The sequence below is a fragment of the Sarcophilus harrisii genome, chromosome X (assembly GCF_902635505.1).
Source record: "Sarcophilus harrisii chromosome X, mSarHar1.11, whole genome shotgun sequence".
Taxonomy (NCBI): domain Eukaryota; kingdom Metazoa; phylum Chordata; class Mammalia; order Dasyuromorphia; family Dasyuridae; genus Sarcophilus; species Sarcophilus harrisii.
The window spans coordinates 42,793,246-43,081,603 of NC_045432.1; the positions used below are offsets into that span (position 1 = coordinate 42,793,246).

The following is a 288,358-nucleotide window of genomic DNA, read 5'->3' on the forward strand; positions in this document are numbered from 1 at the left end:
AATGCCAAATAGAAGAGTTTATATTTGATCCTAGAAGTAATAGAAGCCACTGGAACTGATTATATGTGAGTCATATGGCACTGTGAAAAGACTGAAATGAAGAGGAGACTTAATAATACTATCTAGCATTTATAAAGCACTTTACAAATATTATCTCATTAGGTTTTCACAACAGCCCCAGGAGGTATGATCCCCATGTTATAGTTGGGCAAAGTGAGGTCGATAATCTTGGCCAGAATGACACAGCTACTAAGTCTGAGAAGAGATCTGAAGTGAAGTCTATCCTGATTTTGAATCCACATGTCTATCTCTCTCCCATTTAGCTGCCATTTAAGGAAAGGAGACCAGTTAGGGGGGCTAATTATAATGGTTCAGGTGAGAGGTAAAGATGTTCTGAACTAGGACAGTAATTATATACCAAATGAGAAAAATGTTGAAATGGTAGAAAGTGTTTGGATATATGGGGTAAGTGAAGATGAGAAGCTGAAGAGGACACCAAGGTTGCCAAATCGGGTACCTGAAAGAACGGAAGAGCCCTTGGTGGAATTAAGGAAGTTCAGAAGATCTGGGTTTGGGGGAACGGGAGTAAAGATATCTTTCAGACATGTTGAATTTGAGAAGTCTATGGGACATACATGTAAGAATATCCAATAAGCACTTGGTGATATAGGAACCAGAGATCAGGAAAGAGACTGTGGCCGACTAGGTAGATTTACAAGCCATGTGCACAGAGATATCAATTAAATCCATGGGAGCTGATGAAGCCAATGTTTTTTTTCTGATTACACCTATTTGGGAACATTTTCTGTGATAAGAATTCGGGCTAACCTTTCATTTGCTGCTATTTTATGAGCCAAAAATATTGCTTTAAAAGGAAAACATTGCCTTGGGGACAAACATTTACAAAATCAAAAAGGGGTTTTGGATCTATTAACTATCATTTATTAAGCATCTACAGGTACTATTAAGCACTGTCTTTGTGACTGAAATAAACATTCATTAGGTGCCCACCAGCTTTATGCATAGCCCAAGTTTAGATGCTGGGGAGTGACAACTTTCAGATAGGACATGATTCCTGCCAATGTGGAGTCCTCAGTTGCATGATAAGAATAGAAAGCATGCACCTTGTAGGGGTGAGGGTAGTCAGAGGACCTGGGTTTAAATCCTAGCTCTGGCACATGAAACCGTGACTCGGTTGTCCACTTTGGGGCTTAATAGGTTCTTCACCTATAAATCAGGGACAGCAATCCTTGCCCTTCCCACCTCCCGGGGTTTCTTTGAGGAAAAGGCTTTGTAAATATTACTCTACTATGCAAAATCTAAATTGTCAGTTTCTCTCATGGGACCAAGAACTTTTAGACTTGTAACAACCAGTGCTTCTACCATAATAGGATAAGCACCCCCTTGTGGAAACGTTGACAAATCACAGGATTCAATCGATTGAAGGGCCTTCAAAAGAGTCAAAACTCCCCTCCTCCCCTCTCCCTTCCCCTACCCTTTTGTAGAAAAGGCTGGTAAAACCCAGAGGGGAAATGACTTGACCAATGCTACACAGCTGGTGAGAGCCAAGTCAGGACTCCAGATCCAGTGCTCTTTCCATTGATTGCACCCCACTGATCTTTGTATCTACTATTTAGAATTTGAAATGTTCTTCCAGTCACCAGGATGTCTTAAATATTAAACATCAATTGATATGGGAGTGGGGGAGAGGAGAGGGATTCTGAGTCTAGAAGGCAGTGGAGGACTAGTGCCTTCTCATGCCTTTAACTTCCAGCTTAGCCTTCCATTTGTTTCTCTCCAGCTTGGCCAGAATGAATTTAGCCTTCATCCGTCAAATGGGAAAAAGGTTATTTACTACAGAATTTCTGCACCACCCAATCAAATATTTACCAGCGTGAAGGAGATGGAAAAGAAAGACCTGGCATCTGAAAAGATGGCCAAGCTCCCCCTTTGACCTAAGGAAACCAGTTATACCAGACTGAATATATGGGTCATGTAAGGCCCAAAGAAGTCCATTTGGCAGAGTCCAGCTCAGGGGAAATTCAATGACAAGGCCCCCTGTACCAGGATTCCTCCCGAATCTATACCCGATGGGAACAATGGTCAAGCAAAGAAAGATTTCCAGAAAGAACACAGTAGGAGAATTGAAAGAAAACATAAGCCTCAAAGAGACCAGACTCAAATTACATAGTTAAAGCCACATCTTGGCAACTTCTTTTCAGTGGATTGGGGCTGGGGGTGGGGAGGCATGAATACCACTGCTTTGCTAGTAGCCTTCCCCAACTCCCACCCCACCTCTCATCTCAGAAGAGGCAGCTTTGTGAAAAAACTATAAGAGGCTTGTGGAAGGGGGAAGGAGTGGAGGGGGGTCAGACCTCCAACATGCAGGTGGCAACAAGTGAGTGACGGCCAGACACAAAATTCTCTGGCTCTATAACCCAGCCTTACGCTTTTCCAGGCCATGGCCCAGTTCATTAAGGGCCAAACGGAGCAGCGCTTAGCTTTCAATGTTTCCCAAGGTTTCCCCCACAGGAACATAGATGGCTATGTGAGCCCTGAGGTATATATTGATTTAGAGGTGGTTGCATTAAAAATCATATTGTATTTGGAGTCAGCTGGTAAAAGGGTTAAAGACCCTAGCTCTGCCACTTACTACTCCTATGACCTTGGACAAGTTATTTAAACTCTCTGGGCCTCAGTTTCCACTTCTGTCAAACGAGGGGACTAGATTATGTGGCTCTCTGGTCCCATTCAGCTCTAGGCCTATAATTCTATGAATCAAGGAAGACGAGGCTCCCAGAGATTAAGGTTCCAGTTCTCAATCTATGACTTGCTAGTTATGTGACCCTCAGACAAGACACTCCCCTTTGGGGGGCTTCTGTTAACTTATCTCTAAAATAAATTATCTAGTAATACCTTTCCTGCTTGAGGACAGTGAGCTTGAACATTTGATTTCTCAAGGTCCCTTCCTGTTTTAAGTGCTATGAGGTATGCTTCTATTATTCCCCCCATGAAAGCAGGTCTAAACAATTTTATAGACCTTCACAAAAATAACAACTACACATCGGAAATAAAGCTACTTGTCTGAAATGTAACAATCTGCTCACAAAGACACTAAAATTACTCCCAAATATGCTTAAACTAGACAATGTTCAAAATGTGGTCAGATTTGTTGTGTGAGATTTTTTTTTTTTAATAAGGAAAAAGCAACATGTCAACCTGTCATTTTGTAATGAGTTTAGGGAGGAGTTTGTTGCATCTAAATTTCAGTTGGCTTCTCATATGAGCTACAAAGATTCTCTGTCATCATGTTCTCATCAGCTTCCCAGTCTGGGGCCCACGGGTTGGACATGTACAGGAATGGCTGCCTGGGCTAACACTACTGAAGAAGGTGGTGAGATGTGTACAGCTGAGGTATTAGCCTGACAGGAATAGGAGTGAAGCTGAGGTGCCAGAGTCTGAATCAGACATGGTATCGGCCAGGCAGGCATTTAAAGGGCACAGGAGAAGCCTCAAGCTGAATCAATGAGACATCCAGATTATCCAACTATCCGGATAGCAGACTGTCCACGTGACTTGAGGCAGTGATTCATCATGGATCCTCCTCTGTGGTCCTCAGATTCTAAAGAGACACATGACCACCTGCAGACAAATGAAATATCTGGAGGGGTACACACACATGGCTCCCTCTTTTGCTGCCTTCTCAGGACACTGAGCCAACCAAGAGACAGCAGAGATGCTAACAGAAGGAACCTCAAAGCACTGCAGCCATGTACCTGAGTCCTGCCTGGCTTCTTCCCCTGTCTCCTCAAAGGTTATATGAAACTTTCCCTGTAATGAAATGCTCACTGGTGCCATGGATTGCTCCCTGTGGTTTTAATAGAGTAGGCTGGAAAAAGCAGTGAATCTCTTAGTGCATCAGCCCACATTCCTTCCTGTGCCTGAGTTTCAGCTGCACTGCTTTTACTGCTGTGCTAACAAAAAGAAGCCACCTAACGGCCTAAGAGGCATAATTGTGCAGTAAAAAGAACAGTACCATTCATCCACAGTCCTGGCTTTGTGGCCACTGACTATCTGTGTGCTCTAGGGAAAGACATTTTCCCTCTGGTGCTTGATCTCTAGTGCCAGCCCATTTCATTTATGAACAGCACTAATTGTTAGGAAGATTTTTCTGCACCGCAGAAAACCGCAATCTTTTCATCTGTCATGTGGAAATGATAATATTTGCCCAACCTACATCTTAGGGTTTTTCTGAGTGAGGAAACCTTAAAGCAACATATACATGAGCTACTATTTCATCTCACATTATGGCATCATCCACATTTGGAGGAAGGGCCTGGACCCGTAATTTCATCCATGTGGTAACCCCTAAGGTAGAAGAATCAGCAAATGTTTGTACCTTTTAGCCTTAGAGACATGCTTGGGAGCACTAGGAGTCCTCAGTCCTTGCCCAAGATCACACAGCTAGCAAGACTTGAACCCAACTCCCCCTAATGCCAAGGGTAACTTCTATTCATTGTATCAGGCTGACTCCCATCCCCATTGGTATCTTTATTTGTAACCTCAGAAGCAATAGTTGTTCAATCATGTAAGATTTGCCTTATTTACAAATGAAAATTGAAATGAACAGCAGAACACCAGGGGGTTGGATAGCACTTACCTTGTTCAGCGTTTTACACAAATAACACAGCTTTCCCACATCATCATGGCCTATTTGAATATGCAATGGGATCAACTGACTTGAAATTTACATGAGACCACAATTCATACTACAGGGCCTATTTCTGAAAGAGAGGAGGTTCTCAAATCCTTAAACTTATTACACTTCCCACCTACTCCCCTCACCCCCATTCTCCTGACAAATAGCTTTTTCTGGAATTTAAAAAATAAAATGTAGAATCATGAATTGTTCAAATTGAAAGGAACCTTAAAGATCCAACTCCTTCATTATGTAGAAGAGGAAACGGGTTGAAAGAAGCCGGGACTTAACCATTAAATGTAAGATCAAGGAGTACAGTTGTCTCTGCTTTAACCATTCTTCAGTTCTTTGTAAAAGAAACTTGAAATCAATACTGAAGTTTTTATATAGAATTTAGAGCCAAGGGTTGGGGAGGAGGGGAGGGGGGGCACAGACAAAAATTCATCATTGCTTTCCTTTGCCAAAACTAAGCAATAAAGCAGCCATGTCAACCTTCGGAATAAAGCTTCCAGAAATCTGGCAAGTCACATAAGTAATGCTGCCTTCCTAATATTTTAGTCACTTGAGATGTGGGTCATGACTTCCAATTTAGGAAAAAAAATAAATCCTTTCAAGTTTTCAAGTCATTTTAACACCACTAAATTTTATTAGTGTGATTACAGGCTGTATTAAGAGAAGAAAAGTGCCCAAGAATATGAAGACACTTATTCTGCTGTCTTCTATCTTGTCAGACCACATCTGGCTATGTTGTTGTAAGCACCATGTTGTAGGGAAGACATCCGAGATCTGAGATTCAGGTGCCATGGTGTAGGACAAACTTTGGAGATCTGGAATCCTCTGGAGGAGGGCGACCAGAATGATCAAGAACCTTAGATTAATTCCATATGAGCATTGGCTAAAGGAACTTGGTAAGTTCAGCCTAGAGGAAGGCATGACAGCCAGGAGTATGCTAAGGCTCAAATGAAATAACAGATGTAAACCTTAAGCCTTTGTAAACATTAAAGTGCTATGTAAATGCCTATCATTATCAATATTATTATTATTAGTCTGTAGTTACCAGATCTTCAGTTTAGTGATATCTTCATTCCTAAGCCTTCTACCATACTCCTGGTGAGCTGAGTTTATAGAGCGATGTAGGGATATGCTGGTAAGTTTAATCTACAATATTAACACTTTCTTAAACCTAGACAGTGAATAAAACAACAAATGAAGCCCTGATTTGTAGAGATTGTGCAGGTCAGAGATATAAATGCTGACAGAGAAAATTGAACAAATAACTTCACCAGTTAGAGCTAGCTCCAGCACACTCCTGGATAGCTAGATGTCTTCAAACATTTGAAGAGCTATGGAAGAGAAATGATTTGCTCTGTTTAGTTCTGGAGGACAGAACCAAGAGTACTTGGGGAAAGTTGAAGAGAAGGATTGGGCTTGATGTGCAGAAAAATCTTCCTAACAATTAGTGCTGTTCATAAATGAAATGGGCTGGCACTAGAGATCAAGCACCAGACTTGAAATAAGGAAGACCTGACTTCAAAAACTGCCTCAGACACTAGTTGTGTGGCCCTGGGCAAGTCACTTAATCTATCTCTGCCTCAGTTTCCTTAGCTGCAAAGTGGTACTAATAACAGAACCTGCCCTACTAAGTTCTTGTGATTTCAAAGGAGATGATATATAAAGGGCTTTGCAAACATTAAAGCTCTATGATGTTATCATCATTAATTCTGGGGGTGCTACTTCCTTGGAGGTCTTCAAGCAAAAGGCCAATGACCAGTTGTCAGGTATGTTGTAAAGGGGATTCCAGTTTGCATATGGGTAAGACTAGATGGCCTCTGAGGTTCCTCGATTTCCAACTTGTTTCAAATTCAGATTAAAGTCTATAATTAGATTCTAATAATGTTAGTCCTTTAAGGTTATACAGCCATCTGTCCTGTGATAGGTGTTAAGTAGAAACACCTCTCCCATAATATGTTTATGTACTTCAGTTCATCAAATGTCAAAGTCCAATCACTGATAGACTATGCCGGATATGTGGATGAGCAGCCCATTTGCTTGTTGCCTCCCAACATCTTTCTTGAGCAAGCAATGTGGAGAACCAATGAGCCAGTCTGAGAATTGAAAAGAAGGGAAAGGGGAAGCAGAATGGCATCTGAGAAATGTCACACTGCTTTCTACTATCCCCAGCAGCTCCCTGACACAAAAGCCAATCTTTTTTTTTTTTTTACCACCAATATGTTTCCCATGATGCTACGTGGCAGGGAATTATGGAATACTGAGATCTCAGAAGAATAAAAATCATGGATAACCCAAAAGGCAGTCAAGAGAGACACGATGAGCTCAAGCAAGCTGTAGCATATGGCCAATGTGAATGAGAAGTAATAAAAATGGGTGTCCAGGAATTCAAGTCCCAGAATCTTGCACTCAGAAGTTAGCTAGTCTACCCAATGAGCCAGCTATTTGCCAGAGACCAAATAGATGGAGTCTAATCACTCTTTCGTAAGATAGTCTTTCAGATCCTTGAAGGCAGCTCTCATATTCTCTGACTCTTCTCTTTTCTAGGCTAATAACCCTAATTCTTTCAACAATCCTTATGTGACAGGGATCCAAGGCTATTCATAATCCTATCTGTCTTCTTTACTTACTATGTACCAGATTCTATGCCAAACCTAGAGTCAGGAAGACTCATCTCTTTGAGTTCAAATCTGGCCTCAGACTCTAGCTATGCAACTTCACCCTGTTTGCCTTAGTTTCCTCATCTGTAAAATGATTTGGAAAAGGAAATGGCAAGCCACTCTGGTATCTTTGTCATGAAAACACCAAAGGAGCTCACAAAGAGTCTAATATGACTGAAAAATGATGAAACAACAATAACTCTCCCTCAAGGAGTTTATTTTCTACTAGAGCAAACATTTGAACATATAAGTATGTATGAAATAAATAGGAATTTTGTAGAGAGGGAGGTAGGGGAACACTAGCAATGAAAGAAAAGATTTCATGCAGAAGACTGCATGAGTACTGAGCTTTGAAGGAAACAAAGAATTCTAAAAGCCAGAGGTGAGAAGGAAAAACACTTCAGGAATGGTGAAGAGCCTAAGAAAGGCACACATCACACAGAAGGGAGATGGAAGGTTAGGTGTGAGAAATAATAAGGCCAATTTGACTAAACTTATATATTTTAATATTCTCTCTTTATATATGTATATATGTGCATATATGTGTGCATATCAACATGATGTTATAATAAGGCTAGAAAGGCAAGCTGTACTCAGGTTATAAAAAGCTTTAAATGCTAAGCAGAGGCCTTCGTATTTGATCCTAAAGGCAACAGGGAGCCAGTGGAGCTTCATGAGTAGAGAATGATGTGATAAGATCTGTATTTTAAGAAAAAAAATTAAGCTTTGATAGCTATGTGTAAGATGGATTAAAAAGAAGAAAGACTTGAGGCAGGTGGAGGCTATTTACCACAAAAATCTAAACAAGCCTGAAATATAGCCAACATGATGGCCATATCAATGGAGAGAAGGGGGGCAAAAAACAAAGATGATATGAAGACAAAACTGTAAAAACTTGGTAACAATGAATTTATAAAGGACTGTAGTATATGAGAAATTATACCCCTTCATGCATGAGAGCTGAAAATGATGTGACTACTTTTATTTTCCCTTGTTATTTTGCTATTGTGTCTCAATAAAATACTTTGTTATTTGATTTGTCATTCTCTGTGGTGAGGTGGTAGAAAAGACACTTGGTGGAAGCTTAAGTCAGTTACAGAATTTTAGTTACCCAAAACACCCAGACTAAAGCTGGGGAAACAAAAGGTTCCAAGGTGAAAAAGGATCCTTATAACACAAGTATAGTGATCATATTGTGAGAAGCAATTATCTCATTGTCTTCTGCCCTCCAGAGGCCATAACAAGGATATTGCACTTGGTTCTGAGTATCACATTTCAAGAAAAGCCATGTTGCATCCAAAGGATGGTGAAAGGTCTTATCAGTTTGTTATGGGGTACACTTGCAGGAACTTGGGGTAGCACAGGTAATTGTGGTCTTGAAAGATCATCACGGAGAAGAATTAGACTTCCCCCACATTGCTCCGGAAGACAGACTGAAGATCAATGGGTGAAAGTTACAACATAATAAAGAACTTGCTAATAATTAATAATGAGAACTGCCTAGCATTGGGACAGGTTGCCTTGAGAGATAGTAATTACTTCATCACTGAAAGAAAAAACCCAAGAAGAAACATGGTAAAGAGAAAGTTCACTTGATTCTAAATCTAGAGACCAAAGATCTGGTTAAATTTAGTTCTTCCAGTCACTAGTAGCAAGACCATGGATAAGTCACTTGCCTTGCCTCAGTTTTCCCATCTGTGGCTGAATTTTCTTTAAGGGCCTATCTATACCTAAAAGGTCTATGATTCTATGAAAAGCATAAGAAAATACCTTATGATGCTGTACTAATTTGTGACAACTATACATTTGGCAAAGCGTAAAATACAATTTAAAAAACACTTAACTTATCCAGATGTTGCTTATCGGCAGAAGAGCCAATGAATAAGCCAGACAGGTTTTTGAGCAACCAAGTCAGAGACGACAAACTACATTCATGGATGTTCATTCATTTGACTTACAGACGACCTCTTCAGGCATTTGCTCAGAGTCTATCTGCTCTTACTTTAGGCACAATTCTAAGAAGCTTGGTTGTCTATATGCTGAGCCTTCCATAAGTGAGAGGCAGCAAGTTAAAAATGAAGAGAGAAGAGGGCAATGATACCTGAAGAGAGAAGAGGACAATAACAACTGACTACCAAATCGTAAGGAAGGAAATGGCTTATAAAAATTAAATGCAAAACTCAAAGTACACAAAAGGCTGGGACTACTGGAAATGTGCATTTTGTTGTTGTTAAGTCATTTTTTAGTCAGGCCCTAACTGGGCTTTTCTTGGCAAAGATACTGGAGTAATTTGTCATTTCCTTCACCAGCTCATTTTATAGAATAGGAAACTGAGGCAAAATAGGTTTAGTGACTTACCCAGGCTCATATAGCTAGTACATGTCTGAGGCCAGAATGGAACTCAGGGAGATGAATCTTCTGAACTCCAAGGCTGGCTCTCTAGACATTGTCACCTGGAAGAACATCTGAGATAAACTATGTGTGGGGTTGAATTGTTGTGATCAGGAGATGTTGGGAACACTATTTGCCTAAATGTATTTCATTTATTTGTCCCTTGGGATGAAGTGATACTAGACACTTGCTTAGCCATGGAATTCCAGGGAACTATGAGTGAAGCCTCACTGGCCCAACCATACCATAGTATCACATATTTCAAGATGGAAGAGACCTTGAAGTCCATTTAATCCAACACCCCCCATTACACAATATGAAACCAAAAGCCAGAGGGCAGATTGACTCATCCAAAGTCACAAAAGTAGCCGGGGCAAATGACAAGCCTAGTATTTGAACCCAAGTCCTGTCACTCCAAATCCAGAACTCTTTCCTCTGATACTGATTCAAGATCAGAAAGGACAAGCGAACAAATGGCGAAGTTGGGATTCCAATCCAAGTCTCCTTCTACTACAAGGTGCTTCCTCGCTAGGACAGCAGGAGACATTCATTAGATGACATCTCCAAAGAGAAGGTATGTATAATTGCATCCCCATCAAGCATTAGAAGCACCTGGCGCGTTAAGCCATGATGCCTTTAGAAGGCTTTCTAGCTTGCTGACAAACGACCTAGGACTGAAGGAATGGATCGATATGCTCAATCCAGCAACCTAAAGAAGGCAGCAATCCTCAAAGTAGTTTGGGGACATTCTGAAGGGAAGACACCAGTCTCCTCCAGAGCCACAAAGAAGACAGGGACACTGGCAACACTCCAAGCCATGGGGGAAACCAGGATGGCCAAGCTGAGCCTGGAGAAAATTTATCATGAGACAACATTGAGGGTTCAGACCACCTAGTCCAGACTGGGAAGATTTCTTACGTATATATGTTTATAGTTATTAAAATTATACTATTTCTGAATTTTCTATTTTTTTTCCTTAATCAAATCTAGAAAAATACACTCCTTTTGTCTGGAGTATGTGAAGAAGGGAGAGGGAAAAAGAAAGAACCAAGTGGATACTAAGGCAGGGTACCCAGAATTCATTGGAAGGAGACAATTAGAATTCAAGTATAAGAGATCTCTGAGCCCAGGAAACCAAAATGTATCAGGGCTAATCAATGTCCAGAAGACTCAGCACCTGAGATCAGGCACAATCGGTAAGAAGAAAAAGGTGAAGAGCCCTTGAGACCAAAAGTTAAGTCTCCACATGCTTGCCACATCATAGGCTCATTGGATCACACACAGAGCTGGAAGGAACCCTAGAGCTAGTCCAACCCCTTCTTTTACAGAGGAGGAAACTGAGGCTCCAAAAAGAGCAAAGAACTTGCATAAAGTCACAGAGAGAGCAAGCAGCAGAACTGGAATTCTAATCCAGCATCCTTTCAATAGTACTATATGGCCCCAAATATTGTCTTTTTTTTTTTTCTCAAGGGCAGGAATCAGCTGAAATTGGCTTCTTCACCTCTCCTTCCTGTGAAAAAATGCAAGGTGCTGATTTTACAAAATGGATGTATCTTCAGGTTTCAGATTCTCAGGAAACTCTAAATTTTAATAGTGTACTTGAACTTGACTTAAGACTACTTGGCTAAAGAATCATCTTCACTTAGTCTTTCTTGCCTCATGCACCTTTCCAAAATGATCATTATAACTAAGTGATAAAATAGTTGAAAAGCACTTTGGATGCTAATTAATCCTTCCCCATTTTGAAAAGCTGAGAGATAAATGAAACTGATGGGACAAATGAAATCAATGAGATATCGGCACTGGAAACACAGCTGATGAAGCCTTCCATTCTGTTCCACCCCATTAGTTCTCTCTTCTTCCTCAAATGCTTTTACGTTGACTTGTCTATGTTGTTTCCTTGGAAGACTGTAAACGTTTTGAGGGCAGAATTGATTTTCGTTTTTGTCTTTAGGGCCCCAGCACCAGCACAATGCCTGACTCATATAGTAAGGCACTTAATAAATGCTTGCTGGACCAAATAGTTAATTCCAATAGCACTGACTCACATGGCTCCTCCACTTACTTGTCCAGCAAAACAGATAAGAACGGACCAGTCCTCAAAGAATTAGCCACCCGGACATACAGGGCACGCTTCAGTTAGAAGTTATTTCTCTTCACTTTGCTAGGCACTTTCTGGGCAGTAAATACTGCTTGACTTGAAACATTTTGGAGTAGTCCTTCTCCCTTCCTCACAAACCAGGGAGAGGAAGGCATGCTGCAAAGAATGAGGCAAAGGGTGCCGGATTTGGAGGTGGAGGACCAGGACTCAAGGCTAACCTCTGCTTCTTATTACCCTACATGATGCTGGACAAGTCCTTTTCTCCTTAGATCCCAAAATGAGGTAGTTGGATTAGATGGCTAGTCCCTCTCTGGGACTGGATCCTCTCTATAAAGCAAAGGGACTGGACCCTATCAGGGATTTTTGACCTGGAATCTATGAACTTTAAAAAGATGTAGTTAACTGTATTTCAATATAACTGGTTTCCTTTGTAACCCCGTGGATTTTTTTTTACATATTTAAAAATATGATTCCTGAAAGGGGGTCAGAATACAAAACAGGTAAACCACCTCTCCACCCCTCTGCAGTTTTAACTCTATTCCTTCTCTAGCCCTCAGTTTCCTTCTCTGTAAAACGAAGGTTTGACTAGATGACCCCTAAGGTTCCCTTCCTAGAACAAAATTCACTCCATGAAATTTCTATTCCAAATCCTGGTTTCCATGTTGTTTTGTTCCCAGGGAGGACCACAGGCCTTTGGAGAGTGCAGCTTTCTGGAAGGCTTTGTTGGGAGCTGAGGCTGTTGCTAGGGGCAACCTCAGCTGAGTAGTACAGCATCATTGTTTGCAAATAAGGGAGAGTCCAAGAGACTGGGGTGAGCTAGCGGAGGGCTGCTCCTCAAAATGGGATGAAACATTCCGGGGACTAAGAGACCTCCCAGGATGGGAGGGCAGTTAGTGGGGGAAGGGAGATGCTTTTCCAATGTCACCATAGAGACCCCCTGGAAAGTGCTTTCTTTCCACTATGTTGGAAAAGAGTGGAATGATTCTCTAAGACCATCTACTCAGTAGCAAAGGGGTTCAGAGCTGTGTCTGTGGAAGGAGGAACTGGACCAATGAAATCACACATCTTTGAAGTACTGAAGGATGATTCTAATGAAGAAAAAGGTTATATTAGCTCCCTCAGTGCTAGCCAAAAGCCTTGAGCTACTCTAAGAAAGGTCGGAGAATGGGAGGCAGAACGGGGAGGTCATGTAAAAAGCAAAGAAAAACATCCCTGCTGGTTTTTCCAGAAGCAAATAGGACTTCATAAGGGTTGGCCACAAGCTGATGGCATCAGGGTGAGGGCAAATCTTCATCCCACTAAGAGCTGGCATTAATGTAGCACCTTAAGGTTTGCAAAACACATTACAAATAAATACCTCATTTTTCTATTCCCAATAGCCCTAGGAGGTACTTGCTATTATTATCCCCATTTTATAAATAGGGAAAATGAGGCAGATAAAAGATTAAGTGATTTTCCCAGAGTGACACAGATGATAAGCATCCAAAGTACGATTTGTTTTTTGCCAAAGTCACATCTGAATTCAAATCTAAATCCAAACTCTGCCCCCTTATTCACTGAACCATCTAGCTGCCTCTATTGTCTGAGCTACACTCCTCTATGATGCAGAGAGGAATACTGTATCTAAAGGGCTGCACTTGGGAGTTAGGAACACCTAGGTGTACAAGCAAATCTAACACTTAATAAACTGTTTGAATACAGACAAGTCATTTTAATCCTCAGTTCCTTCAGCTATAAGGCAACTAGGTGGCGCTGAAGTGCATAAGAGTGCTAGGCCTCAAAGTGGGAAAGATCTGAGTGCAAAGGTATCCTCAGACACTTACTAGCTGTGTGACCGTGGCCAGGTCCCTTCAACTCTGTTTGCCTCGGTTTCCTCATCTGTAAAATGAGCTGGAGAAGGGAATGGCAAATGAACTCCAGTATCTTTGCCAAGAAAACCCCAAACGGGGTCACAAAGACTTTGGTTACAACTGATAAACAACAGCACAACAGTAAATTCCTAATCTGTCAAATGGGAATAAAAATAACCTATTGCCCATGTTTATTGTGAGACTCAAATAAAATAAGCATATAAAATACCCTTGAAGGCCTATATTTTAGATGAGTATTACTATGCTGCAGACTTCCTGTAAAGGTTTTTTCAGACCCTTGTCCATAAGCTTTAGTTCTGAATCTTCTCTCTCTGCTGATGACCTCACATCCTACTCTACTGTGGACACTAAAACCATCATTTCCTCTCCTTAACACCTAGACATCTTCCTATCCTTTCCTCCAGCCTCAAAAAAAATAGGTAACTTATTAAAGTTACTGCTTGGATCATCGATGATTGCATTTTCTGCTTTCATTGCTGGGAGTTTGCTCCATGAATGAAATCATTCCCTCTCACCCTCATTTATAGTCTCTACTACTCACTTCTTCCCCACTGCCTTAAAATTTTTTTTAAAGCTTCAGTCTCCATTATCCTTTTAAAATTTCCTGTCAGCTTTTCTTTTCTTTCATTGTTTTTTGTTTACTTTGATGAGAGGAGGTAGGAAATGGGGAATGAAACAGACAGGGATGAAAGCTCTCTATAAAAGCATTGGTATTTCATAGAAAAAGAAAGATAAGTCATGCAAATACATGGGGTGCTATAGTGTTATGTCCAAGCATTCAGGAAAGCAATTTGAAACTATGCTTTTAAGGGAAAGGGACCTGTATGTGCACGAATGTTTGTGGCAGCCCTTTTTGTAGTGGCTAGAAACTGGAAACTGAATGGATGTCCATCAGTTGGAGAATGGCTGAATAAATTGTGGTATAAATATTATGGAATATTACTGTTCCGAAAATGAAACAGAATGATTTCAGAAAGGCCGGAGAGACTTACACGAACGTCTTGAAATGAGCAGGAGCAGGAGATCTTATAACTTCAACAACAATACTATATATGACCAGTTCATGGTCCAGGCCATCCCCCCGAGATCAACCAAATCATTTCCAATGGGAATGAACTAACCAGCTATGCCCAGAAAAGAACTCTGGGGGATGACTAAAAAACCATTACATTAATTAATCCCTATATTTATACACCTGCATTTTATTTCCTTCACAAGCTAATTGTACAATATTTAGAGTCTGATTCTTTTAAGAAAAATACCTTTTGGTCATTATACATTGTTATCTAATTTATATTTTAAATATTTAACATCTACTGGTCATCCTGCCATCTAGGGGGGGTAAGAGGTGAAAAACTGGAACAAGAGGTTTGGCAATTGTTAATGCTGTAAAGTTACCCATGCATATATCCTGTAAATAAAAGGTTATTAAATTAAAAAAAAGAAACTATGCTTTTAAAAATGCTATTATTCCAATACCTATATCCTTTAGTCCAGAGAGACCATTGCTATATATATTTAAAAGAAGTCAAAAATTAAATGAACACATTTTATCAGGAAAAAGTCTATGGAATAGATAAAATAATTATGGTATACAAATGTAAAGGACTATCAGTAAGAAATAATGACTGTGAAGAATTCAGAGAAGCAGGAAAACATGTGACTTGATTCAGGGCAAAATGAGAATAGTGAAACATGGAAGAACAAAAAATGAAACTGAATGTTACGTAATGATGATGGCTAAATGTGACACCAGACAAGTAGGAAAATCCAACTCCTTCCCTTCTTTGCTGAGGTATAAATGGAGTGTAAATTATCACATGGATGGACAGACTCATTTGATGTGTTGGTGAGTTATGCTAAACTAATCTTTCCCCTTTTCTTCTTAAAAGGGTGTAAAAAGTGATGGTGTTGTGGGTTAGAAAGAGAGGAGATAAATATTCAGAAACAAAGTTGATATCTGTGTGATATATAGATATGTTTTATATGATTTCACATGTATAATAGGTTTCATATTGCTTATCTTCTTAATTAATGGGTAGGCTAGGGCTTGGGAGAGGGTTAGAATTTTGGAACTTATAATTTTTAAGTGAAGGTTAAAAAATTTAATGTAATTTTTAAAAAGGAAGTGAATAGTAAATATGAAGTATAACTAATTATCTTATAGTAAAAATTGTTATAAAAAAGAAAGGAAATTAAGGTAATAAAAGAAAAAAAATCCCTTTACCTTAATATTTCTTCAAACTATCACTCCTTTTCTTTCCTTTTATAGTGAAACATTCTTCAGGTCCTAGCAAAACTTTAATTTTCACAAACCTTAAAGAGTCATGATATAAATGCTTTTATCAACATCACCATCATCATCACCAACCAATCAACTGGGGCAGTTAGGTAATGCTGTAGTGCACAGAGCCATTTATCAATTAGGGAACAGTTTTTATTTTTATAAATTTATCTCAGTTCTTTATATAATTGAGAAATAAGGCCTTTACCAGAGAAACTTGCTGTAAACTTTTTTTTTTACATTTATTGTTACTGTGTACTTCCCTCCATCCACTCTTCCTCTGTTTATTCTATTTTTCTCTTTCCATCCTCTCCATCCTCAAAATTGTTTTCCTTCCAACTACTGTGTCCCTAATCTGCCTTCACTTATATCAGTTCCCATTTCTTCCCCTCCTATATTCCTACAGACAGATTTCTATACCCAACTGAGTGTATATATTACTTCCTTCTTTGAGCCAAATCCAATGAGAGTAAGGGTCAAGAACTCCCCCATCTTCTCCTCCAATGTTAAAGTTATTTTGCATTTTTATGTGAGATAATTTACTCCACTCTTCCTATCCTGTCCCCCTTCTCCCAGGGCATCTCTTAATTTTCTCACCCCTTAATTTTGTTTTTTTTTTTTTTTTGGTTATCATCCTGTCTTAGCTCACATCTGTGTCCTCTGTCTATGTATACTCCTTTTAAATATCTTAATAGTAACGAAGTTCTTAGAAGTTACAAGTTATCATCTTCCATGTAGGAATGCAAACAGTTTAACGTTGTTAAATCCCCTATGACTTCTCTTTCCTGCTTACCTTTTTATTCTTCTCTTGTCCATTCAGCTCCATCTGGTCTTTTCATTAGGAGTCTCCAAAGTACTCTCTATCATTGAATATCCATTTTGCCCCATGAAAACACTCAGTTTTATGGGGTAGGTGATTCTTGATTGTAAAGCTAGCTCCTTTAACCTTAGAAATATTACATCCCAAGCCCGCCAAACCATTAAGATGGAAGGTGCTAAATCTTGGGTGAGCCTGACTGTGACTTCATGATATTTGAATTGTTCCTTTCTGGTGCTTATAGTAGTTTTTCCTTGACCTAGGACCTCTGGAATTTGGCTGAAATATTCCTGGGAGTTTTCATTTGGGATCTCTCCTAGGAGGTGATTGCTGGATTCTTTCCATTTCTATTTTACCTTCTTCTAGAATATCAAATTAGTTTTCCTTGGTAATTTCTTGAACAATGATGTTTAGGTTCCGTTTTTAATCATGGCTGTCAGATAGTCCAATAATCCTTAAGTATCTCTCCTCCATCTATTTTCCAGGTTACTTCTTTTTCCAATGAGTTCACATTTTCTTCCATTTTTTTTCATTCTTTTGATTGTGTTTGTTTCTTGATGGCTCATGAAATCATTAGTTTCTATTGTCCAATTCTAATCTTTAAGGAATTATTTTCTTCAGGAAACTTTTGTACCTCCATTTTCACTTGACTAATTAATTCTTTTCTACAACGGATTTTTATATCTCTTTTTCCATGTGGCCAATTCTGATTTTTAAGGCATTCTTTTCTTCATTGGATTTTTGTGTCTTTTTAACCATTTGACCTATTCTGTTTTTTTAAGGTGTTCATTTCTTCGTTCTTTTTTGGTGCCTCATTTATTAAACTGTTGCCTCTTTTTTGGTGATTTTTCTATCACTTTCATTTCTTTCCCTAACTTTTCCCCTACCTTTCTTATTTGATTTTGAAAGTCTTCTTTGAGCTCATTCGTGAAATATTTTTGAGCCTAAAACCAATTAACATTTTTTATCTTAGGTTTTTGGATGTACCAATTTTGACATCTTAAGTTTTCAGTTCTTTCAAGGCGGTATGATCTAAAGGGAGATGTGTTCGCTACCTTCCCGGCTTGTGCCCTGGAACTGTGACCAGGTTCCCCACTCCCTTGAGCCTGACAGCTTCAGTGTGCTAGTGACCGACATATTCAGCCAACGTTGTAAACTGTCTTAGTGAGGAAAATCGTTTTCTCCGCCCTTTTGTGAATTCTTCTGCCCCAGGATACATTTTAAGATGTTAATTTGAATTTGGGGAAGTTCACTCAAGTCCCTGCTTTTTCTCCGCCTTTTTAGCCCCACCCATCCACTCTGGCTTCTTGATGCTACCGGTCAGCAGCAAGCCATGAGGCTCCTGCGCCCTAGTGTCTCTGGTCTCTGGCGGGCGTTCTGGTGCAGTGCCTCGTGTCTAGTCAATACTTATCTCTAGCTTTAATTGTCCTTTTTATCCCAGTTCAAGAGATGGTTTGGTCTAATGAAAAGGGCATGTACTTGGTTTTTTTCACTTGCTGTTCTTTATTCCTTCTTATAAGGGCTGGCTCACTGAGGAGGGGAGAAGAGCCTGGGAGATGTAATTACAAATAGGGATGATGTAAAGACGAAAAAGATATAATAATATTTTTTTTTAAATCTCCCCTACATGTCCTGGGGTTCCAACAATTTCAGTTCAGGTGTTAGTTCAGCCACAAAATGCGACCCTGAGCAAATCTCTGCCTTGGTTTTCTCATTCATCCACTTAACAGGAATAGCGAGATCATTACAGTTTTGAGTTTTACACATCAGGGAAACTGGGATATTAATTTATATGCAATGATTTCTCCTCTAGCTTTGGCTTATTACTCTTCAAGATTTCCATGCCTCTTCTGCCTTTTTAACCTCCATGAAATTCTCCATGAAATCAACCCCCTCTCTCTCAGGTAAATCGTTCTTGGGGCCTGCATTTGAATGAGGGGCCCAGGCCATCCATCCATCCTTTCCCTTCTTACTCTTTAGACTTTGACACCTCCAAGAGGCTCCACCCCCTCCTAATTTTCAGCACCCTTTGGTGTGTTGTGTTCCTCCATTACAGTTGGCTGATTGGTCCTCCTCTTTCATTCTCAGAGAGGACCCAAATGACATCAGTGCATCTGATTGTAGCTGACCAGACCAATGGAGCTCAGAATGCTGGGGGGGCAGGGGGCACAAATGAGTGTTTGGGGTGATTTCTCTAAATTTGTGGGTCTCAAATTTCTTTTGAGCTACCCCCGGTTCTGCTTTGCTCATACAGCACAGCACCTTCTCTGAAGAGGGCACACCATGCTGGGTGGTCCTGTGCCAGTGTCTCCCATGGCTCACAATCGATAAGCTTTCTTTTTGTTTGTATTTGTATCTCCAGACTTCAGCACAGTGCCCGGCATCCAGTAAGCACTTAATAAAAATTTGTTTCTTGCTTGCTTGCCTGGCTTTTAAAACCAGTGTTACTTATCTAGACGCAGCTCACACCTGGAGTAGGGCAGGTATATAAGAAAAATGCTTCTTTGTTCCTTAAGCATCCTTAACTGTGAATGCCTTACAATGTATATGTTTTGAGATGAGGCAGGAGTTATATTTTGCTAGACTCAATCTCTGTAGGTCTCAATTTCTCCATCTCTAAAAATGAAAGTTGGATTAGATAACCTCTAAAGTACCTTTTTGTTCCAAGACTACAATCTTATGATCCTGTGTGTGACTTTGGTAACCTCTGGGGTGTCTTCCAGCTCCACAATCTCTAGATAAGCTGGACTTGCCCATGTTCAAGAGATATTATCTTTTATACCTACCTCATGAGATTCATTTTGAAAAAAAAAAAACAAAAACGACCTATTTAGATTCATAACCTCTATACCATTTCCAGGAATTCTCAGGATGGGAAGATCCATCAGTCGATGTCCAGACTTCTGGTGATGAGCCTCTGACTATAGGAAAACTGTTCTTCAGGTGACAGAACCACATAGTCTACTGACAGGTCTGTACTCTAAGACTCCCCAGCTTGGTAACCTGCCAAAGCCTACACTGCATTGTAGTTATCCATCAGATTAGAGTTTTACTGGATACTGGGAAGAAAGTACCGAATATGTGAAAGATAATTTCCTTGAATAGCCTCCATCAGTACAGATCATAGATGACCTAGGATAAGGATTGTTAACCTCTTTTGTGTTTGTCCCTGGTACATCCTATGGACTCCTCAGAAGAAAGTTCATTTATGCCCAAAGGACTATAAACCTTTGCATGCTCTTTGATCCAGCTAGGTCTGCAAGGTCTGTTATTCCAAAGAGATTTTGAAAAGGGGGGCAAAGAACCTATTTGTAGCAGCTCTTTTTGTGGTGGCTAAGAATCGGAAATTGGGGGATCAACTTCCCCATCAACTGGGAAATGTCTAAACAATATTTTAATGCAGTATTCTTGTGCTTATAAGAAATGATGAGCAGGATGACTTTGGGAAAAAACTCGGACAGACATAGATGAATTGATGTGAAGTGAAGTGAGCAGAACCAGGAGAACATTGTACACATTAACAACATCATACAACAATCAACTGTGAATTAATTAGCTATTCTCAGGAATACAATGATCCAAAATAGTCCCAAAGGTCTCACTTTTAAAAAATGCTATCCATCTCCAGAGGAAGATTTGATTTCTGAATATAGACAGACATGCAATTTTTCATTTTTTTTTTGAGTCTTCTTGCACAAAATAATTAATATGCAAATGTTTTTTATATGATTGCATGCTTAACCTATAGCAGATAGCTCATCCTTCTCAGGCAGGCAGGGAAGGATAGACTTCGAAAAACTCAAAACTTTTTTCGAAATGTATGTTAAAAATTGTTTTTACATGTAATTGGAGAAAAAATAAATGATTAGTTTAAAAGAAAATTCATGAAACTCAGAATAGGAAACCTCACCAAAAGTTAATCGACAAGCCCTAGACAGTTTCCCAAAGCATACAGATATAATATACCTTATGCTGGGCTATGAAAAGATAGTGTTAAAGGTGATCTTTGAACCCGAAAACTTTTTGACTTGAAAGTCAGCATCCTAACCACTAAACTATACTGCCTCCAACTAAAAATCAACCCTACTTAAGAGTGAGCTAGTATTATCATCTGTAGTCCTAGACTGTCAGAGATAAACCCTCTTCATTAATGTAGTTCAACCTTCTTTCTTATAGTGGGGAAATTGAGATCCAGAGAGTTTAAGTAATACACCCAGGGTCTCACAACTGATTTGTTCCAAAAGTAGCCCTTGAGGTAAGGTCCCCTGAAGGCTAATCCTCTGGATTCTCATTTTAACATGGCTGCCTCTTATCTAATGTCCCCATATTGACTTATCACATATTTCTTCCCCTTCTCTCTAATATCCAACCTGTTCCTAGGTTCAAATGATTCCCTGAACTAATACAACACATGCTCAGTGTTAGTTCAGTGCAGATCATACTGACATATATATGAAGACCAAGTTATTCTCTAGGTGAGTGATGTTCCCCAGTCTCCTGGCCCCCAAAATGTCCCAGCCTCTAGGAGTGTGACAGCCAGTGCCAGGGGTCTGAACTAAAAAGATGAAACTTCTGTTAGAGTTGGGAAATTTTTTCTCTTGGTGGGAGGTTGGAGTTTGAGTTTAAGCAGTCTAGGTGGGGACTTGGCCCAAGTGGTGTTAACTTCCACACAACATGTTTTCTCCACTGGGTTGGGCACATTCCCAGGGTCAGAGTGATGCTGTAGGTCCAGAGAATTTGCATCTGTTCTAATCTTACACCTAGGTGCACAATAATGCCCATTAGAGGAACAAGGGGAGTATACCTAATACACAACAATAAAAAGTTATATATTCCAAAGTAATGTTGTGTGGTATAGTAAAGAAAGCATTGGGCTCAAGACACAGGAAGACCTGGTTGACATTCTGCCTCAGTTGTTTGTGTGAACCTGAGGAGGTGGCTTCATTTCTCCGAGCCTCAGTTTCCTCACCTATAAGGTGAGGAATAGCACCCATTTCACACAGACTGGTTGTGAGAAGCAAATAAGATCATGTCTTGTATGTAAAGTGTTCTTTACAATTCTTAAAAGTGCTATATGAAGCACACTTCATCCCTTTCCTATTCCAGCATTGATCATGACTTTTAACATTCCTGAGATGTTACTTGCTCAGAATTTAAATTAAAGACATTTTTGGTATCAAAAACTCTGTAAAATGAGCCCAGAAATATCCTCGAGTACATGTACTCTTTCTGCCCTACCCCCCATCTCCTCTTGCTTATTCTTCATGTTATTGTGTGTATGTATGTATGTATAATATATGTATATATACATATATATATATATATATTTTTTTTGGGGGGGGTCATTTTTGTACTAATCCTTTTGGGAACTGAAAATTCTAATACCACTTAGGAATTTGTAGTTTTTTTTTTGTCCTTATCCCTACATATGTGATTTTTAAAATTATGACTCATCAGTCATATCTAAATAGCTGACTCCATGAAAGTTGAAATATTCTTGTGAGGTTTGCTATTCTTGCATCTATATAAGTGGCTGTAAACTGTGTACATGTACCCTTTGTTTCTGTTATCTAGCTGATATTTGCTGGAACTGTTAAAAATTTAATTTTTACTAAAACACTTATGCAGAAAAAGTGCTATATGAATGTCAGCTATTATTATTTTTGTTGCTAAAGAAGATCATGCATGGAAAACATTTGGCAAATTTAAAGTGCAATGTTAGCATCTGTTACTATTGAGAATTAATGAGATCATGTATCAATCATGTAACGTGCTCTTTGCAAACTATAAAACACTATCTGAACGTGAGCTGTTGTTTTTGGTGTTACATAAGACTGCATATGAAATACTTTGCAAAACAGACTGATAATAATGACATCATGGATCTCACTAACTTTTCAAACCTTAGAGCATCATGTAGATATATATATGGAATGGTGAGCTACTGTTTTATGCTTCTCTTCTTCATATTCCATGGAATTATCCTCAAAGTCATCCTCTTGCTACTATTCTTTTATGGCTTGTATCTGGCAAAATTTCACACAGTTGGATAAAATAGCTGGATTGGGCAAGAGTAGGAACGGGGTGAAGGGTGGTAATCAACTGGCTCGATGAAAATGTCTTCCGGACATCTCTAGTAGTAGGGCATTAGGGATGATACAGACTTTTTTTGGTATCAATATTATTACAATAATATATTGGCTATATGTTGTACGCTTTGCAGGGGAATGAGATACTCTTATTTCCCTCTCCCCAAACAGCTGAAACTTAATTAAGCTCCCAGACAGTTCCACTGCCAGCTTGGCATCTTTAAAAACCAACCAGGCCAAGAAGTTAATGAGATCATACCAAAGTTTATTGATTACATCAAACGAAAAATTTCGGTAATGAAAAAGACGATTTGCATTCATAAAAAGTAGCATTCACATTCAATCTCTGTTATAGAAAGCCACCATGTGAATGTATAAAATTGTTTAGGTGGAAAAAAAAAACATGGTATCGGAGTTCCACCTTTGCAAGCTGCACAATGCACAGGACTTACACATCAATGTACAATACGGGCACAGGAGCAGCCTATTCCACAGCTAAGCACCGTAAGAAGTTTTGCAGTTTTTACATCTCGCTGGTGTGAATGTAGTTGGTATCGAAGGAACACATAAGTCTTCGTTCAGGGTATTCCATCTTTCCACTTTGGAAAACGATTCTGAACAACTTGACACGGGAATTCTACTTTGGATCATTCCAAATTATGCAAACACAGGGTAGCGTATTCTATCATGTCTTCCCCTTCCTGCCAGCATGCTTAAATAGAATGGCTAAAGAGCTGCAAACTATTACTAGCAACACTAGACAGCTTTCTACCCTATGTATGTGTGTGTGTATATATATATATATATATATATATATATATATATATATATATATATGCTTCCCCTACCCTTCAACAGCAACCCTATGCTGGATCTTTTAGATTCATTCATAAAATCGGCAAAAATGAAAAAAAAAAGGACAAATTACTACAAAAGGCATGTACGATGGCAGATCCATTGCCATGCCCAGCTGTGTGCTGTGGTACAACATGATAAATGAAATGTGCCTCGCACATAGTAAAGATAGTTTGAATGAATGCATGACTATAATCTATGGCAGAAGTATGGCTTCAAACTTTCTTTTCTTTTCCTTTCAAAATGGGACTTGAAATTCTTATTTGAAGCCCCTGGAAATAGAGATGTAGTCTAGTTTGGGGGTTTTAAACCACAGTGGCATAAATATCTACAATAATTCTACACTTAAGAAATCCTTCATTTCCCTCTGTTATGGGTTTTCACAGTGACCAAAATTCATATGATGGGAGACTTGAGCTCGAGAAGGTTTTTGGAGCTCTCTGATCCAATTTAGTGACTCTACAGGAAGTAAACAAACTCAGGACCCAAGAGGAGAAAGGACTTGTCCCAAGTCACCCAAATAGTAAGTGGCAAAGTTCAGATTCTAACCCAGATTCACTCCAAATCCAGATCCCTTCATGATACCCACTGTTCTCGGAAGGGGGTTGCTTTCTCTTCCCCAACACAGGAGCAAAATCAAACCCCAAAGAACAAATGCTTTTTTCCTTCATTTCACCATTTCTGATTCTATTTGTAGCACATTTTGGTAGGCATTGCACTATACCTGACAAAATATAGAAATGTAACACGATGAATGAGCACCTAGGAAAATAGGAAAAAATGATCAGTCAGGACTGGAACGGGGTCCAAATAACCAAAGTCGCACCAGTCCTAGCATTTACAAAAGATTCCACATAAACATGGACAAAAAACGATAGAAGAAACCGTGTTAAATGTATCAATAGAAATTGCACCAGATTTTTAAACCAAGATACAAGACATTACAAACAATAATAGATATGCCAGATGGCGAATCAAACAGAATTGGAAACTGACATGAAAATATTTCTAAAAGACTGTTTCAATTTAAAAATCAAATGTAATCACCTTTATAAAAATATATATATACATATTTGGTTGGTTGGTTGGTTAAAAAAAACAAAAACAAAGTGTATATAGTTCTCATTTATTTCCATGTTTTCTACTAACTTTTTATAGGGGTGACATCCTCCATATGGGCCAACGGAACTAGGATCTACCATGACTTGAGCCAGATGAGAGAAGGGAGAAAGGCATTTATTCATGGTGCCCCTGTCACGGTTTCAGGGGCTGAGCAGCAATCTTAGTGTGACATTAATTCACAGACAGCAGGTTTCTAACAGACATCACAAACTTCTTCCTTCTCAACATAAAACATACAATATTATGATTACATTGTTTTTTTTTTGTGCAAATATATCTTTACCCACCTTCCCCTTTCATGTCCATAGCAATGGCTTAGGTTCTGTTTGCTTCACAATGACTTTAAATAACTGTTATATGCGATATGAAACACTGATGGTATTTTTCAAACTACTAAAACCACTCGGAGTGGTATTTGATCTGTGGAACATAAAAAAGGCAAGGACCAAGTTTCCCTCGTCGGCAGAATTACCTGCTGCTAACCTTCTCTCCACAGAGATGTTTGACGTATATATTTTTCCAGTGAGTTTGTCAGAGCAGGACATAATTTGGCATATGCGCAAACAGAGAACACTGAACAGCTCCCCCGATACATAGAGGGGGTTGGTTTTGCAATCAACACATTTCACAATGAAAAACATGTCCTCCAACCTTTTCATATACTACTTTTGGAGGAGTTTGATGACTTAAATATTTATCTCATTCAGCAGGAAAAAACAAAAAACTGGTGATTGAGGCAGGCTATTTCATTTGTCAGGCAAAAACGTAATGTCAGCAAAATGCATTCATTCTCATTACATGGTTCCTACATTACAGCATTTAAACTCCATGTTTTTCAACTCATTTGCTGGAGTTAAGTATTTTTTGTTTGTTTTAAGCACCCATTTTGTCGTTAAAATGAAAATATTTGTTGAGTTATAGTCGAATTTAACTAATCTCAATAGTATGCATTTTTTTAGACTTTTGAGGTTTTTGCCCTAATAATATACCCCACCCACAACACTTCGGGGGAGCAAGACTGCTTACAATAACGGCGTTATCATTTAAGGATTTAAAATCATTTGGTTCACAGAGGGCCTTTCTCCTAGGCGCCAGAAATGAAAACAGACGTGAGTTCAAGTTGTTACATTTCAAGTATCCTGAGATGATAACATTGTTTGCAGCAGCCTCTTCCAGCATCTTGTCTTAGACGTAACCATTGCGAATAGTCTTGTAGGACACTAACATAGGCAGCTCCGAATTCGGGGTCTGAAAAATTTTCAAAAGACACACTTATTTCAAAGGTCCACTTGAATGAACCCGCACAGCTGACTTGTAGGCACGTTGGAAAAGACAATTCAATAAAACATTTTGTGAAGAGATTTACCGTACTGCCTTAAGAAAGCGCCAAGTTTTATTCACATATAGAGAAAAAGAAAAGAGTAAAAGTAAAAACAATAAACCCTGTTATTCATGATTGAATAGCTTCAGACTTACTTTGCTCTTGGGCTGCTCCAGGGTTTGCCTAACAATTTTGACCCAAGAAAGGCGGGGTGGATCTGGAGTCAGAGCACCTGGGTTAGAATCCGGGATCTGCCACTTACTATCTGTGTGGACCTGGGCAAGTCACTTCCCTTGGCTGGGCCTCAGCTTCCTCCTCTGTAAAATGAAGGGTTTGGGATGGACTGGATGGACTTTGAGGTTCCTTCCAGCTCTAGATTTATGATCCTAGGTGTGACCTTGGGCAAGTCCACTCCTCCCACAGGCCCCAGTTATTCCCCATGTAAAACGAGAAGCTTAGACTAGATGACCTTGGAGGTTCCTTTCAGCTCAAGATCTAAGATCCTAATGGCTAGATGAGCTCTGGGAGACCTTCTCAACCTAAACCTATGATCCAGCAGACTTCAAATGTTGCAATTCTTTATCATTTTAGAACAGGGAAGATGCAGATATAGTCAAAGAGGGGGAAGGAACCAGCCCAGTCGAAGGTCTAACAGCTGGGAAGGGACTAAAACAGCCCTTAAATCTAGGACATCATAGATCATAGATTTTGAGCATGCTGGGACCCGAGAGGTCATCTAGTTCAAATGGGTTATTTTACAGAAAAGGAAACTGAGGGCCAGTGAAGTGACTCGCCCAAGATCACACAGAGAATAAACAGCAGAGATGGGATTTGAACTCAAGTCTTCTGACGTTAAATCCAGTGCTCTTTCACCATGTCGCCACTCTTTCTGGAGAGAGCAACCACATTAACTTTTGCAAAAATGAAAACAAACCAAAACAAAGAAATAAAAAACTACAACTCATCCATTCACATCCTAGCAGGATACAAATGGAGGAGTATCCCAAAGCAGCCTAAGTCTGGGATATTTATGCAGCCTCAACACCCGACCTGGAAATTAAGGTCCAAGAAGCTACAGAAGGGGATATAGCCTTAAATAAAAACAATGCAGGACAAGTCTATCCCAGAGCGGGGAAACACTACCAGCTGCCAACATGTACCTGGTCAGGAGGATTGGGAAGCCAATTCATTTACTAGGGAAAACTAATCAGTGGCTAAGTCACTCCAAAAAGATAAAGGAGACCCAGAGCAGCACTTGGGCCAAATGAAACTGTCTGCTCCCCCTCAATAAAGCAGCAGACGACAGAGATTAATGGACAACGGAGGGTAGAGTACCATCTGACTCAAAGGACGAGGTTGGGGAAATGGGAAGAAGGTTGGGCTGCAGTTGGGAGACCCAGGTTTTGGTACAAGCTCTTGCCACTTATTGGCTACATGACTTGAGATGAGCCTGTTCCCAACCCTGGGACTCAGTTTTCTCCGCGGTAAAACGAGGGGGCTGAACCCTTCAGTTCATAGGATTTAGAGCTAGAAGGGCCCTTAATCCAACCCCCTCTTTTCACAGAGGAAGAAATTGCAACTTAGGGAGGGAAAGATATTTGTATAAGGTTATTCAGCTAGTAGTAGCTTTCAGTGATAGCATGACTTGTGAGGGCAAAAGGAAATCTGTCTGCGGTATTTTGCACTTTAGAAAGTATCTTCATAATTAAGATCAGTAGAATGCAATCCCATTGAAAACAGGGCTACTTCATTTTTTAAATATTCAATCGAACAAGTCAAATGAATTTTAAATATTCAATCATGATATCACATGATCCTTTTAAGGGCCCGAGGGAGAAATTGTGTTTAAGCTCACGCAGCTAAGTAGAGAAGCTGGAATTCCGACTGCTGGACCGTTTTCCCCCCTAGTATATCCTAAATTATAAATTGCCCCCCCCCAACTACCATCCTCGATTTGGCCCCGTAGTTTTTATTCAGGAGAAAAAAGTAACAATCCAATTTTGTTTCAGTGTTATGTATAGATAGCTATTTCCTAACCTGTCAGTAATCACTTTCCCATTGAGAAGCAGGAAAGGGGAGACCTCAGGAATGAGATGATATATAAGATGAACATGAATATGCAGGCAGATCTAGAATGCACTATAAGTACCCTCCCCCCACCAAGTATTTCTCCAGGGAGTTCACATAACCTAATGTAAAGGGAACAAACTTAAAAGATGAGCTTGCAGCAAAGCATGCACTTACTCATTCTGCCCCAATATCACGGGCTAAGCCATTCAGCCAGATGTTGCCCAATCCATAACATTTTGGAGAAAAGGTTCCACTAGAACGTTTAGCCCAGTATCACTCCGAATAGCTGGGAAGTTTTTACCACAGAATCTTGAAGCTTGAATGAAACTTGACATTGAAAAAAACCCCAACCCCCCAAACACAGAAATCTATAATTAGGGTAAAGTGGTTAATCTGGCTACATTTTGAGAATGAGTAATTTACAAAGACGTTTAACATACCTTCGGAGACAAGACCAACAGTACAAGGAGGCACAGACACACTGACTGGTAATCCCCTAATTCTAATGTGCATGCAATGCTAAAACTAATTGGTTATTCTATAGATGTGGTCTTGGAATACACCTTTTTCCACTTTCCAAATCTTCATATAAATGCAAATTAGATGCCTGGACCAACACAAATTAGGAATGAGCTCGGTTTAATGGCAAAAAGACCATGACGAATATGTCTTACTGGCTCAATTGGCTCAGTGAAATATAAGCTCTATGAGGGCAAGGGCTGTTTTTCAACGAAAAACCACTTTTTCCTTCCCTCTGTTACTCCAGCACCTAGGACAGTGCTGAGGATATGGGAAGTGATTACTGAATGTCCAATGAGTGCGAACTGCTCTGGACATTACTCCCCTATGCTTTCCAAGGTCCAACCACATTTTCCAAAACCACTCACTATATTCCAAGACCTGCATCTTTATGCTTCTCGAAGACTATAAAGTATATCACACTGACAGCGGAAACCAAAGGAGTAACGTTTTCATATTTTTTTCCTCTTAATGGGGTTAATGTTTTTCACGAAAAGCCATCCTACTTTTTAGTATGAGGAGGTACCTGTTACAATACATTAGACTGGTCTGAGAATGTTCGTAAAAGGAGAGGTCTGACCGAAGGTCTGGCTGATAATGAATCAGATGCTTTTCTACAGTTCAGATTTTTCTGTAATGGTGAGGCAAAAACACTTAGAGCATTTGAAGTTCTTGCTTACCTACCTGATGGCACACAGTGAAAGACTTCCAACATGCACTGCATTTCCAACCAGATACACAAAGGACTAAGCTCTACGATCATTTTCATAGCTCAGCAACTAGTCTCCTTCGATTTTTGGAAATTCAACTTTTCACCTGGTTTTAATGTTGAATGTTGAGCATAGGCGTCTGCAAATGGCACCGGCAAAGGCCACGGTAAGCATAAAGTTTTGCCAATAAAACTTACCATCCTTTTCATTGCCAATTAGTGCACCGTGCTAGGGCCACATGGGGTGCTCCAGGTAAAAACCTGGGCAAAGGATGATAAGTGAGCCCTTTTCCAGTTTCTGCTCTCCTCATAATTACCCTGTGAACTACACAGGGGAAGTACAGTCATCCTCATCTTACAGAGGAAGCAACTGAGGCTGATCGAAAGCAAGTCACTTGCTCAAAGCCATCCAGTGAGTGAATGGCAGAGGTGGGACCCAAATTCAAGTCTTCTGACTCTTTAAGTCCAAAGCGCTCTTTGCACTACACCAAATAGAGGTAAGAAAAAAGGGGGAGAAAAAAATTCCAAGCCCTGCTGTGTAGCTAGCAGCCATTCAAGTGACTTACAGCCCAAGTTCTTGTAAATTGCTTCCTCTCCAGGCTGTCAATTTTAGAAGGTGAAACACATGATCTTTTCAAAGATGACAAAATATACTATGCATCAATAGAGGAGGTGGAAATGAGCCCTAAGGAGTCATTTTTTTTCCATAAAGAGGACAAAATAAAGATGCAAAGCAAAGCAGAAGGCGAGGCAGTTTGTAGACAGTAAGAAAATAAATCACCTTATTCACTCCAAGAGAAACTGTGATTGCTGGAAGTTTGAGAAAGCATGAAGATAGTAGATGCTCCTGAGGAGGGGAGGCGTTGCGTTACCTTGGTCACAAATGCACAAAGGGTGGGAAGAAAAAAGAGAAATGCAGAAACCAAAGAAATGTAAATATGTAACATTTTTTCAAAAGCAACGGTGAGAATTTTTAGCCCAACATGACACAATAGCTTGGAAAATAAAAGTTATTTTCTGTAGCAAACAGTGTGGGAAAATGGAAAACAGGTCACTGGCCTTTGGGGGTTGGGAAGAAGGAGGGGTGACAGTCTTTTCTCCATATCTTGAACTAAAATTCATCATTCACAGAGGAAGGCCCCCCAGGACACTGGGCAGACCTCCCATAGGAAGAGATGGACAAGAGTCACCCAAGTCGGGCAGACATGGAAGGGCTGTGATCTCTGTTACCGGAAGGAACTTCCCAACTGAGATCACAGCACCATGGGAACAAGTTGTACTGGAAGGGAAAATGCCCCCATTTATGAATGAAGGCATCTTGGCTTCCAAGTAGACTCTTGTCCAAAATCTACCCATCTAGACGTATTTCATTCCAAATGATCTGGTCAGGTCACACATCTACAGCCTCTCACCAATGAATCTACACTAAAATGCTTCCTCTCTCCAATTGGGTGACTCCAACATTACAAACCTGCCACTCGGTAACCACTGGTTCAGAGGAAAGTAACTGGTCCAGTCTTACCCAAACAAACACATAGCAGATTGAGTCTATACTGGACAAACCCAACAACTTCCGTTCAAGTAACCATCTTGAGCTAAGAAATAATATGTCAGTTATAATATTTGAGGAGCCCTGGAAAAAAGTCCTAGTTAAAGAGTTGCCCACTTTTCTAAGCAAGTGTTTTGCCTCCTCACTGTGCTGGGTCTTAAGGGAAGGGAGCATCCTTTCATTAGATTTCCTAGAAAAACTAGCTTACATTCCCAGGGAAAGCACAGAAAACCAAGCCAGTATTCAATTCTGGAAATGGATTTTAAATAGCGGCATAGTGGCACTAACAGAGATTGACTTAGCCCGACATTTTACAAAGAAGGAAATGGAGGCCCTTATTAAGGGAGGTAACTCATCTAAGGTCACCAAGCCAGCAAGACGCCATGACAGGAACTAGGCCCAGAGAAACAGCGGAGTAGAATGGAAAGGCCCTTGGATTTAAGAGTCCAGGGACTTGAGTTCAAATCCCAACTCTGCCAGTTGCTTCTTGTGTGACTGATCAAAGTGCTCAACTTCTGTGGGCCTTGTCTATAATAAATAAGGGGGTTGGACTAGATTATTTCTAATATTCTCTTCCCCTCTGACTCTATGAGATATTACCTGGTTTTTATCCCCATGATTGCTCCAACACACCAAGCTGCTTTTTAGCCATATTTTCTTTAATGTCAAGACAGTCCATCCCATTTTATTCACTCCATGGCTAACGAAAGACTAAAGTAAATAAAAATCAAGTAGAAAAAGTACCACCTGCAACCAATATAGCTTTGCTGGTTTACACATTAACAAGGCTCTATTTCATTCCCTCTTCATATCCCTCCTTGAGAAAACAGATTCTACCTCATCACTAATGGTGGCACCAAGTCAGTTTCACATTGAGTAAGCTTGGCAGTTTGGGTAACAGACAAACCTTCACCTTCTCAAAAGCAGCGCCTACTTCCTAAATATACTTCCAAAAACCTGACTCTGATCTTCCTTTCCTGTGCCACAAATCTCATCCAACACTAAATATCCCCATGTCTGCAGCAAGACTGTACCAAAAGTCCCAGTCACAAGCCCAATTCTGGTGACGTTTCCCTGCTTGGCCCCTGAAAAAAAAATCACCCATTTCTAACAAAAATAACCCCTAAGAAATAAGAGACAATGGATGTGAAAATAAACCAAGCTGTGATGGCATTAGAATTACTTCAGAATGGAAAAAAGTTTAAAAAAAAAAAAAAGGTAAAAAAGCAACGAATACAGTGAGAAAAGGTGTTGTGAACAATATAAGACTGACATTGCTGGGGGGGAATAGAGAGGGAAGGGGTGTACATATGTTTATATGTGGGTGTATAGGTGTGTGTGCATGTATACGTGGGGTGGGATCGGCTCTTAAATCATCGTTCAATTTCCATGACCCTCTGAAATCACCCAGCACATTTCCACCTTGGCTATTGGCACAGTTAAAAGGTCATATGACCACACTGTATGACATCGGGATTAGAATTCACTGAAGATCTCACTGAGTTAAGTGAGTGCTGACAGATGGAACCCTAATGCCTCAGAGCCCACTCCTGCTGCTGAGACTAAAGCAGCAGCTGAATCAGATGAATAAATCTCTTTGAACACCTTAATCCTTCTCAAAGCAATTTTCCTAGGAAGGGGGCTGTCCTTTCTCGGCCCTTTTCCTCCCGCTGGAGGCAATTACCTGACCCACTGCCTCTACCCTTTGAGATTGCCAGAATAGCGCAAAGAAAACAAGAGACTTTCCTGATGGGGTGTATGTCCCCCGCCAAGTCATTGCCTCTGGGTTTATGAAAACTTCTTTCCCATGTGCCTTGTGACAGTTTGTGAGAGGGAAGTGCAACTTTATAGAAGAGGAAGCTGGGACCCAGAGAAGAGAACTGATTTGCTTAAGGAGTACAAAACTAGTAAGGGTTAAACTCCGGCCTTTCCATTCCAAACTGGGCCAAATTGTACTGTATTGATGTGTCTGTTAAAAAAAAAAGTCTATACGAAACCTTCTTCTTAGTCTTGCTCTTCTACTTCTTGTGTTATAGAAATAAAGGTCTATCAAAATGCCACAATATTTTACTGACGATTCAAAGTCCTGAGGATAAACCATGTGGATTATTGTGAGCAAAGCTTTTGCTGAAGTCTAGCCACCTGTTTTTAAGGCTATAACTACTGAAACTTTGCTCACTGTCCATGAGACCTGAGTTTGGGTTCTCCCTCTGACACCTATTAGCTGTGTGGCAAATCACTTAACCATTCATTGTTCCAGATGACTTGAAATCAGAGATTTGTCAAAATGTTCCCTAAAATTACAAATCAGTATCTATAGAGGGAGTTGCTACACTGGGAGTTCCCCCATACTAATGAAACCATTGTTTTGAAGGGGAGTAGAAGAGAAGGAAAGAAGGGGAGAGGAAGGAGGAAGAAGAGAAAGAGAAAGGACGGGCAGATACACAAACTCCCATGTTCCTTAAGACTTGTAGGGTATCAGCATCGGAAGAGATCTTCTCCTTTAAGTCCCATCCATACATATGAAGGAACCACAGTCTGGGGAGGTAGAGAGAATAGCCCAACTTCTACTTCTGAGAAAAAGCAGGATCTTATTTTGGTTTCCTGATTATTCATGACAGCGTTCTTTCCATTGCCCCATGGCTCCCTCCCGGAGATCAAATGGCGATAGACACTTTTCAAAGGAAGTTGCTTCCATCCTATGAGGTGATCTAGGTTGAATTCATGAGGGCAAATGAGTTTTCAATTTCATTGAAACACCTTTATGCAACGTCACCAGCCTCCCCACCCTTACCCCCATCCTCCAATGAGCAAACAAGGAGAAAACCTTTGAGATCACTCATTAATTAGAACAGCCTCTTCCTGCACTGAGATGTAACGATTCATGGTACTGTATTTTTTCCCTTTGATATAACTGAGGGTCTACCATAAGGAGCCACATGTCACCTGGACTCTCCTGAACTGTTCCAAAAATCATTTTTGGAGAAGTGTTCCACACTAAACGTCCTTGAAACTAAGGTCAGCTGCAGTGTGAACCAAAAAGTGGGCGTGGCCTTGCCCATCCTAAGTATCACAGATGTTTAGTGGCAAAAGTAGAAAAGACCCAAATAATTGTCTCATTTGATAAATTTTTGCAAGGCACTTCCTAAAGATCACACGACTTCCAAGTGAGCATCTCAAAAGTAGTTGCTCAAATCCAGATGGGCGTGCTATTGTGCAAAGCTTTGGCTATGGGTATAAAGAGGCTAGGTGAACTTCTACTGCACCGGGAGCCAGGGGAGGTAGGAACAGGGGTCGTCTTGGTACCTTGGGCCAAACTATTTCCCTCAATGGTCCTCCAGGCTCAAAAGTACAGGTCCTATCGGGATACCATCTGTGGTGCCTCTCCTAAGGACAGGTAACCAAGAGAAATCATTACCTGCCTCCTTGGAGTAAGCAGTACTTACCTCCCCCTTGCCTTTCATGTGTGATGCCTTTTCCAGAAGCATGTTTTCTTTGGTGCAACCCCTACCTTCCAGTCTACCTCCTCTAGGTGAAAGATGGGGATTTACCAAGGTTCCTCGGGCTTCTAGGCTTCACTTGGCCCCTGAGGATTTGCCATCTGCCACTCACTTAAGGAAAGCCTAAGATGTCTCAACTCCCCTCCTTTTCCCAAAGGGTAGGAAGGGAAGAGAGTGGGGACCTTTGGGCCACTGGTGAAGCTGAAAGGTGCAGCAGTGAGTAAGTCACTGTTCTTGGCAGGGGAGTGGGGGGTAGGGGTGGTGGGGGGAGCCAGAAGGCAGGACAGGAGAAGTGGATGCTAGAGAGTAGAAGGTCAGATTCCTGGCTAGAATAGTGGCCAGCACTGGGAAGGACTCTATCACTCGCCCCCAAATCCGCCCTCACACCCCCAGGCGCACACACCACCGGGGAGATATAGTCAATGTGGTTAGAGGTTAGCGAGGGGGAGAATGATCCGTGACAAAGTTCATAGCTCATCCGGCCTGCCTCTCCATTTCCTTTCAAAGACGTTAGTGGCCTCCTATCGTCCTAAAGACCGTCGATGCTAAGCTGGGGTGGGGTTGGGGAATCTGAGGGCCCCGGGGAAGCGGGTGGATATAATAATGTAGACGGTGACTCTCTGAGCCCACACCAACTCCCACCCCACCTAGAGCTACCCCTCAAAGAGGACACCAAACAAAGAAGCTGTTAAGTGGAAGTTTTATTGCTGTGAGAGCACAGCGGCAGAGGCACTAGGTGATCACCGGTACTGGCATTCTCGAAGGCAGTTAGCAGCTGTGACTGGACGGCCGAACACTCCAAGAATCCCAGGAAAAAGTAAATCAGCATATGCCCAAAACTCTATTCACATTCTTGTAAACCTCGAGCCACTGCTTGGAGTCGAGGGGGCCAAATTGGTGGTAAAGTCGGCACTCAAGGTAGGCTGTAAGATTGGTAGGGAGAGCATAGTGGGTGGGGGACCCCCTGTAGGAGACATAGCCCTGCCAGCTACAAAGGTCCGATGGTTGGACGAGAAATTGGAGAAGCAGTCGGGCATAGATCCCGGGGTTCAGAGCTTCCTGCACTATAGCATCATCTAGATACACGGGAATAGGGTTGAAAGCAATATTATCCAGAGTACCTGGGAATTCACTCACTTTCAGGCCTCCCTGGAGGGGGAAAATGGAGAAGACAGCTTATTGGAGCAAGGTATACAAACCAGGGCTCAAAATATTGATATATCTACAAGATCCCCTTCCTTGCCCCACCGACACACCCCCACCTAAACCCCGAATCCGAACTGCTTGGATATCTTGGTACTCCTGACTAGCCTTCCCAACATCATGTATGCAACCTGTATGGGGCAGCCCCTGGCATGACTAGAAGGCATCTTGTGCTGAAAAGTCATCAGGGATGAGAGAGTCCAAATACCAAACAGAAAACAGGGTACACCGTGAGCCAGGTGAGGGGATGGAGAAGAGGAGGAGGAAGAGGAGAATAGAGGAGTTGGACTTTTCCCTTACCTCTTAAAGTCAAACCCGTGTCTTAGCAAAGGATCTCGGACAAAACATGATGACGGCTCTCTCCTTCGTAATGCTCCCTCTGTTGATGGGTGAGAGTGGAGCTTCACAACATTATAATTTGGACGGGAATCTAAGGCACACCTAGCCCCAGGGTCATTTCTTAGTCCGGTCAATCAGTGACTTGGATGGAACTTGCCAAGTTAAAGTGTCTTATGTGGGGAAGGTGGGCTTTTCTATGGCACCCTAATGATTATCTGCCTTAGCTTGGGCCCCAGTGGCATTCCTGCCACCCTGCTCAGGGACTTGATGCTGACAAAGCTGTGTATAATGGAAGTTGGAATCCAGCTGGGTACATGTATTTTGGCACCACATGGAGGGACCCAAATGCTCTGGTCTACAAAAGTTCCTGAGGAGTCCGCTGGTGAATGTGATTATCACCCTCCCCACCAGAGGGATCAAGGAACCAACCAGGAATCTCTGACTGTGGATTTGGCCAGGGGTAAGAGCATGAGGCCTTCCTCATAGAGCCAAAGTTGAGCATGTATGTCCAGGACCAGTGGGAAGTGCTCCAAACCAACTCCTTGCTATATCCTTTGGCTGAAATGGTAGAAGAATTTTCCCCGGATATTGATACTTGGTGTGGGAGTTGGCAAATCAGGGCCTGTGAGCCCAACTCAGCCCACCACCTGCAAGCTGAGAATGGCTTTTGTAGTTTTAACGTTTTATTGCATTGGCCCTCAGGTCACAGTTTGCTAACCCATGACTTGATAAAGATTTCTTTGTGACATTTAGGAGTATATTTAGAACACTCTTTCCTCAACATTCACTTTAGGCCACTACTTCATTTAAGGCCTCAAGAATGGTCAACTTGTTACTCGATCAAAATAGCAGTAACTCCAAACTCTATAATGTTCCTGGTATGGGCTACTCCCTCCAGCATGCGCACTGCACTCCCTCTCTCCCATCTCAGTAAAGGACCTCCAATTCAATATCACCACAACACTCGCTTTGGAAAAAAGTTCCTGAGTTGCTGCGACCCTTTCCCTCCACCTTATAAATTCATCACTTGATGACCAACCTTTGGTCTCTACATACTTGAACAAGACTGGTCCTCCTTATGGTGACCCGCACACAGTTAGTCTCTGACCCTTTCCTTAAAGCCTTTCTAGGTTTCTAGAATCTTCCAGAGCTTAGGTGTTGGTGACTCAGACTTCAAGAACTCAGGGTCACCTTTATAGCAAGAATTACAGGGTGAGGGGGCGGAGAATCATGAGCCCCCCAGCAATTTACTATCCTTTACCCATCACTAAGAATCTAAATTGCTTTTACATTTTCTCCCAGGAAAAGAAAGGGGGAGTATTGCTGGGTCACTACAAGGCTTTCTTTTCTGAACCTTCAAGGAACTCAGCATCTCAAAGTCAATTTTGTCTTTCAGACATCAGATAGCAAGATTAAGCGCCTAGAGGAGTCCTCTCTCAACACTGGGGAGTGGGAGATGATGTAGTAAATCTGGTCTAGTAAATGCCCCATGGAAAAATCACAGCATTTTTACCTTCTGCTAAAGCTCCCTGCCATGCTGTTTGCCTGTATAGACATTGCCCCAAGTATATCATGGGAAAGGGCTCCTGAGCCATCTATAGCTTGGAAAGGGGTATGCTCAGGTTTAGAGAAAAAGTCACAAGGGTTTCTATTCAAAGGCTAATACATTCTTATTGTGATTTTGAGAGGTTTAGAGTATATTCCTGGATGGGAGATATGTAGGCAGGAGCCTCTATTTTACCTAACCTGGGAGCAGAAGGAAAATTTTGTAGTACCCCAGCATGGGTGTCAAATTCACTAGCCAAAAAGTGGGCAGTCAGAACCAAATTCAGCAGTAATTGGGCAATGTTTCACAAAATCAAAATACAACACAGATACTGCCAATTTGTGGTTTTTTAAAGTCAAGATACACTTTTCAGAGAGTTTGACACTCCTGCCACAGAGTACTTGTACTGAGTACAGAGTAACATATTAAGAAAAGAGTCACTGGGAGTCACCTCATATAAAATTATAAGTCCAACGATAACAACAACAAAAACCTCCAATAAGTTTGATCAAGAACCATTTTTTGTTGTTATTGTTGTCATTTGCTTTTTTAACAGTGGGCAACTGATCAGAAAGCAGAATCGGTCGTTAAAACATCACTGCTTCATCCTGGAGACCAAAACCAGAATGGAGGGAAAAGCCTTGGAGGATTAAGAAAAGGAGGGGGAGAGCATGGGCCATCGGTGCCCTTGGAAAATTAACATACTGCCCCTCACCCAATACTACCATTACCTGTGTACACACAAGGAGCTGATTAAAGTCAGAGCATGGATACTTCATACTTCTGTCATCATTCTGGTTTTGCCTTTTCAGACCTTGGACAGCGCATTGTGTTAAGGCCCTACTTTCCCTAGTAGAGATTTCTCTGCCCATGTCTCCCTGATGCCAAAAACAACCAATCAATTATAGAAATTCAATTGGAAGAAAAAAAATTCAGCCTAATCAGTTTGGTGACTGCTCAGTCAGTTTGGTCTCCTATGGGCCCACGTGCCCACAGCTTAAGACTGCTTTCTCAGTACATTTCCTTTGCTCTGGCTGCTGTCAGTTCACCAGAAACTTGGTGTGAGGGGGTCCAATTAATAACATGAACTCCCATAGGCATGGCTCTGCCTTGTTTAATGAAGCTCGTCATCAAAATGGACAAGAGCCCACATCTTCTCTGCTAGCCATGTCTACCTTTTCCTTTCTCAACATTTTCTTGAGATATTCAGAAAAGATGACAGACAACACAGGACCAAGTGATTAGGCTGACAGAGGGCAATGACGTTTTATGAGCCTCCAATAATCGAAGCTACTCAAAGAGAAAACATAAAACATTTTGGGCTTGATGCTGTAAAGGACCACATTGCCCAACCTCCCAACAGAGAGTGAGCCTTCCAAAGAATCCAAGGGGAAATTGTCTATCAGGTGACAGCCAAAAGGACAAAGCTAGGTACTCGGGCTTCCCCATTCAACACAGAAGAAGTCCTAGGCTCCAGGAACTGTTTAAGTCCAGAACAGAAAACTGTTAACATGGCTACTTACCATCTGGTCGGGGAACCCAGTTTTAACTATACTTGTTAATGCAGAGGTGGCAATGGAGCGATGGGTCTGCAGGGAGGGGTTTTAACATGCAGCGATGAATGTAATTCTACAGCAACTGTCTTTCACTCCTGGCAGAGAGGAAGCCTTGCTCAGAAATAAGTGTATAAATTAGGATCAGGTCTTACCTTGGGAGTCCTTCTCCTGACATTTTTAATCGCTATCATAAGAATCTCAGGGAAAAGGCTGACAAAGACTAGAAGAATCATTGTCAGCCACGTCGATACAGAAGTCACCATGTGGGCAAATATAAAGTACATCCTTTGTTGCTTGAGAAAAGGCCTGGAGTGAAGAAGAAAAAGGAGAATGAAGTAGATGTCATCATTAGGAATAAAAATGTCAAGGAAACAAACTTAATAAAAGTCTCAACTATCTCCATTAATGTAAATACTTGTCCAAAGAACTCACCTCCTCTTTACCATCTTTGGGGAAAAAATCAAAACCAAAACCAAAAAAAATAAATAAAACTAAACAAGACAAACAAAAACTTGTCAAATATTTTGTGAGAAAGGAGATGACGGTAATACATTTACGAGCTGAAAACAACCAGGCCCTTGGCTCTGCAGCTGCCACTCGGTAAATGTTTTTGAGTGCTAGGGAACACCAAGGCTTCAAGGTATTTATTCTTGAGAAATTCAGATGAGGTTTTGGGAGGACGGGGATCACATTTGACCCTGCTGCTTTTATTAATATAAGTATGGCTTGGAGCTTCATCTTCAAAAATGTAAAACCCATTTTTTACCAAGAGCATGAGGAATGATTCCCAAGAATGTAAGAACTTCTAGAAACTAGAAACCAGAAGCCAGCTGATAATCTCTTCCAAACTGAAAGCATCTACCAACCATGTTGACAAGCCCTGACCTTGGGCAAAATCCTGTGTCCAGTGGATATGTTTGATACGATATATCCATTTCTGATTGTCCAAAGAGAAGCTACTCAATCGGAAAAGTATTATTAAATCCATAACTGGACTTAATCTAAAATCATGCTCAAGGTCTAGGCAGATTGTAGGATCGTGAATGAATGAATTATGCGGACCTCTGTTACACATCTCCACAGCTGAGAGCCATCAGGTGGTAAGGGGGCACCTTTCCCTGAGAACCATATTCTCTATATTTCTATCATTTTTCTCAGCTTGTTTTTATCTTAAAAGTGCCAAGAGAGGGAATTAAGGAACTACCCTGATGGGTAGACTAGAACAGAAGGCCACAGGGTTCTATTCCTGTTCCATTCACCATTCCGATGTGAGTTTTTTGAGGTAATTAGTGATTTGGATGAAGGTACAGGTGACTGGCACGCTTATGAAATGAGGGGATAATTCGAAGCTACAAAGAATGGATGATAGAATCAGAACTCCAAAAGGCCTCAATTCATTTTGAAATGGACTGAATTAAAGAAGATAAAATTTTGGAGGAATAAATGTGAAGATCTGTATCCTAGAATTCAAAAAGCCAATTGCAAATGTAGAAAATGGGGGGAGACTCGGCTATTTATGGGAGGAAAGACCTTGGGAATTTAGCAAACTGGAAGCTTAACATTAGTCATCACACAAGCCCCATGTCCAGTCCAGATGGAGTCACATGAAAATGACACTGTGTCGGGCCTTTGTAGAACACATCCGCAGTATAAGGTTTCAGTTATGGGTTCCTCATTTCAGGAAACACAGCGCTAATCTGAAGCACATCCAGGAGGGCAACTGGGGAGGGAGGGAGGAGATGGATTAAAGACCATATTGTATGATAAGTGGTTGAGGTAACTGGAATGAAAGACATGGCAGATCTCTTCGAGTCTTTCAAGGCCCGTCCTACGAAAGACGTATTATATTTGTTCTGCTTGGCCCTAGAGGGCAGAACAAGAAACAGTAATAATGATAAAGGAGGAAGCGTGGTGTAGTAAGTAGATGGGTCACTGGATCTGGAGTCAGAAATGCCTGAATTCAAATTCTGCCGTGTCACTTAACCTCTTTTGGCCCGAGTTTCCTCATTGGATGATGGAGTTGGATTCCTCTAAAGTCCCTTCTAGTTTTTGATCTACAAAAGCAAGATTTAAACCTTTGTTTTAAGGGAAAACATTTTATCAGTGTGATGATTCTCAAAGTGGGATGAGCTGTTTGGTCACACTAAGTTCCCCATCACTGTAAGGGGAAGTTAGGTGGCAGAGTGGACAGAGTACTAGGCTTGGAGTAAGGAAGACAATTTTAAATCCAGCTTCAGATACTTACTAGTTATGTGACCCTGGGCAAGTCACATTACCCTACTTGCCTCAATTGTTTCATCTGTAAAATGAGCTGGAGAAAGAAATAGAAAACCACTCCAATGTCTCTGCCCAGAAAACCCAAATGGGGTCATAGAGAGATACTCATGACATAAACGACTCAATAACAACAACAAAAAATTTCCTTCACTGGAAGTCTCCAGGTGACAGCAAAATGATCATTTGATAGAAAGCTGTAGTTGACGTTAGACTAAAAGTCCTCTGAGGTTCAGTCCAATTCAGAAAGCTAAGCCTCTAACAGAAAATGTAGGGATTAATCTTTATGTCCCAAGCCTCATCAAGCCTCTCTGCCTCAGAAATCGATATTATGCGCAAGATCCCATGAGCCCCAAGAGATTAGCTCTGACAACATTTAAACAATGGATTTCACAGAGTCTCGAGTCACACTCTGCCAGCTTATTTATATTCATAAAGCATTTAGGTATACTTGGACAACATTTCAGTGTTCATTGGGTAAGAATGTTAGAATCAGGAAAATTCAAATTCAAATCCTTTCTGACACTTAGTAGCTGTGTGACCCTGGGCAAATCACTTAACCTGAGTCTGCTTCGGTTTCTTCATCTGTAAAATGGGCAATAACATACTACCTTCAGAGGTTGGGGTAAAGATCAGCTGAGATGATAAAAAAGTATTCTTCCAATCTTAAAGAGCTATGGGAATATCAGCAATTTTTAACATTAGTAGTAGTATGTGTTTTATTGTCAAAAATACATAGAAAAAATTTTACATTTTTCCTCCTTGGTATAGATCAGTGAATCATGAAGTCATAGCCGGCCTCAGAGATTGTCTAGACTTTTGTTATTTAAAAAAAATGGAGGGGGTGGATGGGTCAAAAAAGTTTAAATTATCTTATCGTTGGGTTTTAATTTTTCCTATGTGTCTGATTAGGCCCCTGAGCACTTAGGGATTCCATACAGGAGATTCTGCAGTGTTCCAGGCCTTGATGCAAACAGAGTAGATGAAGAATGTATATTGTCCAAACTATGACATACAGTTGGATGTGCAATGCATAGAGCTCATCCATCAATGGATGTATCTTGGACAGACGCTGCAAATGGACATGAAGATGGGCTCAGAATTAAATAGGAGGAGGAGAAAGAAAAAATTGGGTGAAATTGCCTTCGGGAAACTGCAAAGTTCTTTTAATGACCCCCCCCCATCTTCTCCTTGAAGGAGACACTAGTATTCTGTTTAAACCAAGGCAAGTCACTTTGCTCCTTAATGGTGCTAGTCTCTTGTGAGAGGGAGGAGGTGGGAGAGAATCTTCCTTTAAGGAGGGTACTCTGGCCAGTCAGCTCTTCCATTTCCTACCTGATTGCACTTCTCTGTCCTTTCTCCATCATGGTACCTTCCCTTCCCAGATGAGCTGGAGAAGGAAATGGCAAACCACTCCAGTATCTTTGCCAAGAAAACTCTATGCACATTCCACTGCGGTCACGTAGAGCTGGACAGCTTGGTAGTGCAGTAGAGAGGAAGACTCATTTGGTCTCCGACACTTACTAGTTATGTGATCCTGAGCAAGTCACTTCATCCTACCTCAGTGTCCCCATCTGTAAGATGAGGTGGAGAAGGAAATGGCAAACCACACCACTATCTCTGCCCAGAAAAACCCCAAAGGGGGTCACGGAGAGTAAGACATGACTTGAAAAAGACTACCCAGCCTATCACTTGTTTGATTACCATTTGACATCCATATCACAGGATCTGGCAATCAAAGGGATCTTAGAATTGTGAGGAGAATTGCAAATGAGGAAAATGAGAATAAAAGAGGAAAATAATAAAAATGAATCCTGCTTAAATCGAACTCTGAACTTTGGCAAGGTGCTTGAGACATTCTCATTTGAGGCTTAGCACAACCCCCTGAAATACAACCACTCCCCTTATGTCCATTTTAAAGAGAAGGAAACTGAACTTCACAGAAGAAATAGGAAGGGAAAGAAAAACGTATTTCTACAGTACCTATTATGTGTCAGGCACTGTGCTTAGAGCTTTTTAAAAATATAAATATATATATATAGATAGATAGATAGATATCATCTGATTCTCACAACAGCTTTGAGAAGGAGCCATTATTAGCCCCATTTTTTGAATAAGAAAACTGAGACAAACAGAGATTAAGTGATTTACTTAGATCTAGAAGCTAGAAGTTGTCAAGTGGTATTTGAAATTGGGCCTTCCTAATTCCCAGTGCAGGGCTGTAGCTGCCTCATGAGTTGCCCTGGTATGTTACTGTCTTATGGTGAAAAAAATCATCTTTAAAAATTTTAAATAAAAGTAAACTCAAGCTCTAGAAAGAGGGAGGAATTTATCTGAATTTTCCAGAAACATTTCAGAATTGAGGAAAATGAATGCAGCTGTTCTCTGCCCAGAGCTCTCACCAAGATATCCTCTGTTTTGGGTCTGGCCAAATGACCGAGCTTTGGTGAGCCCACTTGAATATATTGACATTACTGAAAAAAGTTTATACACTGAGGACATGCATGACCACTTGACTTCAATCATATGTTCACTTCATCATATGTGATGAAAATAGTGGGGGTGGGCCATATGTTTGGCAGGATGTTCATCTCAATTTCTCATAACTGGGATTGTGTTTGGGACCTCAAAGAAGAGAGGGAAAGCCTCCAGTCTATGGAACGACCTCTTTTATAGAGATGAGATCTATGAAGGCAGGGACAAGGCATGTCCAGGTTAGTAAAACATGAAGGAGTTATGATCTGCAATGGTACAAGGAAGGAGGTCACAGATCTAAGACCATATCAAAGTATGGCAAAATGACTGGAGGATCGGTCTTGGATGTAAGAGGACCAGGATTCAAGTCTTGCTTTGGACAAATACTAGCCTGTGACCCTAAACCAATCATCCTCACTACGTAGTGCCACCGGCCAACATCTCAGGATATGTTACAGATGAATCGCTGCTTTTCATTGTGTGCTGAATGAAAAATTCTAAAGACATAGTTTCTGAGTAATTAACAATTTTTAAAAATGTATAATACTATATTTAATTTATAAGATCTTATTATTTGTAAATTAAATTATTTATAATACTACATTTAATTTATAAAATGATTAATTACCCAGATATAACCCTTGAATTTTTCATTTGTCACATTTGGGAGAAAGTGCCTCCATACAGGGAGTACCACAAAAAATAAAATCCCGGGTCTTAAATCTTCCACTGCACTGCTGTGTGACCATTCCCCCGACCACTTCCCAGGCCACCCTAATATTGAAGCACCTCTAAACAATAATCCAAAGAAAAAGCAAAGCAATGTTTTCTTTGGCCCTAGTGCTCACAATCATGCTCTTCCCAGGTGCTATGGGCATGCCATAATTATACATTTCAGAGTCTGTCAACTCTAGGCCTTGACCTTCTGTATAGTTAATTTTCCTACTACCTTCATTTCCCAGGGCTGTACTTATTGGGCTTTCTTTTAGAAATAAAAATCACTGCCCTTTTCAGAACAGTGAAAACTTCTTCTAATTATGTCTCAAGTGAAAAGAACATATTTCAAATACAGTTCTCAGATTTCTACCCTTCATCGTCGGTCAAAGAAGTAGAGTTGGTAGGGACCTCAAAGGTCATCTATTCAACTACCTTGTTTTATAGAGGAGGGAATTGAGGCCCAAAGAGGTCAAGGAGCATATCCGAAGTCCCATAAACAAGGAAGTGACAGGGATCCAAACTCAGTTTTTCTGGTGCCAAATTTAAAACCCTTCCCATGGCGGTGTTGCTTCTCACCAATGAGATCTTCTGTATGTCCCTGCACTGATGCACATCATACCCCCTTCATTACCTTAGTAGATGATGTAAGGGGTCATTAGGGTCAAAAGCCTTTATTTCGTCCTGGTTTGTCTTTTGTTCATGAGCCCCTTGGACCTTAGCTGGATTGGCCTTTGAGTAAGACTAGTGCGGAGGGGATGTAGCCCCTCCACTTGATCTCTTAGATTACCATTTACAATTATTATAAACATGTCCAGCTAGGAGATTATTCTGGGTTCTTCCCCATCAACGAATATAGATTGCACATCCTCTATGCCTACAGCGATGGGCAAGGTATGCTGTTCCCTCTTGGCTTGGCTTTGTGACAAGGGAATCAGTCTGGGAGTCAGGTGAACTACCATCTAGTTCTGGGTTTGTGACTAATTTAGCATAGAACCTTAGGCCAGTGCCTTCCCAACTCTGGGAACCTCGGCTTCATACCCTGTAAAAAGAGGGAGTTGGATGAGATGTTCTCCAAGTTCCTTCATTCCAGATTTAATGTCTTCTCCTGAATATTTGCCTCAACAAGATGAGGATGAGGGAAGGAAAGCAGGAGGACAAACAAAAGAACAAAATCAATCAGCCAAGTCACAGACACTGATGCTCCCCATACTGTGCTAGGGGCCGAAAAAACAATTCGAATTCATAGCAGCCGAAAATTTAGCACTTTGAGGTTTACAAAATTGTTCCACTTCCGTTGTCAAATCTGAGCCTTAAAACGACGCTGGAAGGTGGGTGGTATGGGTATCATCGCTTCCGATTTGCAGATGAAAAAACTGAGAGGTAAAGAGGTAAAGACATTTGCATAGGCCACACAACTAGTAAGCCTCAGAGGTTGGAGTGAATTCAAGCTTTCCTGATTCCAAATCTAGCCCTCACTACACCATGCTCTCTCTCAAAAAGCAATTAAGCAATTTGAGAAAGAATCAATCGATCAACATTTATTAAGCCCCAGCTCTCCATCAGGTACGGTGCTAGGTGTGTTATGATGTACGGCCAGAAATGGGCACCTGGCCAACATGTGGGTTTGGAAACCTCTGTGGATTTCACTTAACATCATCAACACGGAGATGATTGCAATTTGCTCTATTAGTCAAAGCACTGAGCTATGTAAATATTGCCAGCAAGAACAAATCAAGAGCTAACTAGGCTTAGCAACAAAAACACTAACATTTAACCTCCGTGCAACAGGCAAAATGCACACCGGGCTTCTCCCTGCCAAGCCCAAGACCCAAAGAGCCATAGTGTGCCACAATATTTCCTTAAGAAAGTCAATGAGGAAAGATAGGAGAGAATTTGCCCGAGGCAAAGGTCATAAATCACGAGCTGAATCAGAGAGAGCACCCTACTGCTACCATTGCTGCCTCCGCCACCACCACCATCATCATTGTCCTCCTACTCATCATTATCCTCATCATCAGTATGATACATCTAGAGCTGAAAGGGATGCCAGAGTTTTTTGAGTCCATCGCTCTCATTTTTCAGATGAGTAAATTTAGGCTGGGCAAGTTCAGATGGCTTAAGACCATAGGATTACAGTTCTAGAGATAAGAGGGACTTCAGAAGACATCTGGATACAGCCTGTCCCCTTCCCTTCTGAATCATATACTCAAAGAAACCCAAGACACTGGGAAATTAAATAAATGACTTGTTCAAAGACACTTAATTTGGTACTAAATCGCATAGTTGGGGTTAGAGGCTACAAGTCCAGTCTAAATGCACCACACTGTCCCCCACCTTTTCTTTATTATTTATTGTTTAATTAATTGTTCTTGCTAACTGGATTCCAAGTGACACCATTTTAACCTTCTGAAGGTTAACAAATGTCATCAGCATAGTCCTAGGGTGACATCCTAGACCAAAGCCCCAGTCACTCTGCCTTTGTTAGGATTCTCATCTCGGACCAAATGCACCCAGAAATATTTTCTGCTCACCTAATCTAATTTACACTGGTATGTTACCTGGATCAGTTTTCAAAGTTGAAAGGCATGAATTTCTTTCTTTTTAAGAACATTATGCTTTTGTTCACAGTAATAACAATATGGTACAATGATCAACTGGGAATGACATAGCGATTCCCAGCACTATAAAGATCCAAGACTGCTCCAAAAGACTTATGATGAAAAATGCTCTCCACCTTCACAGAAAAAACTGATGGGAGTCTGAATGCAGCTCAAAGCATTTTTTTTTTGCTTTCTTTATTTTTCTCATCTTCTTTTTGTCTGTGTTTTCTTTCCCAACATGACTATATATGTTTTGCATGACTGCACATGAATAACCTTTATCAAACTGCTTGACTTCTCAATGAGGGGGGAGGGACAGGAGGGTGGGAGAGAAGTGGAACTCAAAATTGTAAAGAAATGATGGTTAAATTTTTTTTACATGTAATTGGCAAAAAAGAGATCTCTAAAAAATTCCTTAAAGATATTATGGTTGCCTATAGTGAAATAAAATTGAGGTCTGTGTTTGCCTATTATATTCTCAGCAAATGAGTTCCGTATGCTGGGTTCTTTATGACCTTGACATAGTAAAATAGGAATTCGTGATAGGAAGAAATGAAGGAAGGCACAGAAGCCCATTCAAGAAATGGGTTGCTGAAGGACAGACCTTTTGGATATAGTTTATACTAATTTATCTATGTGTACATCCACACACATATATACATATGATATCCTCCAGTAGAGAATGTAAGCTACTTGAGGTCAGGTACCATTTTATTTTTTTGTCTTTAAATTTCCACTTTGGCACACAGTAGGTAGTTAATATTTGTTGAATTGAAAGAGGACTCAGGATATAGTGGAAAGAATAATGGGCTTAGAATCAGAGGATTGAATTTACCTTCTGCTACTGACACAACTATATGCGAGTTACTTAATATGTCTAAGCCTAGGATATCTGTAAAACGGAAAGAATGATATTCACTTTGCTCACTTCACATGCTTTCTCTGAGGATCAAATATGGCAAACTAGGGAAAATGTTTTTTAGGCATAAATTGCTATGTAAACTTCAGGTATTAATTATGAACCTGACAATACTATTCCTTGATAGGTTTAAAGAGTATTGAATGTGAAGTCAGGAAGATCTGAGTTCAGTTCTCAACTCTGATGCTAACTATCTTTGTGACCCTGGCCAACTACCTACCCTCCTACGTTTTTGGAAAAGGAGAGGACTGGACTTGATGACCTTTGAAGTCCCTTCCAGCTTTAGATCTATGGTCCTATGCATGACTCTGGCTAAATCACTTCACCAATCTAAGCCTCAGTTTCCTCATCTGTAAAATGAGGTCCCACTATCCTACTATAAGGATGGCAAGTAATTTAAGTATATAAATATATATAGAGGTATGGATTAAAAAGGCACATCTGCAAGATCATTTAGGAATATATGCATACTTACCAGATAATGCCTCCCCAAAAGAATGAGAAAAAGATATAGAAGACTAAGGAACCCCAAATCACAAAGTGGTTGATCCAAGTCCAGAAGCGGGTATCCAGGGCAAGCTGACAAAAGGGAGAGGAGAGATTCAATGAAGGAAAAATATAAAGTAACCTTGCTTAGATAAAATCGGCTCCCAATGTAACCAAAGTTCCACGATAGGGTAGACCTACTTTTGGACATATGGACTTCAGCATAAAGCTATACAACAGACATTCTCTCCCATAGGTGGATTAAGATCTCTTGAGACAGGAAAAATCGAAAAACCTGGGTTTTCCTTTCCATCTTGCTATTTGCGTAAGAGTCCTGATCATCTGTGTCTTAGTTTCTCCATTTATACAACCATGTTAGAAGAACCTTACCAACATGGCCAAATACCTGTACCTCCTAGGGACGCAGAGAAGATAAGAAAGAAGGTGTTTCTCAAGGGAAGGGAGTCTCACTGGTGAAGTTGGAGACTATAGGTATGGAATATTGCACGTGGTCATGTTGGCTGGTTTTGCTCAGCTGCTTTTGGTTAGCTTACACAGAAAACCTCAATGGAATGGCAAGAAGAGGGAGTAGTGACAACAGTAGTAATTCCAAAAGAAAAAGGACATTATTCAACATATGGGGATTATATAAGGGGATGCAGCATAAAGTAGTAGAGAGATTATGAAGCTTAGAGACAAGACCACCTATTCTGGCATAGACATATCTGGCTCACTTTGATACTTATTTACATGAAAGACTTTAGCCAAAGTGAGCTTCCCAGTGTGGGATATAGCACTGATTTAAAAAAACAACAATTTTTTCTCTCTTCTATGCCTGCAATTTCATTGGCAAAGAGAACTCCCAGTGTGGAAACTCCTTCCACAATTGTAGATCAGCACCTTATGGCTGTGGAGAGCTACCAGATCACTGAGAGATTAAGGGACTTCTTCAGAACAACATGGCCAATGTGTCAGTAACAATATTAGACGCTACTGAACTCCCAGACTACTTAGAGATCTATTATTTCACACTGCTTCTCATTCCAGGTTGTGACATCTGCAAAAATGCCAAGGTACAAAGATGTGCTAAAAAGGAAACACACACGCACGCACACACCAAAGGGGAAACATTCTGAGAAAGAAGGACCAGGACCACTGACAAAACCTAAATGTGAGGGAGCAGTCAGGGAAAAAAGGGTTTTAATGAATAACAAGCAACTTTGAAAGGAAGATCACAAAATCGATTTAGGGAACAAATCAAAAGGACAAAATATTCTCCCCACATAAATGAAAAATAATAATGATAATAATTTTAAAGCTCTAACCTTCAGTGTTACCGTGACTACTAAGACTGTATAAACAGTAGTTCCAAAAGTCCAGTTCCCAAAAACCTGAAAAAACAATCAGAGAGTTACATGTACCATTTTGTATCTCATCAACCAAGTGAAATCACTCAGAGCCACTCACTTTGGCTAAAAAGGCAGAGGCACATTTCATGATGTGAGTATGACCTTTGGTGGTTCCCAAGGAAGACCCCGTATCTATGTGCTGCTGTTGAATCTCTCCCATACTGCATGAGGCCCAAGCATTAGATCAATGAGATGACAGAGGTAGGAAAAACCCCACTCTTACAGTAATGTTCAAGGAAACAAGTCATTTGGATGACTTTGGTCTTTAAAGATTCAGATAGACTCATTCTCTGGAAAACCAAAAAGCCACTGGGGGCCTCTATTCCTCAATGATGACAGCAATAAAACAAGAGGGGGCTTCTTATTTTCTAACTCCAACCTACCATGTGTGCTGCAAGAGCCCCATTGACTGTTGGCCCAACAAGAAGGAAAAGCAGCCTGAATCATTCCAAATGTAGCAATGAATGACATGTGCATGCTTACCAGAGGTGGTCGGGGATCTGAATGTATAGCATTCAAAAAGAAAATGAGGTGTGATTTTTATTTAAATAAAGCCCCCAAAAATAAGTTAATAAAAGCCAAAAAAAAAGAGAAAAGATTCAATCAAATCACGCATGGGTGCCAGGATTAATTGCTGGGAGCAGTTCTTGCACTCATCGGTCATTTTAATGAGCATTTACTGGAACTGTGGCATAGGCAGTAAGACAGCATCCATTTGGAATAATTTGGACAGAGGCCAGACTGAAGTTTCCCCTTCACAAGCTGAAAAAAGACTCTGTTGAGCAAATGAACAGGGCAAACAAGCTCCCAGGGATCTTTTTACCCATTTGGGAAACATTTCTTTTCTCAAGGGCTATTTGCAGACAATTAATGTGCTAATTACAAACAATACTTAGAATGCTTTTATTAAGGCAGGTCTGGTGGTAACCCCTTTGGCCACTTTGTCAGCTGTAGTTCGAGTCTCTGCATGGACCACAAAATAATCAGACTGGACTTTTTTAGAAAATTAATCGGTCATTTAGAACGTTTGCTGATTCAGATGGCCAAATTTCAATTAGTCCAAAGTTTGTGAGGTTTGATGGTGGGCTCTCACTTCACAATGTCACTCTAATCTGCTGAATTTATCCATTTTATAATTAGGTCTTAGAGCTCAGCATTTGTTGGAAAACATTAGCTTTTCATTAATTCGACAACAGACCGCTAAGAAGCACCTACTGTGTACAAGGAAGGCCTTGGGCTAGATGCTAGGTATATAAATATGAAAAACTGGTTCTGTACTTGGCATCAAGGAACAAGGTTTAAAGTGTGTACAGAGAGAAGTGGGCCATGAAGGTAGCTGGGCTTAAACGAGAAGGCCGGACAAAGTACCTCGGAGAAATTGTGAGGGGGCAGAACTGCGAATAAGGGTACAGATCAAGGAGGTAAAGCCTATGCTTGACCTATACCTTGAAGCTGGGGCTTCAAGGAGAGAAGGATCTCAAGAAGCCTAGCAGGGAAGAAATGCAGTCTCCGGCACAGGGAATGGCTTGGATGACTGCACAGAAATGGAAAAGGAACTGGGAAACAATTGGTAGTACAGTCTGGCTAGAATGGGGAAAAAAAAGGAAATAGTAGTGTGAAAACAAGGCTACAAAGGTCAGTTGGAGGCAGATTACTGAGTTCAATAGAGTATAAATGTGAACACCTCTAACAAGGCCCCCTAAAGTCAAAAGGATATAATTAAAGCAAAGAATGTGATGTGCTGGACTCAGTTCTCATAGGTATAGCTGGGGGCTTCTCGTTCTCCTGAGGAAAAGCGTTTCTTGGCAACCCTCGGAGCTCCCCTTCCAGGGTCATGGCTAGACAGTCAGTCGCTATGCTCCAACAGCCACAGGGGTGGTTAGAGAAGGCCAATACTAAGAAAGTAGAATAGCCAAGTTCTGGTTGCCTGGAGAGCCAGCCAGAGCCCATCCCAAAGAGAGGCAAAGGCTTCCTTCCCACCCCACTGTGTGAAATCTGCAATTCACAGGCTGCTGAATGGAGTTCAAGGGATGAGTTTCGTCTTCACGTCTCTCCTCATTCCTACCATACATTCTCAGATGGTAGCAGGCAATTTGTATTGCCTGAATATTTTCATCAAACAGAAATAGTAATTATGAACTTTGACCACAAAGTAGGTATTTTCTTTTTTTAAAATCTTAAGGTCATGAGCCAGTGACCATTTCAACAAAAATTGCTACCAAATTAAGGTTGGAGCTAGATGTAAACTTCAAGGTCTACTCGGGGCATAAGTACACAGAGCAAAGTATACTATGGTTCATTTACATTTGATCAAAGGCATTCTCACTTCCACCCCATTACAAGTGATTTTAGGCAAGGGGGAACAGCAGATGACATCCCAACTTAATACTTAGCAGTTCCATAAATAGTCCACGCTTTACCTTTCCATTTTCTTCCAAGGTTGTAGCCTGATAAAGGAAGTAAGTACCAAAGAAAAACACGGTTCCTTCAAAGGCAGAGAGAAACGTCCAATACAAGAAAGGGCCCCACTTCAGCTTGGCGTTATCGGAAATTTTCCTGTCAAGAAATGGTACAGAAAGAAGGCAAGTTAAAGCATTTTCCCCATCTTGCCATTCCAATGGAACACCACCAGAAATGCACACCCCAAACTGAGGGCAATTACTTGAGGTGGGTATATGGTTATACTGCAGGAGGGCTCCCTCTGGTGGCTTGAAAGGTACCCATTCTGAGTCATTTTTATGATACCTTGACCAATGGTATCAAGGTAACATTCCAGTTATGACAAAACCGACATCGATATAATGCTCATTTTTAATCTAAGCTTCTCCTAGAAATTCAGCTCTTTAAGAAAATGTCTTTCTTGTTGGCTTTGAAAATATAGGGGGTGAAACATTGGGCCTTTATGCCATATTGGATGGCAGGTGATTTAGAGAATACTTCAATCCCTCAAAAATCTTCTCTTAGGATCACTGAAAAGGGACCTTAGAGGTCATCAGATCCAGCCGCTTCATTTAACAATCGAAGAAACTGAGATCCAAATAGATTACTTAACTTGACCAAGGTCACTTAACTAATACCAGTTTGAATTTTATTAACAGTTCACTTTCTTAACAGTAACAATTTGAACCAAAGCCCTTCAACTAGAACCTTAGCATTAGTTCCATTACTTCACACGCCTCAACGAAAAGCCAAATGCTAAATGGTGCTTTCCATTCTAGCCAGAATGACCCACACAAGATGCTGCCTTTAGTTTTGGTGGTAATTCCTTCCCAACATTTCTCAAAAGTTATCTAGTCACCCAAATGTTTTACTTCCTATCAGTGCTTCCTAAGGTGTTACTTGCACATGCAAAGAAAGATGATCTCTTTTTTTAGAAGCATTCAGGAATGACTACAACATATTTACTGAGTACTTTTGTTAAGTGTTAAGCGAGACTATTTCAGTTGGGAACACTCATGAAGTAATGATACAAAATGACCACAAAGATCACGGGCAGAGGCCTCTGGGAACAAGAAAACTAAAAGCTGCTCAGGGACAGGTGGCACTTCTATACCTGACAGCCCAGGAAGGATGGCAGGAGAGTGGGGAAAAAGTCCAGAACAAGGTCACCTGTCCTTAAATTTGAGCAGCCACATTGTTAAGTCCCTGCCCCCAAATTGAAAGGTACTTCTCATTTCCCCAGATGATCTGCATGCTATCCAAAGCACTACTCCAGAGACAGCCAGACATTTCTTTTATTTTTCTTTTACTTTAGAACCGGCCTGGCACAAAGTGGGCATTTAATAAATGATTTCTTGATTGGCTTCCAACAATCACTTTAATGTCAGGGACTGGAACAGTGGATGAAAGAAGAGTAATGTTTCTAGGAGAGGGAGGGAGGTGGTCATAGATAGGGCTTTGTAAGCATATTGAGAGAGGATATAGAACTAGGAGGGACGTTAGAAATGGTTCGGCCTAATCCTATCATTTGACAGAAGAGGAAACTGAGGCATGGTGAGGTTTGCCCACACATACTCAATAATTGTCAGAGGGGAGATTAGAATTCAAGTCATCCCAAGCCCAAGTCTTTCCACTGTGTAATTCATATACATGAAGAGCAAAACCAGGAAAAGGAAGGTGTGATGCAGTGTAAGAGTATTTGGCTGGGTCTGTGTCCTTACATCTCTGACCTTCATTTTCCTCCTCTGTAAAAGGAGTATGGTCTGGCCTGAACCAGATTAAAATGTACGTGGGAGATGTTTAACAAGAAATAAAATAACAGAGATGATGTTAATTTGTGGTTTTCTAAGTCAATAGACACCGGCCTGCAGAGATATATTTCTATTTGAATTTGACACCGTGGTCCAGAAGATCATTTTCTAAGGTCCCTCTCAGTTCGATAGGGCGTTATGACACGGCCACCCTAGGCTTAGGAAGATCAGGGTGCAATGTGCTCCTTGCTAGCTATATGCCTGTGGGCGAGTGTCATCATCTGCAGTGGAGAGAGCAGCCCTGGAATCGGGGGGACCCGAGTTCAGATGTGACCTCAGACATTTACTGAGTGACACTGGACAAGTCACTTAACCTGGACTGTCTCCCCCCAAAAAAATAAAACCAGAAGAGATATAAGATACAGACAACCTTTGAAGTTCTTACCAGCTCCATCAACAACACTGGTTGCCAACTCAAGTACTCTTCATGTGCATTCTCTTATCCGAGTCTCACAAGGGCTGTAGGAAGCAGGTGCTCCTAACATGACCACCTTCATTAGAGAAAGCACCTTAGGTGGGAATACAACCTAAACCTTCCTGCCTTAATTAACCTCAATTCTTAAACCTCAATTCTCTCCTCTGTAAAATGGAATGATTACAGTGCTATTACCGACATCAAAGGACTGCTGTGAAGGAAAGGGCTTTAAAAGCCTTAGGATGCTCCAGAAATTTGAGTTATTTATGACTCTAAGAGAAGAGGACAACAAGGGATGAAAAAGTGAGAAGAGGAAGGAAGCGTATCTGCTTACAGAAAGGGGCCAATTTATACGTCACTTAATAAAGGGGCATGGTAAGCAGGGAGATGACTTTCTTCCCCTTGCTAAATCAATTTTTCCCCAGTCCAGACCTGTGAATCTCCCTCCACCAATGCAGATATTGAAATTTAAGTCTGGAGAGTAGCTTGGAGCACGGAGAAATTCAATTAGGTGATTGGGCCAGGATCACACACAATATATGGGAGAAGTGGGATCCTGGTTCTGTGGCTACCTTTCATTGCTCAATTTTCAAGAGAAAAGAGTAGGGGGAAAGAACCCTGTTTGTTCTTTGGAAGAAACACCATACAGTAGTTTCATTTTGCTTTTATAGAAAAAAAAAGAAAGTACATCTCCTATTTGAGATGGGAGCTTTTCAAAGTGGCTAAGTCACTGAAAATGAACCTGAAAGGCAAGCAGAGGGATCCCGGGCCCTCTGGAATACCAAGAGGCATGCAAGGAGATAGAGCAATGTGGGGAGAGGAGGACCTGCCGAGGATGGCGAAGAAACAGCAAGAAAGCGAGCTCAGGCTGGGCAGGGGAGTCACTGGGACACAGCACTGATTCCAGCATCATCTCAGGCACAGTGCAAACATTGGAGCAAGACCATTCAAAAATTCATGAACTTGATCTGCAGTGCAGTCAATCATAAATGCTACATAAGCTTGCTCCCCTCCCGCCCCAGCCATAAGCCTGTTCCTCCTCACTAGAAGCTTGCGTCTTCCCAGCACTGCTACCACCCACTGACCACCATATTTCTGCAAGTTATCAACATTTGAAAGACAAGCCACAGAGAGTGGCAAGAATACCAGAAGCCCTAGGGCTAAGTCCCAGCTGGGCCACTCATTTCCCATGTGACCTTGGATAAGTCCCTAGGCCTCCTCTAGACCCGTTTTTCCCTCTGTATATGAAGGGATTCAATCAGATCTCTGCCACTTCCCTTTTAGCACTATGATAATACCTACAACTGAGGCTGCTTTTCTAAGCCCCTAAGTTTACCATTCCAGTTCTTCCCATTCGAAACGAGTATCTACAAATTTAATTTTTGCTCTTTCTTGCCCTACTTGGGGATCATGGGATCCTAGATTTCAGTCTCCAAGGGAGACGTGGAGATCAAATGGTCCAAACCTTTCATTTTATAAAGGAGGTAACTGGCACCCACTAGTCAGCAATCCTCTAGATTAACATCTTCATCCTTCATTATAATACTGACATAAAAAAAATCCAATTTAATAATAGGCCAGTTGCTGGGGACAGTTCCAAGTTACCCATCCAGAAGGAGAAACAGCTATTTCAAGACAAATCCATTTTTTTTCTTTGACTCTCTGAATTAATTATGCTCTTCAATAAAACTGTAGAGTTAGAGCCTGATTAAGAGGGGGGGGGGAAATGTCTCTGGAACATTACGTGAGTTAGAGGCTAATGATTCTCACCATCTTTATTCTGCCCAGGTAGAGTTCAGTCATCAAAATGACTAAAAATCTTTTGTTCATAAGCAAAAGGTCTTTGAGAGGGTCCCCCTTCAGGGGACACACCAATGGCACTCCTTTTGACCTACTGGATATGTGGGCCCTAAAATCTGAGTTGGGAATGACCTTCTAGGCCATCTAAGCAATTGTAAACCTCCAAACTTTGCAAGTTTGATGGGAGCTAGGAATTCCCAACTGAAGATTTCTTACATGTTTAAGTGGTCCAACTTAACCAACTTAAATTGTCATTTCTTTTTCTAATTATCTCACTTTGCAAATCCATAAACAACCCGGGATGTTCCATGTGCTCCACTCAGTGCCCAACAACCCTCCTGGTCATTGCCATCATCGCTTTTGCCATCATCACCACTCACCTTTAAAGTCCTTTGTACATTATCTCAATTGGGTCACCTAGAACATTGGACAGCTCCTCCTCCTCCCCTTCCTTCCTCCCTCCTCCCCACCAATGTCACTGATTTTCAACTTACATATACAATCTGGGATCAGCGGTGAGAACATCAATGCTGATGTGCTGTTCCAGCAAACTGTAAGCCAGGATCGGTAACGAAGTGAAGCAGATATTGTACATCGTAAGGTAAGCAGCATCATACAGTGGCTTCATTGGTAGAGTGGAGGAAGTGAGATAACAATGCAGAGAGGGATTTTTAGTTAACAAACAGGTATAGGCAAGAGTCCTATATTTTGCAGATCATGACTAAAATATGTCCCTTTTTTCATGGGGTTAAGTACTTGCTAGTTATGGAAGAGAAATCCAAATAATTTTGTGTCCCTTTGGGTTGTCACCCTCCCAACCGATTGGCTCATGAACGGGAAAAAATTGATTTTGAGGTGGAAAGAATCTAATGGTCATTTAGTTTAACCCCCCCTCCCTTGAAAGCTAGAGGTCCAGAGACAGTCAGTAACTAAAGGTATTGGGCTCACACAGCTAGGGCTCGATGGAACCTCAGCAATTCTCATCTAGTCCAGTCCCCTCATTTTGGACACAAGGAAACAGATCCAGAAAGGTGAGTGATGGACAGCACAGGCTCTTAGATTTCTCACTGGAAGGAAGCTCAGCATATATGCCACCCTCGGCATTTTACACACAAGGGAAATGAGGTCCAGAAAAGCTAAATGGTTTGTTTAAGTGGCTCCAAATTTAGTGTGTGTGTGTTTTTTTTATTCTACTCTACCATATGTTGTCTCCAAGCTATGCTCAGTTTCAGACTGTTGCCTCGCTTGGAATTGTAAAATACAATCCTTCGTACTTCTATTAAAGATGCAATAGCTGCAATTTGGAAAGTGTTATAACCGTGAAAAAAATAAGTCATTTTAGGATAAGGCTGCCATGTTTCCCTGAAGCGAAACATGGGCAGCAGCCAGACTGACTCAGAGTGTTGTATGTCTGGTATGGTCTTGTTTTGGATTTGTTTTTTGGTTTGTTTGGTTGTTTTTTTTGGGGGGGTCCATCACAAGCAGAAATGGTGGTTTTTGCCAAGATGGAAAAAACTTCCCATTGACTTTTTTGATTGTTAATACAGTCTTCCACCATTGAGAACTGACTCAATGGTTTAGTCAACCAGTGACCACCACTGTAATCACAAAAACCAACTGAAGGATTGGTGCAGAATTATGAAAATTTTCCAAGCAATTTATTAGCCGCCTCCTCATAGTGAAAGTTGTAGCTGAAAGGAAAGGCCTGTCTGCGCTCTGCTAGGTGCTACACAAAGTGAAAAATTGCCATTCTTGGTTCATTGGAATGTGGAACAACCCTTAGAGGCAACTTTTTTTCCATTTTAACAAAGAAATAAATAGACCCCAAAGGATCAGGGACAAAAAAAAAAATCAGAAGGCAAAGCTCCTGGTATCAGGAAGTCAATTTTATCCCCATAGAGGAAACTCTCAGTGCTTTGGAGGTTGGACTTGACTTTCAAAATAAATTGCATCTTTGTTTAATGCTGCAGGGTGCTCCAGGTTAAAAAAAGGGACTCTGAACTCTGAATTTTAACAAAAGAGGATGGATGAGTTAGTTTTCTTTCTTTTCCCACCTCTCTTTCCCTCTCCCTCTCTATCTCCCCCTCACCTTCCCTACCTCTCTCTCTCTCCTTTCGCTCTTATTCTTCTCTGTGCTCTCTTCCTCTCCCCTTTGTTTCCTCTCCATTTCCACTCTCCCTTCCATGCCCTCTTCTCCCTTCTGCCCTTTTTATCCCTCCCCCCATCCATCTCTTTCTCCCCTTCTCCTCCCTAGCTCTTTCTTTCTCTCTCTCTCTCTCTCCCTCCTCTCCCCCACCTCTTTCTTTCCCTGTTTTCACTCTCCCTTCCATACCTCTGTCTGGCTCTCCTTCTTCCTCCCACTCAATGTGATCTGATGTAACAGGTTCTGGCTTTGCCAGAGGACATGGAATCAGATCTCAGCCCTGTCTCACTATAAATCTCTGTGACTTTGGCCAAATCACACAGTTCTGTGATCAGTTTCCCTCATCTGTAAAAAGGGGTAACTGAATAAGAATAACTCATGGAAAGGCTTCAAGCGGAAGCTGGAAAACTACCCAGCAGGTGGTTGTAGAGAGTATTCTTTTGAAAACATCAGTTGGACTAGACAGTTGCTGAGACTCCACCCAGCTCTAAAAATTGTCTAAAAATGGTCCTTCCTAACTATATAATTCTATAACCCTAGGTAGGGCAAGGGAGAGGAGACATGAAGGTTGTTCTGTTTATGTGGTTTTTCTGCATGTCCCATAGCCATATTTCTTAATCTTGGAGGACTTTCTGGACTACCTAAGTCCTACGGTGAGCCCAGCTAAGGTAGCTCATCAGCTGGGAGACAAATATGGAAGGAAGGTCCATACAAAAAAGGCACGCAGGTGGCAAAAATGAGCGTAGGGTGTAGAGGGATAGAAACACATACACAAAGGGAGCTTCTGACTATGGTGGATGAATGAAGTGACCTATAATGGAGGCTAAGACCTCATGTCACAATCAAGCACAAGATGTCCGTGGAAGGGATGAGACAATGAAAAAGCCAAAGAAGCCAGTCATAGGACTGTTTTGTATTAACCATTCAACCCAATTCAATTCAACACCGATCTTTTCATTCTACAAATGTTTATTAAGGGTTTACCATACTGGGGACACAAGGGAAAGATAAACAGAACAGCTCCTGCCCTCAAGGTGTTTGCATTCTACTAGGGGAATCATATATACTATTATAAACTGATCAGTAAACACCAAATATACACAAAGGGGTACGGTGGGAGAATCTCTGATAAGGGACGGAGATGCTGATAGGCCAAGGATATGAGGAGCCATCGCTCCTGAACCAAGCCTTGAAAGGAACTAGGGATTCCCAGTCAGGACACAGACTGGAAGTCTAGATGGGACAGCATCAGGAGGCAGAGACTCTGAGGATTCAGGAGAGAAGGATAACAGTTAACTATCACCAAGACGAGAACAGCTTTTACTGGTTCCCACCCTAAATGGTGATTTTTGGCAACACTAAGGGCTAAGGCAAGGAGCAGACTTTTGGGAACGGTCTAAACTGAAAGACAGAAAGGGAGGAGGGCCAGGCTCACTGCAGGATCCCAAGCCTCAGCTCCCAGGCAGATGGCAGTGTTGCTCACAGTGTCAGAAACCACGGGAAAGTAGCTAGCATCTGGAGGAGGGGGGAAGGAGGCAAGGAGTATTAGGTTTTTTTTTCTCTCTCTCTCTCTCTCTCTCCTGTGTCTTGCTTGAAGAGGTGACAAGATATTCAAGTGGCAATATCAGGGAGAACTGCCAGGCAGCATACATGATGATATGCAGGCCTATAATATTCTCAATGGGAATTAAGAATCTAAGCCTAAGGAGAAAATAGAGGCCCTTCATCCTATGCAGCCTTCTGGGCAATCGTTTTTAATGTGGTAAATACGCCAAAGCATGTTGGGCTCTGAGGGGATGTTGCACACCTAGGAATCCTCCAGGGGGGATCATTCTGAGACATAGAAGGAGATGGTTTCTATGGAAACTGTTAATTTTCCCTAAACACTAAATTGAAAACTAGGGCTCTAATTGACTATTTAGTGGGGGAAGTTAGCCCCGAATCTCCCTCAACTACAAGAAGCAATAATTATGTTTTCCCCACTAATAGAAGAGAGCATTCCGAGAACTGAACATGAATTAGGCAAACCAGACCCTCTAAGAAGATAGCAAATAGATTGATCAAAAGTACTGGGTATTAAATGCAGAAATTAAAATTAAGATTTCTAGAATTAAAAAAAAAATGTGGTAATTCCTTGAGGGCAGGAACTGCCCCATTTAGGGCTTTGTAAATTGAACATAGCACCTGACACATTAGGATAGACGGAGACCTGTACCTTCATTGATATAGATTAGATGAGTGATTACATTGATACATAAATGAGGAAATATCTGGAAGAGAAAACCCTCGACCCATGCAGGTCTAATCTTTGAGAGTTGCCTAGATACTGAGAGATTAAGTTCCCCACCACCCCTCAGGATCACACAGCTAGTAGTGGCCTAGAATCCAGATCTTCCTGATACCCAAGACAGACTTTGCCACCTCCTATGCCTCTCACACAGCATACAGTGGAAGCTTAATAAATGCTTATGAAACTTAACTGAATCTAGATAAGAAAAAAAGAAGCCCTGTAAAAGCAGAAATCAGTGCTCTTCAAAAGGATATTCTCTTCCTGCACAATTCTCATTTTCCCTGTGCTCTGTGCATGACCCAAGAACTCCTAGGCTGGACAATGGGCTACGGACATAAGTAAAGCACAGAACACCTGACCTTGGGGAGCTTCCATTTCACTAAAGGGAAACGAGAGAAAAGTCAATGTGAAGTATATGCAAAGTAAATATAAAGTAGTTTGGGGGAGGAGGGAACTGGAGACCTACTTCAACTCACTTCAAGACCTAAGATGAGATCTCCTATCTTTGCTCTGGGTATGCAGACAGGGAAGGAAGGGGGAGGTGGAGAAACAAAACCGATTTCTCCCCAAGTTCCAAATCAACCCACTTCCCTGTGGCCTTTTGCTGCATCATAGCTAAACTGGGTTACCTGAAATGATCCCTAAGGTTTTCATCCAGAGCCTCTTCCCTATTTGTCAAAATATCCTAAAAGGAGGAAAGCTAAAATGCTCAAGGTCTTGGTTCGTGGCCACCAGAACAGATACTGCTCTCTGCAGCTAGCTGTGTTGGGGGATGGCAGGGGCACCACATACCATAAGTCATGACACTGCCAACAGCTATTTAGGTGTGTGACTCAGCTGACACCACAGGGCTGATGATATGGCAACTGGAAAAGCACCAGCTGCAATGGTAAGGAGGCAAATTTGCAAGGAAATCTTTCGCATTGGTTTTGCCTTCCTCCTCTGTAGAAAGGATCCTGAGGCCTAGCGCCCAATCCCACGAACCCGTATATGTCCCTAAACAACAACAAAAACAATCTGCTAAGGAACAAAAAAAACCCAAGTTCCTACCTTAGGGAAGCAGAAACAAATAACATTCACCTTGGAAAGGTAGAAGCTTTTTCAGATGTTTATGGCAGTATTGCAGGGTTTCTTGCCAGAATCAGTAAAGAAGGCACAGACAGACCTCCGAACCTTACTAGGGCTACCCAAGACAACCACCAACACTCTTCCGTGGCTTAATTAACATGCAAATTTGCCTCTCCTTTCCCCGCTCCAGCTATAGCTAAAATATAGCTACCACAGGGGCGTATTATTTTGAGTTATCATTAAAGAACAAAAAATAACAATAGGGGGTTGGAAAATTCGAATTACCTTCAGACAGGTATTTATCTGGGAACCACAGTTAAAATGGAAGCTCTTTGAGGGCAGAGACTTTTTTTTCCTGCTCTTTGTATCCCCAGAACCGTGCCAGACACATAATGGGTTTTTAACAGATGCTCGCTGAATTGAATTGGATTGAGTGGTAAACAAGACTGAGGATGAACGTAGTTCTAATCTGTTCAGTGGAAATTTATCCCCAGCAACAAATTTCCCAAGGCAGTCCAAACAAGAGGCAGTGGCTAGGCGGGACTGGATTTAATGCAGCATTAAATTGTAAAGTATTAGGATTATCAGAGCATGTTTTTAATTTGGGTTTTCAATATTGCAAATTATGGAAGAATGAGAAGGAAAGCAATCAAAATACTGTCTTACCTCCTACCGGGTATATCAAACAACTGTCAAAAATGAGGCTTGACGGTAAAGGAAGTTACTGGAGCAAAGATAGCAACATTTGCTGATACCAGAAATCATGCAGAAAATGACAACTTTTAAAACTTTATGGCTAATAAACAATGACATTGATAAGAGTTCAGCTCACGAGTGTGTTGAGAGAACAAGCCTCTCTTGACATTTTCCCTACAAGTAACATATGATCGACTAATGGAAAATCTGGCAAGAGCAAACCACGCAAGACGATACCGTAATGTACCTGTTGGGAGAAGCCACAGAAGAACTGGTACAAAAACTGTGGAAGGATGAAGCAAAGGTTCTGAAAAACAAAATGAAAAATTGAGTGAGGAGAGAAGCATTTGCCCTCTTTCTGTTGGATCTCTGGGCCTGTGAGACATCTCTAGTCTGAGTAGTCAATATTTTAGCAGTATCACACTGAAACGACTTGATAGCAAGAGACAAATCCACAATCAAACCAGCTTCCGGATCTCAGTGGAGCTTCTCAAAAGGCCAGAGGTCAATGCCTTTATTTCAAAGGGTCAGGTTGACACAAATGTATGACAATAATGTATCTCCCGCTATATTATTTTGAAGCAATGCCTATGGCTCAGGAGTTAAGTGACTTGTCTGTGGTAACGCAGCTAACAAAGTATTAAGAGGCAGATTTCAAATACACTTATGCCTTTTCCATCATGGCAGATCCTCATCATCAAATCTGGAAAACCCATTTAACTTTTTTTGGCCTTCCCTTCATATCAGAGAAGAAGACTGAATTATTATGGTATTAAAAGATGAAATATGTTGATATTATACAATTTTATCTATCTAAAAAAAACAATTTTATCTATCTATATCTGTATGTACATATATGTATAGATATAGATATGTGTGTGTGTATATATATATATATATATATATATATATGTATACATATATAGATATAGATAAATAGATATGACAAATTTCAAATTTTCTAAACTTTTTCTGTGTCATCTGCTAGACTTTGCATATTATCTGTGGCTTCCAGAAAACCCCCCAAAATCCCCATTTAATTTCCTATGCCAACTCATGATATAGCAAAACCATGATGGGGAAAGTCATGATGTGGAAGTGAAAACTTTATGAATCTCCCTTACTCTGAGGACAACACTCAATCAATTACAATATTCTCTCGGAGCGGTCTTGCTTAATTCAGTTTAAATCCTGTTTGCATTCTAGTGAAAAAATGGGCATATATCTCAAAAAATAGAACTACTGGACATTCACTGCCCATAAGAGAATGATGTTAGACTCTAAAAATCACTATTAAAGGCATGGATTGCAAATGGAGATGTTAGTACCAAAACCAAGGAATCAAAAGGGAGATGAGTCTTTTGGATGCTGTGATCCTCCCCCTGATGTTTTACTGCTCTCATTAATCCACTTCCATTTGCAACAACTTTTCACCAAAGAAATTTTTATATCACCCTGAGTATATATCTATATAAAATGTATATAGAAATCAAGTATTTTTGATAATAAATCATAATTCTGAGACTCCCGTATTCAGTCATGAGATCCCCATATAGGGTCATGAACCACAGTTTAAGAAACTGGGGAATAGAGTGCCTGAGAGGGAGAGTGGAGGACTCATGAGCTTGGAATTAGGAAGGATGTTGTCAGTTGTTTTGGGGACCCCTCCCCAGCCTTGAATCATTTAATGAAAAAAGAGAGGGGAATTAACACCAGACTCTGACAACAGGAGGTTTCCAAATTCCATTTTGCCAACTGCCAGTCTCTGGGCACATTTCCCTAACGGTTGAGATTTGATGATGGTGAAAGAAAGGAGTGATGCTAGGACAAGAGCCTGAGTGTCAGAAGCAGCTCTGACCCACTGGACGCTCAATGAGAAGGGACAGCTGCAGTATCATGGAGACAGAAGACAAAGTAGTTATAGCCTCCCTGCCAGGTAGTGAGTTCCAAGGTGAAGACTGAGTAGCTGGGAGGGCTAAAGCCAGTCAGATAAAGGGGTCTTCTGCTATCCTCAAGTACATTCCATGGCAACCAATACTAATACTATTCGCAGACTAAGCAAACTATCTTCTTTCTCCCTGGACTTTTGCAAATCTCATTCTCAAATCTTTAGATTGACCACAAATGAGTTGCAGGTTTAAGATAACATCCCAAATTGTTTTAGGCAACATTAGTAAATTATATACAAATACCCAAATAATATATGGCACTGTGGAGGTCTGGGTTCAAATCCTACTCCGATGCATACTATCAGGGTGACCCTGAGCAAATCACTTAGTGTTCTAGGCAGCTTCCTAAGACTACAAATTGCAGAGAAAGTCCTAACCTACATTGACATAGGGAGTTTCATGGGAATTTCATTTACTGAGGAAATTAAGAGTTCAATCTCTATATTTTGATAGTGAGGGGGAGAGAGACAGACAGACAAAAAGAGACAAAGACATAGAAACATAGAGAGAGAGAGAAAAAGAGAGACACATACACACAGACAGACAAAAGAGAGAGAGTCTGAAACAGGGTGGTAGAACATGATAGATATACATGAGGTATATGCAAATAAGATAGATAGGTGAGATAGAATAGATACTGAAATTGAGTGGGACTGAGATCAGTAAGAAGATGATTTATAAACTAGAGAAATTAGGTAGGTAGGCAATAGATAATGTTAATTTGTGGTTTTTTAAGTCAATATGGGCCCTTCCATTTTGACTACTGCCCTGAATCAGTGAAATTGAGACAAGATAATAAATTTGAACAGAGATATTTTATTCTCTTTCAACTCTTCCTGAAGAGAAAGAACTTTAGCTCTTAATTCTGGGCTCTACCACGGAGTACTACCATACAACTGCTTGAATTGTAGGCCAAAGGTCCAACTATATTCAATTCAATCCTGTTTTGAAGGACAAAAATATAACAAGCATACTCCTCTGACCCATCACCTTGTGAGAGGTCATTCAGGTACCATGTGCTAAATATGGCCTTCAGGACCATGGTCAGAGTCAGAAAAAGGGCCCTTTCGTATGGTTCAATATAGCCATTTTTGTGTTATTAGGAATAAACAAAAAGAAAAAAAAAAGAAAGAAAGAAAAAGAAAAGAAAAACCAAGATATACAATGCAACAATGTTTTCCCCTCAAACTCTTTCTCAAGGGACACAATCCTTTTTCAGTCCTCTACTAATGCTATCAATTCTCTTGTTTTGTTTGCTGCTGGGGAAGACAAAAGACCAGGCAGCAGGATTTATGTTGGCCAGAGCACCAGCTCCTGTCTATCCAGGGAAGAAAAATGACCACATTCATGAATTAGGGCCCTGTTTACACTGATATTCTCGAGGTTAATCATTTGTCTGTTATGATTAAAGCCATCAGAGTGTCAGAACGGTACACCTTGAATTTTGCAGCAGATCAATGAGATCAGTTAAAATTTGGGGGCACCGATATCTGTGATTAATACACGAAGGTATTATTTAAATGAGCAGATCGATCGATCAATCACTCGGCAAACATTTATTAAGTCTCTTCTTGAACCACTCAAGTATATGAATTTGCCAAATTCCTTCCCACTCCCCAATATCGACTATGATGGAGATAAAGTCTAAGCAGGATAGAAGAGAATAGCTTGGATCACTTGCTATTAATGTTATAAACAAACCGAATGTCCAATCTCTGGCTTCTGTTCCGTTACTGAAGCCCACTGAACATTATTTGTTATTGCAAAGCTGAGTAATGAGTCCAGTAAAAAGTGCAAACAGCCTATACTTAACAGATGTAGGTGGCAGAAAATATATTTTAAGTCAAACCTCTGCCCAGCCCGAAAGATAAAAGTGCTCTAAACATGTCTAGATAAATGACAAATACTTGCCCACATACCTTATAGAAGAAATACTGTACCAAGTGGGCAATTCTCACGTAGTATAAATGCCCATGGGCCAATAGCAGTTTTCTTAAGTGCTTAAACTTGGGAACCGCATAATCACTGTTTCTCGCAGCTTGGCGACCTTCTTTGCCTTTGATGCCTTTAAAAAAAAACAAAAAACAAAACCAAAACCACAACAGGTTATTGCCATGCAGTAAATATTCTGCAGAACATCAAGATATTGATTTGGGCATTTATTATGTCAAAATCAATGGCTACATTTTATGCTCTTGTTTCCGAGTTTAGCTTCTTCTTTGCATCCTTTCTTTGTCTGATCTCACAATTGAGTAACGGCAGTGGAAGCTAACCAGGAAAGGCTCAAGATTGGGTTGTTTTTAACTACATGCTTTCCAGCATGATGTAAAACCAAAGACAATAATTTATTTGCTAAGTCACCTGAGAAAGAACAAACTCTAACATTCACAGCTCATGCTGATGGCATATGTTCCAGTTTCCATTGCACATCCTGGTGAGGTCATTGGTTCAAAGGTTATTAGCTCCATTTCTGAGATGAGAAAACAGAGGCTCAGAGAGGTGATATTCTTGGGTAGAAGGGAGAAGAAGCCCAAACTCACATAAGGAGTTGGTAGGGAATATACCTATGAGCTTAGATGAGTTATGGATTTGCCAATTGTGGCACCTGGGACTTAAACCCTATCGTGATCCATGACACTTCCAACGAGATCAGAAATGCACAAAGTGTGGTCCAAGGACCCCTGAGGATCCCCGTGACACTTTCAGGAGATCCAGAAAGTTAAAACTACTTTCATGATTGCTCTCATTCAGTCATGCCCAACTAACTCTGTGGACCATACTGTCCATGGCATTTTCTTGGCAGACACTAGGGTGATTTGCCATTTCGGTCCAGATTTTCATGATACCAAGATTTTATTTGACTATTAAAATATTCCTCCTTTTTCCAACTAATTCTCTTCACATCCTTCAAATTCTCTTCATATACTTCAACCAAAGCATATGGTAACAGATTGACTGCAAAAGCAGATATGAGAATCCAGTTGTGTTCTATTAAACCAGATGTTAGAGATTTTTTGAAATACTACAACAATGCCACTCTTCACATTAATTCTTTAAAAAACAATTTTTTTCATCAAAATGTTATTTATGTTAACATGTAATGGATTTATTACCCTTCTGTTAAATGAATTAATCAATACTTTTAAATTTGATTTTAAGAAATAGTTAATAATGGTAACTAATAGTGGTAAGACACTGTGCTAATCTCATTTGAACCTTGAGGGGTGGGTGTTGTTATTTTACAGATCAGGAAGCTGAGGCAAATGTATGTTAAGTGACTTGTTCAGGGTCACTGAGCTAGTAAATGTCTTGAGATCAGATCTGAACTGAAGTTTTCCAGACTCCAGGTCCAATGTCCTATCCATCCATCAGTTTTTATTTCTATTATGGCAAACATCAATAGCTATAACCTACATAAAAAAGCACTTTGCAGAAAGAAGGGGCAAGGGAGTCTTCAAGGAACTTTTAGGACTAATTATAGGATGTACAATTCTTCATCTGTCTTTTAGAATCCTTACTTTCCTTTCAAGGGCCACCTTAGGTGCCACTTCCTGTAGGCAGCTAAGCCAAAATCCTTTAGTTTATATTGCTGCCAAAAGAACTTGCCTTGATTTAACTGTGGGCATACTTTATCGCTCCCTACAACGTAAGCTTTTTGAGGGCAGGCAATGGTTTTCATTTTTGCCTATCTCTACCACAGTGTAAAGTGTTTAATAAATGCTTTTGAATGGAGGGAGAGCCAAAAGGAGAGAGGAGTTAAACCTGAAATTGACTAGTTATGGAAAAAAAAATTAAAACCTCATTATGAAAACAAAACCATTATTAATTAAACCCTTCTTGTCTCAATTACTCTATTAGACCTTGTAGAGCTATGTAGAGCTTCAAGCTCTAGGGAATCTTCAATCTAAGGCCAAATGCAAGGATATACAATGACCTTACTCATTCATCACAGGATGTGGCAACTATGAGGTAGGAGAAAGAGTGCTGGATAAAGCACAACATCTGTCCTCCAGGGCAAAGAGGTGGCAGTGAGCAATGATATATAGATTGGCTGGTATGGCCAACGAGTTGCTTTGATTTGCTTACATTTTTGATATGAAGGGAAATTTTGCTTTGGGTAAGGAGGGGAAGTTTTTAGGAAGAAAAGGGTGCTATAAAAAAGGCATCAATAAAATGCATTTCAAAGAAAGTAAACCAGCCTTGGCATGAGAAGGCCTAGAATGGAATCCTTGCTCTACTATTTGGGTAAGTTTCAACCAAGAGACTCAGTTTCCTCTTCTCTAAATGGGAACGACAATGTCCATATTACCCGTCTCACAGGATTGGAAGGATCAACTGAAGTACCACTTGGGAAATATTTGGTAAAGCATTACATAATCTCTTTTATATTGTTACTATCGTGATTATTGTTATTACTGGTAATACAAACATATGTATTATTACATAAAATATAATATTATTTTTATTACATGAACCACAAGGAAAAGAATAACAAAAGACTTAAATGTAATAACCACTAATTTTTGGTCTGTTTTTGAATAGGGAAAATGATACCAAAAAAAATCTGAGGAATCCCCACTAAATATGACAACAAAGGGGGAGGGGGCAACTGGGTTAATGTCATTTCGTCCTAATATGAAAGACAGAAGGAATATCTCTTACACTGAAATATTTCAGTTGATTTTAAGGGCCCCGGTCAGCGTCAACTCCGGGCCAAGCTGGGAAATGGGGGCAGTTTTTCTTCATCTCTTCTACTGACAGCTTCTGGGCACACAGCCCACAGGCAGTTAGACCAGGCCCTTCCTATACACCATCACCCCACACACACACATGCAATCTCCTGGAGAAAAATCAATTAAGACTTGTTCGAACACCCCTTCAAGGTTGCAGACCACCAATTCAATTAGTGATGACTTAAGACCTCTACCCCGGAAACTCCACCGAGTGCGGGATATTAAAAGTAATTGTGAGAACGCTTACCAGAGAGAACACAGCTTACCTATCCCCACATGGGACTCTAAGATCATGCTAACATCATTAGCACCATCGCCAATGGAGAGAGTGATGGGGCTTCCTTTGATGTTCTTCACCATTTTGACAATCTAAAGTATTACATATAAAAGAGAGAAAAAGGTCAAAGTTGATGTAAGAAGTACAAGTGGAGACTCAGACCTGCATTTTAAGAGCCCCCTCACAAAGGGGTAGTTTGTGTCCAAACCTGGCCATTTCTAATTTTCAGATGTAGATTTTCAAGTTGGCGAGAAAGGACCCTCCAAAATCCATCCTTGACTCTTTATATGTAATAATTGTTTAAATTCCCAAATCCTATAGACGACATACATATCAATACTTTTTCTTGTTGTACATATGGTTCTTTTCTTGGTTTCCTCGATGGTTTATGAACTGTATCACTGGAAGAATATTAATTTCCATTAGATTGGAACTCCATGGAAGCCAGCAACTGAGTTCATGGATTACAAAGATAAAAGTCACAGGGTGGTTCCTCTTTGGGAGGATATAGAAAAGAAGTGCCCTGGGGCACCTCGTTGGGGCAGTGGACAGAGCGCCAGCCCTGAAGTCAGGAGGACCTGAGTTCAAATCTGGCCTTAGATGCTTAACACTTCCTAGCTGTGTGACCCTGGGCAAGTCACTTAACCCCAACTGCCTCAGCCAAAAAAGGAAGAAAAAAAGTGCCCAGGGTGAGAAGGCAAGGATGGGTCATGACCTACACCAGAGAAGGGCGAGAGAAAAGGAGAACATCCTGAAGAATCCAAAGATGAAAGTGTGATTTGGAATTAATAAGCAACAACCTGGCTGAGGCTGTATCGAGGATAATTTAGAACAAATCAACTGAAAAGTCAAAATGGAAATAAGGGAGCTCTTCTTCTTTCCTCCCACCGCCCTCCGTGGGTACTCTCATCTCCCTCAGGGGCAATGCTCACCACATCAATTGCTAGTGACCAGATCTCTATTCAGGATCAAAGAGAAAATGCTTTGGTGTTCTCCTGACCTCCCCCTCTACCTTTCCATTACATCTTCAACTCCCCCAAGTATGATGTAATCCACTAACACTGGTCTCCTTGCCATTCCTCAAAGAGGACACTCCAATTTGGTGCCTTTTCACAGGCTGTTCCCGTGCTTTCTCCCCACATCTCAACTTCCTGCTTTCCTACAAGACCCAGCAAAAATCCCACCTTCAACAGAAAGACTTTCAATTCTTTCTCAATTCCCTTCATTCTATTACTTTTCCTCTAGGATTTTCTTTCTTTCTCTCTCTCTGTCTGTGTGTGTGTATATGTATATGTATATGTATGTGTATATGTATATGTATATGTATATATGTATGTATGTATACTGTTCATAGGTACTTATCTGAATAGTCACCTCCCTCAATAGACTGTGGGCTCCTTAGAAGCAGGGACTCCATTTCTTTCACTTGGTATCCCAAAGGGCTAGCCCAGTGTCTGGCACTTAGTGGATACTTAATAAATGTTTATCGATTGACTGGGTCAGGAACACATTCTCTGTTTCTTCCTCCCACTTGGCTTGTAAATCAATTTTTGTTAAGTTAACAAACATGAAGGTGCTACTTGATACATCTTATAGATATCACCCCTCGCAAAGATAATTTCCCTTTAGAAAAGGAATTCTTCAAGGCTATAGTAGGAAACATGAAGGTAGGTTTGATGGGGAAAGGAGTGAGGAGAATAGTCCCTCCCACAGGTTCTTCCCCATCTTCCCCATCAGTTTTGGGAAATGGTTTGCAGGCTGTTTCCAATGGGGCCTAGCACAATACCTTATACTCAGCAAATCTGCACTGGGTTTTTGAGTCTACCTCGTGCAATAACGGTGGCATTCTATACAAGCAAAGACCATGTTCCAGTTCCCCAGACCCCTCTTCCATTGCTCTGCCAGAGCCAAATCACAGCATGTCAGGGCACCCCTAAGAAGATGCCGCATACGAATTTTGATAATAGGGACATGAATTCTGGATGCCCTGCTCAAAACTCCCAAATGTGGTTATTTCTGATGGGCTGATATAAGTCATCAGGTAAAGGGCATTTTAAGAGTTGGCATGATTTCTCTGTCTGATTAAAAGAAATGAAATCAGTTCTCCCCAGATCTAGAGGGATGAGGAATCATATGTACAGGGCTGAGACTGGCTGCAACCTTAATTCTGACCCAAATTCAGTGCCTTCACCGATACTAAACGGCACACTCAACCCCATTCAATCACAATTAAGACATGAACTCTGTGAACAAAACCTGACGAGTGTACCTCCCATCCAGGCCCCCTACCTCTCCACTCCCTGATACTCACTGGTTTTTAAATGGCTCTGGGCTTCAGACAGCCAGTGATTTCATCACTTCTTAATTGAAAGTTCAGACTTTGGAGGAGAAAAGAGGATATGAGAAGTGAACAGCTGACTACATGAATAACATGATAGAACAGAATCTGGTTTTCTAGACCATGGGATAAGGTAGGGTAGGCTCCTACTGCATATCTCAGGAGAATGCAGAATATGTTTACTAATCTGATCAAGACAGTTTGAAAATGAAATAGAGGAGAGAGAAAAGTGCTCAGATAAAACTGTAAAACCAGACGGCATAAAGGGCCAAGTACATGGGGGAAAAGAAAAATAATACCCAAAGACGTAGCAAATAATTCACAGGGGAAGATAACTGGGAAGAAGGTTAGGAACAACACTTGTAGCCTGAGATATCGATAGATGAATGCCACTTATTTGATTAGAACTATGAAAATATAAACAGAAGCAAAATAACATAATGAGGCCGCTAGCATGAATCATCACTTACAAACACATCTGTGCTTTGGTCAAAGGATACTACAGAGGGATTTTATAAAAGTATGGTGAAAATTGATTATACTACAACATTATGTGGGGTATATCTGTAGATTCCAGACAAGAGCATGAGTCAAAAACAAAAAAGTAAATACAATTTCAGAAGTTACACTGGAACTCAATAGAACAGAAATTCCAACTGAAATGACAGTGAAAGGCCATGCCTTCTTGAAAACAAACAGTTACAAGAGATAGAATACTAGAAAAGCAAAGCCTACCGATAAGGCAAATTTCTAAATGTAAATTTTCAAGCCAGGATGCACAAGCAAGTGTAGAGAGCTCTGGAGGGAGGACAAAAGGAGAGAAAAGCAGAGGCAATGAATGGTGCCATGAAACCATACTATAGACCAAACAGCCAGATGGAGAACACAAATGATGATTTCCTAATAAAGATCACAAGGCCCAGAAAAAAAAAGGCAAGACACAGAAATTTTGGAGGATTTCAACCATCCTAACATCTCAAAATTTCATGTGGCTAGAAGCCACACATTTATTCTGGCTTTCATCTCTTAGAATGCAGAGGAACCAATGTAGTAATTTGCTCTCCTGGATTTACTCCTACAAAACAAGTGGGAAAGCAGTAAGATCAGTTTAGAGTTCCTACTCCCCATCATAAAAGGAAACAATAGGATCTAATCAGATAAATATGGAGGATTTGAGGAAAGTGGATTTTTAGAAAATATAATTTTAAATGATCCCAATGAGGAATATAAGGGAAAAGCACTTAAGGAAACCCATGTGGCCATATAGGGTACTGTGCAATGAAAAAAAGGCATCATCCCCAAAGATGAGTCGCCAAAGGAGCAACATGCCCTTGCAAAAATAACATCCCAAAAGAACCCACATGTGCAAGAATGTTTGTGGCAGCCCTTTTTGTAGTGGCTAGAAACTGGAAACTGAGTGGCTGCCCATAAGTTGGAGAATGGCTAAATAAGTTATGGTATGTAAATGTTATGGATTATTATTATTCTATAAGAAACAATCCGCAGGATGATTTCAGAGAGACCTGGAGAGACTGACATGAACTGATGCTGAGTGAAGTGAACAAAACCAGGAGATCATTGTACATGTCAACAACAAGATTCTACAATGATCAATTCTGATGGACGTGGCTCTTTTCAACAATGAGATGATTCAGGCCAATTTCAATATATTTGTGATGGAGAAAGCCTTCTACATCCAGAAATAGGACTACGGGGACTGAATGTGGATCACAACATAGCATTTTCACCTTTTTTGTTGTTGTTAGCTTGCTTTTTTTTCTTTCTCAATTTTTTTTCTTTTTTGATCCGATTTTTCTTGTGCAGAGTGATAAATGTGGAAATATATTTAGAAGAATTACACATGTTTAATCTATTGGATTGCTTGCTGTGAAGAGGGGGGTAGAGAAGAAGGGAGGGAGAAAAATTTGGAACACAAGGTTTTGCAAGGGTGAATACTAGAATGTATTTTGAAAATAAAAAGCTATTTTTTAAAAAATAAATAAATAAATAAATGATACTCCAGAGGCAAAAGCCCACAGCAAGCTGACACAAAAAGATATTAATCAAAACTTTCTGAAACAGACTTTTAAGGCAAATTTGAGGCAAAAAAAGGGGAGGAAAGCTTTCATTTTCCAAGAAAAAGGATCACTGAACTGGAAAGAGTAGAAAAAAATAGTTAATAGGCAGTGTGCTGGAGAGGAAGGGTATGTCTGGGGCCACTGGCCAAAACCAAACTATAATGTACTGGGGAAATGTTTAACACAATAAATATACAACACAATAGATAATGCTAATTTGTGGTTTTCTAAGTCAATATGTGCCCAAAGGCATCCATTTCTACTCCACAGAGTTTGAGTTTGCTGAGCACAGGACAATGGATTTAGGGTCTTGAGTGGGGAAGATTTGGGTTCCAATCCTGCCTGAATGACTTATAAGCTGTGCCACTAGATAAGTTGTTTAAATTCTGTACTTCCATCTCCTCCTCTGCAAAATGAGGGGGTTGAATCCAGCACATTTTAAAGTCTTTTCCTGCTAACTTGTGATCTATGATCCTAGGAGGTTAAGTGAAGAGTTTTGGCCTCAGGTACAAAAACCATACAAGCCTGTACAGAACAGACTGGCCTAAGTGATTTGTTGAGTCACTGTCAACCATCATCTTTTAAAGATCTAGGCAAAGCCATTCTGGAGAGCAATCTGGAATTACGCCCAAAAAGTTATCAAACTGTGCATACCCTTTGACCCAACAGTGCTACTACTGGGCTTATACCCCAAGGAGATACTAAAGAAGGGAAAGGGTCCTGTATGTGCCAAAATGTTTGTGGCAGCCCTGTTTGTAGTGGCTAGAAACTGGAAAATCCTCAGGAATCATTGGATTCATTTCTCAGAGAATCCAATGATTCCTGAGAGAAAATGAATGGATGCCCATCAATTGGAGAATGGTTGGGTAAATTGTGGTATATGAATGTTATGGAATATTATTGTTCTGTAAGAAATGACCAGCAGGATGAATACAGAGAGGCTTGGAGAGACTGTCATGAACTGATGCTGAGTGAAATGAGCAGGACCAGGAGATCATTATATACCTCAACAACGATACTGTATGAGCATGTATTCTGATGGAAGTGGATTTCTTTGACTAAGAGAAGATCTAACTCAGTTTCAATTGATCAAAGATGGACAGAAGCAGCTACACCCAAAGAAAAAACACTGGAAAATGAACTGGGAACTGGGAAATAAACTGTTTGCATTTTTGTTTTTCTTCCCGGGTTATTTTTACCTTCTGAATCCAATTCTCCCTGTGCAACAAGAGAACTGTTTGGTTCTGCACACATACCTTGCATCTAGGATATACTACGACATATTCAACATATATAGGACTGCTTGCCATCTAGGCAAGAAAAATTAAATTAAAAAAAAAAAAGATCTAGGCAAGCAGGACTGGAAAAGGGAAAATATCGGTCCAATTTGTTTAAAAGGAAGAGGAAGACCACCAGGCTTAGCGATGAAAAGTTCATTAGTGACCATAGTAATTATGGGGGGCTTGGACTGGATATGTGAATTCCAGTTGTTAAGAAATGAACAGAAGGCTTGCCATGCAGTGCTGAGGGCCCAAGTGATATATTATACAGTGTGTACCACATCCGGCAGCATAGCTTTGCATTTGGCTACAGTGATATGCTATGGCTTTGGAGGAGAAGCAAAGAAGGCAGAGGGTAAGGATGACAAAGAGTCATAGATTAACTAGGTTCGATTGCTAGAAGATTAAGGGGACAAGGGATTCAAAAGCGGAGGACAGGGTCTTCTGTTGGCTAACAGAGAGAAACGGGTGGGCACGAGAAGGATGACAAGTATTTCTATGGCATCTATTTTATGTTGTTTAGTTTGCTTCACAAATATCGCTCAATTTGATCCCAACTACAACTCTCCGAAGTAGGTGTTATACCCACACTGCCGCAGCAGCTGTCTGAATAGACCTAAACAGCAGCGATGGACTCTAGAGAATAGCAAACAAATGCAGGGTCTGAAGTTCACAATGAGGGCAAGGAACAGATTTGGGAAGAATGATCAGCCTGTATTACTAGGTTCAGATGAGGGAAACAGCCACCCAAAGTGGGATGGGGGGGTGATCAAAGGAGGAGGTCGTGGAAGGAGGCAAATCAGCAAAGGATGATTTTATGAAGGGCCTTAGCCAGAATATGAAAATCACTAAGGATAAGGGCAGGGGATGAGGGGGACAGGATTCAAATATTAAAAGAAATTCTGATAGCAGTTGAAATGGAGATTCGCTCTATTCACAGGGAGATCGTGCAACGTAACCTGATGACAGCTAGTTAGAAAGAACTGCTGGCACAGTCAGGACACTGCTGAGGTTGTAGTCAGGAAGTTCTAAGGTCGAAATCTGGCCTCAGATATTCACTAGCTGGTTGACCTTTAGCAAGTCACTTAAGGTGTTCCTGCCTCAGTTTCCTTATTTATAAAATGGAGATCATAAGAGCCCCACCTTCCCGGGGTGGTGGTGAGAAGCGATTGACAGAATATTTGTGCCTGGCACGTAGTAGGTGTTATACAAATGCTAATCATTGTCCTTATTGTGATTGTTATTATTACTGTTATTATTGAGACAAGGAAAACAGGCCTATTTAGCTTTCTGTTTGTCTTCTCTGTCCAGGAGAATGGCCCTTTAAACTGGTCAGGATGACAGAAGCATGGCAAAGAGGGAAACAGACAAAAAAATTCAACAGCTCAAACAAAATGGGACTCTGACAGGTTACAATCCTGCTTAAGAGCTCCGGCTATACTTTGCCCAGTTATGGCGAGAGCCCAAAGCAAGACAAATTGGAGCCAGAAATCGAGATGAAAGACACGCATGGGGAAGATCAAGGAGGCCTGCTTCCATGACAGAGTGAGGCTTAAGAAGATTAGGGTGCTTCTGTCTGGAGCAATCTAGGATAAAGGTCTGCAGTACATTGGGAAAATCATCAAAGCTATGGCAACAAAACCTAGAAACCACAAACCCCAGCAGTGAAGGACCATTTCTCAAATCCAGAAGATACTTTTTAAAAAATACAAACCAATCCAATCAACCAAGACTTCATATATAGCAGTTACCAGGAGCAGGCAGGGAAAAGAAAATAACAATATGGAAGGGAGAAGTCTCTTTTCTCAAGAAACTTACAAATAAGTCACATGATCTCTATCTGCCTCAGTTGCTCCAACTCCACGGGAATGATAAAAGCACCTACCTCAAAGGATTGTGGTCAGGAGCAAATGAAGCACTATCTATAAAGCACTAAGCGAAGTGCCTGACACATAGTAGGTGCTACATAAATGCTGTTTCCCTTCTTATTTTTTCACAGTCTTTTCCTTCCTTCCCCCTTTTCTTGTTAAGAAACCTCTTAACCTCATCCTCAAGTATTCCCCCTTTATTCCAAGCTCTGACAAAAGAGTGACTCTTCTCTTTCCCAAGGCCACACCCATAAGACCCCTAAGTAGATGGCTCCCACCATTGGGCTCTCCACTCTTCTCTCTACCTACCCTTTCGTCTCTGCTTCTTCAAGCTTTGCCAATGGGAACGCCAGAGCCCGAGATTCAGAAGCTTGCCTTTGACCATCATGGGGCCACTTCCTTGATACCTACAAACATGTGCGAGTCCTTCTTCCCCCATTCTTAAAAAAACTATCCCTTCCATAAAAGGGGCTATATGCTCATTATTTTGAAAATGAAAGGCACATAGCATTTTGGAAGCAAAGTAGAATACTATTATGAGATCTGTGTTGCCACTGCTTACATAACGTTTTACTGGGTTGTAAATTACCTTAACACTTAATTGGACACTAACATCAAGCAAGCTATCGTCTTCTCCCTCTCCTCCCTTTTTCAGCCAACCTCCAAGGAAAAGCCGTTCACAGTCAGTATTTTTTACTTCTCTTCTTGCTCTCTTCCAAATCCTTGACAATCTGTATTCGAGCCTCATCATTCAACTAAACATGCCCTTTGCAGTCTCACCAATGATCTCTTAATTGCCAATCTGATGACCTTTTCCTAGTCCCCATCCTTCTGACCTTTTTGCAGCATCTGACACTGTCAATCACCTTCTCCTGGACACTCTCCTCTTTCTCACGTACATATGCCTATATATGTATGTGTTGTCTACGCCGGCTACACCGAGAGCTCCGGGAAGCAAATTGTTTTGCCTTAGCAACTAGCACAGCGTCAGCTACATAAAAGATACCTGATAAATGCTTGACTGATTGTTGGAATTTAGTTAGGACTTGAAGATATAAATAGGAAAAAAACTCAAATCATTTAAAAGATGATTTCTCCATAAAAGTTCTTTTTCTGTGTCACCATGGTTTGTAGGTGGCTCCACGGTGGTCATAGGCGACACTTATGGATCTCAAGCTCCGGTGCATCCACTGGCAAAGTACCAACAGGTAGATGTTAAATAATAAAACAAAAGAAAACATGTCTCAAGAGAGTAAGAATTAATTACCAAGAGACTGAACTAGGTAACAAATCCTATGAGCTTACAGAAAGGACGAGTCAGCGTGGGCTAGAGGGATCTGGGAAAGGAAGGCTTCATGGAAGCAGAGAGATTTTAGCTGATCTTGAAAATCAGATTTGAAAAAGCAAAATGAGAAGTCCATGTTCTCATTTTCCAGATGAGTATACTGAGGCCAAGGGAAGTAAAATGATTTACCCAAGATCATACAGCTACTAAATATTTAAGTGAAACAGGATTTAACCCAGATCACCCTGACTGTTAGTCTGCCACTTTACTACTACAGCCGGAGGTGGGTACTCCAAGAACAAGGGCTTAAGGATACAATGGACATTTCTGGGAAGAGTCAGAAGCCCAGCTTAATTAGAGTGAAGCGTTATTGTTAGAGAGGAAATGAGGAATGAAGAAGGTGGGGACCATATTACACAAAAATAGAAATAATCTTTATGTAACATTTCCTAAGTGTAACTGTGCTAAGCACTTTATGATTATCTCGTGTGATCCTTACAAGCCATACAAGGGTTGATGATCTCTATTTTTACAGATAAAGGAACTGAGGAAAACAGGTTAAGTGTTTAGGAAAATGTGAGGTCCCAGAAGAGGGAAAGGGATGTGGGCAATAAGGAGAGAATGAAATGGGTAGGTACAGTGGAAAAGAAATTAAGTCCAAAAGTTAGAGGCTTCCTAATTATAAGTCACTCTGCCTTAGTTTCTTCAAATATAAAATGGGAGTAATAATGAAATCTACCTAGGATAAATTCATGAGAATTTATTTGCAAAGCACTCATCACGGTGCCTGGCATTCAGTCAGTGCTATATAAATGATTATTCAAGCTTGGTTACTCATTAGCTATATGACCTTGAGCAAGTCATATTTCTCCACACTGGCTTCCTTATCTCTAGGGAGAAGACGGTGGGAAACATTTGGAAGGAACAAGAGACTGTGGCTGGATACATGGGGTGAAATCAGAGAAATGGGATGGTGGTACCATTGAGAGCGAGGGATGAAATGTACAAAAATGATAAAAGGGAGAATATGATAGGAGCAAAAAAGAATACTGAGAAAGATGATATCAGAATTACTTTTTCATCTGGTCCCAGTAGATGAGGGTGGATGGGAAAGAGAAGTCAAGAAAAGGAGTCAGTTTGGAGGCTAAGAACATGAATTCAGTCCCAGCCATAATGAGCTCAGAACAACAGCATGACATCCAAGATTGCTGCTAAAGACAAAATCACAGCCCAAATGAGAGGTCACGAGTCGAAATCTGGGTAAGCTACCCAGAGATAATCATTACAGCCATGATAATGGATGAGGGAGGCCCATTGAGAAGATTATAGGATTATAGCCTTAGAGCTGGAAGGGACCTCAGAGTTCATCTATTTCAATCTCTTCATTTTACAGCTGAGAAAAATTGGAATCCAGACTTTGTGACTTGCCCAGGATCACACAGACAGAAATGGCAGGGCTAGGACTTGATTCCAAGACTTTGGCACCAAATCACAGCTATTGATTAAGTTCTGAACAGGCCTACATTTGGGGGCAGAGGGCAGGAAGCAGAAAAAAGGTCAATGGACAAGGTAAGAGGGGATCACTGATGTCTCTTGGGAGTAGGGTTTTGGTAAAGTATGAGTACTAGGTTATAGAGTCACAAGTGGGTGTAAAGGAAGGGGGGAGCAACAGGAAAAGATCGCTCAATTAAGAAGTTCTGACAATGAAAGGAAGGAGAGAAACTGAACTGCAGCCAGATAGGTCAGAGGAGTAAAGCAGAAAGTTTACTTGTTTAAGATCACATTCAAAAGCATAGGTGAAGAGCCAGAGAGAGATGAATGCTGATTGTAATTCCTACTGGAAAACTTGGAAGAAAACAAATTGTATTTTCCAGGTGAGATCTGAACACTTCTTTCCCACTCCACCCCCAATGCAGGGCATTAAGAGTTATGGCTATTCAACAAGATTATGTGATGATCAACTCTGAGGGACGTGGCTCTTTTCAACAATAAGGTGATTCAGGCTAATTCCAAAAGACTTGTGATGGAGAAAGCCATCTACATCCATAAAGGGAACTGTGGGGACTGAGTGTGGATCTCACAACATAGTATTTTCATTTTTTTGTTGTTTGCTTGCTTTTTTTTCTTTCTCATTTTTTTCTTTTTTAATCTGATTTTTTTGTGTGCAGCAAGATAAATGTGGAAATATATACAGAAGAAATACACGTTTAGCATATATTGGATTATTTGCTGTCTAGGTGAGGGAGGTGCAGGGAAAGGAGGGAGAAAAATTTGAAACACAAGGTTTTCCAAGGCTGAATGTGAAAAACTATCTTTGCATATATTTTGAAAATAAAAAGCTACTATTTTTTTTTAAAGAAAAGAGTGGTGGCTCTTTCTCTGGTCATAGTTACCTGTGCTTTCTGTAGAGGGGCCATCCGACAACACAGAACAGCAGTGCACTTGACACAAATCTGCATAAAGATGGTTTTGTAATTGGTCGAAGTAGACTCTTGGGAAGAATTTAATATGAGTGACAAAGTTGACCCATCAATTATCAATCCATATTCTTGGTGTTCTCCCCACCCTCTAAAAAGAAAGAAGAGAAAAATATATTTGAGTTTATAAAAATTTTACATTTAATACACACACAGATATGTATACATATATGAAAGACCCAAATGAATGGATATATAAGTGGTCAAAGGGTGAGACTCAGTGAGACACCATCATGGGTATAATGTTACTGGGACTGAATGGAGACCATGCAAGAGCAATTTAAGCAAGAGAAATAAAACTAAACATGACTAGCTTAAATCAAATTAAATCATGGTTTAGGGAACGTTGATCCTTGGTGAATGTGGCAGATGAGAAAAGAAAGAAATCTATATTGAGTTCTTATAATACAGTGATTTCCCTTCAGACCCTAGGATTTCAAGAGACCAATCAAAGTAGTTCCTTCAATGTGTGGTACTATCAATTGTCATTTCTCAACAGATAATGGTCAAAGAATAAAAAAGTTTGTTAGCATATTAAGCACCGAGCATATAAAAAGTTGTTACAGATGACTAATACTAAGACAAAATGCAAATTAACAAAAGATAATACTGAAGTTTTACTTCATATCTCTCAAAAGACAAGATAGATAGAAATAGTCAATCTCTAAGAGGAAGTGAGAAGACAGGCATGTTAAAATACTGTTGGTGTAGCTGCCAGATGGTTCAACCATTGCAGAAAACAGTTTGGATTAATTTGAGAAAAGTGGTTAAACACTTTATACTCCGTGACACAACAATCTCAGTAATGGGCATCTACTGCAAAGTCCAAGTCAGAAACAAAAGTTTGATTTATACCAAACTGTTCAAAGCCACGCTCCTTGTTGGTAGTCCAAGTGACCACCACTTAGACAACGAATGAACAAAGTGATACGTGAACGTAATGGCATGTTATCGGGCTATATATATATGAGGAATTCAGATGAACTGATGCAGAGTAAAGAAAGTGGAACTGGGAGAACAGTAGATACCATGACTATAGTAATGTAAATGAAAACAATATTTAAAAGCAGTTAAGTTTTTAATAATGACAATGAGCAAACAGTCTTAGAAAAAGGATGATGAAACGCATCTCCATCCTCTCATTAGGGAGAGACTGTGGATGCCCAATGATATACAATATTAAATTATTGCTGCCTCAGTGGGTTCCACCCCACCATGAGAAGTGAAGGTTCAATAGTGGGAAGGGGACTTCTGAAAATAACTATGGAATAAACATAAAAGATAGCAAGTATTGAACGAAATTTCTGAAAATAACTGTGGAATAATTATAAAACATATCAACTACTGAATGGGATTTCTGAAAATAACTTGTGGAATAAACATGAAAGATATCAATTAAACTTCTTTTTAAAGTGTGATCACTGATTGGTATCTGTTCCATCACTTTTAGGTCCTTCTCAAATCATCAGAGTAAAATTAAATTAAAAATAAGAAGCTATAAAATAATTTTCTAAAATCCTTTTTTTTCTTTTAATATGGATACTGATTACTGATAAGCATAGGGATTTATGCCTTTTGCTTTTTGGGTAAGCTTTATGAAAATCTAAATTGATTGTATTTTTAGACAGGAAAGGGAAGATTCCACTACCTTTTGTGGGTGAGTTATCAGTGGAATTACTCAAGGACAGATATGTGTCTCTGAAGATGACAAAAGCACGGCAAAGGAAAAGAATGGGAAATTGGCAGCAAAAGGCCTGTCACCCATCTACTCGTCTCTTTTCTTACTTTTTGATGCTTCTACGTTTGGGGAATCCATATATCAACTTCTTATGGTAATCAACTAGCAGTTCGTGCAATAGATCTTCTCTTCTTTCACTGTCTCCAATGGTGCGAGTGGTCAGCTCCAGGAGTTCAGTGTTAGTCTGGAAGAGGCGGCAGGCATAGCAGGTAGACTTGGCCGTCTCCATTTTATCTCCGGTGAGCACCCAGACTTTCATACCTGCCTTGTGCAAGGCTTCAATAGTCTCAGCTGCTTGATCCTGCAGCCTTAAAGGAAAAACAAAATTTTTTTTTCTCCCTCCAGATCTCCATTCATTCCCAATGTCAATTTCACAAAATTTATTTTAATCTGAATTCACAATTTCTTCCCAATCATGAAACTATACCTTGTTCTGGCTTCTTCCTTTGTATCCCACTGCCTGACTCCACGCCCCTTCCTCCACACACAGACCTTTACAATATTTCAAGCCATCCATTTATTGATTAATTTTGGTTTTCAGAATTAAAATGCAACCCTTGTGATATACTACGGTATAACAAAACTAGGAATGACACTCATTGCTCTTAGCTCAAATATTTGGAAACTCAGCAAATGCCTATCTTATTGTCATTTATGCTAATTTCATTAACTCGGTCTCTCCTGTATTTCTATCTGATGAAAGAAAAAAAAGACTGGTGACTTTCATATCTCTGAAGTGCACTTTGAGTGGACAATAAGGAAGGATGAAGAATCACCATTTTAGGGGAGTTGTAAAAACAGGATGATTGAATTGAATAATTCTGGCTGTTAAGACTAGAATCCTAGGGGCAACTAAATGGCACTATAGTGGTTAGAGCACTAGTCCTGGAGTCAGGAGGCCCTGAGTCACTTAAACCATAGTGGGGGGTTGAAGGGAGAACCCCACCAAGAGTGAAAGAGTAGGGAAGGCAAGAAGTGCAACTAGGTGGCTTCTGCAGGCCTTCTTCATAATTAAAAAAAATGCTAAACAAACGGTTGTTTTGTTTGGGGAAGGTGTTCTGGACTCATGACTTCACTAGGGTGAGACACTATCAATTCTGAAACTCCATCTGTCAAAAGAGATTGGCTACTTGTCTGAAATGTATAGCATCCCTGGCACATAGAATATGCTTAATAAATATTTGTTGCTTGATGGAGGAAGAATGAAGTACCATGAGAATTAACTCAGGAATCGGAGGCCCTATCTTGAAATCCTCTCATTTTCATAACCTAATCTGTAAAATGAGAGGGTAAATACAAGGTCTTGAAAGTCCTTTCCAATTCCAGAGCTTTAGCCTGGAACCCCTGTAAAAGCAGGGGGAACAGTGTGATACAAGGGAAACAACTCTGGATTTAGAGTCAACAGGCACTGTTTTGGAATCTCAGTTCTACTACTTACTATGTGCATAACCTTAAGCAAGCCACTCCTGTTCTTTAGGCCTCAGTTTGCTCATCTGTGAAAAAATGGGCTAGATGGCCTTCTTAACACCTCCTACCCGGGAGTCCCTCCTGGAAGGTAGATATCTGGGAGCTCCTCCCAGAAGGTCTGTTTCAGGCCAGCAAGTAAGAAATTCACCTCATCATTTCCCACCTGGTTGACCTCATGAATTTGCTGATCTCCAGAAAGTCTTTCTTCCACAAGATCCCAACTCAGAAAATTACCCCGCCTTGAATGATTCCCCTCTGAGTTACAGGACGTCATTATGCCCCTATGTGGGGAACCTGTCCCAACACATTTCACATTTCTTTCTGTGGACTGTCTTTCCCCATTGGATTCTAAGTTTCTTGAAGTCAGGGACTGTCCCATCCCTCTCCTTGTATGCCCTACTGCTTAGCACAAGCACATGACATATAGTAGATACTTACTATTAACCTCTGAGGTTCTTTTCCATTATAGATCTATGACCTTAATGTAACCTTTGTGGGGTCTCGGTTTTCTCCTCTGTAAAATGAGGGAACTGAACCAGATGGATTCTGAGGCTCTGCCAAGCTCCAAGACCTCAGATGCACTGACTTGCTCCATTTCAAACAGCTAGTGAATATCAGACGGAGGCCCTGCCCCCAAATCCCCCTGATTCCAAGTCGGGCCCCTCTATCTACTTGGCCAGGTTTCCTTGAAGAGAAGAGGATCTTATTAAAATGGATAGAACCTCCTCCTCACCTAAGGGTAGAATTCTTGAAGCCTGAAATGAGGATTAATATCTGTGAGTAACTTGGGCTCTGCTTAAGCTTTAGGAGGATGAAATGATGAAGCTTATCACATTTCCAAACCATTCGCATGTCTGTTCTGAATATTGACTATTTCTGATAGGAAGGGTTGATGTGTCTGCCTTATAATAAGAAAGAGGGGAAAGTATGAAGATAGTCAAGAGACTAAAAAGTCAGCTGTAAGGCAGGATAAACATGAAGCTTGAGGCTCACTTTGGGAGGACTGAAGTCACCTTTAGTAAAATCATCTGCGACTTAAGTAGGTTATATAAATCTGTGGCCAACACAGGAACACAGCTCTTATTCCATTTCATTAGCCTGGAAGAAGTATTAAAGGGCTGGGGCCATTCTGGGAGGCGCTGAGGTACTTAAAGACAGGGAGAAATGGCTTAGAATCCTCCCCTGTGAAGCTTCTGAGTTATGTGAGTGAACCTCTCTGGGCCTTCATATGTATTCCCATTTGTAAACTAGGAATAAGCATAACTCTCACCTATCTCACAGGATGGTGAAGATCGAATGGGATAATGTCTATAAAGTATTTTGTAACTTAAAAATGCTGTCAGTCATTCATTATTTGTCCTGCACTCTCTCAGTAACATCCATATGAACCCTTTCCAATCTACAAAAGCCACTGCCCCCAAGAAGGCTTTCCCAATTTCCTCAGGCTCTCACCTCAACATGAATTATTACAGTACTTTTGAAGCTCACTAACGAGCTTCCCCTATATTGCCTTGTACTGCAATTAGCTGGGGAAATACCCTACGCCGGGAGGAAGGAAGATCCTTCTCACTAGAGGTGTTCAATTATGTTTGCACTGGCTTTCGAGTATCACGGAAGCATTGGGAATCAGCAGTAGATCATCCCTTGAAGGATATCTAGTCTAATTGCACTCCTCCCTCAGTTTACAGGAAGAACACATAGGCCAACATGGGAACACAGCTCTTTCACTTCATTAGCCTGGGAAAAGTAACCATGGATAAGGGTTGTCAAATTGAATTCAAGAAATGCCGATTAAGTAAGAGCTTGCTCCATGGTAAGCCCGTGTGGGCATATATGAGCCTACATGGTCTGTACAAGGTGTTGGAGATAAAAAGAGAAAACTGAAAGGAGCCTCCACAGTCACATTCAGCTCCACAGGTGATGGATACTAAGGTGAGAATTCTAACAATCAGGGAGGATTAAGAGAGGCCTAAGAAGCGGTACCTGGGCTACACTTCAAAGGAAATGGGGATCCTATGGGGGTAGATGTGAAGAGGACAAGGGAGGTGAGAATCTAGAGCAGAGCAAAGGAATGATATGTTTAGAGCAATTTTATGACTATCAGTCTGACAGCTTTGAGGATAATGGACTGGAGAGGAGGTAGTCAGAGAAATAAATGAAAAAGCTATTGTAATAGACCGGGCAAGCAATAATAAGTGTAAGAACTAGGATAAACTGAACTCTCCACTGTTGAGTGGACAGGGACAAGACTGGGGTCACCCAATGAATAATTGGCAGAGTCACAATTGGGACCCAGGGTTCTTGACTCTTGATCCTGTACCACTTTCTTATTTACCTGTCTTCTACTGCAGTAGATCCAATTAAATTCATGTCAGTCTCGATTTCATCGAAAACCTTTGCTAACTTTTCTTCTCTCTCTTGTAAAGCCATCCTGTTTTCAAGGATCCGACGGTTAATTTCACGATATTCCTCACGAGTGTATTCTTTATAGGCTACACACAGTGTTCGATATCCATCCTGGAAGCAAACGACAAAGTGGCCTCTGGTTGCCATACCAGGCACAAATCTAATTTAGGACTTTTGAAATGCTTCTGGACTATTTATGTATATATAATAGACATGAACCCATTCACATGACAATGACTGGGAATTCAATCTTAAATCAAAGCTAACCATTTTGTAGTTTTAGTGCATAAAATAGTTCATTTTGTAAAAGTTACTGTCCTGGTAAATGATGCCAGAGCTTTAACTAGCAACACTGAAGAGGAAAAAAAACCCAGAAAAGACGAGGAAAAAATAAGCAAAGTAATAAATGGCATAAAAAAGTATAATGGAAAAACAACATTTGTTGGCAAAATGGTGAGATTGAGGGTAACCACTGAACAGCACATCTGCTCTACTGATATCCTTGAAATATAAAGAGAAAGCAAAGAATCACTTTGTAGGACATATGAAGGACCTCCTGGAGCAAACTTTTGGAATGACAAAGATAAGAATGGCATTGAATGGGGTAGGCATGGATGGGCTGCTATCAGCATTTGGGTACTCCAAAGAAAGGGAAGGAAAATACTGTACTAACAGAGGTTGGACAAGTCTCCAGAACTACAAATTCATCCTAGAAAATTAGGGGAGTTTCTCAAAAGAGAGAGAGAGAGAAAATATCCCTCAATACGGCCCTCTCCAAATCGAAGGTGTACAATAAATATTGAATCAAAATGTGTTTAAAGAGGAAACTTCCATACCAAGCTGTCCTTAGGGACCACTTACCATTGCATTGCGTTCCACATGGACTTTAGTCTGTTCTATCTGGTCCCTTTTCACCCTGGGGAAAATAGCTGAGTCTGCTCCCTTACAAAAGAGAAATATGTTACCTAGAATTAAAAAAAAAAAAAAAAAAAAACAGAAAATGTGAGTGAAAAACATGACGCTATTAACAATGCAGTTTCATACAATACATCTTTATTAAATGCCTACTAGGTAAGGAGCAACAATAAAAACAATAGTGCCAGTCCTCAAGGAGCTTACGTCCTATAAAAAAATTTATCTAAGTAATGTAATTAAGATCTGTTTTCATAAAAATTTGAAAAATTCAATGTAGCTATAAGCCCCTTGGAATGAAAAAGAAATATAGATGAATGAGGAGAAATAGTCAAATGAACATTGAGTCCCAGCTATCTTTTAGCGGGTCTACCCTGCGACTGCGACACCGTGCCCCGGAGGACGGTGCCCTTTCATTTCTACCATTCTTGCCTCAGGTCCCCGATGATGTGATTGGGAATCCATTCTCTCTAGGCAGACTCCCTCTCTATATCTCACCATCTTTTCATTCTCCCTACTTTCTAGCACTCAAGCCAGAATTAATATTGCTGTTGCTGCTGGAAAGGATGTGGCGGTCCACCACGTTCCTGGGGATGCCAAGATTCATCATCCTTGTAACTTTCCTTCCTGAATATCATTCCTCAGCCCATGTCTTCTCCAATTAGAATGTAAGCTCCCTGAAGGAGCCTTTATATTTGCAAAATTCCCAGCACTTAGCAGAGTGCCTGGCACTCAATGCATACTTAACAATTGCTTTTTCATTTATTGACTCACTCTCAGTTTTCCTTCATAAAGCCTGCCCCATTAGCAAAATGGGAAAAATTGTCATCTCTTGAAGGGTTGCTGTAAACTTGAGCCATCCCTCTGAATCTAGAATATCTACATCTTGCCACTAGACCCATATGGCTCTGGAGGAGAAGGTAAGACTGGCGACTGGACTTTGCACAGGCTTTCAATCACTTAAATCTGACTCATTTGTATATGATGGCAACACCTCCCCAATATCCGGATCCTCTCCAAGAACAAAGAATAATCAACAATAATTCAAATAAGCTATTGTTCACAGAGGTGCTTGAAGGCAAAAAGGCCCCTCGGGATGGTCAGACATCACCATGGGCATGATTCTTTGACACATACCTCGAGCATTTCTCACAATCACACTCATCCGTCTCCGAGAAGAATCAAAGTGTAAAGTATGAAGAAGTTCAAACCTTTGGGGAAAAAAAAAGAGACAGAAACCCAAATTATATTAAGAATAAGGGGGCAGCTAAATGGTGCACTGCATAGAGTACTGGCCCTAAATTCAGCAGGACCCGAGTTCAAATCCAGCCTCAGACACTTAACACTTCCTAGCTGTATGACCCTGGGCAAGACACTTAACTCCAATTACCTTAGCAAAAAACAAAAAACAAAAAGGGGGGGGGGGGGCCCTAAACTGTGGTCATACTAAGAAACAACCAAATAACATAGTGTGTGGGGGAGGAGGAGTTATTTTGTTTTCTGCTTTTTTTTTTTTTTTAATAAAAAGGCTCAAAAAAAAGTTCAGTCCTTCAACAAATGTTTGCTTGTCATTTGCTTAATAAATGCTGGTTAACTGAGGGGGAAGGAGAGAGAGGAAGAGAAATCGATTATGTCATTAACAAAAATAATAAAAATGGGAATGTAATAGATGACTAAAAAGAGTATATAGTGCTCTAAGAACAGATGAGGGAGAGATGTCGCTTCTAGCCAGAGGATGGGGACAGCTTTCTAAACTACGTTGCTTGTGACCTGGGCATTGTAAGATGGGGCAGCTGTCACCAGGTGGTGCTGCTGAGAGAGTGTGTTCATAAGTACAGATCTGGAACTGTAATGACTTTTAGCAGTCATCCAGTTCAACCCAGTCATGTTTTTAAAATAAAAAGAGCCAGGGCCCAGAAATGTTAAGTGACTTGCTCACTTAACCAAACTACACAGCAAATAAATGGCAGACACGGAAAGGAAGTCAGTTCCTCTGACACCAGATCCCATGCTCATTTCAATGTCTTCCTGGCTCAGAAGACAGGCCCTTAATCCACTATGACACACTGCCTCCAGGCTATGGCAATATTTTTATTCATTGCTCACGTCAGAGATTCCCTCATAAGCCCTTAAATGTCTGACTCGCATTAATTTGTAAACATATTCACCGGACAAAGATACTAGAACAGAGATAAGCCCATGTTTTTCCAAATGTCTTGCAGCTCAGAAAATAGTCTCCCACACATGATAATCCACAAGAATTTATGACTTTGTTCAAGTCTGAAATTATAAGCTAAGGCCAAAGGTGGCTGAGAAGTCCTGAGGTCAAGAGAGGACTGTGGGAACGACAACATAGCATTTTCACTCTTTTTGTTGTTGTTCGCTTGCATTTTGTTTTCTTTCCGATTTTTTTTTCTTTTTAGATCTCATTTTTCTTGTGCAGCAAGACAATTGAATAAATATCTATACATATACTGTATTTAACATGTTTAACAAAATTGGATTACTTGCCATTTACTGAAGGGAGTGGGGGGAAGGAGGTGAAAATTTGGAACACAAGGTTTTATAAGGGTCAGTGTTGAAAAATTATCCATGTATATGTTTTGAAAATAAAAAGCTCTAATTAAAAAAAAAAGTCCTGAGGTCAGAGCAAGCTGATCCAGCAATATAAGCTATTGACCTACACCACTGTCACTCTCTCAGAATGAATGTCACTTTGACCTAGTCCATTAGGGCTCAATTTGTCAGCCATGGAAAATTTTCATACCAAAGCCAGATAACTACCATTTTACTAGGGAGCAAAGTCACTAAATTCAGCTTTTCACTCACAGATCCCAGGTTCGTCAAAGCAAAGAGGTCCTCTGTTCTTTCATTATTATTATTTGTTTTTGTGAGGCTACTTGGGTTAAGTGACTTGCCAAGGGTCACACAGCTATTAAGTATAAGTGTTAAGAGGCCATATGTGAACTTTGGTCCTCCTGACTCAAGGGTTGGTGCTCTTCTCTGTTCTTTATTTGGACCCTAACTTTCTTTGTGGTCCTTTCTGAATTCATGGCCTATTTACCAAGATGTCAAGGAAATGAGACCTGTTATTAACTCTACTTACTCTTCAATTTCATTGGACTGATTTTCCAATTTCATGCGGCCATCCTTAAGTCCCAAATAGGTATAGCCATACCTGCAAAAGAGCAAACGGACACTTAAAATATTTCACATATTGTCCCAGTTATCATCAGCATCATCGTGTCTAGACCTCTGATTTCATTCAGATGGAGAACTTCCTCCACAAAAATAGAATGGCAGTTATGGATGATAGTCTTTTAAAAGCAGACATTCTTATATCTTTTTCTTGTCCTGGACCCCCCTGAGAGTCTGGTGAAGTTTCAAAAGCACTTTTTAAGTGCATGGAATAAGGCACATGATTATACTAAAGATGTCACATTTTCCTAGTCAAGTTGAGACACCCCCTGAAATTCCCATGAACTCCTTAGGAGTCTCTAGAATCTGGTAAAGACCTTTCATCTTAGAGCGCTGTAAAGATAGCGACATCCCTCTGCTCTAACATCCATGCAGGGATGGAGACTGAACACCCCTCTCCCTAACTCTAAACTTGGTCATGAATATCCACCAAGTCAACCCAGCTCCTGCCAAGATTAGCATCCTTTTCATCTTCGGTGACAGAGATTAGACAAAAAATGGCCCATGGCCTATCATTCTTTTATGTTTAATATTCCATCACCTATGGTACAGGGTGGTCAAAATGATAACTGACAAAAAGTAAACACTCTACGAGTTGATATTTGAAAAACGACAAGATCTTATTTTTGTCGAACTCTGTGATTTAACTGAAGAAATTAGGCGACACAGTGGATAGAGCACTGGATCTGTAATCAGGAAGACCTGACTTCAAATCCAGCCTCAGAAAATTACCAGCTCTGTGACTGAAATAATACTTGAAAAGTACTTAGCACAGTGCAGGTGCTTACTAAAGGCTTGTTTTCTTGTTTCCTAACTGGCAAGAAGAACTACAAGTATAGAAACTCCCTCTGCTGAGACTGATTGGCAACTTGTAGCCATAGAAAGTTGCTTGGGATACCAATAAAAAAAAGCCTAAAAAAAGTTCATTCATACAAAGAATGAATAATTCATCGTCTCCAGCTCACATGGAGTCAAGTCTTGAACCCGTCTTCCAGACTCAGAGGATAGCCCCCCTAATCCACTATGACACACTGTCCCAAGCATATATCAATACTTTATATTCACTGCTCACGTCAGAGACTCCCTCACATAAGCCTTTAAATGTCTGCCTCTGATTCTCTGTATTAATTTGTAAACATATTCACTAGACAAAGACACTGGAACAGAGATAAACCTATGGTTTTTCTCCATCTCCTACAGCTCAAAAATAAAATCCTCCTCAGGAGAAAAATAAGACTCTGCTTACTTCTGAGCCCCCTTTACCAAAGCAATTTCATCAGGGGATGAGGAGATGTACGTTAACTCTGCCTCTTCGACGATTCCATCGATATCATCTTTCACTTGGGTTTCCACAGTATGACACAGGCACAGGGCCCGCAGAAAGAGCTGTTCTCGACTCTGCAATTGCAACAATAACAAAGTGTATCAGTTTTAGTCACTGAGGATAAGATAAGAAGGGACCTCAAAGGTCATCCAATCCAACTTTTCTTCCCAAATCTAGGATGAGCAGGCCCCAAACCTCTACTTAAAGATCTCACAGTGTTGAGGAACCCACTACCTCTCAAGGTCCACTTTAGGCTGGCTCTGAATCAAAAAGGATTTAAATTTCACTAAGACTAAATGTGAATTTGGAATTCTAAATTTAAAAAAGATATTAAAATTGTGTTTGCATGTGATTGGGAAAAAAAAATTAGGTGTTTAAAAAAAAATCTTTCTCTCCCCAACCAGGAGTTCCTACCTCTACTCTCAGAAGAACAAAATTAAAAAACACAGAAAAGACATCATCAGAAGAGGCCCTTATATAAAACAGAGGGGTCAAGCATGTGGCCCAAAAGTCATATTGGCAGCAACACACTCAAACCAGATTAAAATGTAATTAGAAAATATTTCTTGAAATAAATAAAATGACAACAAAACAAAGATAGCATTAAATTTGGCAACGGACATATGGCTATAACCAGATTCCTGACCTCTATTTCCACTTGATACCACTGACATATACACAGTTCAGTGGATATGGGCAGTTCCTTCCACTAATCTCATCTACATCTTGTACTCTAGGCAAGCCTCTAAAAAGGCTTGGGGGCACTTCACTACAACTCAAGAAATCAAAATTATAAGGTAAACAGAATCTTATCCATTCAGAAGGTTATATTAAGTCATAAACCAAGCAGAGTCGTCTAGTGCCCCTGGCAGTCTCTGCTTTTAAGTCCCAATACCTCCAAGTATTAGGTATGTTAACACTTTCAGAGCAGAACAAGATTAGATGATCCAGGAATAAATCAATCAGACTCTAAAATAAATACCAGCCTAAAGGCCTCCCTCAGAAGAAGGCAGGAAATTAGGTTTAGTAGGAGTCTGGATGGTTAAGTGTCCAAATCAGAGGACCTTCCCTCAAGGAAATTATTCAGTTGAATGGCAAGCAAGAGTGACAATCAAATATTTCCTTCAACATCTCCTCTCCTTCCTCAACTGTAAAATGAAGGGGGGTAAGCCACCACACATCTGTCAGATTGGCTAAGATGACAGGAAAAGATAATGACGAATGTTGGAGGGAATGTGGGAAAACTGGGACACTGATGCATTAGTGGTGGGGCTGTGAACAGATCCAGCCATTCTGGAGAGCAATCTGGAACTATGCTCAAAAAGTTACCAAACTGTGCATACCCTGTGATCCAGCAGTGTTTCTATTGGGCTTACATTCCAAAGAGATACTAAAGGAGGGAAAGGGACCTGTATGTGCAAGAATGTCTGTGGCAGCCCTCTTTGTAGTGGCTAGAAACTGGAAACTGAGTGGATGCCCATCAGTTGGAGAATGGCCGAATAAATTGTGGTATGTGAATATTATGGAATATTATTCTGTAAGAAATGACCAGCAGGATGATTTCAGAAAGGCCTGGAGAAACTGACAGGAACTGATGCTGAGTGAAATGAGCAGAACACATCAACAACAATACTTTATGATGATCAATTCTGATGGACGTGGCTCTCTTCAACAATGAGATGAACCAAATCAGTTCCAATTGTTCAGTGATGAAGAGAACTGTGGGAAGAGTGTGGAACACAACATAGCGTTCTCACTTTCTCTGTTGTTATTTGCTTGCATTTCATTTTCTTTTTCAGTTTTTCTTTTTCTTCCTTTTTGATCTGATTTTTCTTGCACAACAAAATAATTGTATAAATATGTATACATAAATTGGATCTAACGTGTATTTCAGCATATTTAACATGTATTAGACTACATGCCAGCTGGGGAGGGAGTGGGGGGAAGGAAGGAAAAATATGGAACAAAAGGTTAGCAAGGGTCAATGTTGGAAAAATTACCCACATATATGCTTTGTAAATAAAAGGCTTTAATTTTTTTTAAAAAATGAAGGGGTAAGCTTAGATATCCCCTAAAATTCTCTTGCTGGTCAACAGGGAGGAGGGCATTTATAGGGGAGAAAAGAAAAGGGCTAGCAAGAATGATATGGGGGAAAAAAGGACACTGAAGAATTTTTTTTTAATGACTAGAAGAGAACAGAAGGAAGTTCAGAGGGAGATACAGACAAGATCAGTTCTGCACTGTGTTGAAAGGAGATTAGCAGTTCCATTTATAACATTTATTTCCTGTTTTTTGTTTATGGAAATGTTTCTATGGAAATTTGTCAAGTCTGAAATATCAAAAAATTAAGATAAAAAAAAGCACTTTTCCACTCTAATATTTGATGCTAAATAAAATATCCAATCTTCTAAAGCCTCCTTTTGAAGGCCTGGGAGGAGTGGGAGGAGCAGGATCAAGACTGCAAAGGGCTAACCAAAGCTCTGGCTATTTGGTTCCCTTCCATTCCCCACTCCCACCTCACCCCAATAACATTTTACATTGAAACTCCATATAGGATCGATCCCCTCAAGAGGATTGATGTGTAGTGTAGACTGCTATTACCATCTTTGAAGGCACTGCTATAGCAGATCTATTGGAATTCTCTCAAGGCAGTGACTATGAATAAAAAACAAGCCCATCCAACTACAATTACCAACCTTTTCTGCTCTTCCAGGCTGTGGCTGAGCTCCATCAGTTTCAGAGAAAGCCTCCGTTTCTGCAGTTTCCTGCTTATAAGAGTGCCCATCTATGCAACATTCGATAAATTCCATAGTGTTCTCGGTAAGTGTTCCAGTTTTGTCAGTAAATACATATTCCACCTTAAACATGTATACACACGCACAATAACACACACAAAAGGAAGAGAAAGCAGAGTGTAAATTCCCTGAGGTCAACGGTTAGTGTGGATCTTTGTGGAAGGCCAGCTGCTAGCTGGGACAAGGTAGGTCAAGAATTCATAAATGTTTCTTCATTGTCATCCATTTCTAACCCAATTTCTACCAAGGAACACATATTAAGGTGTCAGAAATGACGTAAAAGTATTTTGCAAATCCTTTTAAAATGTATTTTACTTATCTTAAAGGTCTAGAGGAAAGGTTAGCAATTCTCAACTGGAAAGGCTTTTGCAGACTATGTAATCCAACCATTTCATTTAAGGCAGCCTGACAAACTGGAGTTCTGAACTTCTTTCTTCTTTATGTAACATTTCAAGGACTACGGCAGGGATTGTTAAAATAATAGCTTCTAGTAATTAAGTAAGAATATAATGATGTCAGCTTATCTTCAGAAGACAATCTTCAGTACAACTTCAGTAAAAGACAGATGACAAAAATGACTTGGACTTCCTTGTGTCCTCTTGGGAGAACATCGGTGAAGTGATTGTCTGCTTGTTCCAAAAGTATTTCTTTAAGTTTAAAATATGTTTACCATGTGTTCTGCAAATGCCTATCAATCTCCTTCCTCTTTCCTGGCAAAGAAATGTTAATGTTTCTAAAACTTACTTAAGGTGATGGGCAATGAGTATATGTACTTTTGTTAGCATATTTTCTCCCTCTGTTACAGTCTAGTTTACAGGTTTCTCTACTTTGATTCTCTTCATTAAAAGACAACTTGGAGATTATGGTGGCATTGATTAAAAAACAATGTTCAAATTTTTATGGACCAATATAATTTTCAGACAACTAGAGGTGATAATTTGATCTAAGATAATATTCCAGATCTTTGATGCTTTTGTTTATAGGCTGAGTTCTCCAGGCAGCCAAGTGCCCCACTAAATAGATCACCAGGCCTGTAATGGGGAAGACCACAATTCAAATCCAGACTCAGATGCTTACTAGCTGGTGACATTGGGCAAATCACTTTACCTCCTCTATTTGTCACAGTTTCTGCATTTACAAGAAAGATACACGATAGCACCTGCCTCAAAGGGTTGTTGTAGGGAATCAAATGAAATACCTGTAAAGCTCTTTGCAAAGTGCTATATAAATGCTAGCTATTATTATTTTGCAGTCTATTTGTATTACAGGGATTTGTCATCAATCATTCCATCCAAGATAGCAGCTTCCGGCGTGGAATTCTAGTCACCAGATCATGTATTGTTAGGTTTAGGGTACACGCTATATTTCTGCAGGCTGTAGTTACACAGTTTCTACCATTTCCTCAAATGATTTGCATTGATTAGATTAAGACCCAACACCAGAAGGATAACGTGATCGTAATTACTGGTAAAGATGACCTGGTCCAGCATAGCCATCAAAAACCTTTCTTTTTTCAAAAATAAGTCCACATGACTGACATTTGACACTTCCTGGTTTACACATTGTTAACAAATGATTGGCAGAGCTGATGACGTTGCCCATGAAGGGCCTTTTTGGGCCAACTAATCCTTTTCATAGGCTCAATCCAGAGGCATATTACTTTGAGGCATATTCAGCAAATCCAATGATGTGTGCCTTGCCCTATTCCTTACTCATTTTCTGCTTGTTTCAAAAGTATTTCTATAGGTTTAAGACATGTTTACTATATGCTTTGAGAATGCCTATCAAATCTCTTTCCTCCTTTTTAGCAAGAAGTGTTAATATTTATAAAATTTAAGATTGATGGACTTTGGGTTCAGTTAATATTGTAAATTTTTGTTGGGGCATTTTCCAAATCTATTATGTTCCATTTTACAGTAGTGAAAGTATGCATTGATTAGCAATGCATAAGGGTAAATTATGTTAAATATGATTGCCTCATTCAATTTTGAATTCAGGATTATTCTAAGTATCTTAACACTCAGCCAGAACTTTGTTCTTGATAGCTTTATGCTCACATAATTTATGTGGAAGACACCAAGATTTTTATAAGTACAGCCTTCAACCAAAATTTCAATTTGGAATAGGAATTTTACATTTCTTCTTCTTGTTGTTGAGTCATTTGGCATTTTCTTGGCAAAGATACTAGAGTGGTTTTTATTTCCTTTTTCAGCTCATTTTACAGATGAACAAACTGAGGTAGACAGGGTTTAATGACTTGCCCGGTGTCACATAGTCATTAAGTGTCTGAGGCCGGATTTGAATTTGGTAAGATTAGTCTACCTGTCCAAATAAAAGTCTGATTTAATTGGAGAGATGGCCCATGCAAGTCTATCAATTGTCTGTCTTCTCCAGAAGAACCTTCAATTTAGATGCCAACCATGTATACCAAGTGATTAATAAAAAAATAAGGGCAATTTTTCCAAATTAAGAACTACTTATTAAAAAGCACAGGCCTTTCTTTTTTTTTTTAATCTTAACAATTTGTACAGAAAAATTCAGCTTTCCAAAAACATAACAATGACAGCCCACTCAACACTTAGACAAAGTTATACACAAAATATTATATGCTTACAAAGCTCCTACTTCTGCTCAAAAATAAAGCAGGGAATCAGAATGGATTGTTAAGATAAGATCTTATAGTTTCATAGCTTTTCAATTTCCAAAGTACTTTTCTGACAACAACACTAGAAGCTTTCCCAGTAGAGGTTGTGGAATACAATGGCCAGATCGCCAGACTTGGATTCAGGAGAATCTCAGCCTGAATCCTACCTCCCATACCTAACAGCGGTGCAGTCATCAGCAATTGAGTCATTCAACCTTGTTCAATTTCAGAATCTTCTGGAGAATGGGAATGAACAGACAAGGATGGATAGACAGATTGATAGATATAGACAGATAATGCACAAAGATGACAGACATGTTGAGAGATGTAAAAGTAAATGGGGATCTGGGTAAATAACGTTGGTACATATAGATTGATAAACAATGCTAGTAAATAGATAATGTATAGATAATCTTGTTAGAGAGATAATCTTGTTATATATTTGACAGATGTTGGTAGATAAATGGATGATGGATAGATTGGTAGATAATGATAGATAGATGTGTTAGGAAATAGATAGGTAGATAGATGAATGGATGGATGGATGGATAGCAATAGCATTTATCTTCCAGAGTAGTTGGGAGCTTCAGTTGAGATGAATCATCTAATCTTGGGAATGAATAGACAGACAGACAGATAAGTGAATGAAGAGCTTTAGCATTTGTCTTCCAGAATACCTGTCTCACATGAGACTCACCTTACTCACTTACTCACATGTGTGTAAAACACTTCATAAACATTTTTTGGTTGAGAGCTGTGATTTTATCATCATATATTGGCAATATCCTCCCCCACTCCCATAAATATCAGCCCCTCCTTTGTAACTAAGTCAGAGGGAGTTGCCTCGAGCCCTGAAAGGGTATATGCTTTGCTTAGTCACCCAAGGAACATATACTAAAAGAAAGATTTAAAGAAGCTCTTCTTATCTCCAAGGCTGCTTTTTTATTAAGTCATGCTATCGCTCATTATTACCATCATGATTATTGTTATTACACATGAAGAAGGCAAAATACAAGAGCGGTAAAAAAGCGATAGAGATTTGGAGTCAGGCCGAGTCTGCTACTTGGTTTCGCTACTTCCTACCTGGGGGGTATCCTTGGGGCACCAACTGAACCTCTCTGGGTTCAAACTTCTCATCTCTAAAACAAGAGGGGAGGATCAGGCATCCCTATGTGTCTGTGAGCCTACAAAGTGACTGACACAATCGGATTTGAGACCCATATCTTTTCTACTATCTCAAAGTCAGTTGATGGAAAATGGAAACTTAATAAGTAGACAAATGACTAACAGCTTTAGATCTGGAAGGGCCCTTCAAGGTCATTTAGTCCTATCTTCCCCCTTTATAGAGAAGAGAAACAGGGGCTCTGAGTGCTTAAGTTACTTGCCCAGAGTCACACAGCAAGTAAGAGCCAATGACATCAGTTTGAACTAAGAGCCTCTGATTCCAAACCCAGCACCCTTTCTGCTACACCACAACACGTTCCACCCCATGAGATGTTTCTTTCCCAAAGCAGATTTTCCCCAACAGGGCTACAATGGATCTCGGGTACTGCTCCGTGTGGTATTCGTGTGTCCATCACGCATAAAAGGCCAAGGCCATGCAGCCACCTAACCCATTTATCTGGCAGACAACCATGATCCTTTCAAGCTGTTTCTATAGCCAGAGTGTCTATTTTCAGATAACTCTCAGATTCAAGGTTTTCAAATGAAACTTTTTCTTTAAAAGAAAGACTCAAACCTGGTTGGGGGGCCAGGGAGTGGATAAGGGAGGGGGTGACCAGACAGTGCGCAATACCAAATCAAACTCTAATTGAGGGCATTTTCATAGCTGAAATTTCCTCTGCACCGCATTACACAATGCCCATCTCATCTTCAGTTTTCCTCTCGTCTACTATTTATAACATCTGCCTTGAAGAACCCTACAATTTGATCCTCCTATTGGGGCAATTTGTACTTAAATAGTTAACATTAGTGGCTGACGGGAACACGCATAAGCACAAGATTAAGGTTTTCATTATTTAAGGGAGAAAGTGATGAACCCCTGGCAGGAGATACTTTCTAATTTCTTTTTCCCCTGCTGCAGTGCTGGCACTGAGACAACATTCCAGCCCCACCCCTCCTAGTCCCCACCCCCCTCCCACCTTCTTTTATGTTAGGCAGCCAAGTTGGAACTCTCTCCACTGGCATTATCTGGTTCTGCTTTAATTTCTCCCACCCCACCCCCAATGCGCGCTCGCTCACTCTCTCTCTCTCTCCCCCCCCCTTTTTCCTCCCCCTCCTCTCTTTCTCTGTCCCTCTATTTCTCTGTGTGTCTGTCTGTGTCTCTTTCTCTCTCTCTTAAAACAAAACAGTTTGGTATTCAGGAAATCAAAATTTCTGACCTTGCTTTTTCCCCGCAGGTAGCTGTACTATGTTGGATCTCTGCTCTTCCGATTTGGTAATATCCTAGAATAAATTTTGAGGGGACACCGAGACTCAAAGACTCAAGTGACTTGCCCAAAACGATACTGATAAACAAGTGGTGGACCCTAATTCAAAATCAATTCCTCTGACTCCAAAGTAAATGATTCTTTTTTTCCAAATTGGACCATGTAAGGTCCAATTCAGAAATGAGCAAGCTGCCCCTAATTAGCATATCATGTGGTGCATTTATCTATATATGAGAATGTCAGCTCCTTGAGTAGGGATTATTTCCTTCTTTGTCTCTGTAGCAGCAAAGCTTGGCTCATAATAGGTGCTCAATAAATGTCATCAGAATAAAAAAAGAGGAAAGATATAAGATTGGAGAACGAGAATAAACAAATATGATAACTGGTGAAGGGGGGGAGAGGGAAGAAAAGGAGACAGAGAAAGGAGAGAGAGAAACAGAGACAGAGGGGGAAGGGAGGGAGAAAAAGAGAAGGAGAAAAGGAGCAAAGGAAAGAGGAAGATAGGAAGGAAGAAAGGGAGGCAGGAGGGAAGGAAGGAGGGAGAGAGAGGCATCAAAGCTAACAGCAAGGGCAAGATGAGGTGGAACTGACATCCTGGAGACAGGATGAGGCTGTCACTGAGCACAAATCAGGAGCAACCTGGGAAGTAAGTTTCACAGAGAAAATGAGCATGGTGTTAGTATTATCTCCATGTTACAAATGAGGAATCTGAGGGAAACAAAGGTTAAATGACTTGGCCAGGGTCACACCGCTAGTAAGTGTGGGAAGCCACATTTGAACTCAGGTCCTCCTGACTCCAGGCCTAGTGTTCTGTACACAGCAGAGCCACCTAAGCAGAAATGTAAGAAATTGGGAGACTGGAAAAGACACTCTGCCACTCTCTATCTATTATGACTTTGGGTAAGTCCCTTGTGCTCTCTATGCCTCAGTTTCCTAACCTAGAAAATGAAGGGGTAGGATTGGATGAGGTCCCTTTGGGCTCTAGAGCTCTATTCCTAATATTTCAATGTATAGAGGCAATGTCAAGAACCTTGGAGAGCACCCAAATCAAGAACTGCACAAAGAGGAAGAACTAAAAAGGCAAAATAAAGAATGCTTCGAGAGGTGGGCAGACAAGTATCCAGAAAGAAGGACAGTTGATACTGCCCAATGCTACCGAGAAGTCAAGGAAGATGGGGAATGAAAAAAAGATCCAGGGTAGAACATAAAGGAAGTCACTGGAGATATTACAGAGAGAAAGTCAATCTAGCTTTAGGGAAATCAGTTTCCAAGAGACAGAAGAAAGAATTAGCAGCGAGGAAGTCATGGATAAACTAGAAGGATATTGTAGATGAACGGGAAGGATGGAGGGAGGGCCTCTTTAAGATCTGGGTGCCCCAAGCATGTTTGGAGAAAAATGAGCTGACCATGCGACAGCTTCAAAATATACAATACACAAAAGAGGTGCTGATTGCTCAGTTTGGTGGCAGTGGACGCAATCAAGAGCACAGGGAAAAACAAGTATCCATAGCAATGCAGAGCAACACTTCGTCCCCAGCAGGAGGGAAAGACGAGGAAAGAGTTAAGAGTTGGTGGTGGCTATGTAATATAGCAGAATCTAAACTTAGATTCAGGAATACTTGAGTTCAAATCCCATCTGTGATATTTCTTAAGATGTGATTCTGTATGGCTCATCTATAAAACGTTGGAGTCAATGGCCTCTAAGGTCCCTTCTAGCTCTAACTGTATAATGAATACGGTATAATGCAAAAGGCCCTGATTTGGGAGGCAAGAGAAAACAGGACTCAAGTCTTTGATCCTAGCTGTGTGGAAAAGGACAAATCATTTCATTTCTCTGGACTTCATTCTCCTCCTCTGTAAAATGGGGATAATTCTTGTGACACTTAACCAAACAATTGGAGGCTCAAAAGAGAGCATGCCCAGCTAACTTCAAAGGGCCCAAGAAAGGGCATCTCTTATTAGCGAGGAGAGGTTTTAAGAAAGAGGAGGATTGAGGGAGATCCCATTGAAGAGAGGAGGCCAGGTCACCTGTTGACAGTGTGGGAGCTGAGGGTCCAACCAGGTGCTTAAGGAAACAAAAAACCATTTGGAACTACCCGCGAAGAAAATGGAATTAGACAATCCATGAGTATAGAGTAAGACTGCTCAGCAGCAGGAAGGGCCCAGCTGAGGTCATATCACAAGAATTTATAGTTAATTCCATGCCATTCTGTAGGAAAATCAACATGTCTGGTTGTACAATTCGATGTTAGTATGTAGCCAGAGCTAACCATTTCCTGGTTGAAATGATGGGAGGACTAGGGGAGAGGGGCTTTTAGCGATTAGTGAACAACAAAGAGAAAAAAATTATGAACCCATTTGTTGTTTTCGGTCATATCTGACTCTACGTGACCCCAATTTGACGTTTTCTTAGCAGAGATTCTAGAGTGGTTTTGCCATTTTCTTCTCTACTCATTTGACAGATAAGGAAACTGAGGCAAACAGGGTTGATTGCCAAGGATCACACAGCTAGTGGGTGTCTGAGGCTGGATTTGAACCCATGAAGATGAGTCTTCCTGAGTCCAAACTCAGGGTTCCAATCCACTACACCACCTAGCTGTCCCATATGAAACTATGTTATATTAGAGGAAAGTGATTTGTTCAGGATCACAGAGATGGTATCTGAGGTCATATTCGATCAGTTATTCCCGACTCTGTGTCCATGACTATCCACTACATAGAACATTTTCTCTGTATGTCCTCCATGTTCTGATCTAACACTGAAATATACTGTAGCCTCTTCCTCATGCTGTCACCAGTCATGGGTCAAGGCCGGCTATGAAGGCAAAGGAAAGCTAGTGTCAGCGCACTGCCTAGGAGAATAACACAATCCAATTAACGGTGGCAAGTTGCTTCTATACAGTACTAAGTCACGTCTCTGATAAATAATTTATAAACTAGGTTCAAACAATCACAAATAATAAATCGGGTCTCCCACGGATCACTTTTTTGGTACTGCTTTACAACTGTCAAATCAACTTGACTTTATTTCATCATCAACTTGAATGGTCTTACAATGCATAGACATAGCCTAGAGTTTACTACCAGATTGCATTTCAAGGGCTAGTTGGTATCTGCACCACAGCTGTGGTCAGTGGTGAAGCTGGGAGCAACACCCTTGATCATCACTCAGCAAAGCCAGAAAAAAGCATTTTGGGTATGAGGGGAGTAAATAGAATTTAAACAGGGTAATACTGTTACTATTAGTAGCCATTCAAATGTGATGCCTCATGGGAGATTGTGGTTTATGGCTAGAGTTGTAGACCCAGATAAACCCTGTGAGTAGTATTGTCTGAAATCCTTGGAACAGTTCCTTCCTAAGAGCATTTCTTTTGTGTCTCTCCTGTACACACTGAACTAGGGGAAGGTACCCAGGGTCTGTATTTTCTCTTCCTAAGGGCATAAGTACTACGGACATGAACCCTGAGAACCTCCCTGATGACTGGGCGACAACAGAAGGTGATATCAGTCTTCCAGAACAGTTGTATCTGTGATGACAAAAGGTAACTGAGATCAAGCCAGTCTATATTCCTCAGAGAGCAACAACCCAAAATCAAACCTTACCAACCTTGGATTATGAGATAGCTACATATGACAGCTGGGAAACTTTGAGAATAGGAAAGATTCATTCCTAGCATGGCTTAGTTGGGAAATGGTGTTGGAGCACTGAAGAGAAAGCTTTAGAAGTAGACTGGAGCCTTTATCCTAAAAGTCCAAAGCTGCTCACCTGATTTTACAGAACCTTCAAAACTTAAGAGGGTCAGAGTAAGCTGTAATAGCTCCCCAAAGGGGAACCAGTCTCAATCTAGTCAAGAGTCCTCTATCTCATGTGGGACTGTATATATTTTGCCAGGGTGTGGCGGCATCAGCCCCCAAGATAAGGGGGTCTGGAGTCATCATGACCACCACATCGCCACCGCATTGACCATTTTGAGGTCTGTCAAATGCTCTTATCTCATGTGATTCTTATAACAACCCTGGTTAATATGCATTATTATCATCCCCTTTTTACAGATAGGGAAGTTGAAGAAAACAGAAACTGTCAGGGGTTCACAACTAAGCAACATCTTAACTTCGGTCTTCTTGACTCCAAGTTCAGCACTCTAAGCCATCACTTTACCTAACTGAGCAGCTTGAAAGTCACTCCTCCTCCCTCAAGTAATTGTTAGAGTCTTCTCTTTGACATGTTCTGGTTTTATATATTTATTTATGTATTTATTTATGCACGTATTTATATGTAAAAATAATTTTTATATATTTTTCATTCATTTACATGTAAATATATTATCTTCTCTATTAGAATGAGATCATTAATGAAAGAGATTTTTATTTTTTTTTCCTTAGCATGGTTTGGGCACATAATAATGCTCACTTCATTCAGCAATAAAGGATCCTTCCCACCATGACCCCTTTGCTCTATGAGATAAGACGTAGTCTGAGCAAAATATACAACCCTGAATGCCCCCATTCAGTCTTCTGATTTCATATATGGCAAGAGGATAACTGAGCAAAGTTATGAATGTTAGAGGTACAAGAGAGCACACCCCAAAATGGCTACGGTCTTCTTCCATCCACATAAGCCAATCCACATTTCCTACAGATGGAACTGACATTTCCGCAGTACTGGTATTCTAAATATCACGAACATTAACTACAAGTCAGGAAGCCTCCCAGATCAGAAATACCACGACACATGCTAAAAACAGACAAAGGAATAAGATCTGAATACTGATGAGAAAAGTCATCATCTGAAGAACCATAACTGGACTGAACTGCAAAGGGAAATAAATGTATCAGGTGACAAAAAGACAAAGGTGGCAAATGCTGGAGGAGCTGGAGAAAAACAGGTACATTCAAGAACTGTTAGTGGAATTGTAAATTAGTCCAACTGTTCTCTACAACAATTTAGCATCGAAAAAAAAAAGACACTAAGCTGCACGAACCTCTTGACCCCATGATATGTATACATCCCAATGAGGAAATTGTGGTTCCCATGACACCAAGGCGGGAAAAGACACAGGAGAAGTCCCCACAGACATAAAATTCATTTATAGCAGTACTTTTTCTAATAGCAAAGAATCAGGAGGCAATTGATTGCAGGAGGACTGGTGATAAAGCTACACTGGCCCCTTCTTAAAAGAAAGGTGGGAGATGACGCGTGCACTGTCAAACATGGCCAATGTGTTGATTTGTTTTGTTTGATTGTAATCTCAGGGAGGGGGGAGGAGAAGAAAAAGGGGAATGGGAGACAGGCTTCAAGAAGTGACAGCAATGAGGGGAAAAAATACAACAATAAAAGATGAATTTTTTCCCAGGGAGAGAAGAGGTCAGCTCCTGGATTACATTGGGATTTGAAGAAACAAGAGCGTACTTCCATCAAAAGCAGCCTTCATTGAAATGCCTCCTGTAAAGCAAGCAACTCTATCTATGATGCATCTGATCAGAAAGAGGTCTGCAAAATGTCACGGGCCTAACTCTGGTCAATCAGGTTCGTGGAAAGCATACAAATCTCTCACTGCATTTCTCCAGGGAATTATATCTCCACTGGAGAACACTGCCTCTCCCTTTGTTCCAGCGATTCAATAAATGTTTGTTGTTAATGAGGACAATTACAGACGCCAGCACTGAAGCAATAAACCCATAATCTACCACCAGGTGAGCCTAAAAGAGTACTGTGAGAATGTGCAAGTATAATTGGGAAATCAAGGTGCTTAAAAAAAATTTTTTTTAAAGGCTAGCAGAGCAGCAGGATATCTCCCTCCCTCTGTCCAAGACATCAGTGCTATTCTCGGAAGACTTGCTTCCTCCTAACTCTCCCTCCTCTTCTCCTCTAGGGCAATGGAGGACACTCGTTTGGTCAGTTGCCTCAATTGTTTTTCTTTATGACAAGGCAAGGATCTTTGGGGGGATTATCAAGAAATGTTATTAAAAATAAATGGCATAAAAATATATAAAAATAGAGGGCATACATAAACCTTAAATTCTAAAATTAAAACATGTCCTTCCCAATACTCAATTTCACCATCATACTTGATTAACAAATCAGCATTTATTATTATGTGCTCAACACCATGCTAAGAAAAAAAAATCCAAATCTCTGCCATTAATGATCTCATATTCTATTGGAGGAAATGACATCTTTATAGATAAATGAATGAAAAAACTATATAAAACAAATATAAAGACATTTCAAGGAGAAAACATCAATAACTAGTTGGGGGAGGAGGAGTAAGAGAGGCCTTAATGCGGATCTAAGCTGAGCCTTGAGGACAGCTCGAGATTCCGAGAGGCACAGGTGAGAAGACAGAGCATACTAGGTATAGGAGAGAGATTCTGAACAGGCCTGGAGGACACAGATGGAATATAAAAAGAAGTCATTGGATATTAAGCTCAACCTTATGGAAAAATATTATCAATACATTGGCAACAAGTGGTTTTGTTGGGAAGATTTGTAAAAATGCATTCTAACCTGCCCAAGCTCTTCATTGAGGTCAGATGTGTTCACTAGAGCACCTTCTTGTATTTCTTCATCAAAAAAGTCTTTATCCCAAGCGATGAAAAAGGATCCTAAGAATTTTTGCATCTCCACAGTAACATACATGGAAACGGGGATAATGAAGTTGAACAGGACCATAAATGACAAGAAGTCTGTGAATATTTTCAGAACCTGGAAGAAAAGAGAGAAGTCGTAGTGATCAGAAGCACCCTTCTCCTGTGGAGACATTATGAACAGAAGGGAATGGGGAAAAATCTGGTCTTTATGGTTTTTAATAATAGATTTGATAGTCTTGTTTTGACATCACCTGGAAAGAGTAATTATGCTTATTCATAATTAAGAAGAATTTATTTATAATTGATGATAATTAATAATAGGCATTCAAAGTGCCTTATAGTTACTCTTGATATCCTCCCCATCCCCCTTCCAGCAATCCCTTATAACAAAGGACTTTTTTTAAATAAGGAAAAAAAAATTAAAATTAAAATTAAAACAAAAGAAAAAAAAATTCAATAAAACTAGTCAACATGCTAAAAAACAAAACAAAACACCCTATTATTCCAGGGATTGTTGCACCTACTGATGCCCTCCCCCACCTCCTAATCTCTACAAAAGTACGAGGAGAAGGGGAAATTTTATAAGGTCCGGTCTTTATCACCCAGATTTCAAATCTCTCCAAGTTAGAAGGATCCTCAGCAACCAGCTAGTCCAATTCACAGCTGAATAGGAATCTCTCTATCAGACCCAGAATGAGCAGCCATCTTACCTCTGCTGAATGACTTGCAGAGTGAGGGGTGGGGAAGAAGTATTACTCAATCAAGGCAGCCCATTCTATCTGGGGATAACTGTAATTATTAGGAAGCTTCTCCTGCTCTCACCTCTAATGCTGAGCAAATTGTGCTCGATATGGGGAAAAAAATCTTCCCAAAGGACACTTCTTAATGGAAGGGTAAATCTTCCAGTACAAAACCAAAGTTAGATCTTAAGCATCTGTCAAAGTCATCCTCAATTTTTTTTGAATGGAACATCCTGGTTTCTTCCAAAATGCTTCTTTAAGAGGTAGATTTTTTCCCCTCCTTAAATCTTAACCCTGTCCCCTTTAGCCCCTAGGTAAAATCCAGTAGTATCGAGCAAATGGTGTCATCTTATAGAAGGGCAGCATGGTATAATGGATATTGAGTTGGCCTTAGAGTCCAAAAGACCTAAATCAGATCCTACCCCTGACCCTCACTAGCACAGTGACTCTGAGCAAAGTCACTTAACCACCCTGTGCCTCAGTCTGCTCATCTGGAAAATGAGAATATTGAATTCCATAGGCTCTAGGATGACTTCAAGCTCCAAGATCTATGATCCTCTGACCCTATATCAAAACAAAGAACCAGAGTTAGGAAGAAGGGCTACAATTTGTTGAGAATCCAATTTGGGCTTGACACTGAAAAAAAAGAATTCCTAATAATTAGAAATGTTCCACAGTGGAATGGGCTGTCTTTGAGGCATAGGGGGATGGATTCCCCCCATTACCAGAGGGCTTCAAGAAGAAGGTTGATGATCACTTAGTAGAGATGGACAAAATGAGCCCTGAGAGTCCTTCCCACTTGGACATTGTAATTTCAGAATGCTATAAATCAAAGGCATTAAAATATCAAACAGCTTGCAAGCAGGTCCTGGTTGAAGAATTAGGCCTAAGTAGAAATGAAATTACTGATTTAAAAAAAAAAGGTGAACTATATTGGATTACTTGCTGTCTAGGGCAGAAGGTGGGAGGAAAGGAGGGAGAGAAATCTGAAACACAAGGTTTTGCAAGGGTGAATGCTGAAAACTAAACCTTATTTTGGGGGAAAAAAGCTATTATCAAAAAAAGTTTAAAATTCTAAAGAAGATATAACTAGGAAAACATCTGCAATATAATGACCAAGTCACAGTTTCCTTGACTTTTTTGAACATCAAATTATATCTCTAAGATTGAGAACATTAAACCAGTTACCTTTACAGTCTCTCGCTCATGCTGAGTCTTTTGATTATACCAAGGTTCATCATTTTGAGAAATACTTTGCCACACATATTTCAATGCAGTGCAGATAGCAGCTTTGGACAAAAGGATGCATAAATACACAATCAGGAAACCATTGATAGATCTGAAAAAGAAAAAAAATTAGCTTAGTCATCTAGACATGATTAAGGACTCCCTGTTCATGACAACAGAATCCCAAGTAAATATATCTTGGAAAAAGTATAGTATAGTACAGTGGATTTGAAATCATATGAACTAGGTTCAAAGCCAGTTCCATCTCATGCAAATGTCTGACCTTGAACAAGTCAGTCAAACTGACCGCAGCAGGGCCAGAACTAGCATTATGGGTACACTGGGCAATCAACTGGAAGAGAGAGGGAGTTACCTGAAATAGGAAGAGAGGATGAGGGGATATGAGGGAAGAATAGGGCCCAAGAGGAGCTCACCTAAAGACAGGAATGAAGAATGCCATATGCTAGCTAGCTGCCCATTTGAGCTGATTATTCTTCCTAATCATTTCCCATGGGTCACATTCCTCCCCTCATCTTCCCCATTCCACCTCCTCTCAACTGTCAGTGCCTGTTCTCTTGAGATCACATGCTATTTACACTTTGTAAATCATGTGTGTATACAGTTATTTGCCAAGTGTCTCCCTCATTAGAATATAGTTCTTGTTTCTGCAACAGAGTAAGATTTTATTAAATGTTCATGGATTTGACTGGCTAACCAGGTACTAAGTGCCATCGTTCTACACTAAAGAAGAGGTCCAAGTCCCGTCAGGGCCCTTGATATTCCATTATTGTGATGCAAAGGTCTAGTGAATCCAGCTCAGTTACTCTGATAATCTGAACCCAAGTTCCTTTTTTGGCAAAATTGGGAAACTAACCTTTGTTCTACCTCACAAGGTAGTGAGAATCATGCGAAAATGTAGGATGTCTGTTTTTTAAGATCACTGTAACTAAAAAGTCCCATAGTATCAAGGACAATCATTATAATAAAAGGTATGTCGTTGGGTAGGATAGGTGGAAAGCTGGAGCTTCCTGAACTCAAGAAGTCCTCAGGGTCAAAAGCTACTCTGGATACTTCTTAGCTATGTGATCCCAGGCAAATCACTTGATCTTATTTGTTCATCACTTTTTTCATCTGTATAACGGTGGTAATAATAGCACTAGTTTTATGGTATTGTTCCGAGGATCAAATGAAATTACAAATGGGGAAGTATTTTGAAAACTTTAAAGTGTTATATAAATGTTTGCTATTATCACTATTGCTGAAGTAGAAGACAAGTTGGAGTTATTTGTCAGAGAACACCATGTGTCCCCCTGATGTGCATGGACTCACTGATAGAACATTTCCCTCTTATGGAAAGGCTCCACAAGCCCTACTCATAACCCTGTGATGAGAACAGAGATCTAGGTATCCATGGTACTCTTAAATTTCTAGTGAATCCCAACCATCACCTGTTTAGAACTCTGAAATCCCTTCGAATATGAAGGTTCATGAAGAAGTGACCTACAACCCACCATATTAGACCAATCTATTTCTGAGTAAGTGACCTAAAGTTCAGAAATATAGGCTAGCTAGGGAAACAAAGCACAAAGTATTAGCAACCAAGCTCGTGATCAGCTGGTATCTTCTGATATACTGAATGGAGACTTCAGCCTTCCCAAACCAACCAGCATCGTCTTCCCCATTCCCCAAACCCTTCCCAAACTACTAGATAAATCTGCCAGAGCATCAAAGTAAACAAAAGGTTAAGCTCTTTAGAAATTTTCTCAATGCTTTAACCAGAGTCAGTCCCCACACTGATTGGTGCAACCCAATTTTCAGGGGCATCCTTACTTTTCCACGGCAGAGCGCTTCTGAGATTTCCCTTGGTAATTCAAAGCCATTTTGGTTTCCATTCCTGTGTAAACAGCAACTCCTAAAGAGCAATAAAGTATAATTAAACTAGGTTTACAACTGACCAACTCCCAATCCCATATGACCAATAAGTCCTTTAAGCCCCATCCCCTTCTGATATTAATTAAAAAAAGAAAAACAAAAACTAGAATTCCAAACACATGACTTGTCACACTAAGCTTAAGAAATGATGTAATCTGAAGTATAATTCATACAGTTAATATGCCTAAAACATTTTCATTTTATTTATATTCTCTTTAAGCATGTCACATTATAACATAATTGTTGTATATCAATGAAAATATAACACCTAGAAATAGGTTTCCATTAACATTTATTATTATCTGGTCTGATTATTTAAAATTCAGTTATCATTCAGAGGCATTATAAAGTATATATCTGATAAATAAATTCTTTAAAATGTTCACCATAAATCTTCTTGGTATTTTTTAGAGTGGCTCCTTTCAGCAATAGATTTTCAGGTCCCAAAGACCTAAACAGAAAGCGAATATTGTTTATCCACAAAATCCAGTATCACCAGTAAATTTCTGGGGATACTTTCCCCCCTCCCTACATCCCCTCTGACTGGGGGTTTCTGTGTAGCAAACAAATAGGCTCAGGCCTCCAAACAAGTCCAAACCCAATCTCCAGCAGGCTTAAATAGGGCAGGACATATAAACACTCCCAGAGAAAACACAAAGAGAGCTAGAAACTTAGAGAAAAAGACATGGAAAGGGCAGAGACAGAGAGAGACCAAGCCTGAGAATGGCAGAGAGAAAAGGAAATAGGGAGAGAAAAATATAAGGGAAAAAAAGAAGATACCAGGAGAAAATATGAACCTTCTCCATAAGCAGGGATAAGTGGGTACATTTCAAGTCTCTAACACATACCACATTTATATCATCTTATGGCTGCTCTAGTCAGAGTGGCAATTGAGAGCCCAATTTAAGGTATGTTATACTTTTTATGTAAAGTTTTTTGTATTTTTTCCTTTGGGAGGATGCGGAGACATAAACATGTGGTGGCTAATGTGTGGGGAACACCTAGTATGGATATTTTTTCCACCAACAGAAAATATTATTTACCGTCTTTGGGTGCTGCCCAGGGCACACAGCTAGTACATATCAAGAGTAAAACTCAAGTCCAAGTATTCCTGGCTCCACGTCTCATGCTCTATGCACTAGAGCATGGGCCCTCAAACTTTTTAGCTAGGGGGCCAGCTCACTGTCCCTCAGACTGTTGGAGGGCCGGACTAGAGTAAAAACAGAAACTTTGTTTTATGGGCCTTTAAATGAAGAAACTTCCTAGCCCTGGGTGAGGGGGATAATCTTCCTCAGCTCCCGCATCTGGCCCGTGGGCCGTAGTTTGAGGACCCCTGCACTACACCATCCTATCTCTCTCCTTAAATTGTATGTGAGTTCTAAGGACTTTAATTACCCAAATAATTGTCTCACTTCACTTTAAATGCAAGTAATTTTCCCACAATTTTTCAGTCCATACATTGATTCTCCTGGATCACAATGGTGCATCTATATTTCCCAAGCCCCACTGATAACAATCCACAACTCATCCTAGAGTAATAATTCACCACCAGCACTAAAGGACAGTTACAACACAGCTTAGAGGGAGGCCAGTCAATCTGGTGCTAGTCATTCTGGCATCTCCTTCTCAAAGGAAAAGTATTAGAAAATAGTTACACAAGATACAATAGTATCATCAAGAATGAAGCAGTAAATGGGAAAGGAACTAACCTGGCAACGGGTTCTGCATTATTGTCATAGATATTGATCCTCCCAACAAATCTGGGGAAAAAACATAACAATGATATTTCATTCTTACATTCAGTTGACATTGATCCAATACCAGCATCAGCAGAAATCAAATAATGTAAAAAATGGACCTATATAGACCTTCAGAATAAAGTAGAAAACCTCCATGTCACAAAGTGATGCTGAGAAAATGCTGTGTTATATATCAATGAAACTAGTCCAACTACATCAATGCACAAATAAGGAAACTGAGAGCCAGAAGTGACAATGCTCTAGTTCATCAAGAGTCAGGAACTTGGGGCCTTGTAGGGCTGAGAGGAGAAGAAAGGCAAGAATATCATCCTTTTTATGGGAAAATTTCCTACTTATTTCTAACCCTTGTGAGCAAATAGGCTTTGAGACTGACTATAGTACCCATGAAATTTAGAAGGTTTGGGGCACTGGTACCAAACTGACACAGAAATGAGGGATACTAAAATGTATATAAGGACTCCTGCAGGTCCCAAAATGACTTAGAAAACCACATAGTAACATTATGTATGCTGTACTGTATTTTTATTCCTATTGTTGAATATTATCTAATTAAATTTTAATCTGGTTAAGAGGAGTGAATGGGACCCTGGCTGCTTATATGATACGTAGATTAGATGAAACCCTCCATTATGTTGGGTGAATTCTTTGTGGAAGACTGATGGAAGGTTAGAGATATTATGAGTAAAAAAGATTTAGAAATTCCAAGAAGGATAAGAGACCTTAAAAAATGAAAATCTGAGAAAACAATTACAAATAATGCCAATGAGGAAGAAAAAAGGGGAGATATATAAGGAGAATGTTATAATCGTACAGGCAGCGCTTGAGTGAGCTTAATTTTTTTTGTCAAAAAATTGTTGTTGTTTAATCGTTTCAGTTATGTCTGACTCTTTGTGACCCCTATCTGGGATTTTCTTTGCAAAGGTATTGTAATAATTTGCCATTTCATTCTCCAACTCATTTTTACAGATGAGGACACTGAGGCAAACATGGTTAAAACACTTGCCCAGGGTCACATAGCTAGTAAACATCTAAGGCTAGATTTGAATTCTGGTCTTCCTGACTCTAGGCCCAAAGTTCTATCTACTGTGCCACCCAGCTGCCCAGTTAATTATTTTTTATACAGAATGTAAAAGAGAGTACATCTAGATGCTTGAAATTAGGCGTCAAATTCATCCCTATAAAATTCTTAATCAAATTAAAATATAATTAGGAAAAGGTCAGCAAATTAAAGAAAAATACAATACAATATAAATAATGCTAATTTGTGGCTTTCTAAACCAATATGCACTCTATAAGGATCTATTGCTATTTGAGTTCAAGAGCACTGCTTTAAATGAGTTCCCATCTCCTGACTCAGGTCAATTATATACCAGGGTCTTCAAAGAATTTCCACATGTGAAGCAGCATGGGGTAAGTAGATAAAAGCACCAGACCCAAAGTCAAGAAGACCTAGGTTCAAATCTTGCCTCAAATACATGCTACTCATGTGATCTTCAGCAAATTACTTAACTTCTTTAGACTTCAGTTTCCTCATCTGCAAAATGAAAGAATTGAACTCAGTGATTTCTAAGATCCTTTCCAGCTCTAAAATCCATCATTTCATGATTCTATGATCCTGGAACTACAGTGAATAATCTTAAGTAGTAATGGAGTTCAGGAAAAATGCCGATTTTCTGGGGTCGGGAAAACATCCTAAGTGTCCAATGAGGAAGAAGAAGAAGAAAAGATGCATTTCTGAAACTACAGCTCCGAGAAAATTCTGGAAAGAATTATTATTTTAAAGTCAGTGTGAGAATAATCAGAAAGAGAAGTGGGAGGGACACTCTGTCCTGGATAGAAAGGCAGGGGGAGGGATAGAGTGAGAAGAGGAATGGTCTGGATGCTTACTTCGAAGGTCCCTTCCAATCCTAAGATCCTGTCATTCTGAATGGGAAACCTTATGCTCATGAGTTGAATGTCTATTAGCCAGTCATACAACTGGTAAATTTCAAAATAAAAGGACAATCTCTTAAATAAGTTTCCCAGGACCATGATGAGATTTTGCCAGGCCCAGGGTGAGCTGATTTTTTAATCATTTTGCTGCCAAGGGAAGGAACAGCTCCTACAAACACAAAAGCAAGAGGGTTGGCAGAAGGCTTTGCATTTCTATGTAATGCTTGCATAAAAGGAAACCAGACCACAGACAGTAGTAAAGGAAATCGGGAACTCCTTACTTGTACAGGTCAGGCTGAGGCTGTTCACACTCGATCGTTGCTTGCAGGGTATCAATGGAATGAGCAGAATTAAACGAACTGGTATCACGGATAGCATATTGCGTCTGGGCAAAAGCAGAAATCAAAATTAAAAAAAAAAAAAGGAAAGAAAAGGAAAAAAAGTGGGCCTTTTTGTTAACATCTTCCCACAGAATTCTAGGAATACAGAATGGCTCACTGGCAGAAGCCTACAAATATTGATGCATATTACCCAGAAATAAGTTGTACAATATTATTCTTAAAATGTATCAGAGGTAATTAGATGCTCCCCCTGCTGCTTTGGGATTTCAATGATACTGAAGAACTCAAAGCCATTGTCATGACCTACCGCTGGGAGATTTCAGTTTGCAGCATGCATGTAATTAACTGAGGAGCCAACGGGAACAAAAATTCAATATATTTATATTTTTATCCTATTCATGGGACTGTGTCCCATTATTGCCCTCACCACAGTGGACTGACTTAGCTCAACACACACAAACTAAGCAGCCACCTCCCAGTATTGAAAATGCTCCAAGCCTGCCAGGAGCAAGAACCAGCATTAGGAGTGCCATTACCCAAATAGCTCTATTAATGAATTTTAAGAGGCTTCCAAGCGACTACATTTGAGATTGAGGTGAGAGGGATTATGTGCCTACTTTTATTCAGGCCTTTGGACCATTCTCTCACTGTATATTATGTACTTGATTAATTTCACATGGAAGGTATGGCGCCAGTTGAGACATTCTATAAAGTTACCTTCCCCCCTCCAATTCTCTCACCCCATCCCCAACCAAAGCCTAATGCACATACAAAAGGCTCATTTTGGAGGAAGGTTAGTGTCATTTTCTAAGTGGGATATTAAGGAAATATCCGAGTCATGCTTAGCAGCTTAGCTCCAGAAATTGAATCCCCCCCCTTTCCTTTTAGCTCCTTCAGAGAGAAGTCATTTAAAAGGTTTCCATTCCCGACAAATAGAATAGAAAATAATTTTAGGATTCAAGCTGTCCGTTTTTTAATCATGAGTAAGAGAAGATTTCCCGTGTGAATGCTCACAACCATCTCTCCAAGTACTTTTGTGACCTTGATCATTTTTCTGAGCCTCAGTTTCCTCAGATCAAAAATGAGAGGGTTAGACTAGATCGCCGTGGAGTTTCCATCCAGTTCTACATCATGCTATGTATGACACTAAATTAAATACCATTCTCTTCAAAGGCAGATTAATCATCTGGCACACAGAAGGCATCTGAGGAAAGTTTACAGACTTCAACTGAATCTTCCGTTTAATTGACAGCTAAACCTCCAACTCCTAAACTCCAGGGCATGCTAGCATCCCTTGGGCCAGAGGCCAGAGGATGTCTCCTCTTCCTTCCCCAAAGGCTCAACACATAAAAGTCCTCTCTTCCCCACGGCTTTAAAGGGTTATTATACCATGTAGAGCTAGCAGAGACAGGCTGGAACTGACATTGCAAGAGCTGAGCAGGTGACTACGTTATTCACTGGCTTAAGTAAATGTGTTTTCATACGTTCATAATTCTTCCCAACAATAATTTATGAAATTGTGCCCTAAGGGACTGAAAGGGAAGATCAAATTCCTTCAAATCATATTACTTGCAACCTGGGAAAGAGGCCATTCTGTCAAGAGAGTATTCCTCACTTGGAAAAGTTTCAATGTCAACACCAGACAGAAGCCAGCAAGCTCAGCTCCGTGAAATTTTGCCTCAACTTTACTGCCTTGGAATATGCTCATTACCAACTTTTCACCAATTAGATAAACAGTCACTCATAAATAACAGAAGGTCATAAAAATTTCAGTGGGGTTTACTTTGTAGATTTGTTTGTTTTTCTAAGCAGCCTCCGCCCCAGCTTAAGAGATTTATAACCGGTCTCACCTGTCTAGAATCAGTTGACTGCCAAGTCTATACAACAAACATTTCGGAAATGCCTAGTACACCTGTCTTACTCCCCGACTTCTCTCCACTTATGTGGCTATCACGTTAAGTCAAGGCCCATTACCCCTCATTTAGACTAATGTAGTAGCTTCTTAACTGGTCTCCTTTGCCTCCACTCTCTCCCCTCCCTACACAATCAGACCACCATACGGTTGCCAAAATAATCCTTATGAGGTAACGGTCTACCTATATCATGTTCCTGCTAAGAAGCATCAAGAGCTCTTTCCTATCTCTAGAATCAACCCTTCTAGGCCTTCCACAGTTTCACACCTTTTAACACTATTTCCCTTTACAAACTCTGTATTCTAGCCTGTGCTTGACCTTTCATCACCCAGCTTCCTGAATTTCCATAGGTCATCCTCCATCCCCGAGATTCACTCTTTCCTCACCCCAACCTCTCATAACCCTTGTCTTCCTTCAAGGGTTACTTTGGGAGGCACCGTGAGTGGCAAGATGAATAGGGTGCTAGATGTGGAATCAAGAACACCTATCTCCTCACACACTTAGTGGTTGTGTAACCTAGGGCAGCTAGCATATTTTCTGTGCCTCGGTTTCCTCATCTATAAAATGAAGGGCTTGGTCTCAGCTTCTATACTCCCTTTCAGCTTGAAATCTGTGATCTTCTGGGAAGCCTTCCCTTATTCTACCCCCTCACAGATGTCAGGGCCCTTTCTCCCACCCTATTTATCCAAGACCACAGGATATCCCTCCCAGTAGAAAGGAATTTGTTTGAGAGCAAAGACTGTTTTGTTTTTGCCTTTTGGAATTCCACTCGCACTACCCAAGCTGAGCACACTTGTGCAGATGAAACTGAGGGATAAATAACCCCCAAGGATCACTTCACCAAAGCTAGTTCCCAATGAGACCTACCAAGACAACAAAAAACACAAATTCGTTCCGAAAGATTAATTACTCCGAGCTGAAAGTAAAAAATCCAGACCCTTTTTGCTACAATACCTTGCAGTTGGATTCCCCATCAAGACTGGCTGTTGTAACATAACAGGTGCCATCATCATTGCACGATGACAGGAGGATAATATCACAAGGAAAGGTTTCATCCGCGTGCACCTCAACAATATCGCCAACCTGGAGAGAAAACAAATAAAAAGAAATAAGCTTAGCCGCTTTCAAGGCGTTCATTGATTTTCTAGCTGGAATTCTCATAGAGAATTCTATGTACACAGTAGATTAGCCCCAAAGACCTCCCTTTGGAGACAAGAGACTGATCAGAGTACTGCACTATGGCAAGGTGGGGAAACTGTACTGTTTAAATGACAAGAATCCTCCCCGAAGGTCATAAGGACAAAACAAAAATCCTCTGGCACTGTAAGAGACTCATAGACTACTCAGGCTGACCTTCGCCCTCCACCAATTACTTGGGGATCACATTTCTCATTTCTTCTCTGTCATGATTGACAATGATGTCTTCCAGATACGTCCAAATGCCTTTATTCGTAAATATGTTCACCGAAAAGTCTGTGTGACAGATCAGGAAAGACACATTGACTGGAGTATAATTATTCTAGACTGGCTCTGTCTTTTATTGTCTTTAAGAAATTTATAAGCAAGTTTACCTGATTTAGTAGGCATTAATTAAGCACCTACTGTGTACAGGTCTCTTTGCTAGAGCTTTGGGATACAAGGAAAAAACCAAAATGCATGACCATCAGAAACTGCTACTGTTTTTACATTCCCTCCAACCCCTCCAAAAAAATGAACATATAATAATTTCACCTATGGTCAGACCACTTGCCAAACAGTCAGCCAGCACCCTAATCAATTTATTCTCCTAAATGCAGAGGACAGGCAGTGAAATATGTTTCTCTTCTCTCAATGGGGAGGTGGTGAACTGGAGATGTAGCATGTGGCATACACTCAGGCCAATGGGTGGGGGGGAGAAGGGAAGGAATAGCCTCTAGGCACTTGAAAGTAACAACAATGATTTTATTAAAAAAAAAAACATCAATAAAACATTTACTTCTAAACACAACAAATGATTCCTTCATCTAGGAGCACATAAGCTCCTGTAATGAAGGGAAGGAACCCTGGAAAGAAGAGAACCTACCACAAACCTTCTAGAGAGAAGCATTCAAAGAACCTGGAAATGCTTTATTGCAATTTGCAACATATTATGCATCTTTAGTGATGTATCAGATTTGGGGGGAAATATTTCGATAGGGGTAGCTACATGGCGCTATAATGGACAGAGCACCAAATAAACAAAAGTAAGTCAATTAATTAATTAAAATAAATAAAATGGTTTCATAAGGGCAGCTGGATAGCATAATGGATAGAGCACCGGCCATGGATTCAGGAGGACCTGAGTTCAAACCCAGCTTTAGACACCTGACATTGACTATGTGACTATTGGCAAGTCACTTAAAACTTACTGCCTTGCCAAAATAAACACATATTTACTTTCAAGTATTTAAAACACCATTTAAATATTATCCCTATTTAACTTCAAAGGAAAATATAAAACCAATATCCTTAATTACAGCTTTTGCTATTTACCTGCAAATCATCAATATGTAAGCTGCTAGAGGATGGTGACTATTCCCTATACTTTCATCTTCCTCACTTTTTCCTCTTGGCACCCTGGCTTTCTTAAAGGAAGGTGCCACATCCTCTAAGAAACCTTTCTCAATTTGCTCCAGATGTCCACTACCTCAACTGATATCATATGGAACCAATCTGTGTCCTCCAGATGTCCTTGAGGGCAGAAGCTATTATTTCCTTTTCATCTTTATCTCTCCCAGAAGCTAGCCTTGGGTCTACACAGAGGAGTCCTTAATTCACCAGTTAAACCAAATACAAACAAATGAAGTGAGGTAGAAATTCAGGGCTGTGAAGAAGCCATCCGTGGGTCTACAGAGCCCCTAATTAATGAAGCCCATGAATTTGTTTTTTAAGAACTGCATTCCAATATAATTGATTTCCCTTGTGGTCCTATGCATTTTACCTGCCACTTTTAAACCTATGATTCTGAGAAGAGGTCCACAGGTTTTACCAGAATGCCCAAGGGGTCCAGGACACCAAAAAGGTTTAGAATTTCTAATCTAACCAAATTTTGTTCTGTAACCCAGTTGGCTATTCTTTGAACATTCATTATGTCTATGCCTCTCCCACCACCAGGTCTTGTTCCCCCCATACCGAAGCTTCAATAGGTAACATGCCCAGGATATACAACTGATTGAATGTCTGGCTCCAAAGGGCCTACAGACATATCCTATCATTCCCCGATTCACCATTCTTGGTTTTGAAAAGGCATTGTGCACAATGGCCTTCTTTCACCCCAAGAGGACCTGATTTGGCCGAAAGCCCAGTGTGCTATAGGTCTACTTGCAAAGGTGAAGAAGGGATTTCTTTGAAGGTACAACTTCATGCAATTCTTGACTCCAAGAATTTTTTTCTCCCTAGGTGAGGAAGATAGTGCGTACTCTGTTCAAAAACATCTCTATCCAAGTTCCATAACTGTCTGGCAGAACAGCCTGGCCACTGAGCTGGGAGGCGGAAGACCTGGGCACTAATTCTTCTTTTGCCATGTCCTTCTATCACCTTTATCAAGTAACTTGCCCTCTCTAACCTCTGACGTTAAAATCTAGAAGAGTAAGAGCCCCTGATTAAGGTCTTGGCATTCCTGTCTATTTTATTCCGTCATGTCCAACTCTTCGTGATTGCATTTGGGGTTTTCTTGGAAGAGATATTGGAGTGTTTTTTGATTCCCTTCTCCAGCTCATTTTACAAATGAAGAAACTGAGGCAAAAGGATGAGCTGCCCTACCCAGGGTCACACAGCTAGTAAGTGTCCGAGGCCTTATTTGTTCTCAGAAAGAGGAAGGAGTCTTCTTGACTCCAGGCCCGGTGCTCTGTCCATGTCAGTGCCACCTAGATGCCCCTACCTTTATACTCAAATATTAAGAGCACCTCCAAGGAGCTTTTCTTTATGTCACGTATCTAGAAATATTGCCCATTAAAAAATTTTAAAGTATTTACTATATTAGAAATTAAAATAAGAAAAGAATTTTGATCTCATAGAACATCTGAACTCTATTGCCAAGTTTGTCTCTGAGGAAGCAGTTATTCTCCCTGAGAGGGTCAAGGTTTGTTATCACCTTAGAGTGGATGGGGCTTTTGTCCAATCAACACTTAGCTGAGATCAGCCTCAGTGATCAGATTGAGTCAGAATGGGGGGTAAGGAGAGGGGTAGCCATGAAGCAAGGGCACTTTCCATGTGATGAGATCATGGGAACTCAGGATTTGAACACTATGGACAGCAGCTTGGGCGCAGAGCAGAAGATGGGGAAAGATCTGGCCAAAGTTGCAAGCCTGTGCTAGCTGCTGCCTGTGCCTTAAGGGATCATAGGATCCGAGATCTAGCCCCAGAAGATGCCTCTAAACCAAGTTGTCCAACCTGCTTATTTTGCAGGAGGGAAAACTGAGACCCAGAGAAATAAAATGATTTACCCAAAATCATGCAAGAAGCCTCCTAAGTGACATTTGAACTCAGGTCCTCTGATTCCCCTCCTATACTTTTACACTCTAGAACAAAGTTTCTTAAACTTTTTCCACTAGCGACCCCTTTTCACCTGAGAAATTTTTACATGATCCCAGGTATAATGGTATATAAAACAGGCATATATTTACTGATTATCCTAAAATTTTGTGACTCGGACCTTCAGTTATGAGAAGCCATATGCAGCTGAGAACCACAGGTTGCCAATGCAAAGTTGGGATATCAAGTCTATTCTGCAAGGGAGGAATGGAGGCAAAGAATGAGATATAAATCAGAATCTGAAAAGGAAAAATTCAGTGAAATTTGGAAGACTTTAATGATCTCCTGCAAAGTGAGGCTAGTAGAACCAGGAGAATAATTTGGATGGTGACCACAATAATGTAAAAAAAAAAAAAAGTAGAACTTTAAACCCTTCGGTACAGTGATCAACAAGGCTAATGTGTTGATTTCTTTCATCCCACTTTTAAGAGGTGCACAATTCATTGTTAATATGAAAAGGTTTTATCACAGAGGGTGGGGGACTTCATTGGGATGACAGTAATGGTTTAAAAAGGGTCAGATTCATAATTCCGTCCCATGGCTTTCTGTATTGCCCGCATCTTTAGGTTTATTTCAGGGATTCACTAGAACTTATCCCATAAATACTGAGAATCTCATACACCAATCATAAATTGAACAAGATCTGGGAGTATGGGAAAAGAATCTTCCATGAACTGTAATTTATCTGTAAGACTTCCCTGAGCATCCCCAAAACAGGCCCAAATGATACCTGGATCCATGAGTATGGTGGAGCCAGCTCAGATAGGTTCATGAGAGCTGAGTGTGAGTATTTACACTTTGAAAAGCAGCAAATGCTACAAATACATGGCCTGATTATTTTGTTGCTGTTCCAGACTTAAGAAAATGGTAGAGAAAATGTTGAGTATAAAGTAAATTTATAAGTGTAACATAGCTGATTGTGAAACATTTATCAGCACACTACTGGAGTCAAGAGCATCTGATTTTAAATCTGGCCTCAGACACTTTTCTAATACACTTTTTTTTCCCTCTTGCCGCCATTTTGACAGGTGGGGAGAAGGGAAATAATTTCTATTAGTATTTGAGTTTTAAGTCTTTGTGGCAAACAAGTATATTCCTTTCTAAAAGAAAAAGAAAATCACCACGATGTAATTATGGTGACCAATCTCATGAGGTTCCAGAAATTAATAGAATAAATGCCTCCTTTTGTTGGCGAATAAGTATGGATCTCAGCATTCCCTGTCAGATGTGGTAATTGTGTGAAACTTAAGGGAAGGGTCACTGGGGTGGAGGGGAGGGGGAGAACAGAGTACATCTGGAAATCACTGGGATGTGTGCGTGGTTTTTTTTAAAGGCATCAATAAAACATTAAAAATAAGGAAATCAAGGAATGAAAGTGGAAGTTACCTTAATCGCTTCACTCTCTTTCTTGACTCGCTTTGCATTTTCAATAACATAGACGACACTTTTATTTACTTCTTTATCAGCTCGATGTCTAAGCCAGTCTTCATAGCCCTAGATGCAAAAAACAAAAAACAAAAAAACAAAAACTCCCCAGTCTCAGAATGAAGTAAAAACATTAGCAAATTCAACCAGCCCCTAGAAAAAGGCATCATCAAGCTCTCCAGTCACACTTTAGGCATCACCCTCCCGGGAAATCTTGTCAACCAGGGAACGTTCCAAAGATCCAAGGCACTAGATAACACAAAGCAGGCGCACAATCACATTGGCCCTGATGGAAATGGCTTAATTGTTTTTAAATGGTCTGTATTACCAAGATAAGTGAGAATGCATTGGAAACTCACACATATAAGGGAACCGTGCAGTAGAATGTGATGTAGCTATCAAAAATGACAAGTGAATATGCTGGCTTGATTTATGAAACCGTGTATGTGGGAGAAAAAAAACATGAAATGAAAAACGTGAAATGCAAAGGAGCACGTGGACAGCAGAGCACAGTGGAGAGAGTGTCCAGCTTAAACCAGGAGTTCAAATCCCACCTAGGGAGCTAACTACTTGTGTAATCATGAGCAACTCCGAGTTCTCTAAGCTTCTACCAATATTCTAAGTAATCTGCTAAATTAAAGAGAAAGGACTCCCTGAATTGGTGGAGTGAGTTCTCAAACCAGAGGCTAAAATCATAAATCATTCACCTACTGATTTATAGTAAGAAGACACTTTAGAAACATTACTTTATGTGAGATAATTCAGGGCCATTTGTAGCCCAAATGTTATTATTCCCATTTTATACATGAGGTAAATAAGCAACGAGATGGAAAATTTGATGTGATTAGGTTCCACTGCTACAGCTATTTAGTCATTTTTGAGTCACATCTGATTCTTTGTGACCCTATTTGAGGTTTTCTTGGCAAGGATACTAGAGTAGCTGGCTGTTTCCTTTTCCAGCTCATTTTACAGATGGGGAAACTGAGGCAAACCAGGTCACACAGCTTGTGTCTGGGGCCAGATCGGAACTCAGGTAGAAGAATCTGTCTTTAGTCGATGGCTAAATGGGGGTGGGGTGGGAGGTGGGAGAGGGGGGAGTAGAGAGAGAGATCCAGTACCCTATACTCCAAGTCTTGTAGTCCCTTTTCCAGGACAAGCTTGGGTCTCAATGTGTTCTGGGTCCTTTTTATCTCTTCAGAACAGATCCTATCATCATAAGACTAGATTTAGAACGTGTCAGCTTAGAGGCTACCTGTACAGAGGATCTTAAAACGACAGTTTGAAGGGACCTCGGCAACCATCTTGTTCAACCCCTGACTTTACCAATAGGGAAACTGAGGCTCAGGTTAAGTAAAATGCTTTCATTTGTTCCACAAACTAAGAATAACCAGGACTGTTTGATTTCACCTTGTGCCTTTTATCTTGGATGGATCAATGGATGGGAGAGAGGGAAGGAAAGGAAGAAGATAGAACAGGACCAGGCAGGACCGGGTAGGGCAGGGTAGGGACAGCAAAGGACAGGACAGGACAAAATGGGACAGGATGGGAAAGGAAAGGAAAAAGGATGGAACAGGATGGGACAGGACAGAACAGCTACAGGATAGGAAAAGGGAAAGGAAAGGAAAGGAAAAAGGACAGGACAGGGTGGAACAGGTACAGGACAGGATGGAACAGGTACAAGACAGGTACAGGACAGGTAGAGGACAGGATCACTCACATCAGAGTGAATGGCAAAAGGGAGTTGGAGAGGAAAGAACAGATCCAGAAATGAATGTGATTTTTTAAAAAGGCATCGAATAAAATTTACTAAAAGGAAAACTTTCATCATTTCTTTCTCTCCCTCCCCATTCCCTTTTCTTTGCTGTGGACTGTATTTAATCTCTTCCTCTACTTTTTCACAATTCCAGATGATGGCCCCCAGAGGGTACTTCCAGAGATGCCCATGAAATGACAAGGGGCTGACTGTTAATTGAGGGAAGATGAATCGGGAGCGGCTTTTGAAAACTCGGCATGGCTATTCCTGGAAATAGCAATTCAGTGATGTTTAAGAAAATAATCTTTGTAGTCCTGGGGGAAACTATCCTTAAGGTCTTTTATTTAACAGCCAAGGTCTTCATATGATATTCTTGTCATATGTGACAGGCAAGAGGTGGGCAGAGAACCCCAAGAGCAAAAAGAGGGATCTGAATTGCCCCCTGCTGCTTAACAGAACTCAGAACAGCTGCCTTCTTTGGGTCCCTTTTTTTAAGTGTCTTGATAAATCACTGTCAAAAAATATATTTTTTAATAAGATGAGTACCCAGAACTGTCAAGGTATATTTGAAGGATTTCAAGTCCACTTGTTCTCCCAATCCCTCCAAGTCTACGTTCTGTTGGCAAGTCACTAAAAGAAGCAACAGAGCTTCCCCCTCCCTGAGAAGAGAGTTCGAAGGCCAGATATCATCAACGGCAACCATGGCCAATCCTTGAAGAAGGATAAAAATAATAGCTGACAGTGGCTGGACCCCAGGGGAAAACTTTGGTGAGGACACAGATGGGAATCATTCGTGATAAGTAAGCATGGACTGATGGCGATCTGTATCATTGGAAAGGACGCCTACATTGGAGGCATAGCAAGTCTGGTGGGATATTCCAAGTAATAAGTGACATTTCTTTTCTTTTTAATGTGTTTGGCTTTTTGGCTCCAAACCCGATTTAATCTGTTTCATTTCTATTTACTGCAAATGCAGATAAGGCATCTAAAATCTGTAGTCTTGAAGAATCACTTGAGGTACTGAGAGATTGTGACTTGGTCACAGTCACATAGCCACTTGACTTGAATGCCAGCCTATGGGATCCCTACATCAGCCTTTGGTTTTGCTTCTACTACAGACAAATACTACTGACATTTACAGATGAGGAAAACAAGAATGGCGGCAAGTGACTTATCCGGGGTCATATGGCTACCAAGTGTTTGAAGTAGGATTTGAACACAGCCCTCAGGTCCAGAATCCTATATAATATGCCACAATGCTTCTCTAGGCTACTTACAGAAGGACCCGTGTTCACTGAATCTTTATTCCAAGCTGAAGATGACATAAAGGGATATAAGAGAATAGTTGTTCCTCAAGTGGAAATGAGATGGGGGATACAGAACCAGATTTAAAGTCAGGAAGACCCAAGTTCAAGTCTCCAATCTGATATATCCTGTCCATGTGACCCAGAAAAAGTTTACTGATGGAAGGGCAGGGTGATCGAATTGCATTAGTGAAGGGAGTTTTCACACTGGGAGTTTCCCCACATGGAAGCAATTACAGGTTCATATAAAATAAAAATTAAAGGAAAGCACGAACAAGAAGGAAGATAAATCTCATTGCAGGAACATTCTGGAATTTGGTTCCATATTCAATAGGACCACACTGGAAACGACAGGAGAGGAGCAGAGAGCTCAATCTATACGATCATATGAGAGTGCATATGATCAGCTCACAAGGGGAATGGTGAGCAATGAAAAGAAAGGATGTGATTGGAAGACAAGTCAGGTGCAAGGCAACCCCCAGATATGTGCCTCTCCTCTCCCTCCCCCCCCCCAAGGAAAAATGCTGAGTAGCCATGTGAATGGTATCACTTGTTATTTATAAGAAAAAGTATCAGATTACCTGTTTAATAGCAGTGACAGTTATCACGAAGAAAAGCGGGAGTCCACTGGTCACAGGGCTGGTCGGTGTATCTACGGTGACCTAAGCACAGAGAAAAATCCAGTTCAGAACAAAACAGAAGCAAAGTATAAGTAACCAAGATGGATACCAAGATGGATAGACAAAAGTACGAGGTTTGAGTCCCGACTCTCCTGCTACCAACATGTTCTCGGGTAGGTCAACTTGTGTCAGTCAACAAGCATTTATTAAGAACCTACTATGAGCCAAACTGTGCTATGTGTTGGGGACATAGAGAAAGGCAAAAACACAGTCCCTGGCCTAATGGATTTCACATGCTATTTGGGGAATGTGATTTTCCCTCCTTGGGCCTCATTTTCTATTTCCGTAAAATGAAGGGGGACTAGATGACATAGCTTCTGAGGTAGCTTCCTGCTCCAAAACTATTGACGCTACAGTCCTAATTTATTATGTGTAGCCACCACAGCTTATATTCTGCTTACAAACATGTAGACCAAGCCCAGTTAATTTTCGGGGACCAGAGTAGAGATCAATTTTCATTCAAACAAAAGCCAGCAGCTCTAGCAGAGCCAAGTCAAGCAGCCTGCTATAATCTTGACCCCAGCACAGTCATGAGGCCTCTGCCTTATGATTATGGTAGGCTCTCCTCGTGCATCAGGATGCTGTGGGCAAGCTGCCCTGGCTTCAAGGAGAACGAGACCTGCTTAGCACTCTCCCGAAAATTATTCATGTTTGGAAAATCATGGGGAGATGCTGGAACCTCAGCTACGGGGACCTCAGAAATGTATAAAAGGATAAAAAGTATTTCTGAGTTTCCAAATGTAAGAGAACACCAAGCGCTGATAAGATCACTTTGTCTTTGCCAAGAAGTTCTCCCACTTTTATTAAGAGACCAGGTATTAATAAATGGCCCCAACTGAGAAGAGGTCAATTTCTTTCACAAAATCTCAAATGGTGGGTAAAGTATTGGACTTAGACCCGGGAACATTTCAACTGTTCAAATTTCAACTGTGAGCCTCAGTTTCCTTTTCTGTAGAGTAAACTAGCTGCCTGTGAGGTCTATTCCAGCTCTAAATTGAAGATCCTATGAATCAGAGAACCCCAGAGATGGAAGGGATTCTAGTCCAAAATGTGTCAGAACAAGGATTTCTCCTACAAAGACACATATTCAACCAGCCACTTGGGGGAAATGAACGAGAACCCTTGGCCTCCCAAAGCAGTCAATCCATTCAACTTGGGGATAGTTCTGGTTGGGAAGTTTTTCTGACAATCAACTCAGATCTGCCTCTCAGCAATCCTGTGCTTCCAGTGCCCTTCTGGGGCCAAGAAGAACAAGGAAATAACAGTACACACAGAGTCAGAGGATAAGTTCACATATTTATGTGATCCTGACGAGTCACTCTGTTCCCAAGGCCTCATTTGGAAAATGAGGAGATCAGACATTATGGAACCCGAGATCCTTCCCAGCTTTTATTCTGTACCTTACAACTGTCACCTAGAAAGATTTATAGACTCCTAGATTGAAGGTCAGCTCCATGAAAGGTAATTCAGATGATTTATTTATTTCCTTGCAGGGAGAGTGGGTGAAAAGGTCACATTGTCCCCAAAAGATAGTCCAAAAAGGTTCACAGGGTTGTAGAGACGAAGGGAGTATCTGCATTGACAAAAATCACCCTTCCGTGAACAGAGGAGTCGGTCATTGAGACTGTACGATGTCAAGAACTAGAAAGGCCTTCAGAAGTCATCCAGTCCAGAAACCTCATCCCCCAACATTTTACACCCAAGGAATGTAACCCAGAAATGACTTCCTCACCATCACACAGGGAACAAGGGGCAGCTTCTCTGGTTCTGAACTTAACACTCTTCCCATGGCACACCTCAGATGCATTTCACCCCACACCTACCTCAAAAGTTCACTCAGAAACTCTCTGAGGGCAGGAATTACTTCATTTCTGTCATTTTTCTCCTTTTCCAATCTTGATCCTGAAGATCCACTGTACTTCCCCCTCCCAGAATCCCCCATCTCTTGATATATTTGTACAGTCAAAAGCATGGGGTCATTAGGAATCTTCCAGAGCAAGGAATTCTTGGGGCACCCGGGCCAAATCTGCAGATGTTGCCCCCGCTTCGGGAAGGCACAGGAATGTAGTGTGAAGATTGGCTCTCCGGCTGACAATTCCCCAAGTCAAAGTACAGTTCTAGGTATACATGGACTCCCTGGAGGGCACCCCACATCCCTCCTGTCTCAGAAATTCTAACTAGCATTTCACATTTTTAAAATGTGTGTCTATGTGTGCGAGCATGTGTGTACAGGTGGCTTTGCTTGGCTTTTCGCCAATATCACCAGAAAACTAAGAGTCAGTCTGTTTCACTCTGCTAACAACTATTGAGGGTGTTAAGTACCTAAAGAACCATTTCAAGGGCTCCTTAAATGTTAAAATTTCCCAAATGACATTTCAGCCTTCCTGGTGATAATATTTTAGATTTAGAGTTGATACTCTCTACCCCCGTGCCAAAGCACTTGTCCAATTCAATGAACATTTATTTAATAAGCTCCTGCTATCTGCCAGGTACACTGAGCTGAATGAAAACACAAAGAAAAAATTCAAAGCAGATGAAGGAAAAGAAAAGGTGCATGTAGACATATAGATAATGGTCCAGACCCATGATTTCACTGATGGAGAGAACTCTCACATAAGGAAAGCTCCTTTCACCAATGCAGGCTGGCATCATGACTCCCCTTTCCCCCCCCACACACACACACCTGAACCAACTAGAAAAAACAAACAAACAAGAAAATCTTTTCAGTGTGTGGTATTTTCATCTGATTTTCTATTCCTCTGGGCTTCTGACCTTTAATATGTCCCCTGCGATGAAATCCTACAGATCTACTCCCCACAAAGCTATACAGATAGCCACATCTCTACTGTTACCCCATAATTGGAGGGTGGGAGAAAGCATCAGTGGCTGCTTCCTAACCATATGTTACCTTAGATGCTCATTGATAAAGCCTGTGCCCTTAATCTTTCAAGAAAGTCCAAAATTCAAGAAAAATGAGAATTAACCCACTTGCCCATCCCCTGATAGGATCTGAAGAGGTCATGATCCCAGCAAATAAAGAAGGTTCACTACAGTGAACAGGATTTGCAGTTTCTTTGAAACAAAGTACCTTCGGCTGGATGTAAGGAAGAATCTTAATATGGCCTTTAGGGGCCATGACTGGGTTAAGTGAGCTCTACTAATGTACTGGGACAATCCTCAAGAGCTACATAAATGCGGATGTGTATATGTGCCTGACACCCCACCAGCCGCAATAGTCAAATTAGGGGTCTTAGTGTAAGGGGGGAAAAAAGCCAAACATGTGGCTCTTGTGTACACTAGCTTTCAAATCTAAAAGGATTTATTCTGAACCAGACCGGGTCCTTTCTAAGATGATATATAACATCTAACCACTGACTTTAATAATTGATGAAGACCTCAACATCTATAATTGAGGACAGCAGGCCAATCTATAAGCTTGGAGGAGGGTAAAGAAAGGTGAAAATGACTATGTAAACCAACGTCAATTCCCTAATGGACAGATATGAAATCCTACCCTTTGTTAAGCCTTTTTTTAAAAAAAAAACTACTAAGATATAATCTGGCATGAATATGAATACAAATATGTGAGGTAGTGGATAGAGCATTGGGCCTGCAGTCAGAAAGGCTTGAGTTAAAATCTGTCTTCAGTCACTTACTACCTGTGTGACTCTGGAAAAGTCACTGAGATGAGGAAACTGAGGCATACTGAGGTATGTTTCCTCATCTATCAACTAAAGAGTTTGGACTTAATGATCTCTAAGATCCCTCTAGCTCTAAGTTCATGACCATATATGAGAGAAGTATATAAATGACACAACTGTCTACTTCCTCTTATAAAGATCATACATATCAAATCCAAAACCTTCTATTGCCAACCTTCATTTTTAATGAAACTCAATAAAAGCATTCAATTACCAATGATGGAAAGAGCAACAAATTGCCTGAAGTACCCATACCTTTAAATACCTAAAATGACATTTGCACTTATCTAGGCCTTACCTGGACAAGGAAAATGATCAGGAAATAAAAATTTGCAATTCTTCGAAACTGTTCAAAAAGGTTCTTTGGAAGAAAGTTCCAAACTGTATACTGTGGAAAAGAAGGAATAAAAAGATTATTAGCCAAAAGGAAGTTTTGTTAAATCCCTAATACTATATACCAAAAATATCATGAAGTTATATTCTAATGAATCCTTTTATTTCAAAACCATGTTCAAGTTCTCAACTTGGATAAATACATCAGGATTCACATAAGAAGCCTAAGGCATATGGATACAGAACTTTAACTAGCATGGGAGAAATCAGGAGCATTATCCCAGAGCAATGACCCATGTAAAAGTACCATAACACCTAAGGTGTGTTTTCTCCCCCTCCCACCCATCCCTAGCAGTGTCTATTCCTTCATGTACCGAGACCTCAGGTACATGAACCTGGTGCAGTTTCTTCTCCCCTTCCCAAACTCCCCCAATCATACCCTTTGTTGTAAGCACAAAAATTCTTAGGCACAGTTTTGTGTTAATTCAGTTACATTGGTTGAATACTCATTATTATTATGAACTTAATCATTAACAAACACAAACATTTCGAGATACAAAGAAGACCGTGGAAAAGTCTTGAATGGGAAAGGGGATTTTTGTGGATAGAGTTGTGAGTCCAGCCAGTCAATGTACAAAAGCAATTTTAAATGACCCTTCAATCTTATTACTAGGCCCATTTCAAAGACATCAAAAAGAAAAAAAGAGGAAGGGGATTCATGTACAAATTATTTACAGTAGTCTTTTTTGTAACAACAAAGAACTAGAAACAAACTAAGTGCCCATAAGGGAGTGAATGAATTAGCTAATTATAGCATGTAAGGATGAATGGAATAGAATGGCGGTACCATAAGAAACAATGAACATGACAGATTCAGAGACAACTGGAAGATATACACGAGGCACAAATTTGTCTCTACTTTGTACTGATGGGATATTCCCAAATAGCACATGGTCCATTCAGTCTACCACCGTCTCATCCTCAATCTTTGGCTTATCCTGGGATGGTGGTAAGAGTCACCTCGGGCACTGTAGTCAAGTCTTTCATCTGTTCTCAGACTCTTGATGGTGTGCTACAAAGTTCTATCCTTGGCCCCAGTTGTTCTTTTTTTGTTGTTGTTGTTGAGGCAATTGGGGTTAAGTGACTTGCCCCGGGATCACACAGCTAGGAAGCATTAAGTGTCTTAAGGCAGATTGGAACTCAGGTCCTCCAGACTTCAGGGCTGGTGCTCTATCTACTGTGCCACCTGGCTACCTGGTCCTCAGTTGTTCTTTATACAGGAAGTCCCAAAAGTCTCAGTGTACTTTAAAGTAGTAAATATAATAAGTTTAGGAAAAAGCTTTTTAACAGCTTAAAACTACACTAAGACTTTTGTCTTATGTCTCTGATCTTGGTGCTCTCATATCTCACCACAGTCATAGCTTCCATGGGCATGCAGATGTCTCCTAAATCTGTATCCCCAATCAAGTCTAACTTCTCTCTTGAAGCTCTACACACACCCCGCTCCAGATGTTTCCAGCACATCTCCATTCAGATGCTGAGATCATTCATGATACAGATGACAAGCTAAGTCCAGGGAGGCCACCACAATAAAGTATCACCCAACCTTTCTGCCGAGCTTATTTCACTCTCCTCTAGGCACCCAACCTGGACTACTTGCTGGGTACCTAACATGCCCTGTACTTCCCTACCTCCACGCCTCTGGTCAAAGGCACTCACTTCATGCCTTTCCTGAGTGAGTCATGAAATTGCGAGCCACCTCTAAAGCCCACCTCAAATGCCACCTTCCAAATGAAGCGTGCACTGGTCCGTGCCAGGTCAGTGACAAACTTGGCTCTCACAGGACCATCGGCGAAATTTACCTGTATCCAAGTCAGCCTCAAAGAACTAACCAGTGAAGAAATCTTCCTTCCCAAATACCACGGTAAAGACCATCAACGAGAACAGAAGGCAATGGTTATTAACCAAAAGGGTTGCAGTTACACATGGATGGCCGTCACTTAAAACGGAAGCTGTACAACAAAAGAACACTCTAATTCAATTAGGTAAGTGGATTTGAAAACCAGAGGACAGATGGTGATACAGTATATGGGCAATTACTGTTGATCTGGCCACAACGTGTTCGTGGGTAGCACATTAAAGGCAGTGCCAATGGAACAGGGACCAGCCTCGAATATGCCTTTTGAGGTAGAGGCCACCTACAGTCACTTGAAGCTGCCGCATGCCAGGCTGCTCCCAAGAGGACTGCCACAGTTTCTCAGGATTCCTTTGTATATATTTCCAGGTCAGGCTGAAACCCCCAAATATGGTCACAATCCAACATTTGGCTATGTTAAGCTTTGATTCTTAACCAAATATATTTTTACCTGGCTGAACATTAAATTGTTCGAATTCCCTCTGGGGAGCCCTGAGCATATCAAAAGGAGAGACGATTTTGTTATTCTGGCCACCACATTGTACGTAATCTTCTGAGCAAATTTTACTTGACTGCTTTGGCACTGTCCTCAATACATATATCTATAGCATATATAAAGAGATACCAAGTCACAGAATTTCACAGTTGAAAAAAACGAGTTCAAGCCGTCCCTACCCAAGAACCCCTTCCTTCAGCATGTGAGGATCCATTTTATCTGATGGTTTCTGGCAAGAGGGAATCCACTCTGTGCTGAAGAAGCCCATTCCACTTTGGGGAAGCTCTCATTGTTAGAAAGTTGTTCCTTCCACCCAGTGATGGATAACATAGAAGGAAAGGCAGGAAATTATCAAAATGTCTTAAATGGGGTGGGACCGGACCAAACAATCTAATTCCTCTCACATATGAATGTTGTTTCTTTCTCCCTTCCCCTCTTCACCCCTGCCCACTCAGTTTGGCCAAGAGACTGTAGACACTCTGGTCATTAGTCCCCTGACCATCTTGCTCAGCTTCTCCTGGAAACAGCCCAGCTCGTCAATGTCCTTTCTCAAATAGAAGGCAACTTCAGTATTACGTCTAAGAAGCTTTTCTAAATGATTCAGATCCCCGGTTGTTCCTCTCTTCTTAGGATATCTTGAACTTATTTTCCAATTATCTTTGCACTTATTATTCCTGATGTTCCCAGATGTTAGTATTCTCCACCTCCTTCTGAAAACTACATGATTAGCACGCCTTTTCTACAATGTCTTGTTTTCTAATTGCCTGTACTTGATCCTGATGATGGAAATGAACAGAGGCTACTGGGAAGAACATACCAGAATCAAACAGGTGAGGTAGGACAACAACTCTTAACTTGTTCCTGAGCTGTGTCACAAAGATCTTTCTTTTCTCCTCAATTCAATTGCTAGGATTATTGCTTTATATTCCCGTTCTTCTCTGACATGCCTACAGTGCGCAGTATCGGCAGAATATTCAATAAACACTTCTTTCTTGACATAATTGGCATTCACATGTGAATGAGAAAAGCTTTTCTAAATTCAAAGGAAAACAATTCTGACCATTTCAATAAAATCTGTTTGTGCCCATTCTGACATGAAGACATAGGATTATGAAATAAGAGCTAGAAAGGAGCTCAGAAACTTAGAAATCTCTACCACAGCTCTCACAACCAAACCCATTTTTGCACTCACATAGTCATACCATAGTCACGTTTAATCTAAACTCCCTATTACTTGTGGGAAAAAATATAAACTACCCTACTTAGTATTTAAAGTCCTACCAGACTGATTAGTATACATTATTACTACTCAAGGACTTTATGTTCCAAACAAACTGACCTACTAGCTGTCCTTTATATGCAAAGTTCCATTTCCCATTCCAGGCCCTTCCATGTGCAATGTCCCAAATACCTAGAATGGTATTCCTCCTTATCCCGCTGCCTCTTGGAATTACTGTCTCCTTTCAAGGCTCAGCTCGGGGGCCAATTCCCACATGAGGCCTTTCCTGATGTTCCCAGATGTTGGTGTTCTCCACCCCCTTCTGAAATAACATTATATTTACACATACTATTGTTTTATCCCCCAACAGAATGCAAGTTCAGCGAGGACAGAGACCGTTTCACTTCTGCTTTGGGATCCCTATAACCCAGAATAGTATCTAGAGGGCACACCTGGAGGCTCTTACATGCTTGTTACAATGAAATTAACTGAACCAATGAACCCATAATTGAACACTTAGTAAGAATGAATGGAAATTACGGGGAGAGAAAATTACAGTGAATTTTCAAAAGAACTCCTATCCATGAGAACCTTCCAAGGATGGAACGAATGCTTCATGAAGCAGGGAGCTCATCCATAACTGGAAAGATCCAGGCCAAGATGGGCTGATCACTTCTGTTGTCAAAGGGATTTCATGAGAGCTCAAGGCTAAACTAGGTGCACTTCTATAATCCCCTTTAATTTGGAGACTCCAATTCTTTGATTTTATTTCACTTTAAATAAAGACTATTAACTATTCATGTCCAGTAAGATGTTTCCTATTGAACCACCAAAAATAATTGAGGGAGGAGAGAAGGAAATGATGTAAGCAATTCAAACTCATGAGCATCAGCATTACAAGGAACTATGGGATATGTAAATAAAGGAGACTTGTTCATTTAAAGACACAGGACATTTAATCCCTGTCAGTGGTATCAAGAGAACCTTAAGAAGGCCCCCAGTTCACTAGGGAAAATTTAAGGTACCAGCATCCCACCTAAAAGACAGGAGAAGACAGGTTGCAATCTGCATCACTGAAAGGAATGCTAGGCTCAAGTAGAGCACAAATCCATTGGACTGCTTGACCAATTATTATAATGGCTGTCCTGCAACCCTTTGATGACTGGGTGGATATGCCACAGGAACCAGCATCCATTTCTACACCCAGTACAAGGACAGATCACATCTCTTTAGTCACCTTCCCTCTTGGAGATTAGCAAAAGGCAGGTAACTGACATGGGAATTTTGTCCCATTTAACCACAAGTCATTTTCTGAGTGAGAGATGGGATTGAGATCAAGTAAAGTCTAATCCTTTTTTTTTTTTTTTTGAAGATTCTGATCCAAGACATCAAGAAAAGGAGCACCTGATGTCCCTGTCTTTTGACATCTGACAGTAGCACCTGCATCTTCAGAAGCCCTTCTTCGCAGGAGAGTTGGGGCGAGCTAGCTGATTCTTATCACATTTTAGAGCCACCAAGAAGAGGATCAGAACTCCCAATGAAAAAATGTACAGAAGAGGGAAGCAGTCATGAAATCTAAAGGATATTAACAGGGTGTATTGAGATCTTTTTCTACTTGGGAGGGGTTTTTCCAACTTTCTGTACCAGCTGCAAAATTCTGGTGGTTTCCAGAGGCCCCCGTAGAGCCCTTCAGAGGAGTTCAGGCTGCTGAAGACAAGTTTTTCTAAGGAAACTATTTGTGTTCCAGGGGAGAGGAAAAAAAAAACCAAGGATTTTATAAGCAAATAAAAATTTTAAAAGTAGGTCAAAGTGTTTATCCTTCAGTGTTCCCTGCTTTAACAAGCCCTATTCCCAGAGTTACAGTGACATCACTGATGGTATTTGTGAATAAACAAAAAGGATCCCAATTTTTTTTTAGTTGCTGAATGAAGTAGAGGAAAAGAAATCAATGCTTTCCATTAAGTCAGAAGGTAAAGAACAGAGTCTGCTTTATTTAAAATATCTATTGCTTTAATTAGTGGCTCCGAACCAAACACAAAACAAAAAAACACACACAAAACCCCCCCAAAAAACAAAGAGAAACAGGGCAATCAATGGGAGAGAAAGGGCAGCCAGTTCATGGAATTGGCAGCTTGGGGTATGAAAACTGCTCATCTATACTGAATGGGCCCCTACGCTCAGCTCTACCAGTGGACTCCCAATTTACTTGGGGATTCTGTAAGAGAAAGATGGCCCTCTTCCACACTATTACATATAATAGATGTGAAAGAGACTGGATACACTTGGAAGTACTAGAGAAATGTATTCATTCATTGATTCATTCAATAGCTCAAGCAATACTTTTCTCTATGAAGACCTGTGTTCTCCCGAACTATCATTATTTATTTGTATTTATTCTCCATACACTTCTTTATGTATGCGTTGTCTCCATTGGTAGACAGAGAGGGTTTCATTCTTTCTTTCAGTATTAACTGATTGAGTTCCTACAGTGCATACAATCCACTTCAGTAAATATTTAAGGTTCCTGGTACTTGTCAGGTGCTGGGAATAGACAGATTAAATGGAAGCCTCTCTCTTCCCCCAAGAAGCTTACACTCTACCAAGGGGGTCCAACATTTTTACAAATAAGTGCAAAGATAATTGGAAAATAAGCAAGCACCAATGGCTAAGGAGATCAGGAAAGGCTTTCTGTTCAGGGAAGGTGATGCTTGAGCTGAACTATGAAGGAAGATTTGGATTCTGAGATGTAGATGTGAAGATTTGGGCTTTTTGTTAACATCCACACACTCCCAAACGGGCCCAGAACACACCAAAAGAGGTTAAGGACTCCTGATCTATATAAAGAAACACATGCTTAAAAAAAACTTTTCTCATTCTTTTTTTTTTCTTTTGAGTTCTCTTTTTTTAGGTGCAGACTTGTGATTTAACTGACATAGAAAACTCTCAGTGAGGAAACTTCTCTTCCAGTGGACATCAGCATCTGCTTGAGAACCACAGAGCACCGAGACATTGATTTGCCCAAAACTAGGAGCATTAGGTAACTGAGATGGGACTCCAACTGAGATCTTTCTTTCTGATTTGGAAGTTGCTTCTCTTTTATTTTACTTTCATCATACTATACATCATACTTCATACTATTCCCATTTTACAGAGGCTTAGCTTAAGACTCAAAAAGCTAGAAAGTCACATGGTAAGTGCAGAGGTAGGAGTAGGTAGCAGGTGTCACAACGCCAACTCTTGTGCCTCCATAACCAAGCCCTGCTGGGTTTATCTTAAATTCAAGGGCTCAAGAGAGCCAGCTGATACATTTTCAGTATAAGCATCTACATTATTGTTTGAGTATCTAGAAAAAGTAATCTAGAAAATAGTAATGATGCAGGTTATTTTGCATTTTAAGTTTACCTGAAGTTTAAGTAGTTAAGTAATTAAACACATCACTGTCTAAAACGCAGAACTTCCTTCAGTTTTTCATCCCAAACTACATGTTTTAGATAATAGGATTGCTTTTTAATTGGCAGAATTTATTAATGTTCTTTCTTTAAAAAAAAAGAAAGAAAAATATAAGTTGTAAATGCCTGCATAAATGTCCCCAAAATAAATCCACAAAATCAAGTTCTACAAGGTTTCCTTCAAAGTAGGTGTCTAATGACAAGCCAGATGACGCTTGAGACTCCTCCCTTTTGTCCACGGTTACCTTCTCCAAGAAGACCATAGTCATCTAACATTTTTTTTTAAATTTCAGACATGTCTATCTCAGAAGCACTGTTTCATCACCTATGCTTAGAAGATTGAGACAGGTGTCCCGATGCCCAAGCTCAGTTTGCCTAGTGGAGTCCATTCTCTAGCTGCCATGTAGAGAAAACCACCAGGCTACTAAGCTACAGAAAGGGTAACCCTTCTATCAACCTCCACAAAAAAAGTCCTTGAATTACATGAAGCTAAAGAGTTGAATGAAAAGAATAAGCAGGAAGCTGTTATTCAGTTTTCCCTGATGCAGTTTCCTTGAGAAGTTTTCATTACTGGGGAAATGGACAAATGGGCTAACTGCACCCCAATTTCTTTGCTGAAATAACATATCTGACAGTAAAAGAGTGCAGTGGGTGTTGGATTAGAGTTCACCTCATAGAATAACAAGTTTGTACTCTGGCCATTTCAAGTAAATACATGACCCAACAATGAAAGGGCTTGGATGCAGCCAGTTCTGGGTGGTCCTTCTGTCATGAGGCAGCAGAGAGGACAAAAGAATCACGTATGGTTTGCTGCATCATTACTGGGAAGTGGTCAGGCTCCAAGCTCAGAACTCTATCGAGAATATATCCTCTTATTCAACCCTATCCCACAACAGAAAGGGAAACCCCATTTAAAATAATATAAAATACAAAAAAAATCTGGGAGTCAGTCTATCAAGGAACATTAGAGATTTATACAAATGCAATTGCAAATAAAGAAGCTAAATAATTGGTAAGATAATCACTGCTCAGGGTTGGATTGCATCAGTATAATAAAAATGACAATATTTACCTAAATTAATTTACATTTTAGTGTTACATCAAACCACTGATGAGTTTATATAGCTAGAAATAATACAATTCATTTGAAAGAAAAAAAGGAAAATAAGGAAAAAAAAAGAGGAATGAACTCAAACTATACCATAAAGTAGTAATCATCAAAAATACAAACACATACACACATACACATACTCACACAGAAGGCAACCACCAAAGAAACCACTTCCTCGTATCTACTTTCACTTACCAATAAAACTGATGTTACGAAGCAATTCTGACTTATTCCAAAATACTGAGAAAAAGAATAACCCTGTGTCCTATCATCAGTTTAGAAGGTGAAAACAAACTAGACAATAATCAAATGAATATCATCACTACCTTAGGTTCACAATCATGTAGAACCTGGCTATTTTACACATAAAAACCCTAAACATCTCAAGTTTCACCATACTACCATCCAAAAAAGGGGGTGGCACAGGAGGAAACAGCAGCAAGAGCCTTAAGTGCAGTGAGGATTCTGCCATCAATCAGAAGTCTCTGGGGGATTGCATGTTTGGTTTACTATACAGTTAACTATCAGAAAAAACATTCAAATAAGGACTTAATCCCTCCCGACAAAACCGTTCAGCATAGGCCCCCCCCCAAAAAATGATCAGAGTGTTAGTCACTTTCAGAACAGGTATGACATCTTTCTGTATTTTTTCTCATCTATCCAACTCCTAACCTCATTCATCCCTCCAACACCCAGCATCCTTTCTCTTAGTCTTTTAGTACTTCACAGATATCAATGTGGTGCTTGGCTATCAGTCTGTTATCTCTCCTTTTTTGTCCATGACCGGTCAACTCCTTTGACTGGTCAAGAACAACTATCATGATATATCTTCGGTGGCACTTCTCATTCCAAAGTAATCACTAGATTTTCTCTTCAGGTTATGCCCACTGTGCATTTTTTTATTGTTCTTAAAATGTTTGTGCTCCTTTTTCAACAATTTGAGCCAAGTTCAATAGACTTGTGGTGGAGAGAGCCATGTGCACTCAGAGAGGGGATTATGGGGAATGAATGTGGATCACAATATAGTATTTTCACCTTTTTTGTTATTGTTTGCTTGCTTGGTTTTTCTCTCTCTTTTTTTTTCTTTTTGATCTGACTTTTCTTGTACAGCATGACAAATGTGGAAATACATGTTTAGAAGAACTGAACATGTTTCACTTATATCGGACTACTTGCTGTCTTAGGGGAAGAATGTTGTAAGAAGACTGGAAACGTAGGAAGGGATCAAATTATTAAATTCCCATTAGAAGATTATCTAGAGGCAAGAAGGAGCCCAGGGCCTGGGGGAGGAGGAGGAGAGAGGGCACACTGTTAGACTTGCATTTTAGGAAAGTCACTTTTTTCCCCCATGACTTATAACTATTAAAAATAATGGGAAAATACCAATGTTGACTCATGCTTTGGCAAAAGAGAGTAACTTGGAGCCAAGTGCACGGATAATATCCAAGCCATTCTTTTCTGTCCTCCTCCCTCTGTATCCAGCTCATTTTCCATCTGCACTGCCTGTCCAAGATGGCGGTACTAATGACCTAATTCAATAGGATGGCCCGCCAACTGGTTTGTCATAATATGGCTTTTTGCTGCCTTTGAGCAGCCCTGGAAGTGTTCCAGTGTCCGACATTAGCCACAAGCAAGAACATGTGGAAAACCTCAGTATTCTTCCATTTGGACCTGGTGGGGACATGATATTAACAGCTGATATTTGGAGTGGATGGCTGACAACACGCTTTACCCAAACTGCCCTATTTGATCTTTAAAACATCTCTGGAATGTAGGTACTAAATTACTTCCATTTTAAAGATTTAAAAAATAGCCTCAGATCAAATGACTTGTCCAGACTGAGCACACAATTAGTGTGTGCTCTGCAGAGGGATATGAACAGAGGTCTTCTATTCTGTAAATTTGACATTCTATCTACGATGCCACACTATATCACCGTGATACTAGCAAACATCTCTGAAAGGAAACATTCAGTGTTTTATACTTTACTTGCTTCTCAAAGGATTAATGGACAGTTAGCTCTCTTTTTAATAAGAGTATTTGCAAAACTGCATATGCTTAACCTATATTGGATTATTTGCTATATCTTGGCAGGGGTGGAGGGAGGTGAGAAAAAATTGGAACACAAGATTTTGCAAGGGCAAATGCTGAAAACTATCTTTGGATGTATTTTGAAAATAAAAAGCTATTATCAAAATATAAAAAAAGAAGCGGTGTTCTAAACCACTGTATTCTCAGCTTCCATTTTTCTCTTCTTGACAAGGAGATTGGGTATCTGTTGTCCAAGAAAGCCTCTAGGGTCATCTGGTAACTATTTTAGATTGCTTAAATTTCTTTATGAGATAGTTGACCATAGTCAACATCTTTGCTTTTTATCAATTTCCATTTCTCAAAGTCAGTAGCTAGTTTAAAATGAGTGTTTGGAGTGTTCTAATTGCCACAGTATCTTTTGCCAACAGTATCTTTTCATCTTTAACCTTTCTTCTAATTTAGTATTGATCTTGACCTTTGCTCTCAATAGTTGATGGTCTGACTACACAGAGACAGCTGCTTTGGAAATGATTCTCTGTATCAGTAACCAGTTTTTTTTTCTGTCTAATGAGATATGGTTAATTTAATTCCTTCTGATATTACTCAGTATGCTCTTCTTGAGGAAAATACTGAAACATGAAAAGGCTTTTAAAAATGGATACAGAACAGAGCAAGAAGAATAATTTACACAATGACTATAATAAATGTAAAACATTTTTAAGTTGCTTTCAATGAACAAAAATGTATTTTTTCTCTCTCCCACTTCCCACTTTCCAATAAAAAAAAAAAAGATTCTTGATCAGATAAAAATCAAGCTAAAAAAAAAATTAATTCCTGTATCAACTCTAGCCAGAAATCTTATGTCTCATTCTGTGCCTTGGGTGTATCACAACTGTAAGGAAGTGGGCAGTGTGCTTCATCATTATACAATAATGTCCAATAAACAACACCGGAAGGCAGCTGAAGCCAGGTGCAAAATTCAATGACCAATCCTGGTTCCAGAGACCGGATGATAAAACACATGGTTCACTCCTGTAGAAAGCTGGACGACAATGGATGTGGAATGAAGCACATACTCAGACACAATCACTTTGTTGGGCAATTTTGCTTACCTTTTCTTTATAAAGGACAAAACTTCTTAAACTGTGGATCTTAACCCACTATGGGGTCACTGAATGTGGAAGGTCACAAAATTATGATTCATTATCAGAAAATGTTTGACTAGTATACCTATTTTATATATCTATAAACACAGGTTTGGATAAAAATTTCTTGGGAGAAAAGAGGTCACAAATAAAAAAAATTTAAGAATCCTTGGTTTAGAGTAGTGCTATCAATCTCAAATAGAAGCAGGGGCTGCTAATCAGTATATATGGACTGGAGATAGACAAATTTTAAAATATAATCTTACTGGAGAAAGTCATCTGTATCCAGAGGGAGGACTATAGGGACTAAATGTGGATCACAACATGGTATTTTCACTTTTTTGTTTTTGCTTGTTTTTTCTCATTTTCTTTCTCATTTCCCTTTTTGATGTGATTTTTCTTATGCAGCGTGATAAAAGTGGAAATATGTTAGAAGAATTGCACACGTTTAACCTATATTGGATTGCTTGCTCTCTACGGGAGAGGAATGGGAGGAAGGAAGGGAGAAAAACCTGAAACACACGGGTTTGCAGGGGTGAATGTTGAAAACTATCTTTGCATGTATTCTGAAAAATAAAAAGCTATTATAAAAATAAAATATAAAATATATAACCTTATCTATCTTTTACTGTATTTTGATTTTATTTTGTTAAATCTTTTCCAGCAACATTTTAATCTGGTTCAGGCTGCACTCTGGGAGTGCACGCTCAGATTGACACTACTGAGAGTATTTGTAAAACAACATGAAGGAAGGTGACAGAATGAGCAGCTGTAGAATTCAGCAAAAAGCAAGAGTAAAGAGATCAAGTTTATAGTTGGGCCCAGTTTAATTTGAGAGCATATTTAGATGAAAATGAAAGAAGGGAAGTTAATAGATGTGACATAAGAACTGCTCCACAAACACTACTGCAGTAACTGATCCTTCTGATTAATTTCTCAGGCAAAAAGGGATTGCAAGTAGAAAAAGCCCTGATATAAGGGAAGACTTAGTAGGGCAAACTCGCCAGTATTTACTGAAGCCATCTCGTATCAGTGAAAATGATGGCTTTACTTGGAGGGCCTTGTCAACTTCTGTAGAGAATTTCTTTAATTTCCCAACCTCTGCCACAGATATCAGCGCATCTGCTACACTTCTGTCCATGGTGCTCAGCTGGCTTACATTCAACATTAACTTGGCAGTGCCAGTTGACCAAATGTCTCAAGAAATGTCAGTTCTAGTAGCCTTTAAATGACTGACGACATCAGATCTAACAATTTATTCATTCCTCTGGTCACATTTATGCTGAGAATGTCAATATGGATGTAGTTTAATTTCTTTGTGGGTAGATCAATTTACTGGTCAGGAGGCCAAGACTGCACATATTTATAAATGTTGGAAAACCTGTAATTCTTAGCTCCCCATGCTATCAGTGTAAGGAGTAGGAGCCATTCTTTTAATATTTTATAGTTGTTTTTATTGTCATTGATCATGATAACGAGAATAATAATAGCGGTTTTTATATAGCTTCAAAGTTCGCAAAGTACCTGTTACATTATTTGATCATTTCATTATGGCCAAGGAATTAATTCTAGATTTAGAGCGGATTTAGATTTAGAGCCATTTGTCCAATTCCTCCATTTTATAGATGAAGAAAGCGAGATCCAGGGAGTTGAAGTGACACAGTAAGTGCCTCAGGTAGGATTTGAACCCAGCTCTTCCTGAAGCTTTCCACACTACACCACAGTGCCTCTCATCCAGAATCCCTAAAGAATCTTTCAAACTGTCCAACATGTCATTTCCTCACCACGAGGAGGCCTCTGCAATCAGAGAACAGAGCTAGTGGTAACCAAACACAAAATGCCTCTGCCCCAGTCTTCTTCAGGCCTTTGCTGCAACACAAGCCACTTAAAAAAAAATCTGGACCCAGGATTTCATCACCATAGGAAATTCCCAGCAAGGAATCTCTGTCCACTGATGCAGATTGTCAATTGATCTTAGAGGGTTGCCTGGGACACTGAGAGGTTAAGCGATCTGCCCCAGCTCACACAGTTAGTAGGCCTCAGGCAGGATTGCAACCCGGTATTCCACACTCCAAAATCAGTCCTTCAGCAGGCATATCATGCTGCTACTTAAGTGATTACAAAATAAATCCCTATGTGCTATAGAAATCAGAGGGCATTAAAATGTACATTTGCTTTCTTTAATTCCGATTTTATGTCTTTTTATCATTAGCATTCTTTTTTTGAAATGGTGAGTTCCAATTCTCTCCCTCCCTTCTTATCCCGCCTCCATCCTTCGAAAAGGCAAGCAATATGATATCAATTATACATGTGAAGTCATGCCAAAAAATGTGCTTTTCCAAAAAGCAATATTACAAAGTATCTCTCACCACAGTATTCTATCTCCCAATTCTCAGCAAGATACATCCGAAACCTACCTTGTATGTTTAGGGTCCTAGTCCTGAAACACTTGTCATCTCTCTAGCTATGCTGTGAAATAAGGGATGGAAGAGGCAAGACAGAGAGCAGTATTTTAAGAGGATGCCAGGGAGCACACTAAAAGGGATGCTTAAGTGGAGCTAAGAGAATTCTCTCTAACCCAGTTGGATAACTATGCTCATTTGCCAACTAGATATTTACAAAAACGGTCCAGTGGGGGAAAAAAATCTTTGCGTCCAGTTTCACTGATAATGGTCAGGCACTAAGGACAAACAGGGAATTGATATAGACAAGACTAGGAGCTATTTGTCAAGTGGTCAAAGGATATTAGCAAACAGTTCCTAAAAGACTTGTACACTATTAATAATCATATAACAGAGTGGTCCAAATCATTAATAGTAAGATGTAAACCAATGAAGATTTTCCTCATATTCAACAGATTGTCAAAGATCACAAACAAGACACTGGATGAGCTGTGGGAAAACAGGCTCATTCATATACTGTTGGAGCGGTGAAGTGATCCAACCACTCTGGAAAGTAATTTGGAGTAATAACTAAAATTTTCATACTCCTTGACATAGAGATCCCAACAGTAGGCAAATGTGCCACAGAGATCAAAGACAGAAAGAAAGGTCCCACAGACACCAAAAATATTCATTTTTTTTATATAGCAAGGAATTAGAAACAAAGTAGATGCCAGTTAATTGAGGGAATGGTTAAACCAATCATACTATATGAATGCAATTAATTATTACTGCTCTAAAAGAAATGGAAAATTCCGAGAGACTTCGATAGCTACAACCAATGTCAACAAGAAATAAAAACACAGAATGTCATATGGTTATAATCAAGTTTCGACCCTCTTTGAAGAGATGAAGGACTACTGGAGGGTGGAATACTACATATACTTTCAGACACCGTTGACAAACTGATTTTGCCAAGCTGCTTTTATTTTTCTCTTTTGTTTTGAAGCTTTTTTACAAAAGATGGCTTGTTGAATTGGGAAGAGGTAAGGGATATTTTGGAAAATGACGATGAGTTAAAACTCAAATTCCAGTCGATCAATGGTCTCATCAATTGGCAAATTCCCTCCTATTACACCCAATTTATTAATAAAATCTTAAAGTGTCATTTCAGGCCTTCTTCGTTATATAAATTACCACATTAACCAATCAATCCATCAACAAATAGTTAAATCACGCACCTACTATGTGTCAAGTACTGTGTAAGGCTCTGGGCCTATAAGTATAAAGAATGAAACAATTTCTACACCCAAGGGACTTTTAATAGAGGAGATGATAAACATATATAAAAATACATACTATAAAATTGAATAAATTCAAACATAAAATCTAACTAAATAAAAGGTAGAACATGGGAGAAGAGGGCACCAAAAGTTGGGAGTACATAAGCAGCATGGAAGAGGGAAGATTCTATGAGGCAGAGATACGCAAGAAAAGCCCTCTAAGGGCATGATTCAGTCTCTGCAAAGGGGAGATGAGAGATGCAATGTCATGTGAATAAAGTTTGATTAGGGTATAGAATATAGGAAAAGTGGAGCCAGATGGTGAAGGGTTTTAGAAGCAACAGGAAGTCACTGCAGTTAGCTAAATAAGAGTCACCTGGTCAGATCAGGCTTTGTGAACAATGTGGAGAGTCCACTAGAGTGGGGAGGGACTGTTGTAATCATTTAAGTGACCAATGACAAGTGCTTAAATTAAGGTGGTAGCTGTGTGAACAGAGAGAAGAGGCTGAATGTAGCAGATGTTGCGAACTGATTGAAAATGTGAGATAAGGATGTATGGAATAAGTTCCTAGTTGAGAACCTGGGAAACTGGGAGAATGGTGGTACCTACCATAGAAATGGGGAAGTTTGAAAAGGGAGAGTGTTTGAAAAGTAAGATGACTTCTGTTTTGAATGGTGAATTTTGAGCTGCCTCTGGAAAATCCAGGGAGAAATAGCAGTAGGCAATTAATGGTACAAGACTGAAACTCAAGAGAGATACAAGCTGGATAGATGGATGTAGAGGCTATCCACAAAGAAGGTAACTAAACCTATAAGATCTGATGAGGTTGCCAAGAGTGAGACTGCAGAAAAAGAAGTATACCCAAAACAGTATACCCACAATTAGGAGACATAACGTGAATAATGAGCCAGCAAAGAACACACAGGTAAGGAGAGAGTAAATGTCAGGAAAATTCTGGAGAGGGTGGTCAGTAATGTCAATTGCAGCAGATGGTTGAGAAGAATAAGAACTGAGAAAAAAGCCATATGGGGGAATTAAGAGTTAACTGGTAACTTTGAAGAAAGCAATTTCAATTGAGCAAAGAGATCAGAAGTCAAATTGCCAAGGGTTAAGGTCTAAGTGACAGCAGAAGAGACATGGGCAGCTTTTTTTCTTTATAACTATCAATAGAGGCTCTGAGCCAATAATTGGGGATACCAAATAGGCCTTCATCTTTAAACATGACAATGTGATAAGATTGAAGAGGGAAAGAAATGTACCTTCCATCTGAGTGCTTATAACTGAATCAAAAAAGGAGCAGAGAAAAGGGGCAGAATTCATTTAAGTCTACTGAGCTTTTTCAGTCAGATTATTACAAAGCCTTGGCACCAAGAAAAATCTGCATAGTTGTGGAATTTTCCAAGTCTCTGTAGATTTCTGGAATATTAAGGAACAATTTCTTTTATATAAATTGTTCCTTAATATCTTTCATATAAACAGAAACAAACCCCTCTCCTCAAAAGCAGAAAGAAATATAAATACAAGGTCAGGCCCACTAGACAAAAAAGTCTCAGAAATGAATTCAATCAACTCACCTTGGAGGACACAATCCGGTTATCACAAAACTTCTCTTCGACGTATGCATCTGTCTCCGGGGCTTGGTGGTGACCAACATAGACAGTTCGAGTGCTAACCCGCTGCTCTTCCCCTCCGCACTAAGCAACAGAAGAGAAAAACGTAATAAGCCTTTCATAATTCATTTTCCTATCTCCATCAACTGACTTAAGAATGTCAAATAGAGTTTATCCTAAATCAATGGTACAACAACTTCTGATGCAAACAGATGAACACATCAACAGATTTGTGATCTCAGATAGGGATGCTCTCCTTCCAAAGAAACAGCTCACAACCCTATCCATGCCTAACCATCCAGTGTGATGTTCGTCTTTGCTCTCCCGTACGTGTTACTAGGTGCAACCCAGTGGGATCCAGGCACCAGGAGCCTTCTTCAAGTTCTCTGGAGACTGAGAGGATAAATGTACAACATGTGGACAAGATGACCAATTCCTCTCACTAAATGACCAGCACATCTTGAATGCACATCCTGGTTTCATATTAGAATTTAAAAGAGTTCAATTTCAGTACAGGACCTGTCACATATGTCTTCTTAGAGTAGGTTTCCTACTTAGCCTTGGAAAAAAAAAACAAACTGTATCTATCCTCTTTAATTCGAAAGCAGATTATATAGAAAATACGGTCATATTCCAGGATTATCACGAATTCAGTGATAATGTGTGACAAAAACTGTAATTCATGTATGCCTTTTCGCCCTAGATGACTCCTGAATTAAATCCTCCTACAAGTTCATGCAGGAAATTCCCCCTAATAGATCGTACACCTTCCTAATTTTTTTTTAATTTTTGGAGACTTGGGAGAGACCAGGATCAAGTGGCTTGTCCAGTGCCACGCAGCTAGTGTCTGAGGTTGGATTTAAATTCAGATCCTCCTGACGTCAGAGTTGGGGCTCTACCCACTGTACCACCTAGCTACCCACTGCCTTCCTCACTCTTGCCATCATTCTCTTCATCAACTAACTCCCTTGCCTCCCCCTAAATCTCTGAGCTGGGGTCTTCTCCCCATTAGTGATTTCTTCCCTGGTACCACCATTTCATCTCACCATCATCTCAATTCTCTCCAGACTCTACCTGCCAGACCAGCTGAAGCTTCCTTCCTCTCCTCCTCCTCTTCTGGCCCAGTTTCTAACTTTACATATTTTCTTTTTTCCTTCTAATGTAAGCTCCTCGGAGACATCTTGCGTGTTTGTTTTTCTATCTTCAACAGTCAATCTGTTTGTCTATCTATCAATCAGTCTCTCTATCATAACATTCTTTTTCAATCTCTGCCTACCTGTCTCTCTTTCACTCTATCTTCTTTCAGGCTATCTGGCTCATTCTATCCCTATCTCTATCTAGAGGATACCGGTAGAGTACCCAAGCTATTCATCAATCATGCCTTGCTCTTGTGACATAACCAGACCATCTTCTATTTTTGCTCATCTATTTCCTGGATGACATCCTTTACACTGTTTCTTCTTGATCATTCCTTGCTTGAGTTGTATTTCAGCCTGCCCGCTCACATCCACCAAGTACCTCTCCATGACCCTTTAGGGAATCCTCAATTTAAATTCTTCAGAAACGGTAGTGGCCCAGGACTAGCTGCTCAACACCACCAGAAAACTATTCATATTGATTAGCATTGAGGAAAAGCTTGTCACAAACTTTACCCCTGATGGACAGTAAAAGAAGCAATTATTTTCAAGCCTATGAGCACTGCGTAGCTAGGAAGCTACTACTCTAAGAAGGAATAATCCCATCCTTATTAATGGAGCTATCAGATGCTTCTCCAAAGAAACCATTATAATTTGTGGGCTTTGAAGAAAGGCAATCCCATGGGGATCAATCACAGTCTATTATGTTTCATCTCTCTTTGAAAGCACCTTTCTCTGATTTTTGTGCCATGTTTTTAAATCAGGCTTGTTGATTATTTAGTAACAGAACTTGAGATAAACTGGAAAAAACACAGACCGGGGCATCTGGGGACTGGAGGAGTGTCTATTCTTAGGTTAGACACTGATCTCCATTGTGGCTTTGCTCAACTCTCCCCTCATCAATTGGGATAAGGTTCCATTTTCCTCAAGTTTTACAGCAAGTAGTGTTTGGCGCAATGGAGGGAACCTGGCACTTGAGGAGCTGGATTTAAGCTTTATCATTTAATTGTGTGAGTCTTAACAAATCGCACAACCTCTGATTTTTAATCCTGCTGGGGGGGGAGGGAGGGGAGACACCCCTACCAGATAGCCTCTAAGGCCCCTTCCAACCCTAAATTCTGTAAAACTAGCATGGTGTTAACCTTAGTATTCATATAAACCAAAGATGCTATATTAATAATAATAATAATAATAATAATAATAATAATAGAGTACTGATCTAGCTTTTTATGGTATTTATATCGTTCTTTAGAGGTGGCTGGGTGATGCTGTAGTGGCTAGAGTACCAGGCCTAGAATCAGGAAAATCTGAATTCAAATCCAGTCTCAGACACATATTAGCTATGTGACTCTAAGCAAATCGCTATACCCTGTTTGCCTCTGTTTCCTCATCTGTAGAATGAACTGGAGAAGGAAATGGCAAACCAGTCCAGTAAAAAATGACTAAACAACAACTATAACATATAGCACTTTAAGATTTACAAAGAGCTTTATAAATGTTCTCTCATTTGATCCTCCAATTACCTCCTAGCAGGTAGGTGCTATTATTATGCCCGTTTTACAGCTGGAGAATCCGAGGCACACACAGACATTCCGTGATTTGTCCAGGCTCACACAGCTAATATGTGTCTGAGGCTGGATTTGAGCCAGTCTTCCTAGCTCCAGGTTCATGCCTCCACCCATAATCCTCTCTCCTCTGTGACTTTAATGAAGTCTTAAATAACAGTTGACATTTATATAACATGTTATGATAAAGAACCTTACCTCTAGAATCTTACTAGCTCCCAGTAATGGCCCTATACCTTGGCAGGAGGAAGATAATTAGCCCATTTTATTGAAGGAGAAAACAAGACTCAAAATGCTACGGTGGAGTTCCCCATTACAAAATTCCCAAGTAGCTCCATGTCCAGTATTTTTATCCCTAAGCCTTCATGTCCACAATTCCACTATTATCTTTTCAAGGCATAATACGGTATAAAACCTTTAATTATACCAATGTTAATGTTTTTTAATAACTTTTCTTGTAGTCATGTAGGCTTTTCTTCCTTTTTAGAGACAAGAAATAAATATCAGCCTTTTTATTTTTTTAATCATTTCTTCCCTTTCTAAAACTTAGCATCTTACATGGGAATATCTATGGCTAAAAACTTACTCATATTCCCCCTATCTCTGGGTATATTACAGGCTGCCGTTGTATGCCTCACGTATATAACTTTCTTTAAGGAAAAGAAAAGGCACTTTTGGCTTGATTATATGAAAGATTCTATGACGGGAGATCTCCAGGTCTATGGAGAAACCCATTAACTAGATGTTAATCAAACCTGGTGGAATGTGAATGAGCAGTGATTATAGACTCTCTATCCAGAGATCTTGGAGGAGAACAAACTTCTATCTGATCTGGGGGACTTAGGCAATTAGCTGACCAGAGGCAAGGTCCTGGAATGTCCCTCCAAGTATAGGAGTCTGCCATCCTAAAATGAAATGTTGGAGGATTCCCAGTTGCTGTGTCCAATTAAGAACAAATTTCCAAAGGGACTCTTGTCTTTTTTGGAACTGGGATGAAGAGGGAGGCGGGGTATGGAGAGAACGGCATTTCTACTGCCTGATCTAAGGATAGACTTTTCAAGGACAGGGGCACTTTCTTAGCATGTCAGCAGGACCCGGCATGCATGACATTTCCAGATGTGTTTGTTTCCTAGGCAGATAAGGTCTTCTCTCGGCAACAGGAAATCATTGAAATTATTACCTTTAACTTTCTGTGCCCTGCTCTGAATTGAGGCAAAGGTCAAGTCTATATGGAGCAGCTTGAGTCAGGACAGATCTGATTTCAGAGAAAAATGACTGTTCAGTGTTTCACCTACAAGTGGCCACACTCCCGTGGCTCGACCCCAAGAAAAGCTCTTTAGTATGCCAGTTGTGAGGCCATTTCTATAGACTGCACCCTGGAAGGGAACAGGCCAGGCAGGGCCTACAAAGTGAGGTACAGTCCTCTGAATACAAAACTTTCCAAACCCACTGAGTTGAATTTTCCCCCTTGTAGCGATCTGCTGAGGAAAATCGCCGATTTTACAGAACCTGTAAAGAACTCAGAAGTCATCTACCCATTTTATAAGAGGAAGCAGAACAGAGGCCGACTCAAGAGCACGGAGCTCAGGGTAAGTCATCTCCCCTCTCAGATGGTGAAATTGAGGAGAAATGACTTACCCGAGCTCACACAGGGACTAAGCGACCGGGTCAGACCTGGCCATGTCATCCTACCCTATCATAGCGTAGCTACGTGGCAACAGAGAGCACAGAGGCTTGAGCCCTGAGTCAGGAAGACCTGAGTTCAATCCAATCACTTTCTAGCCGTGTGGCCCTCAACAAGTCACTTTACCTCTGTCGGCTTCAATCTTCTCATCTACAAAAGGGCTAGATGCCCATCATTTGGGGAATGGCTGAATAAGTTATGGCATAGGAAAGTAAGTGGAATATTACTGTAATATAAAAAATGATGAACAAGCTGATTTGAGAAAGGCCTGGAAAGATTTACAAGAACTGATGCTGAGCAAAACAAGCAGAACCACGAAAACATCATATACAGCAAGTGCAAGATTATGCAACTATGACAGACTTGGTTCTTCTCAGCAGTTCAGTGATCCAAGGCAATCCCAGTAAACTTTTTTTTCCTCTCGTGGTTTCTTCCTTTTGTTCCGATTTTTCTCTCCCAACATGATTCATAAGGAAATGTGTTTTTAAAAATAGATGTATATGCATAAGCAGAAAAATAAATGAGTGGATGGACAGGTGGATGGATGGATAAACGAATGAATAAAAATGAGATAATAATTGTAAAGGGCAATTAACACAACTCCTGGGCACATACTAAGTGTTCTATATAAATGCCTATTCCTTTCTGCCCTTCCTCATCCTGAGTTTGCTCTAGGTCAGGTTAGTTAAGTGGGAGACGTTTCAGGAATGCTGGATGCCACTGGCTTTTCCTCCATTCTCTGGCACATGGTGGTCACTTAATAAATGCTCACGGGATAAATTATGGATTTGTTCCTGCCACAAACACTGGTTCTATCAACGGAACCAAAAATTAACTGGTTATTTTACTGATACTTTGAATGACATACAATTGTACTGTATTTCTTATTAAGACCAAAAGCTTTAGGGGAAAAGGATGAAAAAGGAATCATGGGATTTCTTTTTTCACCATCCCTTTTACATAAGACCTAAGTGACCTCCATTTCCACAGACTAGAGCACTAGGGAGTGGGGAGGCAGGAGTGGGAAACGAATTTAAATTACAAAACAGAGTCTTAAGGCAGAAATAAGGAATGCCCACAATGAAACTGGCTACAAAAGGAATTTCTGGGCTCTCTGGCGCTAAGCTCTGGGCTTTAAAGAGAAACTAAAGGTATTCTCTCTCTGGGCTACTTTCACTTCAGTGCCACTAGACCGGCATTCTCCCAGCCTTCAAAACTGATGAGATACCAATATCCAGGACAATCTGTCATAGCTATAGCATAGTGTCTGGTAGGTGTACAAAATGGCAGCAGAGAAAGAGAGAATTAATATGAAAACCCACTCTCATTTCCCAGTTGCTGCCAATGTCAAGTTTAAAGTGATGGTCCTAGGTCGTGCGGTTTTCAATTATACAGGTGGCTTTGCCAAGACAGAAGGCTTCCAAGTGTAAATGCTCGACAGCTTTCTCCTTTAGATGGGACAAAGCAATTCAGAATGGAAATGTATGCTTCCTGTCATCCTCTAAGAATTGTGAACCCTAAAAGACAGGTTATTATCCAAATGCCCCTATTATTTTGCTTGAGATCAGGAGTTCTGAACCTCCGGGTCATGTGTTATTTAAGGTCGTGATAACTATATTGGAATGTAATTAATTTCCTTCGTAAGCCTATGGTTTTATTTTCTGCATTTAATAAAAAGAAGATTCTGAGAAGTTGGCACATAACCTCTGAACCCCTGCTTTAGAAAATAGATCTAGGGGACAGTTAGGTGGCACCAAAGTGGACAGAGTCCTGGCCTTGGAGTCAGGACATGAATTCAAATCCAACTTCAAGCTAGCTTGTGTGACCCTGGTCAAGTCACTTAACCCTGAATGTCTCCCACTTTCCCCCAAATCAATCTAGAAGACACAAAGGACTCCATAGATCATAGGATTATAGATCTCAAGCTGGAGGGCACTTCAAGGGCCAAGTAGGCCAATCCTCTTGTCTTATAGATGAAGAAACAGAGGTCCAAAGTGAAGGTCATACAGAGAGAAGGTTAATGAAAGTAGGATTTGAACTCAAGTCCTCTGGCTCCAAACCCAACTATACCTTTCTGCCTTTGTGTTAAATTATCAACACCACTTCCATTTTATCCACCAATAAACATTCAGTACTAAACAAAGAAAAAGTACAAGTGAAAAATTATATTTGCAATATGACAAATTTACATCTATTTCCAAAACCGTCTGACTGGTTCCTAGATCTAAGTGACTTCATCCTTCTTGTTTCACAAATGAGAAACCTGCCCATGGTCACATGAGGAGGATGGGATGTAATCACAAGTTAACACCAGTGCTCCCAGACTTCATTCTGTCCAGCAGAGAGAGGAAGGAGCATCTTTCTAAGACTTGAAGTAGGGGAAAACAGGGGTGAATCAGTATTGATATCAGTCATCTTCCAATATCTACAAACTCATGGGCATCCATTCAAACAACAACAGCAAAAATAAATAAATAAATAAAAGTTTGGAACTCAGAAAAATAAAATGAGTTGTCCAAGGTAACATAGTCAGTAGATGGCAGAATAAAGGCTAGAACCTGGTCTTCCGACTCCAAGCCCAAAGCTCTTTCCACTACACTAACCCGAGAAGCCTAGGAAAATAGCCAACAACACCCTTATTCCTCCTCCTGAAATAACCCCTTTGACACTCTCAACTCACACTTTCAAGCCACAGGCTGCTAATTATAACGAAGTCAAGTAATAAGGAATAAATTAGTCTCCCTATACTCAAATCACCCTCTAGGGAATTCTAGGTAACAGAAAATATATTCCCTTATGACAATAAAAACATGCAAAGTCCTCGTATATTTCCTAGGCAAAAGGGGTGAGGAGACAAAGAAGGGGTTGGGAGATAGAAGGAGAGAGAAAAAAGAAGGAAGAGACAAAAGGGGAAGAGGAAGGAGGAGGCAGAGAGAGAAATGCAGGGAAGGAGGAAAAGAAAAGTGAGACACAGACAGAGATGAGAGAGACACAGAGAGACAGAGGGAGAGAAAGGGAAACTATCCTATATTCTATCCATATATCCTATATGTTTCTTGAACAACTACAGATGCTATGATGATCCATCAGGCGGCCCTGCCTGAACAGAAGAAGGCAAGAGATAGAATGCTTACTCCCATAACAGATGCAGGAGCTTCATTTAAAAATCACAGACAGGTTTTGAAGGTCCCCCGACCTTCCAAGACTACCCCCGTAATCAGTGGTGCCCAGCCAGTTTTCAGGCTAACCTCACCAGACGCGTCATTTCTTCTAATCGATTTGCCTAACTGAACTGAAAATTGTTTTTCCGAGGTTCCAATGCACTAGTCCAAACACTGGGTAACCTCTGTCAACTCTGGAGCCTATCTGTGGAGATCAATTCCCAATCAGTTCACTAGACTTGATTATGAACTTGGTGGCTCTGAGCCACTGGATAGGCTTAATCTGTATCGTGACCTCCACTACAGCCCAAATACAAGAGATATACCATATTCGTTCATCACTCTATTTGTCTTCTCTCTTCTGTCCCTCCATACCTGCCATAGATGCTTATCCAGCACATATCTGATGCTTAATAAATGTTCCCAGAAGGCTCAAACAGGTCCACCCCACCATTACTTTCTACATCACAGAACTCTCCTAGGGATCCCTCAGGCAAATTTTGTAGCCATCTCACCAACAAACAAACCAAAGTCCTTGGAAAATTCTGGGGACCTGGCAATATTTTAATAAACCTTTTTGGGGAGGGTGCCTTTCTGGAAAAGCAGTATTCTCAAACTGAATGGATAGAAGCAATAGTCCTAAGAGGCTCCAAACAAGGCAAAATATAAAATTTGACACATAAAACATCGTTTCTACTCTCAAAGGGAGAGGTACTAATATTAAGAGTTCTAAGGCTATGGATTATTAACAGTGCATTACTGCTACAAATCCCTGGAGCTCACCCTGCCAGGCCTAGCTGTGGGTGAAAAGTAAAGGAACTCAATACAGAAATTAGGGGCTTGTCTACAAAAGAAGTCACAATATGCCCTTTCTGAATTTATTTATTTTCACTCTAGCTCCGTAAGTACTTAATGTGTTTTTCCAGCCTTCTCTTCCCAAAGACCACAAACCAGAGGAAGTAAAAGGAGACAGAGCCACCGTGAATGCTCCGGTGATCGGCTCTGGAACACACCTTTTACCTGAACATTTGGGGCTCCCCAAGCCCAAATTCAAAGATTTGCCAAATACCACCAGAAAATCACAGGCAGATGAGGGCTTAGCAAAGAGACCAGGTAACAGTAGGCCAGTAGCTGGAAGCTGCTCTGGGAAATGAAGGCGATGTCACCCAAACACGGTTTCACAAGTGACTCTTGGGGCTTCGAAATGAACAATATGGTTCTAATGTGTAAGTACTCAGGTCACTACACTGCTCCCACCCTAATAATTAAGAAGCAAATCCTCGGCTTCTGCTTGTTTGAATTTGCTGACATGACCCCTTTTTTTTTTTTAAGACTTACATTCCTTAAACTGTGTTGAGAAGTTTCACTAATGGCAGGTAAACAATTTTCCTTTCTTTTCTTCCCTTTCATTTCTTCTCCTTCCCTTCTTTTTGATTTTTCTTTTTTTCTCTTCTCTCCTTTCTTCAGTCTTCTTTTTCTCTTTTCTCTTCTTCTCACCCCTTTCCTATCCCCTCTTCAACCCTCCCCTTTTCTCCTCCTTTCTTTTATCTTTTCTTTCCTTCTCTGACTTTTTATTTTCCTGTTCTTGACATTCTCCTTCTTTCCTCCTCTTTCCTTTTCTCTTTTTCCTTAACTACTCTCTCCTTTTCTATTCTTTCCTCTACCCCCTTTCTTTTCTTTCCCTTCCTTTCTCCTTTCCTCTCTTCTATTCCCTTCATTTCTTTCTTTCCCTCTTTTCTTTTTGCCCCTTTATCCTTTTCTTTCCTCCTTTTTTCCTTTTCTCTATTTTCCTTAACTACTCTTTCTTCTATTCTTTCCTTTCCTCTAGCCTTTTTCTATTCTTTCTCCTCCCTTCCTTCTACCTTCTCCATTTCTTTCCCTCTCCTTTTCTTTTCTCTATTTTCCTTAACTACTCTTTTTTTCTATTCTTTCCTTTCTCTACCCTTTCTTTTCTTTTTCCTTCTCTATTTCTTTCTTTCCCTCTCCATTTTTATTCTTTCCTTTTCCCTGCTCTCTCTTTTCCTCTATTTCTTTCATTCCACTTCTCCTTTTCTTTCCTCCTCTTTTCTTAATTATTCTCTCCTTTCCTCTCGTCTTTTATTTCCCTTCCTTTCTTCTACCCTCCCCATTCCTTCCCATTCCTTTCCATTTTTCTTCTCTTCTGGCCTCTCCTTTTCTTCCTTTCCCTGTCTCCTCTTTATCTTCTTTCCTTCCTTCTCCTCTCAGTTTCTTCCCTTTCTTTTCTCCTCTTTTTTTCCTTTCCTTTCCTTGCTTTTATTCTCTTCACTTCTCCTCTCCTCTTTCTCCTCTTTTCTCCCTTCTACTGCTCCCCATTTTCCTTTCCTGTTCCTATCTTCTCTTCTCTATCCTCCTCAACTACCTCTTTTAACTCTCAGCCTTCCCAAGTCCTAAGTTCAAAAATGAAAATCAGCTTTCTTAAAGAGCAGTTTTAATGCATAGCCACCAGAAAGGAATCCTGGGTGTGCTTTCAGGAACTCAAATAGCCTACCTGGAATAGATTTTTTTTTAATTCCTGGCTATGAGAGTTCTGCGGAGACTTGCTGAAAGAACCTCTCCAAAGGTCAGAGAAATCATCAGCTTCACACACACCCAGCAGTCACTACACAATTTCCAACATCCTTTTCCCTTCTTGCTCTCAGAGATGGCATAATAGTCACAGCTAATAGCAGTAGAGCACAACTAATGTGAAGCAGAAACTAAAAACTGAAGAGGGGGAGAGAGAAAAGAGGGAGAGTCACTTCCATAACCCCTAAGCCCTATTTCATTCTTAAAATGATAGGAGCAATACTAGGCAGGCAGACAATCCAGTAAAGCACACTCAACGGCAGCCAGGAAGCAGATAAAAATACACATGCAAATAAAAGGAAGTAGTAGCCCAGCAAGCCTCGCCTATCTCTGGAACTAGTGGGGAATCTAGCCAAGAACACAAACCTCAGCCACGGGTGTTAAAGGCATATCCATCTGTAGGCTGGCCCGGAGAAAGCAGCTCTATGTGTACCAGCTCCAAGGAAAATCGCCCAGAGAAAGCTGGCTCCAGCTTATCAAGCCACTGGGACCAGACTCTGCAATGCTTCTAAAGTTTCCCAGAAGTTGGGAAAAAAGCCAAGAGTGGATTTCAAGTTTCTCTGCTTCCAGGAGAGGGAGAAAGCAGTATGAGAAGACTTGTGGCAGCCAGCTTTTAAGGTTTCTCAAAGGGCTGACCACTCCTATATTGGCCTAGCCCAGCTTCTATTCTATACCCATTTGTATCGCTTTGATGCTTTTTTTTCCCTCTCTCCTGAGCTCTATTAGAACATGCTGTGCAAACTGTCCCCTTCTCTCTGCATGAATGAAATGGGTCATCGTAATCTGATTTCCTTGAAACATTTCAAACCTGAATACTTTCTTCTACTGGTGGGCAGAAAAAAAAATGATTTGTTCAAGGGACAATTAGGTTTCTAGATCTATTAGTGGGAACAGATGGGACAAACCAAGAAGATGGTTTTGAACACTACAAATAATCGGGCCTCAGCAAAACTACCACAAAAATACTGGAGAATCGGCAGTGTCAGAGACCGGGGGAAACAAAGGTCAAAAGATCAAGAGATTTAGGGGTGAAAGGGAGTCCAACATCCTTACTCTGGAGAAGGTGAGATTCAAGTCGCACACAAAATCAAAAATTACTAAGGGCAGCAAGGGAGCATCACTGTACACAGAGCAATGGGAGTCAGAAGGACCAGAATTCAATCTCAGCCTCAGACACTTCCTAGATGTGGGATCCTGGACAAGGCACTTCACCTCTTTCTGCCTCAGTTTCCTCAGTTGTCAAATGGAGATCATAAAAACACCTCCCTTCCAGAGTTGTTGTGAGGATCAAATGAGATAATATTTGGAAAGTGCTTAGCACGGCACCTAGCACGTGTTAACTGCTACATAAATGTTAGCTATTATAGAACTAATTAGAAGGGTCTTCAAGGGCCATCTAGATCAGAGCTTCTAAAACTTTTCCCACTCACAACCCCTTTTTGCCAGAGAAATTTCACACAACCCCAAGAATATAGGCATATAAAATAAGTATACAAATCAAACATTTGCTAATAATAAATCATAAAGAAACTACTTTTAATAGAATTCTTTGGTATATCTAGATTATTTTATAACTAAAGACTAAAGTTCATTTGCACACTAATGAGATAGATCTGCTGCTTGTTTGCTTTTACAGAAAGACTTAAATCTTGGTGGAATATTTCAACTTTTATTGTTGCCAGATTTTTCATGACCCCCACATTCAGTTACACAACCCCACATGGGGTCACAACCCACTGTTTAAGAAGCTTTGATCTAAGCCGACTCCTTTATTTTATAAATGAGAAAACTCAGGCCTAAAAAAGCAAAATGAAATGGCACAGGTAAAATCTGAACCCAAAACTTAATGACACCTAACCCAGCACAATTTCCCACAGACTACAGTGCCTCTCTAGCAAGTTAGTGAGTTTTGCCAAGTTAGTGAGATGCAAAGCTGGGGCTCAAGGCCAGGCCCTCCAATACCAAACCCTGCCTCACAGCTGTCTCAATAAAGCAACATGCTAGCACAGACAGAACATGACTAGGACATCACCTCATTACCTTGCCTCTTGGCCCCTTTTATAGTTTGTTTCCCTGGAGAGATAATGTGCTGATCCCTCGACTTTGGAAATCTGCTCAGGGTGCATATTCCTGCCTCCTTAATCTTTGGCTTTCATATTCCATAGAACTCTATCTTGGCAAGCCACGTCTAACCTAACCACGGCCTCCCTTCTGTCCCCTCAGACTATAACTTAGACTATGCCCTCTTTCCCCATCAATGGTCAGAGATTCAAAAGATTTCTTTAAAAAAAGAAAAAAGAAAAAAAGAAATGCACAAAACCACTATGTGTGAGGAAGACTAATTCATAAAGTAGCCAAAGAATTTCCCTTCCAGGATAAGCAAGATAAGGTGCCTAATAAAAAACAATTACACTTGACGAAGTGTACACTTGCTTACCTAACTGATTTTATTGCCAGACTAAGGATAGTTTCATAGTTCAAGGAGCTGATAAGTTTTCTGGGTGAAATGGACAGAATGTGCAAGCCTCTGGTGTGATATATCGAATTTAAATATTGCAGTCAAGCCTGAGCTTATTCATTTGTAACATTCAGAACAAGTGAGGCAGAGTTTGAGAAAGCAAGTTCTTATGGGACAGCATGTAATGGTGCCAAGATTGGAAACTGAGCCCTCAACTCGGGATCCATGATTTTTCCATTGAATCACACCGCCTCTGACAAAGGGATGAAGAGAAAATAAATAGAAAAGGTCTGGCTGGGAGTTCCTCATCAAGGAAAGATCACTCCCCCAGGAAGCCGATGGCACAAGCGAAATACATTTAGCATCCAGTATATGAGAAAGAAGCAAATTCTTCTGGGCACTGAGACTGTTCTAGTGATGATGGACAAAGGTAGAGCAGTCAAGTCTCTGGGAAGGAACTGAGGGACACCTGCCATAGGCATCTCCCAAGCTCCTAACCCGAATATCTCATCCAATTAAAACGACGCCGATTCATCACTAGGTGGTGAGATTAGTGATCTTAGGCCCACTAGGGAATCTAGACCAATTTGGATCTTGTGGTAAAGAATCCTTTCCAAAGAACCAACATAAGAGTTCTTTGCATAAATCCAAAGATCAGGCAAGCAAAGAAAAGTCATCTATCCATCTAATATCCACCTATCTATCTATCTTCTATTCATTCATTTGTCTATGGCAGGCTCAATGTCAGCACCTTTGGGAGGTTCAATATCAAATTGTCAGGAAAGACGCAGAGTACTTACACTACACCTGAACAACAAAAGCATTCCAGACTGTGATATGGAATATTGACCATGGTTAACTATATTGAGCTGTTGACAAATACTATATTGGAAAGTAAAAATGCAGACATATAACAATAAAAATAGCCAATAATTACAAGTACAAGACCTTCAATGCCCTTAAATTATCTCATGTTATCTTCAAATATTCAAGTCAATTGTGAGTTCCAACAGTTTTGCAATTTATCATCATCGGTACTGAGCAGAGTAAGAAACTGAGGAAAGGATTAATGTTCTGGTCTACCTTGACTCCAAGACCATGAGCTTTTCTATGCTACATTTCCCAGTTGATGAACCAACATACCTGACCTTCCAGTACAAGGTCGGAAACCTGAAAGACTGCATTTGAATCCCATCTCTGTCATGAGGTACTTTTGTAGCCTTGGGCAAATAACATTGTTTACCCAGATATTTCATGTATAAAATAAGAAAACTAGGGTAGGTGACCTTCAAGGTCTTATCTTATAACCTTATGATTTTACTAAGGAACTAAAACTAAAATGTTCATTTACAACTCTATACTTATGACACTAAGTATATTTCCCTTCTCTGTAAAGATCAAGGGGTGACTTCTGATCTCTGAGGGTCGTCCATAGTTATTTCTAGCCATTTGGTTAAAAAGAGTTGAAGCAGTTGAGAAGGACATGAGGAGAGAGAATGGCCAAGCCAACGGGCTCACCATTTGCAAAAAGTCTTTGGCTTTAAGGCAAAGACAAGTGTACAGTAGAAATACGAGGTCAACAATTCCAAAAGACTTGTGATGGAGAGAGCCATCTGCAACCACATTGAATGGGGATCACAACAGTATTTTTTATTGTTTGCTTGCTTGTTTTTCTTTCTCATTCTTTCCCCTTTTTGATCTGATTTTTCTTGCACAGCATGATAATTGTGGAAATAGGTATAGAATTGTATATGTTTAACATATATTGGATTATCTGCTGTCTAAAAGAAAGGAAAGAGGAGAGGGAGGGAGAAAAATTTGGAACGCATGGTTTTGCAAGGGTGAATGTTGAAAACTATCTTTGTATATGTTTTGGAAATAAAAGGCTATTATTTAAAAAAAAGAAAAAGAAAGAAATTTTAGTGGCTTGGGAATTCAAGGGAAATGGAAAAACAAAAAAATATTCCTCAAAGAAAATGGATAGAGGAGAAAGAGGTCTTCTTTCTGGACTCCACCCACCCATCCCACGGCCATCACGAGCACACATTGACTGGAATATATTACTCCTAAGTTGTTAATTTGGCACAAAGGAAGAGGTATAGGGCTTTTTTCAGGCAACAAGGATGCCCACTGGATGTATTGGAAGTACTGCAGCAGCAGTTTACTTAATGGTACCCCAGAAGTCTAGATGAATTATACTTTAGCCATACCCTGCCCTGCCCTGCTCCTCCCCCCCCCCAAGGCAATTTATTTCTCTGTCAGCATTTAAACCACTATACTCCCCAGATACTCAAGGCACAGAGGACTTTAGGTTCAAACAGGCTGGCATTAGCTGGCATGGTGCCAGCTTTAAAAGCAAATCTATCCTCTGTAATTACAAATCCTACTTTGTACCTGAGATTTCACAGGACCCACAAAACCGCTATATTTATATATACTTTGAAGCCACTTGAAAGAAGCTGTTTAAGAAATGGATACAAATTTCTTTTGAAAAACGAGTACTGGAAAACAAACACCACTCAAGTGGGAGGCCAAACCAATCCTCCCCCAAACCAAACAGTTCTCCACAACACAAATAAAAGGAATCCTGGGCTGGCCAGAGCTGGAGGCTGGGTAGAAGTGGGAGTTGAGATTTCTAAGTACAAGATCTGAAAAGATCAGAGAGAGATCTCTAAGCCTGGCAAAAAGGTTGGGTCGCTATTTGAGTCAGGAAGGAGATTTACTGAGAACACTCAATAGACCTTCAACAAGGGTGGCAGAGACTATCTTAACTGAGCCATGGTTCAGCGAAATTTACTCAAATGCACATTACTTGTAATCAGAGAAGGACTTGGGTGAACATTACTAGTCACCAGAGGGCTCAGATTCAAATGCTAGTAGTACTATTTCCTGTTATATGTGTGACTATAAACAATTATATTAATCCCGTATAGGTTTCAGCATACAAGAAGGGTTCTATGGAAAGTCCTATCCATAAGTTTTAAGCTATGATCCTAATAATAAAACATAGGAGATGGCTAGTTCTCCCAGAGTCTCTGTAAATATATAAAATGAGTCTATACAGACAGAACACAACTGATTTAGAGTTGGAAGGCTTTAGAAGTCAGCTACTCTGACCCCTCATTGAAGAAAAGAAGAAACTAACATCAGGGAGGAGAAATATGTTGGAGAAAGTCACAAGGAGCAGAGCCCCCATTTGAACTCAGGTCCATTTCCACAGTACCACCCTTTCCCTCTAGAGATACTAGGGGGTTTTTTTGTGCTTCAGTCTATTCTACTGTTAAAAACTCAAAACAACATGAAATTTCTTAAAAAATTAAGGGGAAAAAAGGATTATGCATGTACAATCATTTTAAATGCACAGGAAATACATTTCAACAACAATCCCACGGAACCTCTTTGGATAGTTTTTGATAAGTATAAGCACATTTAAGGAGAATCTGGGAGTGTCTTGATACCCCCAGAGTATCAAGGGAAGGCCTTGATTCCATGAATTCAATTTCCAGAGACTCACATTAGCAGCTCTCAGCCAATTCAACTGATGGAGTAAAGGTTATACATAAGTGTCCAGCCACTAATTAGTCTGCCTGTTCCTTGCTGACCCCTAATTCTCCTTTCTTGGTATACTCAAGGTCCCCAACTTAGCTTGCTCCCACAGTGGTTCTCAGGCAGCCCTGAGCTGGAGGATGCCATAACTACCATGATTCTCTGGGTGTGATCAGGAAACACACTGCCAGAGACAGGAGGGAGGCAGGAACTTGGATAAAAGAAAGCAAGGTTGGGGTTAACTGATGGTAGGATTAGAATGTTAGTGGATGGGGGTCAGAAGATAATCCTCCTTATAATTGAATAGGTGGTAACCTAGACCAAAAAAAAAATAAAGAAACAAGTATCAAGTGCTTCCTGTGTCTGATTTATTTTACAAATTACTTTACAAATATCTCATTTGGTCTTCACAGCAATCCTAGGAGGTAGATATTGTCTTATAAAATCACATATTAACATTTTCTATGTCCTACTCTATTTTTATTTGTTCTGCTAAATATTTCCCAATTACCTTTTTTTTTTTTTTAAAAAGAATCTAAGTTATTATTTCTATGGTCAGGCCATTGGGGTTAAGTAATTTGCCCAAGATCACACAGTATCTGAGGCTGGATTTGAACTCTTGCCTCCAGAGAGCCATCAACTACCTCTCCCAATTACCTCTTAATCTGGTTTGGGACAGTGGTGTGCATCTGACACCTCTGCTGTAGGCAACTGAGAAAGGAAATTTAGAGAAGAACAGAGAAGAATCCTAGCAATGAAGTGGAGAGACTTGTGACAGTATAAATTCCAGGGTCAAAGACAGAATTGTGTGACAAACACCTGTGGCCAAAGCTTTGCCCTCTTCTTTGCACCAAGGGATCAAATGATGATCAGGCCAAGTCAAAATTTGTTTATGTATCTCAGCCTCAGAATGGCAGGCTTGCTTTTGCAGGATCAAAGGTTCAAGATGAAAGATGAAACTACAAATGTTTAAAGTGTATGCACTCAACCATAGAAAGATCTATGTATGATTCAATCACTAAAGGGAAAATTACAATGAAAAAAATGGCAGCAAAAAAAAAGCTATCAAGACATCCCCAGGTTCTCCTCAAATGTGCTTATACTTATCAAAAACTATCCAAAGAGGTTCCGTGGGATTGTTGTTGAAATGTACTTCCTATACATTTAAAATGATTGTACATGTATAATCAGTATCAGATTGTTTGCTGTCTCAGGAAGAGGGGAAAGAAGGGATGCAGGGGAAAAAATTTTGGAAATCAAAATCTGATAGAAATGTTGAAAACTACCTTGACATGTAATTGCAACAATAAAATACTATTAAATGGGAAAAAATATACTTCCTTCTTAGCAGGGAGGTCAGAAAGTATGGCTCTACAACATACAGACTGTCAGTCCCATTCACTGTATGTTGTTTTTAATTGCAGTAGAGAGCTCTGGGATTTTCTAAAATATGATTATGGTGTTTTAAAAAATCAGTTTGGAGCATACCGAGTATATCCTAGGGACATCCTGTTTTAAGTAGTCCAATAAGTTGTTGGAAATGGGAGAGATCGGAGATCCAAAGGGGAGGGTTAAGGTTGGATAAAAAGATTTGAGAATCCCTCGCATAGAGATGATAAATGAATCTGTAGAGGCCGAGATCATAGGATCCCATCCAATTCAATCTGACATGAGTAGCTAACTAGTAGATTTCCCCACTATTACCCTCTATGGACTGATGGCTGGTAGCCATGCCAGAAGAAAATAAGCTTCAAGAATGTCCTGTTTATCTACTACCCCATTTCATCTGTAGAAGTAAATGAAGGCAACATCGTGGGAAGCTTTCCAGATGTCAGCACTGCAAGTCAAGAGGGGAAGCTGAGGCTGGCCAGTATGCTGACTATTTAAACACTATCCTAACTGAGTCTAGACAGGCTCACCATGAGATAATGAATCTTCCTTGGTCCCAGCAATTCAAAGACCAAATTCTACAGGGCTTGCTATGCGTGTTAACAGAGGAAGTAGCTACATTAATAAACTCATAGAGCTTTCGAAGATTACGCTGCATTATTTAATTGACTCATATATAATTTTGAAAGCCTTATACCATGTGATATAAAAATGTATCACTTATAGTTAATTAAAGATGGTGCTTGGGGTCATTTCTGTGAAAAGTTGGGCATTAGGCTCTCGGGAAGGAATGTAACTTCTCATTTTAATATTATTCCTTTGGGAAAGTCAGATTTAACTTCCATCACCTTGACTTATGGCACCTTTTTTTTCCCAGGAACAATGCAAAGCTTGCTTGTAAAAGATTTCAGAGAGACTATCATACCAAATAGTTTTGACACGACAGAGAGAGCTGTAAGTCAGCCCAGAGGAGAACACAATTCAGATCAGTCTGTCCTTTTCTGTTTTCATAAAAAGGATGGTTGATTTAATAAGCATATCTCTAGAAAGAACATTTTAAACAGCATTTATCATCACTTTCCAAGCAGAGTCGAGGCAAAAAATTGTTACTTCTCCACAGAACGAAAGATCGTCCATAAGAACGACTCAATTTAAGTCACCAAAGGAAGGTCTGTAGTGGACAACATCACCCTTCATAGAATGGAAATTAAATCATCAGCCCTTAAATAAAATCCCAGTGTTCAACAGGTGTTATTCCTTTGTATAAATACTTAGAACATGGAATTAGGAGATCCCCAGCTTCCTTCAAAGCAAATCCCAGGTGCCACTCCCCATAAGGCCTTTCCTCATCTCTCCAATTATTGGCTCATTCTCTCTCCCTCTTGAAATTTGCATTACTTTGTAATTACTTTATATGTGAGCTGTATTGCCCCAGTTGAATGTAAGCTCCATGAGAGTAGAGGCCTTCCTTGATCCCACTCTCCCCAGCAACTAGTTTCTTCCTTCCTTTTAAAATTTACCTTATATATGCATATACATAACGTATCTATACATATATAGATATAGATCTCAGGATAGGTCTATATACTGCATGCTGTTTCAGCATAAGAGCATTAACTGTTTGAGGGCAGGGATTATTACCTTTGTCTTTCTATTCCCAACACCTAGCACAACTACTTGGGACACAGAACAGGTTTAATAAACGTTTTTTGAGTGATGTTTGTCCATGCAATCCTAGTCCCCGGCACAATATCTGGAACCATGTAGTTGAAATAAATGCTTGATGGATTGAATTAGCAATGAGATTTGCATATAAAGTTCCACTATTAAGTGCAATGGTTGATTATGGTGAACTATTTATAACATTAAACTAGTAATGCGACTTGCATAAAATTTCACTTTTAAATATGATTGATTCTGTGAATCTATTTTGTAATGTTTATACTATTAAACCAGTAATGAGACTCAGAGGAAGTTCTATTAATTAGTGACTAAATAAAACAATGATCAACATTAACATTTTGGGGATTTTCCCCTCTGGCTTTTAAAGAACACAATATTCTGGGTTCACTGCCATTGGCTAGATTCTCCACTATATGGGAGACTATATTTAAAAAGTGGCAAAGAAGAACCATTTCAATGAGATGTGCATGTAAAGCCTGAAATCTCCAAAACAAGGGTCTACAACCAAATTATATGACAATCTGAGGCTGTTCTGTGTTTGAGTTTAGGAAAACTGTTTCATGGCCCTCTTTTTCTCATCGCATCAGAGTCAATAATCTAGAATCCTCCAAAGCTTCCTCAGAGATGTTGGTCAAAAAGCTTTCGAAATTTGCCGTCTTGGGGAGAGGGAAGGGAAGGAGAAAAAAATATGGAGCTCAAAATCCTACAAAAATGAATGTCAAAAACTATATTTAATGTAAATGGAAGAATAAAATATTCAGCAAACCAAAAAAACTTTCCAAAGTCTGTGGACGGTGATAAAGTTGTTCCTTCACTTTCTGATTTATAGCAATTTTTTTAAATGACCAGAAGACCCATATTCAAATCCCAGTCCTGGCATTTGTGACTAAATGACACACTTCCTTTCCCTTGACACCAGCTTCCCATCTCCAAAATAAGAAGGTTGGATTAGTCGACCTCCAAGGTCCCTTTCAGCTCTAGATCCAGGTTGTCAGTCTGACATAGGGACCCTGTGATCTGATTTCACTCTGAATCTCCAGGGTGGAAGGTGACTCACTACATTGATACAGACCAGCAATGGGTCCATCACTTACATCGAGCCTTAGAGAGCTACTTGGGACTCTTAAAAGATGTGAGAGATGTGCCTGCTCATAGCCCCAGCTAGTGTGTTTCAGAGACCTGACTTGAAGGTAAGGTAATTCTCCATTCTGACTGGATGTGGTTTAATACTGATGTTCCTCCGCTAAAGTCCCAGTCTGATGCCCACCCCACCCTCCGTACAAAGGGCTTGGCTAAATTGGGGATGGGGGGAGGAAAGAAGGAACAATAAAGCCGGGACAGTTGCCATGTGATGATGGGGGTGAACCGACAGATGGAGGGGGGAGGGGAAGGAGACCAGCTATTTATTCTAATGAATGCTGAAACAAGAAGGTTAAAGGGCAGCTTCAAAATGAAGCCCAGCTGTGGAAAAACCATCCTTTCACCCACAATCAGCCAACATGGACATGCCTTTTCTCTTTTCAGCACTGCAGATATTGATGCCAAGAATGCAGGGACTCTGAGTGTTGGAAAAACATCCCCCAACCCCCAGTAAAGTGCTGTTTTAAAACCACAAAAACATCAAGAGCCCAGTTTTTTCAGCTGCCTTGAGAACAAAGGTAGTAAAAGGTTTCTTGCGCTCGTCTCTTCCAGAGCCTCCGGCCATTAGCACCTAAGAAGAGCTCAAAAAGGATGCTGCGGAGGATACTGAAGAAATGGGAACTGACTTGATCAAGATCACACAGACAGCAAGTGACAAAAGCTGGGATTTGAACTCGGGTCCTCTGATGCCAAATCCCGCTGTCCCCTATGTGTTCCCGGTGCAGATATGTTAACTCCAGACCCTTTGCACAACCTCTTTTTGTTTGTTGTTCAGTCACTTCAGTCATGTCCAATTCTTTGTGACCCCATTTGGGGGTTTCTTGGCAGAGATACTTGTGCAGCTTGCCATTTCCTTCAACTCATTTTACAGATGAGGGAACTGAGGCCAACAGGGTGAAGTGACTAGATCAGGGTCACACAGTTAGTAAGTTAGTAAGTGCCTGAGGCTGGTTTTGAACTCAGGAAACGAGTCTTCCTAACTCCAAATTGGCCCTCTATGCACTCTAGCACAATCTAACAGCCCTAGCTTCTAGCCTCTCCCGAACTTCCCATTGCTACCAACAGGTAACAGCAGAAAGGAACTAAAGGGCTGAGCCACCTTTCAACTCTTCGGGAAGTAAAGACCAATGAAAGCAACCAGGTCACTTGGGCTTTGATTTATTCTATTTGTGGCAAAAGAACTTTGAGTCAGGAAGACCTGAATTCAAGTTCTGCCAGCTAACACATAGCAGCTGTATCCCCGTATCCCAAGGCAACTCTTGGAGATTCTAACTGGGTTGCAGATCTACACTGGTAGAGGGAGTTTTTACACTAGGATTTCTCTACACAATTAAATCAAAAGCCCAAAAAGATGGAGAAAGTGAAGTTCAGAGCAGATAAGCGACTAGTGTATAGACTAAACAGCTAGTATTTAAGTCTATGGATCTTCTGGGAGCAGAAGCGAGTGCGAGAAGTTGACAGCAACATACAAAGAGATACAAATGGCGGGAGAAGAGTACCAAGTCAACCACTCAAGAGCCTTTATTGAAAGGGCACCTTTCTACTCCCTTTTTACTCCAAAAGCTCAATCAGTACATGATGTTGTACAGTCTCCTGCATTTGACAAATTTACAATCTAATGAACTAAACGGGAAAAATGTAAGTACATTGAAGAGACATTTACAAACCCGTGCATACCCAACTAAAGCCATGTAGGGCCAGAGAAGTAGAACAAATGAGGGCTTGGCAAGAAAAAAAGGATGATCTGGAGGTGCCCAGAGCCAAGCAGAAGCAGGCCAAGAAGACTACAAGGGAATCACAGGGCTCTCACCAGCTCAGCCACAATCAGGCCTCTCCTGATCTGGGATGAGATCAAACCAAGCTAAAAATCACAACCATTTTTCAAACATCATGCTCCAAAGCTAGGTTTTGCATACCATGTAGAAAGACACACTTAGAACCAGCTCCTGTTACTGGATTTTAGGGCTCTGTGGTGCAAGCTGGTTTCACTGCTTCTACCCAACCCATCCAATGATACCCAATACTTTTTCCTAGGGTCCCTGCCCCTGCCCCTGCCCAACCCACAGTCTCATCACCAGGCTTAAGCTCGTCTTCTAATTTTCCCCTACTCAAACTTCAGGGTACAATGGAAATATGAAAATTAGGAGCCAGACAACCTTAGCTCTGCAACTTACTACCTTGTGAGTCCCTTAACTTTTCTGGAAGTTTCCCAATCTGTAAAATGGGAGTGTTACACTAAAGGATCCCTGAGGTCTCTTCAGCTGAAAAACCTACCTTTATTTCTCAATTCCAAACCATGGTGTGCCCTATACTCTCCATAGTAAGAGATCAGATTTACAGAGTGCTTTAGAGTCTTGAAAATGCTTTATATCTCATTCAAGGGATGATTATTCTCATCATTGTACAGATGAGGAAATTGAACACGACTGATTAAGTGACTCACCTAGCATCACAAAACTAGCACCAGGTAGATTTTGAGCCTAAATCATCCTGACTCTAGCTAGGTCTTCCAAGTCCACTACCATAACCACACTGCCTTTTTCCCATCTCCTTCAACTATTCCAAATCCCACCCTTCCATCCCAGCACAGTTTAAAGATCACCTGCTCCTTACTGCTTTGGTCTCCACTGAAGTCATGATCCTCTCAAATCCTCTAGCATCCACTGTCTGGACCTCTCATTTAAGAACCCCAGACGGACAGACAACACTATAATGTCACTGTTCCACAAGATTAGAGATTTAACCTTGAGAAGGACCACATGGAGTCCAACCCTATAGAGTTACAAAAGAGGAAACTGAGACACAGAAAGGGGAAATGATTTTTCCAACGTTACAAAACAGCAGATCTGAGTTTTGAACCCAGGGTCTTTGGCTCTAAAGTCAGTATTCTTCCAACCCCCCTCCCCCCCCCCCCCCAATGCCTTATTCATTTCAGTGTTCTTTCTCCCACTAGACTACATTCATTTGTATGGTCCTGGGTGCTATTATTATGAAGAGGAAAATGAAACAAATTAAAAATGCCTTTAAATTTAAAGTTAATGTAAAGCTACTCAGGCCTATCCTGAGTAAAGCAGGGATTCTCTTACAAAGACTTGAGAGAGACCCCAGAGCATTTTCTCCCACTTCATACCTGCCACAGAATCACCTTTATCAAATCTGGTCTTGCCAAGCCTTCCTACAACCTATCAGACATCCTTTGCTTCAGTGCTCATTATTAAAATAGGTTCTGCAGTCTGAATCTTTCTCCTTTCTGATGAAACCGATCCTTTCTGCTCTCCCAAGCCCCATCTTCCTTGCATTAGTCTCTCACGCAAGAAGCTAAAAAAGGTTTTGTCCCAAATATAAAATGCCCTCAAGTAGACCAGAGGACCAGGAGGAAAACGAAGTAGGTTGGAAGAGGGGCTGTGTTCACTCCCAATTCTTTGCTTAGCTGTGAACATGTCACTCAATTTCTCTGTGCCTCAATTTCCAATTTCCTAAAATGAGTCAGACTCATCAAATTCTATTTTCTGGTCCTCCTTCATTCTTTTAAATTTTCTCAAAATTGTTTAGTAGAAAAACATAAGCTGCCATTCTCCAATTGAAAAATGGTCAAAGGATATGAACAGACAATTCTCAGATGAAGAAATTGAAACTATTTCTAATCATATGAAAAGATGCTCCAAGTCATTATTAATCAGAGAAATGCAAATTAAGACAACTCTAAGATACCACTACACACCTGTCAGATTGGCTGAGATGACAGGAAAAAATAATGATATTGTTGGAGGGGATGCGGGAAAACTGGGACATTGATGCATTGTTGGTGGAGTTGTGAACGAATCCAACCATTTTGGAGAGTAGTCTGGAACTCTGCTCAAAAAGTTATCAAATTGTGCATACCCTTTGATCCAGCAGTGTTACTACTGGGCTTATATCCCAAAGAGATTATAAAGAAGGGAAAGGGACCTGTATGTGCACGAATGTTTGTGGCAGCCCTTTTTGTAGTGGCTAGAAACTGGAAACTGAATGGATGTCCATCAGTTGGAGAATGGCTGAATAAATTGTGGTATATGAATATTATGGAATATTACTGTTCTGTAAGAAATGACCAACAAGATGATTTCAGAAAGGCCTGGAGAGACTTACACGAACTGAGTGAAATGAACAGGACCAGGAGATCATTATATACTTTAACAACAATACTATATGATGACTAGTTCTGATGGACCTGGCCATCCTCAGCAACGAAATCAACCAAATCATTTCCAATGGAGCAGTAATGAACTGAACCAGCTACACCCAGAGAAAGAACTCTGGGAGATGACTAAAAACCATTACATTGAATTCCCAATCCCCATATTTATGCCCACCTGCATTTTTGATTTCCTTCACAAGCTAATTGTACAATATTTCAAAGTCTGATTCTTTTTGTACAGCAAAATAACGTTTTGGTCATGTATACTTATTGTGTATCTAATTTATATTTTAATGTATTTAACATCTACTGGTCATCCTGCCATCTGGGGGAGGGGGTGGGGGGGTAAAAGGTGAAAAATTGGAACAAGAGGTTTAGCAATTGTTAATGCTGTAAAGTTACCCATGCATATAACCTGTAAATAAAAGGCTATTAAATAAAAATTTTTTTAAAAATAGAATTAATAAGGTGAAAAAAAAAACATAAGCTGTTTGAGGATCATTTTTCTGAAATGTTGAAATCTTTTCCCTCTAGCACTCAGCACAATAGGTCTAGCATCTATTTGGTCTTCAATAGTTTTCCTTGAATTGAACTGCATTTTTTGTTGTTTTTATTTTTAACTGAATTTTCTTAATAATTTTTAACATGTTTATATACTTTACCATCCCCTCACCTAAACTATGGATGCCACTGCTACCATGATCAATAATTAACATTAATACCTGATCTATATCGTAATAAGAATATAATAATTAACAATAGTATTAGTGAAATAAAAAGTGGAAAAGATCAGAATGGGCCAAGCACAAGGGAAAAACTATCAGATTTTTCTGCGGCTCCCTTCATTACGATCTTATTTATAATTCTGCACTCTTATTTTTACAAAAAGGGTTTTCTTAGCCAAGAAACCTCCACCCAAGCCCTTCACATTAGTGAAGCTCAAATGCAAGATGAGGCCCATCCATACCCATGGAAAATCAGATAATGCTTTCTACAGCTAGGTAAGGTGTCCTAAAGGAAAACAATATAAAACAAGGTAAAACTCTTTTAAGTAGAGTAAAGGCATGTCTTCATTTAGCACAACCACTAATATCTATAAGAAGATAATCATGAGACCAATGGCTACCTAACTCTAATGAGCAACCTTGACCCACCTCTCCACCTTCCCCTCAAGTACTGAAGAAGTAAATTCCTCTGTCTGAGGGTGGGGAGCTATGGATGGGGAACACTGAATTTGATTGTGTAAACTTTTTATTATAACAATTAATGTTAATTATCGATTATGGTAGCAGTGGCACCCAGAGTTTAGGTGCAGGGTTTGGGTGAATTATATTAATATGTTAAAAATGCTAAAGAAATTTTATTAATATATATTTTTATTTTAAATTATAATATTTTTAAAAATTTAAATATAATTATATATATATAATATATATAATATTATATAATGTATATATATATATATATATATATATATATAAAACAAAAAATTTTTTTGGAAATCCACTTGGATCTGAGGAAAATCACGTATTAAAGTCCAACTAAGTGCTAGACCCTGTGGTGGAAAAGAAAGGGGAGGAGTGACTAACGTAAAAACAAAAAGAATCAATGAGCCTTTTAAAAAAAAACAACAAGAACACAGCCTTGCAAAGGGTAATTCAAGCTGAAGTTTTAAAAAAAGAAAAGGTAGACAAATGATTGAAATTTCTCTGAGGGAAGTAGATGACACATAATTCAGTGGGCAGAAAACTCATAACTGGAATAAAACCAGAGATAGCATCTCTGACAACCGGGAGGCCAGAAAGAGGTAGCATATATGGAAAGAACACTCTGAGCTTAAGGAGTGAGCAGCAGAGATGTCTTGCAAATGAACTATGTCATGCTGACCTGAGCCCCCTTCTTCTGAATCTTTAAGATTCATCAACCACTGGCACATCCCAGAAAAGCCTCCGGTTTTACCCAAATCTCCAAGCTTCTCCAACAGAACTGGACCTGTGGTGAATTTCCACTTGTTTCAGGTAAAAATGATCAAAAGCACTCAAATTAACTTGAACTACTCTATAAAAGTCCCCAGACTAAGCGGCAAACTTGGGAGGAGGGTGGGAGGAGGCTGAGAGGCAGCGGCAGGGCCCTTTGGGCTAGGCACTGGGCTGCCTCTTATTTTTAGCAACAGTCTGGAAGCTGGAGTAAACAGCCTAGCTAATGAAATGTACACAAGAAAGGCATACCCAGAATCACTGCAACACCTGCATTGCAGGGTAGGCAGACAAGCCAGGTGCTGCCAGGAGTGGGAGGAAGCAGAGACGACTGAGCATAATGGAAGGACCTCTCACAACAGAAGCACCAAGGCCGGGAGACTGAGGGCTTTTACTAGTAGCAGGGAGAAGACACATCTGGCTGCAAGAAGTGGAGAAAAGGGGGAGGGGGGGAAGAGAAAGATCACCAGATTAGAAACAGCTGCGCTCTGGCTTGCAGCCTGTCTTTTCTTTATTGGGATTTTGTGGCTCACCCCCCAACACACATTAGACCAGCTATTTCCAATCAAGAACCTCTAAAGGAAAGAGCTTTTGGGATTCCCTCAGGAACAGGCCATGCAAAACGTAGAGGTACTTTTGATCCACTAGAAAGTCAAGTAGCATGGTGGCTGCAGGCAAGTCGCAGGTGCTTTCTGGGTCTCAGTTTCCTCATCTGTAAAATGAGACCATTGAACATGGAAACTGTGGGTGTGGAATGATCCAGGGAAATGAGTGGAATGGGAGGAGGAACATATGCCTAGATGAGCTGGGTTCAGAGAAACTACAAAACTACAAAAATGATCACAGTCCAAGAGAAAACAGATAATGAAATATCATAGCAGTGGAATACGTCTCTGCTCTCTATACTGACAGGTCAGACTCCTGGGCCACAGTGTTGTAAATACTTTTCAGGTAGTCACTAGGGCTGTTATCAGGTGCTTGGGCTCAACTTTGACTTTGTTCAAAGGGAAAGCAAGATTGCCAGAAATGACTGTGATGTAAAAAACCCAGAACCCCAAGAAAGCATCTTTTTCCAAAGGCAAAAAAAGAAAATGGACAAGAAAACAGATCTATCAAAAAGGCCCCTTGCAGCTCTGAGAGTAAAGGGATTCTCTGAAAACTTTAATGAAGTTAGAGTAGAAAATACATCATGGTCCAATGACAGACTATGTCATCACAGGACCAGCCTGCCTATACCAAGGTAGGCCCCCAGGTGACGAGTCTTTCCATCACAGTGACCCTTTAAGATGGTCGGTTGAGTTCGGTTAAAAAGGGATTTCAAACTGCATTGGCCAAACAAGTCCCCCCTCCCCAATCTCCTATGAAAACATTGATCCTAGTTATGAGAGGAAAAGGCAAATAAATGCAGCAGGCTTTTCGAGGAGAAAATGGGTGGGGGAGTTGGGAGAAGGCACATTCATACACAAGTGGAAAGAAACCAACAGAGTAAAAAGAGAATAAGGATGTCAGAGACGGGGTGTCTCCTGGAACTGAACTCATGAAGAGGTGGTGGGAGGGGATGGGATTAGAGAGCATAGCAGGACAGATTTCCCTTGGTGAGGAGAGGGGGTTTGGGGGCAAAGATACAACAAGAAATCTTGGTACCTCTGGCAAGTTCAATATTGAGAGTACATACAGATAATGGTAGAAGATGAGGGTGGGAGGATGTAAATAGGGATCTCCAGGAGAGTCTGACCTAGGGCATGTGCTAGAACAGCAAATAATCCATTTTCTCTTTGCTCCTGCAGGGACCCCAGCCAATCTGGGGGAATGTGACCCCATTCCCTCTGTTGGAGCTCATCTTCCCCCTGCAGGGGCAACACTAATAGGGATCTACCCGGCTTTGAGATCAACGGATCACCATGGGAAGAAAAAGCATACACATCGTCCCCAGAAAAATACAGACTCGATCCTGGATATCATAGCCTATGGTAAAGGTCCTAGATTATAACTCTGGTATTTAAGAGACTATATTAAAGATTACTGGGAAAACTAGATCTTCAGTAATCTAGTTCTTCTAGTAGGAGAGTAGGAAGCTTGGAGCAAGATGATGGTGGGGGAGGGCTGGTATAGAAAGAAAAGGGTTGGAGAAAGCACTTTGAGAACTGGGATAAAAAGGTCAAAAAGACCAAAATTTCAGGATGTCCTCCCACAAAATTTAGATGGCCAAACAGAGAAAAAGAGAAATAAGATGTTGAGGACAGTGCTCCAATGGTAGGAAGTAAGGGACCAAGGGAGTTGCCACCAGCGGCAAAACATGGGGTCAAACTGAGGTAAGAAGTGAAACTAGAGTGGGAGAGATGGATGGGCAAAGTGTAGAAGGGGAAGGAGTAATCTAAGAATAGAATTTAGTGACAAAGGAGTTATGGGGACAGCTAGATATAACAATGGCTCTGGAGTCGGGAGTACCCGAGTTCAAATCTGCTCTCAAACATTTAACGCTTACTAGTTGTGTGACTTTGGGAAAGTCCCTTAACCCCAAGTCACTTAAAAAACAAAACTAAAAAAAAGAAAAAACAATCAGTGGCAAAGGAGTTATGGTTGTAAAAGCTACAATGGAACGGACTGGGAGGTACAAAGAATGAGTTGGTTATAGCAGGCCTGGAAGGAAGCAGAGTTCATTAGAACCAAGAAGAGGGGTCTGAGGGTGGTACTGTGCCAAATCACACGCTCCCAATTCTGCTAAGAAGACATACAAAACTTGAAGTTAAAACTTCATTTGGGATTAAGGCGACCTATGAGAAATGAGCAATCAAATTTCAGGAAAGCCTGGAAAGATTTATATGAACTGATGCTGAGTGAAGAGAACAGAACCAGGATAACATTACATATAGAAACAACAAGATTATATGATGATAAACTGTGATGGACTTGGCTCTTTTCAACAATGCAGTGACTCAAAGCAATTCCAATAGACCTGGGATGGAAAATGCCATAGAAAAGACTGTGGGGACTGAATGTGGATCAGAGCATAGAATTTTTCTTTCTTGTGGTTTTTTCCCTTTTGTTATGATTCGTCTTCTACAATAAGACTAACACGCAAATATGCTGAACATGGACTACTATATCACATCGCTTGCTGTCTTAGGGAGCAAGAAGCAAGGGAAGGGAGAAAAATTTGAAATTCAGTATCTTTACAAAAGTGAATGTTAAAAACTATCTTTACATGTAATTGGAAAAAATTAAATACTACTTAAAAAAAAAAAGAATTGCAGCAGCTAGATGGTGCAGTGGATAAAGCACTAACTGGAGTCAGAAGGACTGGAGGAGTTCAAATTTGCCCTCAAATATTTACTAGTTGTGTAACCATGGGCAATTCAATTAACCCAAATTGCCTAAAAAAATAGGAATTAATAATAGTCTAACAGAGGTAGCAAGGAGTAGTGAATGGATAGAGGACTAGCCTTGGAGACAAGAAGACATCAGTTCACATTCTACCTCTGATATCTACAAGTTATCTATCTATCTATCTATCTATGTATCAACTGTCTAAGATTATAGGTTACAGGCCAGTGGTCAACCTGCTAGTTCAGAATGTTTGCATATCATGGAGTTCCCTAGCACCAAAATCACAGGCACGAGGGCAGGAAGGAGGGAGGGAGGGAAGAAGGAAGGAAGGAAGGAGGAAAGGATTTTATCTTCTTGAAGACCTCTCAGTGTGTAAACTCCTTCCACCCATGTTATTGATAGTTGCTTCGAGGCACTAAGAAGTTTAAGTGGTTTGCCAGAGGTTACAGTGGATACATATTATATCAGAGGCAATATTTGAACCCAGGTAATGCTAAGGCTGCTAGACCTCTTTTTACTAAGCCATGTTATGCCTCTTATAATATGTAATGCTCCTCACATTCCAGAACTCCTGGGGTGAGGAACTGAAATGTCTCAGCTTTTGTTTTGGAAGCATGTGTAAAAGTTCTGCTTGGTTGTGGGTCACTCATCTTAACCAACTCCTCTAACATTTGATGGTTTGGAAATGGTTAAAGAGACTTTTGCCTGTGCTTGCCCAGCAGTTGATCCCATTTCTTTAAGCAGGCTCAAAGGAATTTGGTTTAAGAAAGCAACTGTAAAGCAAGTCAGTTTTCTTTTTTTTTTTTATCAGTACCAAATGATTTATTTCCATAAGGTGTACATCTCTAGTTTGTAGTCTAACCACCCCTCCACATCCAGTTCCCCAAAGGGGCAAATTTCTCCACTGCTATGGATAAGAAACAATTCTGCCCAGCTCAATTGGGCTCTTCCCTTTTTTTGTTTTGTTTTGTTTTGTTTTCAGCAAGTCAGTTTTCAACAAAAATGGAGACCAAAGAGGGAACTTGTGTTTAATTTTCCAGGTGAACTGATACTTCTGTTTTCAGAATCATCATCCAGAAACAAATTTACATATAAGAAAAGTACCACAGGTTCCATGACCTAAGTCATGAGAAGCCCCAAATAGCTCTGGATGCTTGCCACCATATCACATAACAAACTGAAATGTGATTTACTAAGGTTTCTCTCACTCTGGGGGAAGCAATAAGTACAGGGATAAAGCAAGGGTATCCCTGCTTTATTTATTATTTGACAAATTTCTATAAATGCTCAACTATAGCAAAAAAAAAAAGGGGGGGGGGCAAGAGAAAGAATAACAACTGACATTTGTATAGCACTCTCTAATGGGCTTTTATTTGACATTTTATTTGATTCTTGCAACAAACCTGTGAGGTATGTACTGTTATTATCCACATTTCAAAAATGAGGAAACAGACTAAGAAGTAGGAGAATGTAAGCATCCCAATGCCTCATTTTTACATAGGATCTAGCATAACAGACATTTTAAAAGATGACCGGATTACATTGTTAAAAGTAAAATCATTGACAAAGAGAATATAAAATGTGTCCCTATTTTCAGATTACTGGAAAATACTCTTAGAAAACCTCAGAGAATCAGCAAAGAAATTGAGATTAGTGGATAAAAATAAATAAATCCATGGAAAATCAGAATTGGAGAAGCTGTTTCATTTGTACTTGATAATAGTCAAAAACCAAGTCAAAAAGTTTCTTAACACTATTTTCCACACTTGCTGAACACCCAATTTTCTGGCCCATCCCTATCTTTTGCCAAAAGAATACAGAGGACACTAAAATTTGAGGGTACATAGGGTCAACAGGAAGAAGTAATGAATATCTCTAGGCCAGGTTGAACAGGTTAAAAGCTGTTTGTTCTTTTGCATTGAAAAAGCCAACTCAAAAATGGCCTTTGTAAATGCGAAAAGGAGGTTAGGCTGAGCAAGTGTCCATGACTTAAAAAACATGCAATTGATTATGCAACCGTTGAGGTTTACTTTGCTTGTCACTCTCTTTCTTTTTCTCTTTTTAGTATTGAAAAAGCCACTGCTGGGAAGCCAGGCTTCCCTCCAGCAGTGCCCATGAAACTAATGAAGAATTCCAGTAGTGAACCAGGAAAGTTATACATTCAAATCTCAGAGGGAAGGAACCCCATTCAAGAAAGCCAAGAGCAAGGCTTCCAACCTGGTTCAATCTAGCATCTTTTATTCTGATGGTTTGTGAAAATGCCTAGTTACAAGGAGCCAAATCACAGGAGTCTGAAAAAACATGGCACTGTTTCCAATCAGAATCACAATATCCCAGAGGCCATTGCCAGTGGGACCACAGCCTTTTTCTGCAAAGGGGAAGGAGGGGTGCTGGGACTGCCATGTCCAGGACATTCCCACGACACTTTTCATATTGTACCTAAAAAGCTCAGAAGTCAAGCAATAGAGCAAGGGAGATGTCATCATCATTCTATAGTCAGAATATGCCCGAGTTCAAATCTGACCTCAAACACTTACTAGTTATGTATGTGACCCTGAACAAGTCATTTAACCCGTTTGTCTCAGTTTCCTCATCTGCAAAACGGGGATAATAAAACCTGCTTTTCAGGGTTATTCTAGTGAGGACCCTATAACTGTATGGCACCTTAGCATAGTGCTTGGCACATGGTAAGGGCTAATCAAATATCAACTGATAGTGTCCGAGGGAGAGTTTCCAGATTTCAAGTCCAACATGAAATGTCATTTCCATTTCTAGAACTGGAAGAATCGGTTAGCTTTTTGCCAATGAGTTATCTACCCATAGCACAAGAGAGCCATTTGCCTAACACAACTGAGAATCCATTTCAAATAATTTCTGTATAGTCTTTCCTGAATCCTTCCTAGCCTGTCTATATAGCTGCATCTCCTTGACAGTTGGAATACAATTACTAAGCAATAGGATAGCTAATCATTTCCACTTCTAATCGCCATATGACAATGACCAGAGTAAATGACTGCACCACTTTGTTCCCTGCCAGGCAAAGGCAAGGCTGGCCTTTACCTGCTTTAGGAGAAGACTGCTTATTTCTAGCTTCCTCCTTCATCACTTGACCAATTCAAAACTACTGGTACTTATTAAGACATAGTGTGCATTTGGAAGCTGCTGGGTATGCTGGGCATCCACTGCAGTACCAGCCCCGAGCTTTAGACCCCATTTAAGTAGGAGGCATTCTTTGGCACTTTGGACTGGAGGAAACAGAGCTCTCCTCCACATCCTCACTGCGGCATCTGTGTCTGCAGAAAATACCTTTACCACTTACATGAGAAATTAATAATTCCCCAGGACCAGCAAGCCCACACTGAGCTCTGGTTTGTTTTGATGAGAACAGAAACAAAAACAAAAACAAAAAGAGAGAATAGTAGGACATGGGATGGATGATCAGTGCTTACTGTGCTCACCCAGCATGCTGAAAGCTGGTGTTCAAGAATGGCTACGTGCTCCTTGTGGGCCTTCATTTCAACTTTCTGCATGTCATCTTCCCTAAGGAACAAAGGGCAAACTCATGCATAGGTGCCCAAGTAATGGATGCAGTTCTCTCCAGTTATTTAGTCTACACTGTGTCACAAATAGTGACACTGACATTGAACAGATTGCCTAAACTCTGAGAGCCTCAGTTTCCTCATCTGAAAAAAAGAGTCTGCTTGGCAAAATTCTAACGTGGATCACATGAGGTGACATATGTAAAGTGTTTTATAAGTCTAAAAATACTATTCACATACACAAACACACATGCCCCGACTCGTACCCTGCCTATACTGTCGGTGGGACTGGGGGTGGGACGTGCTATCATTTTTGCTATAAATCCCTTTAAGAAGAGGGGTTCTTGGCCCTTTTTTATCCTGGATCCCTCTGGCAATCTGTTTGGTGAAGCCCATCAACCCATACTTCTTACTAGTGTGTTCTTAAATTCTATAAAAATAGAATATGTAAGATTGCAAAGGAAATAAGTTTAATAATCCCTGATATAGGGTTCTTCATAAATTGGAAATGCAATGCAGCTCTGTTTCTGATCTAGATCTGTGATTTCATCTGTATGGGGAAGTCCCTGTATTCCACCCACCAATGCTGGTTGGCCACACAGCTGTTAGGTTGAAAGTTAAGGGACCTGCCCAGGCTCACACAGCCAGTAGGTGACAGAGACAGGATCTGGCGCTAGCTTTTATACCATGTGGCCTCTCTCCTACAAACATTTTATACCTTCGTTTTACAGACAGAGACAAAGTTTTTATAGATAAAGCTTCAAAAAGCTTCTCAGGGTCACTCACAGATCAGACGGGCTAGTTAGTGACAGAACTAGAACGAGAAGAGCCGAGTTTCCTTCATATCTGGGTCTAGAGAATTCTCCCATCTCTCTGTCCCTGTCTCTCTCCCTCCCCCCTCCCCACACACTACCACTCTCCACCACTCTGCCTCCACATATTTATCACAAAAAGGAATTGAGGAAAACAAATGAGCATGAAAAAAATCCTTAAAATTCAGTGAACACATTTTGCCACATGGGATATTATCTAATCAACCTCGTTTTCTGAGCAAGCACCATTGGCAGTTTTTTTTTTAATTCATCCATTCATTCAACATGAATCGTTCCTCCCCCTGATGCACCGTGGGGTAGGGGTGCAAGGGCAAGGAGGGAAGGGGGGAACAGAAAGGGTCTCAAAGGCTCCACTGAAGGATGGAAAACTTTGGCAGAGCGGGTGAAGAATGGCATGAGAGCGGGTGAAGAATGGCATGAGAGCGGGTGAAGAATGGCATGAGGGCGGGCTCGGGGACGGGCTAAGTCAGCTGAGGGAACCAAACCACCCAGAGACTGGCCACCATGATTGAATTCTTTGGCCACTGTGACTTGTAGCAACTAATCTTAAAAATAAAGAATAAATGTTTTATCAAGAGCTATATTCTATTTTATCTTTGTGTCTTCTGTCTTTTTTTCTTGGGATTATAGATGTAGAGCTAAAGTGATGATGGTAATAATGATAAATGACAAAGTGCTTTAAGGCTTGAAAAGGGAAATATACACAGACATACCGAAAGGTAGATAGAAAGGTTAAGACACACACATACACATATATGATATCTTTTGATCCTCGTAACAATACTATATGAGTTAGCTCATTTTTCAAATGAGGAAACTGAGGTTGGGAGAGGTTAAGTAATTTGCCTGGGATCACAAATTCAAGCTTTCTGATCAAGGCCAAACTTCTAATGCAATCTCCTCAGTTTACAAATCAGGAAACAGAGGCTCAGAGAGAGGAAGGAACTTATTTATCCAAGATCACAGGTACCAAGTTGCAGAGATGCAGTTCTTTTTCCAAAGAGAATCCTCTTTCCATTAAGGGACTCTAGCTAAGCCTGATGTTTTTTGTGTGCCACCCGAAATGTGAATCAGACAAATAGCGAAGAGGAGTTGGGCACCATGTGCAAAGAGACTCACGGCCATGTTGCAGGAAAACGGTGCTTGGCAGAAGCCCAGGCTACATTCTTAGACTAAAGGCTCAGGATTCTGCCACATTTGAAAACACCTTTCCAACACCAAGTCCCCAAGTGTTAAGCCAAAAAAGAAAGAGATGCAGAAAAGAAATATCCTAAGGCAAACTTTTTTTCAAATTGGAGATGGCAAGGTAAGAAAGAGGTATTATTTCTTAATTTCTTCTTTTTTTCTGGTCTTCCCACTTCCAATATTAGGAGATAGTGTGGCTCACTAGAAGGCACTGATGAATTTGGAGTCATGAGACCTCAGCTCTGCCACTTAAAAGAATTTCGCCAAGTCATTCTCTGAGCCTCAGTTTCTATTCCTGTAAAATCATGGAACAATTGGACCACGTGGCTTGAGACCACTGTCGGCTCTTAAATATATGATCGTGACGCTGTAAGTCACTTCACTTACCTAAGCCTCAGTTTCCTCCCCTTGGTATCACGTTTTCTTTCACCTCTTGATCTGATTTTTCTTGCACAGCATGACAAATATGGAAATATGTTTAAAAGAATTGCACCTGTTTAACATATATCCTATTGCTTGCTGTCTGTGGGAGGGGGTGGAGAGGAGGAAGAAAAATTTGCAACACAAGGTTTTGCAAAGGTGTCTGTTGAAAACTATCTTTGTGTATATTTGGAAAAAATAAAACGGTATTAAATAAAAAATGAAAATAAAATAAAATGAAGAAGGTGGATATGACCTCAAAGGTCCCTTCCAGCTATAAAGCTGCATCTGCCAAGAAACTGCAGTGGCAATTGCTAACAATATGTAAATAAATTGTGTTTGTTTCCATCTATTCAGGTTCAAATGGTGATGGTTAATTTTCTATGTCTTATTGCTCTGAAAGATTTTGTTTACAAAGGCTTTGTTCTAAAATTATGACCTAGCTTATCTTGTGGGCCTGTCATATGAATCAGGCCTGTTTTCATCCACTTTGGCAGATTCCCTGTGAGTGAGCTTTTCCCTTTTTGTGCCTTTTCAAATCCAAAAACTTTGACAACCTAATTATTGATTTGAAATCTTATTTTCCCTCAATTGAATCAACCTTTAATTGCCAGAGGCAACAATAGTAACAACTCATATTTACATATGACCTAAATGTCTCCAAAGCACTTTCTGCACCTTATCTTAATGCATCCTCACCACAGCCCTGTGAGATAGGTACTCTTATAATCTCCATTTCACAGAAGAGGAAACCAAGCCTCAGTAAGCTTAAATGAATTGGTAAATATCACGAGTCTTCCTGATTTGGAATCTAATTCTCTGACCACCAGGCGATTATGTCTCTTATAGAAATACAACAAAAGGTGGATTTTTAATCTCTTAAAAGAAATGTTTGCTATAACTGATGACTAGGGAAGAATGTAGGGAAGAACTATTGATGGATCTGGACTAAGAGGACCTGAGTTCAAATCTTTTTTTGTGAGGTATTTAGGATTAAGTGACTTGCCCAGGATCACACAGCTCATAGGTGTTAAGTGTCTGAGGCTGAATTTAAACTCGGGTCCTCCTGACTCTAGGCCCAAAGCTTTGTTTATTGTACCATCTAGCTATCCTCAAATGTTGACTTTTCTACCAAGATGACTTATGAGGCAAGTCGCTTAACCTCTCTGAACCTTACTTTCCTCAACTACAAAATACAGTATTTGGATGAGGTGATGTCTGAGATGCCTTCCAGCTTTAATTTTTTCATATGATTAATATCTTCTGCCCTGCCTTCTGAAAACTAAAGAAATCCTCATTTTGGTAGAGAAATAGGGGGCTATGGGTACAGAGTGCTACAAATACCATCAGACCGAGGCAATGAATGAATTGGTTTTATTTATTTGGTTAGAAGGGAACAAGAGTTTGATTGATACAAGTCACATAATCCACAATAGTTAAAAGTATTAATATCTAGCTATCTATTCCAAAAAGCCCGAGAAGGCTATAAATACTATAAATAAATACTGCCTATGCAATATTCCACATTCAACTTACCTTTGACCAAATTTACTCAGATCCCTGATAAAAAACTACTAGTGTTTAGGGACTGCAGTTTCAACCTACCAATGATCTCTGAAATCTACTGCATCCTTCTTCTCCTTCTTCATGTGACACTATATTTTCCTCTCATCAACTTCACCAGGAAACGGCTTTCTAAATTTCAACATTTTACTCAACAATTCTGAGGGTTAAAAACATTCAAAGCAAAAAGGAAAATAGCCATTTTGCCCTTGGCTCCTAAATAGGAAACATCCCAGTGTGGATGTGAAAGAAAGACATTCACCCTAGAATGAAAGAACATAAACATCTGAATCCCAAGCCTGGCGGTCTACTAGCTGTGTGATCCTGGATAAATAATTTTTCCCATCTCTGAGCCTCTCCTTCTTCCTCTGTAAAATGAGGGGTGCTAAAATAAGAGCATAAAAAAGAGGAAAGGGCCCACATGTATAAAAATGTATAAAGTAGCCATTTTTATAGTGGCAAGGAACTGGAATAGATGAATAAGTTACAGTATGTGAATGTTATGGAATATTACTGTTCTATAAGAAACGATCAGCAGGATGATCTCAGAAAGGCCTAGAGAGACTTATGAACTGATGCTGAGTGAAGTGAGCAGGAGCAGGAGATCATTACACACGGTGACAAGACTATACAATGACTGTGATAGACTTGGCCCTTTTCAACAATGAGGTGATTTGAGGAAATTCCAAAAAGGGGGTGGAAAATGACAACTTTGGAGACTGAATGTGGACCTAAGCATAGTAGTTTCACTTTTTTTTCTTTCTCGTGGTTTTTTCCTTTTGTTTTTAAAATTACACATATTCATCTTCTTATCAGATTACTTTTTATCTTGGGGAAGGGGGGAGGAGAAAAAGCTGGAACACAAAATTTTACAAAAACAAAACTATCTTTACATGTATGTGGAAAATAAAACTGTCTTATTGAAAGTTTTTGAAATGAGGGGGATTGTTGGACTCCATGATTTTCCAGGTCCCTTCCAGCTCTAACCTGATCATCCAATGCCCTGGATTTGAATCCTAAATCTGCCATTTGGTTGCTACATGGATTGTATATGGGCTTTTCCCCAGTGCATGCCTTCTTAAATACCAAAAAGTGAAGAAAAGTATAAATACAATGTCAACAAATCGTTTCTGAGTCTCTTCTGTAGTGGGTCTGCACTGGATGGCCTCAGAACTCCTTTCCAGTTCAAAGTCTATACTTCATAAACAAACTCCTGAGTGCCAAAGCTGGAGCACCAGCCTAAATGTTAAGGAAACTGCCAAAGATTCCCCAGCTCCTTTTGGGTTTAGCCGTGATTTACTCATGGTTCATCTTAAGAACTGACGTGCTCTCGGCACAGAGGGGGAAAAATGAGGGAACAGGAACTGAGTTTTTCTGCTTGGTCTTTCCAGCTGACTAATCCCTTGCTTTTCCCCAAAGTATCCCCAAATATATGACCCATTAAAGCTCCTGAGCAGAAGAGATTTTTAGCCTGATGGCAGCAATTTACATTGACCCACATGACTTTTTTTTTCCCGTTAAGTAGCCTCCCAAAGAGTTAAAAGCCCCCAGTTCCAGTGCTATTTGCCCATCTTCCTGTGGCAGGCTTATCTGCATGTGGCCAAATCTAAAGCTAATTATGGTACAATGCAGAATGACCTTTTAGTATTTTTTAAATATACTAATAGGAGCTTTTTTAAAAAATTCCTGAAGTCTACATAGTTTTTAAGTTCTATGGCATCTGGTTTCCATGGCATTAAAAAAAAAAAAAAACAAGAAAAGAGGCAGCATGGTTGTTCCCTTAGCAGGGTGCTAAATTTAGAGTCGGGAAGAAAAGATCTGGGTGCTGATCCTGCCTCAAATGACCCACTAGTTAGCTGTGTGCCACTTTGCTTTTCTGCAGATCAGTTTCTAGCAGCACCTACTTCACATGGTTGATGTGAGGCTCCCCTAAGATAATGGACTTTGTAAAGTATTTCGCAAACTTAAAAGTACTCTATAAATGTTAGCTGTTGGGGGTGCCTCCTTAACTAGTACACATTAACTAACATACTAAAAGGGCCTAACCCTTTAAATCTCTGGCTGTCTGGTCAAATCTGAGCTTCACTGGGTGCACCTAATTCTATGGAAAATCATGCTGTCTTCAAGGAAGTAAAGTGAAATGGAAGTGGAAAGCTTCTGCAAACGATGTCAGAATTGAGGCAGGCACTGAATGCCCATACCCACTGTCATAGCACTGTCAATCGGTGCTATGGATTTCCTCGTGCTATTCTCAGGGACTTGATCAAAATCGATTGATGACCTTTAACTGTGTGCCTCTGTAGCTATGAAGTTGATTAAACTTGTTTGGGGACTGCTTTAATATCATTGCCTTAAAAATCCATATTTTTAAATAGCTAACAATATGCACACACACTTGACTATGGTTTTCAAGAAAAAAAATTTGTAAGATGTAGATTTCTGATCAGCTGGACCTGCACCGACTAAACACATTAGACATTCATACCCTAGTGACAGCCTCTTTAACCAGAACACTCGGCAAAAGAACCTTCGTCTAGCTCAACTAGCCCACCTTCTGTTCAGTTTTCCATCTCTTGCCTATCTTTTGCCTACAAGTTTTATACAAGCTGTCACCATACCTGGAAGGCTCTCCCTCCTCACCTCCACTTCTTAGAATTTCTAGCTTCCTTCTTTCAAGGCTCAGTTTGGGAGGCACTTCCTGCACAAAGCCTTCCCTGTTTATTTTGGGTCTTTCTCTCCTCAAAAATATATAAATTGTTACCTGATCACAGATTGAGAACTGGAAGATCATCTAGTCTAACCTCAGGTTTATAGGTAAGGAAAATGGAATCCAGAAAGACAAAGTCTCTAAGACATGTAATTGATAGGAGAGCAAGGAATCCAACCGAGGTCCATTACCTCCAAAACGAAAACTTCTCACCACTGAGTCACTGACTATTTACATGTTATACCTCTTTTCAGTGGACTAGACACCCCTTGAAAGCAAGGCTATTTTATGTATAAAAGAATTGCACATGTTTAACCAATATTGGATTACTTGCTATCTAGGGAAGAGGGTGGGGAGAAGGGAGTAGGTGGGAGAAAGGGAAGGAGAAAAATTTGGAACACAAGGTTTTGCAAGAGTGAATGTTAAAAACTATCTTTGCATATATTTTGAAAATAAATAGCTATTTTTATGAAATCAGGGCTATTTTTCCCTTTGTCTTTGTATTCCCCCTGCCTAGCCCCATGCTTTATACATTGGAGCTATAAAGATATGGACAACCTCAGAAAACCACCTGGAAAAGTCTACTTGCTTCCTTCTCGTGTCTTCATGAAGGAAACCCTCAATATATAGAGATCATTCTCATGAGCTCAATATTTTGTAGAAATGACAAAACATGAGTGTTGCTATGAGGGACACAGAATGATGCTTGGTGAATTGAATTGAAATGGGGGGATTGGGAGAAATGGGGTTTAGAATGAAAAATAAGGACAAGACCTGGACTTCGTAAGGCTAAATGATTTTCTCAGGGTCACATGACCAGTACTGAATCTCAGGGGGAACATTAGCCAGATCTTCTTGACTCCATGCCTCCTTGAGTATTCATTGTACCTCGCTGCCCTCTTGTTCCCATTTAAGTATTCCATTTTAAATCTCATTTTTTTAAAAAGATAACTTTTGGGAAAAAATGAAAATTTTGCATGACATTGAGAAAGTCCCTTCTCTCTGGGCCTCAGTTTCCTCTTGGCTGCTGGATCACCCCCGAAGGCCATTCAGGCTCTCAGATTCTATAACTAAAACTCTGACTCTACCCCTTCCTAATATTGGTGCCTCTCCTCCAGCTGTTCCATTTTTTCCCTAGCCATCAGCAGGGGTAGGATGCTGTGCTCCTGACCCCAGGATGTGCAGTAATCAAGCCTCTTTCTTCCCTTCACCACAAGGCGGAGATGTGCTGCCCAGCCCAACAGACAAATTCCAGAAATAAAAATCCACCTGCCATAGAATGTTTGCTCTTAATTTCTATTTTCTGCCTTCATATTCATTTGTTTTTGAAAGGGGCTAGAGGCAGGGAGAGGTAGGGAAGGGACATTGATTTTATAGGCTCAGAAGAAATAATAGCAAGCTAAGGTCATGTTTTGGAGATCTTTGGTCTTTTTTCCCTCTTTTAACATTGGACCTGACTTTACATCTATGCTCCCCCCCACCCCAAGGCTTTGATGCTGCTTTTCTCCAGGCCTACTCAAGAGTTAGTGCCCTGTGAGGATAAGATTCTTGGCTAGTCGAGTCATTTCCTGACAAGATTCTGTCTTGGTGATACTCAAGAAGAAAGTAAAAGGATATAAAAATCTCTGAAATGCCAGAGAGAGGGGGTCCAATAGCCTGTGTGCCCACCTCCACAGCAGTTGGGACCGGACATTCTGAGAACATAGGCTGGCCTGGCCTGCAGTCGGAACAAGATGGCAAACCAAATGAGTTGCACAACCAGGTGGAAAACCATACCACAGCAGGCCTCCCAAGGGTTCTCTTTGAAGAAATGCCTGGAATCAATTATTCTCATCAAGCTGGGCAGCACATGTCCCCATGCCATATGACAAGCAGAAACGTTTCTTGATTTGCAGTCTCTGAACGGGCCCAAACCACCCAAGCCCTCCCAGGGGCTCATGCGTCATAATACCATGAAGGAGCTCAAAAAATGAACCCTTACAGCAAAAGGCCATCTTGAAAGCATCAAGTCAATCACTTCCTCTACAGCAAAGAAAAGCAACCAAATTTAGAGAGAGCATGGTACAGTGGGCCAGAATACTGGACTTGGAGTCTGAGAATCCGGACATAAATTCTGGTTCTTCTACTCGCAAGAATCCAATGTGTGACCTTAGACAAGTCACTTCAACTGCCTAAGCCCGAGTCCCTGCTAACTTTAGATCCACGAGCTTCTGAGATAGCCATAAATGCACGGAGCAGCCTAAAATGAGGGCCACGGATGAGGTGCACACGGCCAACAGCCCACATTTCCAGGGCCCTCTTTAGGTTACAAAGCATTTCCTTCCCCAAAACCTAATGGAAGAGATGCAGCAGGAGTATTATTCTCCCCATTTTACACAAGTGAGGCCTGGTCCCTTCATCACTCTTGAAGCTGACTTACAACACAAGGCAGAAAACAAGAGAAGGATACAAATCAAAAGCCTCCAGAATCCAGTGTGCTGTGGGCATGAGGGGCATGCAGCCAAGAGTTCAAGAGGAAGCAGAAAGAGATCACTGCTGCCTGAAAGGAAATTTGTGGGGAAATGTTGTTTTTTTAATTTAGCTTGAACTCATGCTTGAAGGGAAGCAGGTTTAATTAGGAAAGAATGATATGAATAGAAGGAGATCTCTGTGGGGATTTTAAAGGGCACTTGTGGGCATTTTGAAGGGCCCAAGAGCTGGATGATCCATTATTCTATCTAATATCATTTCCAACACTTAGGCGTCTTTTCTTTCTTGAGACAGGTGACTCATTAGTTGTTCATCAGTCATGATTAAAGATCATTTCCAGTGGAGCCAGGAAGAGTAGTGAGGGGAGTGTTTCCTGACAAAGAGCTAGAAGACAGAGAGGATGGAGAAGGAAGTCATAGACTAATGGGGGTCACCAACATGAGCTGATGCACAAAGAGATTAGCAATCAAAAAAAAAACTGTCCAATGTTGGAGAGAGCCATCTGCATCCAAAGAGAGGACCATGGGGACTGAATGTGGATCACAGCATAGTGATCCTTTTTTTGGTATTGTCTGCTTGATTTTTCTTTCTCATTTTCTTTCCTTTTCCATCTGATTCGTGTATGTGCAGCATGATAATTGTGGACAATGTATAGAAGAATTGCACATGTTTAACATATATTGGATCATTTGGTGTCTAAGAGAAGGAGAAGGGGAAAGGAGGGAGAAAAAACTTTGGAACACAAGGTTTTGCAAGGGTGAATATTGAAAACTATGCATATGTTTTGAAAATAAGAAGCTAAATTTTGGATTTCCTTCACAGGCTAATTAGTATACTATTTCAAAGTCAGATTCTTTTTGTACAGCAAAATACGTTTGGTCATGTATACTTATTGTGTATCTAATTTATATTTTAATATATTTAACATCTACTGGTCATCCTGCCATCTAGGGGAGGGGGGAATGAGGGGGAAAATTGGAACAAAAGGTTTGGCAATTGTCAATGCTGAAAAATTACCCATGAATATATCTTGTAAATAAAAAGCTATAATAAAAAGAAGAAAAGAAACTAAGTAGCTAAAAAATAAATATAAATAAACAAAGGGAAGGCGAAAGGAGAGGGGAAAGGTGGGGGAAGAGCCTTGGACTGGAACAGTAGTACAGGAGCAATGAGGCAGGGGAGAACACAGAGACCCTGCGTAGCCCAAGTGTGAGTACAGTCCAGGAGGCAAAAAGAAACACTGTCCAGGTGGTGATGCCTAATCAAGGAGGTGAAAAGATCTGCCAGAGAAGGCCCCAAATTAGAAGGCATGTTGCATTCTTCATGAGAATTACATTCCTCCTTGATGGCAGAAACTGCTCTGGTTTGGGGCACATAGTGCTTGGCACCTAGTAAGCCCTTAACAAGTGTTTGTCGATTAGAAATCGGGATGGTGGAACCAGCAGAGTGGCTAAGCAGCTGGCAGCCAGGTCCCTCATTCTGAAGGCCCTGTTACCTTAATAGTTAGAGTCAGCATTCCCTTTTCAGGTTTGCAAAGTGCTCTACCTTTGTTAACATATTTGATCTTCATAACATCCTCAGGAGATCAGTGCTACTGTCATTCCCATTTTGTGGGTGAGAAAATTCAGGCACAACAAAGTTAAGCGACTGTCCAAGGGCCACTAAGTTATTAAATTAAATGTCTGAAGTAGGGTTTGAAATCAGGTCCTCGCAATTAAAAATCTAGCCCTCTACTAAGATACCTTCATATCATCTCCCTCTATTTGGAGAAATTGTGTTCTTAATAATCAGGAGGTGAGCCCAAAAAGGTTTTGTTTTTCTAGTTTAACAAAGTAGTTGGGACTTCCAGAAATCTGGATCTGTCTGTAATCCACAGCTTACAAATTGGATTTTTTAAAAAGAAAACATACAGGCCAAATCCTATTATAACAAACCCCAAGGTACTGTCCCAGTTCTTTGAAAGTTACAGTACCACAATTCTCTTGTTTTAAATAGAGTTTAGAACAAGTAAGATACTGACTAGAACTTTCTATTTTTGCTGTTAGAACTGCAGTTTCAGATGCTGTTTGTCAGAATGGGATTTGATCTTTACTGTAATTTTCCCAGAAGCAGGAAAACCTTCATTTCCATCAAGTATGTTTCCTCTCAGGAAAAAAGTTACTTAGGACATCCTCAAAATATTGTTTTCAAAAAAATACTTAAAAGTGAATCATTCCCAATAGCCGGAAGACACTCCTTTCCCTTGTTCCAAATCATGATGGACTTTCCCAAAAATAATGGGTTTGAGGCAAGCTTTGCCATTCAGAGTTTTACTTTTGTAGAAAGCCCCTGTGAAAATATCAACTACATTCATCTCTCCCCTTCACCCCACAACTCAGGGATGAGGGAAAATTCACTCATTGTGAGACTTGGACAGCCAAAAATAAAGACGATGGAACTGGCAGGGAGGAGGGGGTGGAGAAGAGAGGGGAAAAGAGAGAAAGAGAAGACAAGAGAAAGAAGGAAAGAGAAAGAGAAAAAGAGAGAGGGAGAGCAGACACAGAGGCAGAGACAAAAAGAAAGGGAGAGAGGGAGAAAGAAAGAGGGGGAGGAAGAAATTGACCTGTGAAGGAACGAGCCATCCACATTCAAAGAGAAAACTATGGAGACTGAATGTGGATCAAAGCATTTTTACCTTTTGTTATTGTTACTTGTTTGCTTGTGTTTTTTTCTCTTTCTTGTTTTTCCCCCCTTTTGATCTTATTTTTCTTGCACAGAATGACAAATATGGAAATATGTTTAAAAGAACTGCACATGTTTAACCTGTATTGAACTGCTTGCTGCCTTGGGGAGGGAGAGGGAAAGAAAAATTTGGAACACGAGGTTTTGCTAAGGTGAAACTATCTTCGCATGCATTTGGAAAGAGAGAGAGAAGAGAGGGAAAGAGAAAAAGGAGAGAAAGAAGAAAAGACAAGGAAGGGAAAGAGGGAGAGAAGAAAAGAGAAAAAGGGAGAGAGAGGGAAGGAGAAAGACAGGAGAAAGAGAGAAGGTAGAAGAGAGAGGGAGAAAGAGACAGAAAAACAAGTTGGCAGCTTGCATGTTCATTTTTCCTTTCTTCCTAGGTAATAACAAGCAAATTATGAGCTAAATTTCTAACTTAATAATCTCACCACCATGAAAGTTCAGAAGAGGGCTATTCTAGAAGACTCCTGTCACATTTATACTTTCCAATCTAATCAAAATGAAATAAAGTCTAAATATATCCTAGTTAGTTCATCTATCTTTCCCCATGTCTCATCAAAATGTTCGTTTCTGGTTTCACTACAATGGCTTTAAACCAAGTGTTTCTATACATGTATGTAGGATGCATATCAACATTTAAAAATTAAAGGAGCCTAAAGCAATAAATCGAGTAAGAACTGTAACTAGAACAGTTACTAGACTTGATATCATAGGTAGATTAGAGAAGAGAAAAAGAGACTAAGGAAAAAAAGTGCCAAAAAGAGAATAGACAATAAGAAAGGCAGAGAGAGTAGGGGCAAAGACAGAGGGGACAAAAAGTCAATACTTCCTTCTCACTCGGTCTCCCACTCTGCACAAATCCTTTGTTCATCTCACCCAACTTTAGCCTGATTCTCTCCATCTAATCCTTGACCAAAATCACCAGTTCTGCCCATTTCCCTCTTCCCTTCTTACCCCAACACTTGGCACCCCAATTTACCTTTCTTGTCCTTCCACCGTAATTATCTTTCGTGACACAGCTTGACAACTTGTTGACCCATGTTCTTGATTTCCCCACAAGGTCTGTCACGGACATGATCAAGACTCCAGGTTTGCCTAGACTTGTTAATACAATACTCAACCCTCTCACTTGACTTTAACTTCTAATATACAGAAATGCCTGTTCCTGGACCAAAGTGGTAAACATTATCTAACAAGCAGAGTTTATAGTTACAATTTAGCTGACGTACAGAGAGGGCCAAAGTTGCAAAATGAATGTTCAGTAGGGACCAGTAGTTCCCAACTTGACTTAACCTTGAACCAAGAGATTCAGTAACATTCTCAACAAATCACCCAAAGCAAAAATTATTTTGAATTCATTTCAGTTGATAAAAACAACAAAGAAACATTGTCCGACTGCAGTTTGGGGAGAAAGGAGGCAGTTATGAAATTAACAAATAATTACAAATAGGGAAGCAAAAGTCCAAAAGAGATATGGAAAGGCCATTTCAGAAGGGGGCATTGAAACATGGTATTCTCTAGGGGACTGGAGCATCACTGGACAATGACTTGCTATACTTTACAAGGACGTGCTTTATCATGTGTACCTTCTGAATTTGGTTCACTTATCAACGAGAAGAAAGGAAAGAAACTTTATGTGCCTTCCTTGTGACAAGATGATCTCAACTGGGAACAGAAAATGCCACTTCTTCAAGGTCTAAGAACTGGTCATTTTTCATTTGGAAACAATACATCAGAAAGTAAGGTGTGATCTGGCAAGGGAGATTTACTGAGCCCCGACATGTATGAGGCCTGGAAGGAGGAAAGGCTGGAGCGGGGATGTGAGGATGCAGAGGGAGTGTATCAATGACAATGGAAAAGAGGACTCGAGGAAAGGACTTTCAAAGGAATTCAGGTCTCCATTATCACGACTGTTCAGAAATGTCCTCCCATGTTAAATATAGAGATAGTTGAGGCCCTCATGGACGGAAGCAGTCCCATTACATTAGTATACAAGAAACCCATTGGACAGTTCATTTCAAGAGCTTCCTGTTAGGAAGCCACCAAAGCTGAATATCTGTATCCCACAGGGGTGGGCCAAATCTCCTAGCACCACAAATCGACGACTTCAGAGGATTGTAAGGGAAAGCCAGTAGTCAGCTAGCCCAGTCCATGTATAATGCAAGCCTTGTGATCAAAGAAGCAAATCTTCAGGGTCCTAACCAAGCCTGGAGACAAGGATCGGCTGAGCCCTGCCTTCTTCAGCCACTCCAACCTCTTCCTCTCTCCCACTGTACCATCTTATATCTGGTTTTGTGTGTTCTCACTACCTAACTTTATAATATGTATGTGTTCTCTCCCCAGATAGGACATCAGCTACCTGAAGGTAAGTGGAACCTGTTTAATTTTGGCGTACCCAGCTCTCGGCACAGTGCCTGAGAACATACAGCAGGCGCTTAATAGATGCTTTTGGATTGATTGACCAGGGCCCAAATCCTAGGGTGTTATTTCCTTCACTGTAGAATGAAGGGGATTGGACTTAATGGCCTCAGGGATGTTTTATGACTCAAATTCTATGATCATATCTTTGCCCACTCTAAATCTATGATGCTATAATCGCAAGACCGTGCATTTGTCATTCAAGGACCAGCTTTAGGAAGTTCGAAGAGATTCACCATCACTAAAAGGTTGGTTGCTATATCATTAATTATTTCCTTGCCCGTAAGAAATCAGAAGACCACATACTAAGATGTAGAAGGGGATGCAATCTGCACTGGTGAGTAGAATGCCCACAGGGACTCTTGAAATACTGCAACACATTCTTGCAAACTGGGGTCATAAAGAGAGAGTTATATATGAGGTCATCTAATCTCATCCCTTCCTTTTTCCTATGAAGGAAGTGAGAACCAGGAACGTTAGTTCACTTGCCCAAGATCAAACAGTCAGCAAGCTAGAAACGGCTGTCCCTTTCTGTTTGGGAGAAGAGAGCAGACAGAATTCTCCCTACCTAAAAAATAACAAGTTTGGGGCCTTTTAGGCTGAAGAGCCAAATGGCCACCTAGAGAAGTGATTCAGAGAAGTGACTTATCAGGGTGCTTGCTGGCCTGCCTTGAAAGCCATGCTATTACATCTTATCATCTCTTGGACTAATGATCATTTTGCAGCTTCTAAATAGGAACTGACTTCTCTTTCTAAGTCAAAAATGCATTCTAACAGCTGGAAACCGATACTGGGGGAGATAATGCTTGAAATCGAATGTCAGGGTTAAGAAGTCCTTTCCTCTTCCAAAGGCGAGCGGCAGAAGCACGTTGCTTTCACGTAGCCAACTGGTTTGGAAAGGGGAGGGGGCATCATGCTTTAAGCATTGGTCCCATACTAAGGTTGTTTTTGTTCTTTATTCTTATTTTTATTTATATTTTATTATATATATATATATATATATTTTTTTTTGCTGAGGCCATTGGGGGGTTAAGTGACTTGCCCAAAGTCACACAGCCAGGAAGTGTTAAATGTCTGAGGACATATTTGAACTCGGGTCCTCCTGACTTCAGGGCTGGTGCTCTATCCACTGCGCCACCCAACTGCCCCTGTTCTTCATTCTTGAGGAGGACTATAATATCAGGGAGGTGATGCCACAAGATACGAGTGAACTGGATTGAAATGAGGGAAGGTTACACAAAGTCACCTGCCTCGCTTTCTCCTCCGGAGCCGTCGGGTCCAGTGGCCACACATAGATCAGGACGACTGGAGAAAGCCCTGGCCCAAAATGAGAAATGCCAAGGTGGGTTCCATTACAAAATAAAGATCAAAGACTGGGATGGGGAGAGAAGGGAATGTCAAATAATAAAAGACCAAGGCTGGGTGGGGAGAGAACAAGAATGAACAACGCTTAGGTACATCTGCAAGATAAGATCCAGGCTCAGGGCAGGAGGAGAAGGGAATGCAAGATCCAGGACTGGGTAGCAAGGGGGAGGGAAACGGAGGGGCACAAGGACACTTCGTGAAAATGACCCATCCTTTATTGTCCTAAGAGACCACCATATACCACCAAGGGGCTATAAATACACGATGGACTCCATGCTCACAGCGATGGATTTCTAACTCACATCTGGCAAATCTTTAGTAATGTAAAAGAGGGCCATTTGAAAAGGCCCATCGGCTGCCAGGTCTTCACAGTTGCCTAGTACCAGGAGGTGCCTCTTCAAGGGAGCCCTGGCCAGGTTAGGGGTGCCTTCGGTCCCCCCGTAGCTCAGCAGCAGGAGGCCGAGCTGCGGTCCTCCGGAGGTCCCCTCTTCAGCGCTAAGCAGTTTTGGAGCCCAGGGGGTTTTCAGTGTGAGGGCAAACAGACGGGAAGGAAAGGATTCCAGGGACATTAACAAATGCATGGCAGCCCTAGCCAAAAAGGGAGATGGAAAATCTGCTGGGAAGCAAAAGCCTAGTCTCCCAGGGAACATTCGCAAGGCTGCTCTCAGGAGACACAAAAAAAGACAAGGAGATGAAGGGGGCTTCTCAGAAGAGCCTGAGGAAGCAAATCCGGCACCGGATGTGGGGGAGGGGGAACATAGGTTAGGTCACAAGCAGATGAGCAGAAAATGCCTAGGAAAAAAGAATACTACAAGACTACTTTTGTGCAATTCACACATAAGAAACAGGGACTCACTCGACTAGGAGGAACAAAGTAATAGGGTCCCAATGAAGTGGAAAACAATTTTTCACATGAATGGGTTGGGGGAGGGAGGTTGGGAAGGGGAAGACGTGGCCTTACTGGGTAAGTCCCACACTACTGGCTAATATACCTAGTTAGCCTGTGATGTATTGGGGTACCCTGGATGAGGGGGTGAACTAGGTATCTCTTTTAAATGATGATGGGAACACTCATCTATCTTTAATCCTTGGAGGATGTTACACACTTTTCAGTGGTTTTGCTATTCTCTTTCCCTTCTCCCCTACCACCCACATTAGCTGGGGGATGCAACCATGACTTTGTTGATTGGGTACGTGGAAAGCGAGTCCCAGATTCTTTTGGGACAGAGTGATAACCCTGGACTGGCTGGGGAGCTGGGCCCATATTTTGAGCAGGAAACGATCTTGGAGATTAGTAAAATCATCTATCAGAGTCAGAGCATCTAGTCCAACAAATGGGGCAAATGAAGTCCCAGAGGGGTTAAAGGTTCAAAAGGAGAATGGAGCCTTTTGAAGTAGACCTTGAAGGATGAGAAAGATGGATTCTAAGAGGGAGGAAGGGAGGGCATTCCAGGTGAGGACACCCCACGCTTTGGTAGAGGGAAACCCACAGAGGCACGCTCAAGACACATCAAATAGCTATTCTCATTTCTATTGTCAGTGCTCTGACAGTCAGCCCCTCATCATCCTTCAAGGTGCTAAGCAAAGGCAAGACACAATCAACATCCCTCACCCATTTGGAGAAATAGCTACCAATTCAAATGATAGCAGAATGCCCAACAATCTTCCCTCTGAGGCTGCTGCTACTTAGACTGAAATTTATGAGGGCAGTCAAGAAATACACATCCTTGGATCCATTTCTCAAAAAGACATCAGGAGGGTCCAAATCCTCCTCCCTAATAATATCTGTCAAGATCTCCCCCAGGGAAGCCGCCCTCCTAAATCTTAGGCCCCAGCTGGACTATTCCTTCACCTTTTGATTTGTTGCAGCAAAAAAATAAGACAGGAATTATGACATAAGATAAAGAGCTCTGGGTGTGTGTGTGTGTGTGTGTGTGTGTGTATAAAACACTATAATACTACATCATGGGAAATGCATTTCTTATGATTGGTTCCTATGTGGGCTTGTTTGATTTATATACGCTTTAGAGAGCGTTCTACTTTCCAGCATACAAGGATATCATTTAGAGTTGATTAAATATGGGCTTATGGTCATTTCCATAAAAAAGTTGGACATTAGACCCTAAGGCAAGAATTTAACCCCCTATTAGACCTCTGTTTCTATAGAAAAAGCAGATTTGACTTGCATTTTTTCAACTTAAGCACTTTTTCCAGAAATGTAAACCACTGTAAATATAAAGACTGCCTGTGTTACTATTTTGGGTTCCCATTAAGGATCACAGAATCATAACATGTTAATGCTAGGAGACCTTGGAGATCCTCTGAGACGGGAAGAGAAAGACCTTTACTGTACAGATGAGAAAAGTGAGCCTCCAAAAAAGAGCAAGTGATTTTCTTACGGTCATATGGCCAGATCATGACAGAGTTAACTCACAATCGAATGCTTTTTCCACTAGATAAGTTAACATACTTCATGTCTTATGTATTCTGAGTGAGTTTGTAGTCAAGAACTGATATTTTCATAAGCTAAGGTCGTTATCTGTCTCCGATTATCTAAGTATCTATCTGTCTATTTACCAGTCTATCTGATTATATACATATATATCTATTTGTATATAGGTATGTGTATATATGTATATACATACATATATATGTATATGTGTATGTGTATGTATGTACTTTGCTTTATATACATTATTTCATTTAAACTTTGTAAGAACCCAGTGAAATAAGTGCTAAGGATATTATTCCCATTTCATAGATGAGAAAACTAAGACTTAATAACAGAAAGCAAACAATTAACAGAAATTAATAACAGAAAGCAAACAATTAGATAGAGGCAGCTGCTGGAACAACGGATAAAGTATCCTGGAATCAGGAAGATCTGAATTCAAATCTAGCCTCAAATATTTAATAGCTATGTGACTCTGCACAAGAGTCACTTATCCTGTTTGCCTCAATTTGCTCAACTGTAATATGGAAATAATAGCATCTACTTCACAGAGTTGTTTGTTGTTTATAAAAAAAAAAATGTTTAGCAGAGTGTCTTGGCACACAGTAGGTGCTATATAAATGCTTATTCTCTTCACCCATTAAGTCAGAACCTAGTTTAAGTTCAGGTCTTCGGATTCCAAGTCCAGCACCCGAGACACTCGGGTTTCCTGCAAAAATAAAATACTTCCTACCAACCTTTCATGCAACCCATTAAGCACATCTGAGTTTTCCTTTTGTATTTCTGAGCTCCACGTGATGATTCCCACAAATGATCGGGACTCAATCGAACACACTGATCAATTTGTGTATTCTGAGTGACAGTTTGTAGTCAAGAACTGATATTTGTTAAATGAAAAAAATGCTGGCAGATCTACATTGGGATCCTAATTAAAATAGACCCCTAAGAAAAGCTCTGTGAAGTCCAAAGGCACCCTTAAAAATGGAGTGGTTCTATTAAATAGGCTCCCATTTGTAAAATGTCTTTTGATGGCTCCCTTAGCTTGAAAGAAGCCAAGCTCAGCTTCCTTCACTATTCAAGTCTTGTCCTCTCTACAGAGATTGTCAGAAAGGAAATGAAAAAAAGACAGGAGGACCCATTGGGTTGGCATGAAACCAACAATTTATTTCATACAAGTCACTCAACAGTCATCAGATGGAAACGGCTTTGTTAAAAAATTGTCCTCAAGTCAGACATAGAGTACCCATGAAGTCAATGGCAGAATCCGGAGTGACTGACCTTTCGGGATGCATTCTAATTTGCCAGCAGTGATAGCTATATCCCACCGAGGAGCACTAGATTCCTCCCCTGACCAAGTGTCCCACCAGATAGAGTTACCCTCCAAACCTTTGCTAATCCATCAAAACGCCACACCCTAGATTGCCTAGAAGCTCCTATGTGTTTGCAAAGTAACATGTGCTCCACTTACTATATAGTCACAGAAAGAGAAACACAGAAATATTAAGCAGGATTTTGAAATACACCACCAAGCATTTATTAAGCATCTACTCTGTTCAGACACGGTGCTAGGTAGAGGGGAAGCTAACACAAAAATGCAACATATATATATATATATATATATATATATATGCAATATATATAAAGCAAAGCCCTCAAGGAGCTTATATTCCAATTGGAAAGAAGCAAAACATACTGACAGAGTAGATACTTAATAAGTGCTTGACAGTGTATTTCAAACATTTATTAAGCATCTGCTGTGTCAGGTACTGTGCTAGGTAGAGGGGATGCCGACACAAAAATGGAACGTTTCCTGCCTTCGAGCTTATATTCTATTTGGGAAGAAGCAATACAAAGTCAAGTAAATAGAAATTATATATCACAACTGAAAAACTGTAGTACCTGCTATGCTTGGAAGGAAGCTAGACTCTGAGAGAAAAACGTGAAGATAGAATACATTGCAGACACCTGGAACAGCCTATGCTGTTCTGTGGAAGATAGAATTCTGTCTGTATCTGTGGGAGAACAGAATTCTTCTCTAATTAAAACAGAGAGTGGAAAGAAATGAAATATACTATAAAGGTTAAGAGAGGAAGCCTCTGTGCCTGACCTATGAGTCTGTATTTTATTCTAGAGCAAAAGTTTTTAGCTAGGGTCCAAGAATTTTTTAAAACACTTTGATTAATTGTATGTCAATATAACCAGTCTCCTTTGTAATCTTATATGTTTTATTAAAAACATTATTCTGAGAAGGGCCCATATAGGCTCCAACAGACTGCGAAAAGGGGTCCAGGACCCCAAAAAAGGGAGAACCATTATACTAGAAGCAATAGGGAGCCATTGATAGATTTAGATTTTCCAGGAGCAGAATGACACTGTCAGATCAATGGTAGAGGCTTTTTGGGCCATATCTAGGATTACATTAGGATAAGGAGTTCCCTTCAAGTACCAATACGGGGTCTTCTTTGCAACTTCCGATCTTGGACAGTTAGCCAGGGCACTGATCTTGGACAGTTAGCTAGGGCACCGAGAGTTTAAGTGACTTGAACCACAGCTACCAACTTATATATCACACTGTCTCATTTGGTTTGCTCATGAATGCCAATTCAACAGCTGTGGAAGAGAACTTGGACAGGGAAGAAACAGGAAACAAAGAAATCAGATTTGAAGGACATGGGCCAAAAGATAAATTTTTGGAAACCTGATGGAATGAAGATTCATTCTGGTCGGTTTCATTAATTAGGGCTAGGTTTCCGTTTCTACGGCCAAGCAAAACGTATTTGTTTAAATGGAGGCCTGAAGAGTTTATTACTGTCATTAGTAAGAGATAAGGTGGTTAAATTTCCCAACTGTGCCAATTGCACAGGTCTTCCATTTCCTGCAAAGGGCCTGCCCTCAGTCAATATTTATACAGAATGGCAGTACTCAGGAGCCTCATGGTCTTAATTTAAACCAACCAAAGATCTTCTTCTACAAAAGGGCTGTCCTGTAATTTAGGACCCAATTCCTGAATGTGCAACTAGCTATTGGTCTTATCACAATTAGCACACTCATTAAATGGAGTTCTATTTGGAGTTAGGTAAAGGATGATAATTTGTTAGTTTAAAGACCCTAGGCCCTGACTACATTTGACTGCACATGTCAGTATCTGAAAATACAGACTAGGCTTAGTGTCCAAAGGCAAAATGCAAATGGAGGGGGGTGGGGGGAGAATGCAAACACATTATCATAGACTGACAGGCACTGCAGATTAATTTAAGCAGAAAAGCTTACTTCAGACTAACGAATGATTACAGTTCAGTAATACCCTTATTAATAAAGCTATGCATTCCAACGGCACATTTCATTGTCAAAAACTTTGCCACCAGCTGGTAGAAATAATATAGCCAGTATAGGGATAAATTCCACAACTTGGATTTCCTCTAATTCACCACTGGGGAAACTTGATCTCTGAGGGGGGAAGGGAGGAGGGACTCCCTTAGCTTCCAAGCTCTGAAGGGGGAAGGGCAAAGGGGGAAGGGAGAAATTTTCCCACCTCCCACCTCTCTCCGAGTTGGAAATATTACAAATGATCCTGGAATATCCAATAATCAAATGATGGTAATCAAATGTATTCCAAAGCCAAGTAGGAATTCTTTTTTGATTATCTGCTATTTTGGCTTATCCATGCTACTGTCTTTTTGTATTAATGGGAATAATTTAGAGCTGCATAGATAATGATGATAAGGCCCTAGCAATAAGGCCAGAAAGCTTGAGCCAGCCCCAAGTGGCTGATATACTGTTCTATCTCCCCCTATAAAATCAGCAGAACCCATACCAGAAAGTGATTTACCAGTCAGGCTGGAGTTATCCTGTGTCATAATGGGAAAGGGGGGGGGGGGGAGAGAAGAAACTATTTCATTTGTGGGCAGCTTGAAAAAAAAAAGTGTTTTAAAAATCGAAACAGGCTCAGCCTCCTAATCAGAGGCTCACCTCTCGGCACACCAATTGTCAATAGCTATAGGCACATATAATAAAGGGAAACCAGGTTTAATAGGATGCCCACCGTTCCTGGGAAAGGTGGGCTTGGCATTCCACTGCCTCTAGACATCCAGCAAGTCAGAGAAGAAAATGAAGTGGATGGTGGATGGCAGAGAAAAACATTGATTCTCATCAGCAGCCTTTCTTCTCACCACCCATTCATATACCCAAAGCCCAATTCTGACTTCCCAGAAGTCTGGGGATTATTAGATCCAGTCTATTACATCAAACATGCCCTAGAAGTTCACATCTCTCACCCACTGCTCTGGGCATTCTGAAGCTTTGAGTACGACTATACCATTAAAATGAGAAATGTTTTCATGCCCATTAATCCACCGAAAAATGGCTAAGTGTGGAAAGCACAAGTCAGGGCATATACTGCTTTAGCATAACTGCAGACTTGGCGTTCATCTGGCACCAGTCAACCTGCCAGCCTCTTAGGGTGTAAGCTCATACTACTATGTCACAATATATACCCTGGGGTGGCGTTAAGATTTTCTTGAAAGATTATCACACCTCAGCTGCCTCATTTGTTTTTTAGTAGCTAAGGGCCTAGAAAAACCTAACCACCTCCAATAGGCTTGACTGGATCCCAGAGAACTCCCAAAAGGAGATTTCAATGCAGGCTCATTACATAAACAGGTGCAATACCAGGGAATGGCCACTAAAATCAGAGAACCTCAAGAGGAAGGGTTCTCAAAGAATGGTTCTACCCCCTAACCTGAAACACAAATTCCCTCTCGAATCACCCAAAGGGATGGAAAACTTCCTTAAACCCACCATATTTGTGGACAGCTACTATAAGCTGGCCTGAAATCTGTCCCTATATTGTCTATACCAATGCCACCCATTGGTACAGATAGGTTCGGTATTCTGAGACCAAGCAGAGTAAGTCAAATACTTCCTCTTCCACATGACAGCCTTATCTGAAGCCTGCAATTAAGCCCCTTTTCCCACCAAAGATAATAATTACTGATCATAGATGTTGATTGATTGAGAAGAACCTCAGCTCTTTAACTCTAATTTTGTTTGCCATTTCTGCCAAGGAGACTGGGAAGGGCAGAACAAAAAGGGTTAATAAGGCCCTTGATGCCCAAGATGCCCTTGATGGGGTCAAGTCAACTAGTCCAAAGGAAATAGATCACAGGATACTTGAAGGATCTGGAGGGTATGATGGGTAAGCCACCTTTAGAGATCCTTGAAAAATGTGGGCAAACAGAAGTAGTATTGAAAAATTAGAGAGGGGCAATCATTCCCCCAATTTTCCAAAGAGAAAAGATGATGGCATCGACAAAATTTAGGTCAATAAACTTTACTTCAATTCTGAACAAAGGCCCAGAACCTATTAAGAAGATGGATAATGAGAATCTAGAAAAGGGAGTAGTGATCCCAAAGAACACAGCATAATGGGCTCATCTCATTTTCTTTAGACAGGATCACTAGACCGGTAACCTGCCAAATGCTAAAGCTCTACTTTGTTTAGGTTTTAGGAAAGTGACTGACAAAAGTTTTCCAGGCTATGAGATGTAGGGTACCTCAGGGCTATCAAACACCCAGTCTCTACGCTGTCAAGTATGTGGACCAGACCAGATTAAAATGTAGTTGCCATCTAATTTTAACATATGGGTAGATTCATTTTTTAAAAAGTCTAAAAAAAAAAAAGAAATATATCGACCTGTGTAGTTTTCTAAGTCAATATGTGCTCCACAGGGATCCTTATGTACAATTCAGTAGCCTCCATTTCTATCTGACTTTCATCCCACTAGTTTTAGACAATAGCCAGATTTTTCAACTAGCTAGATGACCAGACACTAACAGCAGTCATTAATGGTTTGATGGAAATGTGAAAAGAGTCCAGTGGAGCATCCCTGGGATCTCTGTTTGGCTCTAAGTTGTTTAAGTTTTTCAGCTTAATGCACTTTACATGCCATTTTCACTGAAATCTTCTGGACCACCTTGTTATGTTTTTCCCCACAGCCCTAACATTCTCTGCCTAACACCTAACTTACCCAGATCTTCCACAAAGCATTCCTAGATCAAAATGGAAGAAGGTCAACAAATAGATGTGAAAGAGATTGCCACCATTTTTATAGCAACCCATTATCCTCAATGATGTTGCAACTACAATATTAGTACTCAATACGCTCTATAATAACAATTATGATAGCTAGCATTTACATAGTATTTAAGGTTTGCAAAGCACTTTTGAATATATTATCACTTTTGATCCTCACAACAACCCTGGGAAGGAGGTGCTATAATTATTCCCATTTTACAAGTGAGGAAAGTTGATAGAAGATAAATTGTCTGAAAATATATTTGAACACATATCTTTCTGACTCCAGGAAGAGCACTCTAACACCTGGCTACAATGTGTAAATATAGAAGTAAGGAGAAGAGAACAAGTCAGAAAGGTCACCTGAACCTGAAAGAAATACAGAGAAAGTTCTGGATTGTTAAAGACATTAAAGACACTCGAGGGTTAATTTTCAAGATATTTCAAAGAGGGGGGGGTCTCAAAAGAAGAGCTCACAGATGGCATGACTGCCCCCTGAAGGGGAAGATCAAATAACTTTGTACATACAGAATATAAAATAGACCCAGAATTGTTTGGACAATCTGTTGATGGTTTGATCATTTTCTAGTCATGTCCATGACCCCACTTGGAGGTTTTCTTGGCAAAGATGTTAGCATGGTTTGTCATTTCATTCTCCAGCTCTTTTTACAGAAGAATAAATCGAGATGAACAGGGTGAAGTGACTAGTCCAGAATCACACAGCTACTAAGTGCTAAGGCCATATTTGATGAAAGAGGAGTCTTCCTCACTCCAAGCCCAGCACTCTATTCACTGAGTCACCAAATAATCTCCTCTTTTTAGAGAAAATTGAGTCTTAAAAGAATTCATTCATTCATCCATTCATCATTGATTCACTTATTAATAAATGAAAGGTTGCATGACTTGCCTAAGATTATATAGCTAGTTAATAAAAATAATATCAAACATTTCTATAGCACCTACTATGTGCCAGACAGTATGCTAAGCACTTTAGAAATATTATCTCACATTTGATCTGCACAACAAGCCTGAGGTTGATGCTACTATTATCCCTATTTTACAGATGGGGAAACTGAAGCATATAGAGATTATTTTGTTTTGTTTTGTTTTAGTGATTCATCCAGGGTCACCCGGCTAATAAGTGTGAGTCCAAATCTGAATTTTGTGACTCCAGGCTTGGTGCTCCATCTACTGTACTCCCTAGCCAGTAGTAATAACAAAACAAAGCCTAGAAACCAGGTCTTCTTATTCTCTTTTCCCCCTATTTTATTGGTCTTTATTTATAACTTAAATTTTATTTTTTCCCAATTATATGTAAAAGCAATTTCTAACCTTTGGGGATTGGAGGGGGGTATGTTTGTTTTTTACAATTCCAAATTCTCCTCCATCCTCCCTCCACTCCCCCACCATGTCCTTATTCCTCTTCTCAACCCAGTTCTCCTTTTTCTACCACACCCCTACTGTTCTAGGCTTACAGGCACTTTATTTTTGCTAGACAATCTTTGGAATGCGTTCTCCCTTCTCAACTGTAACTCAAGTATCTGGGGGGAAGGGCTTGAATAATTTGGTCCCAGATGTTCAATATCCTAATTCTTAAATGATGCAATTAAGACCAAGTATAAGGAATACAAAGAAATATGGAAAGACATTTATGCAATAAACAGGAAAAAAAGTGAATGAAATATAATACATACTGACTATAGTCATGAGGAAAAATGAGAATGAATGAACAAAGGCTCCTTCCTTATGGGGACTTGAAGAGAAGGAATGAGATATGACACTGTTATAATGTATTGAAATTAATGAACACTCGTGGTCATTAACCAGGTTGAACTCCCTATGTCAACAATTGGTATTGTGTTTTCAAATAAAACATTCTTTACAATAAAATTAACAAAAAGGAAGCAAACCTCTTTACTCTAGTCCTAGTACTCTAGAACCTCTTTTTTACCTTAGAAAAACATGCTAAGTATGGATTTGTTTCTTTCTTTTCCTAAAAAAAATGTACAAGGAGAACTGAAAGGCAAGGAAGAGATGCACAGAACAGAAACATTAGAGCAAATTATATGCTGGAGTATATGAGATGCAATTTGCATTAGCTACTCCCTGCATCAACCCCCAGGAAGACAGTACCTATACAGCTTCCTTAAGGCATGAGTGGTTTATATAATCGGCCCTTTCCAGCTGTTCCCAATTCCTCTGACCTTCCTTTCCAAGTTTCCACTTGCTGTCAACCAGCAGAATTCCTGTGCTGCTAAGGAATTCACCACTGGAATACAGTTTCTATTAGTCCTCGCTGCCAAGTCATAAAAGAATTACTCGTTTCATTAGGTGATCTCAGTATGGAAGGCTGGCTACCCGCCACCTTAGAAAAATCCAATGCCAATGGGTCAGAGATTCACATTTAGAAGGATCTTTAAACTCGTCTAGGTCTTATCCCTTCCCTTCCCCATCTTGTGGAAGAAAAAACTGAAGGCCAAAGAATTAAAGTGACTCCCCCACACTCACAGAACCTTTAAAACTAACAGCTTCTATGCTACGGAGAGCATCTGTTTGCTGGTCTCATCTTCCAGGGCAATATATTCTTCAATATATCTGCTGGCTGTCTTGGGGGTATTAAATCACTGATTCAGTGATCAGACTGTGGGGTGGGGATGGTGAAGTGTGCCTGAGGTGCAAGAGGAAATCTAAAACCTGTTACCAAAAACAGCATCGGGAGGGTGGGGGAGAGAAACGTGCCTGGGCGATTCCTCTGTGGTTCAATTCGTTTTTAACAATAATTTGTTAAACATTTACTATGTGCCAGGAACAATGGGTATTGCGAGGATAAAATTACTACAAACCTCCTATCACCAAGAAGCTTAAGATGCCGAGGGTGGATGTAGGATATGATACATAGACAAGTAAACATAGCGTTATCTCAAGAAGGAAGAAATATTCATAACTGGGGTACAGAAAGAATCAGAAAAAGCTGATATTTGAAGGAAGTTAGAGATCTAATAAGGCTGACATGAAAAGGAAGTGCCAGTCCCAAGGGACCATCAGTGCAAAGGCATGGAAGTGGGAGATGAGATACAATCATAGATGGGGAAGAGCAAACAGGTCAGTATGTCCTGATGTTTTCATGGAGTGACATCAATACATTCCCTTTTTCCAAGTAGGGCACCAATTTGCTCCCAGGAAGGCTGACAGTTTGCTATACATGGTGCAAAAATATTTATAGCGGAAATAGAAGAAGGGTGGGTACTCATTAATTGGCTGAACAAATAAAAGAGCATTCGAAAGTAATGTTCAAGGACAGGAAGACTTCAATGAGCTGAAGCCAAGCAAGAAGACAACATACACAGGAGCCATGATAACAAAGGAAAACCACAAGAGAACACTGATGAAATGCCCAAATCGTGACTTCATTGGATTCATGGTGAAAACAACCTACTCCACTTCAACAGAAAAGCAAGGCGCTACCGTTGCACATATTTAACACGCACTGGACTGCCTGCCATCTAGGGGAGGGGGTGGGGGGAAGGAGGGGAAAAGTTGGAACAGAAGGTTTTGCAAGGGTCAATGCTGAAAAATTACCCATGCATATGTTCTGTCGATAAAAAGCTGTAATAATAATTTTTTTAAAGGAACTACCGTTACAGAATGAGGCATACACTGACAGAATGGAGCCAATTTGTTCATTTCTTCACTCGGGTATTATCAGGTATTTACAAGAAGGCTCTTGCTGCCAGTGATATTCTTTGAAGAGATTATCATTTTTTTAAAGCATTCTATTTGCTTTAGGTGGCAATACTGGATTGCCCCAGATCATAAAGACTTTCTAACAAAGAACATACATCAAGACCCTGGAAGTATGGCAGCATCTGAAGCTGCCACAGACAGAAAGACATACAGAAAGACCTAGGATTGGGATTGGAATAGGCAAATAGGATCTAGCTGTGTGACCTTAGACAAGTCACTTCATTGGTCTGGAAACCTCAGTTTTCTACAAAATGAGAGGACTATATAAACTAATGGTGATGCCCCCTTTCTCTACATAAAGGTATAGATCAACATGATGACTGTCAAAGGTAAATTGAGGGAAAATGTCATTAAATTGTGTGGTTCCAGAATCAGATACAAATGGTGTCATCACCAAGAGGATCTCAATAAAAAGAATGCACACTAACTACCAAGGTTTAATGGGACACTTGCTACTTTGGGTTTGGGTTTTTAAAAAAAGTTTTCATGTACAAGAAATGACAAAGTCTAAGTTGAGGTCAACATTTTATTCTATACGTCAGTACTTTAAGGTCTAATTGTTAGGGTATGGAGAAGTACATACATACATGTATATGCATGTATGTGGGCATGAGAGAGACATACACACAGAGAAAACAGTAGGTAAATAGAAAGGAAAGGAAAGGGGAGAAAGAGAGAGAGACAGAAACAGAAAAGAGAAGGCAGGGGAGAGGAAGGGATAAATTAAAAAGGCAAAAAAAGTAGGAAATAGCTCGATAATGAGATAAAGAGACAAAGAAAGACAATACAAGTAGGTAGAAAAGTGATCTATATGAAAGAAATAAATTAGATAGGGAGCTAAGAGTGAATGAGGTAGAAAGAATGAAATTGAGAGAAATAGTGCAACATATGGATACATGTAAAGATGGATGGATAAATGGATAGAAATTAAGAGATGAAAGATAGATGGAAAAATGGATGGAGACAGATAGGCAGAAAGAGAGAATATATAGATAAGACAAATGAGATAGAGTGAGACTGAGACAAAAAGACTGAAATAAGTAAGTAGGTCCATAGGTAGATAGGTGTCCGTAGGTAGAAAGGAAGGTGATAGATGTCAATGAGACAAAGAGATGATAAATTAGGTAGGTGGGTGAGATAGAGATAAAATGAGATAGTGAGATCATTGGGCAAATACTGATAAATGATGAGGGACAGAGACACACAGAGAGATGAGAGACAGACAGAAAAGAGACTGAGATAGAATGAAACAGACAAATAGAGACAGACCGAGTGGTAGAAAGGAAGACGGTGAGATAGAAGGATATACAGATGGGGAAACAGAGATTGAGAAAGGGTAAGGTGATAGAAGCAGAGAGAAAAAGAGATGGACACACAGAATGAGGTAGAGTGAGACAGAGATAGACAGACAGGTAGTCTGATGCTAGGGAACTAAGCAAGTAAGGAAAACTACCTGTTCTAAGGAAGATCGGCATCTTCTTTGCACCTTTTACTCTTAAGAGAGTTACCTAGAACAGTGAGAGATTTAAGTGATTTGCCTAGAGTCACATAGCCAGTGTATCAGAGAAAGGCCTTGAAAGCAGGTCTGACCCCCAAGCTTAGAACCTGACTGTCTGCCAGGCCACGCGTATGTGTAAGAATGGGTGCATGTGCACAATCTCAAGAGTCACAAGATGCCATAACCCACATGTTCACCCCCAAGTGGTCAAGCTGATGCCGAGTCTGCTCTCCAAATTTCTCTAGTTTGCTCCTAGGATGTATGTCATCAATCAGGCTGAGACCGGAAGCCTCCCCAGCTCAGTTCCATCAGAGCTTGTACTTCAATGCTGTAGCCTTTGGGAGCCCAGGGCCACCTTCATCTCCTTAAGACGCTTAAGAGGAGGGTATTAATATAGCGAAAGTGTGCCACAGTCAACGATACCAATTAGACAACACACTGAAGTGAGCTTTCGAGTTCCCAATAGGCTTTCTACACAAAGACTTCCAAAGAATCTATCTCCATCTGACAGATGAAAAAGAAAGTAATATGATTTATCCAAGTGGCTAGCAAGTGGGAGGGCTAGACCGCAGAACAAGTCTTTCAGATTCTAAACCTAGAGCTCCTCAGTACAAATTTTAAATTAACCACATTAACACATATACCCCCGGGGACATGCAGTTTGGATTTTCGTCTGGGTAGCCTCAGTACCTTGCACCACAGAAAAAGGTTAATAAATGTTGGGTTCTATGAACCCCAAGGTCAGGGCAATTTTCCTTGCAGTGTAGGAGACACAAAACAAATTTGATGGCTTCGAAGAGACTGACCGAGCTAGGATTATACTGGGACAAAGTCTTTGTCCACGATTTCCCCCCTCTAATTTAAAACATCTAATGTTTTATATCCTGAAAGAACATTGCTTTCAAGCTGTCCCTTGGCAAGAAGTCCAAGCTGAAGTACATATGGTCTGCTCCGAGTATTACTGGTGGTATTGACTGGGCCTGTACTATTCATTACCCCTTCAATTCAGTCAGGCTGTCTTTCCCACGTCCTCTATACCCAGGGCAAAAACATCATAAATAAGACTATAGGCTGAATTCTCTGAGAAGGACTGAGTGAGAAGCAATGCTTTGGGAAAACACTGGTGCCTAAGAGCCTCAAAATAAATTACACTAGCCGCAAACACATTCTGACACCATAAAGTAAAAGGAGAGGATGTTGGCAGAAACAAGGAAGAAGGCTTCCCAACTCTTACATGATTTATAAGCTATACTGGGAACAAAAAAATTATAATAGCCTAATTAATATTAAAAATAAAACCTCTGATTCATGAGAGATCTCTTTAAGAGAATAATTTCAATCTCTCTGGATTTAGCTCAACTAACATCCATAAGGACTTATGGTTCCCTCTGCTCTACACAAATATAAAATTTCACTGCACCTTTAGCAGTTATTCTCAGCATCTGTCTTTAAGAGAAAATGAATGTTCTCTTAATGTGGCTGGCTGGGCCTTTTGAGGGCCATGGAATCAGACATTTTGACTGGATTAACCTATCCATTCAGGAGAGCAATGGGATTGGCCGGTTTGTTTGTTTGTTTTTCTTTCTTCCAAGTAATGGACTAGGATCTGACTGAATGGACCAGTTATTTTGACACTATGTAAATACAACCTAATACACAAAAATCAACCCCAAACCCCACCACAGGCCAAGGATCTCAAGTAGTTGGGCTATTATTTAACTTCTACTTCCTCTCCCAGGCGCTCACCTGCCCCCACCTACCCCCACAGGTGTTATGGTCCATTTGCACAAGCAGCAGAGGGGCTAAGCATCCCGGTAGCCCTAGTGCTTGCTCAATTGTTCTATCAATAATAGCTTACATTTACATTTACATAGCGCTTTTTTTTTTTTTACAAAGTTATTTATATTAGCAATGCACATATTAAGTTACCTCTGATTCGGGATAAGCAGGATTTTTAAAACAACCTTACTTTGACCACTAGCTCCCCCTTAAGTTTTACTCAAGTTACTGGTCAGTACCAAATGATTCTACCAAGTTAGCTGGATTTCAAACTTAACATTTATTAAACTCCTACTGTGTGCAAAACAGTGCTACCCAGTGACTAGGAGATCTTGTCCCATAACAGTAACCCCAGGAGGGCCATCAGATAACTAAACAATCTAATAATGCGTACTCAATAAATGCATCCCAAGACATACAAACCAAGCATATTTGTGAGGTCTGAAGTTTGAGGTCCCCTAATATGGGCAGATTTTTATATGTAAACCAGATGATGCAGAACATTACAGTAAACTCCTGTTGATTTGAGGTCCAAAATGGCAAGCTTTAAAACTAGTATTTTCTGAATTCTTTATATAAGAAATGAGAAAAAGAGGCACATAGCTATTAGGGAATTGGTCCAAAAGAGACATTTCTGCAGTATGCTAATAAGGTTAATATAGAATGAGTACATGAGGATGGGAAATCAGGACCACACAGGTTCAACAACAAATACTCCGACAGGTATTAGCAGAACAACCAATCCAGGCCAAGTCACTTCATCTCCATGAATCTATTTACACAGAAAAATCATTACATTATACCTCCTCTAGCTAATTTAAGATGAGAAATGATCCCCTAAACACAAGGATCCTGAGGCATTGTAATATCCTAAAGGGGCATCTAAATCTCCAAAACAAGTAAAGTTTTCCAGCCAGAAAAGATTTCTTCTCTTTTTCACAGATAAGGCCATTGAGGTACAAAAGAGAGCAGAATGATTTGGGACCATCATCTAGAGCTGGAAGAGAACTTTCACAAATAAGGAACTGAAGGTCACACAAAGAGTTAAAAGTACATTTTATTGTAACTCGTTGATATTAGAATCCTATGTTTTATTCACTTAACCTGACCGTTCTATTACGATATACAGACATACATATACATGTATATGATACATCTTGTCATCGATGCAGCCGTGAAGCTTATTCTGAAGTATATTAAGAAAAAAAAAAAGGATGAAATAAACCTACCAACGACAAAAATTACACCAGCATTTTCCACAATGTCCACAAAGGCAGGCCTGGCCTACTAACAAAACAAGACAGAAAAATAATTATATCATCCAGAAAATTCAACATGTATAGGGGTGAATCCTTATTCCATGTATCAATGGCCTATGAATGAACAGCTCACCACTACATTCACAGTCTCTCCCTACCGGATTAGGAAAAGGGGACACTTTGTTTTAAATTGGATATAGAAGGGCTGCTGCAAAAAAACTAAACTGACAAAACTCTAAAGAGTACTTTCTTTTCTCTCCATCTTCTTTTCTTCTCATTATGATTAGACATCAGAGGAAGACTTTAGTGATCACTAGGTGATAAAAATCTGACACCCATCTAAGTTATATTTTAATATATTTAACATCTACTGGTCATCCTGCCATTTAGGGGAGGGGGTGGGGGGGTAAGAGGTGAAAAATTGGAACAAGAGGTTTGGCAATTGTTAATGCTGTAAAATGTTAATGTAAATGTAAATGTTAATGCTGTAAAGTTACCCATGTATATATCCTGTAAATAAAAGGCTATTAAATTTAAAAAAAAAAAAAAAAATCTGACACCCATCATTACAAAGATGCAAACTTACAGCAGTAATAGCCCATTCCCAAAAGATCAAAGGAAATTAATAGATAATATTCAAAGAGAAAAACACAAATTGATAATAACCACTTGAAAAACTAATCAAGCTCTCTAATAACCAGAAAAATTCAAATCAAAATCTTGAGCTGCCACCTTAAAGAAGGAATTGATTTAAATATTTTAAAACTATAAAATCCATAGTGTGGAAACAGACACACAATTACATTGTTGGTGGAACTGCAAAGTGGCACAGTCTAATTTGGAACTGCACAGTAAGTGTATTGTGACTCAAGGATCATACTACAATTTTACAGAGCCTAAAGCTGTGGTGTCAAACTCAAAAGAGAGGAAGGGAAAAGGAATGCACAAAACCATAAAAAAAAATCTGAGTTCAACTCCAGTTTCTGATGCTTACCAGCTGAGTGATCCTGGGCAAGTCACCTAACCCCAATTGCCTCCAAAAGTAAAACATAAGGAGGAATCCCCATAGGCTACATATTGAGCTCAAAAAGTACAAGTTGACATAATCTATGTTCTACTACATCTTTATTTAATTTGTTAAACATTTCCAAATTACATTTTAATGAGGTTCCAGGAGTACTCATGAATGTTGTAAGTTTGTGTTTGATCCCTCACAGCTAAAGATTTTATCTTTAGAAAAAGAACTATAGCTGTTATGTTTATATTGGGGAAAAACTCCAAATAACCTCTATGCCCAATGATCAGAGAACAGGTGAATAATTGTCTCTTAATAAAGTAATGGTATATTATTGTGCTATAAAATTGACAAATGTGAAGAATAAAATGAAATATAGACTCCTAGGAAGTGATGCAGAGTAAAGAGAAATAAGAACAGTACATGTTGACTTAGATATAAGAGCAGCAGTAAAGCTTTAAAAGTATACAGATGGAAGAACAGAATGGGACACGACAATCAAAATATTATTGTCGTCATTTATGGTCTTTTATCAAAATGTAAACCATTCCAATCATGTGATTTTAAAGGGAGCACTATGCTTCAGCTTATTTGTTCATATTTATTGAGAATGTCAATAAGCTTATAATTTTTTTTTAATTTAGGATCTATCAGAGTGAAGATCTCCTGGTATGGGGATTCCCTCCACTGGCAAAGATCTGTAACTTATCCCAAGTCTTTAAAGAGTCTGGTCATACAACCAGCAGGTGTTAACCAATCCAGGACTTGAATCCATGTTTTGTCGACTCCAAGGCTGGCCCCTTGTTCGTGATGCGACCCCGCCTGCATTATTTTTTAAAATGAAAACAAATATCCCTCATGTACCTAATGTGTACATACTTGGTACTGGTACAAAAATAAAAAAAAAGGAACTTAAGAGTAACCATGCTTTTTGGAGGAAATGCAATTTTTTTTTAATAACATAGGCATCTTTACCAGGCACTTGGGGCAAGTGAGGAGTCAAGAAGGCTTAGATTTAAATCCTCTCTCTAATATTTATCGCATCTATAACCCTAAACCAGCATTTCTGAGCCTCAGCTGCTTCATCTGTAAAATGAGATCGATAACACTGGCACCCAGTTTACCCAGATATTGTGAGCTTCAAAAACAAATACCGCTTTGTAAAGGATAAAACATAATATGACTGTTAAGAGTCTTATTCAGGGAGATAGCTGATGGGGAGCGACAAAAGGGGGCGCTATTGCTAAGTGTGCTCAGATCCTTTCATCTCTTGATTCTTGGAGACAGAACCAAAATCCCACTAATGTCACAATTCTGCACCAAATCCTAACATTTGATCTGTACCTTGGAGCTGTCCAAAATAAAGCCAAAACGTCACCTGCCAAAAAAAGGGGACACTGTTATACATGGGCCTTCAGGCCACTGGTTTTAAGCAGGAAAACCAACTGCTACTTCATGTAAGTTACATAGGCTGGCAAAGAAATGGCATGTCTTGAGATGATTCAGCAAAGACTACAGAACAGATACACAGACTTACTACAGGAGATTTAAAAGTAAAAAGCTTCTCAGGTAACCAACTGTCACCAGCAATCCCTTACTCCACATTCAACCCTTCCCCCCTCCCACTTACACATCAATGCACCAAAAAACCAGTTTGATTTGCAAGCATCACCAGCAATATATTCACCAAGCATGGAAGCCCCCTGCTACCAGCAAAGCAGATGAATTCAAATCTTTCTTCTAGAATGAACAACTATAGGAAAAGTCTCAAAGTCCAACCTAAAAATGATGCACACTTAGCCAGTGTCTTTAGCCACTTCCCCAGTGCACCCTGGGGAAACTCTCCACTAGGAAAAGGATGGCTGCAACCTAGGTTTATTGGCTCAAATAAGATAAAAATTTGGCCACCAGCACCCTTGAAGCCATCTTAAGAACCTGTCTATTAAATGGGATATTTCAAGTCTGTCATACAAATCCCTAGCATTTTAGGGGCTTGAAAAGAACTCCAAAGAAGCCTCCAGTTTCATACATGGATTCTAAATCCCTATACTCACCATATTCGCAGGCCCGGAAGGAAAATCTAAGCAATTAAGGAGATGCAGTTCACCCAAAGATATCAGCATGCATCTCCAAGTGAGTGCAAAAGGTACTCTGCTGCTAGGGGCTGAGCTCTATGTACTTGCATCCAAACCTGCAGGCTGGCAAACACCACAACTGCTGTAAATTCTACTGCATGCTCTTGCTTCCAACACCGGCACTAGTTAATTAGTGGGCTGTGGTACAATGCAGGTACCAATGGGCAAGTGGCATCAGGAATATTTGTTTTAACCCAACTGCTTTTGGGTGTTCAGATCTCCTTCTTGAGAATGGCAGCCTCTCAAATGTAAAGCAATCGATTTTCCAGTAGTTGTTAATGTGTGTGCCCCCTTCCCCACTGGGGGAAGGGGAAACATGTAAAAATGATTATCCTTTTAGGGAACCTTTGTAATTAGCTCAACTCCTCACCCTGACCTTTTTTTGTCACCCCAAATCGACACTGCAAGATCACAAGAATCTGTGTGAAATAACTAAATCCGAGCCTCTTAAAATGTCAGGGCTAAATTTGGAATCCCAGACATTTGTTTCAGTCCAGTCCCCAATAAAATCCACTTCCTATCGATAAGATCGGGTTGTTTTTTTGTTTTGGTTTGGTTTGGTTGTTTGTTTTTGTTTTTGTTTTTTTTTTTTTGGGGGGGGGGGGGGGGTTAACAACCCTTTCTGGTATCTGCAATGGTCATTTTAAAAAACTCGGCTCACATTTTTGTATTTCATTTATGTAAAATTTAGCGAGCCCATCAATCAATCAGGCTGCTGATGCCAACGCCCCAAAGCAGAGATTTTCTCCCAACCAGAAAAGATTTTTTGCCAAGTTGAGAAGCCAGTGGAAGCCCAGCCGATTCATAGTACGGAACAAATTCGCAATACATAACCAGCGAGAAGCAGACAGTGGTACGGAAGATGGCCGAGGCACATTTTCGGCAGAAAAAGGCAACCGGAAAATCAGCCCAATTGTCAAGTTCTCCCAAAGTGTCTAGCGCTTTCTCTCCCCCACCCCTATCCCGGCCCCACCCCCTCCTAGCCCTGGGGGGGGGGGGGGGGAAGAATCCTAATTTGAAAGCGGATTCCTAGTCCCACCACTTCTCGGCAATTCATGGAAGTTGTTGCAAATAGCAGACAGCAGGAGTAATCGAACATCCCCCCTCCTTTTTTAAAAATTTGAATTTAATTTTTATCCGTATTCTTGCTGTCTCTAGCATCCTGAAGGAGTAAACAGGTTACTCGGAAAAAGTCAGTTATCTGTCTTGCCCCAGCCCAGACACGCTGCGGAAGCGGAATCCTTAGACTCCAGGGACTGTGCGTGTGTATGTGTGTGTGAGTGTGGTGTGGTGTGATGTGTGATAGCATGCGTGTGACAGTGTCTCCGTATGTGTATGTGTGTGATAAGGTGTGGTGTGCGTGTGACAGCGTGTGTGTGCATGTGTGTGGCGGCTGGGGGGGGGAGTGTCAAATGTGGAGGGGGGGGGAAAGAGGTCTGGATGCAGCCTGTCTGGCTTCATCGTACAGTCCGAGCTCAGGCAGCCCCGGTTCCCTGGTACTTGGCAGACACAGTGCGTGCGCAGCCTCTGGGGGCTCCTTGGTGGACCCCGTGCCCACCGGCACCCCGACCGGACTAGCCGAGCCTAAAGGCAACCCCACAGACTGGGCCAACCCAAGCTCCGTGTGCTGCGGCGGGGGTGGCCTGAGGGCGGCTACCCCTAGCCCCGGCCAGCCTGTCTGTCTCACCGGCTTTCTCTCTTTCTCTTCCCCCCCCCCACCCCCGTGTCCCCCAAAGGTTCCCGCTGCGCTCGGGTTTGAGGCTCGAGGTTACTGCCTCCATGTGCTCCCGGCAAGGGAAACAAAAGGCGGCTTTGCCCGCTATTCCAACGCCATATTCGGCTGGGGCCAGCCTGGGGCTGGGGTGAAAAGGGCCAGGACTGCGGAAGGCGCGCGGCTCGGCTCGGCTCCCCGCAGCCAGCCTCCCAGCGGGTCGCCCGGCGCCCAGAGCGCAGCCGGACCCCGGCGGGGCGCCGAGGGGAGCCCGGTTCCCGCTCACTCCGCGGCAGCCCCGAGTTGGTCTGGGCGCCGGCGTGTCTCAGGAGGCAAGGATGCACAGTGGGGAGAGGAGGGGAGGGGCCGGAGAGAGAGAGCGCCCGGCGGCCAGGGGTTTGCAAAGCCCGTCTGACAACCCGGAATCAAGCGCCGGCTGGCCGGCCGGGGCGGAAGAAAATGGGAAGCGGAACAAACGCACGCACCCTCGAGGCGGGCGCTCCGAAAGCGGCTGTACTTACAAAGCGGCCGATGCTCCAGCGGAACATCTCGAGGAAGGGCAGGCGGTGGCGGGCAGCCGCAGCCAGGGCGAACGGCAGGGCTGGCGAACTGGGCGGCGGGCGGGCGGGCGCAGCCTGGGCGGGCGGGCGGGCGAGCCGGGAGGCGCCGCGCGCCCAGCACACTGCGGCGGGCACCGGCGAACGACAGCAGAGCCCCGGCCGGGCAAATGCCTCGCTCCTCTCCCTCCCTCCCTCCCTCCTTCCCTCACACCCTAGCCTCTTCTACCCTAAGCACCCGCTGTCAGCGTTGCCACGCTGCACCCTGCGGCCACCACCGCCGCACTGCCCCTTCGGCTCCTTGGCAGTCCGGCTGCCTTCTTTTTCCTCCCACCCCACCCCCAGGCCCGCACCTCCCTGGGGGCGGCACCCGTCTGCCCGCCTCTTTTCCCTTATCTTCACTCCCTCCACACAGACACACACTCACTCACACAGGCGAACGCACACGCGCACGCACACAGACACCCAGACACCCAGACACCCACCCGGGCAGATCCCGCAGTCCCCAGGGGAGCAGAGCGGGAGAGATGCCCAAGCGTTAGGCTCCTCCTGCGGGAGGGGTGGGGGGTGAAGATGGGGGACAACGAAAGGTATAGTCTAATCGGGTTTAACACCGCCAGCCCCTATCGGGCATTGCCCCGCACAGCCCTGCGCAACCCGGTGCTTCGGGTCCCTGTCTCTCTGGCCTTTACAACCCAGGAATAGACTGCCCCAATTGGGGCACGGCGGGAGCCTTATACCCGGGTACCCAGCTCAGCACCTAGGCTCCTAGACTCAAGAGCAGTATTACTCTCCCCTTATCCTGTCGTCTAGACTCCCATCTTGAGACTACCTACTGAGGGGGCTGGGCTCCCCGCTCTTCCTCCCAGACAGCTCCCCCCCCCCCCCCCAGTCCCGCACTCCCGGGCCAGGGGGTAGGTATCGAGAAGCCCCAGCCCCCAACCCCAATACTCTGCCGGCTTGTGAGGCGGCAGTGGGCTAGTTGGTGCCCACTCCAACCCCAGGGCTGCACGTCTAGTAAAAGGAATTGGGGAGGGGGAAGTGGGGGTAGGGGTGGGGGTAGTTTAAAAAAGCCACCTCCTCACTCCTAAAAAGCAACTGGAGCTCTCCTTCGAGCCCTCCCCTCCTCTTCCCTCCCCTCTTCTCCCTTCCCCGCCCACCTACCTTTCTTTCCCTCCCTCCCTCCTTCCTTTCCTCCTTCCTTCCCTCCTTCCTTCTCTCCTTCCTCCCTCCCACCCCACCTAAGCTCTCTTACTTCCACTTTCTCTAGGAGGTTGTAAAGTAGGGCTTTTGTGTCGCTGCTGTTGCGCTGCGGGGCGGGATTTCCCTCTCCCTCCCGCTGCCCCCCCAGCCCGCCCTAGGCTCAAAGCAGTCTGGGAACTGTAGTTCAAGAAGCCTGCTCTGCCCCTCAGAGCTGTTGACACGCGGGCTGGGAGCTCCCCCAGCCGCCCGCCTGTCTGCCTGCCTGTCCACCAGCCTACCAGGCCGAGCAGGCCGGGGCGGTGAGGGCAGGCGCTGGCAAGGACGGAACTGGCAAGACCCCCGACCTGGAAATTAGGAAAAAAAAAAAAAAACGCGACCCACGGAACCTTTACCTCCAATTTGGAGGACCTCCTAAAGCCCCCTTTGTCCCACCCCCACCCCCACGTCCCCTCAGCCTGGCAAAAAACGGACCGCGTCAAACTTTCTCTGGGAAGTCCGAAGTGAGCGCCCAGCTTCCGTGCGCTGCCAGAAGAGTAAACCCTCTGTGTCACCCCACTGCGAGGGCCCACGGCAGTGTTCTGAGTTCAAATCCAAGCCCAGGTGGTGCCCCAACTTCCCTCGGAATGCCGCCAAACCTCGGGGCTTTCCCAAGGACCCGCCAAGAAAGTAGGTAAGCAAGTGACTTTCCCCGGTGGCTCGCTACCTCCAAGCCCCAGCCTCGGGGTCACCCCCTGCTGGGACCAGTCCAGGGCCAGGGAGAGGCTGTGGCCTTAGTCTGGGGGCCTTCTCTCTCTTCTGCCCCGAGCTGAGTGGCCCAGTGGACCAAGTACCTCTTCCCCAGCTAGATGCCTTCTTCCTTAAGTGGGCCTGGAGATTTGTGAGATGCTCAGCTCTTTTCTCGGAACAGTTAAAGGAATCCTTGCAAGGAACCGTGCAAAATTCCCTTTCTGCAACCCACTAATTTTTCTGGGTCTTCCTTTACATGTCACCCACCCATTTCCCAACTCTTTATTTAGAAAGATTTTCTGTCAAGGTGCACCATTAGGTTTTACAAACAAAACGAGGCTAAACTCTGGGCCTTTGCCACTTCATAGATTCTTTCTAAAGTGATACTTTAACTGTACATTCCCATTTTCTGTAACTCAAAGAATTAATTACTGTGGTTCAGTTCACCCCCCCCCCAATTCATTTCAAGCACAATTTCTAGAATTCTGACAATATGTTATATCATAATAGTAACCAAAGCTATTCAGACATTAGAATGAGATCATCTTTATAAATACCTTTTTTGGATTCTCCCTGCAGAGCATTCCTTCTCGTCTTAGCCCGGGCAAACCTCCTTCCTTCTCTTTTGAAGACATTCTCTTGTCTCTTGGGCTCTAGGAATCCTGGACTTCCTACAAAGCATACATCAGGTGCCTTCTATAGCCGTTTTGGCCGACTACCTTCCCCCCAACCCCACCCCACTAAGTACTGCTCTCTCTCCCTCTAGAAAACACCTAGTTTGACTTCAGTTGTACAGTCACCAAGAAGTACAATTAAGCAAAAACAAACAACGCTTAGTTTAAATTTATATGCTTCATTACACACCTGTAGTCCAACCATTCTCAAGAAAAAGAAAGTATCCCAATTTAGTTTAATCCCAGAACCTAGGATTTGGGGTCCAGAAGAACTCACATAAATGTTAAAGAAAAAAAAAAAAAAACCAGCTGCAAATCCAAATGTACTCTGCACAAGAGGCAAACTTGCATATTCAAATCTAGCCTCATACCACCCTTCTTATCCAGCTTCCCATGTGTGGTTTTTATGAAGATAAAGAAAGACTTTTAGCACTTTCCAAAGAAATCCCAGGTGTTGTAGGAAGCTGTTGTTGGTGCCTATGACATGCAAACCATTAAGCCACCATTCTGATTCTGCCAACTCCAGAAACAAATGTGTAAAAAGCACCTTCCTCCAAATAAAACTCCAAACCTCATGGCCCAAACATAACACCGGCTCTTCAAGGTATCAGCTGACTACAGCAGAAGTCCCTAGTCTCCTGCAGGCAGGAACACAGAGTAAGCAGTCTTTTGGCCTTATTACTAGGTTAGGTATACAGTAAAGCTAAAGCTTGGGGGGGAAGACAGAGGAGTGAACCTCCAGGTTTCTTTTTTATTTTTAAATAAAGCTTTTTATTTTCAGAACATATGCAAAGATAGTTTTCAGCAATCACCCTTGCAAAACCTTGTGTTCCAAACTTTTTCCCCTCTCCCTACCCTGCTCCTCCCCTTCACCTAGAGGGCAAGTAATATGTTAAACATGTGCAATTTTCCTATATATGTTTCCACAATAATCAGACTACACAAGAAAAATAAGATCAAAAAGGGGAAAAAATGAGAAAGAAAACAAAATGCAAGCAAACAGCAACTAAAGTGAAAATACTATGTTGTGATCCACTCTCCATCACTCCAGTCTCCTTTTGACCTGATTTATTCTGCTTTCCCATTACTTGGGCAAACCATCCTGAAGCACCCTCCTACCTTCCTCCCCCTCTTACTCAGAAGCCTCCCAGTGACTATCGGACTCCTCTCCCAAGCCACACCAATGCTCAAGGTCTCAGCAACCATAGGGACCAGGTTTCTACACAGGGAGGCAGCTGACTAGCAGGAAATAGTTTCTACTCCCAGAAAGGTTCTCCAACTGATACCATCAAAACCACCACCACCACCACAAATTCCAGAGGTAGTGCATATACATAGTTAGTCAATAAGCCACCAGAAACATAAAGAAAAAGGGCCAACTGCCCAACTCCTCTCTCCATTAGTTCTTCTCAAATTTTTGTGATTTCTGTAACTCTGGGCAAAACATTTAATTGCCTTAATTTATTCAACTGTAAAATGTGTATACTGATGGCACGTACCTTCTACAGTTGTTACAAGGATCACAAAATATATTTGTAAAGGCACAGTGGATAAAGCACCAGCCCTGAAGTCAGGAGGACCCGAGTTCAAATATGACCGCAGATACTTAAAACATCTTAGCTGTGTGACCCTGGGCAAGTCTCTTTACCCCAATTGTCTCAGAAGAAAAAAAAAAGCCTTAGCATACTGACAGGCACATAATGGGTCCTAGAAATACTTTATTTCCTCCCATTCTTCCTTTCTAGACTGCCTTGGATTGTGTCCTAAATCTGAAGAGGCAGGACTCCTAACTAAATAATTCCATCTCTTCCATCCATCATCAATAGTAAATTGGATGAGATGGAATAGTGCTTGTTTTGGGTGGGGTCTTAATCTCCACAAGCACCATAATGGCATGGCCCTGGGCACTGAGTAGGACTCTAATACATGCTTACTGAATTGAATCTAATTGAATTATCCTAGGTCTTCCTAGGATCAAAAAGAAAAAAAGAAGATAGGAATGAGCTCAATGCAACTAGAAAACCTTTTAAAAGCCACACCCAATAAGGAATTCCACTAGAAACAAATCAGATTAATCTTATCTTTGGGTGATGCCAAAGGGCTAGCACAAGGCCCAAATGAAAGGCCTTATTTTAAAAGGAGCTGAAAATTATGATGCTAAAAACTCCTTATAGCCCTGAAGCCTGTCACTTGACATAAACAATGCCTGTGGTGCCACCAGAAGGCCTAAAGTATAAAAGGGAAAAAAAGAAGAGGAAAGAGGGAAAAGTAAAGCCAAAAAGTGAGAGTACAACAGAAAGTAAAGGTGATTTGAAAAGGTCATCGACTATGGTGTCTGAGGTGCCCAGATTTAGACCTGGCGAGCACTTAGCTCAGCTAACCATAGGATGATCTGTAGCTTTAGAGCTGAATGGGCTCTGTCATCTCCTATACCCCATGCGTGTGGCGTGAGCAAGATTCTGTGACTTAGCCAAAGTGGTAAAAGGATTCCAACCCAGGTCCCTTTATTTCAAACCTAACACACATTCTACCATACCATAATCCCTCCTCCTTCACAAAGTTACAAAGGCGGAAAAAGGGGAAAGATCACACAGATAGATAGTAAATAGCAGAGCCAAGACTTGAGGTCAAGTTCTGTGACTCCATATCCAACCTTCTGCCCACAGCATCAAGCCACTCTCTTCAATGTGAAGCAAGTCAGTTAAAAATGTCATGACCAGACATTTGGGACGTGACCTTGTAGCAGTCACTTTTTGAAAAGCAAAGAAGCATCAGTCCCTTAGCCTCAAAAGAGCTTACATCTCCTGGAGAGTCAAAGACAACCCAAAACTCTACTGACAACATAAGGCATCCTGTGTTAAATGCCTGGCAAACACTGAAGACGCTATGATCCGATGGGGTCAGAAGAAAGAATTCTTTAAAATATAGAGTAGTTAAGGAAGGTTTCACAAAAGTAGTGGATGGATTTGGACAAGCAAACCAGAAAGTAAAGGAATATGGCAAAAGTCAAGTTAGAAGTGAGGATGTCCTAGGGAGACAGTTAAGTAAACTAACCTGGCTAGAATGATGGTGGGTAGTAGGAGAAATAAAGATTTGAAAGATAGGAGAAAATTTTTAAAGGAGGAACCAATAGGGCCTCAAAACTCCTTGGCTGAGTAGCATCATAAGTAGGGTAGGATGATGAGGCTTTGGGGGGCAGCTGGAACATAGAGGGCAGTGACCATACTTAATCTAGTTCATCTAGCAGGTAGAAACAACTGATGTTAGCCTCTAGCTGGTTAAAATAATCTAACTTGGCTAAAATAGAAAGCTGACAGACTTTCTCTTCACTTCCATGGGGTAACAACAACCGAATTCTCCTCTTCCTCAGATCGATTCCGTGCTGCACCCTCTCTTTCCTATGTGGCAACTTCACCAGAGGAAGCTTCGCAGTAATCTGGAGTCTCCATGTGATGGGGTTTGTATCTTGGGGACTCTTCCCCCTTATTTGCTAAAGTCCAAGATCTCCCTTCTAGATCACTCCCTTTTTCTGTTCACCCAGATCTTATCTTTAAAAGTTAATTCAAGGATATCTTTCACACTGCTTTCCCCTGGCAAGTTAGAGATTGTTAGGCTTCTCATATGGCACAGAGAAAAGAGACTAGTGAAAGAGGAGGATGACAGTGCCACAGGAAATAAGAAAGTCCAGAGGAAGAATCAATTTGGCAATTTGAGTTCAAATCGACCTCAAATACTTTTCACACTTACTGGTTGTGTGACCCTGGACAGGTCACTTAACCCAAATTGCCTCACAAGAAAAAGAAAAAAAGAAACTCTAGAAAGAAAGATCCAAGTATATGCTACCAGCAGTCTTCTTTGCCATGCTTGTTATTTAGTCCACAAGTAGTGTTCACCCCATGTGGCTGAATTACCCATATGGTCCTAACTGACTACCTTGCATTTCTAGCCTACTAAGTAGGTGAGGGAATACTATGCTTTGCAAACAGTGCATGCAAACACTGAGAAGCAAGAATACACCTGATACATATAGAAGACTTTCAGTAACTGGTTTAGCAAAAGAGATTAGGAGCTGGCTAGGGATAAGGTAGGGAAACGGGTGAAATAAGACTAGAAAATACAGGCCTGGGAGAGCCCAGACCAGTGATTTTATCAATGCAGTGAATTTCTCTTCTGTGTAGATGGTACCTATCAAGACCTTATAGTCTTAGGTTACTGGGGCACCAAAAGGCCCATGGCCTCACAGAAAGGAAGAAAGGATCAATTAAGCATCTACTACATACCATTCTATACCACAAAAATCACTTTACCAATATTATCTCATTTTATCCTCACAATGACCCCATAAAGTAAGTGGCTCCCAATTTTACTCCTGATGAAATTGATGCCAGCAAAGATTAAATAACTTGCCTTAGGTCACAGATAGTTCTTCTTAAGTTGTATCCAATTATGACCCCAAAGACTTCTGTCCATGGGATTTTCTTGGCAAAGATTCTGGAATGCTTTGTCAGTTCCTCTCCACTGTCTCCATTTTACAGATGAGGAACTGAGGCAAATGGGGGTTAAGTGACTTGCCTCGCTAATAAATATGTAAGGACATATTTGAACTCAGATCTTGCTGGCTCCGAGTCCAGTGCTTAATCTAGGGAGCCATCTAGCTGCTCCAGAATAGCAATAGTGTGTAGTAGCAATAATAATAGCTAGTCTTTACATAGCATTTTACAAATATCTGATCCTCACAATGACCTTGGGAGGTAAGTACTGTTATTACCTCCATTTTAGAGCTGAGAAAACTAAGGCAGACAGAGGTTAAGTGATAGTATCTGAAGCAGGCTTTTAAACCCAGCTCTTTGTGACTCCAGCTCCAGAACTCTCTTATTGTACCACTGAGTTGCCTCTGAGAGGCAAGACTTGAGCCTAACTCTTGGATTTCAAGGTCAATGTTCTGTCCATTTGCACTTATCCTATTTCTATCCTGGACATATGCTTTAAGAAATGTTTTTTATGTATTGGTCAACCTGCCATCTGGGGGAGGGGGTGGGAGGAAGGAGGGGAAAAATTGAAACAAAAGGTTTTGCAATTGTCAATGCTGAAAAGCTATAATAATAATAAAAAAAGAAATGGTTTATTAAATTCAAAAATCACATTGAAATGAAAGGTAAATAAGCCTGGAAAGAATAATGGGATTCTAACTAGAGTTCCAACTAAAACCCCATCTTCTAGAGGATACATATCCCCATCCTTCTTAATTATAGCGCTTTCCTTCTGTTAACTATGTATTGTATTTGTTTGCATGTTATATTCCCCATTAGAGTATAAGCCCATTGAGGACAGACTGTCTTTTGCTTCTTTTTGTTTCCTCAGCCCTTAGCATCGTTCCTGAAATGTAATAAAAGCTTAATAAATGTTTATTGATTGATTGATCTAGAGAGTAGTGCCATCAAAAAAAAGCTTTTTGAGATAGGGGAAACCAACAGATTAGGTAGGGAATAGTTTGAGTTTAAAGATTCTAATTCTAGAAAAAGGGAGGATAATTGAGGAGTAAGGTTCTAAAGTGTGAGAGAAAAGATGGTCTGAAGAGCATAGATAAGTCTTAGCCTAAAAAGGTAGAGGGAGACCATTCTCTGAGACAGAAGGAAAGGATGAGAGACCCTTTGAAAAAGAGAGGCTCAACTACTTCAAGCTTAATTAACTCAGTTTTTCAGTAAAGAAGGAGGCAAGGATACTACAATATTTCATTGATTCTGAGACCTCACAGGCATGGGTAGCTCCTCCAAGGTCAGTGTGTAAGACTTTGGCAATAATGTGGGGAGGGGGGTAAGAAATAAGGTGGGGATTAGGAATTTGCTAAGCAATCAGCGAGTATGTTAACCCTTTTCTTCTGTTCTTAATTGAATCCGACCTTTCAAATACATGGCAACCCAATTTCGACAACTTTCTACAATTGAACTAAGAGCAGATTGCAGGGCTCTCCAATTCTGATTTATTCATTTCCATTTTATCTCACTCAGTTTAGCAGTTAGGCACTGGGACTGAGGCAGGATGCCATCACATTCCATTAAAAATGGCTCTCTTCCCAGTGGTGATGGAGATGCAAACTCCCCTTCACAATCAAATCCAACCTTGAATTAATTAATAGCACTGTTGGTGTCTGTTTTACTTGAAGACATATAGTTCTCAATGGTTCCATTGCCAGCATTTCACTGTGGACTCCCAACCCATCTTCTGTTTGCCATTTCGATTCTACTTGGTCCTACGGGCTTTAGTATCATGAGATATGACTGCATTGTGGTCAAGCATCCCTCCCCCAAAGATCACAGGGCAAATATAAATGAGGGCTCTAAAGAGGCAATGTTCAAAGTTGGATGGCACCCATACAAAGCAGAATGTTATCCTAAGCAGTACTTAGGTCAGGAAGATCCATAAAGAGTCTCAGATCTGGTGTCTTTTGTTGGTGGAAGTAGAGAAAAAGACCGAATAAGGGTGCCCAAGGCAGGAAAATGTGAGGTAAAGAGAAAAAGAGAGAGAGAGAGAGAGAGAGAGAGAGAGAGAGAGAGAGAGAGAGAGAGAGAACTTCTCATCCTTCTCATTTGGACATTCACTCCTGCCAACTTCACATACAGAGCATGAGTATGAGGACTAGCATTAAAAAAAGTAACCTTTCTGTCTTTATTCACGACCTTACCACTTTCTCCTAAAGTATTCCAACCCATGTGGCTATTGAACCTATAGTGAGAAGACTACAGTCTCCTGAGGATTGAAAATGAGTGTCACCCAAAGGACAATGAAGAGACACATGACACAGGTGTGAACCGACTGCAACACATTACAAGAGGGAAATTATGAAGGAAAAAAGGTGAAAAGGATAGCAAAATATACCATCAAAAATAATGTGAAGTAAAAAAACAGCAGGATAATCATGTGATGAGAGAGATAACCAGGCGCGGGCTCAGGCACTTCCCTGGTATTCCAATAATGTCCCAAGAAAGTGAGAAAAGTCCCCATCACCTTGGGTGAATTGTCTGGGAAAACATGAATAAGAGTGACCCAGGACGCACAGGTATGGATGGATAGAAACCATCACTGGTAGGAATATTCACATTAATGAGATGTCATTGATGAGAATTTTAGTATGTGGTGGGAGCTGTGCTAGGGACTGGGAACACAAGAGACAAAAACTAAATAACCCTGATCTCAAGGGGCTTAAATTCTTTTCAGCCGATAGAACATACAGATAAATAAGTAAATATAAAGCTTATAAACAAAATATTACAAGGAGATTTCAGAGGGAAGGAGTGATTAAGGCCAGGCACTTGTGCTGGTTGCTAGGGATACAAAGAAAAATAGTCTTCAAAGAGTCTTTGCCTTCATGAAGCTTGTATTTTACCACTGTGACTCCAATTTCTTTCTAATCACATTACCTAACATTAAAAACTAGACCCTTTTAAGTTAGAGAGGTAAAGAGGTTAAGTACTTACATATAACGTGTAGTTTATTACTTGTTTCCTCCTTATTGCATCCCCCCAGATTGGGGGGATTCATGTGCTCTATTGGTATTTACCAGAGTTACCCAGGTAACCAAGTAGAATTTAGGCTTTTAAAGAGGCAATATTCTGTATCACTCCATTGTCCACAAAGTTAATTAGCTACTCTTTTGCCAAACCACACTGGCTAGAACCAATAAAGTCTGAACTTGATTTCAGTTCAACTTGATAAATTAACAATTAATATATCTCTTCACTCCTTTAAAACCTGTCAGTCAACAACCTGGAAGCCCTTTCCCAACATGAATGTCTCACAATATACAGTTGATAAATCCTTCTCCAGGAAGGGGGGCTGTCCCTAGTAGACTGGTTAAATCACACTGTGTACCCCATCCCCTGTTGCACAAAGCGCAGGTCTTGGGCCCAAGAAGTTCCCAAGAGGAAGTCTTACCTCTGATAATTACTAACTTGAGAACCTGGGCAAATCACTTTACCTCTCTGAGGCTCAAGTTTATCTGTAAAATAGACATCTTGATGCCTGTGACCCCACAGTTTTTCCTGAAACAACAGCCCATCTTTTAAATGCCAGTATTCTGATGGTTGTCACTTGCGGTGAGTCATGGAGAATTGTCCATAGAATGAAACAGCAGGAATTCCACAACAGTAGTGTGAAGGATGTCATCAGAAAAATGAATGATGGAAAAAAAAGGAAGGGCCAGTCACATAGCTAGAGCAAGAGATACCTGCATCTATGTGATATTAGAAAATTCAGAGAAGACTTCAAGGATGTTTGATGACCTCCTGTGGTGATCATCAAGGTAAGCATGGACCAGTTGGGAGCTAATAATTGGGATATACTCACTCACATCAATGAGATTCAAGAGCCATGGGGGGTACTAATCCTCACTCTTTCTCCTACCTTAATATCCAATCTGGTGTCAAGGCCCTTAAAGTTTTTTTAAAGTTCCCAATTATTGTTGAGGGAGCCACCATTCTTCCAATCACTTAGGATAGCAACCTAAATGTCATCTTACTCTCTCTCACCTTCCATCCTCCCATTTTTAATCAGTCGCCAAGTCTAGGCTATTCTATCTTATTCAACATAAGCAGCATCTCTTGCATATGCCTTCTTCTCTACTCTCAACACAGGCCTTCATCATCTCATTCAGGGATTTTTGCAAATAGACTGCTGATTGGCCACCGATTCCAGTCCAAAGTTCAATCATGACCTCGTTACCACTCCTAACTTAATACATTTCAATGGTCCCCTATCACCTCTAGAATCACATGTGAAATTATATTTGGATAATAAAAAAGGGGAAATGACCCACATGTACAAAAATATTTGTAACAGCTCTTTTGTGGTGCAAGAAATCGAAAATTTGAGGAAAAGCCCATCAATTGGGGAATGGGTGAACAAATTGTGTTATGTGAAAGTGATGGAATACTATTGTGCTATAAGAAATTATGAGCAGGCAGATTTCAGGAAAGCCTGAAATGGCTAATAAAAAGTTAATTAATGCTAAGTGAAGTGAGCAGAACCAGAAGACCATTGTAAAGCAGATTATACATAGGAATAGCATGTGCTGCTCAACTATGATAGACTTAGCTCTTAGCCATACAGTGATCCAAGACAATCCCAATAGATTTGTGATGGAAAATACCAACCACATCTAGAAAAAGAACTATGGTGACTGAATGCAGATCAAACAAACCATTTTCACTGGGTTGGCTTTTTTTTTTTTTTTTTTTGGTGGGGGGTGTTTTTATCTTTTTTATTTCTCATAGTTTTTCTCTTTTGTTCTGATTTTTCTTTTGCAGTGAGTCTAATATGGAAATATGTTTAACACAATTGTACATGTATAACCTATATCAGATTCCTTGCTGTCTTGGGTGAAGAGAAAGAAAAGGGTTGCAGAAAAATTTGGAACTCAAAATCTTATAAAAATGAATGTTGAAAACTATCTTTACATGTAATTGGGAAAAAATACTATTAAATGAAACAAAATAAAATCCTGTGTTTGACTTTCAGGGACCTTAGTAATCTGACCCACTCCTCCTACCTTTCAGGTCTTCTTATATCATACTTGCTACCACATGCACTTGGATCTAATTACACTGGCCTCCTTGCTGGGGTCCATCTATCCATCTCCAGTCTCAGTGCCTGGAATGTTCTTCCTCCTCTTTGCCATCTCCTGGCTTCTGTAGCTTCCGTCAAGTCTCAGCTAACATCCCTTCTGCAAATTTTTCCTGATCTTCCTTTATGTTAGTACATTAATACCTCTGAGATTATCTCCAATTTATCCTGTACATACCTTATTTGTACATAGTTTGCATGCAGACGTCCCCATCATATTGTGAGCTTCTTCAAGGCAGAGATTGTCATAGAAGATGTTTGGTAAACGCCTGTTGACTTGACTGACTTGACCATGGATTGGGAAATGGAGATTTTGAGAAATTCAATGACTTTCCCTCATATTTTAAGAAATTTAGGAAATACTCCAATCCAAGTCTCCAGATTCTAGAAGGAAGGCACATTCTATCCTACTCTCGAAGCTAGCATAGGAGCCCCTTAAAGGAGAATTGTTTCACACAGGAAATATTTACAGAGTATACAACTTGCCCTGATACCAGCCATGAGGTATGGTAGAGGATTATGAAATTGCTTTGGTCTTGTTTTTAAAAAAAAACACAAACACAAAACACAAAACCATCATAACCGACGGCATTATAGCCAGAACTAGAATCTATCCAGCGAGCCAGAATTAAAGCATCCTAAAATCAACTTGTAATTAGTGATGTGAAAATAATATAGAAATAAATATGACAAAATTAGTTGAGCATAAAGAGAAACTAATTACTATATTAATTATCTTTTGTGTCCTCTAAATGTCTCTCTGTCCCGGGGAAAAGTCTTGAAATCTTCACCCTAGTTACAGCCCAGTCAGAACTATATGGCAATTTCCCAAACTACCTTTTGTTCTTGCAACAAATCAAAAGCAATTGTTATGATCTCCAATGTACAGACTTGCTTAACAGATTTTGACATAATATTCCATCAATTGGTTTAAATGCCAATGTACTCCAAAAACAGCCTGCCAGGAAAGCATTTGACTTCTAATGCAGTATTCACTTCTCTTGGTGACCTTCAATAACACAGTTTAAGGATTCTTTCTATCCCTCAGGGCAGAGAGCAAGCTATTGTAAGTATGTAAAAGGAAACCATTTGCCCCCACACAGGAGAGGAACAGAATAGCCCTTTTTAAAACTCCCTTCCATTTATCAATCTTGATGGTACTTTGGATAAGTGAAATGACAAAGTCACTCAAAAATAAACCTGGATGTTAAAATAGGTCCCCAAGGCAGTATTTTACAAACTCTCCCTTGGCACAATTCAGATAGGAGGGAAAACTAGACTAGTGTTGGGTCCTTTCCTGTTTGAAAATCCTGTTTTTATGAGTCTGTAAAAGTTATTTAACATTTCTTCATTCGGGGCATTTGCTGAGAGCTAATAGTATTTTGAGGACAGTTAGGTGGGGCTGCAGTGGACAGAGCACCGGGTCCAGAGTGAGGAAGATCCATTTTTTCTGAATTTAAAACTGGCCTCAGATACTCACTTGTTGTTTATCCTTCATTCTCAACACACACAAAAAGATGATATGCGAACTGGATTTAAATCAGCCCGAGTGATTTGGGTTTAAGGCATGGTCCTTAAGAAAGAAATGTAGCCTGTTTGGGCAGAGCACCGGCAGGTAGGGGTATGATACTCCATGGAGAGGGGGGAGGGAGGAAAAGGAAGGAGAGAACAAAAAGAAAAAAGAAAGTTAAAGAAACTGTGTTGCCTAAACGGCTACTCACAGGGGTTGTTTTTTGTTTGTCCTTCGTTCTTGAAGCAGACCATCTCAGGGAGATGATACCACGACAAGCAAGTAAACTGGATTTAAGTGAGGGAGGGATGAGCAAAGTCACCAGCCATACTTTCTCCTGTGAAGGCAACGGGATCCAGCAGCAGGATGTGATCAGGAAGACCGGAGATAGCCCAGGAGGTACTGGGAGACCTTGGCCTTTTTAAACCTAAAGTCTTAATTAGGTCTCAGTCTGACTGAGGCTACACCCAATCAGCGATTAAGATTAGGTAAGAAAGGGGTTGAGCACAGCCAGTTTTACCAAGTCAAAAAAAAAAAAATTAAAAATCAGTCTGGGAGGGAAACCCTGAGGGTTTCTGGCCCAAACAGAAACAATTGCTATTTATATTCACTGGAAGTCAATCCTTTCTCAAACAATAACCAAGTGAGGCTTGATCTGGGACCTATTGTTGGTCAACAGTTGAAAGCCTGGGTGATTTGGGTTCCAGCCCTGGTGCTATCCCTTAAACCTCTAGATTGCTGGTGAGATTTCATCAATCAAAATTGATATTCCTTTGGGCAAAGCACCCACAGATAAGGGTATGAAATCCTGTGTGGACTGAGGGAAGGGAAGGGAAAGAAGAAAGAGAAGAGAAAAGAAAAGAAAAAGCAACACTTACCTCCATTTCCTCTTCTGTAAAATGAGCGGGGGAAGCATATAGCAAACCACTCCAGTGTCTTTGCCAAGAAAGGTCAGAGGGGAACAAAACTGAAGAATACTAGTATTTTGGGTACTATACTGAATGTTGTACACAAAGTCAACAGTATATTAATATTAGATAATGCCTTCAATGAGCTTCTAATCTATAGAAGCGATCATGCATATATAGAATATTCTATTAGAATTGAGCATAAAGGAAGAAAAGTCTTTAAGGACAAAAGTAAGAATAGTAATAGATGCTTACTTGCTGTCTTGGAGAGGAAGGAGGGAGAAAAGAGGGAGAAAAATTTAGAACACAAGCTTTTGCAAAGGTGAATGTTGAAAACTATCTTTGCATGTATTTGGAAAAATAAAAAGCTTCCTTCCCTCCTTTTTTCGTTCCTTCCCTCCCTCCCTTCCTTCTTTCCTTGTTTCCTTCCTTACTTTATTCTTTCCTTCTTACCTCTTGTTGCAGGACTTGAAGAATATTGTAAACAGGAGGTGTCCAAAACTGAGATGAGCAAGCTATTGATGCAGCCTACCGAAGTTGCCCTAGCAACAATTTTAGTTTAAGATTTTTAGGATCATAAATTTTGAAATTAAAGGACCTTAACAGTTATCCAGATGAGGAAATTGAGGCTCAGAAGGGAAAAACAGAGGCACAAAAATAATAATATATGGCAGAGTTGACATTCAAACCCAGGCCCTCTGAGTCAAATTTATCACTCTTTTCACAGGGATTGGCAGCTGGGGAAGACATTAGGTAGAGATCATCTAGTACAACCTCCCCATTTTGCAGGGGAGTACAGTAGGGTTCAAAAGAGGAAAATCATTTGCCCCAGGTCACACAGCTGTTGAAAATGACAGAGGTCAGAGTTTGAACTCAGATCCCCTGACCTGAAATCCAACTCCTTTTACACTACATCACAAGAAATTTGTTATTCACTCATGTCTGTTTCTTTGTGACCCAATTTGGAGGTTTCTTGGCAAAGATCCCAGAATGGTTTTGCCATTTTCTTCTCCAGCTCCTTTTCCAGATGAGGACACCGAGGCAGAGTTAAATAACTTGCCCAGGATCAGTTAGTAAATGTCTGAGGTCACCTTTGAACTCTGAAAGGTAAGTCTTCCTGACTTCAAGACTGGTACTCTGTCCACAGCGGCCCCCCCCATACATTTTTTTTCTTCCTTGTTTTTCAGCCAAGTCTGATTCTTCATGACCCCCATTTGTAGACGTTAATTTATGGTTTCCTACGTTAATATATTGCCTATTTGTCCAAAATTTCTATTTGATTTTGATCCCACTGTCGAAGTTTTCACCTCCCAATGAACTTATTTTGCACTGGTCAGTTTTAGTGATATATGGAAGATCTTTGCCTTGAGAAGGTGTTCTCTACCCTGCACCTAGGAAAACATACTGCTTGAGCCTTTAGATCACTCATGCAGCATTACCCAGAGAACAGTTCCTCTATTCATGGGGGAGGATAAGCACTGCCATTTACCTCCCTTGGACTGTAATCTTGATGCACATAATCAAATGTTAGTTTCAGAAAAAGACGAGAACGGCATTTGGTGTTCTGCACCCAGACATACCATGGACCAAATAGCCAGTGGTATATTATCTGCAGAAGTCTCATCCCTGAGATATATGTCATCTTCAATACCCCCATCGCACTTAGCAATCAGTCTCTGATTGAATGAATGGGGAGCTATTCTCTGGGAGGTTGCTGGTGTTTTACAAGTAATTTAAATCTCTAGAGAATCATCAAGCCCCACTTCTGACAATAGAGAAGTGTCTTGAGTTGGAGTATGGGAGTTTCAACTGGTTTGCTGGCATTCAACTAAACTAGTAATTGGCATAATGGGCGGGTAATAGTCATTTTTCCTCTTTAATTTTACTAAATGCCATGGCAACATGTTCTTTCTGTATCCTATAGTAACTGGAAGGGCTCAGCTTAGAAAGATTGCTTTACTTTGGGAAGTTTTTCATCGAGAGGCAATGTTGCATAGTGTTGAGAGCTCTTCAACCGGCATCAGGGAGACTTATTTGCAATCCCCACCTTGGCTACTGACTAGCTGGGGGACCTATAACCCTCTTGGTTTGTTTAACACTTCTATCCATTACTCCTCTTTCTGGCCTCAGGAGCCAAACAGGATAAGTTTAATATCTTTCCCCTCCAAAATAGGTGCAAGTGATTTTTTTTTTTAGGAATTGTTGCTTTACAGCTGCATTTTTGATTTCCTTCACAAGCTAATTGTACAATAATTCAGAGTCTGATTCTTTTTGTACAGCAAAATAATGTTTTGGTCATGTATACTTATTATGTATCTAAGTTATATTTTAATATATTTAACATCTACTGGTCATCCTGCCATTTAGGGGAGGGGGTGGGGGGGTAAGAGGTGAAAAATTGGAACAAGAGGTTTGGCAATTGTTAATGCTGTAAAGTTACCCATGTATATATCCTGTAAATAAAAGGCTATTAAATTAAAAAAAAAAAAAAAAAAAGGAATTGTTGCTTTAGAAGTACTACTAAGCAGTAAAATAACTGACATTTACATAGTGCTTCATGGTTTGCAAAACTCTTGGCATATATTATCTCCCTTGAGCCTCACAATGACACTAGGTACTGTCGGTAGTTATTTTTGTTTCACAGGTGAGGAAACTTAAGACTCCGAGAGGTTACATGACTTGCCCACAATGGTCGTTCAGCTAATAACAAGAACTGACAGTTATTTCCTTGGAGAAGTTTCTTAACTTGGGGTCCAAGAATTCACAGACAGATTTCAGAGAATTTGTGAACTTGGACGAGGGAGGGGGGAATTACATTTTCATTTTAACTAAGCTCTAACTGAAATAAGTTCCTTCCATTTTGAATGAAGTCCACAAAGCATGACTGTGAAGAGGTCTGTCCATAAATTCCACCAAATGTCAAAAAGAATCCAAGATACAGAAAAAAGGCAGCAAATCCGGACTTAGAGCTTTAAAGGTTTGCAAAGCATTTTACATACATGATCCCATTTGATCCTCAATAACTTAACAATTATTGCCAGACCCCGTGTTAGCTATTATAGAGACAAAAATGAAACCACCCCTACCCTCGAGGAGGTTATACTCTCCTGGGGGAAGAAAAGCTCCACCAGCTAGACTAATAAATATAGTACAAAGAAAATTGAAGAAGAAAAGAGGTACTAAAGCTTCAGGGATTCAATTAAATTCAACAGGCAAGCAAAAAACAGTTGAGCAAGTAGGTCCCCTTGACTGGAATGTAGAATTATGGGAAGTAAGTCAGAAAAGGTAAACTTGAGATAGATTATAAATGCCAACTTGAGGTAATAGGGAGCTAAAGACTCTTGAGCAAGGCAGCAACAGGGTCAGACCTCTGCTTTAAGAACTTATTTTGATAATTTTGTGAAATCATCAAGCTCCACTTCTGACAATAGGGAAGTGTCTTGAGTTGGAGTATGAGAGCAAATGATGGCCTGAACTAGGGTGGTGGCTGTGGGCATGGAGAGAAGTAGACCAATGTGCGATCTGTTGCAAAGGTGGAATTGACACACTTGGCAACTGCCTCTGAGGTTATGAACTTGGGTAACTGGAAAGAAGGTTCTGGTCTTGGCAGAAAAAGGGAAATATGAAGGAGAAACAAGGAGGAAAGATGAGGAGTTCTATTTTGGATAATGTGAATTTGAGATTTACTTTTGGGACATCTGGGTGGTGATCTCTAAAGGCAGTTGGAGATATATCATGGAAACTCAGGAGAGAGACTGGGCCTAAATCTATCTGGTTACTTTCTGCATAGAGATGAGAACTGAACTCTTGGAAGCTAATGAGATCACCAAGAGAGAAGGTAGAAACTAAAAGCCTTCCCACAAGTAGAGACACGAGTTGAGCCTTGAAAAAAGATAGGTAGAGATGAAAGGGAGGTTCCCTCTGAAATAAGCACTACAAGTATTATTCCCATTTTATAGAATAGATAAACTGACACAGAGAGATTAAGAGACTTGCATATGTCACCAAGCTAGTTAATAAGGGAGGGAGCACTGAATTTGGAGTCAGAGTGCCTTAGTTTGAATGGTAACTCTTGCTATCAGCTACTTGTTTCTATCCGTGTAACTCTGGATAAGTTAACTGACTCTTTTTGACTTTCTGACTCTCATTTTCCTCCTCTGTAAAGTAAAGGGATGGTACAAATGGTCTCTAAGATCCTTTTTGCCTCTAATATCCTAAATATCCTACTCAAGAGTTGAACATAAATAGCTCCCAACTCTCTTGCGGCTGTGCATCTCCATTCCAAATGTTCATATGAATTATTTGTATGTATCCATTCTGTGGCAGAGCATTCCAAGTTCATATTGGTGTGATAGTTGGACACACTGTACCTTTACCCCAACATAGTGATGTCATTTTGGTCCTCTTCAAGCACAAAGGACAATAACCACCACTGTACTGTCTTGCCTTATAGAAATACTTTATGTATAGAAATAATTAGATCAGAACTCTAGAGATAGAAGAGACCTCAGAGGCCATCCGGTCAGGTTTCCTCAGAGGCCCAGGGAGCAGAAATTATTTGCCCAAGTTCAAATAAGTAGCAATGTCAAGTGGAGGGATTTGAACCCAGGTCCTCTGTCTCCAGAACCAACGTTCTTTCCATTGTATCATGCTGCTTTGTATGTTCCTTTGTCAACAGGTTATCACTTACTCATGGATTATTACTTTGATTCTACTTCAGACATTACCTTAACTAATTGTGTGAACCTGGGCAATCCTCTCAATTAACTCAGTCTATGAACATTTTTTAAGTACTTACTATGTGCCAGGCATGGTACTAGGTACCAGAAATACAAGTATAACAGCAAGGCAGTAACCCACCCTGAGGGAGCTGACATGGGAGGAAGGAAGGGAACAATGTGTTCATAGGTAAATAATGAAAGATATATACAAAATGAATACATAGCAATGGAAGTGGGGTGGTAAAGGCTAACAGCTGGAACACTCCATACCTCTCAGGTTCACTTTCCCCATCTTTAAAATGAGGATAATGTTAACTGGGCGCTTATGACAGGGTTTCTATAATGATCCGATGAGACCTTTTCAAACCTCAAAGTGGTATCAGAATGTCAGAGACTCTTAATACTACAGGGGAATCTTGATCAGGTCAGATTTGGCTTCAAAGGCCTTTGCGGTTCCTTGCAATTCTGAGATTCAGGGACTCTGTGACCGTGGAACCTCCTTCGAACTCCTTGTTAGTACCGCAGTGCTTGGAATGCTCTCGTTTCATCTGTCGAGGTTAATTTATAGCGTCATCTTTCTGGAACCCAACCTGCAGAAATGCCCAAAGCAAGCAGTTCAGTCTTGTCTTCCTGTTGCAATTTGGATGCGTGTCCATTGAAATCAAGTTCAGAGACTTGTTCATTTGCAGTCTTACAAAGGGCCAGAGGAAGTCTGAATGTACGAAGTCCATAGTTCAGAAGCTTCTTGGTCAGTCCAGGAGGAAGCATTACAGTGGCATTTCTCTTCCTTCTTATTGTCAGGTTTTTGGATAGTTTCCCTCATAGGCAGATTGGCACAAAAAGAGATTGGGAGATGAGCCGAAACACAAGATCCATTTTCTTATTAAAATATTTCCATTAAGAAATCTATAAAATGAGGGGTTCAGACTGGATGACCTCTAAAGTCTCTTTTTTGATTTAAAATTCTTTTCAGGGGGCAATGCTGAAAGATTTTGACTGTGGAAACAGATCCTCAGAGACTCTGCCTTTTCCAGACTTATTGTTCATTATTTCCCTTCATAGTTCAACTAAAGTGGCCTTCTTGCTGGTCCTCATATATGACCCTCCATCTTCCATCTCTATTTGTCCTAGCTGTCCACCTTGCCTGGAGTATACTCTTTTCTCACCTCTCACTAATAGTTTTCTTCAAGATTCAGCTCATATATGACTTCTTATTTTTCCAAATACATGCAAAAATAGTTTTCAGCATTCATTTTTGTGAAATTTTGTGTTCCAAATTTTTCTCCCTCCCTTCCTTACCTCCACCCTCCCCAAGACAATAAACAATCTGATAGGTTATCTGATAGATAGGTTAAATATGTGCAATTATTTTAAACATATTTCTATATTTGTCATATTGTACAAGAAAAGTCAGGCCAAAAAGGAAAAAAAAAAACACTGAAAAAGAGAAATTTACTGAAAAAGAAAAAGACAAAAACAAAAAGATGAAGATACTCATCCTGAGAGCCATCAGATCTCAGTTATGGCAGGGCAGATTTTTAGTAGCCAAGCTCATGAATCTCAGACCATGGTTTTTCATCAAGTATTCCTTGACAGTGTTAGGAATATTAGATGGGGCTTGAAGAAGAAATGGGAAAGGAGATAGGAAAAACTAGAGAGGACAAGACAAATCAAAACAGACAGATGGGATTCATGGTAAAAATTCACTCCTCCCAAGAGGGCAAAAGGAAGGCCATCAATTTTCCAAGAAAATATACTTTTGATAGAGCAAGAAGAAAGAAAACAAAAGAACCAGGAAGGAATAAGGGAAGTGCAAAGAAAGCAAAGACCCAGTGGGGTGAAATGTGTCCATGGAGGACAAAAGGGCCATACAACCGTTACAGTGAAGAACCAGCAGTTGAATTCCAGGTGTGACTGATTTAAGGCAGAGCATTTGGTTATCTTTCTTTAGCTTCAAATGGCACCAAACCCATCTGGAGCTTTTGTCCATCTTTTTCTGTAGATGTTTTAACTGATCAAATCAGATTTCTCTTGCTGAAGTTCTTTGCTGACTCACAGTGCTGATTTTGATTGCTTATTCTGTATAGCTCTTAGGTTCGAAGCCCCATAAGACACTTAGAATTTTGCATAGTGAATGGATCCAGAAGGTTGTGTCCTACTCTATAATTAAGGAGTAGCTGTAGAGTACAGCTCCAAAAGGAACTTACACACATTCATGCACAAAGATTATTCAGAGTTCTCATTATCATTGTGAATCACTAGTCCTTTGTTAGTCATTTTTATATCAAATATTAATATTCACATCTTTCATGAGTGCCATTGTGTCAGTTTGCTAAATACAAAAGCTGGTCGATTATTTGGGACCATCTACGTGGACTGATCAGATCAATTTTTAATGAAATGATTCATAGTGAGATAGGTAGTGCAAGGGGGAAAACAGGCTCAGAGATGTTAATCTCACAGGTGGGTGGAGTTTGCCCTCAAACACTGGTCCTTCCATTTTTCCTTCAGTATTATAAGGTATACTTGTCTTTGTCAAGCCATGAACTCAGGATGTCAGTGATTTTCTTTTCATGATACTTCCTGGGATCTTTCCAGTTGATAGAACCTTTTCCCCTCCTCAAGCTACTCTGAGAATGAGTAGTATGACCTAGTGGACTGAGCACCAATTGAACTTATATTTAGGAAAATCTGAGTTGAAATACTGTCTCAGGTGCTATTAACTATATAAGTCATAGGAATCAAATGTTTAGAAACCAAAGCCAACTAGTCCATTTTTAGAGATGAGGGAAATGGAGACCCAGAGGTGTGATATGCCCAAGGTCACTCAGTAAAAAACACTCTTGCTAATTGAACCTAAGCCTCTTGATTTCAGATCTAGCCAACTTTTCCAGCATACAGCCAATGCCACTCAGCCTCAGTTCTCTCCTCTGTAAAATGGGGCTTAGAGTATCAACTAAATAAGGAATAAGGTAAAGCCCTGTATGAATGAGTATTACTTTGTATAATCATTAGCTCTGTACCCATTATATTGTGCCACCCCCACTAACAGTATTAACTCCTTGGAATAAAGACTGCTTTGTGCTTTTCTTTTTGTCTCTTAGTGGCCAGCATGATACCTGTCTTCTCAGAGAAGGTGCTGAATACAAGTTTCTTTAAATATATTATATCTGAACTTGTATCCCTGAGATCTATATCTACTATATTAGAGTATACCATATTAGTATCAGAATGTCCCTGTTTGGATAGGACCAGATCCACTGTGGAGTTGGGATCAGATCAGCAGTACCATTTACTGCTACCTATTTGACTTTGGGAAAAAATTAATTAAATTCTCTGGGACTCAGTTTTCCCCTCTGTAAAATGAGGGGGTAGGACCCAGTGCCCTCTTAGCTTACATTACATTACATTCTTACAGCTCTAACATTCTATTATTCTCAGAGTATGTTAGGAAAAAAAAAAGTTAGCTTAGACTCAGAGGATTTGGATTTAAATCAGCTATACTGCTTCCTGTGTGAACTTAGGCAAGTCATTTGTACCTGTCTAGACTCACAGTCATCGTTTGTAAAAATAAAGAGGTTGGACTACCTAGTCTCTAAGGCCCTTCCCATTCTAAGTCTCTGATCTAGAATTTGATTTTAACTCTACTCAGTAACCCTTTATAGACACGACTTTCTGTCAACAGCAAGCCTTGATCAAAAATTTATTTGTGATGTAGGTAGTTAGTTTGTTCTAGCCCAGCCAAATTTTTTAATTCATTCCATTACAGTTTATTTTAAAAATTCTTGAAAAGAGATGCAGAACAAACAAATAATCTAGTCTACAGGCACCATATGACAATGTTTATTTCAGGGATATTCCATGTCTCAAATCTTTTTATTTCATGAAGAAAGAAATTGAATGTAATTCCATAAACGTGATAAGAAAGCAGAGTTCATTTTCAAAACAACTCTTTTGATCTTTGAAATTCAAGAGCTCTGAGAAGAGCCATGTATTTGACATCCATTGGGTCAACAGCTTTCTTCAAAGATCAAGGTTTCTGAAGCCAGATTGTCTTAATGATCAGATGTATTTCAGATAAAAGAATAACACAAGGGTTGCAATGAGCTGGAAACAAAGTAGGTACCCATTGATTGGGGGATGGCTTCATAAACTGCGGTATGATATGTGGTTGTACTGGCATATTATTGCATTGAAGGAAAACTTGACTATGAGGAATTTAGGGAAAGTAGGGAAACTTTGTATGAATTGATACAAGGGGAAAAATATGATGCTTATGTGATGGAAATGGACTTGCCTAAGATAGCCAGTCCTTAGAGCATGCACAGACATTCACTATGTACAGATTATTCCACTCCAAGTGAGTGCATTGAAGTTTGGGATGAGCTTACTTTCAGTTAGGATGATTCAATGGTTTGCAACAAGTGATAATAAACAAAGAGTTCTCTAGCTGGTCACAGAGTCTACATCCAAAGAAATTTTACAGCTCTATAAAGGGAGAAAAGGATTCCCAGGGCAGAAGCTGGATTACCTCTGCCACATGTGTTTTCAATAACATATGCCTCACTGCTATTATATTCTAAGTTGGAGCTCACTCACCTCATGGATGGTCTATATATTTGTGGAAGATCGAATTCCAGATTTCAAGAGGGAATGCTGTATGAATAATAATTAGCAAACATGTTACACAAAATATATTAAATATATTTATATATATTTTTAGTGACGAACATTTGTTAAGTGCTTAGTTCAGTGGTTAGTATAGTTCCTGGTAGGTGGTAATCACTTAACAAATATTTGTTGTTAAAATAAAAATGGAAAAGTACCTCTTCCTTTCTGTTAGACAGTAAGGAACTATGGATTATGGAACACTATAGGGTGTTATACAGGTATAGCATTGAATTACTTAACTTGTCATTACAAAAGAAGTCTCACAGGGATCGAATGGGTCTAGGGCTAGGGAGGATCATATTTGAAATGACTATGCAGTGTCAATATATGTAATAACAGTGCTCTCCTTACCCCTCACATATCTCACCTCCATCCCCTCCTCCCAGCAACCATTTTCCAAAGAAGCATCCTCTGTGGAAAAGGGACCTACCGTCCCTTCTACCATCCTCAGCCAATGCTACCAACAGGTAAGCCCAAGAGCCTTGGGAATGCCCCTGGACCAGCAGCCCTTGTAGCCCAGACACCAAAACCATTCTTCAGGGGAGCCACTTTGGCGGTGATGTGATCTGCCAACTACCTCTGCAGAAACTATCACTTCCATCTCTTTGGCAAAGCTACTGAAGATTTAAAAAAGAAATTTCTTGAATGGAAAGTTTTTGGCCCTGTCATATGGCTTTATATCAGAAACAGATATAATTTTATCAACAGAAATGATACTCTAGAAGATGTATTTCCATCTTTTTTGCTGCTAAGGACCAGGAACGGAAACCTCTCATGCCTTGCCTCTCCCATTAGAATGTGAGTTCCTTGAGATAAGGGATTATCTTGCTTGTCTATTTGTACTCAGAGCACTTAGCATAGCATTTGGCACACAGAGCTTAATAATTTCTTCCCTTTAATTCATTCATTCATTCATCCAATAAAACCTTAACAATTAAAAACATTTCCACATCAACAATAGGGTAGCTCAAAAGAAAGATTGACAGACTTAAGGTAAAAATAGTAATCATGCTATACAAATGAGGTGCCAAGGAAAAATAGACACAGAGGCATTAAAGGGAGGAGAAGGGCTCATAGTTCTGGAAACCTTCTTACATGGGGAATGGGTTCAATAGGCAACACTACATGTAAACTATGAAGGGTCTAGTCTCCTCCAAAATCTATAAAGAAATAAGGGGGAGGGCTGGGCGAATGGGGAAGCAAAGGGTGAGGGAAGAAGACAAGGGAGGCATCTTTGTGTGGGGGGAGGTTAAGTAACAGCAAGGGAAGTTATGGAATCGAATTTAAGCAAAGAGTCAACAGGGATAGGAAAGTTGTGTTTGTATGTATGTGTGTGTGTATTTACATGTGTATACATAAATATATCTCTTCTTAACTGTAGCTTGCTTGGGAGTAGGGAGATGAAAGGGGGGAAAAGAATAAAGTAAATAAGGTACACAGCAGAGAATCAAAGAACAATTTACAAGGAAGTAAAGAAAAAATGGACATTCATGAATATATCTTCTACTAATATATATATATATATATATATATATATATATATATATATATACTTTTACTAATATATATATCTATATATACTTTCTTGATCTGGTAATCTGTTGTTATATATTTTGTATCCTCTCTGATGTTCTGCTGGGTACATGATAATGTTCTTTTTTGTTATGCTTTATTTTGTTTTGTATTCCCTTTCTGTTTTTCTTATTCTGTTTTTTCAAATAAAGTAACTTTTTAAAAAGTCCTTTCAAAAACGCATTATTGTAATGTGTATTTTATTATATTATGCTAATAATATTGAATTTTATGTTGCTTTTTTATTGTAGTAAGTTTATTTTTAATACACATTGCTTTATGGATCATATTGGGAGAGAAAAATCATAATGAAAGGGAAAAACTATGGAAGACAGAAAAAAACAGACAAAAGAAGAGAACATAGCATGTGTTGATTTACATTCAATCTCTTTAGTTCTTTTTTCTGGATGCAGATGGCATTTTCTGTCGAAAACCTATTGGGATTTCTTTGGCCTACTGAGCCGCTTAGAAGAACTAAGCCTTTCATAGTTGATCATCGCACATTCTTGCTATTACTGTATACAATGTATTCCTTGTTCTGCTTGTTTCGCTCATCATCAGTTCATGTACATCTTTCCAGGCCTTTCTATAATCAGTTCGTTCATCATTTTTTATAAAACAATAATATTCTATTACCTTCATGTACCACAGCTTGTTCAGCTGTTCCCCAGCTGATGGACATCCATGCCTTTTCTAATTCTTTACTACCACAAAAAGAACTGCTACAAACATTTTTGCACATGTGGGTCCTTTTCCCTCCTTTATGATTTCCTTGGGATACAGACCCGGTAATGGCACTGCTGGGTGAAAGAGTATGCCCAGTTTGATAGCCTTTTGGTCATAGTTCCAGATTATTCTCCAGAATGGCTGGATCATTTCACAGCTCCACCAACAATGCATTAGTGTACCAATTTCCCTCATTATCTTTTCCTGTCATTTTAGACAATCTGAAAGGTGTAAGATGGTACCACAGAGTTGTTTGTTTGCATTTCTCTAATAAATATTGATTTAGAACATTTTTTCATATAAGTATAAATGATTTTAATTTCATCATCTGAAAATTGTCTATACATATCCTTTGACCATTGGATATATATATACATATACATATATTTGTTTTTTAGCTGAAGCATTTGGGGTAAGTGATTTGCCCAGGGTCCCACAGCTAGGAAGTCTGAGACCAGATTTGAACTCAGGTCTTTTTTACTTCAGGGCTGGTGTTCTACTCTCTTTACTTGTGGCCACCAGGAGTATTGATGAGATGGAACCTATAGTTGTGAAATATTTCTTCAGACTGCAAGATGAATTTTGGAACATCAGGATGGAATATTAGTTGCCCAGAGTTGGCGTGGAATTAGCATGGATGCACTTACTGTTGTTATATGCTCAGAGTGAACAGGAGAATGACAGTAGTATCAGTGGCATTGTGGTCCTTGAACCAGTGAACAGATCACTTGGGGGAGGTTGGTAATTCTGGATGAACAATAATCAAAATGCATTCTTCTTAGCTCTGTAAATATAGAAGTAATTTAGAATATGGCTTTAAGGGGTAAGAGATAGAAGCTGGGAAATGATTAACCACAAGAATATTGCTTTTTCTTTGGACTGGGATTGTTGAAAAATCAAATGGAGTAGTAGTAGTAGCTTAGGGGAGTAAGAGGAGTGCCGAGCTTGAAGTAAGAGTTCAAATTCCTTTGACCCCATTATTACCTGGATGACCCTAGGCAAGACATCTCAGCTCTCAGAACTTCAGTTTCCTCATTAATAAAATGGAGTATATACATGTTGAACCTCCCTCTCTTCTAAAATTGTTGAGGCTTAAAGGAGATCATGAATATAAAGCACTTTGCAAACCTTAAGGCAGGATAACTAGGTGGCACAGTGGCACAAGAGTGCCTGGCTTGGAGTTAGGAGAACCTGAATTCAAAGCTGGCCTTAGCCACTTGTTAGCTATGTAACCCTGGACAAGTCACTTCACCCTTTTTGTCTCAATTTCCCGGCCTATAAAATGAGCTGGAAAAGGAAATAGCAAATCACTCCATTATCTTTGCCCAGAAAGCCCAAATGGGGTCATGGAGTCACAGGACTAATCCACCTGCAAACAACAAGAGCTTAAAGTTAAGAAATATTGGCTATGGGTATTAGTTTTAGTCTATTTTGCTCTACTAATGAAATTAAGTGCAGTGAGATGCCATCAAGTTCTCCCAAATGACAGATACACATTTTAGATCCTTTTATGCCATAATTTTTCATTTCCTTGAACTTTTCCCTGTTAAAACCATTTCATTAGCTTTACTCCCTACGGACATTTTACTGCAACTTATCCTGAGTGCTGACCAAAAAAATTACATATTGGATAAAGACTTGTATTTATCTGGACTCAGATCTTTGAAGCCACCTCAGAAGATACACAGGAGACAAAGTACTTTTCTTCCACCAGCCACTGTGAAGGAGTCTGTCAGTCAGTCAACAAACATTTATTAAACATTTATTGAGTGTCAAACACCATGCTTAGCATGAGAAATACAAAGAAAGGACCAAAGCATGGCCTTTTTTACAAGTTGTTTTGTCTTCACTTTATACATGAGGAAAGGACGATTTGGTTTGGGGCTTCCAGCTGAATGGAATCACTCTCTGTCTACTATCTTGTTCCTGTCATCTCCCATCTCCATGTCTTTGCTCTGACCTTCACTGGACTCGGTACCACCTTTTTTCCAATCTCCTCTCTTCCTTAAATCCCCACCCTGATACCACCTGACATGTCACTCAGTATTTGTGTGTTCTGCTTTGCTCTGAGGGCATCATTTAGTGGGCAGAGAAAATGTGTGGAAAGTGTTTCATACCTATTTGTGACCTACTCTTCTTCCTACTTATCAAAATCTAGATAGAATATGTATCTAATTGGGACAAATAACCAACTCAGTGACAAAACCCAACTGGCTTTTCTGATTGATTTCTGAATTAAGAAACACACAAATCCACCTGCATTTATGTGCTTCCCCCTCCCCCCCTTCCTATACTGGACCTTGGTTACAGAGCTATCGATAGTTGAGGGCCCCACTAAGACTGCAGGGACACTTGGCCTTCAAGAATCCACAGAAAACTAAGAATTACTGTAGCTCTAGAAGCTGAAATGCTCATTCCAAGAGCTCACTCATCCCTTTTGAGTACTGAGCTACCCTTCCCAAAAGCAAGCAGTTTGGCAAATCCAATACAAAGTATATACTTTCTCCTTGCTGCATCTGTTTCTTTTGGTTCCCCGGTGGAGAAAGCAGAAGCAGGAAATAAGGCTCATAGTAGCCATCATAAGAAAACACATTATCCCCATTAGGGTATTTCTCTTGAGATGGTTAAATCTGGTTTTGTTCAGTTCAGGAAAATCAGCTCCTGTCAAAGGAATACAACGTTAGACAGTGTGTTGACTTACAAATGGTCTTTGGAGTGGTTCCTTGGACAGAGTCAGAGTCAGAGAAAAAAGTTGTGTTTCAATACATCAGGCGTTTCCTAGTGTGTGACTCTGGGCAAATAAAGTCATCTCTCTGAGACTTGGTTTTCTCCTCTGTAAAATGGAAATTGTAAGACCTACCTGACAAAATTGTTATAAGGCTCAACTGAAATAGAGTATTTAAAGTACATTGAGCTGCTAAGTGGTACAGTGGTTAGATTGCTGGACCTGGAATCAAGAAGATCTGAATTCAAATTCCACCTCAGACATTTACTTAGCTGTATGACCCTGGACAAACGATTTACCTTGTTTCAGTTTTCTCATCTCTAAAATGGGAATAATAAAATTGCACCTACCTCTGAATGTTGTTAAAAGAGATGGTATTTGTAAAGTGATTTTACAAATTTAAAGTGATATGTAAATAATGATGATTATTATTACATTTTAAAAAGTGAAAGTTAAATTACAAAATTGATCCCACAATCAAGCCCCTCAATTTATTTGGACTTATATTCCCTGTGCTCTTGTTCTACAAGTTTTAACATACCGAATAGAGCAATGGCTCAGAGCTGGGAAAGGTGGGGCCCAAGGTTAGCTGGTTCTGAATGTTTGATTTTTTTTTGATGCCACTTAAACTTAGTAATAGCTTTTGGGCCTTTCCACTCAGAATGGACATTATTTAATGCTTCTCTCAAGTGTTAGAAATCTTGTTGACCCAGTTTATATCCCCAAAGTTTCTGCTTTCTAGGTCTTTATAATTTTTTAAAATAGTTCCCTACAAGAACGATCACCCTCTTCAAAGGATCGTAACTGCACATATCCTTTGACCCTGCAATTCTGCTACTAAGTCTGTACCCCAAGAAGATCAAAGAAAATGGAAAAGGACTTATTTGCGCAAAAATTTATAATAGCTCTTTTGTGGTGGCAAAGAATTAGAAATTAAGGGGCACTCGTCAATTGGGGAATGACTGAACAAGCTGTGGTATATAAATATGATGAAATACTATTATGCCATAAGGAAGAGGGTGGTATCAGAAAAACTAGAGAAGAGTTACATGAGTTGATGTAGAGTGAAGAAAGAACTTGGATATTCCACACCATAGCAAGAGTATTTTTATTATAATCAACTGTGAAAGATTTAGCTACTCTTATCAATACAGTGCATCCAGGACAATTTCAAAGGACTTATGATAAAACATGTTATTCTTCTCCAGAGAGAGAACTACTGGACTCAGAGTACAGATTAAGGCATTTAAAAAAAAACTTTTGAAAAATTTTTCTTGCTTGTTTTTGAACATGGTTTTACATGACTTCATATCTATAATGGGTATTGTACTTTTTTTTTAACCTTCTCAATGGCAGGGAGAAGGATGGAGAGAGGAAAAGAATTTGGAAAAGAATGAAATTTAAAATAAATTTAAAATGTTTCAAAAAATAAGAATTCTTGCTCCTCCCAGAGCCCTGGGTTCATTACCCTTTTTCCCTAACTTCTCCCTCTCTCTAGTTATGGATTGCTGGAGCTTCTATTCCATGTACTTATTTTTGAGAAGGATTCATTTCTTACAAAGCAGAGTGAGAGAAATAACAGGAAATTCTTGAGGCCAGCAGCCATAGTCCAACCGAGCTGTGAATGCCGTCAAGCTCAGTAGAAGTCTAGTGGTTGTCCATTTTGCAGACAGTTGCTATGGCAACTCTCTCCATTATATAATCTAACTGCTCAGTGGTCACAAAGTCCTGGGTTGTTATGACATCAGGCAAGGCCATCCAACCAGGGGGCTGGTCACAGGGAGAAGGTTCCAGAAAAAGGAGGCAGTGCTGCCGTCAGAGGGCAATTTCTTTTTAAAATTTCAAATGCTTTGGGGCCTATGGAGAATCATAAATTTATTTGAGTTATACAGTCCTCTCACATGTACTGCATGTCAGCCTAGTATTTTTTAAATTTAAAATTAATTTTTAAAAATTGAATGATTTATTAGAAACACTGAACATCAATTCAGTTCAAATTGCTTAATGACTGCTTACATTTATATGAATTAATTTTCCTCATTCCATATCCTCAATCAAGTTCCTTTGTCTATTTGATCTCATTCCCTTTTGAATTCTGAGGAATACAAAGAAATCGGGAAATATATTTATGAAATTACAAAGTGAAAAAAGCCAAGTTAATTTTTCTTAGGGTCAAAATCAGATTTTAATCTGTGTGCCTGTTTCCCCTCATCCACTTGTTTAAGATGTGGAAAACACCATATCCCCAAACTCCCTTCCTAAACCCCTTCCTCCCAGTTGCCCACGGAGTAGCAGGTTCGTGAAAGCTCCACTGCTCACTGGCTAGAGTTGATTCCTAGTAAGCCTCAGTGGCAAGCATCCTCAGTACACTCTTGATTGGGAGAGAAGGTTTTCTTCCTGACCTTCAAAGGTCAATTTATACATACCCTGTTGTTAAATGAAGAAATTTGCTATTGAGGAAAGCCCCGTGCTTTTCTGTAATAAAGGCTTCTTCCATTATGGTCTGTGTATTCATGAAAACCAGAGGTTAAGAAGTCATAATGAATAGTTATTGTGACTAGGCCAGAAGGTTAAATGAAAATCTGGACCACATCTGGACTCACCAGTTCCTTCCCAACTTTCTTTTTTCAGAAGTTCAAGGGGCAGAAATAAGAATAACATATTAATTTGAATTGACTCAATTTGGACGATTTTTTGCAACATAGGTTCCATTGACCTAAAGAATTTACTGAATGAAAAAAAAATGAAGAGGCTTTAGTTTTCCTCTCTGACCTGGATAGCACATGTATTCTCTCTCTGTCTCTGTCTCTGTCTCTTTCTCTCTGTCTCTCACTCCCTTTCTCCTGTCTCTCTGTCTTTCTCAGTGTCTCTGCCTCTTTCTCCCTTCTCTCTCACCGTATCTCTGTCTCTGTCTCCCTCCCTCCCTCTTCTCTTTCTCTTATCTCTATCACTGTTTCTCTTGGTCTTTCTGCCTTTGCCCCTCCCTCTGCTTGCTTCTCTCTGTCTTTCTCAAGCCTGTATAGCATGCTTGGACAGATGTGTACAAAGATAAGGTCAATTCCTATGATTTTTTCCTATGGGAAGCATTCAATGAAGAAAGATGGTACTTTGATAAAGAAGGAAGTCCTTCAGTGTTAGGATTCTTCAATGTGATTTGTATCCTATTTTAGAATCAGCCTTTTTTCCCACCAACTTTACCTTTTAACTAGTGAGCCTGCACTCAGCAGCTCACTCCTATAGCCTAAACCTTAATTTGATAGGGGACATTAGTTAGGCACATAAAGAACCTTATGCCAGGCTGCAGTTGAAAGAGAGGCCAAACACTTAAGTGTGAATCTCAGTTCTGACCCTAAATGTGTCACTTTGGGAAAATCATTATGCCTCATTTTTCCCTTTGGTGAAATCAGGGAATTGAGCTAGCTGGTCTCTAAGATCCCTGCATTTATAATCCTATCATTGCAAATCAAGAGACTTGGGTTTAAACCTAAACTGCCACTGTGTAACTTTGTAATCTCAGCTATTTTCCTTCATTCTAGACTCTTTCTCTTTTGGGGAAATAAGAGGGATGGATCTCTTCGGGCAGTCTGGTGAAACCTTTGCACTCCTCACAATTTTTTTTTAATTTCATGAAACAATATCATTACAAAGAAAGCCAATTACATTGAAAAATTGTTATTAAAATACTAAAAAGCAAACACAATATCATGAATCCCATGTTAAAAACTAGATGGTCTCCAAAATTCCTTTGTCTTTATATCTCAAGCACATGGGGACACCTGGGGAGGGGGAATCCTTGTTGAAAGAAATTGAATTGATGAGTTTAGATGCTATAACCTCCAAGATTTTGCAGATCTATGATCCCACCATCCCACTGTTGGAAATGGGGCAGCTTCGGTTCAAGCCTCAATTCTGCTGATGATTCAGCCTCTAGCCTCAAGCAAGTTTTCCTTCCTCTCTGGGCCTCAGTTACCCCATCTGCAAGATATGGGAATTGGAGTTAGATGATGTTCAAATTTCTTTCCAACTCTGCTATTCTATGAATCCAAGTAATAAATGGAAAAAAAGATACTGGGCCTCTGTTTATACTAATGTCTTACACCATACTTTGAGGGCAAGAGGTAGGTGGGGACAGTTATGAAACAGGTCAGAATCAGCTATCTATTGGAAGAATTTCTCTTTTTTTAAAAAAGGAATTTGTACTTAGTTTGGAGACAGACATGATAGAGAAGTGTCCAGGAGTGACTATATCAACAATTATTTAAAATACATTGTCACATTTCTTTTAAAAATAGAGAGCAACTAAGCTTTCTCCAAGTGAATGGCTAAATTATTTACATTTTGATTTTGGGGGGTATTTCCATATGGATTTAAAATGAGTAGATAGCTTCCTTTCATTTGTATGTTGATGTGGCAGGCGTGCTACCTCAGCTGATAAATCATTAATTTTATTAACAAAGCCCGGGGGCTCGTTTGTTGTAGGATGATGCTTAATGTGCAGCTCAGGCAGTGTTTTCCTTGATGTCTTTGTTGATGTGGTTGTTTGGAGGGATCATTAGTCAGGCCCATACTTACCCCCAGTTGGAGTACTCAGCTGTCTATATGGTGGGATTTGAGGGCTGCAATGATTTCCTCCTGCTTCCAAACAGCCTGAAATTTCGCCAGTCAAGTCAGTAGAGCAGAGTAGTGAACAGGATGTCAGATCAGGAATATGAAGTTTAGGGTTCAAATCCTGCCTTGGACACTTACTAGTTGTGTAATGTTGGACAAATCACTTTTGTCTTTGAGGCAGGGTCCCCGGCCTAGTATCGGGCAAATCTACCTCCAAGAGGTTCAAATAAGATGCTGCATGGGTGACGGTGAAGCCCAAGTGGAGAACATACTGGCTTGAGCATCAGAGGATCTTAATTCAAACCCTTCTTCTGAGCCTTACTGGGTAGTAAAGGAAGTGTAGGAAAAGTCACTTTACATTCTTGGGCTTGTTAGCGCATCTGTAAAATGAGAGAATTGAATTAGGTGATTTCTAAGATCCCTTATGGCATCTAAGTGGCACTGCAGTGGATAGTGCAACAAGGCCTGGAGTCAGGAAGAAATGAATTAAAATCTGGTCTCAGAGATTTGCTAGCTGTGTGACCCTGGGCAAGTCACATAGCTCTGTTTGTTCAGTTTTCTCATCTATAAAATGAGCTGAAGAAGGAAATGGCAAACCACTTCAGTATTTCTGCCAAGGGAACCCCAAATGGGGGTTGAATGATTGAAAAGTAATTCAACAACAATAGAAGTCCTTTTTCCTCTACTCAGATCCTTCTGACTTCAGAGCTGGTGATCTTTCCACTATAGCATCATCTAGTTGCCCCCTGTGATTATTATTCCTACCTCAGAACAGAGGCTGCTGCAGTGAAGTGGAAAGATGACTACATTGGAAGTCAAAGGATTTGAATTCAAACCCTGTCTCCATTGCTTACTTCTCAGGCAACACTGACAAGTTACTTAATATCTCTGGGGCACATCTATAAAAAGATGGGGTAGACTACCATACAACCAAAAGCTTAGAGTTAGTAGATTTAATTTAGTCCAAGATAAAATGAGATGACACAGTGCATAGAGGAATTTGAACTTGGAGTCAGGAAGAGGTACCTGAGTTCAAATCCACCCTCAGATAGTTATGAACTGTATGACCCTAGGCAAGGTACTTCCATTTGCCTCAGTTTCCTCATCCGTAAAATTAGAATTATAATAATATATATCTCTTAAAGTTACTGTGCAGATCAAAAGAATTAATATTTGTCAAGTGTTTTGCAAACCTCAAAGAGCTATCTATATAAAGGTGTCAGTTATTATCATTACTTCACCACCCCCCAAGTATCCTGTGAGAAAGAAGGCTCAGAGGGGCTGACTGCTCCTAAGCTATAGTAGTAGGGTGGAAGTACCAGAGAGGCACATTAAGGCAGAATGAGACCTGTCCCAGAGTGGAACTGATTGCTTCTGGAAGTGGTTGGCTCCCTCTCCCAAGGTAAAATGGCCACTTGGCCTACTTATGTGGGATTTTATAGAGGGTACCATTGTTTAAGCACCAATTGTAATTGTCACTGGAAGATAGCTGAACAAATAGTGGTAAATTGAGTTAATAAAATATTACTGTACAACAAAAAACATTAGCTGTTAAGAAGTCAAAGACAAATATAAGACGGCTTGTATGAATTGATAGTAAAAGTAATATTGTAAAGAGGAGAGGGAGATAGCTCAGTGGGAAGAGCAATGGAGGATTAGGGCTCAGAGGGCCAGTATTCAATTATCAGCTCTGTACTTACTGCCTGTGTGACTTTGACTAAGTCATTTAATCTGTGAGCTTCAAGTTCCTCGTGTTTAAAATGAGGGGATTGGGTTCAATAACCTTTAAGGTCCCTTTGAGCTCTAAAACTATAAGCCTGTGGGAGAAAACAGCCTTAAAAGACTCTGGCAGTAACTCCAGACTCTTTACTGACAATGATGGATAGTTCCCTCTTCTAGGTGATGGTTGGGGGTTGTCTGGAACGGGAGATTAAGGGTGTGGAATGAATTATCCACTTAAGATATGGCCAGTGGGTTTGTTTGTTTTGCTTTATTTTATTACAAAGATGGGAGAGTGTTTGCTGGGAAGTGATATCTGTGGGTTTTGTTTTTTTTTAAAGGCGGTAATAAAATCTCTTTTAAGATTAAACAGCTTCTTGGGCCCCTTTTTCTTTTTGACATAAGGCCTCACCATTACCTACAAGGCAATGCGGGAACTTAATCCTTTCCATGTCCTTTGCCTCGCCTGCCATCTTATGGACAAGATAGCTCAGTGCATAGTTATTGCACTGATCCCATTTAAAGAATGCAGAGTGAGACATAAATGTTTGGACAGGGCCAACGTGGGAGTTTGTTTGCTTGACTTTACATATTTATGACGAGGCTTTGGCTTTTCTTTTTATTTCTTTTTTTCCCAAGTAGTGGAGGGATGGAAGGGAGAGAAAATAAATTTTTGTTAATTGAAAAAAATTAAATTTTTAAAGGGCAGCTACGCCCTTTTCAGTTGTCAAAACATTCTCTACCCTTTAATGATGGGATATTGGTGGGGGAAAAGGGGGCTCATCTCTCTGTCCACCTTTTCCCTGAAGCCTTCCTGTCCTACCATTCTCATTCCAAGAGATCTCTTCCTCCTCTGAGCTCATAGCACCTCCCTCTGTTCTGAAAATCTCTAGTGTTGTTACCTTGTATGGATAATATGTTCTTGTATGATTTAAACTTTATTGTGATCTCCCTGGGCCTCAGTTCCCTTGTTCATTTTGATGAATATTGAGTACTGATCCTAGGAAGTGAGAAAGATGAATGGATGATCTCTAAGGTCCTATCTATTGTGTGTATTAGGTCTGCTGGTCTAACTAGACTCTAATGTGTGTGTGTGTGTGTTGTGTGTTATATACACACAACACACACATACATATATATATGATATGTAAGAATATCTAAGGAAAGAGTTCCTAATGAAGAGAAGATGAAGGTTAAGAGAGAAATAAATGGATTAAAACAAAATAAATGGATTTCTCCCCAAAGAAAGCACTTGAGAGTATCCTGCTTGAGTTTTCAATCTATGATAAGAGTTCTGAGTAAGAAATCTTGTTGTGAGCTGATTACAGAAAGGCCTAGAAAGATTTTCATTAACTGATACTGAGTGAAACAAGCAGAACCAGGAATACAATGTACACAATAACAGCAAGAATATGTGAGGATCATCTGTGAAAGACTTGCTTCTTCTCAGTGGTTCAGTGAGCCAAAGTAATCCTAACAGATTTTGGACAGGAAATGCCATCTGCATCGAAAAAGAACCAAGGAGACTGAATGTAAATCAACACATGCTATGTTCATTTCTTTTTTCTGTTTTATTTTTCTCTCTCCCATGGTTTTCCCTTTTTGCTCTGATTTTTCCCTCCCAACACAATTCATAAAACAATGTGTATTAAAAATAATTAAAATCTTTAAAAAATTCAGTTTTTTCCAATCAGAATCCTTTCCCTTTGTATAGAAGTCAGAAATAAAAGAAATCGGAAAAAAAAAAAAGGAATCTTGTGTAAGTAATATGTCAGAGAGCAGATCCATGCAAAGTTTTCCTACCAAGGAGATAAAAGGGAAAAGGATTAAAAATGTGATTTAATTGGTACAGGAAACATTGATACTAGGAAACTCCTTCTACCAATACACAACAGCAATGTCTTTGCAACTTAGATCATCTTAGAATACTGAGAGTTTAAGTGACTTGCCCAGAATTACACATTCAGTATGTATGTGTCTGCCTCTGACTGAAAGTTTGTTATTCAAACATATTAGTTAAATTTATTTTTCCTACTTGGCTAACCCCTCTCATTCTATAATTTGGTATTTGGAATGGTGACTGGAGACTGGTGCTTCAAACAAAGGACTCCCTGGAAGATTTTGATTTAATATTTCCTTTAAAACTAAAACAAATGCCTCGTTGATGCCTTTTATGTTGATGTCCTGGTCATTTCCAGATATGCCCCGGCCCTTACCAATTCAAGTGAACCTTGTCTTATTAAAACAGAAGAACAGTTTAAGCAAGAACAACTGATTTTCCAATCTAATAGTATATGCAAATTCTGTTCTCATAGTCCTCCACCTCTCTAGGGAAAAGAAAAAGGTGAATTTCTCTGGGGGTTAACGTTGGTTATTACTGATGCACAGATTCAGTTTCATTTAGAGCTCTTTTCATTTGTATTATTATATCCCCAAGGTATGTTGTTTTCCCGGGTTCTGCTCCCTTCACTGTGATCAGTTCATATAAAAGTCTTCCCATGTTTTTAGGTAACCTTCCATTTAGGATATGGGATTAAATTCTAATTCTGTCACTTATTCCTTTGGGAAAGTCATTCAACGCAAGTCAACAAGCATTTGTTAAGAATTTACTCCATCTTTCAATATTTTTAATTTCTCCTTTTAATTTTAGAATTTCCAGTTTAGTATTTGATTGGGGGTTTTTAATTTGATCTTTTTTTTACTTTTTTTAGTTGCAAGCCCAATTCATTAATCTTTTCTTTCTCTGTTTTATTCAAGTAAGCCTCTAAGGATATAAAATTCCCTCTTATTACCGCTTTGGCTGCATCCCACAAATTTTTGGTATGACGTCTCATCATTGTCATTATCTTGAGTGAAATTATTAATTGTATCTATAATTTGCTGCTTCACCCAATCATTCTTTAAGATGAGATTGTTTAGTTTCCAATTACTTTTTGGTCTATTTCCCCCTAATTTTTTGTTGAATGTAGTTTTTATTGCATCATGATCTGAAAAGAAAGCATTTACTATTTCTGCTTTCTTGCATTTAATTTTGAGGTCTTTATGTCCTAATATATGGTCAATTTTTGAATAGGTTCCATGAACTGCTGAGAAGAAAGTATATTCCTTTCTATCTCCATTCAATTTTCTCCAAAGATCTAACATACCTAATTTTTCTAATATTCTATTTACTTCTTTAATTTCTTTCTTATTTGTTTTGTGGTTTGATTTGTCTAATTCTGAGAGTGCAAGGTTGATAAAACTAAGAGTTGGTTCTATGAAAAAGCCAATAAAATAGATAAGCCTTTGGTAAATCTGATTAGAAAAAGGAGGGAGGAAAATGAAATTAGTAGTCTTAAAAATGAAAAGGAAGAACTTTCCACCAATGAAGAGGAAATTAGAGAAATAATAAGGAGTTATTTTGCTCAACTTTATGCCAATAAATTTGATAACCTAAGTGAAATGGATGACTACCTCCAAAAATATAGACTTCCCAGACTAACAGAGGAGGAAGTAAATTGCTTGAATAGTCCCATTTCAGAAAAAGAAATAGAACAGGCAATTAAACAACTCCCTAAGAAAAAATCCCCAGGACCAGATGGATTTATATGTGAATTCTACCAAACATTTAAAGAACAATTGGCCCCAATGCTATATAAATTATTTGATAAAATAGGGAATGAAGGAGTCCTACCAAATTCCTTCTATGACACAGACATGGTACTGATACCTAAACCAGGTAGGTTGAAAACAGAGAAAGAAAATTATAGACCAATCTCCCTAATGAATATTGATGCTAAAATCTTAAATAAGATATTAGCAAAAAAACTACAGAAAATCATCTCCAGGATAATACACTATGATCAAGTAGGATTTATACCAGGAATGCAGGGCTGGTTCAATATTAGGAAAACTATCAATATAATTGGCCATATTAATAACCAAATTAACAAAAACCATATGATCATCTCAATAGATGCAGAAAAAGCATTTGACAAAATCCAACATCCATTCCTATTAAAAACACTTAAGAGTATAGGAATAAATGGACTTTGCCTTAAAATAATCAGCAGCATCTATTTAAAACCATCAGTAAGCATCATATGTAATGGAGACAAACTGCAACCATTTCCAATAAGATCTGGAGTGAAACAAGGTTGCCCACTATCACCGTTACTATTTAATAATTGTATTAGAATCGCTAGCTTTGGCAATAAGAGCTGAGAAAGAGATTAAAGGAATAAGAATAGGCAATGAGGAAACCAAATGATCACTCTTTGCCGATGACATGATGGTATACTTAGAGAACCCCAGAGATTCTACTAAAAAGTTATTAGAAATAATCCACAACTTTAGCAAAGTTGCTGGTTATAAAATAAACCCACATAAGTCATCAGCATTCTTATATATCACTAACAAAATCCAACAGTCAGAGTTACAAAGAGAAATTCCATTTAAAGTAACTACTGATAATATAAAATATTTAGGAATCTATCTGCCAAGGGAAAATCAGAAACTTTATGAGCAAAGTTACAGACCACTTTTCACACACATTAAGTCTGATCTAACCAATTGGAAAAATATTAAATGCTCTTGGATAGGGCGAGCAAATATAATGAAGATGACAATATTACCTAAACTCATCTATTTATTTAGCGCTATACCAATCAGACTCCCAAAAAAACGATTTTAATGACCTAGAAAAAATAACAACAAAATTCATATGGAAAAACAAAAGGTCAAGAATTTCAAGGGAATTAATGAAAAAAAATCAAATGAAGGTGGCTTAGCTGTACCAGATCTAAAATTATATTATAGAGCAGCAGTTACCAAAACTATTTGGTATTGGCTAAGGAATAGATTAGTTGATCAGTGGAATAGGTTAGGTTCAAGGGATAAAATAGTCAACAACTATAGCAACCTAGTCTTTGACAAACCCAAAGACCCCAGCTTTTGGGATAAGAACTTACTGTTTGATAAAAATTGCTGGGAAAATTGGAAACTAATATGGCAGAAACTAGGCATTGATCCATACTTAACACCGTACACCAAGATAAGGTTAAAATGGGTTCATGACCTAGGCATAAAGAATGAAATTATTAATAAATTAGAGGAACACAGGATAGTTTACCTCTCAGACCTGTGGAAGGGGAAGGTCTTTATGACCAAAGAAGAACTAGAGATCATTACTGATCACAAAATAGAAAATTTCGATTATACCAAACTGAAAGGTTTTTGTACAAACAAAACTAATGCAGACAAGATTAGAAGGGAAGCAATAAACTGGGAAAATATTTTTACAGTCAAAGGTTCTGATAAAGGCCTCATTTCCAAAATATATAGAGAATTAATTCTAATTTATAAAAAATCAAGCCATTCTCCAATTGAAAAATGGTCAAAGGATATGAACGGACAATTCTCAGATGAAGAAATTGAAACTATTTCTAGTCATATGAAAAGATGCTCCAAGTCATTATTAATCAGAGAAATGCAAATTAAGACAACTCTAAGACACCACTACACACCTGTCAGATTGGCTAAGATGACAGGAAAAAATAATGATGATTGTTGGAGGGGATGTGGGAAAACTGGGACATTGATGCATTGTTGGTGGAGTTGTGAACGAATCCAACCATTTTGGAGAGTAGTTTGGAACTATGCTCAAAAAGTTATCAAACTGTGCATACCCTTTGATCCAGCAGTGTTACTACTGGGATTATATCCCAAAGAGATTATAAAGAAGGGAAAGGGACCTGTATGTGCACGAATGTTTGTGGCAGCCCTTTTTGTAGTGGCTAGAAACTGGAAACTGAATGGATGTCCATCAGTTGGAGAATGGCTGAATAAATTGTGGTATATGAAAATTATGGAATATTACTGTTCTGTAAGAAATGACCAACAGGATGATTTCAGAAAGGCCTGGAGAGACTTACACGAACTGATGCTGAGTGAAATGAGCAGGAAGGAGATCATTATATACTTCAACAACAATATTATATGATGACCAGTTCTGATGGACCTGGCCATCCTCAGCAACGAGATCAACCCAAATCATTTCCAATGGAGCAGTAATGAACTGAACCAGCTACGCCCAGAGAAAGAACTCTGGGAGATGACTAAAAACCATTACATTGAATTCACAATCCCTATATCTATGCCCACCTGCATTTTTGATTTCCTTCACAAGCTAATTGTACAATATTTCAAAGTCTGATTCTTTTTGTACAGCAAAATAACGTTTTGGTCATGTATACTTATTGTGTATCTAATTTATATTTTGATATATTAAGTATCTACTGGTCATCCTGCCATCTGGGGGAGGGGGTGGGGGTTAAGAGGTGAAAAATTGGAACAAGAGGTTTGGCAATTGTTAATGCTGTAAAGTTACCCATGCATATATCCTGTAAATAAAAGGCTATTAAAAAAAAAAAAAAGAATTTACTCCATCCAAGCACTGTGCTAAGGACTGGAAATACAAATATAAGGAGTAATAAATGACAATTCCTTACTCTCAAGAAACTTACATTCTAATGGGGAGGAGGAGGCTGACAACAAATGAAAAGGCAGCTAAAAAGTTGGGACAGGGGGAGGGGAGGTGAAAGTACCAAATTTTCAAGTACCCTGAGGGTTCAGGGGTATCTCTTCTCTATCATTGGCTCAAGCCACTCCAGATATTTCCCTCATTGTTCCAAGACCAAAGGATAGCACCCCAGTTCCACTTAACTACCTACCTAACCTTGGGTTGCTTTTGTAAAGGGATGTTTACTTCAAAAATAAAGCCAAGAGCAAAGTGCAAACATTTCACCTAATAACCCAAGGGCATACTCTCCCCTATAGCACTTCAGCCTCTGAGGAAGTAGGCTCCAAAATAATCTGAATTCTTATATGGCATTGGTCCCGCCCAATTCATATCAAAAGTCACATCATAATTGACTGAGTTCTTCCATTCAGCTAGAATCCCAAAGATCATTCCTTGCTTCTGGGGGCATTGATTCTGGCAGCTGATAACCATCTTGATTCCAATTCTTAATTTCCTGTGGCTCGCTCTCTCTTGACTAAGGTTGGAGACTCTGTTCCCTAATTCTGTAATAGAAAAGGATGAATGAAAAGGTTAAGGAAGCCTTTTTTCTTGAGGGACATATGGCCCTCAGAAGGGGAAAGAAAATCTCTCCTTTACCAGATTGTTTCTCACCAAAAATGTCATACCACTAGAGTGAAGGGAAAGACAATGAGGAAGAGAAGCAACTGAAGCTGTCAGGCCTTTTTGAATAATCCAGTAGTTCTAGCTTCATGGCCAATAGAAAAAGGCTCCTTCCAACCACCTGTTTAGCCAACTGGAACCATTTCCAGAACTTCTTTGCATGTTCCACAGTTTTTTTTAGGATATGTCCCTCCTCAGATGTCATGACAATTCTCCCTGAAATCGCCTCCCCTTGGAGAGACACCATTTGCTCCCTAACATCCTTCACGTAGAGATGTCATCTAAGATAGATTTCCATTACATTTAGTATATTTATTAGACCTCTCTTAGTTACCTGGACTCCCAACTCTTGCCTATCACCACTCAGACCAAATGTGATATGGTGAAACAGTGTCAGTACCAGCTAAGTTGCTTCAGACCATGCTCCATACTTCTGTAGAATTGAAATGCAGAAGATTGGGCAATGGAAAGAGTATTAAATTTGGGTCAGAGTACCCAGGTTCAAATTCCAGATCTGTCACTTAAACTACTTTTGGATAAGTCCTTTGTCAGTTGTTGTTGTTGTTGTTGTTGTTGTTGTTTAGCATATGAAATGGGAAGAAGGGGGGCAAGTATCAACCACACAGTTTTTAAGCTATCACCTGATTCTGTATCTCATGGGCCTATGTTAATAGGAATTTTCTAACTCTAAAGAGCTCTTGGGAAATTTATTTGAAAATACCATTTTCTCCACTATTTTAACATTGAGCCATAGAAAGCTTTTAAAATTTTTTCAAATAGTTTCAAAGTTTATTTTTATAATGAAATTTTATTTTCCCATAGAATTCTGCAAATTTGGCATCATGTGTATCAAACAGTGAGAATAAGCTTTTAGGAATTTGTTTTAGATGTTTTCAACTACATGACCTAGAAAGTGATAAACTTTATTAATATTCAAAAACTGTCAGTTTACTTTATCTTTGGTTTTTGAAAAAGAAATATGCTTTTTGAGTAGAGTTGATTGGTCTGATTTAATCATGTCTTACTAATTATTATAGTTACATGCAGCAGAACAATAGGATGTGTAAAATGTTTAATAATTATGAATCAATAAATTAATCATTAGGAATTCATTTAGGACCTATTATGTGGCAGGCACAGTGTTAGGCTCTTGGAGTGCAAGTGTAAAGAATAAAATGTGGAAATATTTGATTATATTGTCCAGAAAACTTATTATTATACTATTTAAATCTAATTCTATGTGACTAGAGACTATTTGAACCCAGAATGTTGCCCTGACTTTAATAACACTCCAGGAAGGCTAGAGATGCCTACTAGGAATTTTGGGTTCCCCCCAGGACCTATATCTACATAAACATTTGTATCCATTGAGTAGTAGAGTCATCTGGTCAGGACTGAACTTAAGGAAAATCATTCTGGCACTGGTATGTAGGATGGATTAGAGTGAGGAGAGGCATGAAGTGGGAAGATCAATCAAGAGACAGTTGCACTAACATTGACAAGAAGGGATGAGGATCAGAATTAAGGTGATGGTTGTCCAGAAGGGGTTGGATGTGAGAAATGCTGTGAAGGTCAAAACCAAAAGATTTGGCAATTGATTGGCAATGTAGGATGAAGAAAAGTGAGGCGTCCAGAACAACACTGAAGTTACAAACCTGTGAGACTGAAAGGATGGTGGTGTCTTTGGCAGAAATAGGGAAGTTTGGAAGATGAAAGAGTTTAGGGGGAACGATCATGAGTTCAGTTTTGGACATGTTGATTGAAGTTGCCTCTGGGAATCTGTTTTGAGATGTGAAGTAAGAGTAGCCTGTCATCTGTTTCCTCACCTTATCCAATGGACTTGGATTTAGAAGCCTTGCCTTTTTAAGTCTTTCTATTACACTTTACTAGCTCTGTGATTTTTGGTAAATAACTTGATCTCTCTGAGCCTCAGTTTTTCTCATTTGTAAAATAGGGATAATAATATTTACACCATTAAAGGAAAGCTCTTTTTAAAATAGTTTTTTTTATTTTTCTTTTTAAAATAATAACTTTTTATTTTTCCAAATACATTCAAAGATAGTTTTCAAAATATAGCTTTGCAAAACCTTGTGTTCCAAATTTTTCTTTCTCCCCCCTCCCCAAAGCAGAAAGCAATCCAATATAGGTTAAACATGTGCGATTCTTCTAAACTTATTTTCATATTCATCATGCTGTGCAAGAAAAATCAAATCAAAAGGTGAAAGAAGAAAAACAAGAGAAAAAATAAAAACAACCAACAAGAACAATAACAAAAAGTGAAAAAATACAATGCTTCTATCCCCTTTCGGTCTCAATAGTTCTTTCTATGGATGCAGATGGCACTTTCCATCACAAATCTATTGGAATTGTTTTGAACCACCTCACTGTTGAAAAGAGCCATGTTCATCACAGTTGATCATTACATAATCTTATTGTTGCCATGTACAATGATCTCCTGGTTCTGCTCACTTCATTCAACATCAGTTCATGTGAGGCTCCCCAGGCCTCTCTAAAATTCTCCTCCTGATCGTTTCTTATAGAACAATAATATTCCATCACATTCATATACACTAACTTATTCAGCCATTCTTCAACTGATGGGTATCCACTCTAGTTTCCAGTTCCTTGACACTACAGAAAGAGCTGCTACAAATAGTTTTGGACTCGTGGATCTTTTTCCCTTTTTATAATCTCGTTGGGATACAGGGCCAGTAGGAACACTGCTGGATCAAAGGGCACACACAGTGTGATAGCCCTTTGGTCATAGTAAGAAAAGCTCTATGTAAAGCTTAAAGTACTAAAGAGATGGAAATTATTATTGATTTTCTTCTAAATGCCCAGTGACCTTGCAAATCACTTGACCTCTCTGAATGTCAGTTTTCTTCATCTGTAAAATGTAGATAAAAATACTTCACTTTAAAGCTGGGAGATATTCTGATATAGAGTAGTGGCTAGATGGTTGTCAGACTCAAGAAACCCTGGGTTCAAATTCCATCTTTGAATATACTGTGTGGTTCCTGGGTAAGTCACTCCTTCAGTATTCTAGACGAAAGCTTAAACTACAGGTCACAACCCCATAAGGAATCTTGTAACTAAATGTGGGGATCACGAAATTATAACTTATTATCAGTAAACATTTGATTTGTAAACTTATTTTATATACCTATACACCCAGAGTCACATTAAAATGTCTTAGGTGAAAAGGGGTAACAAGCACAAAAAGTTTAAGAAATACTGCTCTGGTAAGTCTCTTAAAAGTATAAGTTTCAGAGAGGTTCTGGTCTGCACTGGGACAGAGTTTCCTCTTTTAGAAGTTGCCTATATTAATGAAATCTCAGATCCAGGCCCTAAGCCCTTGACTTTGGAAATAAGGTGGTCACTCATAGTTCAGAAAAAGTAAGCTCAATCCTGCCTCAGATGCTAGCAATGGGTCTCAGGAGAAATCAGTTAAACTCTGGGTACTTTGGCAGCTCTTTAAGACTATTAAGTTTGTCATCCAGGTGAAGCCCACCTCTCAAAATGTGAAGGAATCCAAGCTGATTCTTTGAAAGCAGTTTTATTAGGAGGAAAAATCAGACATTAGTTCCAAGGACTAATAATGTAAGATGTACAAGGTACCAAGGAGGCCACAATTCACGAGAGGCAGGGGAGATTTATGCTTGGAAACCACAAAGAGAAGGTTCAGAGAAGGGTTGAGCAAAAAATGGACAATCTTTCCCAGGAATAGGTAGACACAGAAGCAGAATGTTTTGCAGAAACAGTTGACCTCAAGGCTGATTTGGGCCAGGTTGGGGGCACAGCTCAGCAAAGTAAGCCAGCGAACATCAACAAAGCAGTCTGGGAGTGAGCAAGACTTTTGCTCACTGCAGGCTCCTGATTGACTCCTTTCAGCAAATAGGCTTACTCTTTGTCCAGTGCATCTTCCTGGCAAGATAACACATAGCAAAAAGACATATAAATCTCAGGGGTACTTCTGCAGGTTATATAGGCCAATGACATCTACAATGGTGGAAGAAATTAACCTCACATATCAGGCGCTTTGGGCAGTATCATGAGCTAGATTTGATGGAGTTTTTTCAGTGAGAAGAAATTTTGCACAGTATAACTGACTGAATGATTGAACGAAAAAATTCTCCGTCTCCCCACCCCCTACTGGCTCAGTGATGTCCTCGAGTGTTGGCTCAGCACCCTGGCAGTAACAACCCATAATCAAAATATGCATTGTCCCCCCCTTCCCAACAGAAAATTCTGGACACTCATGAAGTCCCAACAAGCAGCTCTGCAGAAGAGATACAGTCGGGGGGAATGGGAAGCCCTGATGAACCAGGAGACCCAAATCTGAGACTTATTTCAGGTATTTGCTAGCTGGGTGATCCTGAGTAAGCCATTTAATCTCTGTATGGCCAGAGCCTAATGCTGTCTAGCTCATAGTAGAAACTTAATAAAAACTTTTTGATAGATCGATTCTCTTCATCTGTAAAATGGAAATAATTACAAATGCACCAATTACCTCCTACGGATGGTGAGAGGAAAGCTTTGCCTATGGAAATAGATGTAGGTTATTATTATTATCTCTAGTCCTAAATCTAATGGGAAATGGAAGCTTTGGTGACTTGTTTTTCTAACTAAGCCCCAGGGTTAGTAAACTACTTCTCTAGAACATCCTCGTTTAGGAACTCTGGTTGCAACATTTAATACCTCTGGGTAGAATAAGCTGAGTCTAATTGCCTCATTGCATGTTTTTAATTTACTTTTCAACAAAGGCCATTTAGGGTAAGATGTAAATCAATAAACCAACAACCACAGTTCATTGTCCCTCCACAAAGAGGTTACAAACTGATTAGAGGCAGTCTTGTTTCCTAAGGTCTTTCTAATGTAATCTGAGATAACCTGGAAGCTTTCCTCTTAAGCAATAGGTAAGTAACCTCTCTGAAATGCTCTACACAGCCAGCCAGGAAACATTTCCAGTCATCTGTAAACCAGGTCACATTTTTTGGAGTATTTTTCCAAATTCAGAAAATGTATTGGAGATGGGAGCAAAGAACCAGAAAATTCTATTGTAAAAATAAAGAGGCATAATTGTTTTGATTTTGTTACTTTAGCAATTTTCAGTTCAATTCAATTAAGTAGATACCTATTAAGCATTTACTATGGACCAGAAAACACTATATTAGGCCCTGGAGGTACAAAAAGAAAAAATAAAATTGTCTCTGCTCACCAGGAGCTTACTTTCTGCTGGGTGCGCGGGAAAGGAACCATAACCTGTTGTCCCTTCCACTAAATTATAAGCTCCTTGAGAAGAGATATGGTCACTTGCTTCTTTTTTTTGTAGCCTCAGCACATAGTACAGGGCCAGGTAAATAGTAGGAGCTTAATTTATTGATTGATTGTATGATTGACTAATATGTATGAAAATAAAGACAAATCACAGGATGTCCCAAAAGTCTTAGTGCAGTTTTAACCCATTAAAGTTTTAACGGCACTAAGACTTTTGGGACAACCTCTATGGATAGAGTAATATACTAAGTACTTTCAAGAGGGAGAAAACTTGAACATTTAGGATGGATCAGGAAAAGTCCTCAGTAGGAAATAACACCTGAGTTACTCTTTGAAGGAAGCTAGGAAGTTCTATGATGGGAAGACAGGAGGAAGAATATTTCAGAACTAGGGAACAGGATCTATACAAAACCCCTCAGGCAGAGGGGACAATTGATCAGGCCCCTTTGACTGAAAGGGATAGAGTATGACCAGAATTCAATCCAACAAACACAGATTGAGCATCTATTGGTGTGAAGCCCAATGCTAGGTATTTGGGAAGGTCCAAAGATATTATAAATGATCCCTGCCCTCATGGAGCATATAGTCTATTAAGGAGATCATGGAATCATAGCTTTAGAGTTGAAAGGAATTGTTGTTCAGTCATGTCTGACTCCTCTTGACCCTATGGACTATATCATCCATGGAAATTTCTTGGCAGAGATCCTGGAATAGTTTGCCATTTCCTTCCCTAGCTCATTTTACAAACCAGAAAACTGAAGCAAACAGGGTGAAGGGATTCGCTCAGGGTTATAGCACTGTTAAGTGTCTGAGGCAGGATTTCAACCCAGTTTTTCCTTACTTCCTGAAATCATGGTGTAATCGACAAAAGGAAGACCTAGATTCAAGTCCCATCTTGGTCATATATTGACTAGGTGACTCTGGGGAAGTCATGCTTTATAATTTGACTCTAGTGCTTCAGGCCCATGGTGTCATATTCAGTCAGGGCCAATACTCAGAACATGAAGATCCCTGGTGGGGGGGGGGGTTGTTTGAAAATATTTAAATGTTTAAAAATATCATGTTATCCATGTTTTATTACATTGCTCAAGTACATTTTAATCTGGTTCCTGGCACTCTGGAGAACAGGACGTTCAGCAGCATGTTTGACACCTTTGATCTAGGCAATTATCTAGTTCTAGAGGATGTGCCCATCTGCATGGTAGAGAGATTTCTCTTTAAGCAAAGAAATAACATCTTGAGTCCCTATTCTCAATCCTTATCCCAATGCCTTACTACCTCACCAGGCAGACTGCCTCTATTTAAATAGGGTTCACATCCTGCATCTGATAGGAAGTTCTGTCTGAGAGTTGAGACTGGAAAGAATATTATTGCCTGGAAGGGTCATGAAAGGCTGCATGAAGGAGACTTCATTTGAGCACTATCTCAATGGATGAATCATATCAGTTAAAGAGGAGGGATGGTGGATCATTAGAGGTAAAGGGAGCAACACAGAACTACGACACAGAAGTAGAGAAGCATATGAAGTGTATGGAAGAGGATAAATAGTCTGCTTTAGTTAGAGCATATAAAACATGGAGGGGGGGTAATATGAGAAAACTGGAAAGGTAAGGTAGTTCCAGACTTTGAGTACTGGACTTAGAAGTTTGGACAGCACTTGGTAAACAATAGAGTGCCATTGATTGGTTTTGAGCAGAGAATAACACGATCAGGTTGGTGCCAATAACATGGTCACTTTCATGAATCCATGATCTCAGGAGCACAGGTCCTCATCCTCTGTCCACATCTTCCCACCATGTTTCGTATCTGCTCATAAGTATTCCATAGAGAATATTCCCCAAATACTGGAGGGATTCCCCTAGCTCTTTACTATTTTGTGTTTACCAATAAAATGCAATGGCCCACTTTTATAGTCCCCTACCACTTTGAAGACCAGCTTTACCTCGTATCTAATGTATTTCTTTTGTGTATATATATATATATGTGTGTGTGTGTGTGTGTGTATGTATATATATAAACACATACAAACCTCTTCCAACAGAATGTAAACTCGTTTAGAACAAAACTTCTTAAACTGTTGGTTGTGACCCAATGACTAAAGGTGGGGGGGGTCTTGAAAAACTGGGCAACAGTAAAAGGTTTCTGATTGTTCTACATCCTGCAGTAGCAAATATTCTGTTAAGATTTAAATCTTTATGTAAAAATTAAAAAGACACATCCATCTCATTAGTATGCAAATTTGCTTTCATCTATAATAAATGGTAAAATTATATGTATATAAAAGAATTGTTTTAAGATAAATTTCTTTATGATATAATATCAACAAATGCTTGATTTGCATACTTATATTATAGACCTATATACCCAGGAGGGTGTCAAAATTTCTCAGTCAAAAAGGAGTTTCAAGCGTAAAACGTTTAAGAAACCCCAGTTTAGAGAAGGTACAATTTCTTTGTATCTTTGTATTCCCACCATCTAGCCCAGTGCCTGGCACATAGTAGACACTTAATTGATTAATCACTTTGTTGATTGATTGATCATAGGCAGATCATTGAAATCTCTCTAAGACTCAGTTTCTTCATTTGTAAGATGGAGTTAACACCTGTAATAGCTATTTCATAGGGTTATTGTGAGACTCAAATGAAAGATTACATATATGAATCACACATACACATGTACCCACATATTTATGTCTATGTATGTTCATATATACATGTTTATACATATTATATATATTCTTGCCTGCTTTAAAGGGCTATATAAAAGTAAATGAGATGTTATGAATAGAGTAGGGAAGCAGTCTTTGTGATGATTCCTTTTGTAAAGAATCTTCTTCTGTTTTGTAAAAAAAATCACTGCCTGATATATCTATTTTATAAATTCAATTTTCTGTTTATGAGGTTTTCTCAAAGCAAGGCCTCAATGTATTTTAAACTAATACTTTAGAGAAAGGAAAAACTTTTAGAGCAGTGAGATTCACAAGTTTCAAATGATTTCTTTTTATCAAGTCAACAAGTCAAGACAAGAAATATTCTTTAAACACCTACTCTACGCCACACTCTGTTGTGTTAATACTGGGATTGCAGAGAAGGGAAAGAGAGAGTCACTGCTCTCACACAGCTCACAGTGTAATGGGGAAACAACATTGCAAACGACTGTGTACAAGCAAGATGTGCACATAACAAATGGGTTAGAAAGTAACATTAGGGATGAGCTTTTTGCCAAAGGTGAGATATTAACTGAGACTTGCACTTGGTGGAGATGAAGAGGGAGAGTGACAGGGATAAGGGTCAGTAAAAATACAGAGTTGGTATGTGGAGGGGAAGAAAGTGTAAGAAAATGTAGGAAGGAGCCAGGTTATAAAGGACTTTGAATGTCAAACAGAGGAGTTTATATTTGATCATGAAAGTAAGAGAGAAAAAACGAGAATTGGAGGGTTGACATAAGGACCTGGGCTTTGGGAAGATCAGTTTAATGCCTCCCGACTCCCGACTGGGGGATGGACCGGGGAAGTGGGAGGCAAGCAGATCAACTAATAGACTTCTGCCATAACCCAGGCGTGAGGTGACAAGGGCCTGCAGCAGGTAGATGACAGTTTCAGGAGAAAGAAAGGAGTTTATGTCATGAAAGTAAAATCAATGGGATTTAGATTTGAGTATGTCATCCAGATTGCTAAATTGAGTGATCAGAAGGATGGTGGTACTTGACTTTTGGCCTGCCACTGGATTTTGATGACTGGAAGAGAGAATGAGGCAGATGACTGTGCAATTCTGCTTCACTTAAACCTAATACACAAGCAAGTCAAAGATATCACTTATAATGTCACTGGTCCTCTTTGAAAATGAAGGACCACCACCAATAGTAAAAGGAAAGTTAGGAAGAGGGGAGGATTTAGAGCAGTGGTTCTCAAACTTTTGTTTTCAGTATCTTTATCTTATTAAAAATTATTGAGGATCTCTCCAAAGCGTTTTTGTTTATCTGGATTATAGACATTTACCATATTGGAAATAAAAACTATTTTTGAATTTGTAGATGCCCTAAAAGGATTTCAGAGATCCCCAGGATTCTCGAGACCATACTTTGAGAACCACTGATTTAGAGGGAAAGAGAATGAGCTCCATTTTGGTCATATGTTTCTGGTGTGTATAAGGCCACCACTCCAAGATGCCCAATGTGAGGCTAGAGGTTATCTCTTCAGCAAAGCTAAAAGTCATATTTAAGACTTTCCATGTTTTCTGGAGAAATGACAGGCAGTGTAATACAGCAGGAGGCGTCCAGAATTTGAAATTAGAGAATCTAGGTTTCAGTTCTGGTACTTATCTGTACAACCTTGAACAAACTACTTCCCCTCCCTGGGCCTCAGTTTCCTTCTCTATATAAAGAAGATAATAAACTAAATAAATCCTAAAATGAGAAAGGAAGGAATTGAATCCTCAAAAAATTGATTCCAAGTCAACCCCATAATCTTTATGACTTTCTCAAGAAGATATTAATAACAACCATTACCTAACTTTGCCATAGTTAAATTACAGGTTTAAACCCTGTAAATCTTATTACCTCTTAGATTCTTTCTAGCTTTAGATCCTATGACTTTAACAGGATGATATGACTTGAGTAGGAGTAAGAATGAATCCATAGTATACTGTATGACAAAATTTTCACTCATTTACCTTCCTACTTAGTGTCTTGGCTCTGATTCCTCTCTGAGTGTTTTCTTAAACTCTGCTGGCAGGCATTTTAAATAACCCATTCAAAACATAATGAATTCTAATGTACATAATTTCAAAAAGTTTTACATGGTGGGAAACAAACAAAAACATAATCCTTTAAAAAAAAAAAAAGAAGACTACGAATAATGTATGGGGAGTTTGCTACTGAAACTTCTGGCTGAAATGATATTCTTCATAAATTATAATAGGATGATGAACTTTTTCAAACCTTTGTCATTATCTCCTTATCAACTACTCTTTTCAAACTTCAAATATTTCTTTTTTCCTTAACCTTTTCCTGCTTACTGGAAAATCTAATATAGTAGCAATCAAGCCACGAAGGGGCAAAAAAATAAAACACCATCAGTTAGTTACTTAATAAAGACTTATTTTTCCCCCAAGATGTAAATTCTTTCTTTAATAATAGCTTTTTATTTTCAAAATATGTACAGTTTTCAACATTCACTCTTGCAAAACTCCACGTTCCTACTTTTTCTCCCTCCCTTCCCCATACCTCCTCCTCTAGACAGCAAGCAATCAAATATATATTAAACATGTGCAAGTCTTCTATACATATTTCCACATTTATCATTATGCACAAGAAAAATCAGATCAAAATGAAAGAATGAGAAAGAAAAAAAGCAAGCTAACGATAAAAATGGTGACAATATTATGTTGTGATCCACATGTAGTTCCCACAGTTCCTCTCTGGATGCAGATGCTCTCTCCATCACAAGACTATTGGAACTGGCCAGAATCACCTCATTGTTGAAAAGAGCCATGTCTGTCAGAATTGATCATCACATAATCTTGTTGTTGCTATGTATAATGTTCTCTTGGTTCTATTCACTTCATTCAGCATCAGTTCATGTGAGTCTCTCCAGGCCTCTCTGAAATCACCCTGCTGATCATTAATTAGCACTAATTAGGCACCTACTATGTGCCAGGTATTGTGCTAAGGGCTGGAGCAAAAGATAGTTCTGGCTCTCAAAGAGATCATAGCCTAATGGGGCAGACAAAATACAAACAACTGTATATAGAAACTCTATATATGGATAAATTGGAGGGAAGGTGCTAGAGACTTGAAAGAAGCCAGGAAGCAAAAGAGAAAACATTCCAGGAATGGGAGACAGCCAGAGAGAGTGCTAGGAATTGAAGAAAGATGGAATGTCTTGTTTGTGGAACAGCCAGGAGGATAGTGTCACTGGATTGAAGAATACTTAATGGGGTGTGAATCAGTGAGCAACCAACATTTTGTTAGATACTTAGAAGACGTCACAAAAATCTCTATCAAGAAGGGACAAAGGCTCTGAAGCATCTCTCCCTAGGTTATTTCCATATCAGAGATAAAAAGCAGTATGCTGTAGTACTAGCTGTTATGGTAGCTTCTCTTACTCTCTTGTCTAAGTATCCCCACTTCCTTCAAATGATCCTTACATGGCACTGGATATTCGCCAGCTTAGCAATGTCACTGTTATTGAGTCGTATCTGACTCTTCATATCTCCATTTGGGGTTTTCTTGGCAAAGATACTAGAGTGATTGCCTTTCCCTTTTCCACCTCATTTTACAGTTTGGGAAACTGAGGCAGACAGTGGTTAAATGACTTGGCCAGGGTCAATCAGCTAGTAAATGTTGGAGACTAAATTGGAACTTATGTCTTCCTGCCTAAAGGCCTGGTGCTCTATCTACTGTATTACCTAGCCATCCATGGTTTTGGGAGTTTTTTTTTTTTTTTTTTTGGTTGTTGTTTTTGTTTGATTTTGCGTTTTTGATACAAAGTTTATAGGGATTGCCTTGGCTCACTGAACCACTGAGAAGAATCAAGTCTTTCATAGTTGAAGATCGCACATTCTTGCTGTTACTGTGTACAGTGTATTTCTGGTTCGGCTTGTTTCTCTCATCAGTTCATGTAAATCTTTCCAGGCCGCCATCTATGGTTAAAGGAATAAAGAACTGGAATTGTTATTTCATCGGTACAGAGCACTCTTAGAGAAGAATATCCTATCAACTTAGAGAAATGCCTGGAACACTGAGGGGTTAAATTGCTTGCGCAGTCAGAAGTAGGCTTTGAACCCAGTTCAACCTGGTTGTAAGGCCAGTTCTCTACCAGGGGGCAACTTGCCAGTCTGTAAAATATCCTCCCAAATTATCAGGATTCTATTAAGCTGGTACAAAAGCACATATTGCTTCCTGAGGAATTAGACTTCCCATGAGGAGTACTTAAATTCTTTTGTGTTTTGACCCATTTTGGCAATTTGGGGAAGCCCATGAATGTTTTCCAAGGATAATGTTTTTAAATATCTAAAATAAAACGCATAGAATTTTAAAATAAAACCAATTATCCCAAATTAGTTATCTACCTATTTTAAAAAGTTCGTGGTCACAAGGTTAAGAATCTTTACTTCCTGGTGAGTGATTAGGAGATTTGTATCCTAGAAGTATCAACCTCTGTGCAAGTTATATGCTGTATACATTATAACTTAAGGACAGAAAAGATTGTACTTCTGAATCTCAAGTCTGTTTTTGAAAACCTGGAAGGAGAAGTGGGCAAAATGTGTTTTCGTGTTCTGGGTATCAGACCCTTTTTCAGAGTCTAAAAAGGACAAACATACTCCACTGAGCAGGATGACTTTTGTGGAACAAATTCCCTTTAGGAGCATGAGCTAGATTTTTATAGGAAAGAATTATGGGTAATTATTAAAGTAATTCTCTTCCTTGTCAAAGCTCTCCTCCCTCATCACCATGGGTAGCTTGCTCAGCAAAAATTGCAAATCACTCCCTTGCATCAAAAAATATTAAAGCAATTTTTAATAAGCCACAATAATTTTTTACAGTTGTCTTGTTTCCATTTCTTGCCAGTGGCTTCCCAGGATCACCAAAGGGCTATCGTTATAGAATTCCATCACCAATTTCTGACACCCCTGATTCAGACAAATGGTTTGTTGGTGAGTTGAAAAGTCAAGTGAGTATTATGGTTCTGCATTAGAGAAATTTGGAAAGGTTTACGCATTGAGGAAAAAATGAATCAAGCAGACCCAGGAGATGAGTATACAGAATAAATAATAAAAACTATCATTTAGTTAGCACCTACTATGTCCCAGTCACTGAAGTAAACACTTTACAAATATTTCCTCATTGGATACCCACAACAACTCTGGGAGGTAGGTGCTGTTAGGATCCACATTTTACAGTTGGAGAAACTGAAGCTGACAGTTTAAGTGATTTGTCCAAGGCTACTTAACTCTCAAGTATCTAGAGCTGAATTTTAACTCAAGTCTTCCTGACTCCAGTCCTACTCCTCTATCCACTGTGCCTCCCTGACTGAGGATGAGACATTACTCTCTCATCTTGGAAGAGACGTGAGGCTTACAGGAGTAGGGTTTAATGTATACTGCCAAATGTAGTCAATGCATTGATTTGTTTTGATGAGCTCTCCTGCTTTGTTATACTGGAGGGTTCAGTTGGAAGAGGAGATTATTGGGAAATGGCAATAAAGTAAAAAAAAAAATGCAGTAATCTGGGCTTCTGAATGCCTGCCCTGCATGACTGAATACTTTGATATCATGGAGTCAGTTACCAAAACCTTCACTGGGCAGCAGGAAGTGGCAACAAGAATCTGAACCTAACCTTCTCTTGATTTTTTGGTATCCACTGTTCAGCTTGTACTTTTGTATTCTTACTCTTACTTTTTTTGTTTGTTCTTTTGTGAGGCAATTGGGGTTAAGTGACTTGCCCGGGGTCACACAGCTTTGAAGTGGTAAGTGTCTGAGGCCACATTTGAACTCAGGTTGGGTACTTTTGTATTCTTACACATCTGTATATTTTTATGGGCATGGGAAGTCACACCAATGCTTTTGTAGGAAATTGAGAAATTTGAGAAATCATTTGAGTAGATGATCTTAACTTTGTATATCCTAATAAGATGGTGCTGCAAAAGTATATTCTTTTTTATCTATCTTTTATACTCAAACTGAATTTTAATTTAATGATATAACCAGACAATATTTTTTTAGTCCAAAAGTGATATCAAAATGAATATACTTATGCCATGTTTCTGATAGAATCAGTCTGTATTCTTAACATTTTTATATCTCAAAACAGATTCATTCCATTTATAATTATGAGTGAGAAAATGTGAAAGAATACTTCAATAGTTAGAGGAACTGGGTCCAAATGCAATCCCTGGTGTTTCATTTGATGTGTTTCACTACCTGTATGGCATTGAATAAGTTTCTTACTCTCCTTATGTTTTGGTTTCCATGTAAGAGAAATGAGAGAATTTGTCAGGTGGCCTCTGAGATCCTGTACAGCTCTGGGTCTGTTTCCTATCCTGAAACACATGTGCTTTAGTGAAGATGAATGGGGAGGTTTTCACCTTAATTTTTCTGTATGATTTCTCTCTGGCTGCAAAAAAAAAATTGAAATAATTTCATGAAAACACATCAAGTCAACAAATTAAAATCCTCCTTTTATATGAGGAGATGCTAATTTATTCCAATAAAATCTTCATGTGATTAACATAATGACAACTGTCCTACCAAAAGAAGGCCTACTGTACAAAGTCTTTGCCCAAAGCTTAAGTTTGTCCCTTATAGAGTTTCAAATTTCCATCTGTAAGTCAGGCAGCAGATCCAGTGACATAAGATCTCAGAAGAGGCATTATAAATATGAAAGAGTCTAATATAGATGTAAGCAAAAGCTGTTACACAAAATCCAGGTAGGATGAATAAGGGGGAAAAAAAAAGGAAAGGGGTCGAAATTTTTTCTAGGTGGATGATTGGAATTTTCAAATAAAATATACATATATTTGAACGAGCACTTCAGCTTTGACACACCCATGATTTTTTTAACCTGGTGTTTTTTCTGGAAGGTGTGAGAATGCTGAAAAGTTGGGTTTCCACATGTTGTAAGCTTTGAGGTAGTATGGGATAGTGGCTACCATTGACCCAGAGGTTTTCAGAAGGGGAGGAGTTAAAGGAAGGTTAAGATTCACAGAACAATTAAGTGACCAATAGAAGCCTTGAGCACAGAAGGAATTGGGCAGCTAGGAAGGCACAGGTGGATTCAGCCAATCAGCAAGAATCTTGTGGTTCTGAGAAAACCACAAACATAAGATAATAGCCCATCCAACTCAAACCAGTTGGGGTGAGTGACAGACCAAATCACTACTGCGCCTGCTTAATAGGCTAACTGAAAAACGCCGCCCCCCAGAGAAGGAGTTTTCCACCATTTTTGAACATGGGATGTATGATGAGGGGGGAACGTGTTTTATACATATTAAGGGGAAACATGTAGCGGGCGTAGCAGAAAGACTGTAACCCGGATAAAACGGACCAATCTGCTTTCTGAAGGGAGGGGCTGCGTCACAGAGGTTCATAAAGGTTCTCCCACTTCTGGACTCAGGGCTCCCTCTTCCCCAAGAGGAATGGTGGCCGCCAGAAACGTTAAGACGATTCCTTAAGATTCTTCTTCAATAAATTTTCCTCACTATCTGCTTTTCCATGACAAGAGGGTTATTTTATTTTATTTTATTTTATTTAACAATTTTGGCGCCCAACGTCTGAGCTTTACCTCACAGAACTTGGGGCGGAGCAGGGCAAGACCCTTTGGGAAGGGCGATCCTGAGGGTGAACCCTGTGCCCTTGACCTCCCGACTTCAAAGTAGGAGCCTTGAGGTGGCCCGAAGAATCTTAGATGGGGGAGTCAGGCGGCAGACCACGCAAGTGGACATATGGAACAAAGGTCAGAAACAGCCGGCGGTGGGCCGGGTCGTCCCTTCTTAGCGGGAGGCCGGGCAGCTTTGGGCTGCGCCCAAACTTGCTAGATTTGAAGTGGGAGGGACGGGTTCTAGGTCTAGGGAAAGGGGAGGAACCCCCGGGAAGGGCTTGGGAGGAGGCTCCCAGGAGTATGGGCAAAGAAGAGATAGAAGGCAGAGGGATTTCAAAGCGGTTTGTGTTGGTCTGTGTTTCTGGGTGTGAGTGAGCCCGTGTTTGGTTTTCTGTGTTTCTCTCAGCCGAATTATAAAGGAAAAAGATCTGGCCATTTGAGATGTTTTGAATGTAATTGCATTTATGCAAATAGCTTTTAGCTAGGGAAGGGAAGGATTAGTTCTGAGAAAGGGAACATTTTTAACTGCCGCATCAAAAAGAAAAGAAAAAACAAACTTGCTATGTTTTTGTTGCCAGGAGACTGACCAGTTTGGGTCTGCGGAAATAGTTCAGGTTCCAGAGCTGTTAAAACAGCTCAGCAGATTCTGGGGGTTTTGAGACTGACTCATCATTAAGTTGCTTGGCACTGTCTTTCTGTCAGCTAACTGGAGTTAGTCTTGCATTTTTCAGTAGGCCTAACTTAAGCCACCTGAGGGCCAGATCTTGAGGCTTACTGGCAAAACCAAAACCAAAACGCCCTCTCTAGGGACAACCTTGTGAAATCTAGCCTAGCCAGGCTGGCGTCCCTCACGGGTCTGTATTCCTTTAGAGTTTGTGCTAGTGCCCCAACATCTTCTACATGGCCCCCTCCCCGGCATTTCTGGCGTGAAGGGTGGGCGAGTCATTGGGCCACAGACCTGCGGCCCGGACTCCTGGGTCCAAATGTCTTCAATTCTCTCCCCCAGGATCCTAACGTCCGCCAATTTCTTAAAGCCCCGCTTGAAAGAGCAGTTCTATGCTATCTTAAATTTGGGGACTGTGTGTGTTGGCGAACATGTTTATTCTGGTATAAGATTTTAAGAAATATGTGTGCATTTATATTGAAGTATTGCTAGAAGTTTAAATTTGTATTTGATTTTAACTGAAAAAAATTGGGGATTGAAACAAAATTCTCTGGCAATTCATCTGAAAAGGTCACGTGTTTGTGTTTGTCACATTCTTATTTGCCCCAGAAGCAGAAATAAACCTGTTGGGAAGAAATTCAATTCTTCAATTAGGTCTAGAGATAAAACATAGCAACGATTGGCTAGTAGACTACATTTGTTAAGTACTGAAACCTATAAAGATATTAAGCCAGAAGTTTGGGTAGGAGAAGGGAATCGTGGCTCGATGAAAGAATCCTGTAGCCTGTGTTAGACAGTATCTTGTCCCAACGGAGGGAAAGAAAGGGCTATAGCTGGTTATTGATCAACTATTAGAGGAAGAGCCAAAGCAGATAGAACGGTTAAAAGAGGAGAAGGAAATGTTTCAACAGGTAAAAGCAGACTCTGGTTACAAACCCCACTTTTGGCCCTGCCTAGCCTGAAAAAACCTTTATGTCTGTTTGTAACTAGATAAAGGAACTGCCTTGAGGGTTTTAACTCAGTTGTGGGCTACTGAAAGGTAACCTGTTGCCTTTTTATCCAAATGACTTGACCCCATCTCAAGGGCCTGAGTATATAATAAGCAGTAGCCTCAACTGCCTTGTTGGTAGCAGAAAGTCGAAGATTGACTCTTGTGGGGGAGCATTGATAGTAAGTTAGGAACATCCTAAACCAAAGGGCAGGTCCTTGGTTGACTGATTCAATCTTCAAATAGGAATCATTTTTGCTGGAAAAAGATGACTTGGTTTTAAGCACCGAGAACTGTATCAATCCAGCCACCTTCCCACAGAAAAGTGAAGCCCCTAGGCCGGATATTGGATTATCACCCTTTGAATTGCTGTATGGAATGGCTTACCCAGGCCCTGAAGGCGAGGACCCATCCTTTCAGATGGAGAGGTTTCTAACAGGCTATATACTGGCAGGATCTACTTGTCTTTCAGAACTTGATCTAAAGGACTCTTTGCTCAGACTCCACCTCTTAAATTCACTGTAAGTACATCCTTTCAAAGCAGTTGATTGGTACTGATAAAATCTGGAAAGGAGAAAGGTTACTTGCTAACTGGCATGGGCCTTTCCGGATTCTGCTAACCACTGAGACTGCTGTAAGAACAGCTGAACAAGGTTGGACTCATTACACCAAAGTTAAGGGACCCGTTTCTGAACGGGGAGAATCAGAGGAAGTGGAAGAAACCAAACAGATTATAACTGGGGGGCAATTCCTACTGGAAACCCTCTACCGGTAAAACTAAGGAAGGAGATTTACAACAGAAAGTTCTTCTGACTTAAGGACTTTTTAGGATAAATCTCTTGTTGTTTTTGTTTTTTGTTTTTTGTTTGTTTTTGTTTTTGCTGAGGCAATTGGGGTTAAGTGACTTGCCCATGGTCACACAGAGCTAGGAGATGTAAAGTGTCTGAGGCTGGATTTGAACTCTGGTCTTCCTGACTTCAGGGTCAGGGCTCTATCCACTGCATCACCTAGCTGTTGCCTTTTACTGTTATTAATGTAGGATTGTAGTCAATACTTATTTGGATATGTGATCCTTGAGAACTAAATTCATCTGAAGTTTTGATTGATGAGACTTGCTCTTTGAGATAAAATCCTTGGGACTGCCACTGATATTATTTAGAGTTTTGAATTCAGGTATGATTGTCTAACAAAGTCATCGAGTCAGTAATCCACCACAAAACTAGTTGGGGTCAAGGACAGGACTTGACCAAATCATTACTGAGCCTTTTAACAGGCTAATTGAATATTAAACAACATGCCCCAGAGGAGGAGTTTTCAACCATTTTTGAACATGGGAGGTATGATGAGGGGGGGAACATGTTTTATACATATTAAGGGGAAACATGTAGCGGGCGTATCAGAAAGACTGTAACCGGGATAAAACGGACCAGTCTACTCTCTGAAGGGAGGGGCTGTGTCACGGAGCAAGTATAATGGTTATTCCACGTCTGTACTCAGGGCTCCCTCTTCCCGAAGAGGAGAGGGAGGCCACTTCTGGCCAGAAAGGTTAAAATGATTCCTTAAGATTTTTCTTTAATTTTCTTTAATAATATCTGATTTTCACTGTCAAGAGTGTTATTTTTAACAAAAGTATTTCATTTTTTCCAATTACACGTAAAGATAGTTTTCAACATTCACCTTTGTAAGATTTTGAGTTTCAATTTTTTTCCTCCCTCTCCCCAAGACAACAAGTAATTTGCTATAGTTAACCTGTTCTTTGTTTGAACTGAGACTCAAACCCAGTATCAAAGTCTAGTCTTCTTTTTGTTGTAATACAGGTGTACAAATCTTATGGAAAAATAAATTTTTTTATCTTTTGGGGCTTCAGTTTCCTCATCTGTATTATAAGGGGACTGACCTGATTTAAATTTTGAAGTTCTAAGAGAGGCCCTAGGAAAATTACAGATACACAGAATTTTAGACTTAGAAAGACTCTCATTGGCTGTCTAGTTCAACCTAACCCCTCTCCAAAGATTAACTACTATGTTATTCCCAAGTGATCATTCAGCCTAACCTCCTCCCCAAAGAATACTTGCTGTGATATTCCCTAGTGATTAGTCAGCTGCTCAAAATGTTCCAATGGAGGAAGAAAATTAATACTCCATTTGGGAATAGCTTGCTTTTTTTTTCTTGTCATTAAGCCAAAATTTTCATGGTGAGTGTCCGCTCAGGTACCTTCCAATTAAAATTCTGTAATTGTATTATATTATCTATCAATTGATTATGTTGTAGTTATGACAACATAACTATATAACTTTTTTATCTCAAACAGATTTGTTCCATTTATAATTATGAGGGAGAAAATATGAAATAGCAGAAAGAATGCGCAATAGTTAGAGGAACTGGGTTCAAATACAACCCTTGATGTTTCACTATCTGAATGACATTGAATAAGTTCCTTACTCTCCTTATGTCAGGAGAATTCAGGGCCAAAAATAATTTTGTAGTTCCATAAGGTTGCATGTACACAGATAGGATTACATGTATGTTCAATACACAATATCTACAAAATCCAAATGTATGGACAAAGAAGAAAAAAGAGAAAGCCAAATCAAGCTTCAAGGAAAACAGCAAGCATTTGAAATTACTCACCTTTAAAAGGAGCCTAGAAATACCAACAATATCCGCTCTTCGATTTACTATCTCTATTTAAAATAATTTTTCCTTGTTGTAAAAAGAATGATTTTCAGGGTCATGATTTGATAGCAGGTCTGGAGGTTTTAAGCCCAGCATGTGAAATCTAGCATTAACTGTTAGAAAGCATCAAATAAAACAAGATAACTCCAAGAAGGCATACCAAGCCTTCTAGTGCAAATGAACGATGTCTCCTGAGCTGGGCTGCTGGGAGTTATTTGCTTTCTTTGTATTCTTTGCAAACAAGTGGTTAAGTAGACTAGATCAGACCTTAGATGTAGGTGGAATATATAGCAGCCTGTGTTATATGTTGTAAGTAGCATCAAGAAATTATAGGGAGAAGATCTAACTCAGTTTCAATTGATCAGTGATGGACAGAAGCAGCTACACCCAAAGAAAGAACATTGGGAAATGAATGTACTGTTTGCATTTTTGTTTTTCTTCCCAGGTTATTTCTACCTTCTGAATCCAATTCTCCCTGTGCAACAAGAGAACTGTTCGGTTCTGCACACATATATTGTACCTAGGATATACTGTGACCTATTCAACATGTATAGGACTGCTTGCCATCTGGGGGAGGGGGTGGAGGGAGGGAGGGGAAAGGTCAGAACAGAAGTCAGTGCAAGGGATAATGTTGTAAAATATTACCCCGGCATGGGTTCTGTCAGTAAAAAGTTATAATTATTTTAAAAAAGAAAGAAATTATAGGGAAATAATGGGGTCTAGTGCAGGGGTTCTTAATTTGGGGCTCATGGACCCCCCAAACGAGTCCATGGATCAATTTCAAGGGGTCCATGAAATTGGATGGGAAAAAGTACATCTTTATTTCAATAATATTGGTTTCTTTTGCAATCTTTTGTATTTATTTTAAGCATCTGAAAATAACATTCTGAGAAAAGTTTCAAAAGTTAACTGCCAAAGGTATCCAAAACACACGCAAAAAAGTAAAAATCCCAGCCTAGCGAAAAGTGATTATTTTAGAATTAGAAGCCTTAGATTCCAAGGTGAATTCCACTTTGGACACTAGTAACTTCACCAGCTCACTTACCCTCTCTGTACCTCAGTTTCTTAATCTGTAAAATCAGAGGTTTAGAAGAGATATATTCTAAGGTTCATTCCAGTGCTAGATCTAGTGATATGAAATGTTTATATACTCTCTGAAATGCCTTCCAATTGCTCTTTTCACATTTATCCACTTTTTTTCTGCTTCTGTTTCCATTTTCAGTAGCTCTTCCAAATTCTGTCTTTACCACATTCGAAAGGGAAACTTAACAGTGTTTCTGGGAGTACGTAAATACATTCCTCCAGAGATGGAGGGCAGTGGGATTGAAATGAGAAAAGATCTGGGCTGTGGGCTCAATTCTGTAGCAGTCTGTTGGATTTAGGCAAATCACTTTAATACTCTGAAGCTCAGTTTCCTCATCTGAAGCAAAAAGGATAACAATTGCAAATGTTCTCACCTCATGAAGCTGTTGTGAGGATGCAAGAAGCACAATATTATCTGCAAACAGAGCAACCAGTGGTCGGCTTCCATGATGGTGCAAAACACTGTTCTTGGGCAACTACTGCCATTTTATGCTTCTCTAGATATTGACAGCCAAAGTTGTCTGTCATTAGATCTGTCAAGGAATCTTGTATGGTTTTCACCTATGCAAGGGAGATACTTTGTTGAAGGAAATATTTTAAACCAGTGTTTTGCTCTAAATTGAATTGTTTCTAGGTAGATAATATTTCATTGGGTGTCTGGTGGGGTGGGATGGGGTGGGGTGTGTGCTACAGTAGATAGAGCCCTGGGTTTAGAATCAGGGAGACATCTTGTTGAGTCCAAATTTGGCCTCAGACACTAGTTGTGTGATCCTAGGCAAGTCACTTATCCATGTTTGCCTCAGTTACCTCCTCTGTCAAATGAGCTGGAGAAGGAGAGGGCAAACTACTCCAGTACCCCTGCCAAGAAAACCCCAGATGGGGTCATAAAAAGTCATGCATGATTGGAAAACAACTGAACAACAAAACTGAAATATTTCATTATCCTCATCATACAGATGAGCAAACTGAAACTCAAATTTTCCTTTTTCTACAGAAGTATCTAGCCCTCAGTTGCTAGTCCTTTCCTTTCCTTGGAGATCCGTCTCCGTTTACACTGTTTAGTCATTGTTTGTACAGGGTTATTTGCATACTTTCTCTCCTACTAGAATGTAAGCTCCTTTAGGACTGCTGTCTTTTGCTTCTTTTTGTATCCCCAGTGCTTAGCACAATGCCTGGTATATAGTAAGTGCTTGATAAATGTTTATTGCCCCTGACTTTGTGTCTCCTCCAGTGGATGAGTTGTCTTTTGCCTTTTATTTATCTTTAGCACTTAGTACAGTGTCTGGCATATAGTAGGTATTTAATAAATGTTTTTTTGATCGACACATATCATCTCAGATCCAACATGTGCAAAACAGAATTCATTACCTTTCACCCAAAGACACTCACTTAGCTTCCAAACTTCCCTTTTACCGTTACAGGGGATCACTGTCCTTGTAATCTCCCCATCCTCGACCATGGCATCCTCGGCCATGGCATCGGCATGCATGGTCTCCCTTATCCCACATATTCCACAGGTTTGTCCTCTCTTCAGCAACATCCCTCTTATCTAATGATAATAATCATATCTAGCATTTATATAGCGTCTGCTCTGTGCCAGCAACTGTATCAGTGTTATCTCATTTGAGCCTTACAACAACTCTAGGAGGTAGGTGCTATTATTATCCCCATTTTGTTGATGAGAAAACTGAGGCAAATGGGGTGAAATGACTTGTTCAGGGTCACACAACTAGTAAGTCTCTGAGGTCAGGCCTTCCTAAGTCCATGTCTAAGATTTTGTCCACTACACCACCTTCCTATTATGATGATATAGCACTTGCTATGTTCTAGGGACTGTGCTAAGCACTTACAAATATCTCATTTAGTCCTCATAAGAACCCTGGGAAGTAGAGGCTACTATGATCCCCATCTATAAGATGAGCAACCCAAGGCAGAGGTTAATTAAGCAGCTTTTGACTTTTTCTGATATCTGTTTTTTCCTCTCCATTAATGCAGTGACCACCACAGTTTAGGCCATTATCACTTCTCCTATGGACTCTTACAGTTGTTCTTCTTGACTCAAGCCTCTCCCCATCCTGATCTATACCCCCAAAAGTCACCAAAGCAATTTTTCTAAAATACAGATCTATTCATGCATGTTACCCCCCTAGTCAATAAACTCTGGCTCCCTATTTCTTCTAGCCCAAAATATAAACTCTTCCACTAAACATGTAAGACCTTTTATAGTCTTAATTCCACCCATCTTACTAGCCTCATTACACATCATTCTGCCATCCTGTGTCTATTCCTCACACACAATATCTCACCTCCTCCCTCAGTTAGAGCACAGCCTTCTCCATGAAGCCTTTTCCAATCCCTCCAGGATCTAGTGCCCTCCCTCATCAAATTATCTTGTGTGGGGAGATGTTGGTTATATGTTATGAGTATACATATCGTCTTCCTGATAGAAATATTTGCATCCCTAGCATTTAGTACATTGTACCCACTAAGTGGGCACTTAATAAATGCCTATTGATTATGTGTACACCATTGTGTTAGTGGAGATGCAAAGAGAAAAATGAAATAGAATGGCTTATATTCTACTACATATATTTCCATGTCATTTGGGGTTACTGTCACTTTATCTACTTTGCCATCAGCTTTCCTACTCATGAAAACTTGAGTTCAAATGCAGCCTCAGACACTTACTAGCTGTGGGACCCTGGACGGGTCACTTAACCCTGTTAGCCTCACTTCCTGATCTGTAAAAGAAGCTGGAGAAGGAAAGAGCAGACTACTTCAGCATTTTTGCAAAGAAAACCCCCCAAAAGGGGTCACGAGGAGTCAGACACAACTGGAAAATGATTAAAGAAAAAATTTCCCCCCACCACCTTCCAGCCTACTTCTTCTTGCATACTGGGAACAGCTTCCTGCTGATTAGCAGTCTTGAAGAATAGATACACACTGAAGACTTAGTGGGCTGCTCATGTGTCGTGCCCACACCATTAGAGAGTGGTAGATAAGCGTTCTATTGGAAAATATGAATCTACACAGGAGAATGAGGAGAAACAATGCTATAGAAAAATGAACTGGAATATTGAGCAACAGCTTGGTTTTAACTGAAACACACACAGTGTAGAAATAATTCTGCTCTATTCGAATTTCCTAAATGTTGCCATGAAGTGATAGATAGAAACATTAAACTGAAGTTTCATTTTTCTAAGAACCATGAATGAAATAAGAGGCAGTGAGATTAATACTTGTTTGCATCTGGTTAGCAATTACAAATATTTGTCTTTTAAATTGAAATATCAAAGTGTGATTTCTCTTTCCTTGTCTTTCTTTTCATCTAAAAAAAGGTTAATGCATTGGGGAAATTTATTTTTTCTAAATTGTAATTATTCTGAAACAGTCTTCAAAGAGATAGATAATAGTTTGAGGAAATATACTTTTTCACCATTGTGTACTTTTGACTTTTCAGAGCCCTTGCATGCCTCTTTTCATTTTCATCTCATAACCTTTTAAGCCAAGTAGGACAGATCTTTTTAATTCTGAAGTATATGTGTAGTCAAGTGACTTGTCCAAGATCCCACAAGAAGTTACTGTTAAAACTGGAGTCATGGGACAGCTAGAGGGTGCAGTGATAGAGAGCCACCTGTGAAATCAGGAGGACCTGAGTTCAATTCCTGATTCAAGACACTTAAGCACTTACTAGCTATGTGACCCTTGGGTAAGTCACTTAAATTCAACTGTCTTAAAAAAAAAAAGAAAGAAAACGGGAGTCATGGTCATGTGTTTCTGTTGGTCTCATGGCTGCCAAACTTTTCTCCACTTCTCTGTTTCTCTGATGCTCATGATACAGTTCAAGATCGCATTCAGGTTTTTGGGTTGCCACATCACACTGCTGATTTATATTGAGCTTAAAGTCCACTAACATTCCCACATGTTTTTCAGAAAATTGCTAACCATCCCTCCTCCATCTGGTACTCCTGAGGTTGAATTCTTTGTATCTAAGTGAAAAAGTTTATACTTATCTTTCTTGAATTTTAACCTATTAGGTAGACTGAGCCCAAGGCCACAATCTTTTTAGATTCTGATACTATTATTTACTGTGATACTATTATTATGTTTTTCTTAGCTGTGTCATTTGCAAAACTGATGTGGAGCTACTATGCTTTAATCCAAATCATTGATAAAAATGTTAAACAGTATAGGGCCCAGTTTCTGGAGCTAACCAGTGGAGTCTTTGTACCATGTTAATGTCTATTAGCAACTGTTCTTTGAATCATAACATTCATCCAGTTACAAATCTATCTTCTTTTATTATTATTGTTCATCCATCCTCCAAGTCCTCCCCACAAGACTGGTATGAGATACTTTCTCAAAAGTATTTGTTAAGATTTGCTAAATATCTTGGTAAACTATACACTTGCTATCTAGTACTAGTTTAGTTCTCCTGTTTAAAAAAGGAAATGAGGCTAGTCTAGCACAATGTGTTCTGAAGGAAGCTGCCATGATGGTTCTTTGTAATCATGACTTCCCTTTTTAAATTTTTACCAACCGTTTCTTTAATGATATGACTTCGAAAATTTTCCAGCAATTGAAGTCAAGATCACTGGTTTGTAATTTTCAGACTCAGTTTTTCCCTTTTTTCTGATAATCAGGACATTTGCCCTTCTTCAATTTTGTGGTATCCATTCAGAGCAATTTTCTCTTTTGCTATAATAGCTTTTTATTTTAAAAATACACGCAAAGACAGTTTTTATCATTCACCCTTGTAAAACCTTGTGTTCCATATTTTTCTCCTTCCCTCCTCCCCATCCCTAGACAGCAAGTAATCCAATATAGGTAAAACACATGTAATTCTTCTAAACATATTTCCACATTTATCATGCTGCACAAGAAAAATCAGATCAAAAAGGGAAAAATGAGAGGAAAAAAACAAGCAAGCCAACAATAGCAACAACAGTAGCAAAGTTGCAAATACTATGCTGTGATCCACATTCAGTCCCCATAGTCTCTCTTTGGATGCAGATGGCTCTCTCCATCACAAGTCTGTTAGAACTGGCCTGAATCACTTCCTTGTTGAAAAGAGCTAAGTTCATTACAGGTGATCATCGCATAATCTTGCTATTGCTGTGCACAATGTTCTTTTGGTTCTACTCATTTCACTCAGCATCAGTTCATATAAGTAGAGCATTTTTCTAATCACTGGTGTCCTTCCACTAAGTCTTGGTGACACTGAGGATGTGAAATTTCCTTCTTTGTATTAGGGCCTCTAGTTCCTTTTGTTTGTTGCTTATACTTTGGGCATTTGTGTATAGATATTGGAGGCCATAGGTTTGACTGTTGGATCCTTTTTTTTTTTTGATTTTGTCTTGTCTTGGATGTTTCAATGACTGTTATTCTATTTTGTATGTACTCTGTGGTATCTGACTTGTTCATCCTTCATTTTTGGAGAATCAGTGACAACACGGGGTGATAATCTTGACTTACAGGTGAACTGGATTTAAGTAAGGCAGAGTTTCACAAAGTCATTAGCTTCATTCTTTCTTCTAGAGTCATCAAAGTTCAGTGGCAAGAATGACTGATGATGGTCTGGGATGCAGCACGTGACCATAAAGCACTCAGTGCTTGCTTCAGATGCCTTCATGGACACTGGAACAGTGTTCTCATCTGCTCATTCTACAAGGGAAAGTCTTTACATGCTTGAGGAAGTCATCTCCCGACTCACCAACAACTTTAAAGCTTGTTGGTTACCCTCAATCTGATTTTGCCCAGCTTTTGTGAGGATATGGCTACTACTTATGCTACAGCTTCTTGGAGCCACAGGTAAGAAAGGGTTGAATGACAGGTGAACAGAAAAGGTAAATGAGCAGCCCTGAAAAGGGCTCAGCAAACTCTCATACCACAGGTGCTAGGCTTCTCTGAACACTCCATATACCTCAGGTATCTAACTGAGGGAATAAACATATGCAATTTTCTTCTCCCTTGAGACCTTTTGGATTTGATTTGCAAGATACCTAAATATATCCTCTCCAACGTATTCTCCTTCTCCGACCAGGAATGTGTCATCCTTATATGCTATGGTCTAGAACAAAGCTTCTTAAACAGTGGGTCACAACCCCATGTGGGGCCATGTAACAATGAGGGGATTGTGAAATTATGGTTTATTCTCAGTAAATGTTGATTTATATACCTGAAGTTGTGTAAAAGTTTCTCAGGTGAAAAGGGGTCATGAGTGGAAAAAGTTTATGCCCTAGTCTAGAAATCCAAATCCCTTATTTAGATAGCAATTTCTTGGTCTTCTGTTTACTTACCTGATTATTTTCTTTGTCTTCCGAACCTGTCTCCTTAATCATTGGTCATACTTGTTAGATTCCTTCTGTCAATACCCTTTGTGACTTTATACTTCACCAGAATTGGGTAGTTGCTATTGATTTTAATGTCTTAGAAGGTTCTCATCTATCTTGGACCACTTACTTATTAAAGAATTTCTTTTGGTTTTCTACCTAGTTATTTTGGATATTAGACCTTTCTTAGAGATCATTAATACCAATTTTTTTTTGTCCCATTTAACTGTTTCTCTTTTTAATCCTAGATACATTTTGTTTGTCTGAATTTTTTTTTCAATTTTATGTAATCAAGATCCAAGGGGCCCCTGCTGGGTCTTGAGAGCGAGGACTATTTATAGTGTCAGCTACTCCCACACATGCCTCCAACCAGCTTCCCTGGCTTTTTCCTGCCCTGTAAGTGGGGCTGTCACTG

General features: G+C 40.2%; 1 protein-coding gene across 5 annotated transcripts; it reads right to left on the reverse strand.

Moving 5' to 3' along the window:
* Nucleotides 1-24,840: 24,840 nt before the first annotated feature.
* Nucleotides 24,841-218,106, reverse strand: ATP11C (ATPase phospholipid transporting 11C). Of its 5 annotated transcripts, none has more exons than XM_031944858.1 (30): nucleotides 193,019-194,417; nucleotides 146,739-146,858; nucleotides 130,099-130,188; nucleotides 126,001-126,081; nucleotides 122,324-122,431; nucleotides 117,341-117,469; nucleotides 114,414-114,517; nucleotides 112,150-112,200; nucleotides 110,827-110,891; nucleotides 110,339-110,420; nucleotides 108,470-108,620; nucleotides 106,459-106,656; nucleotides 94,779-94,940; nucleotides 92,005-92,156; nucleotides 90,667-90,738; nucleotides 88,698-88,771; nucleotides 87,510-87,613; nucleotides 86,578-86,759; nucleotides 82,823-83,083; nucleotides 80,954-81,128; nucleotides 69,701-69,803; nucleotides 66,621-66,766; nucleotides 63,000-63,059; nucleotides 57,050-57,177; nucleotides 52,511-52,646; nucleotides 50,007-50,072; nucleotides 48,671-48,774; nucleotides 39,363-39,516; nucleotides 36,070-36,148; nucleotides 35,408-35,489 (listed from the first exon to the last, which is right to left on the reverse strand). In XM_031944858.1, the coding sequence occupies exons 1-29, from the start codon at nucleotides 193,112-193,114 to the stop codon at nucleotides 36,092-36,094; spliced, it is 3,411 nt and encodes a 1,136-aa protein (XP_031800718.1). In that variant the 5' UTR covers nucleotides 193,115-194,417; the 3' UTR covers nucleotides 35,408-35,489; nucleotides 36,070-36,091. The 5 variants fall into 5 exon arrangements, with proteins under 5 accessions (XP_031800716.1, XP_031800715.1, XP_031800714.1 ...); XM_031944859.1 differs by lacking the exon at nucleotides 35,408-35,489 and adding an exon at nucleotides 35,626-35,715; XM_031944856.1 differs by lacking the exons at nucleotides 35,408-35,489; nucleotides 36,070-36,148 and adding an exon at nucleotides 24,841-26,146 and having other exon boundaries at nucleotides 193,019-194,416.
* Between the last annotated feature and the right edge of the window lie 70,252 nt (nucleotides 218,107-288,358).

What these genes read in the sequence shown, in the direction of transcription:
- ATP11C (XM_031944854.1), bottom strand. Translation starts at nt 193,114, where the DNA reads ATGTCCGTGACAGACCTTGTGGGGAAATCAAGAACATGGGTCAACAAG. An exon ending in CCTCAGCCTGACCTGTACAA is followed by an intron (nt 112,201 to 114,413) that starts GTAAGGAGTTCC and finishes TTTTTTCCCCAG; the next exon opens with ATTTGTTGGGAGGATCAATA. An exon ending in GATTGTGAGAAATGCTCGAG is followed by an intron (nt 87,614 to 88,697) that starts GTATGTGTCAAA and finishes TTTTAATTCTAG; the next exon opens with GTAACATATTTCTCTTTTGT.